Source organism: Oreochromis aureus, linkage group 1 (assembly GCF_013358895.1).
Source record: "Oreochromis aureus strain Israel breed Guangdong linkage group 1, ZZ_aureus, whole genome shotgun sequence".
Taxonomy (NCBI): Eukaryota; Metazoa; Chordata; class Actinopteri; order Cichliformes; family Cichlidae; genus Oreochromis; species Oreochromis aureus.
In genome coordinates this window covers 35,433,997-35,692,878 of record NC_052942.1, presented here as the reverse complement: position 1 = coordinate 35,692,878, position 258,882 = coordinate 35,433,997, and the positions used below count along the sequence as shown (strand labels likewise).

At 39.3% G+C, this 258,882-nt stretch overlaps 9 protein-coding genes and 1 long non-coding RNA gene across 21 annotated transcripts in view; 4 read left to right on the top strand and 6 right to left on the bottom strand.

Moving 5' to 3' along the window:
• Window positions 1-20,620: 20,620 nt before the first annotated feature.
• Window positions 20,621-26,684, bottom strand: LOC116325544 (COUP transcription factor 2). The gene is made up of 3 exons (XM_031746475.2): window positions 26,169-26,684; window positions 24,402-24,926; window positions 20,621-22,367 (listed from the first exon to the last, which is right to left on the bottom strand). The coding sequence occupies exons 1-3, from the start codon at window positions 26,665-26,667 to the stop codon at window positions 22,093-22,095; spliced, it is 1,299 nt and encodes a 432-aa protein (XP_031602335.2). The 5' UTR covers window positions 26,668-26,684; the 3' UTR covers window positions 20,621-22,092.
• A 606-nt stretch (window positions 26,685-27,290) lies between these two features.
• On the top strand, window positions 27,291-32,001 carry LOC120440543. Its single transcript, XR_005613330.1, has 3 exons — window positions 27,291-27,391; window positions 30,785-30,864; window positions 31,434-32,001. It is a non-coding gene; the product is annotated as an uncharacterized LOC120440543 (long non-coding RNA).
• A 4,321-nt stretch (window positions 32,002-36,322) lies between these two features.
• LOC116325546 (solute carrier organic anion transporter family member 3A1-like) lies at window positions 36,323-62,020 on the bottom strand. The gene is made up of 10 exons (XM_039613214.1): window positions 61,491-62,020; window positions 58,480-58,939; window positions 44,317-44,415; window positions 43,904-44,173; window positions 43,587-43,751; window positions 42,589-42,787; window positions 42,237-42,372; window positions 41,928-42,100; window positions 41,507-41,571; window positions 36,323-41,284 (listed from the first exon to the last, which is right to left on the bottom strand). Exons 1-10 carry the CDS (start codon window positions 61,647-61,649, stop codon window positions 40,908-40,910), a joined length of 2,103 nt encoding a protein of 700 aa, XP_039469148.1. The 5' UTR covers window positions 61,650-62,020; the 3' UTR covers window positions 36,323-40,907.
• Window positions 62,021-79,855: 17,835 nt separating this feature from the next.
• LOC116325547 (putative gonadotropin-releasing hormone II receptor) lies at window positions 79,856-84,951 on the bottom strand. The gene is made up of 4 exons (XM_031746477.2): window positions 84,788-84,951; window positions 83,620-84,227; window positions 81,614-81,818; window positions 79,856-80,643 (listed from the first exon to the last, which is right to left on the bottom strand). Exons 2-4 carry the CDS (start codon window positions 84,166-84,168, stop codon window positions 80,195-80,197), a joined length of 1,203 nt encoding a protein of 400 aa, XP_031602337.1. The 5' UTR covers window positions 84,169-84,227; window positions 84,788-84,951; the 3' UTR covers window positions 79,856-80,194.
• A 17,787-nt stretch (window positions 84,952-102,738) lies between these two features.
• Window positions 102,739-110,740, bottom strand: glo1 (glyoxalase 1). The gene is made up of 6 exons (XM_031746516.2): window positions 110,474-110,740; window positions 106,700-106,782; window positions 106,391-106,531; window positions 103,695-103,762; window positions 103,494-103,583; window positions 102,739-103,176 (listed from the first exon to the last, which is right to left on the bottom strand). The coding sequence occupies exons 1-6, from the start codon at window positions 110,540-110,542 to the stop codon at window positions 103,085-103,087; spliced, it is 543 nt and encodes a 180-aa protein (XP_031602376.1). The 5' UTR covers window positions 110,543-110,740; the 3' UTR covers window positions 102,739-103,084.
• A 1,049-nt stretch (window positions 110,741-111,789) lies between these two features.
• eprs1 (glutamyl-prolyl-tRNA synthetase 1) lies at window positions 111,790-132,863 on the bottom strand. 2 transcript variants are annotated; one of them, XM_031746620.2, is made up of 35 exons: window positions 132,676-132,863; window positions 130,200-130,284; window positions 129,982-130,081; window positions 129,745-129,901; window positions 129,496-129,632; window positions 129,111-129,205; window positions 128,902-129,028; window positions 128,588-128,780; window positions 128,302-128,473; window positions 126,772-127,005; window positions 126,596-126,680; window positions 126,428-126,487; window positions 122,648-122,758; window positions 122,186-122,322; window positions 121,888-122,095; window positions 121,703-121,815; window positions 121,482-121,599; window positions 120,468-120,641; window positions 120,124-120,291; window positions 119,630-119,857; window positions 118,606-118,809; window positions 118,264-118,500; window positions 117,919-118,184; window positions 115,803-115,854; window positions 115,509-115,718; window positions 115,003-115,075; window positions 114,807-114,886; window positions 114,613-114,714; window positions 114,358-114,513; window positions 114,074-114,271; window positions 113,744-113,917; window positions 113,456-113,616; window positions 113,121-113,199; window positions 112,959-113,023; window positions 111,790-112,808 (listed from the first exon to the last, which is right to left on the bottom strand). In XM_031746620.2, exons 1-35 carry the CDS (start codon window positions 132,716-132,718, stop codon window positions 112,658-112,660), a joined length of 4,953 nt encoding a protein of 1,650 aa, XP_031602480.1. In that variant the 5' UTR covers window positions 132,719-132,863; the 3' UTR covers window positions 111,790-112,657. The 2 variants fall into 2 exon arrangements, with proteins under 2 accessions (XP_031602480.1, XP_031602481.1); XM_031746621.2 differs by lacking the exon at window positions 119,630-119,857 and having other exon boundaries at window positions 112,658-112,808; window positions 132,676-132,862.
• Window positions 132,864-134,006: 1,143 nt separating this feature from the next.
• tdp1 (tyrosyl-DNA phosphodiesterase 1) lies at window positions 134,007-146,754 on the top strand. Of its 3 annotated transcripts, none has more exons than XM_039613182.1 (17): window positions 134,007-134,162; window positions 136,141-136,734; window positions 137,589-137,632; window positions 139,015-139,070; window positions 139,276-139,372; window positions 139,499-139,533; window positions 140,277-140,369; window positions 140,662-140,832; window positions 141,317-141,395; window positions 141,587-141,763; window positions 142,177-142,225; window positions 142,403-142,469; window positions 144,156-144,263; window positions 144,618-144,720; window positions 144,826-144,931; window positions 145,190-145,290; window positions 146,716-146,754. In XM_039613182.1, exons 2-16 carry the CDS (start codon window positions 136,143-136,145, stop codon window positions 145,261-145,263), a joined length of 1,851 nt encoding a protein of 616 aa, XP_039469116.1. In that variant the 5' UTR covers window positions 134,007-134,162; window positions 136,141-136,142; the 3' UTR covers window positions 145,264-145,290; window positions 146,716-146,754. The 3 variants fall into 3 exon arrangements, with proteins under 3 accessions (XP_039469116.1, XP_039469120.1, XP_031602487.1); XM_039613186.1 differs by lacking the exon at window positions 146,716-146,754 and adding an exon at window positions 145,977-146,022; XM_031746627.2 differs by lacking the exon at window positions 146,716-146,754 and having other exon boundaries at window positions 145,190-145,413.
• Window positions 146,755-147,576: 822 nt separating this feature from the next.
• On the top strand, window positions 147,577-166,649 carry LOC116325600 (homeobox-containing protein 1-like). Of its 3 annotated transcripts, none has more exons than XM_039613173.1 (10): window positions 147,577-147,824; window positions 153,408-153,899; window positions 155,604-155,689; window positions 155,792-155,902; window positions 157,662-157,818; window positions 157,905-157,987; window positions 158,431-158,526; window positions 158,974-159,062; window positions 160,016-160,099; window positions 160,200-166,649. In XM_039613173.1, exons 2-10 carry the CDS (start codon window positions 153,409-153,411, stop codon window positions 160,530-160,532), a joined length of 1,530 nt encoding a protein of 509 aa, XP_039469107.1. In that variant the 5' UTR covers window positions 147,577-147,824; window position 153,408; the 3' UTR covers window positions 160,533-166,649. The 3 variants fall into 3 exon arrangements, with proteins under 3 accessions (XP_039469107.1, XP_031602411.1, XP_039469104.1); XM_031746551.2 differs by having other exon boundaries at window positions 158,968-159,062; XM_039613170.1 differs by having other exon boundaries at window positions 147,578-147,824; window positions 158,971-159,062.
• Window positions 166,650-168,495: 1,846 nt separating this feature from the next.
• Window positions 168,496-227,746, bottom strand: kif13ba (kinesin family member 13Ba). 7 transcript variants are annotated; one of them, XM_039613154.1, is made up of 40 exons: window positions 227,158-227,746; window positions 223,389-223,471; window positions 216,329-216,684; window positions 210,378-210,471; window positions 198,838-198,850; window positions 198,330-198,390; window positions 198,110-198,202; window positions 197,393-197,573; window positions 196,031-196,118; window positions 195,165-195,299; window positions 190,330-190,442; window positions 190,000-190,111; window positions 189,682-189,894; window positions 189,488-189,598; window positions 189,167-189,301; window positions 188,454-188,584; window positions 187,151-187,237; window positions 186,799-186,989; window positions 186,436-186,715; window positions 186,152-186,314; window positions 185,903-186,058; window positions 185,634-185,783; window positions 185,012-185,137; window positions 184,718-184,891; window positions 184,417-184,574; window positions 184,205-184,337; window positions 183,917-184,072; window positions 183,703-183,802; window positions 183,429-183,555; window positions 182,966-183,021; window positions 182,752-182,876; window positions 182,396-182,671; window positions 182,159-182,311; window positions 181,870-181,947; window positions 181,711-181,761; window positions 178,131-178,284; window positions 177,187-177,317; window positions 175,966-176,028; window positions 174,568-175,147; window positions 168,496-174,483 (listed from the first exon to the last, which is right to left on the bottom strand). In XM_039613154.1, the coding sequence occupies exons 3-40, from the start codon at window positions 216,396-216,398 to the stop codon at window positions 174,278-174,280; spliced, it is 5,424 nt and encodes a 1,807-aa protein (XP_039469088.1). In that variant the 5' UTR covers window positions 216,399-216,684; window positions 223,389-223,471; window positions 227,158-227,746; the 3' UTR covers window positions 168,496-174,277. The 7 variants fall into 7 exon arrangements, with proteins under 7 accessions (XP_039469088.1, XP_039469090.1, XP_031602472.1 ...); XM_039613156.1 differs by lacking the exons at window positions 223,389-223,471; window positions 227,158-227,746 and adding an exon at window positions 217,574-217,640; XM_031746612.2 differs by lacking the exons at window positions 223,389-223,471; window positions 227,158-227,746 and adding an exon at window positions 216,913-217,030.
• Window positions 227,747-255,306: 27,560 nt separating this feature from the next.
• pnoca (prepronociceptin a) overlaps window positions 255,307-258,882 on the top strand; it is a 16,218-nt gene continuing 12,642 nt past the window's right edge. Inside the window, exon 1 of the mRNA XM_031746423.2 lies at window positions 255,307-255,434. The gene's annotated coding sequence lies outside the window, so the exon portion shown is untranslated. The remainder of the gene's footprint in view (window positions 255,435-258,882) is intronic.

The window sequence follows — 258,882 nt, the reverse complement described above, 5'->3', positions numbered from 1 at the left end:
CCTCCCCAAACAAGGACCCTATTGGTTGTTTGTGCAGCCTGTTATTAAGATCTTTAGTTATGTTTTAAAGTTGGAAAACCTCTTGCAACCATTTGAATCAGTTCATATAAAATGTTTGCTAATATTATCTTTAAAGTAGCCAAAAGGGTATATTTCAACACAACCTAAGATCTATGGCTCCCAGCAGCAAGTGACTATAAAAGTACTGTCAATGTTGCATTTGATTGTGGCTGCAGCATGGCATTTCACCTATTTAGCCATTACATTTAACAGTTTATCCATTTCAGCAATTTATCCTTTCTTTTGAGGCATTGCAATTGTTTAGAAATTACATTAAGTAAGCTATTACAACTCATTTTTTCCTTTTACAACAGTTTTGCAAAGTCTGGGAAGAGAATCAGTCTTCTTAATCAAGTCCTAATTTCTGCTCAGTCACATTAGTTTTTCTTATCCTTATTGTTGTAGAAGCCATCTAGGACACAGATATCATACAGTGAGGCAAGATTATGAGAAAGGTGGTGGATCGGCCCAAAACTACACAGGACGATCTGTCTAGTTTTATGCTGTTGGGACCACAGTCACAAAGAACACCACTTGTAACACACTGCTGTAATGAACTGAAGTCTTGCAAAACCGTGAGGTCCCCCATGCTCAAGAAGTCACATGTATAGCCCAGTCTCCAGACTATAGGAAATCCATGGAAAGAGTTGATGCTTTAAGTTGCCAAGCAGTAGCCAAGAAAGGAGTTTCTGTAAACATTTCAAATCAATTTATAACTTTTGTTTTTATTATATTCTGTCTCTTCTGTCGCCTTGAGTCGATTGATGTTGTAATTTTGTCTTGTATAAATACAGCTGAATTGAATTGTCTCTCACCATTAAAATGAAACTAGCCATAAAAATTAGAGAAAGTTCATTTCTTTGTAAGTGAGCAAACTTATAAAATCAGCAGTGGATCAAATAATTATTTCCCCCACATGCAGCATAGTTGGTGAGGTGAACAACAGCTGAGGCCACATAATTATTTAAGAAGGCCCAAAATTTAAAAGAAACAACCGAGTTTGAAAATGACCAACAAATGGGCAATTAATATCACATTACAACTTTTATGTGAAGCAGAAGTCATCAACCATCTTCCTGGAAGCTATTTTTGGCTAGTTGTATGGCCATGCTGTACCTTTTAATAACAGAAGATGTTCCCAGTGGTTAATGATAATTAAAGTACGAATTATTTCCAGATTTCCTTCAGACGTCTAAATTGTTGCTCAGTATGTCATAAATTCCCTGTAATACTAGAATAGTTATCCAGTAGTTTAAAAAAAAGTTTAACTGCAGCCTAAGTCTCTTTTAAGATTAAGGATTTTTTGCCCCTTACTGCATTAACTCACCTGTAGTTTCCTCTAAGCTCTAGGAGCTCTAGTTTCTTCCACCATAGTAATTTTGCTCGGTTTGTTCACCTGTTGTTGTGCCCTTGACCACAGCACTGGAGATTTGGTCTCCAGGTATTGCATGCTGCCTGCCCACTGCTCCTTAAGGTCAGCTGAATTTCCCGGAGGAACCCACCCGACTGCACTGGTACACTGTTCAAAGAGTTTAAACAATGAAACCCGAATTTCAAAGTAATCAGCTCTTATATGTTAAAGGTTGCGATTTAACATCAATCAATCCATTTTCTCTTGCTTGTCCAGGTTGTGGGGGGTTGTGGACTAAGCAGAGATGCCAAGATCTCCCCTATCTCTCCCCCACCAATTCTTCAAGCTTAAGAGGATGCTAAGTCATTAACAAAACCTCTCAAGAGGATACTGAGTCATTAACAAAACAGTCAAGAGATATCGTTTCTGTCCATCGATGTGTCGCAGCTTTGACCCAGGGTTTCTTTTTGGTCGGACAAGCCTGTTACATGTCTCCTTTGAGATGTCCGGGAAGCATTTCAGATGATGCACAAAACACCTCAACTTGCTCCATTAAATATGAAGGAGAAGTGGCTCTATTCTGAATATGTCCTGAATGACTGAGCTCCTCACCGCATCTAAGGATGGACGGAGGCAGCCTTGAGAGAAGGCTAATGTCTGCCTCTTGTATTCTCAGTCTTATTGTTTTGTCACCACCAGTAAATGTTGTCAGTCTCCCACTCCACCCTCACCCAACCTGTGAATAAAAACGCAAGTTACCTCCATCTCTTGGAGCAATATCTCTTCTCCAACCCCAAATTTTGAGGCTGATAATCATACCTTCCACTGCCTCAAACTGAGCTTCAAGCTAACTGAGTGTGAGCTGTAGGTCAGTGCTCACTGAAGCCAGTCTAAGGCATTTACACAATTTATTGACTATAAGAATTCTGTAATCTGTAATCATCAGATTTATCTTATAAATTTAAATCTTGTGAGATTAGAGGTTTTATTTTCATCAAAACAAAATATAAAATTGTTTTAAAGGAATTAATAAATAAAAATTGACAAAAAGATGAACCCTAAACCTAAATTACCACCTACAATATATAGGTGCTAACATTAGCATACTAACACTTGCTTATAGTTCATGTAATGGCACTTTGACCCTCAGGATGGAATAATGAGTCACTGTTATTCCTAGTCTTTGCTCAGTCTAAAATGAGAGGAGGAAAATGTGGCACTGCTAGGAGAGTGTATTTTCTTTGCTACAGTGTGATTCTGAGCTGTTGTCAGATGTGTTGAAATGACAGGCAGTCAGTTAATTAAAAAAAAATGCAACGATGGCTGAAACTCTCTATATTAAAGGGAAAGATGGCCAGGGTGTGTGTTTTAGCCAAACAATACTCTTTTGCAGAACTTACGCTTCCTGGCACACTGCTTAGATCATCACCTTCCCACAGGCCCGGGGCCATGGGCATCAGGTGTAACCAAGGACTGGAAGCCTGGTTCCCACAACAGGCAGAGATTATGCAGCTTCCAGCAGGTCATCACACAGGTAGGTTGTTGGATAATTTGTATTTGGTGATAGTAGAAAGAGACACAAGTTGTTTTGATGTCCCTCTGGCATAAATACAAAAGAAAACTAGGCAAAGAAGCAAACATAAAACTGTCTACGATCCATAGCAACTGCTGCATGCCATTACCAAACAACAGCCACATCAGAGCAGGCTATTGAAAGAAGTGTTTGGGACACAAAGTGCATTATTTTATCTAGTAAAAACATACTTGGCAGATGAATATGTTCCTTTGGCTGGTGAATCAGAAAGTTAATTATTGATAGTGCTCATGATAAGTATTGTTTGAAGCAGCTGCAAAGCATGTTGAGAATTATGATGTTAGGTCTTGGATCTGGCTGTTCTGGCCACTGGGGTCAGGCGTGGGATTGATAAAGTCCTTTTTGTACTGGAAGAATGAGGCTACTTTTCCATAATGCATGATGGAGGATTAATCGTAGGAGTGCTCAGGTTGTTATTAGCCTGTTTGAAGTTGTAGGCCATCCGTGGGTCAGTGTGCGTCCAGTTGATCCTGGCAGTAGTCAGGGTCACTCACAGTCTGCCTTTGCTGAAAGTGTTGGATGATTGCAAGTGGAACTACAGCCCTGACTGCTTTGAGAGGGAGCACCCGTCTGCCTCCCTCACTGCCCAGAGCATAAGAAACATCTGACTCTGTTCTGTTCTCAGTGCTAATACAATCGTAGTTGTTCTGACAGAGACCTAGCAAATCCAGGTTCAGCTGTGGAATGCTTTCCTGCACAGGCAGTTCTATGACCTCCAAGTCATTGCAGCTGGTCTCTTTCAAGCAGATTCTCACAGGAGCTGTTGTTGGTGTGCAGAAATGCTGCCGGTGATGCTAATGGTGTGTGGGACTCTTCTCAGCTTTCCTCCCAGGGAGGATTTGCCTATGAGAGGCCAAGTAGGAGCAGCAGACTGGCAGGGGGAGTCATCTTCTGTCTGCAGGCTAGACTGAAAATTGATGTCTGACTCAGTTCTGTCCAGAGCCTTTCTATTCACCTCTGCAGGTGTATCTACAGAGATTTGGGGTCTGGACTGCAAGGCCAAAATACCCTTCTAAAAGAATAAGCCCAAGAAAAGGCTACTTTTTAAAAGTATCTAATCCCCCAAATGTTTTCTTTTTGTTTCATGCTGTTTGAGTTTTCGCTCTTTAACTACACTAACCTCAGCCATTTCATTTTTCCTTGTTTCACAAATGGATTTTTCAGAACCGTTACCAAAAAGTATATGCTCAGATACAATACATGTGACCCAAATACTGTTTCTTCACTCTCTGATGACCTGAGTAATTGAAATCCCCTGTGCGCCTTTTATGACAAGCTGTTAAAGTTGTAGGAAAAGCTGCGTGTCCCTCTGTGAGGATGATAGACGGCTTATTGAAACTCTTGCATATGTAGAAGATGGTAATAGGTTCCTGTGGGAAATGTTGCCGTGCCCGTGCCCAAGACAGCTCTCTAGTCAAAAAATGAATACTAAATTGTATGAAACAGACCAAGTCATTGTACAAACCCTTCATTCCTGCCCCTCAAGTAACATTTATTTACTGATGCATGAATACTAATTTGTTAAGCTTTCTCACTGAGTTCACTTTCTTTTATGGTTGCATCATGGTTTAAACATTTAGGTTTTCTATTTTTTAAGTAATCCATTTTTTGTTTGAAAATGAATGTGGAATGCCAAATAAATGGATTTTGGTCCAGTTTTTTGTCCACATCTCCAGCCCTTAAGAAACTTTTTAAACATAATGAGATCTAGTGATTTATTGGTATTTAATATGTCCTCTTCTTGTCATAAAAATGTGTACCCTAATTTGTTCTATTTAATTATCGCATAAAAACCTACTATACTGCCCTTGAATCCCTGTCTCATATAAAGTGTAAAGATGAATTGTGAAAAGAATGTGTGTTTTCTCTCAAATGCTCCCCCCTCTCAATCTCATCAGCCACCGTGATTAAGGTTTGGCATTGGGGATTGTGCTGTCTTTTTGGAGAGATATTTCAGCTGCATTTCTGACACTCTGAAAGGAGAGGAAGATAAAGGAGGCGTCGGGGAAAAAACTCCTTCCCGTTGTGTGAGTCCTAGAGAGGGCCTTGAACCCTGCCATTCACGCCTTTCTCTCCATCAGCTGAGTCTAATTGCCAGAGAGGACAGGAGACCCCAGGCCTGATCGTTCCTTATCCTCTTTAGCGCTTTCAGGCGAGTGAAAGGCGAGCTTCTGCTTTTGATCTTTTCTCTGATTCGCTTTTTCTTCTCTGTCATCCCTACCATCCTCTCCTCAGGAGTGACACCAACTCCTTTCACTGCCTGCCCCCGTCTCCATCTGCCCAAAATAATGACCAAGGCCCAGGCATTATTAAACAGAGGTGGAGAAGAGAGGTCAGCACCGGGAGAGGGAGAGGGAGGTCTGGAAGGGGACTCCAAACTCCTCTAAGGAGGGGTGCCCCTATTCCAAATCTACTCCGTAGCCTCTCTGTGTTCCCCTAAATTCATCCCTTACAGTTTTCATGGCCTTAGCCTGGAGAAAGCCCATTCTTTAACAGACCACGTACGTGAAGGCTCGTCCTTTCCCAGAGGCGCTGCTACAATAAGACCCCAGGCTGCTTGAGACAATGGGGCCTGTGTGATCTCTCAGCCAGACTCAGGATGAGACGATGCCTTGCTTGCCAGTCCCATGGGAGGGTAGACCCAGTGGTCGTTGTTGACAGCTAATGGACAGCATCTTTCCACTGGCAGGCCCCTCTGCAGACTGTGTCATTTTAAGTTGCTTAATAACAACACTCAGTTTTGACCGACTGAGGAATTCTATCGAGAACTGCAGTTTGTTTGCAGATGAAAATCATTCCCCTCACAAATCTCAAAAGCTAACACTGGGGGGGTGATTGGATGAATGAAGCCAGCAAGCAAAGACGGCATTCAGTGGAGTAAATTCAATATAACTTATGAAAAGAGTACAGAATTGGAATCTCTTCATACAGCAGAACATTGAAATTACAGGCACTCCTTTTTTATCCATAGCAGAGAGATACAGACAGGTGATAATTGTGTCAGACACGCTAAGAGAGAAGATGCAGGACAATACTAGACTTCAGCCATGAAAGACTATGCATAACACCCTGTATCTACACTGATCTTGTGATGTTGTTTTTGGCATTAGTTGAATCCGTTGTAGATACGCTATAATGACTGTCCTCGCTCTGTTAGCTGATGTAGTGGCGTAATAGAGACATAAGTGCCTTTATTTCAACTAAACGTACTTGCTCTTTATACAATTCATACACTTGTCCACATTTCATATTGATTTTGTTTTACAGGCAGTAAACTTTCACAGTGGTCCTGCCTAATTCTAACAAAGGTGTGGACATAGTTGTCCTTGGTTCGATTTTCAGACTACTTATCATTAACACTCAGCGGCGGTGAGGTGAAAAGGACTTATATTAAATCTGAAGGGCAAATTTGTAGCCAAAAAACCCCCAGGCACATTCAAACTTTTCCAGTCGATGTCAGAATGTATAAGCAGAGTGCTTTACTCATTACCCTCGGTAATGTTTGTGGTTACAAGCAATGCCCAGGATATATCAGTGTTTTTATCCATGGCATTAAAAAAACAGGAACATTCTCTTTCTTTATACTGTATCTCTCCTTCATTTCTTTCACGTTTTTTTACACAGGTTATGAAAGTAGGGTATAATTTCAAGCCATAGAACTGTAGCACATCTGTAGTTCGACCTGTGCTGCATGTTGTTGGATTAATGATTCCTGTGTCAAACAAGGGGAAAATGCCTCTCTGCAGAAGTGAGAAGTAATACAATATTTTACTCCAGTAATCACAGAAGTATCACTTGGCAATCTTAAAATCTCCAAATCAGAAGCACCCAGCACATACTAATCATTAATTCTGATACATTTGTGTCATTGCATAGTTGTCAAATCAATGTAGTGGAACAAAAACTACAGCATTTCTCTGTGAATTAGAGTAAAAAGTAGAAATTCACAAAATACAGATACTACTTGAAGACAAAGCTATGTTGGGCTGATGAATTCAAACTATGATGAGCAAGAAATATTTGTTTTTGTTGCAACTGTACAAAACTTCAAAAATCAGATTTTGTAATATGAATTTCTAGTGAATTCTTCTTTTTAAAAACTGACATTCTGCTTTGCTATACAGCCGAAATAAAAAAAGAAAAAAGAAAAAAGAAAAAAGGATGGATTAGTGAGAATGAACGTATTTAATTTTAAAAATCATGGCTACACAGTAGATAATACCTTAGCCAGTCAAACCACTACCTACCTCCTGGAAATGCCTTTCAGAGATGTGATAGAGCAGTTTTATCTAAATTACTTTTAAAGGCTGGAGGAAGTAAAATGTTTATACAATGTCTGGTTTTCTGCAATATATTTTCTTTTTTAATTTTCTGTTCATTGTTCCTTTTTTTATGTTAGGCTCAAGCCGGTATGTGATGGATTCTGGAGTGCTGGAGGAGGAGGAGGAGGAGAGGGAAAAGGGCAGAGTATTAGGTCAGGTTGATAGAGATGTCAGCACTGCTTCAGTAATCTTGTGACGTGCAAGAGAGCGGCAAAAAAAAAAAAAAAAAAAAAAGCCGGGAGGGAAGGGATCGGGACAGCTGAAAGACCAGCAGCTTGGTGACAGTAGAAGCAGAGACCACCCCAACAACAGCAGCAGGGGAAGCTGGGAGGGGAGGGGAGAGGACGGCTGGGATATGGGGGAGGTGGGTGTAGTGGTGGCGGCAGTGACGGGGGGGTTGGGAGGGTGTGAGGAGTAAAGCCGGGGGGTTGGATCTTCAGTTACACATCATAGCTGATGGTTAACCCGCCTCCTCTCAGCAGTGTGTTAGAAAGAGAAAGGGTAGTGTGCCAGTTATCAGCACAGTGAAGGATTTAAGCCTTGTCTACCTCATTTAACATCTCTAACAGACTGCACTTATTTACTGTTGTGCCAAATGTAATAAAAGCAAAAGTATGCGCACTAATGGAAAGTCCTTAGGCGATCCTTAAAAATAATGAACATGGATTTCTTGTTTACAGCCTTTCTGGCATTTAATTTACTTATCTATGAATTAAATATATTCTGTAAATACATTTTACAGAGCATACTTATACGCTTAGTTATACACACACTGTTGCCCATTCAATATGCACACGAACAGTCATGTTGTTACCTATGTCATATCCACTCATAAATGTTAAATCTACTTACAATGCCATGTTGTGTATTAGGTTTAAGTGGAGCTTCTGGCGTCCAGGGTTCTGCTCAGTGGGTGACCCAGTAATGAAATGTGATTCAGGTGGTAGATGGATATCTATAGTGAAATATCTCTCCCAGCTCACTGGCTGCAGCCCAGACGTCGCCTTCTGCTCGCTCCTGCTGTAAAGTGTGATTTGTGGTGTTTGGCCTTTTGTCTAGGACAATTATGTTCACCATTAACAAGCTTTCTTCTGTTATTGTTCATATCAATTAGAGGTGGATGGTAATTTGAGCTGATGGTGGAGATGGTGCTGAGTGATTTAGTGCTGATGTTGTGGGTGTATGGGGGGCAATTAGTGCCGCAACAAAGTCCGTCTTTTGTTCAGCTAGTTTGTGGCAGCATGTGGAGCTCAGAAACATTCCTCAGTTTTTTTTCTTCCTGTCTTGGCTGTGTTTGGAGGCAGTGCACCATGTAGATAACCATAGTTATCTAAGATCCACACACTGCTTTGGCCTCTGGAATCATGCACTTAGTTCTTGCTTGGTAAATTTGTAACAAGAGAGATACTTTGTAGCATAACTGTTTTCAATAAAATTCATATTTGTGGTTTATCTAATTGGACGGTCAGCTGGGACATTATTAAAAAAAACATTCAGTTAGAAGATAATATTGTCAGATTTTTCAAAGTATTTTGGGGCCTTTTTAGCCCTTGTCATAACAGGACAGTTGAGAGTACAGGAAAGCTCAGAGAGACCAGGGGAAGACCCACAGCACACAGCACAGTCAATTTAAACCAGGACCTCTGTGGGTCATGTGCTGTGCACATCCATCCATACCAGGCTTTGTTTTCAGATTTGAATAATGCCTAATAAACAATAACTCAGTAACTTGATGAAACAAAGCTGGTCAACTGTTGGGTTTGCCTGTTGATTTATTAGGCAGGAACCTCCAGTCTCTTAGTGTGCATTTGGAATGGACCAGTAATCCCAACAGCAACTTTTCTATAGCAGATCATGTAAAGTCCATTTCATCCAGCTCAGTTAGGCACATGAGGGGCATTACCAATTAGCTAAACTCACTTAATTTTATCTCTATAAATTTATTAATGTGGCCCTCTACAACAGTCACAGTTTTTCATGTGGCCACTTGGGAAAACTAATTGCCCCATGTGGAGTAGGGTCTCTGTGAATTGCAGCAGGTCTGGAGTCATTTTGCCAGTATGTCCAATACTCGAGTTGATCAGGATAGACCAGAGCATACTTCTTTCATATTATCTTGTGTTAGTTCAGAAGGTTATTTAAAAAAATTATTACATTTTTTATTTTTTTAATGCAAATTTTATAAATTTAATATACTAATTTTAAACTAATTATTTTAGGTCCGGTTACTTCACTGCTGTTCAGGATGATTAACTAAAATCTTAACTGACGTGCATCACAATGCTTCCAGTCTTTGTGTCTTCTCTTTAGATGTGTTCAGGTCCTCCCCAGATTGCTTGTACTTTATTTTCTCCTTTTATTGAATGTGTACAGGTTCCTCTTGGATCTGGTCCAAAATTATGAAAGTCCAAAAGTGCAAATCTGCCAGTAACTTAAATTCACATGACACCTTGTATTAAAGACGCTTTAGAAAAATATACAAAAACCAGCAGACTGCATCTCATGTCCAGATATAAATTTAACATTGCATATCTACCTTGTGCCTATAGCACGCAGTCTCCACCAACAAGCTGAGAGAGCATTCATGTGCATGAGAGCTCATTTTGAAAAAGAAAGAAGCCACTTGCTGCTGCTCATAAAGGTTTATTGTCAGTAATAACCGAAAGTGACTCAGACGAGTGTGTCAACATTTTCATAAACTCAGAGCTTCTCTTGATTATAGTCGCAGTGTTTAGAGAGATCTGGCTGAGCAAACAAAACTGAAGCTTTAAAAGTGGGCAAAGGCACAAAAGTAGGCTTTTGAAAATGAGAGGGACCTGTCCCCCATCCCTGTTAGAAATTATACCTTTGTCTTGGATCATGCTTCCTCTTCAGACCAGAGCGTGCAAGAACACACCAACACATTCCATTTTTAAATGGAGTGCTAATTTTAGTCTGACAAGCTCTCTTATGGCTGCAGTGGTGTTGCTGCTTTTCTTTGGCATGAATGACTCCTCATACACGGGCAGCATTCCAGCACTCAAACCTGCTTGTGCCCTCTCCACCCTCTTTGTCGGAACTGCAGCGAGGGCTGCTGGACGCCCATCAGTGGAATGGCTTAGATAATGACTTATTGATAGGAAAGGATGCTGGGTGCCCTGTGCATATTAGCATGACGCCAGCTGGTCGCGGTGCTGCTGCTGCTGCTTTCATCACCCAGAGCATTGCTAATGTAATTACCTGTGGATGGTGTGCATACGAAGGTAGCTTTGATGTTATTATCTGTTTCTATAGAATTGTGTCATGCAGTGTTATGGTGGTATGGTTAGATCTCCCCCACCCCCCACCAAATATTTAAAATAAACATCGACTGTATATAATATAAGACAAAAGCAAAGTGTTTTATTGCATATGTCACCAAATAAATAAGTTACAAATAAAAAAAATGGTCAGTATAATGATTTAATTTACATTGCTTATCATTTTTATTCACTCAAAATCTTTAGAGGACTTAAAAGTGAAACTGATGAGTCTGCAATATCATGACATTGTATATCTGGACAGGCATTACAGATTTATTCCTCTTTGATGCTTTATGTCTCTTAATGATAACCGAGGCTCAGTAAAGCATAAACGTGGAGTGTTCCCACATGTTACGCAGCTGACATCTTTGTACTATAATCTGAGATGAAAAATGTCTCTAACTGGGCCAAAGAAATAATTCTGGCATATCAAGGGAGCTTGAGAGAGGGGAAGGAGGGGAGGTTCCCAGCATGTCCACATATGACAGGCCTTTACCCACGGCTGGCCGACGCAGCGACATTGTGCGCCTGTCATAGCTGCCCTTCAACAGCAGATGAAGCTGTCAGCAGGACGATGACTTTATTCTGACAGCCGCTCCACCCTCTCTCTTCAGAGCGTTGCAAATAAATATGTTGGGTTTCAAAGCTGCCAAGGCAGACGTTGGACAGTGGGTCAGGGGGCCAAACGCAGAGCAAAAGCATTCCCTTCCCCTCGTAACCTGTTCTCAATGAGCTTGGTCACCTCTCCAGGGCACCCATTCAGCGTGAGCCATCCAAAGGGCCCCAGGGCCCCAGATCTCACACACTGCCTACCGAGAGAGTCCTGTGAGCCTCTCTCTCTCTTTTCTCTCTCTGTGCATCACTCTGTTTGCCACAGCAGAGTGCCAAAAATATCCTCCACCGAGAGAAATCAAGAGTGTACCAAACAGTTCAAACCATTCATGGCAGAGTGTGAGTCAGTCTGATGAAGATGAAATGACTTCTCCTCAGTCAATCAGGGTGAAAAGAAATATTCAAAACGTTTCCCTTGACGATAAAGTCAAAATGTCATAATAGGGGCAACATACAGGTAAGATAGAAAATGCTGTTTTGTGTTCTGCTGTTTGAATGGAGTTGACAGACCATCTGCTGTATGGGACCTTCTGAATTTTTCGCCACTCTTCTCCTTTTTTTTTTTTTTTTTTTTGAATATAACGATCATCATCTTGTCAGCTCGCTTCATTGTGTCGAGCTGCCTTGTAAAACTGTTCACGCTTATATTTACATTTAGAAAAGCTTCATATTGTTTGTATTACATCATTAAAGTTTGCTATAGGTATGTCCAGCTCATTTTTTTATTTCTAAAATCTGAACTATAGCTTTAGGCCTTTTTAATTTGACAATTCTAACATATTTGGGGCCAGCGGCTGCTTTCGTCCAGCTCCTACAATCAACTGAATATCTCTGCTTTTTATAGACTTTTGGTTAAACAGAACAAGAACTTTCATGATGTTGCTTTTGTAATATATTCAGCAGTTTGAAAGGAATTTTTTGAGTATATGGTTTATAAAATAAGAGGAAAAATTCAGCAGGTTAATCAACAATCGTCAGTATCAAAGTTAAAAAATAAAAAATTGCCCCTTCAAATATGTTTCCATCAAATTATTGAGATCTCAAAGTAGGTTAGACTCTAGCTTATTAAGTGTCTGTAATAAATGCTTGTACATTATGATGAAGGAAAAATTTAGCACAGTTTTTTCTTAAATGTAATCATCCCAAGACTAAATTCCCCAACATTTAAGTTTGTTTTCTCTACAACACCTTCCTTCAACATGGTCACAAAGAGATGGATCAAAATCCAGTACAACCAAGCCCAGTGATTCCCACTGCATTTTTTGCTTTAGATATAAACCCCATTCCAAGCGCAAAGGTTAACGATATGTAAGTAATATTTCATGTTTTAAATATTTGAAATCTTACAGATGTTGGAAAGAACAAGAATTCTGTCAGAGGTAAAAATCAAATGCTGGAACCTTCCAATTTAAGAGTGTTACATTTCACTTTCTCTATTGTTATATAACAGATTGTAGCCCCAAACCCCATGCAAAACTGATGATAGTTTATTGATTAAGATTTAATTCATTAATTTAAATCGTGTGTGTGTTTGACATTGAGACTTTGTTGGCAATACCTAGAAAACCACTTTAAATGAAAAGTTACCTATGGGACTCTAAATGTACTTTAAACACAAACGATCAATGAAGTTTTGCAAACACAAAATAAATCTGCAGTTTTCTGACTTTTTGAACTATTTAAATTTTCACATTTTTAAACTTAAACTCTTTATGTGTCGTGTTTTAACTATAATGCATACTGTTGTTAAAGTAACCCTGACAGGACATTAAATAAGGCCTATACAAAGCTAATGTAATGTGCGTTAACTATGTAATGGAATTACATAGCTCAGCTCAGAGGACTAATGCATCAACTGGCACTGCAAAGATGCAACATGTGAGTCTTGAGCTAATCTGTCTCACTCAAGTGACCATTATCCTCTCTGGGTGCTCTTACACTGCGAGTGCATGTACAAATCTAATGTGTTTACTCATGAAACCAGCTACTTTCACATGTTTCTCAAAAAGCCATGTTTAAACAATGTTTATTCAAACCAATAATTATGTCAAGAGGCCACTTTCATGAGAAAATCGTACTGTAACATTAACATTTACAAGTTTTTTTCTCTACCCATCCCCCATGTGGACATGTCTAATACACACTATAGACACATACCCTTTGAAATAGTGGATAACTTTTTTGAGTTATATAACTATAACATAGGAAACAAATCCAGCAACAATCAGACAGTTTTGTCTTCCAAAATTGTGAATGATAAACCAGTGGTGAAACATTTTGTCTACATTTCATTGAACTGAAACTGGATAAAGACTTCATATAATCTTATAAGCAATGGATACAGAACATGGCAGGGTGCAAAAACATTTGTATTAAAACAAGCAAAATTTTAGGAATTCCAATGATTTCATAATCCGCTGTCATCCAATTTCCTAGATCAGCAGATTACAAACAAACAGCAGTCAGGAGATCAAGAGGTCAAAGGTCACAGCACACGGACAATATTCCAGTGACCCATGAATGATGATTACGAAGTGCTAAGAGAGAAATCAAAGTCCTCTTATCTTTGTTAACAGCCATAATACATACTATAGGCAGAAGGAAATGCACGGGAGGGATGTATAGTAGTATTTGACACATTATCAATGTTTAATTATGTCGCTTTATGTAGCTAGTGAGTTGCCAAGCACAGAGATAATAATATGAATTATAAAATAAAATAAATAACTGAAATAATAAGATTATTAAACTCCTCTTGGGGAAGCAAATGCGTTTAGCACAGGACAGGTGTTAAAAAACAGATAAGTTTATTATCAGGGAGCGCCTTGTCTCAAAATCTATGGACTTCTGTTTGTTGTACTTTTTTCTGAAGCTTTCAACAAACAAGCACTATATGTGAAGTACATAACATTTAAAGAATGCTGAATGGCATACAAATGTAGAACATTGAGATGACTGGAGAATGTATACTCAGGTGCCTTATTGTTGATGGTACTGTACTGTGCACAGTGTGAACAGAAGCGAGTTGTTAAACACTTTTGACTCATCAACATAGGAATGATAGAAACTTGTATGACCAGCTTGTGGATATGTCTAAAATGTGCAGTGCTGTAAAAGTGTTCTCAGCTTTGTTTTGAATTTTCACAATTTTAAAACAATAACTGCTATAGTGATAAATAGGATATTTTAGATATATCCGATTGCATTAAATGTGTGTGTTTATGGGTATGTAAACAATTTTCAATAAAACAGAAAAACAGTAGGTACCTTCTTGTTGGCGTAGGCAGCATGTAGGCATGTTATGTAATTGCTCAGATCTGTCATTCATACTATATGATATGTCTGTCCTTTTTGAGACTAAGTTTTATGATTGTTCTTGATTCTGTGATGCCATTATCACAGATAAAGATCTATATTTTACAGATTGGACTGTGCATTCAGCAGTGTGGCATGTATTTTGTTTATGCAGTTCTAGTTCAAAGAAACCAGCTTTTTTTTAAACAAAGTACATGTGAAGTGCATGTACTTTACTTGGTTATTTCTAAGGCACTGTACTCCCTCAGTGAAAACAGCTGAAAATGATGCTAAGAAAGCAATTAACCAAAATAGTGAAGTTGCAGCCCAACCAGCAAACCAATGAGCTCACTGAAGCTTTGTAAAGCTCAGAGGATCTGCTTAATGCAACTATTTTTACACTGACATACATTTTTTTACACTATTAATTAAAGCTGCTGTACCTGAATATTTCCTTCATCACTCTCGATGTAAAACAGTTCATCTTTATCTTTATTTCATCTCTTCTGCACAACCTTGCAACACTCAACTATGCAGACTGAAAAACCTTAACAAAATTGTAAATCCTCTAAGACTTTCATTTGTGTTTGGCTTCATCTTTGTGCCATAATATCTGCTTTCTTCATCCCAGTATGATTTTTTCTTTCGCCCCTGTTGCCTTTCCAGTAAGAAGAAAAAAAAAACTTTTTAAAAGGAAGATTTGCATGTTAATGGATCTTAGCAACAGCAGAGGCCCTCTCAGCACTGTGCTTTTCAGTTTCCCATGCTCTGCTGCAACAGTACATAATAAAAACAAACAAAAAAGTAGTATTTCACATGGCCCTAAAATTTCTTCTGCCCTCAGTCAGATTAAAACCCATTCCAGGAAGCTTGTTTGGATCGGGTTGTAAAAAGAGATCACTGATAGCAATGTATTAGTGGAGGATTAACATGACTTTCACCCTGGTTTCTGTGCACAATAAAGCTTTAATCTAGGCTCTGCTTGTGAGGCAGGGCCACCGGTTGGGCCAATGAGACGCTGCCATGTCTGCAGAATATCCCCGCCCATGGGTGTTTCCTGTGGTGGCGGAGGTGCTGGGGCTGGGCCTGGCAGCAGACTGCGGTGACAGACGCGCCCCTGGGATTCCACCTGTCAGCCACACAGGCACTAATCGACAGGCTTCCTATAAGCTGAACTCTCTGTCACCTCTCTGTCAAATCTTCATCTTCTCATTCGTCTGATGACTTCCCTCTGCCCACCCCCATCCTCTTCTTATCCAACGCAAACTCCGCCCATCCGCCTGCCAGCATAAAACACACCAACACCAATCCTCCATGCCTGCTGCTCCCAAACAACATTCAGTCTCACGTGGAAAAATAAAGAAAATTGGTTTGTTTTTGCTTTAAGGAATAATCCAAAATCTTCTATGCAGCTTCTTATTAAAACAAACCCCATCAACCCCGCCCCTCCCTCCACATCCCTGCCTTTCAGCTTTAATGTGACAGAGGTGGGCTTTAATGTTCGGTAGTAATTGGGTGGGAGAGGGAGAGACTGTTTGGGAGGAGGAGGAGGAGGAGGAAGGGTCATGGTCAGGTTTCTCATGGAGGTTATTCTGCATCTGTCTCTTAGCAACGACAGACCGCTCTTTGTACAGTCCTTGAGTTGATTGGTGTGTGTGTGTGTGTGTATTTTTTTTTTCCTCCTTGGTCGCTGAAATGTTTTGCGAGGGGGGCTCCTCAGCAAACAGGCTTCCTCGCATATTCAGTGCTTTTAAGATTTTGTTTCCATGAGCGTCAGATGGGCTCGCTGAGGCGTGGCGCTTGCTGTATCTTCACCTCCATGGGTTTACATTTGCATTTCTCAAGTGAGGGTGAAAAAAAATGACAGAAATTGAATTTTTTCAGTGAGCATTTGAGACCAATGCTCCTTTAACGATGATTGTGCTGTGAATTTTAATAGCCTTTGGAGACATAAGTTTTGGCAAACGGTGTTAAATGATATGGCTGCACCGCTAAAGTTTGGTGGTTTGATGTTGTCATGTCTGCCTTCTCTTTAGCTGGTATAAGGTGAAAGGGCAGACTGGGGTCAAAGGTCACTGAATGGATCCAGGGGAACCTCTTGAATCATGCCATCAGCTTCAAGGCATCTGAGCAGGGTGCTGGAGTGGCATGATGTCAGTCTGAACAGGATTAGTAGTTCAATTCGGGGACAAGGAAAGGAAATAAAGAAGGAAAGCCAGAACTTGGCCTCTTCTTCCCACAGCTTAGGTTTGCCCACAGATAAACAAATGAGTACAGTAAGCAAAGTTCACAAATGATGACAAAACTCTGCTTTAGTTTGACCTAATTTACTGACCAGAGGGAAGAAACATATCTGTATCAAGGCGTTTTTCACAGTATAACGTATTTCTGGGACTTTGTTACAAACAAAAGTAGCAGCAATTCTAAACTGCCGCTTTTGATCACTTGCAAAAGATTTAAAAATATGTTTCTTTGATCCGACGGGGCTTCCGTGTTAAATGTGTCCCAGAAACTTCGCTTTTGAACAGCTTTTCCGCGCAAAATGTGAAACTTGTTCTCAGATGTTTCAGGTCCCTTTAATGCCAGTTTCCAGACAGATGGAGCCCCATTTCGGAAACAAACGTGCTTTTAAGTCTTCCGATCACACTTAATCTCTGTACCAAGCCAATGGACTTTTTACTGACTTGTACAATCATTTATGTTCTGTTAGCCAACTGTATGGGAAGATGTTTGCATTTAGTATTAAACACCTTGCTCTCAGTAGAATATAAAAACGTCTACAGAAAAGAGGAACTGTTTACCTTCACTCTGAGTCTCTTTGGCGGTATCAAATGCAGCCACTGTATAGGATGTACGCTGAAAACAATTCTTTCCTCAACGGGACAAAGTTCAAGGCTGCAGTTCTTTACAATGCTTCACAATAAAAGCACAAAGTTACACTAGATAATAGGAAGAAAATGGATATATCTCTTACAGAAAATAAGATAAAAAGCTCAGGCGCCCATAAATTAATAAATAAATAAATAAAATGAACGACTGAACTAAATATACAGTAGGCTATCGATTAAAAGACCAAGCTTCCTTTACTCGCACATAAACCCTGCCTCACTGTAGGAGTATTTGTTTCTTTCTTTCTTTTTCTTGTTGTTTTCCTGCTCTGAAACTTCTTTTGCTCCCTTTTTCGTTTCATCTAGTATTTTGCTTTGTTGTTTACAGCAAAGGGGCGTTATCACAAATACACAATTTTTTTTATTTATTAGGATATTTTTCCAAAAGAGAATTTTAAGCAGGCACGTTCAAAAGTCTTATATTTTATTTTTACATTATTGTTAAAATAAAATTTAAGGAATGGTCAAAATTGGTTTGTTTTTATGTGGTTAAAAAAGTCGATGTGGAAGTTGATTTGAGAACTGAAGGTTTTAATGTGAAATTTTAACATAAATATGTAGAGGAACTAGAGTAACGTTATAAAGTGTGCTGTAAAACTTGTCAACACATTTACCTGTAAAATTTTTAAATGCACATAGATATCAGTTATTAACTGGGCTCTGTTTTAAGAAATATTTGAGTTATTAAAATGTTCCAATAGTTAATTTAAGTGTCGCAGTTTCTTCTTAATTTAACCGGCTCCATGACGATTTTTAGACGTTTTCCGTTCGGCGTAAGAACCCACTGGAGTCCCACAGTAAGCGGTTCAATTCAACCAAAGCAGAGAGACATAAAAGAAAAATATTAGGAATCCAACAGAAAGGCGCATTTCATAATATATTGACTGCTTTCCGTTTTTCAAAGTAAAACCACTTTAAAGGTGCATTGCCACCAAAGAAGAAGAGGGAAAAAATACGAAATTGAATATATTAATTGTTTGTTTCTGACAAGAAAACACAGGCGACAAATTTTCTTTAAAAGAAATAATATTTCAAATATTTTCTGGATTTCTATAATATTAATAATATATCGATATTATATAAAAGTTCAGAGATACGTTTAAATATTTAACTTATAAAATTCAAAACAACATGGTAGCTTTGAAAGTGAAATTTAAAATAAGAATCCCTTCGAACTCATAGCTGATTTGAAAGATAATTGATAATTAATTTAAAGTGCTTCGAGTGCTCCTTTATTTAGAAAATAAAGGCGCAACGTTCCAGCAACTCAACTGAATTTCTCAGGAGTTATGTCTTATACTTTTATTAAATCAACCGTTTTGTCCACCAGACGCTCTAAAATTAATAAAATTAAATAAAATGTGAGAGGAAAAAAAGTCAGTCTTGGTCTTTTCTTTAAATAACACAGAGCGGGTGGAAAACTTGCAACAATATCTTTTTATCTTTTATGCACATTAAGTTACCGCGTGTTTAAATGTACCATATAAGAAACAGTATGTACGTATATGTGAAATTATCGATTATTCCAACAAACGGGAAATACATGTGATGTTATGCAATTTATTTTTCTTCGCTTCTTAAATCTTATTTTTCTGGAAACTATTTGGTTAGACATGTTTTAACATTATAAACTCAGTTTCAGAACTTTCTAACAGCGCCCACATCTTGATTTTTTTTTATTTTTTTTAATCAAGCATTTCAGGAGGTTTCTATTCAAGAAGAACTGCGCAAAAGCTTCGTGAACTAGATTAATCACAGCACCGCGCAGGAACCCGGATAACAGGTAGGTCAGTGTTATTTCATTTGTTCAGTAAGCTATTTATAAGCATCTGCGCTGCATTTCTTAAAAAGGTATAAACACTCCGACAGTAATGCTTCCTGAGGGCTTGAGCATCATGGTTCACTAGTTACTTCTCACTTGACGATGGATATTAATATTTAAAAAAAAAAAAAAAAAAAAAGATCTCAAGTGATATGACTGGCTGCACGCTTTCATCCTAGAAAGCTGATTGGCTAGGTACAAACCACGCTGCGCGATAACTGATCCAGCTCCTGTGCTCACAGAAAACAGCAGAGATGTGTTTTTTCCCCCTTATTTATTACTCCGGTCAAGAAAAAAGGCAAAAACGTGGCCGCGAAGGAAAGTCCATTTGAGTAGTGTCGCGTATTGATCTCAGGCTTAACTTATTTTTCCACCACCACATAAAGCCTGCACACTCTTTTGTCATTATCATCTCTTTGGAGCTGTACGTGTGTACATTGTTGTGTACATGCTCCATTGTTTTATGTTGGCCCTTTGGCCCAGAACACCCAGGGGCCGACGGGCACCCAGCTTCGGCCTCCTCAGGGTAAACTGTAGTGACAGAGCACGCAGGGCCCCCTCATTAGCTCTGTGTCCATTAGAAGCAAAGAAGCTGATTTAATCCTCTCTGTCCTCCTCAATCTGGCACCACAGTCACGGTTTTAACTCCATTTTCATTCTCTTATGAACAGTTTAACCAGCTTTTTCTTTTTTTTTAACTAATAGAAGATTTAATAGCAAAAAGAGCTGTCAACGGGTGCTAGTGACAAGTTGGAAAAGCAGCTTTACCTTATTTGAAGACAGACTTTTATTGTAGTATTCTAAAAAGAATACTACATACATACAATTTTCTTTTTCATGTGTGGATGTGCTGATACATGCGGCCATACTACAAGCTCATACTAGGTTTTGTCTTAATAGTTAATTGAAAACTATTAAAAAGTTCTAAAAAAGCACAGCTACAGGCTACAAGCTGCAAGCTACAAGAAAAGGATGTAATGTGGCACTCTTTGTTCCCTCCTTTTAAGTGTTTTCTTCAGTTGTAAAGATGTTAAAACTGAGTGATCAAGCCCAATATAAGATAAGTGCAGGAGAAAAGTTAACTGTTTTCCTGCAGGTTGTTAAATAAGGCAAATGTAAATACAACCTGACATTCACATAAAGCTGTCACTGTCAGTGGAAGCAATTAGTTTGATTAAAACACCCAATTAGTGACAATATTATAGTAAGAAATGGGCTCCAGAACACCAGACAGACTCCACTTGGCTTACGTTTCCTTACTCCATTGCAGCACAAAAAAAGAAAAGTTAAAACGAATGCGCTCCCTTGTGTAAACACACTTGATTCCTGTTGGAAGGTGACAAACATGAACACCGTTGAGTTGAAATGACGAAATAAAGCAAATACACTTTATTTATAAATCTTGAGTTATAATTTAATACGGTACCAATATGTTAACCAATATGCTTTCACAGTACATCAGAGTGGTTGTCAAAAAGAAGTAAACACAAATACACTCACACACACACACCCACACACACACACATGCACATACACTCTAAATTCAGCAATACCCTGCAGTGGTCTGTTGTGCCATTAAGTGGCCTGGGCTCATTAATGCATGAGTTATACTGAAATAAATTTGTTTCTTGGCCTGGGAAATTAAGAGATTGTAGTTATTATAGGCCCAGTGCTCTTAAAAATCTCTGAGGAAGTCAGTGTAAAAGTCCAGGAAACATAAATTCATTAGAAGTATTTGGTAATGCATTTGTCCTTAATCTCGTAGTGTCATTCGTGTTCTTCTTACCTGTCATGGGGGAATACGATTTGAACTTTAATCCCTCTAAATATAAAAAATATTGGATTAAGCTATCCAACAGTCAGCTCACCGTCATGATTAGCCTCTCAGTTCAAATGAGAAAAAACCGAAAAGTTGAAGTGTGACAAAAATCCGGGAGAGATAAATTGCTTTGAAATAGGATTTTAAAGAGTTTAACTGGAACATTATGGCAAAAGGGAAATAATCGTATTAGCCAAGAAGTATAACGAAGAAATGACTAACGCTTGGCGCAACCGAACACTGAGCATGAGAAGTGCAGTTCTGAAATGTTTTTGCTGTTCTCATTCTTTGCATGTCAATAAGAAAACCAGAATAAGAAAACAAAGTAACTAAAACAAAGCATCAATCTCACCTTTCTGTCTCTATGCAACCGAGCAAAAAGGCTGAAGTCAGAAGAAGTCGGGTTTCAAACAATCATATTAAATCTTTCTGAAATGTTCCTTTAGTCCAAAGTGCTATGTCTGGAAGGTATGAAAACAACAACAACAACAAAAAACAGATCAACACAAGACGATCCCTGCAGTTTTCTCACTAGCTGGGGTAAAAATATGTAAAACATTAAAAAAAAGAAGAAAAAAAAAAGAAAACAAAAAGGATCCAAAACATAATTTACAAGCACGATAAATATACACACAGGTCCAATAAATATTGTTTGTTATCCCAAAAACCATAGACTGTGAGAGGTCACCACACCGCAAAAAGATGTCCATCGTAACCAGTCATTTCGTTTAATGACATTAGTTCTCTTTAAACAAGTGAAAATTTCTGCCAGTGCAGTCAGATCATTTTGTCGTTGGTAGATTTCCTGTATTTTGTGGACCCCTCTAAAAGCGCAGGGGCATAATGGAAAATAAGGCAGGTAACACCTCTGGTATGATGAAAAAAGCAAATTAAATTACATTTTTACCCTTAAGATACTTTAGAGAATTTAATTCCACTGGCAGGTTTTTCTCTTGTTTAAATCAACAGAGGTTTTACTATTTGAAATGACTTGATTTGAAAAGTGGGACCCTTCCTGACCTTAGTAGCACCACAGCAGCTTTTATTCTCTATTGAATAGGCATGTAAGGCCAGTTGAAGCTGCTACCAGAAAGCAGCATGTCCCTTATCAGAGTTTCTATGGGTGTTTTCCCCACCAGACGGACGAAGAAAAGCTGCTCTATGACAGAAGAAGAGACGCTGCGGAGGGAAGGCAAGCGAAGCAGCAGCTTCCCAAACCTGTTAGGCTGGTTGGGATACTGGCTCCTCACATACTCCTCTAAAGCACACTGCGATTTCTCCTGGAGACCCTCCACATGGGCCACATCTGATAGACCACAAGCATCTACAGAGAGAATGTAACACAGAAACAAATAGGCAGAAGAGAAGAGGTCAGGACCAGTGGTTCAACTGGGCATCTGAAAAATACTTCAGTTTCATGTTTATTCAGTGTTAATACAAAATGATCAAAACTCGCGATGGTACAGTCTGAATGTGGAGTTAGATGAAAAGTTACAGGGATCGAAAGTCAAAAAAGCACCAGAAAAAACAAAAATCTGTTAGGTATTACTCTTTACTGATATTATTTAAATCCCTGGATAAGACATTAAAGAAGAGGTCAGGGCAGCAGAATGCCAAATATTAGTGGACGGATTTAAATATTTTATTACTTTGTAAACAGATTTGTGTGAACCTCACGAAGATGGTAACAGAACCATCAACTATAAACACAGAACACCCAATAAACTAGTTAGTCAGACATGGTTGGGTAAATGTAGAGGTTTAAAAATGTAAAATTGGATACTGTAAGAGCTCAGTGGGAGGTTGAAAATAAAACATATAGGCAAATAGTTGAGGTTTGTCAATCTGATGCTATCTGGGATCAATGATGGTGCCACTGCTCCCATCCAATGAAAAAAAAAGAATACTCAGGGCCCAGAAAAAAGGAAGGAAGCACGGCAAGAGCATTGATTGCTCTGAATCATTTGCATTTCAACGCACAGCAGACTCTTCTGTCTGTACTGTAAAACTGCAGGCCGGCTGGAAACAGGGGTTAAAGCAGGACTGTCCCAGTTTAAAAGGCACGTGCTCACATGTGCTCACGGGGACTAAAATAGACCAATAGGAAACCTTCTTTTATTTATTTTTTTACTCTGCTGCTACTTGTCCTTTTGAACCCACTCACAATCCAACCACCAAGCATCACTCTGTCATCTAAAAGGCTGTTAAGAAACTGGCATACATTTTGCATTGCAAAGTCAACTAATAGTTCCCCTTGCTTTATGAACAGTGCAAAAAAAGCTTCTTTATGAAGATATTTTCAAATTTAAAGCTATAAAGAATAAAATGTATTATGCAGTTACATTTACATGCTATGATCGTTTTTAAAACAGTGGCAAGATTTAAATATAAAAAATTTATTTTTTGAATAAAAAAATCCTCTAAATTTTAAGCCTGAAAATAAGTTAATTAAATTTAAGTGGTTTCAATTTTTTCACTTGAAATAAAAAATACTCCTTTTTTTTTTTTTTTTTTTTTTTTAAATAAATCACTCTGCTGAGGCACCTTTTGTGTGAAGCAGCAGTGGAATATAGATGTTGTCAAATGTTTAACTCAAAGCTCTGTTTCCATTTGTATAACCTATTCAGGCAAAATATTTCATATTTTAAGGGCTGTAAGGATTTGATGCAGTTTTAAGACCATCAAACTCACTCACTCACTCACTCACTCTTCCTCTTCAGTATTTTTTTTTAATGCAGATAAACTGTTGCTTCAAGATCTGACAACTGTATGAGGTCATTTAAGTAAGAGGTACAGCAGCTGGTTCAGGTTTAAAGGGAGTACTTTTCTAGAGCAAATCCAACATATATGATTTGTATTCCTTTTTTTAATGACCGTTTATAACGATATCAGAGGATCATCAGACTTATGATCTCTAAAATCTGCAAAAATTTTGTTTTATATAGATTTTGCTTTTAAGGTGTTTCAGAGTTTTAATACAAATTATTGATTTTTCTTTTTAGCCCCCCCTCCCCCACCCCCCAACGCACAGTTACCGAGTGTTACGCAAACTATTATAGCACGAGCAATAAAAAAAAAATCTGTAAAATTATTTTTAGAAGATTTTCTGTCGTTTTTCTGGAAATATTTATTCCTACGTTTTTCAGACGATTTTTAAGTAACGTTCTCGTCCGCTCGCATTAATTTTGTTTTCTCTACATTTGGAAAATAATTTATTTAATTAAATTAGGATTTTAATTTTGATAGCGGTTGTTTTCTTCGTGATGGCGGTGGCACAATTCTCCTTCGTTTTTAAACTTGCGTGATTTCGCTAAAATGTCAGCCACAGCGTGTGTGGGGGTGAAAAGGTAAAGTTTACCTGTGGTGAACAGCACGATGGCCTTGATGCAGCTGTACTCCGCCGAATCCACGTGCAGCACCTTCAGCTTTTCCACCTGCTCCTGGAAGACCCGGATGTGGTCCATGAAGGCCACCACCCGGTCAGCAGACATTGGGGATGCGTGGAGACCAGCAGCGGCCAGTAGCGGGGCGGCGTGGACGGGCATGGAGCACTGGGCGGCGTTCAGGACGAATAGTTCGCTCCAGGTGAGGCGAAGAAGAGCCACCTGGTCCGGCACCTGCAGGTCCGGGAAAAAAGGGATGTTGCGGGCCCACTCCACAGCGCTGAAGAGCATCCGAGCCGCCAGCTCGCAGATGTTCTCAATGCCCAGGATGTTGTTGTTCTGCAGGCACTGAGAGCCGAACCTGGAGGTCGGGTAGGGTTCGGCCCGCAGCAGCAGAGAGATGTACCCCGACAGATAGGAGTGGCACTGCAGAGGATCCCCGTTTGTCAGAGCAAACTGGCCGTGATATGACTGGGTTGGTATTCTGCCTCTCTGGACAGCTGTAAGAAAGAGACAGCAGAAATGCCACATCAGGCTAGAAGGCGATTAAAACAACGCAGATAACATTTAAAGAACCCTACAACTAGACAGCACGCACGGGACGTCATTTACGACAGCATATGTCAATTAAAACCTCGCATGTAATGGCTAAATACACGCTTATTTTAGTCGGATTAGGCTGGGATTCCTTTCTAATGTCAGTGGTGAGCTAGCTTATGGTTGGCTGGCCCTTCAGAAGTGGACATGGATAAGTGTTGTGGACAGCTCCTGGAAAGAAATGTCACATTCAGCTCGGTGCTGGGAGATCTGGAGCACAACCTGCAGATAATGGCGTGTGAGATTTTTTTTTTTCTTTTTTCCCCTCTTTTCTTTTTCCCAGCGTGTTTCTGGGTAATTCAGTAGTGTTGTGTTTTTTTTTTTTTTTTTTTTTCAAATTTATAATTGCTCCAGTTCACAGCCCAAATTATCGGGATTCCGTTTTCAGTTAATGCTCTCTAATATCATCAAGTGAGTAGGCTTATTGTAACTTAATTATTTAATTTTTGGCTGTGAAATCTCTAATAGGCTAAACTTTAATAAACTTTCACATTTAGACAACAAAGCAGACTCTTAGTAGGCTAGTGTAGGCTGCGGTCTGGGCCTAGTGCTGTATTTGAAAAGCATGCATAATGAATAAGAGCAGACACACATGGTCCGCACGCGCACATCATTTAAAAATGTATTTTACATTTTTATGGCTACAATTTAAACGAAAAAAAGGCACTGAAACTAAAGTTAAATATATCTACTGCCGAATGTGAACACCTGACATTTAAAGCATCTGCAGACTTACACTCCCCGGGGATGATGGACATAAAGCGGAAGGGGAGCAACAATAGTGCACCTAACATGCTACAGGATGCTAGCGGGAACATCTGTAATATGTGTAATATCACACACTGAGGTCTACACAATATAAAGCTATAGTACCCGAGACAAAATAAATAATTATACACCCCGCATTTAAAAAAAAAAAAATATAGACATTATTCAATGAATAAAATATCCCTAGAGTGTCAAACCCCGGACAAAGGCTCCTGGGTCCACAAAGAAATATGTAAACACAAGCTAGGCTACACATATGTAGCATCCACACAACTAGAGTATGGGGCAGATATGCGTTCAAACATAAAAGAGTGCTGCATGTGAAAGTGTGATGGATGTGATAGTACCAGTAATAACAGTTTGATGCCAGCCCGTACCTTCTCTCCTCATGCCGACTTTGAGGCATTTCTTGAGGCGACAGTACTGGCACTGGTTGCGGTGGTGCTGGTCTATGGGACAGTTCCTGTTGGCCCTGCAGGTGTAGGTCAGGTTTCTCCTGACGCTGCGTTTAAAGAAGCTCTTACATCCCTCGCATGTGAACTGTCCGTAGTGCTTCCCGCTGGATTTATCCCCGCACACGATGCACTCGATCTGCTGGCTCTGCTGTTTGTCCATGGACAAGGAGGAGGAGGAGGAGGAAGAGGAGGTGCTGTTGTTATTGTTGGTGGTGGTCGCGACAGTGTTGCCGGACGGATTGGGCGGCGGTGCTCCCTGAGGTGCAGCTGCTGTTTGGGGTATTTCCAGAGAAGGCGCCGGGTTCATGTGTCCCGTCAGCTCTCCGGGCAGAGACAGAGGTGCAACCTGGGACACCGGGGAGGAAAGAGTCCCCTGAGAGTCCCCGACCGCCTCGGTGTTTCTCCACGCTACCATCGCCATTTCGACTTTCTCCAAAACTTTTTTGCGCCCAACTTCTTTTTTACGCGATAATTAACTCACACTAACTGTCGGCATCAATAGCTAATACACAGTCAAGGGAAACTGCGGCATTTTCTGACGAAACGAAATACAACTTCAAATAAAATAAATAAAAGAGAGCTCATAGGATAACGGCAGAAAATTAAAACGAGTTCACAAGTGAAGATTGAGCAGTCACCCAGAAGCAGCTGCGGGCGCGGACAAAATCCAAAAAGACAGCTTCATTCAAACCGTCATAGTGCGCTATAGCATCCACAGAGGGGGTAAAATAAAGACGGAGCCAACATCCACACAGGGAAGCAACGTTATCCGCCAAATATACAATCTGATCCTTTCTGTTCTGTGTGTCCAGCTTTAAACAGAATGTCGTGCGAGCAGATCCTTCATTAGGGATGGAGTCACGCGACCAGGCTTTCCAGACGCTCCCTGCTCTCCCGATCAGTCAGAAGTTACATTAAAAAGACAACAGGGAGAGAGAGAGAGAGAGAGAGAGAGGGAGGGAGAGTCAAAGAGGGGGAGTGATGGATGTTGATTTTGATGATGCTTTGCTCCGGGACGGAGGAGGAGAGTGATGCGCCCGCACGTCACCGGCTGTGAATCGGTGACGCTGGTTTGGGGCGGAGTTAACGCGTGGAGAAGCTGGTCTCGGAGCAGCAGTGCGGGGGTTCAGCTGACTTTAAAGAGGGTAAGAGTTCACATCCTCCCTGTTATGTTTTCTGTTTTTTTCCCCTCTGTCCAATTGCGCTCTCTCTCTCTCTCATGTGTGCGCACACGAAGGTTTTTTTTGTTTGTTTTATTTTGTTCTTTGCACTATGACTACTTACTCGCCGTGAATCTGTCAAACCACAGTTTGCATCATATCACCCATAATGTATATTAGGAGTACTCATGTTATACTGGTACATAAAGAGGCTGCTTCTGCCCGCGAAGACCCTGAAGGGGCCAATTCAGATCCTAAATGCAGTTATTTGATGCCACCTAGTGTCGTCAGTAAATTACGCAGAAAAATTCCCTTTTTTAGATCCACTCACAAAAAGAGATTTTATACATTTCTTTTATAAATAATACATTTAATGCACCTCTCCTCTGTCCCGTCTTAGTTGCAGTCACTTTGTGGACTTTGTAATCACTTAATCATCCACTCACACCAAATTACTAATCAGACATTTTTTTAGAAATTACTAAAACCTTTTCTTTTTTTTCTTTCTTTCTTGAGAGAGAAAGTTTACAAGTTAGTTTATGTATAGGTGAGATACATATTGGACTTTTAGCTTTCATCAGTAAACTTACTAAACATCCTGACTTCCAGTGCAGATCTAAAATCCTACTGTAAAAAGATTGTTGTGAAATGCCCAGTATAAACACACAAAAATGATTGTTTTAGCACAGGCTGTAAAATCAATTCTAAATATAAATGCAACAAACCGAATAAATAAACTGATGTTATCCCTCCTCAAATAGCAAGAATACAAAGATATATGGGAATTAAATATATTCATGAAAACCAGTGGCTACATGTCTAGCTGAAGAGATGACACCTTCGCTTGTGCCTCTACCCTTTCTGTCTCTCATGTTCATGATCTATTGAATTTCACTCAGTGCAGCTGCATTGGAGTATACGCTACTTGATATCCATAAAGCTACCGCATTTTTCAGAGTAGATTTGGTGACTTTAGTTATGGTTTTACATACAGTGTTGCTGTGTGTCTCCATACAGTTGCATTGTTTGATTTTGGTGTATTTACGTGTAGCACAACCATTCTTTTCATTTGTTGTGGATTTCTCAAATGGAATCAGTCTGATGTCTATGGATATCTTTGATGGCAAGTCAGTGCCATGTAAAAATGTCTGTATGGCCATTTCACTGTTGACTCATGCTCCATGAGTCCTGAGGCTGAGTGTGCTGTCATGTTCTTCCAGACGGCCAGAGCTGCAGTCATCCAGCGACTGCTCGCACACAAAACAAGCCTTGCCCCGCCTGCTAACAAAACACACGGCTGATGTCCAATACCAATCAGCAGTGGAAGGTCAAGGCTAAAGTGTTTACCACACTGGATGTGGATGATGCATTCCTTCACACTGTTTATTTCACTGACCTCTCCCCTCCCCCGCTCTGCCTCATGATGGGTCCGGTTAATATTAATCACAGATTTAGGAGTTTACAGATGATAAATCCCTCCTGTTTTTGGTGATCTGGTGCCCTTTAAGACTTATCACCAGTGGGGGAGCTGAAAGCGAGCTAATTGGAAACAAAATGAGGGAGAGTTTGGCCAGGAGAGACCTGCTGTGTGGGCAAAACCACCAGGATATGACTGTTTGCAGTGAAGTGGGAGGCAGCTCTGGCTTCCTGCTTAGAAATCTGCAGAATTTTTCTAATGCAAGCTTGATGTCACTTTACTGAAATTTTGCTCTTATAATTCTGAACATGACAAATATCGGTCAAGCTAAAATCTGAATAAAATATAGTTTGAAGGTGGTTGATGAGTTTATATGACGTGAGAAAACTACGTTCAGCAGTGAGTATGATGAAGCGTATTATGTCAAGGAATTACTTGACCGAGAGAGAGCTTTTAGAAAAGCACACATTATAGTCTTCTAGGAATATCAGGTAGTATTCTCGGCTTTGGCAGTGAATGGGTGTGGTGTAAAGTCATTATGGTAACGAGATTAATGGTTGTGAGCTAAAAGTGCACGGTAGCCTTTCGGATCCTGCAGCGGATGTCCTCTGTTTGTGTTTTAGCAGTGACTGTGTGTAAGTGTGCAGATTCAGAAATGTCGTGACCTGACCTGGAGGCCATGATGTAGAAACAAACCATTGGAAATCAAACTGTCCAATTTACCTGCAAAATAACAGCTCAACATCTGAACTGTACCCACAGCAAAGTGAAATGTGTAGTGTCTGGATGTGGTTGGGCGAGGTAAAATACATCAATATTTAAAAAATAATCAGAATAAAATAAAAACAAAGGGATTGTGCATGTGAGAAAAGGTAATGGTCAGTGTATAACCAATCCCAAGTTCAAAAGTAAAATATATATGAGCATCAGCATGATTTATGTAAAAGAAAGAAACATTTGCCATTTTTTGAGGGGAAAGCAAATTAATTATTGCAAGTAGTTTCAACTAGTTTCTAGTTTCTATCATTTAATTATGTGGAATAAATGTGTATCCACTTTTATTTGAAAGGGTAGTCCCAAGAATTAATTATAGTTTGTGCCTAACCAGATATTTCTGAAAAAAGAAACACAAGTTACAGAAGTATCGACCTTATATTAATCAAACTTATTAACAACCTAGAATTTTATATCTGATAATTTACTTACAATCTCACAAAATAAGCTCAATGTGCTCTTAAAAAAAAACAATTAACACCAAAAATCACAATAAGCTCCGGAGAATACAGAGAATATGATCCCTGTGACTCCTCTGACTGCAAGTGTGTGGGAAGTGTCTAAAGTGCAAACCTGTCACAATCAGTTTGCTTTAAATTTTATTTTTGAGAATACATCCAACTTTTCTGGCACTTGTAAAACACACAGAACAACTTCATCTTGAGTAAAATTTCTGGAGGTTTAACCTGAATATAGTGGGAATCAAGTTTCTGTGAATAAGCAGATGTACACTAGACATTTACTGAATTTTACATGTTAAATTAAACTATAATAAAAAGTGTCAATAACAAAGTTTTACTTATTAAAGCAAGACATTTAAAAGTTGAGCAAAAGTTGAAAGAAGTTTCTACTATAGATTGCTGAACCGGAGCAACAATTAATATTAAAATCAGTATCTTACATGATCATTTATAGCAATTGTAATTTTTACAGTAACTAGTGACTACCACCTTTTCGTGTTTATGTCTCTGGTAATGGATGCTGGACAGTAAAGAGAGCCTGTAGATTGTCACCCTGCTGCGAACCTTGGCAGCCACTGAAACAAAGCTGGGATCTCTTAGGCTCTTTAGCCGGTTCACATCCTGGTCAGAGAGCAACAATAGTTAATGAGTTAGATTAACACGCCACAGCCTTTGCTTCACCTGTGACCGCTGAACCATCTCTCACCTTTTATTAACCCCCGACAGCTGACCTCTGACTCCTTCAGGCCTGCTGCAGAATTCTTCATGAGGTGGATTTCACGCTTGAGAGACGCATTGTGCTACAGGTCAGTGTGCAGTTATAACGCACCGCTAACACTCGTCTCACTCATGAACAGATTCATCCTGGCGAAATGTTGGGATCCTCATTAGGAATTGTACAAAATCCTACTTAACCTTTGACCTCACTCAGACTAGCACTCATTATCTCGTATGAGATTAACCCACATTGCTTTGTAAATGATAGAATTACATGCAACTCAGCTTTGAACTGTAAACAGTTTTGAAACTGATCAAATAAGATAACATTTAAAACAAGACATATGCTTTAGTCAAACCTTTTAATGTGGACTGCACACATTTCTGACCTGTTTATGCATAAGAGAACTAAAAATGACTGTATTATTATTGTAACATTTTACAGTATTTTAATATTTAAGCACAAAATTTGAGGCATATTTGCTGGTAGCCTCTCAGCTGACGCTGATAGAGGTCTGTCATATATAAGGATCCCAGATTAGTTTGACAGGTTCGTTTATGCCATTACAAAATGTTTTTATTGTTCAGTCTCTAAAGTCATGGATAATGAGGGCAATAACATGATGAGTTTCTTACATCGTTGTGTTTTCTTTTTCAGGTGTTAAGGCCAAATAAATTCCCGGGGGGGCGCTGTGTACACTTTAAAGGTCCGGGTGGAGGAACTAAGTGGTTAATTAAGTGGAATGGAAGAGGATGAAGACATAATTCAAACTTTACTTTAAGATAATATACTTAAGTGTGATGTGTACTATTGTGTATTAATATTATTATTAATATTATTTGTGCATCTTAGATTTTTACTCTGTTTCTTTACCCTAATTAAGCAAATCATATCACATTCAGTTCATGGGTTAATCAGTGGCAGTCTGAAAGGGCTGCTGCTATGACCTCATGCCACTTGTGGTTAACTGTGCTTTTAGTTACCTTAGTACGTAGGATTGCTTTTGTTTGTTTATTAACAGGGTTGTTTAAAAGTTTGGGACTGATCTTGAGGAAGAATTTATCAGAGGTGAGGTTCAGCTCAACTTAGAAGTGATTCATTTCTAGAGCTCGATCCATTTCTGAGATGATTCTTTAGCAATGTGATAAAATTGCGTATTTTATGTAATTTTGTCACAAAGAGAAATACACCCCCCAAATTTTTTAAAATCATTTTTAAATGAAAACATAAGAAACTAATACAGATCTAAATATCTTTCTGATCCAGAAGATCATTTAGGCTCAATGAAGATTCAGTTAAATCTTTAATGTTGATGAATAAACACCTTGGTCTGCACTTTATGTCTCTTGTGTCTCGTACTTTAAGTCAAACTCTGCTTACCATTTTATAAATTCAAATTTATCTACTTTAAATTTTTTTACTTCTGACTTTATTTACCCCATAGTTTTATATGCACAAGTCAACGTTATATACAGTGAAAATTGTGACTGACCATAACAGTGTCGTCAGTCATCTTTTAGTCAGTTTACATCAGAAAACATCTGTGTTAATGAGTAATCACTATAGCTTTTAACTGTGATGTACAAGAAGCCGAATCACAGTAACTAACAATAAATAGCGAAGTTAAGAATAAAAATATAGAGAGAGCAATATTTATGATTAACATAACAAACAATGCAAAAAATATTACAGGTGTGATTTTATTATTATCATTATTATTATTATTATTTATCAGGAAATGAATAGTTTCAAACACACTGTCTTTTCATGACAGGCTATTTTTTTCAACATGGCATCAGAGAATTAGTTGAGTGTTTTAACAGCTGTCATGTGGCTGGCCATGTGTCATTTATGCTGGTGGTTTTTCTTGCCCTAGTTAGTGAGATGCAGTGATATTCTTAAAATGCAACTGTGAGGCAGGCTGGGAGGATTTGCTGTCTCTAGGAAGTTTCTTTGTGCTTGATCAGTTGATCTGCGGCCACTGCGGGGAGGTAATGCTGGGATGTTGTGATGTACTGGATGTTACATTAGTTCAGACGGCAGTGTGAAGGCCAGAAGGGACATGGACAGTTGGAGGCTAAGTGTGAATGAGACAGAAATTTAAAGAAACCAAAGAGTCTTTCTTGGTACTTTCCAAGGTCAGGTGGCATACATGACTATAATTCAGAGAGACTGTGCTTTTGCATCTGTCTGCATCGAAGGAAAAGTTATTGGAAGCAGGCTGAAAGTGTAGTCCTTTAGAAAAAAGGCATTATGTATGGAAAATTGGATAAAGTATAATGGTTTTTTTTTTTTTAAATGGCACTTGAATTGTGAAATGGTGAGATTTTGCAACCACTTTTTTCTGCACCACCCACTTAGCACTGACTTGCTTCTACATTTTCGCAGCTCAAACACACCAGGCACAAACCCTCCCTCTCACTTTTCTACCAGAAGACCAAATGTCATTCACAGCAAAGACATTTCTTTTGTCCTTCAAAGCACCACATTTCCTCAGACTGAGAACACTGTCCGGTATTTTGATTGATCATGTATTTGTATCTATTCATAGAGGCCAGATTCATCATTCCAATTTGTCAAGCTGCTGGTGTGCCAAGTTAATTATGTGCAGGAAAGCCAGAAAAAAGAGGACAGCCTCCTGTTTAGACTCATCTGAGGTTTCCCTACCTCACCTCGTCTCCAAACGAGCAGCCAAAGCTTCACTGGGCTGCTGGAGCTGTTTGGCACCATGGGTAATTAGTGTGATGAATGCTTTAGCGGAACAAATAGTGGCAGTCGGCTGTCTCGCTCATCGTGTGGCTGTGCTGTCATAGCTCTGGGGCTGCAAGCTCATCAGGGTAATGGATGATTCTGCAACAGAGCCATCCCTCAAACAACAGCGCCACCACTGAGCAGGAAACGGGCTTCTTTTTTTAGTCGACATAAAAAAAGTTGAGTCTTGAAGGCATCTAAGCTGACTATGGATGTCAAGTGCTTATTAAAAGGTTACCAACAACCAGTAACAGTTAAATCTGGAAAAATGAAATTGAAGTATCTCGTGAGGTATAATCGGGTGAAATGTAAAAAAAATAGCCCAGTGCATTATTCTAAATATGCATTTTTTTTTCTCTAAATAGGGCTAAATATATGGATATTCAAACATCTTACTAATCCTCTGTGGGATTCTGTCCTATGCCTGGGCTGTAGAGCTGTCGCCGTAGAAATGATGGATCACATTATTAGATTAGGGGGAAGCAAGGACGGGCTACAACTGGATTTGCAATTCAGAGTCTCTTTTGTATATGGACCTTTTCTGCATCAAAGGAATGGCCCTAATTGGGCCTCTGTCATTGAGTCAGAGATTGTTTTTTAACAATGCAGGAAACCTTGCAATAAATCAGGTCAGCTGTCTGAGCCACGTCACTGGACAAGGCATTAGTCAGATATGCAGAATGTTCTCTTTGCATACAATGTAAAAAGAATTCATCATCATTTACGAGCCCAGTTGCAAGCCCACATCTCCTAATTCTTCCAACAAACGAAGGGCATATGGTGATTTTTGTCTCTTGGATGAACCCCAGGGCAGAGGCAGCCTTGAAGGTCTGGCTCTGTGTGCTGTCATTTGAGTACCAGCTAATGGCTTGTGCTTACTCTGTGCTTTGACTTTTCAACCCACTGTGACAGAGAATAATATGATGCACATAAGGCTGAATTCTCAACCATGTCATCCATGTAGCGGAAGCTGCCGCAGACAGGTAATCCATAGCTGTATCAGGGAAAAAAAAACACAAGTTCAGTGAATTGTTTCGATGGCAGCCAGACCCAAGGCTAACAGAGCATGAGAGACAGGCGAGGTCGTGGAAAGGTTATTTTTTAGGTTCAGGAGGTGAGACTTTGGGGACGTGGACACGTCAGTCTTGCAGAGTCCGCGGGTCAATGTGAAGACAAGTGGAAGACACATTTCTCTGTCAGCACGCAGAGAGCCCGCACGGGTTCAGGCTTTTGCCGTGAAGTCCCAAGTCATTGAGTCAATAGCCAAGGAACATGACACAACCTCTCACAGTCACTCGGCATCAAGCGGAACAGGGAATGGCATGCTTTCCATTTCACTGCACCGTGGCCCTGGCGAGACCTCGTCTGCACTCGAGAAACAGGAGAGCTCTCAGCCCAGGCTCTCGCATAAAAGCAACGCAGCAACCTGGCCCCGAACACGTACCTGGCTCGCTCACAGCAGCAGTACAAGATGATTCACCGGTCAATCCATAACCCCGGCTATTATCTCCACTGGCTGCTGTAGCACGGCGGGGAGGCCTGTGGATAACCAGAGGGCTTGGATGAAAGGAAATTAGATCATGGCAAAGCACAAGCACATTTCGATTAAACTGATGTCAGGATTTATCTTCTTCTGTCACTGCGTTTAGATGGGAAAAGAAAATGTAACCTTTAACCCTGGCTGACCAAGCACTGACCGAGTGAATAGCCCTTTATCACAAGAATAGCGTTACATACAATGTAACAAACTACATCATTTTGTCTGTGTGTGAGAAGAGTGAATAAAAAAATACACATCTTGTATGCTGCATCATTATCTAGTGCTGCCTTTAGCAACATTCTATTTGTGACATTTAGAAAATACAAACTTGTTCTCTTCACAGGCTGCATGTTTATAGCATTGCTTACTTTTCATCTAATTAACAGTGCTAAAAAGCACAAGTTTTAGAAAAGCCTAAAAAATCACTTCTATGTTTTTAATCAAAATATGATAAATTAGATTTCCCAAGGGCCAGGTTGGAAACCAGCACCACAGCAATGCTCATCATAGCAATGTGGCTCTTTCTGTTTCAGTAACCATATTTAGTTTACACATGGATAAATCTACCACTGCTTTTGTTCAAAAGGAATTCCTCAACAACTTTTATCAGGCACCCCTGAACAATTATTTGTTCAAAGACCACATGACCTGAAGAATATAACAATGTTTCCATCAGCCAGTGGGAAAAATATGCCTTCAGACGTTTCTTTTCTTTTCTTTCAAATAACAAAAAAGAAAAAAAATTCCACTTATGGAATGTCTGCACAGAAGATCATTATTTGTGCTTAAAATAAAGACACCATTTCTGCAGTGTTGACATCTTAAAGAAAACCTTGAAGTCTGAAAGAGCTGCTAGCATTGCTGTAGTGAATTCTCAGTCAAGGCATCTTTTAATAAGTGCGATATCTCTGGTTGGATTAAGTGGCGGCATGCTGGTGCACCACTGTTCTCTCACACTGAATAAGAACGTTAACAGCTCATACCGTTCTGTGCCTGCCAGTGTTTTCACTTGTTTCCTCACACAGTCCAAAAACATTCATGCTAGGCAATTGTTGATTCTAAATTAGCTGTAAGTGTTATTAATTAATAATCCTTTGCTAACTCATCAGACAAGTTCGTATTACAAACAAAAATAGTATATTTAATGTATTTACAATAAACATACAATCATGTAATTTCCAAGAAATATACAGAACTAAAGCTTTTAAATATAAATTTATCATTTAAAGAAAAAAATTGAAAACAAATCCCAAGAAGCAACAGAGCATATCTAAAAAATCTTTGAAAATATAGGTGATATATTCTTATTTCATTACCCTTTTCTTTTGCAAAGGTCCCTTACAAAGAATCCTACAATTCTCATTTTGACTACCACCAACAGCATAAGCAGACATGTCATTCTAAAGCCGTCACTGTTAGCATAATGTTTCTCTCAAATCAAAGGCAACATGCTGCCTAAAGGCTCAAAACAAAGGATTTTCAATCTGTATATGAAGAGCTGTCTTCCAAAATGACAAAAAAATTGCAAAATACATATTAGCAACAAAAATTTTAAACAAATTATATCTTCTTTTTTTAAACAGGAAACCTATTTATTGTTGGCGAAATGTGTCTTTAACCACCATAGATAATAATTTTTCCTTGCAGATGTCATATTTTGGTAGTAAACTCTTCATAGGTCAATACTTCTGCCACTAAAAGTCCTTTATAAAAGTCAAACTGTTGTTACCACGCGGCAAGGCCATCAAAAGAGATGAATGAAAATAATAGGATGAAAACAGAAACATTTAAGCTTTAAAGTTATTTTCCATCACAAGGCAAAACGTCTTGAGCACATTGAGGTGCTAAAAGAAAACAGTCCTGTTGCCACAGGTCAATGCAAGGTCAAGCAAATGCTGCTGCCCTTGCACTTGTCGGACAGACCTAAAATATGTTGTTTTCTTCTTTGCAAGTGTTGAATGTTACAGTGCACAGGTTGATATGGCACAACATGAGCTCCAATCATAAAGTCTCAGAGTAGAGCTTCACATCCAGGCACAGTTGCAGGACCGCTATCAGTGAAGTTTGGCTGATCTTCTACAGTCAGCCTCATCTACTGTACAAATTCAGACTACAGCTCAACATCGGTGCCACAGTAATAAAAACAATACGTTCGAGCAAAGTATTGTTTTCAATTGTACCAAAGCAACAGTTATCAGCTTTGTCACTGATGGAAAGAGAATTCAATCTAAATTCGACAATACCTTCACTAGTAGAAAACTTCTACATATTAACAGTTATTACATCCTAAATGTTACTGTTTTCTAGACCAATGTACAATATTCTATAGGCAATATATTTTTGGGACACTTTAGGATGATGTGGTGAAAGTAAGTTGAGGGATATCACAAAAAGGCTACATACAACTGGAGGATCTGCTTTGAGCTCCAGCGTGTTCAGACAAAGTTCTCTGCAGGACGTCACAGAACACTTCTATGGTGTCACTTCGGCACTTTTATGGCACTATTATGTACAGAGGAGTCAACACGAGACACACTGGGGTGCTATAAATATCAAAGACAGCGCCACCTGTTTGGGATTGCTGAAGAGGAGATGGTGGCCAGAAGGTGCCCCACCCTGTTTCTTTTGAATTATTTGTACAGCTCAGCATTATCCCAAATATCCCGCTCGGAGCCAATATTTCCATCGTCGTTAGCTTTTGAGCTTGAAAACAGGCTTCGACTAATCAGTGCCGAAAAGTTCTCTCACTATAAAAAAAATATCTCAACTTGTTTATATTCTATTCTAAGAAAATCCACAAAGACAATAATGTGATGTGGTTTAGCGTGTCTCTGTGGTCAACGTAGGTCCATAAAGCACTGATCTGTTGTTTTATTTTCCCACTGTGTTTTTATGATTTTTGAAGCTACAGCAGCATCAATGTAGAGTTTAAATCTTATTCTTCTGGTTAATTGTTTATGAAACTCAATATATTGTAGACCTACAAGTAATGTGCATCCAAAATAAATGTATTTATTAGTGTAGAGTTTAAATCTTGTTCTTTTGGTTCATTGCATATGAAACTTAATATGCTGTAGACCTACAAGTAATGTGCATGTATTTACTCTTAATAAATGACTCTTGAGACACTGGTGGTGGCAAAAAGAATTTGTGAACCTTTTCAAAGGAGCTAGCTTAAAGGAACAGTTTGAAATTTTGGGAAACAAGCTAAACATACAGATTTTCTTATGTGAATCTATAACCAGTAGTTAGCTTAATTTAGCACAAACAGGTAAAGCAGAGCAGCTAACCGGGCTATGATGACATAATCTACTGACCAGCACCTTTAAAGATAACCTATTAACATTTTTGTTTCATATATGCAACAACTAAGGCATAAAACTAACAACTTCTAATTTCATGGGCATTTATTGGCAGGCTGCACTGATTTCCAGGCCCAAACCTGAGAAAATAAACCCCAATTTTTACATTTCAGTTTTTGTATACAAAGTGTACAAAGATAATGTAGATCTAACATGTTACTATAATAACATGACTTGAATAAACTGATTGTTTCGATGTTTGGACTGAGCCTGGTATTCAGTTCTGGTACTTTCAGTCTGTATACAAAGCCAAGCTAACTGACAGCTAGCTCTACCTTTGTACTTACTGTACAAAGGTAGAGCTAGCTTACTGTACTGGCCATAGTATTATCAACCCTGTCTTTCTAACTCTGGCGAGGAAAAGAATTTCCCAAAAGCGTATTTCCCAAAGCCTCAAAGGGTATATGCATTTTAAAAATGAAACGTATTGTGATGATTGCTGTCTGGATTTTTGATGCAAAACATATTAAATACTTACAGAGTAAGCCAGAAGAAAAACACTATATATAAAGTGGATATGTCAAAAATCAGAATCCAATTGAATTCTTTAACAAAAAGCTGTATTGTATCTGCATGTAGACAATCACTTCAGTGTGAGTGATTGTGACAGCTGAGGTTTGATTTAAAAGAAGAAAATAAAGTCATCATCACAATGCAGTATGCATTATAAAGCTGTTCCATGGTCAAAAATAGAATTTGGAGGCCATTCAAGTTAAATGTATATTTAACCATTACAATGGCCAACAAACCACAGAGTCTGTGCAATATAGTGACATCATTCTGAACATATTTTATTTTTATGTGCATGCATTACCAGCATGCTTTTTAATGAACTAATTCTGGCTGGACACTGTGCGTCATGCTATGCTGTGTCTGTTGACAGCTAGCCACTACAATCAACAGTCTCAATACAATGACTTGGTATTCCACATAAAGGCCTTCACACTCTCACTCTCACTCAGTGTGAGCTCACTAGTCATACTGGTGCTCTTGGTAAAAGCTTCCTTCCCCACAGCTGCCACCTGCTTTGGCCCTCCTAAATAATGTACCTGGAGTGTCTTATTTGCAGTGTCTCCTGCTTGTTATATTTGTTGCTTTGTATTCCATGCATCAATGCTGCAAAGGATGTCCCCAAGAGTGAAATTACATTACAAACTCTTATTCTGCATCTGTTTGCAGTTGGCATGAGCGTTGTTGGATCAGTGGTTTAGGAAAGGTTACAGGTTCATTTACTGAATCTGATCATGTGCATCTCATCTAAACATTAATGAAAAAGCCATCTTATTCTGTTCCTTTCAGTCAAGCTATTATTTAAACTTTAACAGTTAAGCTTTTATTCTGAGTACCTCTCAGAAGCTGCATCTAATTCTCATAAATGTCAAGTAAAAAAAACAAAAAGCTGAAACATTTTGTGGCTCCGAAACTAAAATATAATCTCAGACTTTAGTCTAGCATCAGTGCCAAAACTTCTCATATTTCCAACAACTTTCTCAACGACTAAAGTAAACACTGAAAGCTATGATGAAAGAATTTGTTTCTTATTTCTCTGAAAAATGTTAGAAACCTCTTTCACATTTTAACCATTTCAAAGTGGGATAATCCATGTTTTGTGGAAAATGTGACCTGCAATAATTGGTGGCAGGAGCTAAATAAATAAATCAGTTTTCTATATTGCTGTAAACTTCTGCACCTTTTGAACCATTTGATTTCTTTTTCATTGCTTGTTGTATGTCTGTTTGAGTCACTGCTGGGGTTAAGGTTGAAGAAACGTACAGTAATTGTATACTTCCTTAGAAACGGGCCCTTTTCATAGCAGCCACACTGACATGTTATTGCAGGGTAAACACGGATGTGATTAATCACAACAATAGTGGCTCTGTTCCATACGTATACATGGACAGAGGCTCTGGTATTGTGCATGCTCAATATCAAAATGACTGCAGTGAAAAGGGCTTGTTAACTGGTTTTGGAGTCGAAACCTAATAAAGGGTTTACAACAAATGTGTTAAAAAGTCTCCTGTAGGGATCCCTAGGTGCACTGCAGATGGACTGAAAATTGATTTCTGTCACCCTTTTTGCATTTTCTGATATACCATACCTGAGAAATACTAAAGGAAAATAAACCATTTCATAAACTCTGGTATAGTAAATCCAAAACTTTGAACTAAACTTTAGTCAGCAGTAATCTATTGCATGTGATTTTCCCCATCTTTCCTCTTCACTTTCTATTCCAACTTTGCAAAAAAATAAGTAAAAGCAATTTTCTTAAAGCCAGCTTAATTTCAGCTGACAAAAGTGTGGGTGTGGCAAATTTGGGGAATCTTCTCTTTTTTCAATATGTGTCATGTTTTGGATGATAAGAAGACTGGAACTTTACTGAGGACATTTCTCTGAACTGATACAACACCACAGAAACATCACGCTTCAGGTCTGTTGCACATTAACGGCTCCGGTCTGCAGCCCCAGTGCAGATCAGCACTATAAAACAGACTCCATGTTGTCACACGTCTCACGGTCCTCCAGGTTGTATATGAATTTTGTCCTGTTGGTTGGGTTCTGCGTGATATCTTTTCCCAAATTGTCCAGAGTCACGTTGGAGGCGAAGAGTTCGGTGGGCGTGAGGTACCCCTCGTTGTTTTTGATGTATTTCCTGTAGTTCTTTCTCAGACACTGCCATGTGGTGGCGTACAGGAGGAAAGCTGATGACTTGAGAACGATGGCGATGCTGACATACAAATGCCTGTAGGCCACATTGTCGTACAGCATGCAGGCTCCCTTCTCGCCGCAGACAGAGCTCCAGAACAGACAGGTGGAGTCGATGCCCATGCCGAAGATCAGAGGGGGAGGGATGAAGCCTGGAGCAGGTGGGGATTGCAGAGAGACAGCAGGTCACAAGGTCAAGAAGAACACCAGTTTGAGTTCATGTTCCTAATGTATCCAGGCAGACAGACTGATGAAGTTCATTTCAAGCAAGGTGAAAAATTGCCCTGACGTTTAAGTCACAGAGTAAAACTACAGACCAACAGCTGTTGCACAAACACAATACAGAGTGCCAATAGTAGTGAAGTGTTTCTTACCTATTAGTCTTAGAAGCAGGAACAGAACACCAAGGGCGTAGGATTTAAGCTCTGGACTGACAGTTCTGAAAATTAAGAGATTACTTTAACCCTTTGTGTACTGTGGTGGAAAACTGTTCTTAATTGGTAGACCTATTGAGTTCTAAATTACATTATTTTGTACTTATCTCTCTATCTTACCTATCTAGATTACAAGCATTGTATATATATATATATATATACAATGTGCATATAATGCCCTTATTGTTATTTTTCATTATATATGAGTTAATATACACTTGCGTGTGTCTGTATTTGTCCGTATCACTGTCAGCTTGATAAATCAATCCTTCCCACTGAAGAACCACCGGTATTTTGAAATGTCGCCAGCTCCCTCTTGTGAGCAGTTGATGAATAGCAAGCGGGGGGGACATGCTCATACCTGATAAGGATGATGACAGAGGGTGTCTGGGCCATAGCGCCAATCATGCTGCACACACATATAACACACAGGAAGGTGAGGAAGGCTTGCTGACAGCCTGGGCTGGGACACTTTCCTGGTAAAGCCACTGCTTCTTCGCTGTTGCTGGATATACACGCACAGTTGGTCAGGTTCTGACAAAAAAAAGAAATGAGGTGATAATGTAATAATGATATATCAAGATCGAAATTAATCTGCAGTATTTATATTTATTATGAGCCCTTCAGGCACTGGGTAGCAATGATAATCAGCATTAATGTCCCAACTCACTGGTTTGGTACAGCCAGCGAAGCAGGCTGAGAGGTAGGTGACTCCATTGGAGCCACAGACAGGGCTCACCGATGCAGTGTAACAGTTACAGTTACTAATGCATGCTGACTCAGGCTGCTGCCAAGACTGCAACGTCCTATGGAGGAAGTCAAAGGTCAGGTTAGGGATAATGCTGCATATGTACAATTTGAAAATCTAATGCAATTTTTCTGAAGGATTTTTTTTATTCTGGGATTTGTTTAATTTTTTGTTTGCATGGACCTACAGTATATCCCTGTGGGGAAAAGTACTATACAGAACTAAAAGTTCCTGGAAAGACTCTTCATTCACATCAGTAAGTCATCACTCTTACTCATTGCCATAGGCCACTGTGACCCCAGCGACAGGTCCAGTGTCACAGCCCAGGAAGAGAAAAGAGACATAGCAGGCAGTGGACACCAGGTTGACCAGCATGGCCATGCGGACGGCACCCAGAGCTGACAGGTTCAATTTCTTAACCAGGAGCCCCCCGAGGAAGATTCCCAGACAGGCACAGGGGATGGCTGTCATACCTGGAGAGGGAAAAACAAGTAAATTCTAACTAAATAGCAACATTCCTCATGATTTGATGGTTAAAAAAAAAAAAAAAAAAAAAAAAAAAAAAAAAACCTAAATAATTTCCTTTTATTGAGATAAGAGTGGGACCCATCTAGGAGAGAAAGGAAGCTGAGAACCTGCCTCACCATGGTAACCATCCATCAAAAGTCTTTTGCTAGAGTACTGTTAATCTTACAGAGCCCAATACCATTGAGATGAGAAAATGTAAATGAATATATTCATTTAAGTACTTTATTTCAATACAGTTTTAATGTACTTAAGTGTTATTGTCTTATGCTACTTTCTACTTTTACTTCACTTATTTTAACACTTTAGTTATCTATTGTTTTCCAGTTTTCAAAGCATAAATCTACCATATTATTATCTTTAGGTACGACACATTTTTACTTTTGGTTATGTTACTACTCGCAAGTTTAGTCCTGAATTTCGTTTAAAGAGATATTAAAAAGTTATTTAAAATTCTCAGTTTTACCCTGTTCATCAATCCTGGCAAGGTTTTCTGACATCAGCCTATTGCAAAACAATAAAGTCAAACTCTCGGCAGCAGAGCTTTACAAGCCTTTTTCCTCTGCTTTACAATGTGTTCCCACTCAGTGATAATTATGTAGCTGTGTTGATGCTTAAAACCTCTTGGGCGTACTCTTTCTCCCACACAAGAAATTGCGATGGAATCAAAGAATGTGAGCTGTAAGCAGAACTGATAATGGCCCTGGTATCAATAAATTCTTATCAATATCCATCCCTACTGCCTACCTAGCAGCTGATTAGCTGAGGATGTTGTAAGGTTGAATTGCTGCTCTAAGTATTTGCCCAGAAAGGCAGCAAAGCCAGCAACCACAGCGATCTCCATGCAGGCTGCCAGCGTGATGCAGCTGAACACTGGATTGGAGAGAAGGTGCCTGGTAACCCGGGGGATCACTGGGTCAAAGGAGAAGAAAATTAAGCAAAAAGTAGAAAGGATGAAGAAGGATTGAGAGAAAAGAGCAGAAGCATGCGTATGAATTTAAATATTCCATTAAACAATCTTGTCACTTATTAAACCCCCTCCACTCTTCTCTTGACCTCCTCACCTCTCAGATGCTGACAGACTGAGAGTCCGCTGTTTATATCAAAGCCATGAATGGCTCCATTGGGTTTAGAGCCCTGGAACTCCAGGCTCAGGGAAGAAGGCAGCATGGCCTGCTCACTCTCAGCTCCACTGTCCATGTCCTGCTCATCCAGCGCCTGGGGGAAACCGAACATGAAGAGGGCGGACAGGAAGAGTAAGGCACCACACAGGAGGAAGCCGCCCCACCACGCCCCGATCCAGCGAGGGTCATCTGGGGTGATGTCCAGCTTACCTTGGTTGGAGAGTAAGAAAATTCACAGCAGTCATAGAGGGAAGGACGAGTATTGGTGTACTAGTAGAGGTCACAATAAAGTTATCTTTGTTTCAGTGTGGTATAATTTTGCAATATTTTTAACCATTTATTTCCCAACTTACTGGTATCAATGAAAACAGCATCAACATAAACTTTGGTACAGACAGATCCTAAGATGAAGCCACAAGCTGGGCCAAACACTAATGTTGAAAATAGGATACCTGCAAGACAAAACAAAGGGACAGAAGAACAACAAGTCTGTCAGAAAATGACAGTATGCAGCAAAAACCCAAAGAACGAAAAACACCAGCAACATTTCAGTGTTTGCACCATAAAACGACCCAAGCCAAGAGGACAAATGCATTTCACTTCATTGTTCAGCAGAGGGCAGCCTTGTATCAAGCTGTTTATTACCAGCATCTTCTATTCTATTAGATATGATGTATATCTAATACAAGTATACTTGTTAATTGCACTTTGTGATTAGGAATCAAAAGGTATGTTGTTTAAAGATTAAAGATTAAGTATGAAATCCATGCCAAGAGATTTTATAACGTCATCAGAAGTCTTCCAGCGACAGATTTATTCACCATCACTGTAATATGCAGCCCATAGGTTGCACAGTGTAATTGATCCAAGGCTAGATTATCCAGCAGCATCATAAATAATCAAGCAGGAAATGGGCTCTTACTGTAAGAGCAGTGGGGAGTGACTGATGCACTTTCTGATTGACATTCCCCTGAATGTAAAAAGCTGCCCGCTTTTGGCACAGAGGCTGAGAGCTCTCTATACAGCATCACACTGTGCTGGACTGTTTCTGTGTGTCTGTGTGTTTGTGTGTGTGGGACTTAATCTGTTATCCATGCTGGTGTTAAGTGGAATAATAGGAGTGAGTTCCAGTAGCCTGACTGGAAGCGCTGCTCACTCCTGACAGGATGGGAGGGCCAGTCAATTTCTCTGTAGGCGATTTAATGATTGCTCCTCTGGACATCACCAGTTATTGTTTGTGAGAACAGAGCAGCATTATAGGCTCATATTTAGAGGTATAAGTGCAAATAATAAAAAATATAGATCAATCACAAGAAAATAAGAAAGCATTTATTACGGTTTCAAGTCTATAAGATTGGGATCAGAGGTTCCAGATCAAACTAGGGTCTGGTATTTCCTTTGCTTATGAAGTGCATAATGTTATCGTCATGCTAAGATGTAAATTATTCATTCAGGCCTTCAGAGTAAAGGTTGTGGATGCTTATTAGTCTGGCAAGATACTACATCAAACTTTCCTCACAGGACCTGCAAAAAAGTCTTGCAACTGTTGGTATTAAAGTGCATGCACCTGCAATCAGAAATACCACAAATTTAACCCACGTAGCAGGCATACTAAAGAAAGTCTGTTCTGTCCACAGTTTGGAAACTAGTGTGCTAGTGGACATCAAGGTAAGGACTGGGCTCTCTGGAATTATGTGCTCTGGACAGACCAATCAAATGCAGAGTTAAATGGCTACAACAGCAGTATGCTTGTTGTAGAACAAAGACAGCTTCACCTATGAAGCATGGTGATTAAATGCAATCACTGATTAGTCTGAATTCTGGAGATTTCTTAACGGTGAGGCCATCAGTCTGATCTAGTCTGAACCAGGCCGAGCCAGGATAATGATACCAAGTGCCGTAATAAATCTACCAAAACATGGTTAAAAAAAGGCCCAAATCTGAATCTCATAAAAAAATTGAATTTGTAACAGAGAGAACACCCTTGAAAAACTACAAACATCATGTAGTGAATGAATTTCATTATAAATAAAGCGCCTTCAGGTTACTGTTGCTGTGATTTGGCACAATATAAATAATTGAACTGAATTTTATAAGAAATGAGAGTTCACAAAGCCGATTTCAGAGAATTGTGCAAAGGTATGCAAACACAGCTTCAGTTTTAGGTGCAATACTAGGATCTGAGTCCTTCTTTTAACTCAATTTACTTTTTCTGCGACACTTTTACACACGATAATTTCACATTTTTTCCTTGTGGTGTTGTTCAGCTCCATTTATAAAACGGTTTAATCATTCTTGAAAGTTTTGGCAGTGTTTCAAAGAAAATCAAATATCTCCCTGCCCACTTATGTCAAAAAGACAATTTCAAATATAAATTTTGTTTTTATCTTTGCATACTTCTTTATGAAGAGAGAGACAGGCTATCTTGTGCTTACTGATTCTGGCCAGTAGTCAGCCTTGCCAGCTCTAACTTTCCCTGCGTGCTATTTTTATTTAACCAGAGCCATTGATACCACCGGTATTAAGTCAGGTAATAGAGGAGGTCAGGGGTTAGAGCAGGGCCAGCTCAACAAGCAGCCAAATAATGACCTCCGATATCCTATTGTGCCTTCCTCTGGGTTCCAATCACAGACACACAAAGGGCAATTAATCTATAATGTATGTGATGTAGTGAGGCTGGCAAACACACACAAACATGGCAGTGAACCAGCAGAAAATATTGGGCCCCTGCCAATCTGATCTACAGTACACCAACGCTCAATACTTCGAAAACTAGTGTGGGTACAACAACCCGCCTCAGTGTTTCCAGTTACATGAGACAAAGAGCCAGAGAGTGGCCGTCAAAGTGAAAGTGCTGATGACAATAGCAGCAATAAGCATGAAGACAGAGATGTGTGACATAGGTTTGTTATGTTGTGAGAAAAGAAGGAAAGCTCATAAACCTAAACATTCAGGACAGATGCCAGTCTGCTGTCTGAACTCAACAGTTGGCACTTCCGAGACCATATCCATGGAGACATGACTGAAAACCCAGTGAAAGAATGTGGAGTGGTACTGAGGCCATCATAAACATTGCAGCCTTTACCTTACAGTAAATCATTCACTACCGTTTAGTCATCTGCTCTATTCACATGTTATTTATTTGACTCACATCCAATAGCAAGTGGAGTCTGTGTGCCTTCCTACTGCAGAAAGACTAAATGATGTTTATGTGGAATTATTTGTGGGATTTTATATTTATATAAGAAATATATGCATAGATATATATATATATTGCAATTTATTTTTGTACTTTAAGACTAGAAGAGCAGCATTGCACAATTCATGTTTCAAACCCAAACTTAAACCAGCTGATCCAACATGCTTTTTTCCCCTTGTAATTTACACTGAGTTGCTGCAATGCAATATGTGAACTACTGGAAAAATCAGCAGTTGCCAGACTTATGTTCCTCTGCAGATATTGATGATGTGCACACTTTTAACTACGCTCTTAAAAATAATTATTCTTCTGACATACAGTAGATTAACTTTCACAGGATTGGTATAACTTCTGATTGCTCATTATAGATGGAATGTAAATCTTTCATGACTTATTGACTTTGCAGTAATTGTAGAGGGATGGAGGATGCTCTTAGTATCTGCAGTGTACCTGCAAGCATCAAAGCACTGATAGCGTTGAAACACGAGAGCAAAGTGAGGTACAGGAAGAATGTCGCCGCTATAAAGTGGGGCTCTTTGAGAGCAATCATACTAATATATGTATATATATTATAGTGTTTCCATACACTTAAAATAGAATGTTAGTTAGGGATTGCTTGTTTTTCAAATATAGCCCACACAAATAATGAATATAACCTTAAACTAAAATGTCTCAGTCCCATCTAATTTACATTGGCTACAGTGTCCTTTGGTGATAACCTTACTTTATTTTTATTGTTTTGACGTAAAGCTGTTGTTCCCTCCTTCTGAACACCACCTGCTGAGATGAGCTAGAAGTGAAGCTAAAGGTAATACAAACCTGATGGCCAACACTAACAGAATGCCAATTTATTATCTACAGTACGCTTATTTATTTTGCATAGAGCTGTAACTTTGTGTCAGATAAATGAAGATGACCATCCTGGCAGGTAGAGGCACTCCACTTAAGTCAAGCTTTTGCAGAACAACAACCTCCTTACTGTAGACCATGAATACTCAGCAAGAGGTACCATTTTCATTTATCACAAGTCTGCAATATGGCACCACTGAACACAGGTTTGTGCTTAAAATATTGAAATAAATATTAGAATTAATAGTCAATCATTCAATTAGTATAACTATATTGTATACATATACCAAATTATGCAAGTTTTTCTTTCAGTTGTTCTTTAAAAACAACCACATGTACTGTTAACTATGGGACCTTAAACGGACAACTGTGTGCCTTTCCAAAACATATCAATCAACTATATTTACCACAGATGGACTCTAGAGGGTTTTTTTTAAGAAATTTGCAAGAATTTTAAGCAAACTCTATTTACATTGTCATTATGGGGTATTGTGTGTAGAATTTTGATGTTTAAAATGAATTGAATCCCTTACACACAGATATAATAGCCTTAAGCGGACTATAACAGCCTTAAAAGCATCACAATTCTTAAACAGAGCAGGTTTCATATTTGCCCCAGTTTAGGTTTTCATCAGACACTCAAGTCCAGATCTCCATATTGTGTTTGACACACGGCATATCAGTCCTTTTTATTTTTCACATTTTGTTATTTGTGTAATTTAGTCAGTGATCAGTTACATTAAAAAACTGCAATCTACTGGGGTGAGATTGATCAGTAAGCATGTAACCATGGATATGACAACATATGGCATAAGTAGCTGATAAATTTAAAATCATGCATGTAGATGGAGGCAGCAGTAAAAGCAGTACTAAACTGACTTAAATATAGATATGTAGCTTTTTTCTTGGGACAGTAATGTAAGTAAATATAGATTATAGTTCTTTTTTAATCCTGTAACCTTTGTGCAAAAAACAAAGAAAAAAATTAGAAACTGAGAAGTGATAAAAATCATAGTCAACCTCATGGTAGGTCCAGCCCTATATTGTGCCTTTTGTGCCTAGCAGTAATGAATGCAGCAGATGCAAGGTCATACTGTGTTAGACAAGGCTCTTCTACCTGGTCACACTGCCAGCGCATGAATAATTTCACACTCAGGCTCACATTATGGCACAGTTCAATCGCTGGCACTTTGTATCTTGGCCAAGGTGCTCTTAAAAGGTGCTCATATAAAACAACCTGTGCCGATCTGAGCGGACAGTGTGTGCTGAGTCAGCGCCCATTCCCTTCCTCTGCTGTCCTACAGTGGAGGAGTAATAACTCCAGTGGAATAAAAACATTTTTGCTGCAGTGGACTCTAAACTTGCAGCCTCACACTGCTTCATTACACACATTAAAGCGATGAATAGAGGCTAAGATAAGAGAAGCTGACCCTGCAGCTATTGAGGAGGATTCCATGCTCCTCCTAGGCTGCTCTTTTACTGTACTTTCATTTATTGTTGTGTACGGTGCTTTAAAGCAACGTGCTGTAATTTGTTGTATTTTTGTCACCAATACAACCAATGCAGTTCTCTGCTGCACGCTTGTAATATTCCTGTAGTCCAGCCTACTCTGAGTTGCTTGTACATTCACTTGATAATCAGAAAGTGTAATCAAGATTGTTGGTTTGTCTGAATATTTGCAATCTTCTCTTGACCTGATGTTAAGAAATTCATGATGATCATCATGGATCAAGTGGGCTGAGGGCTTACAATCAACAGCCAAGTATTTGATCTTAAATGGTTAGTTCACAAAATAGTAGTATCAAGGTCACTATGACCATCTTTTATATACAGTCCTGTTATGTGGATAATACTAGTTCAGTTGTACTAACCTACAGCTGAGACTGATGATAATGTAGTGGGTTGTAGAACAATTGAGTCATAAACCACAATGCTGCACAAAGTAACATTTTGACCTAAATGTGCTGGCTAAAGTAAGGGATTATCACAATTTATCCTGAGGTCCAGATGAATAAATGCTCCAAATCCGAATTTTGCTCAGACATTTTATTAAAACTCACAAATGGCATGAGTCAAAAAGTCAGAGGATCACCAAAATCAGTAGAATATTTTTTCTCTGGGAGCGTTTGTACAAAACGTCATAGTAAGTCTTCAAAGACACAGTATTTCAGTGTGGATCTAAAGTGGTAAGCTAACTCCATCCTTCTACTTTGGCCTAAAATGAGTAATAATGGTCATAGCATTGAATTTTAACTTGAAAAATAAAATGTGAATGCATAGAAACTAAATAAAGCAGGAGTGTCTTTGGTTAGCTTTGTAACTTACAGTGTTGTTTTTTTTTAAAGATTTCATTGTGGACGCAGAAACATTTACTGTATTGTGTTAAGATGTAGTGCAGAAGCGATTTGATGCTACATACTTGTTAAAAAATGCACACAGCATGAAGGCTTCTAACTGAATAGCTGCTTTACTCTAAGACCCCCTGTGGTGGATACAATTGATAGGAGGGTTAGCTGCCTTCACATGGGGTATCTGTCAAGCAGCTGACAGCAATCAATTATACAATTACAGTCTGGCTTGGACGTACAGCCAACAGAGCTGGGAAGCAGGCTGGTCTCTCTGAAGGAAGCCATTTTCTCCTTTTTTGAGGAATCTTTCACAGCTGCCCACTTAAGCTACACATCCAGACTTTAAATAATAGTTTGACATTGAAGGGAATATGTGCTTTATCACATTTATTCTCTTACTAAGGCGGATAACCATTTTAAACATGGTCAAAGTTTCAATTAAAAAGGCCCATGTATCACTGTGAGTCAAAAACTCTTCAGACTGCTTCAGATTCCTTGTGGCTCTGCTCTCTTTCTACTCTTGGCTCAGTGTGATGTCACTGGTAAGGGTTATACTTAATAAGACAATCGGACACGCACAGTTCTGTCCAACTTTTCAGAATTTTAGCTTTTCAAATCTTATGATCAGAAGAAAGTTGGCTCATAGGAAGAAGGAAGGGAGCAAAAATGCTGCACCACCAGGCCCTCTGATCACCGCCAGTAGGCAACGGGTGAAGTGTCTTGCCCAAGGACACAACGACCAAGACTGTCCAAGCCGGGGCTTGAACCGGCAACCTTCCGATTACAAGGCGAACTCCCAACTCTTGAGCCACGATCACCCCATATACAACAGCTTCAGTGAGTTGTAAGCTCACCAATACGTCTGTATGATAATTAATGGCTAAACTGCCATGAAGTGTTACCAGCGATGGTGGTGCACTGAGAGCGGCGCCAGCAGAAAAGAGCAAATTTTTACAGCCAAATCAATTTTAACAACTGCTGGACGGATACAGATATTCATGGGTACCACAGGATGAATCCTAATCTCTTTTATAATAAAGCACTGCCATGTGATTGGCATTTCATTTGCCTCACTGTTAGTCAAAGTTTCCCATCAGCCATATCTGTTCTTTTTTCCTTTAGTACTATGAGCTATGATGGCGACAACTCCAAACATTATATATTGTGCTAATGTTGGCACGCAGGCTTTGGCACTTAGTTCAAAGCATTGCTGGTGCCAGAGTGCTGCCGCACAGAAACACTTTTCATCACACAGATCTCACTCTACTACTGCAGGTCATCATGGCTGCATTGCTGCCATTTCTTTTTTTCCCCCTATAAACTGCCAGAAAGCACAATGATCTGGTCTGATGGGCAACTAACTGAACAGTTAGCAACAGTCTCTGTTTCTTTTTAGTTGCTTGCTGCCTGAACTGTTGCTCACAATGATTAGGACAGACATATGCATAGAGGAAAACAAACAGAGTGAAGTACAAGACACACACACACAAGAGAAAGGCCACATAACATTTGAGAAAGACCAGGCGGGCACATGGAGACAGAGCAGATATATCCTATGACAAGTGTTTAATGTTTCCTGCATTACTCTTGAGTATTCTTTCGTGCCCTTCTCTTTCAGGCAGTATTGATCTGTGTGGGGTGAAGATGTGGCCACAAAAGAGCAGGCTCTCCTTCAATCCTCTGCTTTGTTAGCAAGCCTGTGGAGAGCTGCCGCTTTAATATTTAATCATTTGGTTGGATGTTTGCTAAACTACACCTAACCGCTTCTCTGTCACACTGCATTATTCAGGAGGTTTTCTTACAGTCTAAATGTGCCTTCACACGTCAGGCTTGTCAAACAACACCACCGCCCTGAGACTAGAAAAAGGAAATACAAAGGAGCACAGAACACATACGTACTGTGTAAATACCAACAACACAACAGCAGTCACATTGTAGGAGGTAACCATGGCAATCAACATGCCTGGATTGTCAAAAAATGGAGAACAGAGACAGAACAGAGAGGGGGTGGTTGAGAAAAAAGACTAATATAAGAGTACTATCTGTAAGTGTCAAAGGAAGAAGCTTGGGGGATGTTATGAAAGAGAAAAGGCTGCAGCGGATTTGGCCGGGACACATAAAAGTAGACTTCATACCAAATCAGGCTCAATTTTAGTCTGCAGTGCAATATATTAGAGCTAAAACATTCAGGAGAAATCTAAGCTTAAACCACTGCTATGCCAAGTGATGTCCAAATTGGCAGTAATTCAAATGCTTTCTGTAAGCAATCCATAAAATAAATAATAATAATAACGCATTAGTCATTATATCTCGGGACTTTAATTAATTTTTCTTCCAAAAATGATGTTTAGCCATAGCTCTCATCTAACTACCAGAGATATTTCTAAAGAGGGGGACCGTTGCTGGCATCCAAATTCAATGGTGTATTTCTGGTAGAATTTTCTGATGTCACTTTTAAAAAATGCAGACTTAAAACATACAGTCAAGCTTAAAGATGGCCAAAAAATCGGGTGCCTTTAGTTTATTGTCTAAACCTATTTTTGGCTGCTCCTTCAGTTAGAAGGGGTCGCCACAGCAGGTACCTCCACATACTTCATTTGGCAGATTTTTAGACTAGATGCCCTTCCTGATGCCCAAGGGATTTTTATCTCCTCCTGGAATCAAACCAGGAAGCTCTCACTTGTTTTGCAAAAGTGTAAACTATTACAATGTGAAGTCACTTATCCAGTTTATTGTCTTTCAAAATTTGTGAAGATGACAGTGAAAAAGTCAAGCCATAGATTTCACAAATAACCGAGTTTGGCGTGACGTCCAAAATCTGGGCTAGCAAATTGGGCCAGCTATGTGACATTTTTGAGCTAACTGAGCGCTAAAAGAACATCAGATACAGTTAGCTATGGGCTTTGTTTCTGTCATAACGCTTTTCCACATTTTAACAGTTTAATTTGTTGACAGTTTTGGCACTTAGTCACGACTGGATTGATTACAAGAAATGGTTATAATAAAAACGATGATTATGAATGGCTTTAGTAACCTCTTGACATTTTCTCTAGCAACACTCTGAGGCAGACATTTGTGGTTTTAACTGAATGTGTCAACAATTTCTTTCACCCTGAACTCTGCCATCAACAGATGAAATACTTTGGATCATCGCCAGCCGTTGCTGTCCTTTGTGTTTAATGCTAATTAGTAAATGTTAGCCATACAGGGAGTGCAGAATTATTAGGCAAGTTGTATTTTTGAGGAATAATTTTATTATTGAACAACAACCATGTTCTCAATGAACCCAAAAAACTCATTAATATCAAAGCTGAATGTCTTTGGAAGTAGTTTTTAGTTTGTTTTAGTTTTAGCTATTTTAGGGGATATCTGTGTGTGCAGGTGACTATTACTGTGCATAATTATTAGGCAACTTAACAAAAACAAAAATATACCCATTTCAATTATTTATTTTTACCAGTGAAACCAATATAACATCTCCACATTCACAAATATACATTTCTGACATTCAAAAACAAAACAAAAACAAATCAGCGACCAATATAGCCACCTTTCTTTGCAAGGACACTCAAAAGCCTGCCATCCATGGATTCTGTCAGTGTTTTGATCTGTTCACCATCAACATTGCGTGCAGCAGCAACCACAGCCTCCCAGACACTGTTCAGAGAGGTGTACTGTTTTCCCTCCTTGTAAATCTCACATTTGATGATGGACCACAGGTTCTCAATGGGGTTCAGATCAGGTGAACAAGGAGGCCATGTCATTGGTTTTTCTTCTTTTATACCCTTTCTTGCCAGCCACGCTGTGGAGTACTTGTGATGCGTGTGATGGAGCATTGTCCTGCATGAAAATCATGTTTTTCTTGAAGGATGCAGACTTCTTCCTGTACCACTGCTTGAAGAAGGTGTCTTCCAGAAACTGGCAGTAGGACTGGGAGTTGAGCTTGACTCCATCCTCAACCCGAAAAGGCCCCACAAGCTCATCTTTGATGATACCAGTCCAAACCAGTACTCCACCTCCACCTTGCTGGCGTCTGAGTCGGACTGGAGCTCTCTCCCCTTTACCAATCCAGCCACGGGCCCATCCATCTGGCCCATCAAGACTCACTCTTATTTCATCAGTCCATAAAACCTTAGAAAAATCAGTCTTGAGATATTTCTTGTCCCAGTCTTGACGTTTCAGCTTGTGTGTCTTGTTCAGTGGTGGTCGTCTTTCAGCCTTTCTTACCTTGGCCATGTCTCTGAGTATTGCACACCTTGTGCTTTTGGGCACTCCAGTGATGTTGCAGCTCTGAAATATGACCAAACTGGTGGCATGTGGTATCTTGGCAGCTGCACGCTTGACTTTTCTCAGTTCATGGGCAGTTATTTTGCGCCTTGGTTTTTCCACACGCTTCTTGCGACCCTGTTGACTATTTTGAATGAAACGCTTGATTGTTCGATGATCACGCTTCAGAAGCTTTGCAATTTTAAGACTGCTGCATCCCTCTGCAAGATATCTCACTATTTTTGACTTTTCTGAGCCTGTCAAGTCCTTCTTTTGACCCATTTTGCCAAAGGAAAGGAAGTTGCCTAATAATTATGCATACCTGATATAGGGTGTTGATGTCATTAGACCACACCCCTTCTCATTACAGAGATGCACATCACCTAATATGCTTAATTGGTAGTAGGCTTTCGAGCCTATACAGCTTGGAGTAAGACAACATGCATGAAGAGGATGATGTGGACAAAATACTCATTTGCCTAATAATTCTGCACTCCCTGTATAACATGATAAACTAAGGTGGCGTTTATTATCTATATCAGCCCTGTTAAACATCAAAATGTTATTATGTTGGCATTAGTATTGGGCTAACAGCATTTTTGTTCGTCTTTAATATGAGATCAATTTTATAGACAAAACAGAATATGTGCAAATGCATCATTTTGTCAAATTAAAAGAAATTTAAATAAACAAGGATAGTAACCATGAAGCATTGTGAGACAATACTGATTTGTGCTGCCCAATTAATGCATATAATGTATCTAAAATGTTTGACAATTGCTATAGTTTCTTTACAGGTGGTATTACAATATTTGACAGATGTTAAATATGATTGTGATTGTTCACATGGATCATGTGTTCATAGTGGGATATCATCTGGCTAGTAAATTATATTTACACTGAAAAACATCAGGTATTTGGTATGAATAGGCCTTTGACCAAGCAGGAGGGTAACTCAAGGGTGGATTGCTTGATGCTGTGCTCTCTTTTCCTTTCCTCCACCCTCTGTCCATCCTTACCTCCCTCCCCTACACCGAGGTCTGCTGGCAGAGACTGTGCAGATCAAAGCAGGCACAGAACAATCCGCAGGCCTACTCACCCTGCAAAGAGGTCTGTGCTGAGATGTAAGCAGAAAAAAAAAATGCAACAAACCAAGGAGCTTGTGAGGAGGAGCAACTACTGTAGCTACAGGGAAATGAAAACCGAACAGCATATGCTTATTTCTCAGTACCTTTGTTTCCATTAAAGCAGCAAACCCATATGCCGGCGGCTTTGCCTTATTGAATCATAAAGCTTTAATGTGTTGGTGATGCCTGCATCAGACTCAACACCACATCTAGCTGAAAAATGTTGCAATTTTTCAATACTTCTTGATACAGTAATGCCAAATATCAAATGATAACAGCTTATATTAACTGATATCAACTGATAATAACTTGTATTGCTAAATACTAGCTATTACATTTTCCTACTGTTGTTACAAGTTCCTGGAATGAAGTGTGGTTAACCTACCAGAGCTCTAATTTATACATGAGGAAAGTGATTACAATCAATTTAAGAAAATCATTTAAATGCCTGGATAGCCCCCACGTATGATGGCTATATACACTACATTTGCAGCTTTGCCCACCCACCTGTTTAAGCAGAGTAAAGCCTGAATATTACAAAGGGGGAATTTTGCTTGCAGACACCAGGTATATTACACGCATTTAACGAAAATGCATGCAATATGTGCATACATTAATGTACAGGTTACTTTATACTCTGACATGATTATAAGGGCCTCTGTTACCCACAAGAGTTGTCACTCTGACCAGCTTGAAGGTGTCTGTGGCATGGGTTTGACTGTAGATTATGAAAAGACATAGCTTTCAAAAAAAAAGTTGTATTAAACTTGACTGTTGGCTCTAAACAGAGGAAAAAAGTGGGGGAAAAAACACCAAAATTGCCCTTTACATATATATTTCTAGATTTTGTAGCAAGTGATATGTATGTTTCTTAAGTTCTCTTTCTCCCCATCTGCCCAGATAGAGCTCTGCTGCTAGCAGGTCACACGGATGGCACATAGCTTCAGTCACTGCCTTTGAACTGTTGCCTTGGCAACTTTGGCACACAGGGTTATTTCGACCTCTTGGTTGCTGCTGTAACTAAAACCACAGCCTTTTGCTGCTGACCTTCAAATGCTTACTAAAGTTGGGAAAGCATGCTTTGCCAAAGAATCCCTGCAGATATGAAAGAGGGCAACATCAGACCCACAATTTCAATCTAAAAAAAAAATCAATATTCCTCATCTATTTTTGCAAAATGCCCAATTCACACTTAGCAACAGTGCAATGTACCACTACTGAGCATTTAATAAATAAAATTTACTAAACACTCAAAGCATTCTCATCTCAGATAATCAAATCATGCCAGTGTCACAGAACCGCGTACAAGGTCTCCTTTGGCATTGTTATTTGGAGCCATAGCAATTTTGGATGCTGTGAGATAAATGCCTTGTTGTAAAGTGCTACAAAGTCCACATTACATGACTCAAGGGAAAACAGCAGATTAAGACCAAGCAAAAACCCTCAGGGCAAAAGAAATTAAGTCTGCGTGTAAAGTGCCAAAATCTGCAGTGCTTCTTATGGCCACTTGAATCAGTCCCCATAGACTCCCATTTTAATAGCATTACAAATATGTTTACAGACTGGTAGAAGGAAATGGTACTCAGGGCATGAATTTTTGTTGTTCCTCATTCATTAGGATACTGGAGTTAGGGGTGTGTCTGTTTTGACTGACAGCTGTCCTGACACAGGCAGCTGAATCTTGTCTGCCAGCCCTCTCCTCTGCAAAGTTGAGTCACTGAACTAGATCTCTCCACTGTGTTTGTACTATTGGCATTTTTAATGAAACTATATTATATATCTTACTGTGTGGAACAGCCCATCCAAGTTTGTCCATCTATTCTGGTGAGTGAAATTCTCGTATTTTCTTTGTACACTGTAACGATACTGCTTGCCAAACAATGTTGTTATTGTTAATTTTATAAGTCAGCATTTCATCCAACTACACTGATTAAATTCTGGCTTAAAAATAAAACAGCATGGTAGAAGCCAAAACACTAACACTGATGCATGAAAATGCAGAGTCTAAAACCTGTGGGAGACTTTACGCTGGCTGCATCCATTTTTTATCCCATCCACCATGAAGCTGCAAGTTTGTCATTGAAGAGGAGGTTCGTGTCCTCTTTCAAACCTCGTGGGTGGCCTTATTTTCCTTCCCTCACTATTTAGGTTTAGGCACAAATACGACTTGGTTAGGTTGAGGAAAAGAATGTGGTTTGGGTTAAAACAGTTCAACAAAAATTTGGAGTGACAGCCCCGTCTTACTATTGCATAACTCAGATGCTTCGTGCCAAGGTGCCAAAGGACACCATGTATATCTGTGAGATGCCACTGACACTGATAAAATGTCAGTATTTTACACCCTTGGAATGCAAATGAGCTTGTACACATTTTTTTTATGCAACTATGCAATGAGTCTGTCATGTGAAAGTTTTGCATGTACAGCAGATACTGGTTGGGAGCATGTTCACATGAAGCATCAGAAACATAGTATGAAAAGCAAAACAAAAAACAACAACAAGCGAGATGCATGAAAACATCTTGAGAGGTCTGAGGACAATGAGCAGACTGCTTGGGTCTGAGAGGCGGTGTTTGTGATCAAAGCACCAGTGAAAAGAGCTCTTCATCTAGCACTAATTTGCCTGAGAATCCACAGTTAAATTGTTCATGTACTGAATAAAAATTATAGCTATAAAAAATAACACACTTGATAGTCATGTTCTCTGTTTTACCTCTACATTGACTCACCTATATACAGTGAGGAGTCTTTTCTGTGGACATGGTCATCAATGTAGGACACTCCTAGGGGCTGAACAGGTGTTGCCCCAATGCCCAGCAGGACCTGGGCTCCGATGAGCAGAAGGTACATCATGTTGGTGTTGGCTCGATTACCGCATTTAAACCCAGAGTCTCTGTTCTCTGACCTGGAGATGTTGGAGCAGATATCCCTGCCATCCTCGGCATGCCACGAGTCACCGGCCTCGTACTCATACTGATGAGTCAGGAACTCTGGCAGGGCTGACAGCAAGGCCCCCAACGCCATGACAATCCCACCGCAGCCAATCAGCCGGGGCCGGTGAGCCTTGGCGCCAAAGTAGCTGACAAAGAGGATGAGGGCCAGGTTGCCGATTTCAAAGCTGCTGGCAATGACACCCACATCTGCACTCTGGAGGTTGAAGCGTCTCTCCAGAGTGGTCAGAACACTTACCTGGCAGAGAAAGAGAGAAAAGGGAGAGAAATGAAGGACAAGTGCTACAACTAGCAGCCAATGATATCACAGCAACTCGTTTAAGGTGAGTTTATATATTGAGTTTAGTTTCTGTGCTATAAATTGCTGCAATTAAAGTTATTGGAGTATATAGTTTATATATTTTCCATTTTAAATCTGTTTACAACAATACGAGTATTTAGCTTCAGGTGCTAGCAGCCATCTGTCACTACCTTAGAGCTCATATCAACCTGTTGATAACACACAAAAGCTGCAAATGTGCAGAGTGGGCAGGTCCTATCCCCATCCTCCTGCCATATAGCCGCCAAGAAAGTCCCCAAGGCTTAACCTGATACAAATCTGGGAAAAGGGAATATGTGCATATGTGTGGCTTTAGGCAAGAAATTTCATGTAGCTGTTCTAATTAAATGGATACAAACATGTGCCAGCTGTGTTCAAGGTGCCTAAGTGTTAAAGTGGCTCCTTGCATCACATGTATTGGATCATCTACAAGACTGAAGGTAAACAGCTAGCTAGAAGTTATTTTAGTAATCCTTCATCCACAGCAAAACTAAAGAATAAGCCCAGAGCAGTTCCGAATAAAAAAAGCGAATGAATCATGTTCATTCCCACAACAGAAGTGAGCTCAGGTGAATTATGCATAACAGCTTTTCATCCTGTGCTGTATCGTTTATCCTGTCACACCGAGCTCCACTGCAGAGTCAGACAATTTGTTGACTTGTTTATTGCTAAAAAGCACTGCAACTAATGATCATTTTTATGACTGATCAACTGTCACAAAATGCCTGTCACATTTTGCTAAAAATCAAGATGGGAAATACTGCAAAAGATCACAAAATAAGTCATCTTACAAATGACTAGCAAATGAAATGATTATCTAAATAGCCGACAACTAATAGTTTCAGAAGAAAACTACGGCTATTTATGAGTTAATGTTACTTAAACTAAGCTTCCAAGGGATTTCTAACAGTAAAAACTCAATCATATATCTGCTGATGGATCCATGTACCAAGACCTCAGCCTAGTGATGCCGTACTGGTGATGTCCTTGGATAAAGCTAGAAAACAGTCACCCTTCCAAAAACAGTGTACAGCCTCTGTCTGACTACTAAAATGAAAAGATTTGTGTCAAACACTGATATATTTCAACTGTGGCAAACTAAGTAACAACATCTGCTACCATATACATCTGATTATTATTCAGATTTGTCTAAATTCACCACATGCTCAACTTATTAAACAATTCCATTCAATAACATTACAAGATTTGGATGACAAGATTGAGACAAGTCTGTTGTAGTACATTTACCAGCCCACTGTGAATCAATAAAACAGTAATAAATAGTGATAGCAAGCTATTTCACAGGACAGGAGAGATGTTGGTTCTGTGATGCTTTTATTTGCAGATATTTGCTAAAGGTGCATCTTTGGTTTGGGATGTTTAAAAGAGGAAGCTCCACAACAGGCTTCAAGGACAAAAGCTAAACCAAAAAGTTGGATCTAATGAAACGTTTGAACTCACCATTTTCAAATTAACCTTGCTGTTTTGACTAATATCAAAGAAGTGCTTCTAATTGTCTGCACCTTTCAGAGTGTGTTTATCAGATAGGTAAAAAGATCCTGTCTTCCTAAGCTCATTAAAAATAACTTCCATTCCCTTCCTGTTACAAAGTTATTTATGGTATCAAGACTGTGCTGACATTTATCAAGGAATTGGCTTTCATTTAAAAAAAAAAAATGCTGATTACAATAGCGTATTTTTTCAAAAAAACAAAACAAAAAAAACAAACTGATTTCCAGTAAGTGGCTGAGCCAGAATCAGTGCTGACAGTTATTTTAAATGCAGAGTTCAAGGCTTTGTCATTCATTTCACTCCTGCATTAGCGATGGCTGATGAAATCTTTATTTATTGAGTCATAAACACATTTTTCTCCTGTGCTCGTGCAACATAAAGTTGATCTCTTATGTTGACATACATCTAATCATAACAGTGCAGTAACAGCTTATAACTCTGATCAAGCTGTCACAGGAAATGCAGTCTGGTTAATGAGGGGGAGAAAAAAAGCTGCTGTCTCCCGTGTTGTGGAGATCACGTCATCTCCTAGGCCTATATCCTCCGGTGTCAAAGGCCTCCTGCATTATTGAGACATATGGGTGCAGAGCGTGTAGCAGTATGGACCTCCTGACCAGTGTTTCGTAAGCTGCTCTCTAACAGACCATCCATATGAGCAAGTAAAATTTTCCATATATCGTAGAGTCTACTGCCGCTGTGACGCGCTTTGTGACATGCAGATGGCGCATAGGCCTGATGGATAATACGCAGCAAGTCATCAGTCAGTGGCTCCTGGAGGACGTAATTTTAGTAATGGGATCAAAATAATATGGCTATTAAACGCAGCAGCTGAGCAGCCGAAGCAGCGCACCGTTTTTTCACTGTCTGCCCGCGCCGGTCTGAAGGGCGCTGCGTTAACCCCATGTTACCTGAGAAACATGACGTTCCTTCAGACCAACACTGTGTCCCCCAAACTCACCAGATAGGCGCCCACGGTGCCCTGTGCCAACATGAGAGCACATTCCGACACCAGGAATATCTTAATGTTGGAAAAACACGAGGTCTTCTTCTGATTGTCATCTTGCTCCGGGTCGTCGTTGCTGCTCCGCTCTGTGCAGATCTGGTTTTTAACCTGCATCCTTCGGCTCAGGCTCCGGTCAGGTTGGACGGCATGAAACTGAACGGGTCCGGTCCGGCGGAGGGCATCTGGTTATGATGGTGATGACGAGCTGCACTGCAGAAGAAGTGCGAACCTGCTGTCAGGAGCCCGTCCAAGCTTAAATATACAGCGAGAAACCCTGCTGTCCACTCAGCAGTGCGCACAGTCCGTCAGCGACCTCTCTTCACCGCCTGTCCAGTCAGTGCCTATCGGCTACATCACATTTAAATACGTAACTTACGCTAGTGTTATATATGACGGCTTAAGCGTAGAACTACAGTACGCTCTGCTTCCCCACATCCGGGTTTTGTTTTTTGTTTTTTTTACTCAAAATTTCCCCAAGCCGACTGGTTTTGGTTTCTCAGTCCGGTTCCGAGACGCAGCTCTGCGTCCCGTAAGCGATGTTATGATGCTCCTCCCATCCATGGACCACAGCGCTCTTACCTCACTGCCAACCCCACCTCTTCCCCCAGTTCCTCCCCTCCTTTTTCGATATACGCATCATCCATTACAGATTTAATCATTTCCACACAACACTGCATCAGTAAGCTTCGATAAAGCATTCCCGTAACTTCACCATGGCGTTTTCTCTGCACTTCGCTGGTAATTTTCATCCTTGCGTTGCAGATTAATTCAACAATTCGCATTATATCCCATTCTGTGAAGATCTCTGACTCCTCAACAACTTCTGGTGAGTCGCTGTACAGAGTAGCTGATATTTAGATGTGTCAAGTTAGAATTTAGGTCCTAAGCTGCGTAACTGTGACAAACTATGGGTGATAACAAATAAAAAAAAACGGTGGATGAATAGGACAGTGTTATAATGATGCACTCTTCAAAAAAGACAGATCCTGGCAGCAAGAAAGTTTATTGTGGGAATATATACACTATACACATATAACCTCACAGGACACTTAATACACCTATACACACCTGTTGCTGATTAGTAATTACAAATATCTAATCAGCCAATCACATGTCTAGAGGCATGAAGACATGGTCAAGATGACTGCCGGAAATTCAAACCAAGCTTCATAACAGAGAAAAAAAAATTGATTTACGTGACTTTAACCATAGCATGATTGTTAGTGTCAAATGGGCCAGTCTGAATGTTTCAGAAAAAATAGGATTTTCCTGCACAAACCTCTCTACGGTTTACAGATTTGGGCCTGAAAAAGAGAAAACATAAAGTTAACAGCAGTTCTCTAGGGAAAAATGCCTTTTTGATGCAAGATGTCAGAGGACAATGCCCAGAATGCAACACATCGGACCTTGAAGCAGGTGGCTACAGAGGCAGAATCACACTGGGTGCTCAGGTTCTAGCTTACAAGCTTGTAAGTTTGTTGGCTTACAAGCTAATAGCAGGAGCCTGAGCATGCGGTTTTAATCAGAATTGGTCAGGGAATTGGAAAAATTATGTTTGGTTCTGGTTCTAATCTATGACATTTGCATAGTAGAGTCACAGATTTTGAGTAAACAACATGAAAGCATGGATCCATCCTCCCTTGTATCAGCTTTAAAGGCAGTGGTGGTATAATGGCATGGGGGATATATTTTTGGCAGACTTTGAGCCCCTTAGTGCCAGCTGAGCTTTTTTAAACACCACAGCCTATCTGAGTATTGTTGTTGACCATGTTCATGGCTTTCTAACCATCTTCTGATGGCTGCTTCCACCCAGATAAGGAACCATGTCACAAAGTGCAAATTGTCTCAATCTGGGTTCTTGAACAATGAGGTCACTGTGCTCAAATGATACCAACCAAGCCAATAGAGTGCCTTTGGGATGTGGTGGAACAAAAGATTCACATCACAGATGTGCAGCTAACAACTATGCAGCAACTGTGTGATGCTATCATGTCAGTGTGGACAGAAATGTCTCAGGAATGTTTCCAGCACCTTGTTGAATCTATGCCGTGAAGAATTCAAACAATTCTTAAGACAAAAGCAGTAGAAGCAAGGTGTGCCTATCTAAGAGGCTAATGAGTGTACACCATGATTGTTTTATGATTTAAGCTTTTTTAGCTTTATTTGACTTTGTTTTATTCACTTTAAGCTTTTTAAGATTGAGAAGGTGGACAGTGTCTTCTCTTTTGTTTTTTCAAATTTTCATATCCTGAAGGACGGGACCATCCCAGACTTTTGTGTCACAATCAGTGCCATCGTTGTCAGGGTTCACAATAGGAACAAAAAAAAATCTACACAGCAGCATATGCCTGTATAATTGTTCTTGTGGGCTCCTGTTCAAAGCTGAAATGATTACAATTAAATAATTTGTGTCGGCATTGCTTAGATTTTGAATAATTTGTGAACCAGCTGTCCATACTAAAAGAATTTCTCCTATTCAAATAGCACAGAAGAAATCTTTACATTACCAAAAAATTATATTATCTGTACCAGAACTGAAACCAAGTACAGACACTATCTGAAGCATTAAAGTTTATTTTGTGAATTTTCATTTGTGTGGGGTAATAGTTTAGTTAATCTTCATCTGCACTGTATAGTGTGTGTTTTCTTCTATATTTGCATAGTATTATTGTTAGGTATGCTGCATCTATTTATTCCTGCCCTGTCATGTGAATTTCCCATCGCTGGCACTAATAAAGGCTATCTTATCATATCCTGTCTTATAACTTTGTACCTCACACAATCAGAAGAGTAGTTTAAATCCCTGGGTATAGCTTCTTATTGATTTTTTGTGAGAGGTACAGTCACATCTTTCTCCCTTAGTGCTTTTAGGTACAAGATATACTTCTTACATCCAAAAGTTGGGAAAGCCCTGTGTTGTAGGAGCCAAAATATTATAATCAATTTAGAACAAAAAATAGCTTAAATAATGTAGAATAGCTCAAAATAAAACACAGCAAAGCAAGATTGCACCGTAAGGTAAAAAGAAAAAGTGGAATAACACAGAATGCAAAAACCTGATTATAGTCCATCCATAAATTTTCTTAAATGCTGATGTTCAGGATGAAGCCCATCCAGGTGTATATACACTGGCTATACCCTGGACAGCTCACCAGCTGTTCGGCTGTTCTCCTCGCAAAGAGTTATATTATCTACAACCACTGTTTGAATAGACCAAAATATATCTGGTGGTCACAAAAATGTATTATATTGCCATCCGTATCGTACCTAGCTCAGACCCAGTGTATCATGTTCAATCATGTCCACTGAGAACTGAAGCCAGCTACTTTTTTCTTTTCCTTAAATGAAAAACCAAACATCATAAAGCATGTTTTACTCTAAATCAAATCTGTGTCTGGCTGCAGGGATTTGACTGATGACTTATTCATTCTGACATTTGTAATGCAGAAGAAATGAAAAGAGACTGGCAGGACACAGCACCACAGAGACAACTCTAAAAGGGTCTTCTATTATAACTCTAAAATAAAAAAGGAGTGAGTGCCAAGGTCACTTACCACGCTCCCCTCAGCTTTTGGCTCGCAATATTCCTCGGACAGTTCGGATGCTCTATCAGGACCAATTCAATAGCATCTGAAGGAGCGCAATCCATCAGGCGAATTGTGGACTCAGCAGGGAGAACATCCATTTCTCATGGAGTCACCCTGAGCACCCGGGGTGATTTAAGATCAACCACAGTGCCTGCTGATGCGGTGCATGACCACTCAAGGCATTATTTCAGGACGCATCTTAATCACAAGGTCCGCTGGAAGAATGATTTTATGCATTTATCCAGTGGCAAACAAACACGTCACCTGAACAGAGATGTGTTCTCTTGATGCCCTTTGAAGAATCTGGCTTCACTCAGATATTTTATTTTGGCATTATATCTGTGACATATTTGCCCTTGCTGTTGTTTGAATTCTCAGCGAATATTGAATATTTTTGTAGAGTGGCTCTAAAGAAACATCTACTTGTGTTTCAAGAGACTAAGAGAAAAAAAATCATATTGAAGTGATGAAAAAAATCTGCACTTGTGTATTTTACTTGCTTTTTAAAGCTAAGAACATACCAAAATTAAAAATAAATAAATAAAATATCACATTGGTGTTGAGCTAAAGCAGTATGAAAGCAATGACACATTATGACTGTCCTTTATAATAAAGGAGCATATATGAACCTTACATCAAGTTATCACATGTGACTATACCGTGGTGGGCAACTCCAGACCTCGAGGGCTGGTGTCCTGCAGATTTTAGATCTCACCCTGGGCCAACACACCTGATTTAAATGATTAGTTCATTACCAGGCCTCTGGAGAACTTCAAGACATGTTGAGGAGGTCATTTAGCCATTCAAATCAGCTGTGTTGGATCAAGGACACATCTAAAACCTGCAGGACACCGGCCCTCGAGGCCTGGAGTTGCCCACCCCTGGACTATACAATGCAGAAAGATTTTTAAATAGCATCATAAATGTGATATAGTGACTCATAAATATCCTTACAATGCATTATAGAAATGACCTCAGTGACAATGAAGTACCCTGACCTTTTCATTTCCGCAGTGTGTTTGAATACCAGTTACCTTAGTGATCCACTGACTTTGTTTAATTCTTTGGTTTCTGACCAAGTGGCTGCCGAAATTTTTTGTTTATAACTAACGTTTGCATGGCAATACTCTGGAGAGATGACTGCTCCATCGCACACTATGGAAGAGTAACGTTCTCCATCACTACAAATAGGACTCATCACCCTACATCCTGAACCTCTGTGTCCAGTTCAGCCAGAGGCAGGAAGTGTAAATTGATCTAAAACTTTTTCCCACAGTCTATAATGATTGAAGAGCTAAAATAACTAGTGGATTTCCTCATAGAGTTTCATTTCATCAGTACTTTTATGTCCACTCAAAAATGAAGTACCACTACACATCTAGACCTCACTACACATGAGAAAAGAGTATTAAAATATTTTTATCATACAGTACAGAAAAATTATGATAATTCCAATTAACTAAGGTATAAATGCAAAAGCAGATGAATTAGATTTGAAGCCTAATTTTAAAAAAATGTGTCTGTAGATGTGACAAAGTACAGAATAATAAAAGAACTAGAGGTGAACAGTGACATATACTCTAAGCTGTCTTTATTATTCATGTGCTGCTGATGGATAATTTACATTTGAGATGATAGACAAGAGAATACAAATCAAAGAATAAATGAAACACTGAGTTTGGAAACTTTGTAATTTTTTTTAAATGTCAAATTACTGAGCGTATTGTCACTTTTACCCGTTTTCGTACACGCTTGTAAAAAACCACACATTCACACACATTAGCAAATCCAAGAAGTTTGTCACAAGAAAGCAAAACTGGCTCCTGTCACCGTGTCTCTTGGTGGAAGTGGCTGCAAAGAGGAACACACGTCTCTCAGCGCGACATCTGAATAACCAGCCCTCATTTAGCTCCACAATGAAACAGGTGTTCAGATCCTATAGCCCAGTAGGGGTGTGATGTGAGTGGGTGGGAGAAAGTGGGGGGGCTTCATCTGCTGTTTGAAAATATGGGACAGTAAATGTCAGCTGTATAGATAATGGATACAAACTGTTATTGCTATTCTCTTAATAATAATGGGAGTATTATTGACCATTATAGTTTTTCTTTGTTTTAAGGATCATGGATGAGCTTTGCTGTTGTAACACTTTTTTTTGGCCCTTTTCCACAGTGAGAGGAACCTTTTGCATATTCGTCCCATCTGTTTTCGTCTTCCTGTGGTATCTCTCATCTCGGCTGCCTGCCTGCCAACCATTTCTGCCATGAAGTGGGGATGTTTCCTACAGGCTTTGCAATGCATATGGAGAGCCCTCTTCTAACACACAATATATAAGCCAAAAGCTGCCTCTAGCTCTGCTGAACAGCAATATAATGCTCTTTACAAAAATTATCTGTAAAACAACAGCTTTGTGCCATTACAGATATAGGTCAAAATAAAATGTCAAGCACAAGAGCTTTGTTTTTATTCTTAACACCATGCACTTTGTGGGATTACTCAGTGTTTGATGGCAAAATAGGCGGGTTAAATTGGATTTACTGCATTATTTACTTTTTTCTACTCCCTGATGTACTGAAATACCCAAAATGAAGCAGACATTCTCTGTTATTAATTATTACAAAAATTATATCAAATATCGAATTGCACGGTCTATCATTGCCGTCATATTTTAGTCTGTTGAGAAGTGTGTTCAAGTCAGCGAGTTCAGATTTTATAGCGTTCTGTAGTGCCATCTAGAGGCCATTGCATTTAATGTCAGTGGAAATTTGATCCAATTCTCTGACGTGATCAGTGCATGAAACCATGTCTTGTATGAGTATGCTATTGGACTAGAGTACTATAAGTTCTCAACACCACAGGATGACAGCATAGATCCTACCATTAGGAATGTAACTTTCAATCAAGGACTAGGATTTCTATGTTATGATACTTTCTGCTTCTACTCCACAATATTTTTTATGCTAATATTGTAATTAGTGCTTCATTCTATGAGTATATTTACTTTAGGTACTTTGATTTTATAATTTGTACATGCACTATATTAAACTATAATATATACAGATTTTTACATAAGTAAAAAGTTTAAACAGTTTTTCCCCCCACTTTCCAAAATGACAACACATCATGTTTAAAGTCCTGTGCAGCACCAGTTTTAACATAAATTGGTAATAGGACAAGTTGAAATGCCCCTGTCTGCAGGCCAACTCAGGTTTGCGTCAAATGAATAAAAGGGCTTCATCAAATGTTTGTGGAGTCCAGGTCACATGATGGAGAACTTCATCACTTGTCTTAATGATCCAGTACAATTACAGTAGCAACAATGAATAAGAGGCTCTCTTTATTTTAAACCATTAATCTGGGCTCTCATCTGAGGTGCCATCCATCAGCTGGTTAATCTAATGAACTACTTTCTCAGTAAATAGTAATAGTAAATAGAAATCCTGTAGGAAATATACATTCCTGCCCAGGAAAGCCTTCATACTAGGGTTTAAATTTAAAAAAAAAAATTGTTTTAATTTTGTTTGTTGTTCTTGTTCGTCTTTTGCTACTGTGCTTGAAGAAACCTTTAAAGTTCTAAAAAGTTTTCACTCTGACTAATCCTCAAGTTAAACTGACAGTTTCATCTCCTTAAGAAAAAAAACAAGTAGAAATGGCTGAGGTGTGCCAAATTACACAAGAACAGCACTGAAAATGGAAACAGGACTCATTTGAAAATGTTCAGATTTTCTTTAAATTCACAGTGGGTAGCTGTGCCTATTTAATTTCACAGACTTTTATACTAGACACAACCCTTCAGGGATTTGTGCCTCCCCGTAGGATTAACGCAGGTCTTTTGTCTTTGTAAACCACTACACTATTTATTATAGAAAATAATCAATGTAAATAAAAACCCTTAAATAAATACGTATGTCCAGATTTCTGATTATTCCTGAAAATGCCAGAAATTTACTCCAAACATGGTGCACCAGTAAACCATCAAATGTAACCAAACTATGGTGCAAACGGCAAATTAAAGGTTGTAGTTAAAAAAAATATTGATTGCTGCTTTGCTCAGGTCCTCAGTACTGTGGATGCTTTTATACTGTCACTGCATGTAGAGAGAATAGAGCCATCAGTAATGCAAATACTAACACTAGTCCTTGTTTTGCTCCATGTGTATGTGTTTGTGGACCTAATGCCACTAGATGGCAGCAGGTCCTAACAAGCTGTCCATCAAAGCCCTGCTGAACCTGCCTTCAGCTGCTGTTTGTTGCCATTTATATGCACTCCATACATTTTTTCTCTCCTGTCTGTTGTTATCTGTCTCTGTAATGGCACGATGCCCCCACCGAGATCATTAAACTTTCATTTCGTTTTGTCATATCCTGGTCTAGAGATCACAGGAGGCCATAGCTTCTAAGGTAGATTTAGGACTGGGGGGGAGGAAATTATAAAATCATCCCTTTCATCCTTTAGCATATATTTTACTGGATTATATTGCAATACTATGTTATATAGACATACTGTTTAGAATATCGCCACAGGCAAGTTTACATCATTATTATAATGTGGCATCACTTAAGGGAGTCATATTCAAAACATCCCTGGATTGCCCTGCGGCTCTATCCTAAGAGCAACTGTACATTGCACTATTATGTATCTACTGCCTCGTCTATCAAAGGAGATACTGAAATCATATTATTTTATTTTTTTCTTTTAACAAAGTACCAAATATAACTAACAACTTTAAATATTAAGAGACATCAAAATACAAAATTGCAGAAAAGTGGACATTTCTAAACATTAAAGACAAAGCAATAAAGAACCAGAAAAAATTAAAGACATAAAATATGAAGGAATTCAAAACCCCTGGAATACTAATCAAAATTATAGATCATAAAATAAACAAAGGCAGAAGCAAAAGAATAAGAAAAAATAGCAAATATTTTTCCTATAGTTCCTATCCTAAATGACTAAACTTAATAATAATTAGTATTTAAAAAGATGCTTAATAATCCAATAATAATCCAAAACACAAAACTGAGACTCCAGTCTGTCCTGAATAGCTCACCTGTGTCAGGCGACTGATTAAATTGCTGTGGTGTAATTGGCAGCAGCTTTCCTCTCCTTAGTGATGGCAGGTTTTACCAAACAAAATTGCATCATGGCTCTTATAAAACATATTTAGCAATCTTTTGAGGTGTCAGTAGGAGTTATGTTATCTTGTTTCCAGCATTTTTCCTAAAACTTTGCTGTTGTGTCAATAAATGAAAGTGGCTTTCTTTCTTCCCAGCCTTCCAAAAGAAGGAGATCAGGGATATTTCCCAAAATTCCAAATAAGTGCTTGAAGTTGTCTTAACTAAACGGAAACATTAAAGATTCTTTCTCTTAAAGACAAAATCATGTCAAACAGATCATTAGGTAATGTTCATTTTCACGAAGCTCAGTACACATTGTGTAAAAGCCTCCTTGTTTCTTTTTTTTGTTTGCTCACTTGAGCTAAAAGCAAAACCCCAATCTCAAATATTATGTGTGGATTTATCATATTTAAAAGAAGAAAACATTTTTTACTTTCTGAAATACTACATTCATTTTGTTGTTGTCATGCAGCAAAGTACTCCACGTGAGTAATTGATCCGAATGTTTACATCAGGCGTTTGAGCAGACAAACACAATCCTCCTGGGAAATTGACCATGAGTGAAGCACTGAAGTCATACTGTGTCCCTTTTTTGTCTGGATTCATGTGCTAAGACAGGATCTGGATAAACAAAAAAATCAATCTGGTGCTAAGGAGAGACTTATATCATGTTTATTGTTATTGGTTAATTAGACCTGACAAACAATAACACGAAAACCCTTACTGGAAATAAATCGATTTTCCCTTTTATTCTGCTTCAGGTCACCTCACATCTGGTGATCCACATTACCTTTATTGATAATATCAATAACATTGCCACTAAAGCTAAAAAATAAACGTGCCTCTCTTAACCCGAGTTATTTTTAGTGTACTTACTGCTTATATTCAGTATAACAGTTTCACTGGTTTGAACATGAAAAGTCCAAAATGAAGCCACTGAACAACATTATCAGATAATATGGAAATGATTTCTTTATATGCACCAGCATGATCTCCAAATTGAAGTTGTTTTTTTTCTGAAGTACTAAGATTTCTGCAAGTATGCAAAAAACACACTGATTCAGCTAAGCTGCACTAAAGAATATTATATGTATATCCCTTCCTACACTTCTGTGATGCATCAGCATCTAAAGCACACTACCAGCCTTTGAATTTCTTTGTTGCATTCACATTTACTTGTGAATGCAACAAAGAAAAACTCACTAAAACTGCTCAGTGATTTCAGCCAACATTTTTAGTGGCTCCCAGGATACAGACTGGTCATGAGTTAAGGAAGGTTGTTATATTTCCTGTTATTTTACAGGTGGGTTTTGTACAAAGGTTTAGATTCTAGAAAAATGTGTCAACTGGGATGCTTTTTCTAATCTGTTTAAATGTGTTAACCCCTTTTTATCCTTTAATACCTACAGTGTTTTTATTATCTTATCCAAGGCTTCCTTTGCACTCATTTTTAAATAGACCCACCAGAGAGCACATGATCAACACTGTTTGGAGTGTATATTGTAACCAAATGGGTGAAAATATTTATTATTAAAATCTCTTGCACTCCCTGAAGAACATCATAATGAGTATGTCTAGCTTTTATACACAGTCTTTTAACCAGGATCATGCAATTTGGCATTAATGGCTATTGTCATGTTTCTTATGTTATCTGTAGACAGAAGACCTATGGAAAACATTTGTGTTGTTTAACACAGTCGGCTACAATATGTGATTTGGAAAATTCACAAAGTATAAACAACCGTTGGGATGTATGTGTTTAGTGAGTTAACATCATTCATCTGGACCTCTGGTGGCTAAGGGGAAGTGCTGGAAGGTTACCTCAGAAAGGACCTCACAGGAGGTTATCAGCAGGATGATTTAAGTGTCGACTGCTTCCAGAGTAGGTTAAGACAAACCTCGGAAAGGCTTGAGTTACTAAACAAGCCACTATTCCTGATGTGCTGAGCAATGTAAAGAAACAAGTCAGATTAAAAGAGAAAAACAACACTTTATCTGGTCCTTGTGTTGAGAGGATGATGAGGTCCAGACAAGTTGTGGCCTTTCTGAGGTAAAATGAGCAGAAACATCAAAGGATTAAAGACACTTCAAGGAAATTTAAATTCTCAAATCACAAAATAAAGCTGAAGAAGAGCTGAAATAAAGTCATATCCTGCTAAAATATTCATGGTTAGTTTAATTATTTATATTTACTTTAAAGAGAAAAAATACGCAAATGCGATAAAATGCTGAATCGATGTTAATTATGGGGGATCTGAGTGTTTCCAGGTTTAATTTGCTGCAGCTTTCAAAGTACAGTCAAGTTCCTGACAGCGTCAGCATATTTGAAAAGATCACTAATGTGTTTAGCACCTTGAAATGACAAAACCATTTACCAATGATCGCAGCTCCCTGAATCTGGAAAATGAGGGCTGAGTGTCTAGTTTGCTCTTAATGACGCTCAGCTGTCTCTGACACAGAAATTGCATTAGGCTGTATGACAAAGTGGTTGAACACCAGCTAGAATGCAGAGTCTTTAATGCATCAAATCTGCAATTAAATGAAACTGACCTTTAAAAAGGAATGAGACTTGACTCCAAAAAGTCATCTTCCCTTTTTGGATAAAAGCACAGTACATTTGCTGACATATCAAATGAGATTTTGCAGACTGTGATTTCAGAGTGGCTAAAAGATAACTGAGGGTCATGTTTCTTTTCAGAGAGATTTCTGAGGGTCCATCTATTAAAGACTGAAAGTATTAAAGGGTCAGGCTCCGTGACGTGGAATGTGGTTACCTTTATAGTTTGTTTTGGACAAAAATGCATGAGACTGAAGAAAATTTCAAACACCAACTCATTGACATTTGTTCACATAAATTAAAACTGAAGCAAAAATAGAATTCCAACACCAGATATTTACATATTGTAACTGTTCTTTTTTTTTGTATATTTGTCACACATGTTTCAGTTCAAATAATTTTTAATATCTAATATAATCTAGGTAAATAGAAAATGCAGGTTTTAAATGATGATTTCATTTATTAAGGGAAAAACCTATCCAAACCTGCCTCTATTAGTCTGGAAAGTGTTATAAAGCCATTTCTAAGACTTCTGGACTCCAACAGGTAATAGTGAGAAGTATTATACACAAATGAGATCATTTGTAACAAAGGTGTACCTTGTTAGGACTGGCAGAAATAACAAAATTACCCCAAGATTGTACTGACAACTCATCCACAAGGAGAAAAGAACCCAGGACAACAGCTAAAGAGCTCACTTAAGATCAGCAATCATGATTAAACAAAGGGAAAGAGACTGGGCAAAAATGGCATCCATGCAGGAGTTCCAAGTAGAAACTGACTGCTGACCAAAAAGAAAGGAAAGGCTCATCTCAATTCAATTCAATTCAATTCAATTCAATTTTATTTATATAGCGCCAAATCACAACAAAAGTCGCCTCAAGGCGCTTTATATTGTACAGTAGATAGCACAATAATAAATACAGAGAAAAACCCAACAATCATATGACCCCCTATCTCACATATGTGCTGGTGGTAGTGTGATGATCTGGGGTTGCTATGCTGTGAACAAGTAAGTTTTCTTTTCCATTCAGGTTGTATGCCCAGTCTGGTTTGTCTGTGGAGCCCTCAAGTTGTCTCAAGAACCTGGCTGATTGTTGTGTCATATGGGAGCTGATATAATCTCAATGCAGCCTTCTGTGAAGGAAAATCTTCATAATAGGATGATCTCTCATCAAGTACTTCCATAGTAAATATATCCTTACTTTATATTTATACATTAGTTTTAACTCCTGAAGGATTATTTCTGCGTGAGGAAAACTAACATCTGTCTTCATTTTTTGTTTTGTAAAGAATGGCAACTTAAGACATCAAGTGAAACTTCCACCGGCTCTTGGATCTTTTCTTAAGATATTTAAATCTTCGGGGGGGTTGTTGGCAGGAGAAGCACAAAGAGCTTTTCTTAAGTCAAAATATGGGCAAGCCTTTTCATTTTTTCATGTTCTGCAAATGCAGCGAGTTGGCTGAGCAAAACAGTATGATATCCAACAACTTCTGAGAATATATGCTGTTTTAAAAGGGGCATGGTCAGCAACCTCATGTCCTCCTTCTGTGTTATACTGATAATTGCAACAAAAAAACAGATCTTTGGGGCAGAAGAATAAACCCCATAAATAAATAATCACAATATGCCTCCCTACATATATTGCAAGATTTGCAAATACTGCTTCTGCCTGACGATCTCATTGATCATGATTCTGTGTTTGGTAAGCAAAGGCAAAGGCCTAACACTAGCTGTCAGATTCTTCATTACAGAGATAACAAATGTGAATAAATCAGCAGTTTTAACAGAACTTCAACTGATGTAAAGACAATAAAGTCATATTTTTGTGCTAGATTACATAAAATGATATTCAAACAATGCATCCAGCGGTGTTGTTATATCAGTGAGTCCTCTTTTGAACAGGATTCTTGCTAATGTAAAATGTAAATATGTAATTGATTTAAGCTCATGCAATCTTGTGAAAATATAGTGAATACAAAACACATGATAATTAAATTTTGATGATTAATTTTAAGCTTTAAGCCATGTGTTATTGAAAGTAAACAGAAGGTCTCTCCATGGACAATCTTCACCTTATCTTTTCAACCTTCTTTGATGCCCACAGGATTCAGAATCAAACTTTCATGAACCTGGCAGCATTTCTCCTCCCTCATTCCTTGTATTCCTCCCCCTACCTTGTGCTTGTGTGTATGTATGAGTGTGCTTGCACATGTGTGTCAAGGCCAGGTGCTCTGTTCTCACTCCCAGTGCCAATCAACCTGTCACCTGATGTCCATTCACTCTTCAAACCTAGCTGGATATCTTCCCTGGCTTCTCCACTCCTCATCGGTTGCCTCTGATCTCCTTCATGTCTTTTACAACTAAGCTCAGGGAGCATCCCTCAGCCCCGATTGGCACCAGCCTGCCCTGCTCTTTAATACTGTGTAGCCATTCCCACCAAACTAGCCAGACAGTCGTGCTCCCTAGGTCCTTTAATTCAGGCAAGAATCCTGAATGTACTCATTTGTCCCTGTCTTATTCAGTATTACCTGAATTTATGTGTTGCTGTGACAACCGGGTAAGCAGATTTATATGAAGGTAAATCTTTTTTAAAGCTAGACCCCCTAAGGGTCGCCATGGCAGAGCATCGTCCTCCATCTCATTTGTCTTTCATTTCTCTTTTTCAGAGCATACATCCACCTCTCCAGGCTCTCTTCCACCTGCTCACTACTCTCAGTGCAGATCACAATGTCATCTGCTAACATTATAGTCCACGGAGAGTCCAGACCTCATCTGTCAACCTGTCCATCACCACTGAGAACAAGGAGGGGCTCAGATCTAATTCTTGGTGTAATGTCACCCCCACCTTGAACCCTTCTGTCAATCCTTCGACACATTGACCCACTATCTGACTATCCTCATATGTGTTCTGCATCATGTTCAACCTGTGTGTGTGTGTGTGTGTGTGTGTGTGTGTGTGTGTGTGTGTGTGTGTGTGTGTGTGTGTGTGTGTGTGTGTGTGTGTGTGTGTGTGTGTGTGTGTGCGTGTGTGTTGCGAAATATGAGAACTTGAAAAATATGTGTGTAAGAAAAGAATAATTTGAATTTTGAAATTTTCACTTGTGTTCTACACACTTCTGCTTTTTAAATTTACAGTTATACAAAAAATATTCACAAATATGTAGAAGGATATCAACACAAATATAATATTTTAAACTTTTAATTCAACATTTGAAAAGTCAGTGAAAATTGCTCTCTACCTGTTGTCCACTGTCTGCCATGCTGGATTAACAACCACCAGGCACACCAAGCCATGTAAGTATCTTTGTTTAAAAAAATAAACTCTTCAACTAGCCATAAATTTAGCTTGGACGGCAGCTAAATTTAGCTACTGTCCACAAACACCATTGAGGCTTACAGCTGCTACAGTAAGCCAGAGAATGTATTCAGGCTGATGTTTCTATCTTACCCAGCTGCCATAATGTGAGGAAGGTCATTGAACTGTAAGTTCACAGGAAAAATGAGATGAGCAGAGCAGCTGGCTGACTTACTGCTTTGAATAACATAATTTTACATTAAATCTATATGTGACATGACAACATAAACAAAGGCAGATCTCGGTAGATTTTGGAACAAACACCACTTTGAATTGGTCATTTCAAATGTGTAAATATAAAATATTCAAGGACTCCAGCAGCTGTTATACTACAGGTATGTGCATCTGTTTTCTGAGTGGCACAATGGAGCCTATGTACTGATGTGTTCAGCACATGATGTGCCCCTCTCCCACTAGATGAAATCTAATAGAGGTGGACAGGCCTGGGAAAGATCAGTGAGCAATGAATGAGTTGGCACTCTCCAGCCTGCAAGATATGAGAGAATAACCTGGTCCAAGTCCAAAACGATGTACTAACTGGTTCTGCCACAACAAGAAAGAGTCCTCAAACACACAGTATCTGTCAGTCATTGCAACATGGTAGAAGACTAACCAGATTAAAATATCAGCACACATATGGGTCACTAGAGCTGTGTGTGCTGCTTTTTCCCCTTTTCATTAAGCCAGTGGCAGCAGTCATTTAGTTTGTCCTTGACCAGATTTGCTGACTTGCATGGAAGTAAGGACATGGCTTTATGGTATCCAGAGGCTTTAGTGAGACTGGTTGGAAAATTACTACATCACTGACAGAGACTTTGGATAATTTCTTGTTGTTCAACACAGCAGACAATGGAGACAAATTCTACCCAGTGAAGCCACTAAAAGCAAAGTAGGAAAAAGAGTGTTAGATCCAAAAAAAAGAGAAAGAAATCAAAACACATAATATGCATCACAAATAGAGGTTCGGACATATTTGTATTGTAATGTACTACCAGAAGCAGGAAGCAGGTTAAAGGAATAGTTTGACCTTTTTAAGAATACGAATATTTCAGATGTAATAATGGATTGTTTAAAACATGGACATACTTGGTTGGAAATATGAAGCCAGTGTGGAATGTCTAACAATTTACATTCTATCCTGCCAAGTTTATGGGCTCAGTTATTTGTTTTGGGTCCTAATATATAAAATTAAGGTTCTTTTGTATAATTTGGTCACATCATATTTCAAAACTGGAGGCTAATTAGTCAATCACAAGTCTTTAGCTAATAAGTGTGCAGACCTCCTCATCACATATAGTTTTTGCAACCAAGATGGTGACAGATGATGCACTTATCTTGAGATTTCAAAAAGGGACTTCAGAAACCTGTGAGAGGTGTCAGTAGCTCTGTCCACCTTTTAAATTATCTATTATATGGATAATATCTATTTATCCATTCAATAACAAGACATTGTATTTAGGCATATGATCAGAATGACCTGCTGAGGTTTCAAACTGAGCATCAGAATGGAGAAAAAAAGTTATTTAAGTGACTCTCAATGTGGCAAAGCTGTTTGTGTAAAAAGAGCTAGTCAGAATATTTCAGAAACTACTGATCTTACTGGTATTTTCCCACATAGGCAACTCTAGGGTTGGTTTTTCTAGGCCTTTTCTGACAAAGTGAATATAAATTTCACATAATGTAGTTACATACACTTACATTGTATCTATTCATCATGCTTTGCATATTCTAAACTCTCCCTTGCCAGCTGGAGCGGCAGTCTTTGACATGTCTACTTAGATTACCTTCACTGGTAGCTTCTGTTCTGCCCACAGGAAGGTATCCAGGTGGTCTCCTTCATCTGCACCAGGACCAATAGACATTTGCTTTTTTTATTTTTTAATTAACAAGCTTCCCAGTAATCTCCTGTGACACATCATTTTGACTGTCTGAATACACCATCTCATGTTTTTATTCACTATCCCATACTCATGGCTACAGGCTACAGGAAAGGGTGGGGGTTGGGGTAAAGATTGTCCAGTGAAATCTCTTGTGACTCAGTTGTTTTTCTACTTATATGGTACAGAATAATGTGCACATGACTATGGCTCAGGCAAAGTACACTGATACTTTAAATGCTTTAAATAATGTAAGGTTTGAGAGTAATGATATATCAAATTGATATATAATCAAGACACAACCTAATATTAATTAATTGTTGTTGTAGTCTAAATTGTGTTCTTTTTTCATCACTATCAGTATCAAGTTATAAAAACCTGCTGGAAAGGAATGATTTCATTAAGGTTTGGTCAGCTCACACTCCTTGCTGCTGATGTTCTCAGAGGCCAGTGAGTCCCAGAAGTTAGGCAAAATACTAACGCTTCTATGGTCACCACTGTGTTCCCTGCGATCATAAAGACATAAAAAGGAGAAGCAATGAATGGGTGAAAAAACCACTGCCCTTTCTGAAGTGTAACTCAGAAGATTTACTAGGTGCCTAGCTCAGATTTATTGTCTTGCTTTAATGTAATTGTTAGCCAGTCTTACAGTATCACATTTTGTGTGAAGGTTGTGTCATATTCAATTTTTTGAGACACTCATTCTGTTGTGCAGGGAGAAAATAACATGCTGTAATTTGTGGCCCTGTCTATTGCATGGTCAAAATGCTTTGTCTCTACTGTCTTTGGTATTCAGGGCTCATTTAACAGAATATTATGAGACAGGGTTTGAGCTGTTGAAGCCACCTGATGAAAATAATTTTAGTGATTACTATAACAAATTTTAACATTATTTTTTACACAACATAGAATAATTTGAATAACTTTATTAATTAGATAATTAGTAGAAAAAACAGTCTGTATTACATTGTAATTATTGCCTTCATGAAATAGAGGCTTGTTAGGAAAGTCAATTAAATATGTTTTGGTCTAATGAAACAAAATGCTAATGTTCAGTAAACATTTTCAGTGACAGATTTCTTTATAGGCTGATTTTTTTCTGTTTGTTTTTTTTTAATATCTTGACATATTTCATAAGCAGTCATTTAAAAACATTTCTTGGACCCACAGACAAACAAAAGATTTTTTTTCCTGCTAATTTTTGACAAATTTAAGTTGAAACAGTCCAGCCAATTGAGCCAACTCATTCATGCAAAGGAACCTAACAATCTTCATTAAAAATGCATGCAATAGTCCTGCATAGAAAACTAGTTTGAGCTGCTCCCTTATTCACAATGGGTCATTGCAGTGAGTAGCTCCACATGTTTGATTTGCCTGAGTTTTACACTGGATCCCCTTTCTGATGCAACCCAGAATCAAACTGAATATTTTGCTCATTAGGCAAATGTGCAACCCACTACACAACAAAGCCATTATACACGATGTCCTAAATGTATAATGTTAAAAATAATTCTAGCAGAAAAAGAAAGGGACAAAACCTAATTGTTTTTAAAGTTGTTCTATAATAGCACTGTATAAGTTTCTGGTAAGTTTCAGGCATCTGACGTTAAAAGTCTTTCATAGCTGTCACGCGTGTTACTTTCTTATAACGACAAGCGAAAATGTCATGTGACATACATAATGAAATCATCGTATTTCAGACCACGACTGACATCTGGCCTGCGTCTGTAGCTCTTTCTTTAGTTGTATCTGCACATGAAGGACTCTGACGATTAGTTTTAAGCTCCGACAAACCATTTACACCAGAAGTGAGGAAGCACTCTTCCTTAACCAATCACCAACTTCTATCATTTATTCAATGTTGTAACCTTTTCCACTTCTTGGTGAATGTACAGCTCACATAGCAGACTCAAAACCAGTTAAACATATCATGTAGCGGTAAATGTGTTTTGCTGGGTAATGGGTTATGTAACCTTAAGTTAATATGGACAACCTCAAGCATCACACAGGCTACACAGATACATGGACATAATTTGTCTAAAAGGGATAGATAGATGTGTCTTTAGACTTATTCTTCACATGCATGTTGTAATTGTAAAACCAATAAGTTCAGTAAATAAACAGCGAAATGCCAATGTTGCCCCTCTCCCTGCGACTAAACATAGTCAGACGGTGTTGTCAGTGGATTTTGCCTCAGCCTGTTCAGAGCTGATGTCCTTTTCACCACTGGTCATGCCTCTTTTAGAGGGTAAGACAGATCCAGTACATTTCAAGGACTCCATTATCACTGCATTAGTCTCCAAGCTGGACATTACTGCGGCTTTGTGATAGCAGTTTCTCAGCCCCTTCTGGAAGCGTATGGTGAACAGGCCATATATGATGGGGTCCAGGCAGGCATTAAACAGACCAAAGATGAATAGGATGTGGGTCAGAGAGTGAGAGACCTTTCCTTCCAGGTCATCTGGGAAGAACCAGTACCATAGACCCAACAGGTAGTACGGAGTCCAGCACACAATGAAGCAGATCACAATAACAATGCTCATTTTCAGAGTTCTCATTCTTGCTTTTGGGATGTTGTTCTTTGAGCAGCGGAGATGTGGCTCATTGGAGGGCACTATAGGAGAGAAAGTAACACATCTGGCATTTTTTTGTGAATAAATACATCAAGTATTTCTTTGAAGAAGTAAATTTGGAACACACTTTTCATCAATTCATTTATACTTTTCTGCTGTGAATCATGTTCTTTCTTTAACTGCAACAGTTTATACATCAGTCTATGATTCAGACTCATAGCATTCCCTATACAAACCCTTTTTATACACAGCTATGTGTATAAAAAGTACTAAGTGCTTAGCACTTTTTAATTTTTATTTAAGTGTTTGTCTTATCGAGTGTCTCGCACAAAGTACCACAGCAATTTCCTAATGTTATAAATCTGCTCAACACTTGGCAATAAAACCCTTTCTGATTCTGATTCTGTGGTTTGCATCTTTAAAGGCATTGCTGTCATCCAGTAAGTCTTCTGCCCACCCACATAGTTTAAAAAATGCTTTTTTTTCTTGCTTAAGTTAATGTACACTCCAGGAAAGAGGTACAGGGTTCTACTTTGTTGGGTTGTATACTACTGGATCAATCATTAGCCTATTCCAGTGCTGTCAGTAGCATTGGAATAGCTGAACTAGTTAGCTGATAGTTAGCTGAACTATCCAGCACAACTAACATCACACAGACTTTGTACTAGGGAGACCAGTATATGTCTGTTCCATTTGCTTTCTCACATGCACATTTGTCAAAGTTTCAGTGTTTTTTCACATTTACTCTGGTAGTAGAAAGATAATCTTTGCTGGTGGCGGAAATGTTAAGGTGACTGCATGGCAAGTAGAAATGGTCAAGTGAGAAAAGGTAGGAGAGAGTGCTGATGGGGCAAAATGACAAGAATACGATGAAGCAAGAAAAACACAACCTGAACAGAAGTTGGTGATACTGAAGTTAAATGTTGCGAGCACCTTTTAACTTGAACATACTTTGTAGTCCTTGTAGTTTTGCCTATGTTTGGATCAAATACCGTTTATTTGGACACTTACTGTTCTTTTTTGTCATCTGTTTGGAGATCTGAATAAAGATCCTGGTGTAGCAAATAATCATAATAACCAGCGGCAGCAGGAAGAGACAACAGAAGGTAAACATGTTGTAAGCGGTTTCTTGCCAGTGAGTAACGAAGCTTCCCCTGGTGGTGCACTGAGTGAAGTTTGCTGGATAGGTAATGGTCACATTATGGAAAATGAACATCTGTTGGATTAAAGGTTAAAAACAAAATTAGAATTTTGCAGGCAGTAACTTTCATCCAACATGTTTTTTTATTTGACCGTTGGCTTGAAGATTAAAATATTATCCAAATGATTAGACCAAATGGACCAGTATGCCTCAGTCAGTAAGCGTGAAATGACAATTAGTAATGTACCAGAGATATTTAGGTTGGGGGAGGATTGAAATGTGAATCAGTTTAAAAGTTCAGAAAACCCAAGCAGTGCTTATTATTACTTTAATATTTAAAAATACTGCACAGGGTTAAAGTACCCAGTACCCACTTAACACCCAGTGTTAAGTACTTTAACCCTGTGTAGAAGCTAAACAACAATTCACTTTAAAGACATTACAAGAATGTAAGATTTACCACACAGTCCTCATCCTAAAAGCAGTTTCTCTTATATCATTCAAAGCAAAAAGCTATTCTGAAAATATGGGAAACAGTGCGTAAATTCAACCTACACATCTCTATAAAAACTAGGTATTTTTATTTCAAAGTATTTTATAGCTGCACATTGATCATTAGCTAGTACTTCTCTGTCTAAAACACAGATGCCTGATACACTTTTATAGCATTATATGAGTCATCAAGAGCACATTTAAGTGCCTATGCAGAGATGTTTTAAAATGGGTCAGCTTGGAGCGTAAAGTCAGCAACATGTTATTTTATCCACCAGCTTGTAAAGTCTGATAGCAGCAGTTTTCATATCTGGTGGCAAAATAAACAGTTGCTTGCTATAAATGGGAAGCCTGCTTTTGTCTACCTCTCTTTGTCACTGCTTCAAAAATTACTTGAGACTTTTAATTAATTTACATTAAGAATACCTAAATGATAATTATTGCCCCTTTGAAGTTGAAGTCTACAGATAATTAGTCATTTCATTTTTGAAAATTACTCATTTTTGTCCCAATGCTATCAGTTAAAAATGTGAAATATCCAACTTGATCCTTCCAGACAACACAATACAATATTTTCATAGCTTACTTTAAGCCCCCAAACCAAAAGATATTACACTCATATTCATATATGAGAAAGAAAAGCTGTCCATGTTTAAGAACATGTGAGCAGTAAATGTTTGGGAAAATAAGTAATCAATAAAGCAAGTAATCTTTTCTTCTCTACAATTAATTATTATTTATGATCAGCACATTTAGGAAATTTTGCACATTTCAAAATGTTTGCAATCCTGTGCAGAATCATCTAGCATGCTTGAAGAGAAGATGGGCTATATTTGTGTTTATCATTACACCACGATAAAAAAGTGTTACAGGCTGCATTCACCGCCACGCTGTTTACAGGGAAAAATCCATACAGCCAGGATTACAGGTCCTGATCTTTTAGAAATCTGAATGATAGAGCTATTAATCCCCAAGGTTTATGCCCCCCTAAAGCCCAGAGCAGAAGTTCATGCATCAGTGTCAAGAAAATGCCACATCTGATGTAAATACACCCTGGTACACAGAATGATTAATCATGTATTAATAATGTAAAAACACAATCTCATGTTCTCTTAAATTTGTTTGCCCACAGTTTTATAATTTTATAAGACTGAGCTACAATATTCATCTTCATCTAAAGCCAGTTATAAAGCTGATCTATAGCCAGCCCACTGCGATAGTTTATGGATCACTCAAGGAAGGTTGCACTTGCACAGGAAGTGCATGAGGAATCTGCAGAAGAAAAGGTCAGCACTAAAGTAACTACTATGACTCAGACCTTCTCTAAATTACTTAAAAAATGGTCTGTCAAACTATAATCATGTGTCTTGGCTTCTGGTCTCACCTGTGGGATTGAGAGCAAGGCGCTCATGATCCAAGCCACCATTAGCATGACCCTGTTCCTTTTCCGGACCATAGCGATGCCCAGAGGGTTGAGGATAGCTGACTGTCTGTCCAGACTAATCACCACCGTGACAAAGGCACAGGAGTACATGGCCTGTAGCTTGAGGAACATGAGGAATCTGCAGGCCAGGTCGCCAGCCAGCCATTGAACTGTGATGTTCCACACGGCATCTACAGGCATCACGATGAACGTAACTAAGAGATCAGCTGCAGTCAAGTTGATTATCAGAACTCGAACATGGGACTTACGCTTGTGCCCATTGGCAGCCCAAAGCACAGCCAAATTACAAAAAGTGGATATGCCACATAGGATGAAGGTAACGATCACTCTGATCTTGGCTGCAGTGGAAAAAGTAGGCAGCTGCAGAGCACCGTCCACTGATGTCCAGTTACAGTGAGGATCTGGCCATTCACAGCTGGCGTTGAGGTCAAATCCTGATCTCTGCTGGTACATGACAGCTGCAGGATCACAGCAGGAGGAGCCGTTCATTTTCTGACCCTCACCAAGAACCCAGCATTTTGCTCAGCTACATGTGGAGGCTGCAGTTGCTAAAGTGAGATAAAGCATAAATATAATATACATGAGATTTATGCATAAAGTTGGTGCACAAGATTTATCTGCATTGATTTGCATAATAGGACAAAATATTAGTTCTGTGATTAATACAGTCGGTGACAGAGAGAGAGCAGTCTGCTGCGTAGAGCACATCTCTCGGATGTGCTCACTGAGGTGGAAAGACGCTGACTGCTTCTAACAACCCATCTTCTCTGAATAGAAGCAGCACCAACAACAACCAATCAAGATAATTACACCCCAATGACATCAATTTTATGAGTCAAAAATACTTTTAATAAATCCGTTTTCTACAGGGAATCTAAGTTTAATATGTTTATCAGACAAAGTTAAGAGTTTAGCATCTGTCACTTGTAAAAAAAAAAAAATGCAACTTAGCTGTGGCTTTCTAATAATATGTGTGTCATTTAAAATGTAAATCAACAATTAGAAGTCGTAGTCAGCGTCAAAAACAGCACTGTGCGTGAAAACAAAAACAATTAAAAATACATTTATAAGTATTAAAGTACAATAAAATAAAAAATAAAAACCTCACATTTTGGTGTTGCAGATCACTGTATTTCCCAGACGGTGACCAAATCGAAGCCAACTCGTTTTATGGAAGTCCGAGATTCCGGTTCGGCTCCATCTCCCTGCAGCAGGCACAGTGCAGTGCTGAGCTTCTGAATAATAACTGAAGAATCTCAAATGTTCCCTCACTGTTTTATCTCCGTACCCCTTCTGAGGAGCTCATCTCGGTTTTTATTAATCCCTCCGGTGAGCGCGTCAGCCGTTCTGTGGGCGCGGCTACACCAGGGTCCCCGCATCCGATCCAGGAGCGTCAGGTTCAATGAAGCCCGAGCTCCGGCAAAGTTTCTAATTTTATCTCTGACTGAATTAATTCAATGAGGCACTACAGCCCCTATTAGCATCGCTGTTATCCACAGCATCCCAAACCAGCTCTTGTTAAAGACGTGAGGTTGTTAATATAATAAGCGTGATGGTTTTCTTCTTGAGCTGGTGAAGCTTTAGTGTTTCATCCCCCTAAAGTTTAATGTTCACTGATCAACTTTCATAGACCAGTTGTCTCTTTTGATGGCATACACAGGTTTATTTGTTGTTGTTTCTTTTTGTTTTCTTTTTGTTTGTTGGGGTTTTTTATGTTCCCTGTCAGGTAAGAAGCTCACAAATCTATTCTAGTATTACGCAATTAGTCGATTAACAAAGTTCAAACTGGAAAATACTAAAAGATAAAACTTGACTTCAGTGTTGAGCTGGAGGCACACACCGTACTCATGAGGTTGTTTTCAGCATCTTGCTCCTGGATACAGCAGGCCTACTGTAGCACAATTTAGACTGTTAAAATACACATAAATTAGCTTTGTGTTAGCGTTTTCATCAAAGCATTCCTGATCTTATGTAAAGCAGGAAAAGGTAGCACAAAACACCCACTCAGCAATTTTTGTAGCTAAAAAGTTGCTTTAACTTATGTACTAATCAAAGCACTGAAAGGGTATTTCTCACCCAAATGACTCAAGAGTTAAATTTAAAAAAAAAAAAAAAAAAACCTTAAATAATTTATTATGTGGCTTAATCTAGTTCCACAAGAAAAGCTAACTCATAACTGGGTTTCATTTTCCTAAATTCCATAATCTACACATGATCAGTCATTATAAGAAATGTCCAAGCTTTTGTAGACTTTTGTTGGTCAGCTAGACTTTAGACAGCTGAGTATAAATTTTTGTAGTTTGAGTCATTTTGAATAAGGCACAAAATAATGGTTGAAGAAAACCTGCCAGCAAACACTGGAAATGAGTTTCCCTCAATTTAGGCCTCAGTGCACTTACATATAAATAAATCCACAGACTTCTACACTGCAAGATGCATGTTGTATGCTGTTTGACCAAAGAGCTAAAGCTAAAGCTAAAGCTAAACGGAGACTAAAAGAAAACTGAAGATGAGATGTGAATTCATCAGGGGCCCAATAACAAGATTCCACATGAATGTTACTAATGCACAATGCCTCCTGTTTGTAAATAACATTTAAATTTATGATAATGGATTACATGGCAGTGGGGAATAAATTTCACTACAGTAGATGTCTTTCTGAAAGTGCTGCAATTAGAGTTAATTTATCTGAATTTCAGGAGCAGGACCACACCTCTATACATACATGCCCAAGTTGGTCCCAGCTAGTTAACTAAGCTACACTAAAAGTGTAAATCTTCCGCTGTTATTTTTTCAGTGGCATGTGGCAACACTGTGCAGAGCAGTTACCTAAACTCTGCTCCAACAGAGGTTGAATATCTTGTTAATAGTGTGACATCCTCACTGTGTACGACCCTGGATACTTTGGCTCTTCTAAAAAAAAGAAGGAAACAAATCAGAAATTCCTGAAAAGCCTTCAGACCACATTTCTCTCATATTGACTTCTATTCTTTGGCTCTCTATTAAATCGAGAAGGAAATTTAAAATCGTTTTCCTCACTTTCAAGGTCTTGAATAATCAGGCACAATCTTATCTTCAAAACTGCATATTACCATTAAGCATATAGTTCAGATCAGGTGACCCTGAACCCTTTCTTGGTAACACTGCAATAGGTTTAGGTTGCTCGGGGCTTCCCATGATGCCCTAAATGTTTCTTAGTCACTCATCTCTTTTCGCTCTCTATGTGTGAATACACCATTTTGCATTTAATCAATGTTATCATTAAACTCTGCTCTCTCCATTAGTGTGTCTTTTGTCTTGTCTCGGTCCTTTCATCGCCAAAAGGTCATAGCAGATGGCTCCCCGTCCTTGAGGCTGGATTTTCTGGACGTTTCTTCCTGTTAAAAGGGAGATTTTCCTTCACACTGTCAGCAAATGCTTGCTCACAGTAACTAACAAGCTTCATTTAGTTTCTTTAACCTGCGAAGGGGTAAACTGACAAATTTAGAGTGCAAAAGGTGTTGTGACTATTTCTAGATTGAGAGCAGTAACTGCCTTTAGCCCTGTCATTAGCATTAGAAAGCTCCTTCATTTTTACCAAAAAGTTGAGTAAAGTTTTCCTCAGTATCAGCAAAACAGCAATACACATATTTCCCAAAATGCCGATCCATTTCTTTAATAGAAATGTTAGCCTGTAAGTGTGGTGTTTCCACACTTGTCAGTGCTGAGAAGGTTTTGCACACATTGACTATGATGTCTCCAACCTGACCACAATTTTCATGATCTTGAAACCAAATCAATGCCTGTAAACTACCTGTAACAATGACACAAATACTATATACTATACATATATTACATATACCCTCTAGCTAGAAGTCTATTTTGCCTCACACATGGCTGGCTTCTTCCTCGCACGACAGTTTCTCAGCACATTAATGTGAGAACAAACACATCCCGCAGGCTCGCAAAATGTATATGTCTTTTCTTTTTTTCTTCATTTTAAGTATAGCTACTATGAAAAAGGCCTTAATTTGTGCTCTTTTTACAAAGTAATAAAAGCACTCAAGAATGCATTCAGTGCCAAATCTTGGGGGGAAGTGCCTTCTTTTTGATACTGCTCAAAGATTTAGCAGCAGAATGGCTTTGCAAAATTGAAAATCTGCAATTTAACCAAAAGCGTTGCATGTAAAAAATATCTGACTCCTTTGCATTGAGCAAAAAGTGATGGAAATGTTGATGAGACCGAATGAAATTGTGGGAAAGCTGTTAAGCCTTTGTTCCGTTTTTTTTCCATTTCATAACAATTGTTTTAACAATACGATAAGGCATCTGGTTTTAACAGCGGAGAGAAAAGCATCTATTTATCCCCTTACCACCACTGGAAGTTGCACCTGAGCAGAAAATGTGAGCTATAATAAGATGCACTTCAGTTGTAAAGACCTGTAGAAGCAGATGTTAATTCATATATGAAGACATGAACTCTGAATTATTTGCTGCAGCTTTACTAAGCGCCAGAAAGGAAAATAATTTTCCTATAGAAAACTTTTATGAAAATACCAGCTGTTCTGTCTTCTACCAGAGAGAAAGATAAATGAAAGATTCAATTAGAAGCATGTCTGTTCATGCAGGGGAAATCAAATATTTCATATAATTACTGAAAGGCTGGATGATACATTTTAATTATTGGTGCTGTTTTCAACAAAAAGGCACAGAAAAAGAAGAATTAAATGTCATTATATCCCTGACTTTCTAATAATTTGCGGTGGAGGATTATCCATTGTTCAAAGCAACGGAGAAGCTGATTGGTGCTGACTGTTGGCTTATGTTGACACACTCTGGGCTACTGTCCAAACAGGCCACAACCTTTTCAGCTCCACAGACATTAAACTCATTTTCACTTTAATCCACAGTAACTTTTGTGCTTGTACTGAACTCAAGTATTATCACAAGTTACGTTAAGTCCTTTCTGGAAAGAGGTCATTGAAATCTTGGCTGGTAAAAACAGTTTTGCTTGGCAAAACTTTACTGTATCTCCATGACTGTCTGCTGTGACATAGATAGGTGTTATCATAAGAAATATATAGAGAAAACGGAGCTCTTACAATGATAAGCTTCAAAATCGTGGTCAGAATGAAAGTTTGTCAATGGAAGAGTCTGATTCAGCCAGAATATAATGAACGGGATGAAAGGATGACAGGTGAATCCGGGGCATTTTCAAAAAGAGAATTTATTGCTTCATTATGAATCCCTCCACTTCAGCAATCCACAATATATAATTGCACCTGCTGCTTTCACAACCCTGAGACAACTCTCCTTAAACAGGTGTGCATACTCAAAAACTTCACTACTTGAAAAATCAAACTTTCTGCTAAATAAACTTTCAAGCACCATTGTTTATACCAAGTATCTGGAAAAATAGTGTGTATCTAGGAAAGCTGAAGTTTCCCAGTTCGCAGTTTGTTGGAATGCCAAGGCTTGCATTTGCTTTAAACAGTTCATATTTGATACAGTCCTCTCAGATTCTGCTCTGGGTTGGGCAGAACTGCATCAAACAGTTTCTGCAGATTTGTCATCTGGACATTTATGCTGTCAATCTCCAATTATCCCACATCCCAAAGGTATTTTATTGGATTCCGATCTCTCAACTGGGGAGGTCACTGAAACCCACTGAACTCATTTTCATGTTTATGAAACTAGGTTGAGAAGAGTTTTGGTTTGATGTGGTTCATTTTCATGGTAAGTAGCCACTAGAGGATGCTGAAAACTGTGGCCATAAGGGGACGCACATGCAAGAACAATTCTCAAGGAGGATTTGGCTTTAGAATCTTTATTAAATGGCATTTAGGCACCCAAAGTGAAAAGAAAACATTCTCCACAGAATTACATCACAGTTGGCAACCTGGACATAACATAAGACAGGCTGGCTTCATGCATTAAAGCTGTTCACACCAAATATTCACACCAAAATGTGCAGCCTCAGATTTCTGTTCTGAGCTGACAGGAGTGCAATGCGACATCGTTTTCTGCTGTTGTTGCCCATCCCCCCTCAAGGTCAGACGTGTTGTGTTTTCTGATACACTGGGACTTTGTTTTCCTACTTTTCACAGCTGTGAAGACCAGTTACCTGACTTATCATAGCTTCTCTGTCAGTGCAAACAGGGCCAGCTGTAGTCTTTTGACCTTTCTCATCAGCAATTTAATTTTTTCTACCTACAGAATTGCCAAAAATAGGATTTTTTCTAGTAATCTACTGCTGCTATAAAATAAGATACTAAAATGATACAAAAAAATAAACATTGGCACATGAGCATCTTTTCTTCAGTACCATAATTTTCTTTACCTGAAGGTCACCTAAATCAAACTGTTTTATTGAGTGATGTAGTTAACTTGAAGAATAGGCATGAGCCTTGATTAAACGCTGAGTTGGCAGCATACACCAAGTAAAAAGATTTTCTTCAGACTGCAGTGTAATCACATTGAAGATAAGGCTTGCCAGGAGAAGACAGCCAACTAAGTGAAACTGCAGCTTCACAGCCCATCGTAATGTACACTGATTAGAGACGGTCTTTAGTTCATAGCTCAACTGACATTTTACTACTATGTGTTATGAAGCCAGTGATTTACAGTAACTGTAGATTATTCTTGTATTCTGACAGGGGATTACTTTAGATCACCCTGCCGTTTCTCAACTGAGACATCTGAGTTAGAAAACACAAACACTGCACGACGCACGACCTGCACCCCACGACTGTCTGCGTCCTTTATTTATACAAGATCTTTTCTGTGTGTGTGTGTGTGTGTGTGTGTGTGTGTGTGTGTGTGTGTGTGTGTGTGTGTGTGTGTGTGTGTGTACAAAGGTAACAACATCACTCAGAGCAGCGGGTTTTTCCCTTTACATCTAAATGTTCTCTGAAAACAGGAAGCAGTCAGTAGCTGCACACAAGTTACTAGGTGAAAAGTCAGGTAGACATGTGCTTAATGATAAATGAAGGAATACATTTCATGGAGCTGATCACATATATACAATTTTCCTTTGACATTCCCTCCTGTTGATCAGAAAATGAAATGTACAATTCATCAGTGAGTAACTACTTGTCTTTCACATTTTCAGTTACTACATCATTAGTTGCACTTCATCTTCATGAAACAAATAGGAAAAGAAGTCTTCATGATCTTCATCGGTTTTGGTACATCTGCATATGCTGTGAGTGACAAACTTATCATCTGTGAGATTACAGCTTTTAAACAAGGAATAACTCAAATAAAGAAAACAAAATAAAATCAGGAAAAGTCCAACGACGATCAACAGTCTCTTTAAAACCTGTTAAAGTTGAGCGCTTCTTCCTGGAGGAGGATGTTGATGTCATTGTGCACTTTACAAAGTCATTCTGAAGATGTGGTCGGAGATCAGAATTAGTGCACTTGTTCCAGGGTGTTTCCCATATATGGCTGGGTGTGTTAATATGCTCGACATGTGCGAGCAGACATAACAGTCTTTCTCTGTGGTCCTGTAAGGGTGAGCTTTGTAGTCAAGGTAACCAGGAGGGTTCCCCTTCCCATGGTTGCACATAGGTCCATCACACCTACACCTGGCTGCCCTAAAGTTGATCGGATGGAGATTATTAAACATTAAACTCATTTTCACTTTAATCCACAGTAACTTTTGTGCTTGTACTGAACTCAAGTATTATTACAATTATCCACCTCACATCATAACTGACTGAGGTGCCTCTTCTTATTAATAGTATGTCATTATTAATGTTATTATTGTTTTGTTTTTCCTTTTTTATAACAGCAATAGTATATTACAATATACTACTATATTACTAATATACAATAGTTTATTAATTTATATTTTATTATGTATCCATCAAGGGCTGGGGGTGATCTGCAGTTTCACCCCTTCCCAAGCTGGAGACATTTACCTTTTCACACACTTTCCTTGGCTGAACAATGACACAGCCTTAATATACCTTATGCATCTCTCTATTTTATTTAATATGTTTTCGTGTGAATTATCTGCTTTCATTCATTCTATTCATTCTGGGCATGGTTGTCTACCCAATTTTGTTTCATTGTTAATACCAATTTACAGGTTGCTATCCTTCCTATTATTAGTTTAAATATAGTAGAGATAAGCTCACATATATACAATTTTCCTTTGACATATTCATAATATAATGATGGGGGGGAAAGTGTTGCAGTGTTACCTCTGAGACTTCAAGATAATCCACATATTATCCATAAGACAAAATGGATAATCAAATTATCTAACAAATGGCAGGAAATAGCAGAGAAATGTTCTAACAATGCCAGTACAATAATCAGATATAAACTATATCAAATAACAAAAACTTAATCTGATTATGTTTAAGGTGGTATTAGCTGAGGAGTAATCGGAGTCAGATGAATGAAAGAAATAGACGGGAAAAATGTTATTTATAATCAATGTTTAAGTTCAGAAGTATGATACTAGTACAAGCCAGTGCAAGCCAATAGGATGACACTCTTGGGTTTCTAAGATGTGAGGTCCCTTTTTTAAGGTTCTCAAGAGAATAATGCATCATTTCCATTTCTCCCACAAAAGTATAAAAGAAAGCTGTGCTTGAGCCCCAGAGACCAGGGTCTACAGGGTCTAGGGAAGTAACTTTCAAGTTAATGGTCTCTCAAGACAAGTGGAAGCATGAAAAGACTTAATCAGTGCAAGGTGTGTTTACCATGAAGGTCTTTAAACTGTGGTGGAAACAAACAACCAATGGGCTAAAAGAACCTTAACAAAATTCCTGAAAGTAAAAGTTACAGATACTGAAAATGTAAAAATGTGGCTTTGTTGTTTGTGATGCAGGATCTTTGATCTTTGAAGTGATGGTACTAAAACCAAACCAGTTAACATTTAATCAATAAATTAACAAAATACAGTAGTACCTACAGAATGGCTTCTTTGAACTGAACTTAACAAAACAATCAACACACTAATATTTGATTTCATATGCTAGCTAAATGTAAAGGATGGTGGGTATAGTATTCTTAATCCTAAATGTAAAGGTGGGTGGGTAGGCTATAGCAGCAGAAGAGGAGCCAAGGGCCGAACACTACAAACTACATACTGATTATCCTTTTGTTCACCCAACACAACCATTTGTAAAGTCCAATACAAAGCTAACAACATTCTCATTTAAACTGGAGTTGCACCAATTCATTTCTTTAACCACTTAACCAAGTTAAAAGCACAAGGTGGAGCCTATCCTTCATCCTCCAGTGTACTTAATGCTCTCAACCTGGCCAGCTCTAAAAAATTGTCTTGGTCTGTCACTGCACACTGAGTAAACTCTCCTTTTATAGTCCTGCTCTTCAATTTTATTATACAAGTATTGTAATGCTTTGGTAATATAGATTTAAGAAGCTGTCATGCTAACTAATCACTCTTGAATTCAAAATTTACCAACAGAAAGAAAAATTCCAGATTAAAAAAAATGAATAAAATATATAAGACTTTGTACGGTTATCTACTTTTGCCCTCTAAAATATCAGACCATTCCTGCAGGGCTGTTTTACCAAACCCCAGGATATCTCCTGCAGGACATGTATGTTTCAGTAAGAAGTCTTAAGCAGAACAGAATAATAACCTGAGTGGCTTTCAGACATGTTGTCCTGCATTACAACATAACCCAGATGCAATGTAAATTTGCATCTATTTTATGCTTCCTCACTCCGTGACCCTATTTAAATATCCTCCTTATCTTTATTCAGTTATTTTATTTCAGCCGTGTTTCTGATTATTTAACAAACTGCAGTTTAAGCTGTCCTATTTAACCTAATTTAAATGACATGCTTCAACTAGCCCGCCTTCATAGCTCACATATGCTGTCCATATCATATTATCTCCAAGCCAGGGAGAAAGCTTTATGCCGTCCATTCCAATTACCACTCAGATGTACAATGACAGCAAAATAATTAACATGTCCATTTCAACATAAGATGTGGTCTACAGACCTCCATGGACATTATGTAAAAAATACTCAGGAATATGGAATATTTTCTGTAGTGTGGCTTTTTTCTGCAGGCAGCAGCAGGTCCAGAAAGTTGTGCATCAATCAAGCTGAGCAAGAATCACGTGAGGCTGGCAAAGTCAAAATTAATCTACGAAGATGATGGCAAGAAGTGCACTCTGCTGCCACATCTGAGGGGGGGTAGAGTGAGGAAAAATGAGCATGAACATCACAGTGTTTGCAATCTGCACATTTGTAACACCTAAAGGAAAGAGGGGAAACATAAATACCACTATCTGCTGGTTCATCTCGTCTGAACAATCATTCATGTGATCTTCTTTTAAACCTGGCAGGTGTATTGCTGCGACCTGAGTGAGTGCAGTGAATGAGGAGTGGTTCCATTTTCTCCCCACTGTTGCTAGGCAATCAGTGGCAGAGCCAGTCACATGTGTGATGTCATGTGGTGCTGTCACAGACCTGGTTTTATTTTATTAAGTTGGCATTACCCTGTTGTTTTTTTTGTTTTTTTGTTTTTTGATTGTTGTAGAAAATAATCTCTAAATGCTTAAAATAAGCTTAAATATTTATGTTACTTGCATATTTAGTTCAGCAAGATATTGTTGCTAAAAGTAAATTGTTAACTTCAGGCTATAAATAAACAACACCACAGTAGTAGGAGTTTGATAGGCTCCTTTCTGAGGTGTAATGATGCTTAATATCTCATTTAACTACTTGTTAATAAATTACTATAATCTCTGGTTCACTTAAAAGCATTCAGGAGTGGGCTATTCAATAATAAGAGATATTTTATCCCATATTATATACTTCTACCCCTCCGCCACATTAATATACTATCCCATGATAGATACAGGCTGTGTAGCCGTCCTCTTCCTTCTGAAGTTGATCACCTGTAACAGGGCAGCATTTAGCAGCTGTCAGTTGAGTTTTCCAAATTCTAACTTCCCACCAACATTTTACCATTTTCATATGATTAAATATTTTATATTTTACACTTACAGCTCAACAATCATAAAAATGCCCCAAACCCCAAGCACAACAATTCCCCAAACTCCCTTAACCCATGGCCTCTCCTGGAACTTTTAAATGGTGTCTGGACCCCTGTGAAGTAGTCAGATTCAAACGTCAAGGAAGGTGGTAGGGAAGCACACACAGACATTTTGGGTTTTCAAAGGTGAGCAATTTACTTACAGTGGAACTTAACAAAACTTCCCCCCCAAAGTTACTTAATTAACAAAACTCAAAAGTACATGGCTTTAGTAACACAGCTCGCCTCGCTCATCTGAGTCTTCTTCTTCTTCTTCTTAAATGTTATTGGCGGTTGGCAAACAACTGATTGGTGCATTACCGCCACCACTAGTATGTATGGTGGACTGGACTGAATGAGCCCCCAAACAAACAAACAAACAAAACAAAGACAACCTCAAAGCCTTTCAAACACTCCTCATCTGAGTCTAGCAGAGACTGACTATACATAGGGCCATCAATCTCCTTTCAATTAGTCCGGCCAGTACCACTCACTTGAGCTAAGTGATGTCAAACTCACATAGTTGACTAAAAATGACAAAAACCTCCTCACACTTCTAATTAGCACATTTACACAACTAAATGGCTGTATTAACAACAACAACAAAAAAGATTCAATGAATCCCTTCAGACCTGGAAACAAACAAAAGGAAGCATTTCTATGGTAAAAGAAACCATCAATCTGCTGATGTCATGTGTGACATCATTAGCACTTTAAAATGAGGAAATGCTAGGCGGGCCTTTCCCCACACCTGACCTACATGTAGACTGAAAAGAAAGAACGAGGTATGAACAAATCACTTAATCTGTAACGTAATAAAATATATAGAAACATGTAACTAAGCATTTGCCTTAATTTGCAGAATGTTTGGTTTGCCAGCAACAGAATGCTTAGATTAAAAAAAACACAAAACGGGATAGTTAGTGCAGCAATGTTACTTTGACAAATAGAAAATCATAGCAAATAAATACAGAGACAGAATAATGTGCATAATGTGCAAAAAAAAAAAAAAGGTCAACACATCTGGGACAAATGGAGAGCATTACAACTGCTCATCCACTTTGTCACAACAACCCTGGGAAACATTTCCCCATAAACCCTGGAGAGAACACTGAAAAAACAGGTGAGTTATCACATCTTAACAACAACTTCTTTGTTCCACCTTTACCTCTAGACTTTGCACAATTATTTGCCCAAGTTTAAAGTAGACCTTATTTCCTTCTCACAGGAAAGCCCCCCCACCATACTTCTTGATGAGGAGCAGCTGTGCAGGACCTGGAACAAAAGGCTACCTGCTAATTATTAAAATACTCAATAAATATTCAATAAATAATTAAAACTCTTGTGTGCAAACGTTATTGTTTTGCAAATCTGCGATAAAGTGCAAGGGTGCTCCTAAAGTGCTGTACAAGTTAGAATACAAATAATACTAGTAAGGGATTCCTCGTCCTTACGTCACCACTTCTCTGTTGACATGATTTCTGCCAGACCACTATAGCACAAATTCACCCACTCAGGCCCATTTTTCAAGTTGGATAAGTGGTTAAGAAAAGAGACAAATGCAAAGACTGCGTCTCTTAATTATAGAGTTACAGATTTTGTATTATTTTTTTATTTTGTCTTTACTCAGGTGAAATCGCTTTGATAGGCTACAGTATTTTTTTTTCAAAGCTGTCAGAGACATTTTTGTTACTTTGCTACTGCTAACTGCACAGCTGACTGAGGAACAAGGCTCTCTCACTGTTCTCTCATACTCTGCTCTTTTGTCATATTTCTGACATTTTTTTCACTCTTGAAGATGCTGAACTGTCAAAAGTCATCCTTATCGATACTCACCCAGTGTCAGCCTAAATGGCATCAGTATCTACCCATGTTACAGTTTAACTGACTTTCCTTATACCATGTAAATCTGAGAATGTATGGCAGTGTGATAGTGTTTTTTTTTCTTCCATTGGGTCAATGTAAACACATTAAATTGTTTTCTTAAATGAATGCTAAGGATCCCAAGCATCTAAATCTCTTGATACCAAATTTTCCAGTGAGCTAAAATGTAATTTTAATGATAACCTTTGTTGGTTTTAAAACACTCCTGTTTTTACTCTATTAGAGGAGCATTTATTTACTTACATATACAGGCTGGCTGAAATGGATTAAATTGGTGAAGGACATTGAAATGACTAATTACAGCATCAATTGTAGCTTTTGATTAAAGAGGCCACAGGAGAGAAATTGCAGCAACTTAAATTGCGAAACACAAAATGCAAGTACATGTTGCAACCTCATCCACCAAAACACTGGAAGAAATAAAACTTTAAACAAGATGCTGTGATTCATTAATTAAAATGTGGGCAAACACTCAGAGGCCTGGAAAGAGGAGAAACAGTATATGCATTTCTATGTATAGAATACATGGATGTACAAATCCAAAGGCCATGTTAAAATAATGGTAAAACTACAACAGAAAGACTGAGTATAACTAAAATTGTGGATGTTCTCACAAAAAATAAATAAATATAAGATATAGTGCCAAATTCACACAAGAAGCAAAAAAATGTTTATTACTGTTATGTTTACATTTATTTATTTACTGTGAAATCGGGTACATTTTGTGGGCAAAACATGTCAGAAAATGTACTCCACATTTCCAGTTCTCATCTGATGGAATAGGTAGCGAGTGGTAAAGGCTTCTAAATTTAAAACGACCTTTTAAAAATATTTTTAGTCTCACTTTCACCAGAGAGCCAAAGCTTGTTCGCTGCTGTCCTTCCTCTGTGGAATCATGAAGTGATAACTCAAACTGAGCAGGTCATCTCAGGTTCAGAGGGACAACACAGAAATAGCTGAGCTGGATGTTTCACGTGTTGAGCTGAGTCACAGGGTTTGGTGCACTGACTCACTTCGTCATCAAGTTGTTTGGTCATAAAACGCACAAGAAGTTCAAGTCAACTTTGATATGACACAGGGATGTTCTAGGTTCAGTCAAGAGAGCAGAGGAGAGTAAAAAAAACTGTGGTGCAACATATAATGTTTGTTGTCAGTTACGCTTGGCTAGAATTGTTTTCATTAATATTTTTATATTAATGAAAATTAATTATCATTAATTATTTTTTAAACCATAAAAATATCCCATAGCAAGAAAAGAAGCAAGTTAATAAAATGTTACCTTCTCTTATCAGAAAATCTCGATTTTTAAAAAATTCCTTTTATATTTCAGTTTTACGTTTAATTTCACTCTTCAGTTAAAGTCCACGAAGACCTGTTCAATCAGCTTTGCTTATTCTACCTTTTGCCACACCCTTTAAAAAAATCCTGAAAATGCCTCTGGCTAATGTATCTAGCAGGTTCTCTAATCTTTGCTGAGTGCTTTGTAAGTTGCTTCAGAACTGAGTCACTGTTTTTTTGCTCTACCCAACTTCCTCAACCAAGGTTATTTTTGTCTGGCTGCTCAGTTTAGACTTTAGAGAGACAGCCAGCTCTCAGAAGAGAACAATCTTTGCTTCCTACTCCCCAGATTTGGACTCTCCACCTTATTAACTCTTCAATTAAAGTTTTCTCTGCTGTATTTGTAGCTTGCTCTTGAATCTCTCACTCTGAGCGTTCCCAGGAGCACAACAGCCTCAGATGGCAAAGTAGCTGCTAGGAAGGACAGCACTGGAGGATGTACTGTGTGTGGAGCGAGGGATCGGCACAGCACAGTGAGGTTGTTTGGGCATTGTTAACAAACAGCCATGAAACTGAGCAGAGAGAAAGCAAATTGGTGATGAAATTAAAGGAAGATAACAATGGAAAACATTAAAAGCTAAATTACTAGGAGAAAAAAAAGTTTGTTAGTCTAGCAAACAACAATCTACCACAGAACAGTCGAGGAGCAGAAGTACATGCACTGCATAGCGATGAGCTGAGAGGCAGGTGAGCAGGATGAGGAGATAATGAGCTAACTGCAAGCAACTGTGCAGGATGAGTGGAGCCGAGAGCCAGAATAACAGAGACCCACACATATCACTGCACAAATGCATAAACACAAACAGGTGGGTACTGAAAAAGCAGGGAAACAACATGGAGGTCTTCTTGTGGTTAAAAATCTTCTCTAAAGCCTTGAAACAAAGCTTTAGAGGTGATTTTTTTTTTTTAACTTATGTTTGATCAGTGTCTTACTGCATTATTACTACTGGGGGCTTCCGAGACCACCTTCAATTTTACGGCTTGGTTTTTATCCTGACATGCAGTTAGGAAATTTTAGCACCTTTACATCTGCATTCTAATGTGAGTCAGTCTCTGGTTAAGATGGTTCCTATAATGCAATATTAATTTCAGAATAAGAACAAAATTGCTTTGAATTAGTTTTTGTCGAAGTTCTGAAATTATACAACTTCAGCAGAAAGTTGATTTATATAAATGCAATAAAGAAAGATGGACCACTTGTGGCTTTCAACCAACCCCTTAGTTTCAGGCTTAGAGCATTCTGCTGGGTAACCACAACACTGTGCAGAGGATGTGAGATGTTGTCCATTATGGAGAATTTTTTTTTTTTTTTGACATCTTCATTGACTCTATAGACTGGAGGGGAGTCATACAAATTTAAAACTGTCATTCTTACTGTGGCACAAGGAGTGTTGATAGCCCATAACGTTGCATGGGTGATAGTCACAAGCATCACAAGAGTTAAGGTGCAAATGAGTAAAATTCACTTGGGAGGGATTGTCTGGACAAGCAGCTGGTTATTCATGGCTGTCAGAGGAGATGATTCGTTGAGTTGAAGATGTACTGTAATGTAAACAGTGTTGTCCTTTTAACTGCCATTTTTAAAAACATTCTAAATGTTTTTATGCTTACAAGCACAGTGTAAATTCTGATCATTTTCAATAACAAATCCTTCATATAATCTTAAAAATACAAAAAGGAGATGTGCAGAGGAAGCTCCGAGGTTCTGACTCTTGAAGAATGCAGCTATTCACTGTAATGTGACTGAAATTAAACTGACAAAAAAGTCTAGTTTTGCATATTTAAGCAAACCAGGGAGGCACATTTATGTAAATGAAGATCTTAGAATTATATGTAAAAATTAGGATATATTCAAGAGTATTTGATGTCTCTAAGGCACAGTGGTTGAATGTCCAATTAATTTAGTACTAGAACACCCTCTAGTGGCACACAAGCTCAAACAGGGCCTTCCTTTAACCTAAAGCACACCTACAGTATACATGTAAATGGCTAGTCTTGACTCCCCCTACTGATGGATTCCAAATTCCACAGTATGAAAGTCAAGAAGGAAAATAAGACTTTAGAAAAGAAAAAGTGCGTAGACAGATTAGGATAGGTAGGATCCAAATTTTCCTTCTCCACAGCTTTTCCCCACTTTGTTGGGAAAAGCAATTTACAAAAAACATTTACTTCAATAGTTTGCAACAAAACCTTTTTCTTACTCTTCATGTTCTTGTTGGTCCCTTTATATCATAGCAAATCATCACCTTCCATCTCAACATCAAGTTTTAGGACATACTCACCTTAGTTCACATACATGTGATTTAAGGGTAAATAATGAAGAAACCCAGAAACCATACAACAACAAAAAAATAATCTTTTTCTCTTGATAGTCACTTTTTACGAGATAAATCTTAGAGTCTGGTATTGATTGGAAAAATTTCACGGAGGTTCATGGAGTTTTCAAATAAGTAAAGGAGGCCATATTCAAAGAAATAATGAAAGGTTCATTTTGTGTCTTATCTATAAGCCCTCACTTTTAGGATAACACTGCCTTTTCCCAAGAAAAACTCCAAAGCGGGAAAAAGTTGTTTGTAGCTGATGCTCTCCAGATTATCACTTCCTCCGGCTCTCTTTCAACTGGTTAAATAAAAGAAAGAAAATATGGGTGTCCCAAAGTGTCACAGGAGGAATCTAACCCATCATAGATTCAACAGCCGTGGATATCTGACAAATTGTGAAGAATACAATCTAATGAAATCATCTGGTTAAAAAAATAACAAATAAAAACAGAAAATAAAAAAATATGGCTGGACAACAGAGGATGCAAGAGGCCCACCATCCCTCAACCACACTACAGCATTAATAATAGTAATATAAATTAAAAACAAAATGACAAAAAATGCATCCTCCAAAATTGTGATTTTGTTGCCCCCAATAAAGCAAAGACAGGTCACCACAACACTCACATGACATTTGAGAGCAGTTTAGTAGACAAACTCAGAAATTCTGAAAATTGCATTAAAATAGTGTTGAAAGCCTTAAACAACATTTTATATTGATTCACTTTCTGCATTAATAAAACTGAACAAAAAAAATCTCCCCTTAGTGAGGATACTTTATAGCATCTTACAATTTCTTGTCATAGTACAAACAGAAATGGAACAGTGGAGGGCTGCAGAAATAAACACTCACTATAGTAATAGTTTTTCTGGTGTCTATTAAAGCAAATATTCAGTAGATGTGCATGTCCAAAGATCCGAAAGATTACACACTATATCTAACAGATCGTTACCAACAAAACAAAATTTCTATTCACATATTTAAAACTTTATAACTGAGTTTTCGTGTACACACAGCAACAGAGCTCAGATCCAGTGATTGGCCCTGTCAGGCTGTCCGCACTCTGATCCCCGTGTGGGGGCAAAGGGGGGGAATCGTATTGCCACTCTTCTGGACCGGTCCCTGGGTTTTCTGACAGTTCAAACAGGCCAAGTTCGACCAGCTTATCACAGAGCCATTTGTGTAGCTGTAAAGTTATCTTGTTTTCTTGTTTTGCCTGTAATGTCAGGCTGCAGACCCTGTAGGCTAAATGAATTCACACTGCTGGAAAGCAGAGATAACAATACATCTGGGTCTGAAGCTGATAGATTGCATGGACAAAACACACAGCCTATGAGCGTTATAAAATACTGTCAAATTGATCCTGTGTGGGTCTGAACCGCAAACTTATGACGAGCAAATGTGCCAAACAGATTTTTCTGTCATTGTTCAACTAGGCAATTAAGATGAAGCCTAACTGGCCCAATATGCAGGAGACCCTTTATATGTCACACCACTCCAATGCAGTAATGAGTACAGGTGCAGTAGTACAGAATTTGCATTGCAATTCTTTGACCACATAGTTTTGAAATTGTGATGATAGTTTGTGGATGCGAAACAGTCCCTTAATAGATGTCCCAAATTAATCCATAAGTTTGGTCACATCAACATAAGCGCTTAGTTCAGTTGCTTTGGACCTTTTTAGTTATGAATGTCATAATGCTTGTATATTAATTATATGTACAAAGAGCAGTCGTGATGTGCATGTTTTTATGCCAACAGACTGAGTGTAGACAAAGATGTTATACAGGCGTTATGCTGCAAAGCAAGGGAAAAAAAAGTAATGGGAAAAAGATAGTCGACTTAAAAAATGTAAGTCCTGAAGAAATTTCACGGCAGGAATGAATCAAAGAGAAAATGTGCAGACGCCTTTAATTTAATGCACGTTTCCAAAAGTTGCAAAAATATAACTGAAGTGAACTTATTAGTTTCTCTTTTTTTGCCTAAATTACTGTTAGCAAATCAAAACCAAATTACTTCACTTATGAAATATCACATTCTTATTTCAGCAAAAATACAGACGCACAGATTTTATTTGGAATTATTTGGTGCAAAATGCATCCAAATTGTTCAAAGTAATACTAAATAAGATAATTTTAGGAAACATTTTCAAAATCTGAGCTCACATATAACAGCCTCAGTTAAGTCATTACTGCCTAATTTTGAACTGACTTAGTGTAAATTACAGAAAATCTCTCAAACCATCACAAATGTTTCCACCAATCATTATTTAGTAAAAGCAGCCTTAGTCACCTTAAGACCTCATTTTAATTTTCTCAAGAAAACAACTAATTCCTACATTAAAAAACATCCATTTTCAACTTTGATAAGTATGGATAAAATTCCCAGATTATCTTGTTGTTCCTTGGTGAAATTGTGATTGTGACTGACTTAAATGTAAGTTGGTTATGAAAAATTACCCACTGCTTCACCTTTAGAAAGAAAAATAATCAGAAATCTGTATCAACTGTGACTTTCATGTTTATTGCAAAGTAATACCGTTTTTCTGTCACATCACTTTTTGAAAACATAGAACATGATGATGACTGACAAAGTCAGGAAAATAGTCACTGGAGTAACAAAGGTAACCAAAACGCTGATCAACTGTGTGAGAACAGTCCATCCTGTGCTTGGACACACTGATTGCCATTGTGCAAGTAATCCCACTCTGTATGCTCTCAGCTCTCCAGCAGGTGTTAATGTTAAATTCTTTATGCCCCCCCTCCCGAATCTTATCTTCTCCCACTGAAACCCTGAGCCCACAGCAAGCCTGAGCTTCCACACTGAAGAAGGTCGCATAGGTTCATTTTTAGGAGGTGATGGGCACCATATTGTTGGGACTTAGGATCTCAATCCAATAACCATCAGGGTCCTGAATGAAGGCCAAGCCTTTCATTTTACCTGCAGGGGGAATAAAAAATATAACAGAGAGGAGGGTGGGAAACAAACTGTAAGTACTGACTGGAGAAAAGCACTAAACATGTGCAACAAAGACAGGCTGAATACAAGATAATTAAATTTCATATTAGTACAAATATTAAATATTAGCTATTAAAGGTTTACAGAAACCTGCTATCAACATGTCATTAAATTAAAAGTAACCCCGTGCAGAAGATGTAGCTACTTTAGGAATTATTATGTGGAAAAAAATATTGATTTACTACATAATTAACTATGATTAAAGAATCATAACCCTGAACAAATATGTCACATCTTACCATCATCGGGCTTTTTAACAAACGTGACTCCTTGCTCCTCAAACAATTTGCAGGCTGCATAGACATCAGGAACTGCAATTCCGATGTGTCCTGTGAAGTGTAAAAGAGACTGCTCAGACAGACACGCAAGTATCCGCAAAAAGCAGCAGACACAACACAAACATACATTATCAACTCAACACAACAAGAAAGCAGGCTTACCAAAGCCACGTGGATCCGAGTTTCCATTGTGATAAGGCTGACTGTCATCGGATTCAGAACCCCAGTTACTGGAAGAACAGATTCAAATAAATATTCCAATTTGAGCTTTGCTTGCTTTTTGATTGCTTACAACACTAACTTTAGGTTTGTGACTACATTTTAACAACCGAGGATCATTTTCACTGGATGAAGGAGATAACAGTTGAAGAAGATGCACAGAACAGTTGAAGATGCACACAATGCAATAAAGTGAATTTGTTCCTGGTAGTGCTTCTGTGCAAATCACAGTTTGGCCATAACGAACACCTTGTTCAAACATAAGAGTGTCCATAAGTGCACGTGGCACCAGGATGCTCTAGGCCGCAGGTCGATGATCGATTTTTTGTAATCGTATCACCAGACCTGCGACCATATGTTCTGGACACTGGGTAAAGAGAGGGCTGAGCTGTCAACTGATCACCACCTGGTGGTGAGTTGGATCAGGTGGCGGGGAGGGGAGCTGGACAGACCCGGTGCACCTAAACGCGTAGTGAGGGTGTGCTGGGAACGTCTAGCAGAGGCCCCAGTCCGCGAGATCTTCAACGCACACCTCCGGCAGAGCTTCAACAACATTCCGAGGGAGACTGGGGACATTGAGTCCGAATGGACCATGTTCAGCATCTCCATTGCCGAAGCTGCTGCATTGAGCTGCGGCCGCAAGGTGGTTGGTGCCTGCCGTGGTGGTAATCCCGAACCAAATGGTGGACACCAGAGGTGAAGGGAGCCACCAGGCTGAAGAAGGAGTCCTATCGGGCTTGGTTAGCCTGTGGGACTCAGAGGCAGCTGACAGGTATCGACAGGCCAAGCGGAATGCGGCTCAGGCAGTGGCTGAAGCAAAAACTCGGGTGTGGGAGGAGTTCGGAGAGGCCATGGAAAAAGACTTTCGGACTGCCTCGAAGAGATTCTGGCAAACCGTCAGGCGTCTCAGGAGGGGAAAGCGGTGCTCTACCTGCACTGTGTATAGTGCTGGCGGTGCGCTGCTGACGCCGACTGAGAAAATTGTCAGGCGGTGGAAGGAATACTGAGGACCTCCTTAATCCCACTGACACGTCTTCCGAGGAGGAAGCAGAGTCTGGGGATGAGGGAATGACCCGCCAATTTCTGGGGTCGAGGTCACTGAGGCAGTTAAACAACTCCTCGGTGGCAGAGCCCTGGTGTTGATGAGGTCCGCCCGAGTTCCTGAAGGCTCTGGACGTTGTAGGGCTGTCCTGGTTGACACGCCTCTACAATGTTGCGTGGAGATCAGGGGCAGTACCCTGGACTGGCAGACCGGGTGGTGGTCCCCATCTTTAAGAAGGGAGACCGGAGGGTGTGTTCCAACTATAGGGGATCACACTCCTCAGCCTCCCTGGGAAAGTCTATGCCAGGGTGCTGGAAAGGAGAGTTCGTCCGTTAGTCGAACCTCGGATACAGGAGGAACAATGCGGTTTTCGCCCTGGTCGCGAACACTGGACCAGCTCTTTATCCTCTCGAGGATACTTGAGGGTGCATGGGAGTTTGCCCAACCAGTCTACATGTGTTTTGTGGACTTGGAGAAGGCATTCGACCGTGTCCCTCGGGTGTCCTGTGGGAGGTGTTGCGGGAGTATGGGGTGTCTGGCCCACTGTTACGGGCCATTCGATCCCTATACAACCGTTGCAAGAGTTTGGTTCGCATTGCCGGCAATAAGTCGGACTTGTTTCCGGTGGGTGATGGGCTCCGCCAGGGCTGCCCTTTGTCACCGATTCTGTTCATAATTTTTATGGACAGGATTTCTAAGCGCAGCCAAGTGGCGGAGGGCTTTCACTTGGTGGCCTCAGAATCTCATCTCTGCTTTTTATGGATGATGTGGTTCTGATGGCTTCATCGGTGGGGGCCTCCAGCTCGCACTGGAACGGTTCGCAGCCGAGTGTGAAGCAGCGGGAATGAGGATCAGCACCTCCAAATCTGAGGCCATGGTTCTCAGCCGAAAAGGGTGGAGTGCCCACTCCGGGTCGGGGATGAGTTCCTGCCCCAAGTGGAGGAGTTCAAGTATCTCGGGGTCTTGTTCGCGAGTGATGGGAGAAGGGAGCCGGAGATCGACAGACGGATTGGTGCTGCGGCTGCAGTGATGCGGACGCTGCACCGGTCCGTCGTGGTGAAGAGGGAGCTGAGTGTAAAAGCGAAGCTCTCAATTTACCGGTCGATCTCGTCCCGACCCTCACCTATGGCCACGAGCTGTGGGTAGTGACCGAAAGAACGAGATCGCGGGTACAAGCGGCAGAAATGAGCTTCCTCCGAAGGGTGGCTGGCCTCTCCCTTAGAGATAGGGTGAGAAGTTCGGCCATCCGGGAGGGGCTCAGAGTAGAGCCGCTGCTCCTCCACATCGAAAGGAGCCAGTTGAGGTGGTTCGGGCATCTGACAAGGATGCCCCTGGGCGCCTCCTGGGTGAGGTGTTCGGGCATGTCCCACCGGGAGGAGGCCCCGGGCAGACCCAGGACGCTGGAGAGATTATATCTCTCGGCTGGCCTGGGAACGCCTTGGTGTTCCCCCGGATGAGCTGGAGGAGGTGGCTGGGGAGAGGGAGGTCTGGGCTTCTCTGCTTAGGCTGCTGCCCCCGCGACCCGACTTCGGATAAAGCGGATGAGGATGGATGGATGGATGGATGGTTCCTGGTAGTATCTAATATCCACACTTACTGTGTCAGCTCGAGGGTGGCTCTTCTTGAGAAGGTCCAGGCCGTTTTTTCCTTCACATCTGCAGGGATCTCCTTTTTGTCCTCATAGCCCAAGAAGAAGAGAGAGAAACGCATCGAGGGAAAGTCAAACTTTTGCAGGAGCCTGCAAGATATCACACATTGGAGAGAAAACAGTTTACAAACGTCCACACAAATTTTGAAAACACATTTAACGATTTTATGTCTTTCTTTGGAGTGACGAATAAAAAGATTTAAACAAATTCAACTCAGTTCAAGAGCTGAGTAAACCGAAGCCTGCACAGATACTCACGTCATTCCAAGGATTCTGGTGTAGAAATCTAAGGATTTATTCGGATCTTTAACCCTCAGCATCGTCTGCTGCATCATGAAATCCTAACACATAAACACAATAATAGATTAGGGACAACTCTTCAAGGTAAGTAACAGTATCAATTAATGACAAATATGACAGGACTGAAAATTACTGTTTCTTTAAACTGCAGAGGAATTCAGATTCATTCAACAAAAAGCAAACTCAGATTGTCACGTTACATTTAGTTCCTCAAATGTACGAGTGAGACCAAACAGCAAGCAGAGTACAAGACAATCATTTTATATTTCTTTATGATGTTAAGCACTGTACATTTCATTCTTGTGTGAGACAGCCATCCTCATCTCTGGCTCCGTTTAGAGAAAAATTTGTATCCTGGCACTCAGCAGCGTGTGTAACCTCTGTGTTACCAAGCGCACAAACACACGCGGTCAGCATCATAGGGCTGAACTTGTCAAATTTGACTATGTTCAGTTAGATTTACTTCCTTATTTTCAATTCAAAACCTGTTTACAGCTTAAATGCTGAGGACTGACGATGACCCATGTTTTTACTAGAATGTGGTCCGGTCCGCATTACTAAACTGTTGCACCATCACTGTGAAAACACTTAAGTCATTGCAAGAGAATGCCTGAAACACAAAGAATGAGAAACTGGAAAACGCCAACTGTGAATTTTTGGGCCTGACGTAACAGTTTGATTGCTAACAGATATTTGTTTGCTTGTTTGTATTTATTTTGTTGTACTTTTTTTCAATTTCAGTTCAAATTAGATTTTAAAGTCTTATAAAAACAGTACTGACATGTCACCATGGACTTCTGTCTGTTCAAAAACAAACTTCTCTCTTCCACACAGTGTGTCAGATTGTGTTAGACTGCTGTGTTTTTGTTTTTCTGCGTACGAGAGAAATTAGGGTTTTTTTCTTTTTAAACGACAGCATTCAGTCACAGCATGAAGTAAACTGAATCTTTACTCAGTGCTTGGGGTCAATCTGATTGTGAGCTCTTTGATTAATTGAATTATTTTTGTTGTAAGTCATACAAGCCGTACTGGTGGACAAACTGACACTATTTGTTACACATTTTCAGTTTCAAATGGGACACCAGGCTGCAGGTGTTTAACATATGGATATGCAGTGGTTCAAACAATCTTGTGTCACCTGATTAGTGAAATTATCAGAGTTAATATAAGAAAATGTTGTAAATGTGGTAAAGTGGGCGTCTGGTCTTTATGCTGAATATTTCTGTGTTTGACGTGTATGACAACCAAACTTCTGCTCTTTGACTGCATTTCACAGTTAAGTCCTATCTCTGTGTGTTGTCCTTCCTGTGCCCTTCCTCCTTCTGTGTTAAGGTTTCATATCTATAGAAACTCTACAAACACCCCAGCTGCAATATATTTCCCCAGATAGCATCACAGCAGCATTCATATTTCCAGCTACATTCAGTACTAGTAGTTCATCATTCATACAGCACACATTAAACCAACAAAGCAAAAGTGGAAAGCCCCTGAAAAAGAAAGTGCCTTTTATTTCTCAGGTCAAACCTCACATTTTACACGTGGGGGCAAACCCTAAACTTCAATTTCAAAGCATGTGAGTGCCAGCCAGAGCAAAAAGTCAGAAACAGCTAAAGAAAAATAGAGGGAACCGCTTAGTTCCGCTACACAGTTAGGTTTGTTTCTGTTCATATGTGTATTTACTGTCACTTGAAGCCATACAGACAGGAAGGTAAGAGGGCTGCTGCACGTTACCGTAGTGACTTCAAAAACAGACTGAGTGGAGGGAACAGCATCTATCCAGTGAATAACATGAACGGTAAGTTACTAAGATCTCAATAAATGAAATGCATTGCTACTGCTGAAAGGCACAAGCATCTTAAAGAATAAACATATGAATGATGACCCTTACAAAGGTCTGGCAATGAAACCTGTGAAGGACGAATAAGCTTTGTTCAATTGAATGCATGTTTTCCAACTTCTTATACGCATAGATTCAACATAAAGCTCATTTTACAGCCTTTGGACTCAATCAAGACTATTGTCATTATGCAAGCACAACAAATTATACAAAATTATATAGTTATACTCACTTACATGGTGCACAAAATTTAAATAGAACATAAATATATTTGAAGAAGTGTATATATAAGTCTTGATGCATTCTCAATCATCCAGGAAAGTAAATCTCCAAAAGTTGATTCTGTTCATCTGGACGTAGCGTTTTGTGGGAGAAACGTTTCGTCACTCATCCAAGTGACTTTTTCAGTCTCAGCTGACTGCAGGTTTCCCAAAATCTTATAAACAGTACATTTGCATAATGACTGAAACCAGCCCACTGAAGGAGCAATGGGCTGTGAGGTCAGTTCCTTAATCATAATTATGCAAATTACCATGACCATTGATCAACAATCACTGATCAAAATATATATATATGTAAGTATTCTTAACTATTAAGGGCTTATTATTAACTATTATATTACTTCATGTGCTGTTGTTCTGTTTGTCAAACATCTTTGGGCTTCTCTAAGGAGGAATCCACAGATGAACAGAAGTGTTTTTTGTGCCCAAAACACACCGAACGGCAGGACAAAACATCAAGACTAAAACACACACACACACATAAAGCCTGGTTATGATTCTGGAATATTGTCAGTTCTTCAGATTGTGCTGCCAGAGGATGATAGAGTTGAGCAATAAGATGAGGAGGCAAACAGCCTTTTGAAGTGCCTAACTTTTCTCTGGTTTCCAGGTGCTGATTAAACTTGCCTGGCATCATGCTGGCATTATTTCACTCTTGCCAACCAAAGATGCACTGCGGCTGAAGGCTGCTGAAATCCCTAGCCTGGCTGAAACCTTAATACAGGTAATTTAGTTTGCAGTTTCTCCTAGCAAGTTTTCTTTAAGTGGTTTTCTCTTCACGAGAAAGAGAAAACTCACTACAAATCAGAGCCTTTTACGTGTACTTATATTGTAAACTTCATTCACTGCTTTTTGTACAGCTATAGTAATAATATGTGGTTGACATAAAACCCCAAGCCACACCTCAAACCACTCCTCAATTCCACCTCACACCTACTCCTTATAAATGCACACCGTTTGGGAACCACAGGCTCAACAGTAGAGCTCTTTTTAAGGTTTCTTATGAGACTCAAATGTGTGTCATTTCTGTGATTTACAACCAAAATCAAAACGTGGAACTACGAAACATGAGCGGGACGCCTGGTGAGCCTACTTGTTGGACAGTTTCCAAAGCTTGCGACACAAGCTGACCACATTAGCTATTCCCATTCCTGCCAACTTTTCGCAACAGGATGCGGAGTATATTCTGGTTTCACCGCACCTAAATGGCAGCTTTTCTAAAAAGTACAGGCGGCTCTTCCATTACGCACAGACTTGTTTTACGCACGCCTTGGATGACGAGTTTTATCTTCATTACGACAGCAGCCACTGGAAGGTTCACCTAGAAAGGTTAACTCACATCCGCCTGTCATGAAACCACATGGCGTTTTGGTTTCTTTTTTTCTTTTTCTTTTTTAGGTACATCATAAACTAAAGCACCTTAAACTGTGTCGAAGAGAAACGAATCGCCCCTAAACGAGAGCAAAACCGCGAATTTTGTGGAGGAATGTGTCCGATATTGGACGTAGCATTAAAAGCGGGTTAACCTGTTTGGGAGCTGCTAACCTGTTGCGTTTGAATTATTGTCAATATGTAAATTTAGATCACCTCCATGAGGGGCTACAGTGGTCTTACCTTAGTGATCGGGTCTCCATCTTTACACACTGCTGCCACAGCCTCGTCTGACAAACCTTTATCGCTCATTTTTGCTACAAGAAGCTGGAGTGCAGTTCGGCAGAGACTGACTGAGAGGGAAAGGGACTAAGTAGAGGGAGTTCCAGGAAAATAGACTTCCGCCACAAGATTTCAACATAAAAGGCACAGTAACCAAGATGAAAATGCAGAGGACCGCTCGTTTCCTGCTCCACAGTCTTCCTCTTAAAGCTTTGCAGGATTCACAGCTCAAAATAAACTTTACTCATCTTTAACTGGGACTCGGTGCTTCTTGGTGGTTCTTCCGACTGGCTTCCACTGACAAAAAGATGATGCGAATAGAAAGTGGGTTGGACCAGAAGTGTGTTTCTAAGATGGCCATATTAAAGATCTTTATAGATATTTGACTGACTCGCTGAAACCCAGCACCAGGAGTGCTTCCAGGAATTTTTAAATGTGGTCCCGATGAAAAACAGAATATTTACCCAAATCATACCTAAAACCGTGAGTGGGATTTTCAAGCTGGTGTTTTTGTTCATAAAGTTGTTTTTATGATTTTAAACTTCAGAGACATTTCACATCATCATCCACCACTTTAATGATGCTAGAAACTAAGGAAAAGCCAAGTAATTTCTGCCAAAATTACACAAAGAGAAGAGTGTCAACCATTTTCCCTTTTGCTTTGCTTCAGTGATTTATTCTCTATCTGCTTTTTTGCAGGAAAAATATCTTTGCAAACTCAAAGGACAGCCACCAAAAGTCTCTTACATATAATCTTTTAATTATTAAATAACACAGAATGTGCGAGAAAAGCAAGCTCACAGTGTGAAGTATAATTTCTCGAATAACTGTAAGTGAACATAACACTTTTATTCTGAAAACAGACAATTAGTGTAATCTTTTAATCTTGACTGAAGTTCCTCGTTATGTAACAGATAAGGTTTATCATGTGAATATTGTAATTACCTTACATACTTCCTTATGCTCAGTAAACAGCTTACGCACGATAATTTAAAACCCACTGTAAATATTATACAAGCTTACTCAGTTCTGTTTGATTGTAGTTTATTGATAGCATGTTTGTTGAAGCACTTCTCCAGCACATTTAGATTGCAAACCTTGATATGCATAAAACTGGCACCGATGTAATGTATCTGTTTTTTTAGTTACTATTATTTTCCCATGCAGCTTCCCAAAAATAGAAAAAGATCATCTTGGACTTGATTATCTCCCCCTATTTTACCCAGGCTTAAAAAAACAAAAACAAAAACAAAACAAAACCACACACGTACACTGGATAGTTTGCCCTGAAAATTACTTTATTTTAGACAGGCGGCAGAGATCTTTCATGTGAGAGAAGAGACAGGAGGTGTTATTGACCACACACATGGTTCATCACAGCTGCACCATTTGGCTCTGGTGGATAAGACATTTTTTAAGCCGTTAAATATAAAGCCACATACTGTCAGCGGGGCTGACAAAACTGGTAGAATAGGTTGAGACTGCAAGCAAGAGTGCTTGGAGAGTTCCTGAGATAGTCTGGCTGTGGGGGAGATGGGGCTGTTGCCAGGCAAAGAGACGTTTTCCCACAGATTGTTGCAGATTGTAATTCTCACGATTTCCCCTCCCCATCAGTAACATTCTCCTTTGAGAGTTTTACAAAAAGGCCAAACCTCGTTAATTCATCAATTTTCAAGTACAGAAAATCTTGCATTTTAGGTATGGAGTTTGAAAAATATTCAATAAAGTGGTTTTAAAGTCCAGATAAAGTACAAATGCTGCTTTCACTCATCAGATTTTTGATGCTGATACACCTGCCTAACTCCTGGCCATTTCCATTCTTGTGCCCCACCTCTGGACAGCGAGTCTCTTTCTGACAGGGCCTTTAGCGGATAATCAACAATTTAGATATTAATGGCTATAAGAGTAAACAACATCTCTTGTCTCCGCTCCATTTCCAAAGTGTTGTAACAATGATGACATGTTTTTTTGTTGTTTTTTTTAAAAACCCAAAACAAAAACAAAGAGAGCACGTTCCCTTCTAGAATCCCACAGTTTAGTCACCTCACTTAAGGTAAACACCAAGAAGGAAAAACAGTTACAGAGAAGGTGGGAAAGCCCTTTTCTACTAAGATGCTTATTCTCTTGCCCCAGAAGAGCAGGTGCTCAGTAACTACGTCCAAACAGAGTGTAGTACTGGGCCGGCTCCTTGCCGCTGACACACTTCTGTCCAGGTTGGAGGGTCTTCAGAGGAGTGAATGGGATACAGAGACTCTTGGCTCCCATGGACGGAGCACCAGGCTCCAGGTCCTGGTCCCTAAAAAACAAAGTACCAAATAGTCCTTCAGTGGTTGAAATTAAGCACTCTGAGCACAACAAGCAAACTGTGGGGGAATCATGGGAAACATTATGTGCTGAAGTGATAACATAATGTCTCTGACTGTCACTTCAAATATGTCAGACTTACTTAGCAGTGGTTTTCTTGATCCAGTCCTCACATTCAATTCCTCCACAGAATGGGATCTGGACAATCTATCAAGCAAAGGAAAATATATGAGATCAACTATTTACTTTGATGAGGCAAGACGGTGAGATGTACGAGCTGTTGTGGGTTGTTTGTGTTACTCACCTTGCCCTGGTCCAAGTCTTTCTGGAACTGCTCCATTGTGTCTGCAGCCACCATGTGACTCTTCAGATCATCTGAAGCTCTGACAAGTAGACATTAAGCAAGTGTTTATAGACACCATGTAATCTCTCTTTTTGTTGGAAGAACTCAAACGGTCTGTGCCAGAATCTGTGTACACTTATTTTAATGTAACATTGTCCCCAGTTGGTTGGTGTGTATTAACTTTGACACTTATATCAATTATTAACTCCTCTAACAAAAAGTCCTGTGGTGGTACTGTCCTCGACTGGGCATATGTCCATTTGTAACAAAACCTCAGTGTAGTAAGTATTACATACTTTTTGAACAGGCTGTTCTGGATGTCCTCCAGCATGTTGAGCAGATTCTTCTCCACTTCAGCCTCTGGTATTGTCACCTTTGCTCCCGAGTCTCTCCTCACTGCGACACACTGCTTCTGCTGCATGTCTTTAGGACCCACTTCCAGTCGGATAGGAACTCCCTGGATGAGAGACCCCAGCATACAGAACAAGGAGTCAGAAACCAAGCTGACATCTCTTTTTTTCCAAATAATATTCTCTGCATCACGTTAAAACTATAATAAGAATTATGATCATGTTGTTAATGACCTTGAGTTCCCAGTGGTTGAACTTCCACCCAGGTGAGTAATTATCTCGCGGGTCAGACTTCACCCTGATACCAGCCTCCTGCAGCCTTTTCAGGTATTTGGTGCACTGAGCCAACAGTGCCTCCTTCTCCTGCTCTGGCAAGGTTGCGGTGATCCCACAAGGAATGATGACAACCTGGGAAAGGTAAGAGAAATCTTAGGCTGGCTGTTGCAGCATCGTTTACATCAATATAATAGAAGAAAAAAGGACATCTTCATCTGTTACAAAAATAAAAATCCACCAGAAACTATTTGTACTGTATCCCAGGTGTTCATGTGACTAAGTGTTCACCTGGAGGCAAGCCACTCTGGGTGGCAGCACGAGTCCCATGTTGTCTCCGTGGACCATGGTGAGAACACCGATGGTCCTGGTTGTGATTCCCCATGAGTTCTGGAAAGCCAGCTGCTTCTCGCCCGGCCTCTTGGGGTCCTCAAACACAATCTCAAACATCTTGGAGAAGTTCTGGCCCAGATGGTGGGACGTAGCACCCTGAGGAAAAGGGGACTCTTGCTTCAATGCAATGTTTACTCGCTTACTTGAGTAAGAGGACTGAGAGAATAAAGCCAGTGTATTACCTGAATGGCCCGGCCGCTGGCAGAGATGAATGCCTCCACGGTTGTTGTGTAATCTCCTCCTGCAAATTTCTCCTTCTCAGTCTTCCTCCCCTTTACCACAGGGATGGCCATTAGCTCCTCATACACCCTGGCATATAGATCCAGGATTTGCAGAACCTGCATACAGATGACGCATAAACAGCCTTCCAGAAACACTGTACTCTAATATCATGTCTGCCTCCGTACGACTGTTTTACATTCTGTCATGTATACTACCTCCTCAGCTGCCTCCTCCTTTGTGGCAAATGCTGTGTGTCCCTCTTGCCACAGGAACTCTCTTGTCCTCAGGAAAGGCTGGGGATGTTTGAACTCCCATCTCTATACAATGGAGAAGAGATGCACACTAAACTGGGTGCTGTTTCATGAGCAATCTTGCAGCCATTAACTAAAGAAAAGAAGGGAACACTGACCACAACGTTACACCACTGGTTGAGTTTGATTGGCAGGTCTCTGTGAGACTGGACCCACTTCGCATAGGCTGGATACATCACTGAGGTGAATAAAGAGAGATAAAGGGGGTTAAGAACAATGTTAAATGTTTTAAACGTTATATGCTGAATGTGAGTCTGCATAACTTTATGTTAACCAAAGAGCTGTGGTTCAGACCTGTTTCACTGGTGGGTCTGACAGCGATGGGCTCTGCAAGCTCAGTCTTTCCAGACCGAGTTACCCAAGCAACCTTAAAAAACGGGAAACCAAAACTGTAATAACAGAAAATTGCACATTTACGGTTCTATATTTTTACTACTAGTTTTATCTTTGTATGATTATCTCATACATGCTCATTCTGTAAAGAGCACTCGTCTGTTTGGCCAGCTATGACAGACTGTTTTGACCTGCTGAGAGAATTTTTACTACAGCCACCTTAAATGTTAGGACTTGAACCTTTCAATTAACTTACTTCTGACATCACTGGGATGCTAGGATATAAATGATGGAAGACCATAAAAATAACGACAGAGTCCCATTTATGGATCAAGACTGTGCTTGATCCATAAATGCATGCGCGAGCATATCATTATGATTTTTTGTAGTTGCCTATTTGTTTAATTTATGTTACCCCGTTTGCTTTTTGTAAACATAAGAAGATGTCTGTACAAAGTCTCATTTACCTCTGGAGCAAAGTCTGCAATGTGGGACTTCTCCTTCTCCAAGGCTGCCTGAGAGACAAACATGGGGAAGTAGCAGTTCTCCACACCCAGTTTCTTAATTTCCTTGTCAAAGAAGTCTTTAATAGACTCCCAGATTGAGAAAGCCCAGGGTCGCAGCACATAGCAGCCGCTGACATCATAGTACTCAATCATCTCAGCTTTAGTGATGACCTGAGGAGGACAAGAGAAGAATATTAACAGACGATTTTGACTGACATAGCAAATTGCGCTGTTGGAGTAAAGGGTGATACTCACCTGAGAGTACCAGTCAGCCAGGTTCTCCTCTTTTTTGGCTTCCAAACCCAACCTGACAGGAGATATACAAATGAGTAAGGGTTATAGAAACATTTCATAGGTTATTTAAGCACAATTTATTGTTAATCACGTGTTTCTTCAAAAGGATATTTCATTTATGTTCTTCACAAATTTGAGAAAGCAGTGATGAAGCACTGACAGAGAAACACAACAATCAGGTAATTGGTGGTTAGTGATCACTGCTCCTGAGTGCACAAACACAAGAGTAATGACTGCAATTTCAAGTCAAGTCCATCATGCTGCTTAAAGCAAACTGTATTTCTAAAGCTAACTGACAAAACAGAGCTGGAGCATGAGGGCAAAATGATAATCCTTTTTTTTTTGGCACAATGACACTTTTACTTGTCTGAGGAACAAAATCTACTTTCTATATATCCATATAGACATATAGAAACCCTTTTCTCTCTCAGCAGGTCTCCAATTGACAGACAACTGAAAGACTACGAGTCTAAAACCATGTTAGTATCAAGGTTTTGTACTCACAGTCTAGAACTTTAGCTTTAACATGCCAACATGGTAAGCATTAATTCAGTGGGTTAGCATTTAGTAATCCTAAACACAAAACACTGCTCAGGCCGAGGGGAGTGTTAGAGCGAGCGTCAGGAAACAATTGCTAGAAAATTCAACTTCTTTAAAAATGCAGCTTTTATTGCACTGTATGGCAATTTTTTAAAAAAGGAGATAATCTTTTACATATATGAGACATATTTTAAACATTTTTATTTGTATCATATTTGCCATGTATTACTAAAAAAAGATTTTCTTTTTGGGGGCACAATAATGATGTAGAAGTCTCAAAATCTCATGTATCAAAAATTATGCACCAGGCGTTAAGAGGCCCCTTATTTACCACTCCCTATATTTAGACATGTACTATTTGTTTTATTGGATAACTTTTAGTGTTGAATGTAGTGTACTATACCATAAATGTAGTGTATTATACAGTAAACAAGGGGCAAATTCAGACAGAACCTATAATTATTATATTATTACAACAAATTCCATCACTATCCATCCAGTAGTTGCCAAGATGATTCACTAAAAGCCAAAAATATCAACCTCTTAATGCTGTGGTGATCATAGAAAACAGATATTTCAATCTGGATCAACCGTGGCAACAGTGCCCTCTCTTGACAAATGGCTAAAACATGAATATTAAAAAATTAGTAATGTAGCAAAAATCTTACAGCCAGTGATTTTAAGACCGACAGCATACAAACAGGCACTGAATATGCAGGAAAAAGCAACCATGTCAGACTCACCGAATCTGATTTCAAAAACCCTCCTCAGTCGGTAAGAAACAGCAGCATAGGCTTGTGCTTCAACCATCTTCGGTTTCCAAATCAACACACCCAAATACCTGTGTGTGTGTGTGTGTGTGTGTGTGTGTGTGTGTGTGTGTGTGTGTGTGTGTGTGTGTGTATTGTTCTAAGGCAAGACACCTGACAGGAAGCTGGTGGTGTTCATACCAACAACAGTCCTGCTTAAAATGTGCTACTCATAAGAGTACAACCTCCATCACCTGCCGGGGGCTTCATGTCAACCATTCAAATATATGTTTACCAAACAGTGCATCTTCTAATGAGCTCAAATCAGATGTCTGAGAATGTAAGGAGGTGTAAATGCTTTAGTTTAACTCTCCATTTATTGTCAATTTTTAGCAAATTCAAGGACAACCAACTGCAAACGGCTGTGCTATTTCTTTTACAAAAATCTGCTTTCTTCACCAATAAATGTTTCCCCCACTCATCACAGTCAGATGTACCAAAAGAAGAAATTTTGATGTGTTAAAAACCCAAAGACAAACGATAACTTGTATGCAATGCAAACAGTAACATACTACAATGTTCCTCCACATTCAATGTTCATGGTATTGCATGTAATAAGGATTATCATTTTACCTGAAATCATATCAGAGTTGTTGATATGGAGACCCATTTTAAACCAAAAACTGTGTTAGCTGGAAATTGAAATCTAAATTTAAGCCCGAGCTAGTTCATCTGCATTTGGAAATATGTGAAGAGAGATGGGTGAAGGAGTACTTCCAGTCTCTCACCGTGTCTGTTTCTTGGGTCCTTGACCCTCTCCTGCGCCTCCTGCTCCTCCGGAGGATTCCTTGCTCTGGCTTCCTTTGTCTCCTTTACCCTTCTTCCCTCCTCCTCCTCCACCCTGTTTCTCAGACTTGTTCTCCTTCTCCTTGCGGTTTTTGTCCTCTCCTCCTGTACCTCCAGCAGCAGCCACCGGTTTGTAGTCTTGTCCAGTGAGAGTCTTGTACTTGCTCTTCAGGTCCAGTAGAGTCTTCACAGCTTCATCCACCTGGTCCTAAAAAAGAGATGTGATTGTTTATGTTATTTCTCTGTGCAAATTTAGTTGTATTTAATACCACTCTTTAAGTTCTTACCTTCGGGGCCTTCTCAGACTTTAGCTTCCTCACCAGGTCTCCCTGCTGGGACACCTGTGAGAACAGCTCCTGGGCCTGTGGAGAGGAGTTAGACTGAGTGGAGGCAGAGTTGGTCTGGGATTGGGTCTGGGCTGGGCTAGCTGGGGCTTGTAATCCTGGTTTGTAATCTTTTCCAGTATTCTGTTTATACTCTGCCTTCAGAGCCAACAACTGCTTCACTGCAGCATCTACTTGATCCTGAAAAAGAACCAATGCAAGGAGACACATCAAGTCAAAGTGAACACCTCAGGATTACTGAAAGCTACAGAGCCTCTAAAATTTAGGTAAATGGTAAAATCTGACCTTAGGAGCTTTTTCAGCCTTCAGTTTTCTGACCAGTTCTCCCTGTTCAGCAACCTTCTCATAGAGGTCATTGGTGGAGCCATTCTGAACTGGAGCGGGTGCTTTCTGAGGTGGGGCCACTCCAGGCTTGTACTCCTGGCCTGTGATACGTTTGTACTCTTCCTTCAAAGCAAGCAGCTGTTTCACTGCTGCATCAACCTGGTCCTGAAGAAGATGGAACAAGAAAACTGTAACCCAATTTATTACGATGTTATTACTTTTGTGGGTAAAAATATTCCCATTCCAGTGCATGGTGAATTTGTTTTCCCACAATTTACATGCTGACGACGGCAATCAGTTTTCTTATCAGGTGTCAGATCATTAGATTACCTAAGATTGGTCACTCATTATTGATGTTAATTCAGACATTTAGCAGTTTTTGCCTAAATGTCTTAGTTAGAGGAAATAAGTAATTTGGTATTTAAGTAAAATGTGGAAATGAAACTAAGAAATCAAACCTAATGCTAATATACACAATTTTTAATATAAGCACTGTTATAATTATGTGAAACAAGTATGTTAAGCACATGCCAATACGGAACATTTACTGCAAAATTAATGTAAAAACCTAAAACAAAGTTAAAGTAGTGCAGAAAATGTGTGCAAATAAAGACAAAGCACTGTCAGTTAAGGTGTTTGTAAGAAGAGTTAGAGAAGTATTTTTTTTTATTTCTTCCTTTTTTAAGTGGTGACACATAATTCATCCCAAAATAAGAAATAATCAGATGTACAATTATCTGTACCAGCCCTGTTACCAGGACCCACGCAGTGTTTCCAAGAATAAATCTATCTGGTTCTGCACTGAAGCCATGATTGGACGGATTGTTTATTTTAACACTGTGTGTCTCTGAGTAACATTAATAAGTATTGATGGTTTCAGACTAACTCCAAATTTCTGACATCCGATTTCCGAGGTAACTGGAATGTGGCATATGAATAAGGCAAGAATTTGTCTACTGTCTATATTCATCATGCATCTGAATACCTTGGGGGCTTTTTCCGACTTCAGTTTCCTCACTACCTCTCCTTGCTGTGCAACACGCTCATACAGGCCCAAAGAAGAAGGAGGTGGCAAGGAAGAAGAGGTGGCAGTCACGGGAGATGAAGCAGAGGGGGCGAGTGTGACCATCCCTGGTTTATAATCCTGACCGGTCAGCTTTTTAAACTCTGCCTTGAGAGCGAGGAGCTGCTTCACTGCAGCGTCAATCTGGTCCTGGTACCATTAAAAGTGATCTTATAGTAATGGGTATTTCAGAATAAGCTCGACTGTCATGCAAATGGAAACGAGGAGATGGAATGGTCACTGGACAAATGATGTGGGACATCACGAGGGAAGGACCAGACAAGTGATTTTTGATGCAAGAATTCAGCGGATAATGAAAGGGGACACAAAAACGAGCGGACAAACAACGTGGGGCGTAAAACGATGATCTGACAAACAGATGAGGATGTGATCATGGATTGGAAAATGCCCTTTACCTTTGGTGCTTGCTCTGCTTTCAGTTTCCTGACCAGCTCGCCCTGCTGGGCAACACGAGTGTATGGGCAGGAGGTGGAGTCTGAGGAAGAGGTAGGTGGGGCTGGCGTTGAGGCAGGAGGAGCCATGCCTGGCTTGTATTCCACACCAGTTTGCTGCTTAAACTGCTCCTGCAGATAAAGAACAGATGAGACTGTGAGTATTTTTTTTCAAGCCAAGTCCTTTTTGCACATCAACTCCTGACAATTTCAGGAGAATCTGGATTTAGTATTTGCCAGAAGGATCGGAAGTATCACTTCACCGCATGTCTTTATCTTTATAATACTTTTATTTAAAGCCAGCATACCTTTAGAGAAAGCAGCTGCTTAACAGCTTTGTCCACTTCATCCTTGGGAGCTTTGGCAGCTTTGAGCTGGCGGACAGCTTCACCCTGTGCTACAATGCTTGAGAACAGGTCAGCTGCTGGGGCTGAGGCTGGGGCTGGCACAGAGGTTGTAGGAGCTTTGGCAGGGCTGGCAGGCTTATACAACAGAGATGAAGATGAAGAAACTGTCAGTTACCAGTTTATCCAAGATGTCTCAGGTTTTTATCCCATTTTTATTCCAAGCTTGCATGCCTTTTGTGGCTAAGCTGAAGGCCCTATATGCCAGGGAATTTTATTTATTTACTTTTATTTTTAGAAGGAGGCTACAAACATAAATATTGTTAGCCTACTGTTGCTAACAATAAAAAAAGAACACTTGATAAAACTCTGAAGAAGTAAAGTACCAGGCAAGTGTTATGACTTAATAGTTTTAGCTGATAACCATCCATTTATCTTTATCCATAATAATTAAGACAGGTATAGGCAGGTTTGATTTTCCTTTAGTGTATATACACACTAGGACATAAACACGCACACTCACAATAAATTCTCTTCAAAAGTAGGGATGAATAAAATCCACATAAAATCCCCAGAAAAAAAATCCTTCGCATCCTGTGTGACCAACAAGCATAAGAGAAGGTGGCTATCTTTTCACTAATATTCAACTTTTCAGCTAGAAGCCATCAGTTTTCAGGCAATAACAAATACTAATATAAAAGGCTGACTGGTAGCTTTCAAACTGGGCCTGAACCTTGTTTAGTTTTCAACTATTATTAGTCCAGCCTTTGCTTTACTGGTTAAACCAGTTAGTATTCAGAGTGTAGGTTCCTGCTACTGCCACTAATTGTACTGTGCTTTTTGTTTCTGTCTTAGTACACCCAATACAAATATCAGAGCACACTAATTCTGATGACTTTATGGTTAGAGTTGAACAGCAAATGTCTTTCATACAGGAACAGTTGGTGTATAATTGCAAACCCCTTACTGAACACTCACTGTGTTGTCGGAAGCCTGAGTCTTGCTCTTTTCCTTGGATCCGGCTGTTGGCATCTCCTTAGTGTGGCCATCAGGAATGTAGATGAGCACACAAGGACTCTCCTTACAGCTGTTGGGACTGCAGACACAACCCCAGTTAATAAAACAGTGAGACAAAAAAATTGGATACACGCCCAAAAGGTGTTTTGGTACTGAGCAGATTCAGGTTTTCACTTCTTTACCTGACTGGCTCATAAGGCTGGTCACAGATGTAGAAGCCCCGCCTCTGGAGCTGGATGATGTCACCTTTCTTCAGGTTCTTCAAACAGGGGTCACCAAGCATCTTCTCTTCCAACTGAGATCAAAGACAGATTATAAAATAACCACATCCACGCAGTTTAATGCACACACAGAGCAAATAACTGACCTTGCTGTGTTTATTAATGTAATCCTTGAAGTTGTCGTCTTTGGTGATGACAGCTTTGGAGATGAGTGGTTGATAGTTGACGCAGATGGCTGGTACCAGGGGGGAATTGTTTGTTTCAGCCAGCCACGTGATCTTTGTTGTCTTCTTGTAGTCTTTGTTGTCCAGATTCAAGCGTGCCTCCATGGACACAACCTTTCCATCAGCCCCTCTAAATGATGAGAAAGGGGGACAGCATGAACAGATGAGAGGGAATTCTGATTCTTAAAAGAAATACAGATCATCTAAACGATGGTCATACTTGTTGATCTTGGTGATGATGAGGTTGCCCCAGTTGATAAAAGTAACCGTCTCTCCCTCTGTGAAAGTCTCAGCATCGGCTCCTTCAATCAGAACTCTAGGACTATACCAAACCTCCTTCATCCCAACCTCGGCATTCTAGATAAGCACAAAAATGGCATCAGCTCAGTAACGCTGCAGCAAAGCAACGTTGGTAAGTATGCATCAGTGAACTGATTCATGCTATAGTCAAGTGACATAAACTGCAGTTCCTGGAGTGGCTGGTTTTCAAGTAAGGGAGAGTCAGTCCTCATAGCAAAAGATGCTGAATGCTATTAACTGAGATGTTTCAGCTAAAAACCAAGGTGCTTTTCCCAAAAGAGAGTAACACAAGGCATGAAAAGCATTTAAGAGAATGAATAAGTAAGTATTCAAAACTGGCGGCAAGCTGTTTAAAAAAAACAAAAAACAAAAACCCTCAAACCTTGGGATGTTTGGCAATTTCCTTCATCTCCTCTGTAGCCTCTGGGACAGACACTGGAACCACATAGGAGCTGGATAGCGCTGTGTACCTGGGAGCTACCGGGTCTATAACCTAAAACACCAACACAGAGAGAGACACATACACATGCACAGAGATCAGTAAAAGAAAAATCAGCACTTTACATACAAAAAGCTGAGTAATGCAAGAAAAAAGCAAAATATGATGCAACTTTGAAGACTTCTTCAAAAATAAACAAAAATCTGGACAGAGACGCTTCAGCTCAGTAAGCGATAAATAAAACTAAGCCAGAGGAGGAGAAAAAAAAAAGAGATGATTTCAAGAGTGAATCATGACTGTGTGCAAGTCAGGAAACAAGCTTTTATTCAGCTGCTTACTCAGTCGCTATCCACCTCCACTATTTTACCAGCCAGCCTGATGCAAATGACAACTGAAGGATTTGAAAAAAAGTGTTCATAGCAGATTATAAAGTATCGCACACACACCTGATTTTTTATGTTGTTCCACAAAGTTATTTATTGACGATCTAGTCATAAAAGTCACCATTTCTGACGGATACTACTGCTAAAAAGTTTGGGGTCATTTCGTCTATTTAAAAAAAATGTTTTTTATTATTTAATATAACAAAAATATACAGGAAAGTTGCAACCATCACTGATGTGCTTCAGTGGCACACTGGTTTCTCTGATGCAAGTTTATTATGTTAAAGATCAGTAAAGATCAATAACTTTGGTTGATTAGAAAATCAGCCCTGGTGGGCTTGAATGTAATCTTAAAATGGGGAGGAGAAAAGCAAAAAAAAAACAAAACCCAAAAAACATGGTTTTGAAAGTTGTCAGGGTAACACATCACATATTATTTTCATAAAAAAAATCAAGATTTCGTACACATTGTGTATGAAGCCCTTTACAAATTGTCTTACCAATATGAACCATTTCAATAATCTGCCACTGGAAGACCTGTGACCTGTTCCCAAATTAAAGACTCGGGTGTTCTCACTCAGTAATGCATGATTAACTATATCAAAGGGCAACTTCTTCATCACAAAAAGTACATAAATAAAACTGAAGTGGCGTAAAGGATGAAAAAGAGACAACAGATCCATAGGAAGATAAAGACAAACTGCCTTTTTGGTTATAAACATGCTGTTCAGGACAGTTAATATAGAATATATTGAAGCATTTCCTGTATCTTCAGTGAATATGCTTCAGATTTGACATTTGTTCAATCTGTGTAAACATGTATAGAATAAAAACAACCATATTTACTTTACTCAGAATGTTTGGGAAGCGAAGCCAACAGTCATGTGACCCTAAATAACCACTATTTTAAAAACCTTTTTTTGTATTGACTTAAAATTGGCTGTTGCATTGTGCCAACCTATTCTTTGGAATCCTATTGTTCGGGCTGGTAAAATAGCGCAAGCCATTGGCGGACTTTCAGATTAACCAGCACATGATGGAAGCAGGGAGAGTGACAATGAGGAAGAGCAGGAGGAGCAGGAGGTGGAGGAGTACCTTCAGACAGCTAACGGGCAGCTTGGAAACAGAAGAGTGAGATGCTGTTTAATGTCAGATACGACAGAGGAAGAGAGAGGAAGAGACAGACACATTTACACAGAATGATCCATTCACAGAACTTATCCTTGCTGCTTTGTTACACCCTCCCGATTTGGTTTGTGTCTTATGTCAACGTCCAACGTCCTGACCACAAATGTATGTATGAATAAAATAGTGAATTATTATTTTCAAATGGACGACAGGGAAATCAAAACAGGGAAAGCAGAAGAGAAAGTGAAAGCTGAGTGATGAGAGTAATAAGCAACTGAAGAATAAACTGTGGCTAATATGGATCCTACTTTATTTCACTAAGCTTGGTGTAATTATCCATTACATTCATTTAAAGGGGACTTATTCTGCTTTCCCTTGTTTCATCTACCAGTGGTGCATGCTCTTATTAAACATGACCATTAAACATATATCTCTATGATGTCAGTAATTGTGGATATCTCTAACATGGTCATCAGTTTGCTGCCACATGCTGTTAAACTCTGGCTGCCCCTTATTAACAGAAATCAGAATAAAGCTTATTTAAAGGAGGGTCAAGGGCGACCGTGGGTGTAAAGCCACTGCAGTACTGTCCAAAGATAAAATACACACCTAGAAATCAGCTTTAAAGTCATGTTTTGCTTTTACACAATGTGGAAAAATGGCTACCATTCAAAAACGTCTAAAAATGGCAGGTATATTACTTATATATTGTAGCCTTGTCAAACAGTCCACACAGTGTAGTGAACTAACCTGTCCTGGCCCATAAGACTAAAGCACACCGTGGAATCACATTCACTGAGATTCATGTGGTCCAAAACAAAAATGAAAGTGATCATTAACAAATATGTAACAGGTAACAATTATTATTATTACTATTATCATTATCATTACAACTCATCACCAGAGACAGAAAATATGAGATTTATTGTGTTGGCCATTAATGCCCTATTTCTAACTTGATTCTGGTTGAGCTTAAAACATAAGTAAATAAGTAAAGCTCAATCAAATGCTTTTAAACCCAAATGTCTGCAAAGACACTAAGGTGAAATGGTAAGAACAGTATGAGGCACTGGTGAGTAAACTGTCTGTTAAAAAGCTCCATATTTGAAGATTTGTATAATAAAAGGAAAATAAAAGGTGAATTAAAAGCAGACAGCTGCTCACAGTTAGAAAGTCTTGATTAGCGTAAGATGACGAAACTCATCTCTATTAAATACCTGTAAAAAAAAAAAAAACCCAGCCACCTTAAACATCCCCTTGCTAGCATGAAGAAAGTTTAGGAGAATAATGTAACTATCTGACGACTGCGAGGAGCAACTGGTTAGTTGAACATGCACATGAGACCTTTGCAAAAACAGACACAGGTGTCTTTAAATCAACCTCACTGCGACATGATCACTGCCAATTGGTAGCTGTTGAATTTAACCACCCTTGGATATAAATTCTTGTATCGGTCATTAGTTTTAAACTGACTTTGGTTTTTTTTGTTTGTTTGTTTTTTTTAAGAGAAAGAAAAACTGCTTTCACTTTCTTTACATTCAAACTGATGGTTCACACCTTCTTCCTGACTCTGGGATGAAGCAGCAAGTGCCAGCAAGGAAGACCACACAGAGGAAGCAACACTGACGTCCAGACAGTTGAAAATGAAGACATCAAATCATGAATACCAACATATGTGGGACATGAAATGAAGCACCTGGTTTGGTTTTTCAGGTTTTCGGTGTTATTGGGGTTAATAAGCAGGCTGAGATTGAGGTAATGAGGCAGGAGAGGAGGTGGCAAATGAAAGCATTTAAGAGAATGAAAAGAGCGAAGCCATGCCAGCAGTGAATTTGCAGAGCCTGTTTTTACTACACATCCATTCATTACATATACTTGTATGCTGGTAGATTTACACTTGTTGTTGTTTGTATGTTTGTATTCATTCATACCTCTATGCTCACACGTGAAATCTCTAACATATAAGTCAGGTTTTGACTGAAGAAAAATCCAAAACTAATTCACAAAGCAGGAAATTTTGTGTGCAATTAACATATCAAACTTATGTTCACTGTGCTCATAAAAGCCCAATAAATACATTCATTTTTGCTGCTGCAGCAAAGCTAAACAGGCTTTAACAACAACTGATTAAAATTCATGATCAGAAACATTTTAAATGCTCTACTGACAAAGATTTAGAGACAGGTGAAATATAACAAAATTTTAAATTTACCTTCTTATTGAAGGCCCAGATCTTGTCCCACTCCATGTTAACCACAGACCTTGATCCACCCTAGGAAAATAAAAAAAAGAGGGATTAATAAATAGAAAAAAAATATATTTTTGTTTTAGAATGTACTGATTTGCATTGACAGATTATTGCATCTTCTATAAAATGCACCTGGGCTGCTATGAACTGTTTCAGACCCTCCACAGTCATTCCTCTTCTCAGCACTCCTCTGACAGTGGGGAAGCGAGGATCATCCCTGAAGGACAAGACCAAAAACAAAAAGTCAAAAGAGCACTTAAAGGGAAAGAGAGATAAAAGCAAAAAAAAAAAAACTAAGCCAAACTCACCATCCATCAACATATCCCTGGTCAACAAACCAGGTGAGCTTCCTCTTGGAGAGCACCGTGTTGTTAAGGTTGAGTCTGGCATACTCCCAGACGTGGGGCTTCCTAAGGCCCAGAGCATTGATTATCCAGTAGAACTGCTCGTCACGATCATGATACTCAGTGGTCCTAAGAGCATGGGTAACACCCTCTAAGCTATCCACAATGGGGCAGGCAAAGTCATATGTTGGGTAGATTCTGAAAGCAAAGAAGATGAGATGTATTTTCAAACTTAATTATCTGAATGTGCTCAATTTTTACCACACACACAGCGATTTGTGCAAAGCTACACCAAAACACAGCAAATTCAGAGTGACTTCTGTTATGCTCAACAATAAGGCCTTCACTGACCGACTGCTGCTGTAATGACCAACCCGTTAACTCAACTTGAGTGGTCCAGTCAACTTTAGAAAAGATTTTAACCCTTTCACGCATAGTGGTCACTACAGTGGACAGCTATTCAAAGGCTGTTTTCTTGTATTTATGTCAGTGTTTGATTTGATATTTGATATACCTTTATTAGTCCCACAAGGGGAAATTTCATAAGGCTGCCGACCTATTGCACGCAATGGCGGCGCCATCATTGATGGTATACTTGCCAATAAACCACTGCATTGGACACTGATGTGTCACTCCATACACATCAGTTGTCCACCTACGTGGTTGTCCACCTAAGTGGACATGTAAAACACTCTTTGAAAGTACATGTTTAAAAAAAGATGAAGTTCAAAAATCTTTTTTTCATGTCTAAAGATGAATAAAAATACTTAAGAAAAAAATCCTGATTGAGGTTGTCAGAATTCATGCATGAAAGGGTTAAACCCCTTCATGGATTACGCTTATCAAGTTCTATATGATGGCTTGTTTTTGTCAGTGTGCATTGCTGGTTACTTTAGCATGCATCTAAAAAAACAACAACAACAACAAAAAAAAACGTGTGTCTCCATTTTTACCAGGTGGACAGTTAACATCTAGACAGATCTAGAGATAAGTGATAAATGCGAAGAAGAGCCACTACAAAGGCTGTGAATAAAGCTCAGAAATTTCCACCAATTTAAATAAAAAAAAAAGAAAACAAACAACAACAACAAAAAACAACCTTGGTTTTGTGTTGTTCTCTTTTGTTAACGCAAAATGAAAAAAAAAAATTAGAAAACAAAAATGCTAAATTTGACCAACAAATAAACCTACAACACAATGTGCAAAATCAAAGGACAACAAGTATGCGACACACGTTTTCTTTAATACAAAATGTAAAAGTGCACATTATAGTCAAAATTTTGGATGCCACAGAAACTAGAGATTAATTCCTCATCAATTTTAGGATTTTGATTACTGGAATAAATAAAAATTGTTATTAATACCAGAGCAGTTTTTGAATAATAGGACTTCCTCTGTTCGTGTTAATGCTAATTTCTGCTCTCTATGCTTTTCTTTTTATTTTGTGTATATAAATGCCACAATTCAGACTAATAATAGAATAAAGCCACATACCTGTAGGTGTTTCCTGTGCGAGGGTGGGCTGCGTTCTTGCAGCGGTAGAGGGTGGGGTCTCTCATGCAGCCATTGTTGGAGTTCATGTCAATCTTTGCCCTCATGCAGCAGGTCTGACCGTACTCTGTTCCCGCTTTCATCTCCGACCACATCTTCATGTTCTGCTCCACGGCTGCAAGAGAGAGAGGGACAGAGAGGAGTTGTATAGAAAAATCACATGTTGTTAGGCTTCAGCATTCACTGACAGGTCATCATCAAATGTCCCCTGTCCTGTCCTAAGCCGTACAATTGTTTCTGCAGCTGGACTCAACACGCTGCTCCCTCTCCTGCTTCATCTGCTCAGGAGGGGTGTTGTCGATGTAAGCTTTGCCCTCAGCAAGCAGCTTCTCTGCAAACTTCATTATGGTGGGAAAGTGGTCACTGGTGTAAGTGAACTGATCTGGATGGATCTGGAGCATGGCAACATCTTCCAGGATGACCTAAAGCGCAGCACAGCAAAGATGCAGAAATGTGAACACAAAACTTACACTTCATGTTTTTTTTGTTATTATATTCATTTATCCGAATAACAGCAAAATAAATAAATAAACAATATCTTACCCTCTCAAAGTCCTCCTTCTCCTTCTCAGGGTTGGTGTCATCGAAGCGCATGATGAGCTTGCCTTTAAATGTGACCTGGTAGTGCTGGTTGAGCAGGGCAGCCTTGGCATGTCCGATGTGCAGGTATCTGTCCAAGGGAGGCAGAGAAAAAGTTAGGGAAGCTAGTAAATTAACAAACTTTTCTTCTAAACTCCAGATTCAAGTCGTACCCGCTGGCCTCAGGAGGGAATCGAACCACCACCTTGCCCATCTCAGCTCCTGGCAATTCCACAAACTTCCCGACATCCGCCTTTTTCCCTTCCACCTGTGAAAATGACACAATCAGTCAAGAATGGAATTAAAAGGTGCATTTATATCTTAATCCTAATCTAGACATGGGTCACAAACATAATAATCAAGCATTAAACATTATCGAATATCAAAGTTTAATGTACCAGTTTAGTTTAAAGAGACAAAAACAACATGTTTGGTGGCTTTATAAACATTAACATCTATTCTTTTTTCTTTGCATCTTCAGGTTAAGGCTTCGGGCCATGCTCACCCAGTTTTACAATCATAGTTTGCCACAATCAACACTGACAAAATAACACTTACTTTGCTTTTGTTCATTGAAGCCTTCTTACTGGCGTACTTGTTGCCCACAGCAGTGAAAGGAACTTGTGAGCTCAGGAAGAAGAACCAGCGGCTGACATGGGAAAAGGATTTGCCCTGCTTTGGCCATTCCCCATGATCTGTGGATAAAGAGTCACAATCTGTAGTGCTGATTTTAAAATGTTTAGTTACATATACTTCACACTAAATTCAGACAGAGAAAAAAGCTGTTAAATCCTGGATGTTGCTGACCTTTGAGAGCAGCCCAGACAGACAGGTCAGCCAGGGTGAGGGCATGCCCAACCAGGAAGGTCCGCAGGGAGAGAGCCTTGTCCAGTTCAGCCAGTGCCACAGTCAAATCTGGCTGATTACACAGATGGCGAGCACTAAACTCCAGCCAGTGGTCAACCTGAAGACATCATGAAGAAAAAATTAAATGAGCATTCAGAACAATTGCAAAACATCACAGATATGCACAAACATACATACCTCAGTCTGCTCCATCATGTTGGATCCATACAGGCCAAGAGCAGGAGCAACCCGAGCCAAGTAGCGACAGATAGAGTTGTCATCGCTGAACTGGACTGAACTGAGAGAAGGAAAATGAGAAGAGACAGTTGAGATAAAAGAATGTAAACTCCACATCTTGTATTTTGTACAGCATGTAAATTAAACTCGACCTGCAGCTCGAAAATTGTGGAACCTACTCTGAGATGTGAAGCCGCGTGTCTTTGCCTTCCTCCACTGATACCTGCACACTGCTCTTCACATGCTCAGCTGTCAGAAGTGCCCCTGCAAGACAGACAAGACAACACAGTGTTTTTTTAGTGTTTTTACTCTCACACTCCCCAAAAAACACTCAAACAGATATGAACTCTGACAACCAGCTGAACTGGTCCAGTGACACGAAGCACGCAAACTGCTTGCGCACATAAATCTTTCCCGTAACTCTGCACAACACCTACCTGAAGTTCAGTCTGTTTCAAAGGCTTTTTGTACTGAATCCATATTCAACTCCAGACCTTTTATCTGCTTATTTCTGTTCATTTGTTTTCAAACAAAACAAATAGAACAATGGCAGAACCTCACATACAGACAAAATTACATTATTGGTTGTGTTAAAGGTCTTACAATGTCACAGTAATATTGTAACAATATGCCACTGTTAATCTAGAAGGCCAATAAAAACTCATTTTTATTTCTGAGCTCATAACAAGCCTTGGTAAAGAACTCAAATAGATAACCCCCAAAATTCTGTAATCTGCTACACTGAACAAGCCCATGAGACAGAGCTGCTGAACATTTCATACACAGAAGTGACGTTCCTTCGAATAACTGATGTAATCTTTTGATGAGCATGCCAAACATTCACAGAGCTACCGTGAATACTTTCTAAGGATTTTTACCACACTTCACTAGTGACCACAACATTTAATTCCTATTGCCAGTTTGACCGGAGTGATTCAGAAGATGGACCCTTGCCATTTCGTAGAATATTGTAAAGTCATGGTTCCCTTGGAAAATGGCTTAATATTCATAGAAAATCTGTGTGGTGGGTGTCTGCTCATACTGTGGAACACGAGTCCTTAAAATGATGTAAGTTGTAAAGACCAAAAAAAGAGTAAGGTTTAGAGCTTAAATGTCTGCTGTAGTTGCTGTAAAATATAAACACATAAATATAATACATCTAAATAATATAAATATAAATGACTTCCAAACAAATAGTACCCCCTTTCCTCCAGATTTTAGATAAGACAACAGAGCCCAACTTCTTGAATTACAAATAAGTGATACTTGCTGTGTGCTTATCTTTGTCATAGAATAATGAAAGAGCAGACCTCACCTGGCCATGAAAAGTGCTTGCCTGTCCAACTAATTTTGAGCATCTGAAATGGAGGACTATGTATAAAAACGGCAATAAACCCAAACCAGTACTTTTGTTAAACCTCCTGAACTAAAGCTGAAAGTCTGAACTTCAATCACCATCTTGATTTTTTTGATGTACAGAGGCAAAGCTGTAAAGAAAGTATCTAAATACCTACAAATTCTATTGTAAGGTTTATATAGTTATATATTGGCCTGTCTACAGCTGGTGTATACATGCTCGTTATAAATATGCATGTATGTACAGCTGTAACTGTATGTTTACAGGTGCAGTCTAGCATATATTTTATAATGTATAATTATAGTGTACTTCCATATCACCATTATAAATGAAAGCTTCTCTCTGAATTTGTTGTGCCCTCGCATACATTCCAAGCACCTGCATTTCTAAGAAACTGAAAGAACACAGTGCAGGAGTAATCATCCCCATCCAGTTCTACTACGTTTCAGGATGCTTGCATCAGCCTGCTGTGCTCAGTAAAAAATAGCTACACAGGGGCGCTGTTCAGCAATTATAAACGCTATTCATTTCATTAGCTGGCTTTTGGAAATAACTTCACCAAAATAATCCCTACAAATTATTTTTCACACTTGATTAAACGTGTCAGAGTGGACTGACACAATGCATTCAGCTTCAGCAGTTTATAAAAACCGAAAGCTGCCCAGCTGAGCTAACCGGCCGGTCTTTAGCTAATGTCAACGTGTCAACCAACGTGTTTCATTTCCAAGTTCAAAAATACTTTTTTGTGTAATGTACTCATGATATGTAGATGTTATAGTGGAAGCAGCTGGATTAGGCGTAGGAGCTGCTGTTTTGAACAAAAAGAACATTTCGTGAACTGTTCACGTGTTGTGGTTTTGGTTTCAGAAGTGCCTAGTGGCTAGCTAGCCTTAGCTAGTATTGGTGTGCATCCACAGCCCACCAATCTCCATTGATTTATGGATGAAGTCACACACTTAACTTCATATTTTATTTGAAACAAGAGCTACTACTCATTTCACGATATTTTAACACTTTACATTATCTGCTATTAAATTCGGTTGGTGTACGATGATCAAATATAAGTCGTTTTAATTACAAAATAAAACTTCCACTGATTTTTTTCACATCTTCATGTCTGTCTTAACAACATTCATCACAAGAGCTGATTTTTGATATTTTGATATTATAATTATATATTTTCCAGTTTAGTAAGACACACAGATGTAAGAAAGCTGATGTCACTCGCAACCTTGCATGCACACACACGGCTAATTGCAGAAAGTCACGTTATTTTGGGATCTCAGGCTGTAACTCACCGAGAGGAGGATTGCTTGTATTGATGGTGAGATTTAACGCCATACTGCAAAATCCGGCTTCCACACAGGTGGTTACGAGACCCAGCTGAAGTTAACTGGCATGTACAAGAGCTCCACAGCACAGCAAACACTACTCCAGACACAGGAGAGAGAACGATCCGAGTCGTTCTTCTTCTTCTTCGCCTTCCTTTGCGATTTACGGCAGCTAACATCCCTTTGAGTTACACTACTGCCCTCTTCTGGTTGTAATGGTCAATCGTCTGTTAGATGATCTACGCAGTTGTTCAAATCAAATTATTTCACATAATTCCATTTTTACCATAACTTAGATTAGTTAAGATTTATGGGACCGGTTTTCAATGTTTAGCAAAAGAAAAATCACGTGACTCATTATTTCAACCTAAGTTTCTGTGTCTTTTCTTCATTTTCCATGAAGAACCCATCAAACATCACAGTTTGGGGTGGTTCAGGAGATAGAATGAGTTGTCTACTACTTGGATGATTAATTTAATTCCTTTAAAATTTATTAATCTGATTCCTATCTATATGTCTGTTATATTGGAGGCCCTGTCATGATGATTTAATTAAATTAGTTGTTTGAGTTGTAAAACTTTAAAAGACTATGAAGATCTACCAAGAGCCAAAAGTCGCACCTTTACAGTTTGTATCTTATCAACCCTTTTGCGATTCTCTTGACTTTCATTAATAACTATAAGGTCAAGAAGATGAAGTAAATTGGTATTTTTGCAGGAAATATGACCCATAAAATTATTTTTAATGTTATATTGATGCTAATATGTATAATAGAGTTTCTGTTCAATACAATTTTTCATGTTTTTCTTTTTCATCTTTACATACCGGTATTTCAGCTCTAGGCCTGTGCAGGGTCTGTCTTTTCTAACATGCCGACTAACGATGTTGTCAAAGAATAATTACAATACTTAAACAGTGCTTCAGGTTTGCATTAACTGGCTAATCCTTGATTATTTAGCTTTAACTTTATATCTCACTGAAATATTAGTGTATTTCTGTTATGTTTTATCTGCACTTCATTTTTTTTGTATGGAAAGTCTTTAAACCAATCCACACTTGACAAATAAATAGGCATGAGTGACTTTTGCATTTCTGGATTGCAGTAACAGTAATTTTGCCACCTCAAACAAAACAGAACCATCTATACACAGTCACGGGTGAAAGGCGTATTCAGACAGGTTTTTATCGTTAACTAAGAAAAATTAATGAACCTCAAACAATCTTTGGTACCTACAACATGCATTACCTGTAACGCTTTTGCAGCTGAATTCGGTCTTTATGGCGGAACTAAAAGACAGAGCGCAAGTTTCCACACGGACTCGCACTGCTTGTGATTCTCCTGCACCGTGGTTTCTCTTTATGGATGTTTTCTGTAAAGTTTGTTAGCGGTGGATTGATAAGAGTCTGTTCTTCCAGCAGAAACAACCCGCGTCACTGCGCATTGATCTGATCCGGTAAAGCAAAGAGTGCATTCGTTCAGCACAGCAGTGCCGCTTTCAGCCACAGTCTGCACACCTCTGCACTGTTGATTCATAAATGCTGTCTTGCTTTCTCTGCTGTGTGAATTTATGCACTTATTCATTCTTATGCCAGCCAAATATTAAGTCTGGTCGTGGTGTTTTGCACGACTGCATGAGCCCTGCTTTTACCTGTGTTCAATACAACAGTGTGATCACAGGAAATGCACTCTCTGTACTGTTATTTATTTATGTTTTCTTTTTTTAATTTGTCTCTATTTACAGTACTGTATATCAATTTTGGACCCACCCCTCGTTTTTTTTAATCTTCATTATTATTAGTATTATTTATATTTTGCTAGTGAGATGGGAAATAGGTAGAGCGATTAACTGAAACACGTGGAAGCATACATGTAAATGCAGCGTATAAGGCAGCAGCGGAGTTTGTAAAATCTAATGAGCGTGAAGGTTTTTTATTCTTCTATCTTAATTCTTCAGCACACCCTGAACTCTTTCAGCAAGCGTTCTTGTCTTTTCTTTAAGCAGTCTTCAGGAACAAACACTCAAAGCTCTTCTTTTGATGTTGGCTGCATTTTGTTCTATTTTCTCTCAATTTGATCCCACACTGCTTCAATAATGTTGAGGTCCAGGCTCTAGGAAGGGTAATTCAGGTCCTTTATTGTGTGTTTTCATATCCAGGTATACTTTTACTGTAGTGTACTGACAGTGTGTTTAGGATCATTGTCATGCTGAACAAAAAGAAGCTGATGTGGATTGAAATCTGATGGTATTTTTCTCTGCTCATAATTCCATCCACGTTGACAAGATACCCGACACTACTGGAATGCTGCTGGAATGCTGCCTCAAACCACTACTGAGCCTCCACTGTGTTTTACAGATGGCTGTAGATACTCACTGACTTCTTCTCTACACAGACCTGCTGCCACTGATTTTCAGTACAGTTCCTGTGTAATTTTTTTTTTTCTTCCCATTTCCCTTCCCTGGCTTCGTGACAGCCACCCTTCGACTGAGACCATTTATGATCAGGCTGAAGTGAACACAGTGAATACTAGATGGTTCATCCAAGGGTCCAGATACATTTCTCGGTGCCTGTGTCTGGCCTTTTTCTGTTTTTCCTGTTTTTTTTAAGGGATTTATTTTTAGATACTGTTCATCTACTGCAAATAGAATTATAGACCTGCTACTTCTTCTTTTATCCTCCCCTTGTCCAGTTTCCTCATTTTTCTTTAAGAACACTCTGCACACTATGCTGAGATTTCCCAGGTTTTTGGGTAATAGTTCTTTGGAATAGTTCTTGTTCATGAAATAATACTATTTCATGCCTGTCAAGCTGCTATCTTTGGCATTTTTTTTTATAGATTAAACTAAAGAAATGGGAGTAAATTCTGTGTTTTTGTGAATAGGTGGCAGTAACAAAGTGCTGAAAGATACTGTTTAATATTTGTTCTATTGCTAAGTTGTTTGTGATGTGTAGATACAGCATTCGCTCATTCCTTAAATTATGTGCTCTTATGTGATTAAGTGACTCATGGGTCAGTGGCTTAACCATTCCTCTAAACATGGTCAGGTACAAAGACTGGATGAAGAAGGGTGAAAAAGAAAAACTTTAAAACACCTTTAGAGAGTCTGGAGAAGTATTGCTCAATTTGTAAAAAATTAAAAGGGAGTTTGGCTCCATTGGAAGCAAAATATAAAGAAATGAGGGATGGCTCAAGAATTTTGCCCAGTAGTGTAGATAAGGCAAATTAAAGACTCTTGCTCAGTTGCAAACCATTGTCATTGTCAGTAATGATTCCCACTAGATTTCTAAAATTCTTTAAGCTTCACTTGAAATCGTATAATTACTGCCAATTTCATAGATTATATGTTTATAAAGGAAGATCAAAGGGGATGTTTCAGCTATTTGTGTCTCTGTGTGTGACATAGACTTGACTTCTCTGTTTTTATGATTCAGGCATGTCTCAGGACAGTCAGCACGGCAAGTGGACCATCTCCAGCAGTGATGATGATAACGATGAGGCTCTTCCTCCTTCAGGGACTGCAACATCTGGTTCCCGTCAACCCACTGAGTCCAGTCACAGTTCCTACCGATCTGCTACTCCATCACCACCCGTGGAGGTGAAGCCAGAGCCGGCCAAACCACCAGTGTCCTCTCTCGCTGTTGGCTCAGAAGCCAGGCAGTCAGCCGCTAAGAACCAGTTAAACCCAGTGAAGTATGAAACCAGTCCTTCACTGGCTGGAAAACGCAAGAAAGTGGCGTCAGATAGCACGGGCTGGGCTCTCTCTGATAGTGATGAAGATGATGGAGAGGTGAAGGGGAAGAGTCTGAGTGACTTGCCAAAGAAGGTGCCTCCAAACCCCAAAACAAAGAAGCCAAAGGTGGAGAGCGAGCGTCCTCCAAGTCCTCACGGCCGACTTTACTACATCGATGAGCCCGATGACTTCTTTGAGTCCTGTCTTCCTCCACTAAATGACACCTACAGGTTTTACCTCAACAAAGTCACAGGACTGGAAAAGAAGTACAACAGTGGCGCTCTGCATATCCGGGGTGAGTTTAGAAAGAACAAAGCTTCAGACACTGGTGAAGAGACAGGGTACCGGTTAGAGCTTTAAACCAGCACGGAAAGTCTTTTTTTATTTCATTTTAAGCTCTTCACCTAAGAGCTTATGTGATTGGTTTGTTTTTCCTCTCTGTTCCTTAGCAGGTTTACTCAGACAGTTATGGATTGATTTGAAAAAGTTTAGGAGAGGATGCAATAATTTTTGAACCTTTCTTTACCATGGTATTTTTTTTCATATACATATCAAATGGAAATAGGAAAAATTAAAAACCATTGTCTCGATATTTTCAATGACATAATCACAAACTAATCCACAACCACATACTTCTGGACCCAAGGACTTAGTTCTTGCATTCTGTGGTGAGAATTTCATGGCTGCGTGGCAGTATGTAGACTCAAACTGCTCTTGTTTGTGTGTCAGTACCAATTCACAAAAATGACCATCTCAAAGCACTTTATCCTTTGTGTTGAAGGCCTTAGAGTAATGTAGCGAGAAGTCCAGTTATCCCATTTCAGCAGTCATTTGCAAACATCAGGGAGATAAAACATCTTCCCTTTTTAAAAGGAAGCAACATCTGGCAGACCCAAGAGAGCAGCCATCTGCTAAATGACAAATTCTTTGTCAAAGACACAACAAACAATGCTTCGAGCAAAGAAAAACAACAAAAAAGGGAAACTGGCAGTTATATTTGCCATTTGCGGCTCAACTCGTGAAACAAAGGTTTTAGTTTCAGTTCCCCTGGTTTTGTGATTTCCCCTTGGAAATGTCTCTGCTGCAACCTCCTCACGCTTAATGCTTTAGTTTTAACTTATAATCCCAACTTTCTTTTCTTTTATTTAGACATTCTTTCCCCATTATTTGGCACCTTGAAAGAATCGGTTCAAGTGAGTAAAACTAAATATTTCCTTCTTTTTTTTCCACAGATGTTTTTATTTTAAACAACAGTGATAAAACAAACAAACAAAAAGCAACAACGATCTATCCCTGATGGCTCACACATGGCAATCCACTTTCTCAAAGGAAAAAGTCCACTCAGAAAAAAGGGCAACAAACGAAAAAAATGCATGTCTGCTTGACTTCCTGTTAAATTCAAATCTCCTACAAAACTCCAAAAAAGCCCCAAAAACATTTTTTAAAAATTGTTTACCTTTCTGTACATATGTTATTCTTTCTAGTGAAAGGTTGGAAATCATTTCTCTCATCCACTATGCTCAGACTGAGATTACTGGGCTTCAGAACAATTTTACCCCTGTGTATTTTCCAAATCACTTTTCCTTGACCTCAGTGGAAAATGAAGTCCAGGGAAGATGTGTGGAGGAGAATTCATAAGGAGTTGGGGGAAAAAACAACTGTGGTGGTCAGAGAATCCAACTGCGCTTAAAAAAGGCTGCTTAATAATATGACAGTAGATATTGTGGGAGAAATAGGCTATAAAGTGAAATGAAATGTTTGCCACGTTGAGATTATTTGCTCATCCTGTCCACTCATGTTTTCACATCCCAGTGGGATGGTTCCGGTGTAACTCCTGTTTTTATTAAAGCTTCCTGTGACTGAAGTCTGAAGTCAAAATACTGCACTGCATTAGCTGAGGGCAGAACTAATGCATTTTAAATATAATAGAAAATATATCTTATTATTATATACAAAAATCTACGCTCTTGACGCAAGATCACAACTTGTTGAGAAGCAGATTTTATTACAGCAGCTTAATGTTCACCTGTGGGTTTAACAGGTTTAACAGGATTAAAACGTATCAGCAGTTTATGAACGAAACTGAAAACACACTATTAATTTCCATCTAGGTCACCAACATAACTTATCAGTCATGCTGGTGACTGATGGTAAATTGTGAAATGACGTTATCCTCTATCCTTTCATAAGCGATGGTCCAGTGTGTTCTTTGCCTAAGGAGCTGATAAAGGAGGCGTTGATGCACATTTCTTAAGCTCTTAGAAAATGCAACTGGCTCTTAATGCCTTCAGATGTATGCCTCATGTAACTCAGTTAGGATCCTTCCTAAACAAACCCAATTAGCCAACCACAGCCCAGGTCTCCAGACTGTGTATGCAGTAATTCATCATGGAGATGAAATATGTGGTAAACAGCAGCTGTTGGATGGGTTACAATGAAACATGCGACAGATCCCTAAGGATGAATTTGATGACTTTACTTTTCATGTGTCAGGTGAATAACTTGGGTCATTGCAAAGAAGTAAAAGTACGGCTATAAACTCCCATTAATACGGGTCCACTCTCTTTCTTTATAGTTTAACTATTGCTTTGATATTGCCTGGATGGTGAAGCAGTACCCATCAGAGTTTAGGTAAGATCTGCTTCTTCTTTCCTGTCACTGTACTATAGCTCCCAGATCTCAGGTCTGATGATGTCCATATTAAAAAAAATGTTATTAAATTAAAAATCACAGTAAAATGAGAGAAATGAGTCAGAACATTGAGCAGTGAAAAGTACACTGGGGTGGAGGAAGGTCATGGTGCAGGGAAAGCTAAACTCTGTGTTTATGTTTTCAGGGATCGCCCAGTTCTGATCGTACATGGTGATAAGAGGGAGGCCAAAGCTCGACTCATCCAGCAGGCTCAGCCCTTTCCACATGTGCGCTTCTGCCAGGTACAGGCTGGCCCACACAGGAAACAGCTGTTTATCAAAGGGAAATGGTTGATATTATGTCCACTTTGGATTGCCGTTTAGGTTGAGCTAATGTTTTTATTTGTAATCATTTTTTAATTTTTGCAGGCCAAGCTGGACATTGCTTTTGGAACTCACCATACGTAAGCATTGTTGATGTCTAAAAGGTGTGCTGAGAGCAAGCTAAAGCCTTAGGCTTTGGTTCACACATCTACACTCCATTTCAAACTTTTTTTTCCAACTCTTGGCTTTGTATAATGTCATAGACAGAGGATATAGAAGCTATCTTGGCCACACAGATCTGGTTGTAAGCACAGAAGCCCCACACACCTGCTGTGCTTTTGTTTGTGAGGAAAAATCAATACGAAGAAAGTTGTTTTAAAGAGGAAAGAGCTAAAACTGTTTGTTTCATACACAAAATGAATGTGACTCATGCAAAGCTACCTTGGTCATGCAAAGCTACCCTAGAAGAATAAAATGAAAATGTAAGTATAAAAATACAGATGGAAATGAGCAAAAAAGTCTATTTAAATTTATTGACTACAAACTAGCATGTCTGTTATGTAACCATATCAGGCTTTGCATCATTCTTGTCAAAAATGGTATTAAATTCTATTCTATGTGGTATTAAAAGCTCTTTGATAAACACTGTAGTAAAGATGGTGTGAGATATGATGCTGTGAAGGACTGATAAAGTCATACAGAAAAAAAAAACTAAGCCATTGCTGGTGAAAGTGGTTTTACAAGCTACTTAATCAGGGCGTGACTTTTCACAAGACTGTATACAGTCCATTGAAACTATGTTTACGTTTGTATGATCCACATTGCAGATATTACAGGCCTTTTAGCTTGCTCTTTGTTGTATTGTATTGCTGTGTGTCATCAGGAAAATGATGTTGCTGTGGTATGAGGAAGGCTTCAGAGTCATCATTTTGACCTCTAATCTCATCAGAGCTGACTGGTACCAGAAAACACAAGGGTACGTCTATTCTTTATTTATTGTTGTCGTCGTGGTTTGTTTGTCTGTTATCAAGGACATGGGAAGACTACCAAGCCAGATTTGATGCAGCTTGGTAGCAATGTGGTTTATCACCAGAAATAAAAAGAGCCTTTCTAGTTCAAGAAGGGTTTGGAGTCTGCAAGTTAGACTACTAGCCCTACTTCTTATGAGCCACTTTAAAAGTATAGAGACTCATAAATAATAATTATATTGTGATTAAATGTTTCGCTTGGTTTCGAAAATGTCCTTAAATCAGTTTTTTCCAACCTAGGATGTGGATGAGCCCTCTGTACCCTCGGTTACCAAAGGAAAGCAGTGCAAGCGCTGGTGAGTCGCCCACCTTCTTTAAGAGGGACCTGCTGGAGTATCTGGCATCGTACCGCGCTCCAGAACTTGAAGAGTGGATCCAGAGAATCAAAGAGCATGACCTGTCAGAGACTAGGTATACACAAGATGCTGTTCTGCATTTCATGGTAGTAACAAGTGGCTGTTGGAGTTACTGATGCCTTTTTACCAACTCAAAGCAGCCTGGGGTCTTTCTGCTCTGACCTCTAGCACCAACAAGGCTTTTTTTTTTTTCTTTTTTTTTTTTTTGAATAAAACTGCCAGTCACTAGATATTTTTTTTTTCATTTTAGGATCATTCTATATAAAGCTGAAAGAGGTTGCTATGTGGGAAAATCCTAGTAGAGTAGCAGTTTGTGAAATAAATGAAATGAAGTGGCTGGGGAGTATAAGTCTAACTTTTATTATAGGTGGTTTAAGTTTTGGTTTCTGTAACAAAGAAGCTTCCTAGCTCTGACAATGTATCTGATCTCATCTTATCTCATCTTATCTTATTTTTCAAGATGCAAAGAGACAGGACAATATAATCAGTGCAATAACGCCCGGATTACAGCTTGTTCTACCTTTGTTTTCTGTTGTCAGAGTATATTTAGTTGGCTCGACCCCAGGAAGATATGTAGGTTCAGATATGGAGCGCTGGGGCCACCTGAGGCTGAGGAAGGTAAAGATTTCCCTTCAACTTTACTGTGTGACTATATCACCACTGAGGTGTTGCTTTTAAAAAGGTGTTTTATAATATATATAATATAGATAATTTACTGCAAAATGCAAGTGATTAGAAGGAAAATGGCTAAAATATGCAAAACATATGACTGGATTTTCCCTTCTTCTGTTTGTTTGTTTGTTTTTAAGCTGTTGTACGAGCACACAAATCCCATTCCTGGCGAGGAAAGGTGGCCAGTGATTGGCCAGTTTTCCAGCATCGGCTCTATGGGATTGGATAAATCTAAGTGGTTGGCGGGGGAATTTCAGCGCACCCTGACCACACTAGGAAAATCCTCTCTTCGCCCAGACCCTCCTATGCACTTGGTCTGTCCAACTACAACAAAGATAATGCTGTTTGCTGCATGATCAGATTTAAAAGAACTGTCTGCTGGTGTAGTCACTGAGTTTATTAAGACGGGAAACTTTTTCACTCAGGTTTTCAGACTTTTTCTTCTTATACATTTGAAAACTTTAGCACTAAGTAATCAATCAAGCAGCTGCCCACTTTGTATATATTCAGGGTTTTGTTGTTTCACTCTTACTTCCTTGTATTAGAAAACTTTCAGAAGATATTTCTTCAGCTTGCATTATTGAGCCACCTAGCTCATTTTATGACTCTTGTGTTCTTTAGCATTAATAATTACTAGGCAATTGCTATGTTTGACCACAGTTTATTAAAAGTTACAAAGCTCTATATTTCTAAAGAAAAATGTTTTTAATATGACCTTCTTTTGCAGCTTTATCCATCAGTAGAAGATGTGAGGATGAGTTTAGAGGGATATCCAGGTAAATATTCTTTTTACTCACATTTGAAATTGTATTAAATCTGTATAAATCATTTAAATAACAAAACGTTTTCAGAATTCGTTTAATTTTGGTACTTTCAATTTGTTTTTGTGTTTCTAATAATTCTGTTTTTGTTATTGTGAATTTACTTGTAATATAAACATTTTTGTCCTCCAGCTGGAGGCTCTCTTCCCTACAGTATCCAGACAGCTCAGAAACAACTTTGGCTCCATTCTTACTTTCAGTAAGTTCTACCAAAGCAAAATTCAGTCCTGCTGTTATGGCACGGCAGTAATCAGTCACTTCCAGTGTGCAAGTATGATTGCCACATCTGTTTTTAACACAGAATCTTTCAGGTTGATCACAAATCAGAACAAATCAGTAAATAAAAGCAAAAAAACAAACACTGCTCAGAAGAATCAGAGAAGTTCAGGAGCACCAGAAGGAAAGCAAATAGTGCAGCTGATTCCAAATAACACACTGCACATACCAGTTTAAATAAACAGTTGGCTTGGACTAATGAATTATCTAAGATTATCAGCTTGTATCTAATTTCAGTGTGCATATGGGACCACAATTTATTACTGTAGCACAAACACAACAGATGGCAACTAAAGTGTTGAAGAACATCGGGGAGAAATTAAAACAGATGAACTGACTGAGGTGCTTAAAATAAGTTTTAATAATTCAACATTACTAAACCCTTTAAACAAATGAGAAACATTTAAACCCAATATTTGATCTAAAGAGGTGCTCAGTACTGCACACAAATCATAATCTTGAAGTTGGGGTTAGTCTGACATTTGGTAGTGGAAAAGTTTTTTTTAGTTGAGATTTTAATGAGGTGGAAAGCCTGAAGTCTAGAAGTTTCAGAGCTGCTGCTGAGCAGCTGTACTTTAAGAGCAGTGATCAGCTAACACAGCTAAATGACCAGAGTTATAGTGTTTTTTTTTTAGGTCTAGCAGAAATGCTGGGATTTACCTATTAAGCCAATTATTGAGATGTGAGAAAATGTATTTAGATTAGTCAAAGGAGTTTGCAAAGAAAAGCGTCTGGACTTCTTTGAGTTGCTTGAAGACGTTTCACCTCTCATCCGAGCTTCTTCAGTTCTAGGTCAAATGGCCGAGTCCCAGATTTAAACCCAGTGGGAGTATCCCCAAAGAGGGACAAAGGACCCCCTGGTGATCCTCTAATCACATGCGCCAAGGTGTGAAAGCGGGTGTGGTACCTAATCAGCCAGGGTTTCGGGTGAGCTCATTGTGAAATGAGCTCCTTTGTCCCTCTTTGGGGGGATACTCCCACTGGGTTTAAATCTGGGACTCTCGGCCATTTGACCTTAGAACTGAAGAAGCTTCTCGGATGAGAGGTGAAACATCTTCAAGCAACTCAAAGAAGTCCAGACGCTTTTCTTTGCAAACTCCTTTGACTACTATGACCTGGATGACTGAGAACCTTCACAGATGTATTTAGATTACCTGACCCAGAACAAGTAGCCATAACGTAACATTCCCAAAACAGGGAAAACATTGAAGTGATGGCCACATATGGCTTGCTCTGTTATCTCCTGGGTTATATTTGACATCCAGGAGTCCGTGTTATTCCGTGCATGAGGTGGGCTGTAACTAGGCCTTGGCTTTTGCTTCTAGGCATTCTCTGTATGTTTTAGAGCAGTGGTCCCTACAGTCTTTTGGACCACGGACCGGTTTATGTCCAACAGTATTTTCATGGACCGGCCTTTAAGGTGTCGCGGATAAATACAACAAAATAAAACCTGTTCCAGTACCAAAAAAAAGAAGATTTATTCGTAACACATGGGAAAAGACCCAGGAAAACCAAGTTAACGATAAAAACGGTTTAAAAACATAACGCTAAAAACTAATAAAAGTGGATTTTAAGTGATCCGTGGATTCTTGTGTGTGGTTGTTTTTAGCCGCTGGAAGGCAGAAGCAACAGGGAGGAGTCACGCCATGCCACATATCAAGACATACATGAGGGCATCTCCAGATTTCTCTCAGCTTGCCTGGTTCCTTGTCACAAGGTTTGTGTTTGTGTGTGTCTTTGCATCTGTTCTTTTATTTCTCACATAGCATTTACTGCTAAAACAGGCAGAATTACATTTTCATGCAAGACTAGAAATACGCTTCTCTTGTGGGTTGTGGAATTAAGAGGTGTATGTTTTTATAGTTATCTTTTCCTGTGTTTATATAATTAGCAATACAACTTTGTGGTTGATAAAATTAGTTGTTCTATGTTTTCTGTAATCAGTGATAGCATATTCTTGTGTAATGGTTGCATCTTGTGTTGTATCATTGTGTTTGCCATTAGTCTGATCATTTCCTGGTCGCCTGAGCTGTAATAAAAAGATTCACTTTGTGTCTTTGGTGGGTTTCAGTGCTAATCTCTCCAAGGCAGCATGGGGTGCGCTGGAGAAGAACAACACTCAGATGATGGTGCGTTCGTACGAGCTGGGAGTCCTCTATCTGCCATCCGCCTTTGTAAGAGCAACATACTGTTTAATTGTGAAGAAAAAATTTTCTATTGCCTTTATCATTATTATAAAAGACCTGATGTGTACTAATATGATGGATGTCTCCCTACAGGGCATGAAGACATTCTCTGTTGACAAAAATCCATTTCCGGTCTCTGCGTCCTTCTCGGGTTTCCCTGTGCCGTTCGATCTCCCCCCTACATCCTACACTACTAAAGGTACAGGGTGTTTGCTGGCTTTGGAACCAGACTCCAGGAACTGTAGTTTTCAATACTTCAACGTTGACTTATTTTTTTTAAGTCCTAGAGGTTTTCGTGTGTTTTCATCCACATTAATAGTTTCTGAAAACGCTATCAGTGTGGATCTAGCACCCACCAGTCCTGGCTCTATGTCCAGCATAATGTTCCTTTTTATCTGGTAAATCAAAGTATCAACACTTTGAATTTTACTTTACTCTTTTCTTTCTTTGCTCTTAGATCAGCCTTGGATCTGGAACATTCCTTACAGCCAGGCTCCCGACACACATGGCAACATCTGGGTTCCCTCCTGATCACACGCACACACGTCTCGTTTGAAGGTCTGCTGTCTGTACCTGTTAGTTACTGTGTTTAGTTGTTAGTGGTCATTAACATTTTTCTAAATATTTTTATACTGTACCATATACTCTTCTACCAGTAAATAAAATATTGTTAGATTTGTGTATTTGCAATGTCAGTTGTTGTTTTTTCAGCGTTAGAATAAAATTTAAACATAAAAGGTTGCACCCAAATAGCTTGAGTTATAAATCTTCATATGTAATTCCAATCTAGAATCCCAGGAGAGGTCTGATGTGATCTTATTTTGGCATAATGGTGGACGGTTCTGTGTAAATTTACTTGATTTAAAGTGACAGCTCTGTATGAAACACCCCTTTTAAGTGAAACCTGCTGCACAGATTCATAAATGTTCAAGACATAAGTTTGTTTGCTTCTTAATATCATAAAGGATACAGCTTGTATAGGATTTGGGGAGAACATTAATGGCTAACCACAGATCTGCACGCATTCCTATTCTTGGTGGTCGGGATTTACAGAACTTTGTGTGTTTTTTGCTATCAGGTTAATGATTATATCCATATATGTACCCCTTGGGGTAAATTAATTACTGATTAAGCAGACTGAAAGAGCCACAACCATTTTTTCCCTCTTTAACTTGGGTAAATTAATCTCAGCAAGATGCAACTATTCATTGCTGTCTGAATACCCTTTTTTTTTCTTAACCTAGCTTCAACAGCTCTTTCCAACATCTTCTCATCATCTTCATCCCGCCATAAATACTACAGCTCTGCACATCATCCTTGTTCTTAAAAATCAGTACCAGTACACTTCTTCTCCATTCCTGGGGAAGAAGTGTCTTGGGGAGTGAGGCATCTTCTCACTCTCCAAGATTGTGTTAAGTGATCTGGTCAAAGATGTCTGCTCTCTCTTCAAGACATCTCAATACCTCCACAGGTATGTCACCTGGACCAAGTGCCTTTCTACTCTTCATATCTGCCCTTCTTACTAATTCTCTATAATTCCCGATCCTTTGTCCAGGCTTCTCTCTCTCTTTCTCTCTCGATTTCTTCATTCATAAGCTCCTCAGAGTACTCCTTCCATCTTCTCAAGACACTCTCTTCATTTGTTAGTACATTTCCATCTCTATTAGGCTGTACATCCTTTCCAGTTCAATCTTTCTGCTTAGTCTGTAGATCCATGTTCTTTATATTTGTAATAAGTTTCCTAAATAAGTTAATGCATACACTACACCTGTAAATTCACACAATGAGCATCTGGTATGAATTAGGAGTTAAATTAGGAGTCAGTGTATAAAAAGTTATTTTACAGTTTAGAAATAATTGCAGTTGGGAATGTAAACATTGGGATGTACTCTCTAGTATGTAAACAGAACAAGAAGCAAGATTATACTTTCAGCTTCTATTGGGTTTCAAATTTCATCTACATTTTTTGTCTGCTTCCTTTAGGGGTCGCCACAGTGGATCAGCTATTTCCACCCTATCCCTAGCGTTCTCCTCTGTCACATCAGACTACATCCTTCACTACATCCATGAACCTGCCCTGTAGTCATCCTCTTCTTTCTCCTGCTGCCTGGCAGCTCCACCTTCAGCATCTCTTTTATCCAGTTTATTCATTCTTCCTGCTCTGCACATGTTCAAGGCATCTCAGCCTTGCCTCTTTAACTTTGTCTCCAAGCAGCTCAACCTGTCAGTCTGACATACTCATTTCTAATTTTGTCCCTCCCAATCACTCCAAGGGAAAACCTTAGCATCTATAACTCCTCCCACCTGACTTTTTGTTAGTGGTACTGTCTCCAAACCATACATCATAGCAGCTCTCATTACCATCTTGTAAACCTTCCCTTTCACTCTTGCTGCTATTCTTCTGTCTACACCCACTCCACCCTGCCTGCACTCTATTCTTCACCTATCTTGTGGACTGTCTGTTGCTTGGTTTTATGTTTACAGAGATTAATAAAGTTACTGGTTAAACTACATAACAAAGGGGGAAAAATAGCATAACTTCTAACCCAAGTGAAGGTGCACGAGAGTAAATCTAAGTGCAGTTCTTAAATAAGTGTGACATGTACTGCAATGAAGGATGTAAAACAAAGAAAAGGGGAATCTAAAACTACACAAACAACAATGAAAAGTAATAAATTTAGTGAGTGTAAAAAAAGTAGAACAAATGGGTAAACTGGCTCTGAAACTGTTTAGAACAATATCCAAAAATATATGTCAGACCAAATTATTAGAAACATCCCACAGCACTGCTTCCAAGCAACAGCTCGCTGCCACTGGATCATATCTGCAGCCTGGTGTCTCTAATAAACTGGCAACTCTATTTACTGTACGCTCAGTAAACTGCGACTCCCGTCGTTCTTTGCGTCGGTGTGTCAACATGGCGCCTGTCTGCCGGACAAAAGGCGAATCTGTCTGACGGCGGATTGAAGCCCAATTAGAAGCAGAGGAGACATTTTGGGAAAACTGTCAGTGTCTGTGTGTCCCTGCGCCCCGAGGCGTTAGATATATGGTAAAACAAACATCCGCGGAGGCTCTTGGACTGGAATAATAAGGTAAGTTAAGTCCTCCAGCTCCAACTACTGCTGTCTTCAAACGGTCCTGCCAGGAGCCCGATGCATTTCCTTTTTTCTGTCTGATAACTGCAAACTCCTTAAAAAATCCCCAGTGCCACCGCGGCGGTGTTTTCCCGCGGCGGTTAAGTTTCACACTATCAAAACTGATATTAACGGTTTTGTCTGAAAAATAACGACTCGGGGTCTCATTCGGCGGGTATGTAGTTCTCCAAGAGTCACTTAATAAAAAATAATGTCAACTTTTCCAGTTGCTGTACAATGCTCGCTAATGCGGTGCACAGTGTATTCCAGCAGAGCGTCGTAATTAAGCAGAATAATGAAAGTCATAATAATTGCCTTATTATACTGTGTTTACTAGGAATTAGTTTATAAGATGTATGCCGAATTCATGTATTGTTATCCATTATATGTAAAACGTATTAGGACATCTTCTATCGAGAAGTCAGTGTTTTCCTCGAATCAGGGAAAAAATAAAATCCAGTTTTCTTTAACGCGATTCGGCGTTGAAGTTGACGACCTAAAGACGGACCTCTGCATCGGATTTACCTTAAGACGGGGCTGTTACAGTATAACCTCTGGCAACAACAGTCGACTAGTTGTTTTGTTTGTGTTGCGTTTCAGGTTAAGAATCCAGTTAAAAAGTTTCCTACTGTAATTTAAGGACTTTGTGCATGTGCACAGCTGGCACGCGTCTGCTACCAGTTCATGCCACGTCTGGATAGGACTTTAAGTAGGTCACTGGGTTCAGGAATGGTAATAGTTTTGTCCTAATGTCTTTGACTTTATTTGCTCTACTTGAAGAAAGAAAAGTCATAGTCCACATTTGCGGAGTGTGAAGTTTTGTTTTTTTCAGGGAGATAGTTGGATTTATTTATTTTTTGACTGATTATTATTTAAAAAGATCTGTAGAGTAAAACTTTAATGCCCCAAAGATCCAGGTATCCTACAGTTTTAAGAGGGAATGGTTCAAAATTTGTTTAAGAAATAGCAGATGGAATAAGTAAGAATATGAATTTATTCTCTGAAGCTAAGTTTGGAGAGAGGGCAAACCTTCACCTTGGAGGTAGCATTTGCAACTCAAAGGATGCTAAGGGTTCAAAATGGTCCATGACATTTGTTCCAGATGCTGAAGGTCGCTAAGGGTGACACCAGCAATCTTCGAGCACACCTTGACAGATTTGCCCAGCTTGCTTCTGTTTTTAACACAACGAGAGTGGCAAATCATAGATAATGAAAACAAGGAACTTCCTTAAAAAGAGCAACCGTTGATTTGCTTTTTTTTTTTTTTTTACATGAATCAATCATATTAGGCACTGTTCTTGTCTGCACCTCAAAAAGGAAGTGTGTGCATATGTGTGTTTTCATGTACTCCATACAGTGTTTAGCAGGCATGACACATTGCCAAATACTATTCAATTATCGGTAAATCTGTCTGTACTTGCACACACATCCTGTTATTTATCTGCTGGTTTTGTGACAAAGACTAGCAAAGCTGCACACATCCATTTAAAAACTAAACAGAGTGATATTATTTTATTGGCATTGTGGCGTCTTATGAAGGGCGGATATGATTTTGTTTAAATGCATTGCACAAAAAAAGAACAAGGCAGGAGGGGCCCACAGGAAATCAGAATATCTGATAAAAGGTAAATACAGTGGGTGTTGTATTGAACCGACCCTTTATTAAGTAGGGTTATGAGTTTAATTTAAGTAACACAGAGGTATTAAAGGTTTACCATCAAAATACCTGCAGAATCGTGGACATTATATTATCACATTACAATTATTGATTCTTTGATGTGTATATCATTTTAATGCTTTAACTGGAGATGCTTTTAAATACTTCACATGCCACTGAGTAGCTTTATTGATAATAATACAGCATAATATCACGTAATTTATATTTTTAAAAGCTTCAGAATAATAAGTAATGCAGCTTTAAAATAAATTGTATGGAGTACAAAATGTGGCAAAGAGCAGCATATTGAGTAGAAGCACAGAAAAATACTTAAAGTACAAGTACATTAAAATCCACTTCAGTAAAGTGCTAGAGTACATTTACTGGATACATCTGCTATTTCCTTGTTTTAACAATGATTACAACTGTTGAAGATTAAATTTGGACTGCTTTAACAAGGTACCTTGTCTGTGCTTTACCAGTGTTATCCTTTTACCAAAGTTAGTGTGGTTGCCAGACGGTGTTAACATTTTAATGGCAAACCTCAGCAGGCTGGATGAAAACCCGATATGGAAGCTACAGTTTCAAATACAGCGAATAAATGTTGGTTTCCTGCCTTAATATGGTTTACTGTTAGTGTTCTCTGCTGAAAGGAAAGGTGGATTTTTGGTGGCATTCACTCATGTCTGCTAGGCATTGTTAATTGACCTCTATCTGATTACTTTCTCATTTGCCTCCTCATCACATGTTGTCATTGTCTATTTAAAATTCTGTCTGTCTGTTCCTGACTTTGCAGAGAAGTAGTTCTGTTGCTGATGCCTAATACAAGTAAAAAAAAAAAATCTGTGTTAGCTAAAACTGTTTTTGTGATGTTCTTTTTTTTCTTTCTTTCTTTCTTTCTTTTTTTAAACCTCTTAAAGACCCGCTGGCGACCAGTGATCAGGTCAGGGTTAGATTCAGAGCTGCTCTTTGCATTTTGTAACTTTAATTAGATAAGAAAAGCTATAGTCAATGCAAGAGTCTTCTAGTCTTTCTGAAATCACACTTCTTTGTTACGTAACTAAAATGCAATGCCAACCCTGGTGCTACACCTGAGCAGTTCACTGTTGACCCACTGGATGTTAAGAGAGGTTCAGTTTGAGACTTTAAAGCCAGACTTTTATGAGTTCTGCTAGTTTGCACTTACAGTACATGAAATCTTTGAAAATGCCTTGACTAGATCTTTTTTTTGTTTAAAACTGGAATAAATATAAAAGTCTAAAGTCAGTACTTGGCTTCATGTTTTTTGGTAATCTTCCACTGTTTATGTTAATCTTAGGTTACAAACTGGGGTTGAATCTAGAGAATATGAAGGTTCAGATGTATTTAGTTAGAAGCTTTTTCAACCTTTTTCTTTTAAAGCTATTTTAGTGAGCATGTCTTCCTCGGTTGGACCCCATGTCTCATCCAGTTTTATGTGGATTAGTGAAATTACACCTAAAAATTTTTCACTCTTAAACGCTGAACTTTATCTATCCTTAATTGTCCTTTCTCACATGGGGCACAAGGCACTATATAGTTGCTCCAGAAGCGTTGTCACTACTGGCAGTCCTGGTTCAGGTGAGGGTGATGCCTGGGTGGAGCGTGTAGGAGGGCGTCCACTCGCTCTCTCCGAATTCTCCGGACGATTACTCTTTTTAATTTCTCATACGGGCGCAATGGGACATCGCAAGGACTTTGTACTAGGGAGCTGGCAAGTTAAAGAGCTTTTAATGCTCAATTTGATTGAGTCGGACATTTACGTTCTCACTTACAGCTGCAGTGAATGTGTGAAAGACAGTTCCCCTCAAAATAAACATCTATTTTTAGTATGCACAAAGATCAACTGATTTACCAGTGGTACTTGGTTTCAAGACACATTGTGAAGAATACAAATGTTTCCTTATTTGTTGAATTTGTGTTAAAAGTAAAAAAACACCAAGTATAGCGAACAGACTGTGGATAAAACTTCAGAAATGCTATGCTGAAACAACTGAAAATATGTTTGATTTTTGAATACGCATAATAAAGTGTTGCACAGATCACGATCAGTGATTATCAAATTAAATGAAGTATATAAATAGTTTAGATAATCGTTTTTGTGGTAACGTTTTCTTTATTGATCTTGTGTATCAGTCTAACTTCAGTATGAGTCATCCTCTGCAGCAGGGAGGGAAAGTATGAAGCTTTGCTGCCTGAAATGTAAATTTTTCTTGGCATTCTTCCCAAGATGCACACACACACACATACAAACACACACTCACCCGCAACCTCCCTCTCTTATATCTGTATGTGTTGATATGCCTGCTGACTTTGATTTTCTGCTGTGGCCTGTTTTTCTTCTCTGCGCCAGAAAGAAAAGCACTGAGACAGATGTTTTATCTCTTATTTCTCTGTTTATCTTCCTCTCTTGCTCTCCCGCTTTCCCCCCTCGGTTCAGCCTTGTGACTGTTATGACAGTTTTTTTTCAGAAATGACAAATTCACTGTGCGGTTATAGATAAGAATTAAAATTTAATGCGCCAGGGCTGCATTGAGGGGGGAATGCATCTGATTTAAAAATCATACAATAGCACACAGTGAATTGGGTGAATAACATATTTGTGTAACTTTAAATGATTAGAGGAACCAAAAGCTCATCAGCTGTAATAAAATGCTTATTAAATGTGTAGGAATGCACTTCATATCTGGACAGCAGCTGCTGAGTGGTGACGTCTTACTGTGTGTGTGTGTGTGTGTGTGTGTGTGTGTGTGTGTGTGTGTGTGTGTGTGTGTGTGTGTGTGTGTTGTAAATCTGCAGGCAGGAAGTTACCAGATGTGACTTTACTGGCATTTTTACTGTGATTCTTTCAGAGATGTGAAGCTCATTGTGCAGAAAAAAAGTCTGTAATGAGCTAAAAACTAGCGATTTTCATTTTGTTTTATAAAACTGGCACTATTTATGGAAAGCATTTATTTTTCTGAATAGTCATTTCAAGTTATGCATCCTTTAAACACCTCTAAAGTGTTTAGTACTGTTGTCAGTACATAGAAGCACTACGCATGCCTGCATTGCAAACACTTCACAGCAGTCATGAGGATAGTGTTACTGTGCAGTGGGCACTGATTACTGTCAGCTAGAGGTGGGCGATATAGCCTCAAAATTATATCACAATATTTCATGAAAATGTGCAATAATGATATTTTTCATCATTATTGCACATTTGGACAGTGTTTTATTGATGCTTGTAGCTTGCTGGCAGCAGCATTTATAAGTGTACGCAAATAAAGGGCGTTTTCCATCTCTCTTTTCCAGTGAGCTGCTATCACTGATGACACACTACCTAATCCAAAGTGTGAATCTATTGAAGCAATCTACCAGCAGCAGCAGGGCATTATAGTGCAAGAGTAATGACACAGCATTATATGCAGTGACACGGCATAAGTAAAATGTAAGCCAGTGTTTCTTCTTTTCTTTTTCTTTAAAAAAAAAAAGCTTAACACTTTAGTTTAACCAGAACTGCATCAGTAATTTCCATCTGCCATTTGCTCTTCCCGTCATATGGAGTTCAACTGGCAATGCTCGGTTGAATCATTTGTTTACATTTGGGTTGGACATCACGGGCTACCCGCATATCCTCCTTCCTAGACTGGTTGTTTGTTTGTTGTTTTCACCTTCAGCTGAAACAGTTTTCTTGCTTTTGTTGGAGGTTGTTGAAATAAGGGACTGTAAATGCATGGTGTTGCTATAGCAAAGATATCGTGATATGACACTTTTATTTAATGTTAAAATTTATACCAGTGTTAGCTCAGACAACTCTACTAAACAATGTGATAAAATCATAGTGGTTTGTGAAATTGTAACAGTTTTAAAATAATCTCCTACAGGATGTTCCAGCAGTGTGAGGAGCCTCGCTTCACCATCGAGCAAATTGACCTCCTCCAGAGGCTACGGAGGACGGGCATCACCCAGGCAGAGGTTCTCCATGCGCTGGACACCCTGGATCACCTGGATCGGCAGCATGGGCACAAGTTGACCCATAAACCTTCCTATGTACCACCCTCGTCTTCCAGCACTGTCGCCGCCTCTTCTTCCATGACTTCTACCGCCACTCAGACAAGTTTTCCCAACAACCGCCTCTCATTGTCCCCTAATAACAACTTTGACACCACCTCCCCACCTCTGCCTGTTCCAGTAGCCTCACCTAATACCATAACAGCAGTAGTGCCAAACGGTTTGGTTGCTGTTACCAATGGGAAGCTTTCACCACCCCGGTTTCCTCTTGGTGTGGTTAGCGCTACTGTAACCACACCAGGGTATGCGTTTGAAGCCAGTGAAGAGGACATAGATGTTGATGAAAAGGTGGAGGACTTGATGAGGTAAGAACAGCCCTTATAATGGCAGGTAAAACCAGGGCACACCAGCTAAGAGCAGATTAGGTGTTCTAGAAAGTTATTTTGGAGGTTGTTTTTCAGGGTGTGTATTCAGACAACAGGATTAGGAAACAGCTTTTTTTATTGTTTTATTTTGTATTAAATGTTAACTACAAGAGACAGCAATGATTGTATTTCCCTTTCAAAGACTCACAAAGGTGATATTTCTGGCTTATTGAAAGGGTTAGTTTAAATGAAAGACTTCAAGACTGAGGAGTAACTGGCTGGTTTGCCAGATCTACATCTAGCAAACTTAGGTAATAAAGCACAGCAGACAAGTGCTTTGTTAAGTGTTTTTGTCTGGTACTCCATGTTGTAAATGCCAGTAGACCAGCTTTCCCTTGATTCAATAAAATAACACCTAGAAATGTGTTTTTTATAAAATTGTTTTACCGGTACTTTTGAAATGCATGCATGTAATACTTGCATGTACACTGAATTGGCCTGAAGTAAAAAGTAAAATCATCAGAGCAAGAAGATAATTTTAGCCAATTGTTATCTTAAACAATATAACATCAGACACTAGATAAACTTTGAAAAAATTAAATTAACCTTTAGGTTAGCCTTAAGAAGAAAGACAGTGTAGGTTTCCGAGGGGTTTGTAGTTATAATGTATGTACAACGTAGATTTAACACAGAAGTATAAATCCGATGTGAAAAACCCGTATAGAGCCTGATGTCTGTATCTGAGGTGCTTAGATTCAAAAGTTTAAGGCGTGTCCTCATTTTTGTTTAGGACAATACAGATGGTGTTGCAATAATCTGTGACACTGTCTATATTCAGGCTTTGTTTATCCCTGATCACAGAAATGCGTCTATATACAGCCGTGGGTATATTTGCTTTTTCTTATGTCATCGTGGATTTGATGCTCCACTTAAACACCGCCAGTTAACTATTGTCATACTTCAACTGTTGCCCTGCAAAGACGTTGATGTATTTGTTGTGGTCCAGTATCTTCTGTTATCGTGTAAAGTATAGGGTTTTGTATATGTTTGTAATGTGTCACCTGTAAATAAACTGGAAAAGTCAGCAAAGGAGGAACCTGTATGTATGATATTTAGATAGTCGGCCCTGGTAATGAGGGACAGAAAAGTGACTCTTGCCAACCAACTGCATTTAGTGCTACAAAGATTATAACACTATTTTCTTTAGTTTACTGCAAAAACAATAATAATTTGGAATTCAGATAGGTGCATGTTGCTTTTAAAGACACATGTACAGTAATTTGTAGCAGCAGAGGGTATGTGTTAATACAGAGGGTCCTGATTCCTGACAAGGCTGCTTGTAGCTCACTCTGAATATGAATATGATGTGATGATTGCTGCCAAACAAACACTCACACATACAAAATGAACACGAGTACACACATCCAGTCTAGTGCCTCTCATCTGCAGTCTGCAGCCAGACGGCAGCAATCAGCAGTATTGATTTGAAGATGTGTGAAAATGAAATCAAAGGAGAAGGAGAGCAAGAAATATTACAGCAGCACACATTCAGGTACAACAGCCTGTAATGTATATCTGAACTGCAGACAGTTACATCTGGTATAAGTATAGTGATTGTTGTGTTGCCTTGTGTTAATTAATACCAGGCTTGTAATGCTGAAGATTTAAATATGTGTTGTACTTTTTTCGTCTCCCTTCTTGTAGGAGGGACAGTGCTGTGATCAAGGAAGAGATTAAATCCTTCCTGGCGAATCGACGTATATCCCAAGCTGTGGTTGCTCAGGTAACAGGTGAGTATAAATTTAATCTGTCTGCTAAAACACAAGCAGAAATGTTGGTGTGTGAACAAGCACCAGACCCCCACAAGTGTGACTCTGGTCCCGTTCCTCCAGGGATCAGTCAGAGCCGGATCTCCCACTGGCTCCTACAGCAGGGATCAGACCTCAGCGAGCAGAAGAAGCGAGCTTTCTTCCGCTGGTACCAGCTGGAGAAGACCAATCCTGGTAACAACTCATTTCTCCAACAGCTCCACATTTCTCATAAAACTTTTCTCTAACTTTTCCACCTGTGGAAAAAATACTGTAAAATAAAACAGTAGGAGGGAGTTTATTAATAACTAGTGTGCTGCTTTGAGTGTGTGACTCACTGTGCTTGAGCATGAGCGGAAAGATTTTTTTTTTTTTTAGGCTTAATCAGAATCAGAGATCTTTAGACTCGAGTCAAAACACTAATATTGAATATTTAAAATTACAAAAGAAGCTTACAACCAGTAATAGATCAATAATAAATAATCACACTTTGGATTAAAAGGTTCACAGTAAAACAAAACAACAGACGAGTACAATTAATTGAGAGACAAAACTGGTAAAGCAGAAGACGACAAATTTAAATTGAACAATTACTAAAGCATTCACTCTAAAGGGAGCATTGTAATGAATTCCAGGTGGTCTAAGCATAGAAGAGTTCTGCCAAGCTCAGACGACTTGAGGGACTTGCAGTGATAGATAGTATCAGTGTAAATTCTTTTGTAAGAAAAGAAAACTTGTTTTTTTGGGTTTTTTTTTTTTACATTTTAGGAATCTTGAGAAGGCTACAGTTATGGAAATAAAGTGTGGAATAAACAATGGCTACATTGTGTTAAACATGAGATCAGCATATTGGAATGTACAGAATGAAAAACAGTGCAGTCTACTTCTAGTTAGCATGTGACCTCCCTATAGGGAAAACAAACTATCGTGGTGCTTCTTCCAGATATTATGACTCTTATCTGCGTTATTGGCTTGTTACTGTAAAGTACTGATTCCCAGTTGGTCTGAAAAAAAAAATACAACTTAAGAATTAAGAATGTAGTTGACCTGTCCCTGAAAGCAGGCTCAACAAGCTCTGTCTAACCATCAACTCAGAGTTTCCCATTCCAAAAAGGCTGATCACAGTAAGTTCAAACAACTTAACAACTAAATAAAGCATGTTCACCCTCAGTTAAGCGTGTGCGTGAGAAGAGACAGTTAGCCATCATCAATGTGCCGATACCAGGATTCACCATGGCAACGCGTAAATACGTAGTGGAGCCTCCATTTTAATCCGGTGGAGCAATATGATTATGTTTCAGTGTTACAACCATATCAGAGATCTTTGTAAGGAGTTACAATTACTAAGTGTTAAGTGATAGTAGCTGTTTCAAGTTATAACATATGTTAACATTAATGTAAGCATATTAAAAGAAATGTGTAAGCTTTTATAGCGCTATCTACATGCTAATCAGCTAGATTTGAGATATTTCAGTGTTATCTGGGAAGGATGAGCAATATCAAATAATAAATACAGATTGTGCTGGGCCAACAAAAGTCCAAAACAGATGCAGATCGGATGAGCTGGATCTGGATACAGAGCCTGGACTGGCTTGAATCCATGATCCTCTCTGCAGCTGCATATTGAAAAATAAATGCTTTAAAATACATTTAGTTCAGAATGTTAAAGTCCTTTCAGCCTCATCTGAAAGTTAGAAGTTAGTTATTCACATCATCACCAGCTCTGACAGACATTTTTCTATCAACGTGACCAACTATGACAAATAGTTAGTGATCATTGATCAGTGTATTATGTGTCTAAAGATTTATTCAGAGACAAAAGTTTGATTTAGACAGTGATTTCTATGGTAATGTACAGTAAATGCTTCCAGTGGCACGAAACTGACTTCCAGAACCTACTGACTTACAGAACCTAGTAAATCTCACTGATCTTGTGTCATGTTTGATGCTCCAGGTGCTACTCTGGCAATGCGAGCCACCCCCTTAGCACTGGAGGAGGTGATGGACTGGAATCAAGCTCCTCCTACATTTGGTTCGGCCCCCGGTGGCTTCCGTCTGCGACGAGGGAGCAGATTTACCTGGAGGAAGGAGTGTCTGGCTGTCATGGAGGGGTGAGGATGAGTAGGGGTACTGATGTAGAATTGTAGAACTGATGTAAGAAGAAGTGATAGTAACAAAGTGCAATGTGTATCTGCAGCTATTTCAATGATAACCAGTATCCTGATGAAGCCAAGAGAGAGGAGATTGCCACTGCCTGCAATGCTGTCATACAGAAACCAGGTACAGTCTTACTGGTGAAAGGTTGTGAATTGCATCCCAAATTAAGTGTTAGTGATTGGGGAAACCAATTATTAGATTTGCTATTTAGTATAAATATGTTAACTACTTCTTTGGCTTAATATGTATTTATAAATTAGAAGAATTACAGGATCCCAAACTTAACTTGCTTTACGATGCAGTTAGAAAAATTATGTGCTAGACTGATTCTGTCTTTCTGTTCAAAGTTAAAAGTTCTCACTGTCATCATTGGAATTCCATACAATTTTAAAAACACTTGAGATTCAGATGGCTGTTGTCCATAAATAAAACTGACTTTTCATTGTTTTAAGATATATGGAGGGCTTGAATGCACTTTAATAAACAAACGCAGTTACAGACTGAATGAATCTGGTGTGTGTGTGTGTGTGTGTGTGTGTGTGTGCGCGCGCGTTTGTGTGTTACAGGAAAGAAGCTGTCTGATTTGGAGAGGGTAACATCCCTGAAGGTCTACAACTGGTTTGCTAACCGCCGCAAAGACATCAAGAGGCGTGCTAATATTGGTAATATCTACGTGTGTGTGTGTGTGTGTGTGTGTGTGTGTGTGTGTGTGTGTGAGTGAAAGAGAGATAAACGTTAGATGTTTTACCTTACATTATGGTTTCGTGTAAATAAATAAAGAACCAACAGGAAATCACTTGTACTGTATCTATGTGCTTAAGAGAATTATGTGCAAGTAGCTCACACAAGAGCTTGTGTTTCACTTTAACAGAAATCCTAATTGTGTGAGGTTCTTTTTCTGTGTCACCCAGTTCACACTAGTCATGCTGGTCATCACAATAGACAGTGTTAAATTTCTCGCACACCTGAAGAGGAAACAGGATGTTGTTTTCTTTCCGAGAAGAGCAGCTTCTGAATAGTTGAATCACTGTTGTTCTTATTTTGAGTGTGTTGCTGTTTTGTTGCTGAGTCGATATGCTATGATGACGTTTGTGTTTTTGAAGAAGCAGCCATCTTGGAGAGTCATGGCATCGAGGTTCAGAGTCCAGGAGGTCAGTCAAACAGCGACGACGTGGATGGCAACGACTTCCCTGACCAGGTACGCAAATTCCTACATCTTAATGTCTGAACACAGAAACACAAACCCCCTTAAAAGAACAAAGCAGGAATTCTGTATTTTTAAAGTTAATTGCCTCTCTGATTTTCCCCATGAGAACTGTCCTGGTCTCCATAATTTTTTTTCAAGGGGCTCTGCATAACCTCAATAAGCCATTGTTATTAATGACACCCACAGCTGTTGCAGTTGTGATTATGTTGCTCACTTGTGCACAGTTTGTGTTTATGCTAGAGTTTTGCTTCTCAACACTTGTGTTGGACTGTCGTATGTACCGTATATCTTGTGCCTTCAACAACTCTGTATAACTACAATGACAACTGCCACAATGTTGACTAATTATGTAGAAAGCATGTAGCAGTTCTGCGTCTTTGCTCTGTAAATCTGTGGATGACTAGTTTATAACGTTAGCAAATTACTTGATAAGCCCAAGGCCTATGGATGAAATGGCCTACCTAATCCTTTCAAGACCGTGTTCTCCCACATGAAACGGCTTGCTTGTAATCCGTGTTACAGGGACACTACATTTAGCAAGTATTTGCTAAAGAAAGAAAGCTCAGGGTCAGATTTGGTGCTGAAAACTGAAACGTTTGTCACAGTCCTTCACACAGAAATCACTCTACAGATTGTTAGAGGCAACAGAGTGTTGGCGATCTTCTTTATTTACAGTCGGTCCATACTAAGGCAATAAAAAGTGTTTGACACATGAAAAAATAGCAAAACACAAATTTAACTCGCTCGTATTGCTCCAATATGAGGAGGTCTCAAGGAATCCCTCTGATAAGGTGACTTAGCGTGGGAATTTGTTCATAGTGCTTGTATGTTTAATAAAAATTAATGTTTGGCCCCAGTGTGTGAATGATTAAAATCACAGGAATATATGGTGACACTGATAACTTGCCTCTCCCCTGTATAACTTGTTTGCTGGTTTCTCACAGGGCTGTGAGGTGTCCTTATTTGATAAGAGAGCTTCAGCAAGGCAGTTCAGTTTCAGTCGAGCTGACCTGTCCTCTCCAACCCAGGTACAGCTGGAGCACATCTACACCCGCCTTACATTTATCAGCGATTCCACACGGAGCTACAGATCCACTCAACCTTCTTTTTTCTTATCCCCTCACTCAGGTTCCCACACTGCTTCCCAGCTGGTTTTCTGCCCTGGGTAGAGGGGGCGTGTCTGGACAGAGGGCCACATCTCTGATTGGTCGCTCCCTAATATCAGGCGCGGTTCCTCAGATGGAAGGTTCCAGACTAACAGGTGTTTCCTGGTCCCCTCCTTCCCCCTCTCTCCAGGACGAGCCCACAGTTCACAGTGCCCTGTCCGAGCCCCAGGATCCAGTCAGTTTGGAGAAGGCGGCGGCGGTGAGTGACAGCAGCCCGGCGGTAACCAATCAGGGGGATGGCGCAGGGTGCAGCATGGGGAATGACATCAAGACGGAGACTCTGGAGGACGACTGAAAGGAGGGGCAGATATCAGAGCTGTCGGAGCGATAAACAGGTGTCATTATATGCAAGCAGATTTTATAGGAATGTAATAATAAGTGGAAAAAAATGACCAAAAGTCGTGTAAAGTCCAACCCTGAGATACCTCCCAACCCTACCTCCAACCACCAACCTGCTCTGCTACGCTCGTATAGGCATTATTAGTGTATTATAATTATAATATTAACAATAAGCTTTTATTTGTTAGTGTTCCCCAGCAACCTGTGGAAAATTTAAAGTGTACCTAAAAACAAATCCAGCAAAGAAAGTGAAATAGGACGCACCTATAAGGGAACACATGCTGTAGCAGTCCGTTTTCTTTGTTGACTTGTTTATGTTGAGGCATTTTAAATCTTCCATAGAAGGCTGATAAACAGGACTTTCATGCATTGTGCAGATTTTCTTGGAAAACTGCTTTTTTCACAGCAGGACAACACTGTATTTGACATGGAATTCCAAACGTTTCAGGGTCTTGCACTGTGATCACAACACAACTGAACAGCCTCAAAAGATAAATGCGTTCATTTTAGTTTATATTACTGATAGTTATAAAGTGTTGCAGCACATTTCATCACAGTTCTTTATATTTTAAATTTTATATTTAATCTTAGGGTCACAGCATATAAGTAATCTCTCTCTGGGCCCAAAATGACTGAAAAATGTTTAAGAAAAAAAGAGAGAAAAACAGTATGAGCTTCCCCTGCCTGATAAGATAAACTCAATGTGTAGAAGCAGCGAAAGGCCATAATGATTGAAAACCCGATAATGCAATTTTTGTCATTACTAAATCTTTCAGAATTTATTGTTTTTACAGATTTTACTTGTATTTGTGTGGTTAATTATATGCAGTAAGTTTATATTGAAAATTCAGCCGCCTGAGGTTTTCAGGCACTAATTTGGACTTAAATGTGATTTATTTCTATTTACAATAGTGAAATTACCCTTTATAAATATTTAAATACTGTGAATTTAGTAGCATTTAAAGTAATTAGGGCCTCAGTTTCCAGTGAGAATTTAAATCCTGTGTGGCTTTACTTTGCTTCCAAATCGATAACAAGTTTTTTTTTTATTTAGTTTTTTTGTTTTGTTTTTTGAGAGAGTTGTATAAAAACTAGAAACCTGGGCGTCCTTGTGACCGGGTGATGTTTATTCATTCGTACCCAGTTACCTGCTGGATTATATAATTAATAATCAACACATATCATTCAGCTGAGAGGAAGTCAGTAGTGTCATAAAGCTGTTTAAATACTAAAGATTAAAATGTAAAGTGAATAAATACAGATGGGTGATAAATTAAAGGAAACTGAACCAGTGACCCCTACAGTGTTAGGATCCAGTTTGGGCCTATTTGTCCCTGTAGCGGGAAAGGTCACAATAACTCTACTTTCCTAATAAGGGTGTTCTCTTCCAGGCTGGCAGTGCATTGTATCTTTAGGCATGCACTGTGCATATAGCTTTCAGACGTGCTTTAAGTTTTTCTAAACATGATCTTAAAATACGGTTTAGATGAAGCAGATTCTATCTTTTTATTTTTATTTTTTTTTTAAATGGTTATTTTTTGAGGTGCAAACGCAAGTATGTTTGGTGTTAATGTCACTGGCTGGAGGCCATTGAGTGGTAAACATTTGGTGCTTGGAAAGCAGCTGTGGCTGAGAGAGCCAGTCATTTACCGATTGGAAGATAAGTGGTTCAGTTTGCATGTTCAGTTGTCCTTGGGCAAGATGCTGAACCCCTTATTAACAGATTTGAGATGTTCAATACGGGTGCTGATATGATATTTAGTAATGCAAAAAACCTGATATTCCGACTATATTGGCCCATATGTTTTTTCTTTCTCTAACATTTGTTGTGTAGCTATTTATTTATGCTCTGCACTTCTCAGCTCGGATCAGCTGGTTTTTGTGTTTGCGGTGTTCCAAACATACGTATTTGAAACGTATTTGCTGTTGTAAGTCCTGATGCGATAGATCGGTAAGTGGCTAATATCATTGCCCCCGATGTATCTATCAGAGTGCGAGTGTTTGCACCATATTCTTAAAGGCCTAGAGTGTGGAAGCACTATATGAATACAGGTCTATTTAACGTTCACCAGTTTGGCAGTGTTGGGTTGTGCTTATTTTGTGTTAGCCGATGAACAGAAAAAAAAATGAGCCAAGAAAACAACTTTTCCTTTTTTAGGCTTTTGAAAACAGAAAGCAGACTCTTGTAAGCTGTGAAGTCATCAGACTGTCACCAGAATTACCCTCATTTAGCACCTATGGGAGATTGTGGGCTAGTTAGAGAGCGCTCTGAAAACACCAAATGAGAGAATATGTTTTGGAGGAATGCTGTTTATCCCTCTAGTAGAGTTTTAGAAATTTGGAGAATCACTGAATTTCCAGCACATGAAGGGTCAACACCTTGACATGACATTGGGTTTTTCCTTTAATTTGTTACCCATCTTTCTATGTGTGTGTGCGTAGACACACAGACTATACTTATATATAGTATATGTACCCAAATCCATTTCTTTATACACTATATAGACATATTAGCTTCAAATGAGAGAAACTATCAGTATGAGTCTTATCATGTTGGTGAAAGGCGAGTGAAACATTAGCCAAAGTATTAAGTTTTAAAATTTTGTGTATTTTCTGAGTCTATGATAATCATGGATGAAACTGTGTGTTTGAGATATGCTAATCAAAGACACATCAGATGTGTCAAAAACTATTTCAAGCAAAATGCATCGTTTTTATATTCTTTTTCAGGTATATCTGTGTTTGTGCTCGATATGCCATGTGTTCAAAACACACACTGTCACTTTTAAGATGTATTTTCATTTTGAATGACACTTAATTTGTTTATGGTGCTTTGAGTCCTTGTTGAAATATTTCACTAGTCACTAAGACTGACTGACAGGCCAGAGGAGGTTAATTCTTTTGAAATGACCATAAGAAGAAATCTCCTTTAATAATAATTTAAAAAAAAACAACTAAATATTTGATTGAGGTAAAATTGAGGATATTTAAGGTTAGTACAGCCATTGTAGAAGTCTAAGAGATTTTTAACTGTTTAACATTTTCAACATGAAATTTACTAAACCTTTCAATTTTAAATGTATTTTTAAAAACTGAAGGCATGGAAGCGTCTAATCTGCCATAATTTAACTGTCTAAGTCAGATACACTCCTCGGTCTTCACATCTGGGTTCAAAACACCCAAGACAATAATGGCGAAGAAGTCCAAATGTGGGTGACGTCACAGCGATGCCGTCCGTCTTTACTAAACTGCTCGTGGTTTATATTGTCAAAGCTCCAGAACCCCAAAATAATTTCCAGATCAGTTCTGTAGTGAATACAAAATCATCCACTGGTCAAAAGTGAGTAAGGGCTCTGGGGCTTTTGGTTTAAACGCCAGCCTAGTCATGCACTCCCAAAATGATCTGCACACTAAGCACCGTGCTCGGAGCGTTTCAACCACACTAACTGAAATGTCATAGTGATCCAAGCTTTGTACGTACATCCTGTTCCACCAGAGTCGAGGAGGAGATATGGCTGCTTAATGTTCCGCTGAGGAACATTAAGATAATTGAAAGATATACGGTCACAAGTATGTCTGCCTTTTAGTGTCGGGGTGGAAGGATCCAGGATTTTAACTGAAGATTTTGACAAAATTTTGGCCGAAAATAAGCCCAAGTTTGTGGGCGAGAAAAGCAAAACAACGAGTTAAAATACGCTAAAAAAAGGATGACTGCAGTCTCCAGTATGAGCAACACACACATAGACAGACACTTACCCACCTTTAAAACAAAATAAAAAAAGTGAGTGCAGCTCAGTAGGGGATCACTGCTGACACTATCATTCAACACTATCAGTCCAGCTCTTACGTTTGCTTACCTTTTACAGCTGACACTAAAACCTTCTCAAAGGCTAAAACATTAATAATACTACAGTGCAGTGTAACACTTGATAGAAACCTAAATGCTTATGAAGGTGCAGCACACCTCAGCTTCATGTTGAAGTGCCTCATTTTTCTCAGCGCATTAACAGAGGATCAGTGCACGAAGACGACTTCTACAATGGCTGTACATTTTTAACCGTACTACAGCTAATGCAGGCGAGCTAATAACATGATGTTCTGTTACACTAAAGCGGCTTCATTAAACCGGTTCATCGTCACCAGGTGCTTTACAGGCTAAGCTACTAGTTCAGAGTTTAAAAACTCAACATATATACCTCGCTCCCTCCCATTCAGCTATAAGCTACTCCCCGCAGGTTTGTCCACAGCTGCTTCAATGTGAATCAAAGCTTCAAACTAACTGTCGAGCTGATTTGTGTCAGTCCCGTCTGGATCAAACTGTGACAAGGCCGTAAAGATGATTCACGCTGGCTGACAACAGAAGTGTCAGCGGCTTTTCAAAAGGGAAATTTCTCCTCAAACTAGAGCCAGTAAATATCGCATTTAAAGGGAATTTACTCATTTATGAGCTCCAACGTCCACCAGGGTCCATAAAATACGAAATAGTCTCTTTGTCATTCTGGTGGATTTCAGTGTTTCGGGCTAAATGTCTGAGAAACTTTGTGGCGTGGTGGAGGATTTCTTTAATTGTGCGGCAGCAGAGCTGTCCTGGGTGTCTTTGCTTTAAGCATTTGAGACATTATTAGTCAGTTATGTAGCTTTCTGTCATTTAATGATTTACACCAAAATTTACAAACCCATCAAAGGGTTACAGATCGTTTATTTCGTTTTTTTCTTTTTAATCTGCTAAGCAGAAGCCTTTCTGAAATGAATCTATGGATTCATTTAGGCCATTGTGCTATTTTGAGATTATTCTTTTTTGCCTTCATGGTCTTCTCATGACATTGCATTTTGGAGGTCTGAAGCAGCGAGTTAGTGTGAGTTTGTGTCATTTTAGCTATTTTGTACATAAAAAAAAAAGGGAAAAAAACTGCAAATGAAAAATAAAGGCAAGGCCACCATCCTAGTTTGATTAGCCATCGCGGTTTAATAAAACGATTGGATAGATAAATCTGAGGTGCATCTAACAGTGTCAATAATTTGTTAAGCACCACCAGGAGACCTTACAAAATTGAGAGTAAACACTGATTTAAACATTAAGAAATAAGCTAAACTTCCTTACATAAAGAACCCATATTTGCTTCTAATAACAAAAACCTCACAGTCTTTTCTGGTGTTTGCCGTGCTTTTGTTTGTGTCTGTTTTGATTTAAATGAACTCTCTTTGTGCCAGAAACTGCCTAATACACCTAAAGTTCTCATGAAATAAAAAACAGTAGGACAGAAACAGAAAAGCCTTGGCTCGTGCTGCTCTGTCAGGCCATTCATGCTGCGTCTTTCCATCTGCCTTCAGTCCTCTGTTGCCTTGTTGAACTGTTTTTGTTTGTTTGTTTTTTGGAACATCTACCTGTGCATATGTTTGGCACTGACTACACCGTGACTCGTTTTTACCTGTGCCATATCCCACCGTCACTTTGGCCGGTGGTCCACACAGTACAACAAATACTTTCAACAGGAAAGTTTGGATGTGAGATTCTTCCTTTAATAAAATCAGGGTGCACGTTAAGGTTGTGAGTTGATTTGAGACTGATGCCTCTCATGTGAGGTGCTTTCATTCCTCCTTCATTGCTCAGTGTTGTGATATGCAGTTTCACGTTTAAAGAGTTAAAAAAAAAAAAAAGCTGTTTTTTTTTATTAAGGTTAAAAACACATCTATCATTTATGTGGTCGACGTGAAATGGAGACGCTCCAGTGTTGATGTTCTCATGTAATCAGCCAGGAGGAAAACAAGCAGTGGTTGCCATTTCACTGTGGCAATAAGCTCTTCAATAAATCTCTGTAAAATGAAAAATATCAAACCTCAGCAGGATCTTTGTTGTATCAGTTTAAATTGATTTTTCTTTGTTTATTTGCTTCTTTTCTATTTCAGGATTTAGTGCCTTTTTTGGACAGTAGACTGTTCTGTAATCGCTATGTGGAAACTCTACATAGGCCTTTTGTTACTTTTTCATCTGTTGGATAAACCTTATGTTATATTTAAGGTGTGTTTTTATTGATATTCTATTTACAAGGGAATAAAAACTGATCAGACTCCATCAGTGTGCTGCTGTGCTTTCTTTACCTTCTCATCTCACTACAGTATATTTAAGGCATATATCGGTGTCATTTGAGACTTTGGATGAAATCTTCTGTAACTAGTGAGCAAACTATTAAGATATAAATGGGTTCAAGTCATCAGGTTTGACCTGAGTGTCTGCTCTTGTCACTATACAGTCTGAAGCAACACTTTAAGTTACATTTTGAAAAACAAAACCAGCACATGTAAAAGAATTTGACATCCAAATAAGGTCATCTGCTTCCTGAGGGCCAAGAGGTTGTGTTTAGATTGCTGCCACATTTCCCAAGTAGTCATTTGTGATACTGAAACTGGAAAAAATAACCCCACTGATCTAAAAGATGTGTAAAACTGCTTTGTGTAATTGCATTATGAGTACAGTGTGATCTGTGCCTGCGACCACGGGAGAAAACTAATGAGTATGTGCAGTGGGCCGGACAACAAAGGAAACCAGAAAATAGGAAAACTTACCTTGTTTGTCCATAAGTTTTGTTTTTCCTTTTCCCAGTTCAATGAAACTAGCGTGAAACACTCATACCATTATGATTTAAGCATTTTGCTCTTGAAGTGCTGCAAATATGCGTTTTCCCACTTGAGCCCTGCCCAATGACACGAAATAGGCAAAATGCTCAGTTCTGCAGTCTTACGGCTTTAATAATAAATAAATAATTAGCAGTTCAGTCAGACCAGCCCATATGAGCAAGAGCTTAGGGGACAGTGGGAAAGACAAACACTCCTTTAACAGGAAGAAGCCTCCAGGCTCAGGATGGAGCAGCCATCTGCCCCTACTGGTTGGATTGATGAAGGAGACGAGACAAAAGCCATGAAGAGGAATAGAGCCAGAGATTAAATGCAGAGACGTGTATTAACATGTGGTGGGTCAAAGGAATATATGTTCCACAGAATTAACAAAATAATTCCAGTTTAAGCTTCTGTATTTCCTGTTAATGTTGCTCAGAGTTACCAATTTGGAAAAAGCAGGAGCTCTGTGAAGTCTTAAGAATATAAATATTTTCTACATGAAGAAATAAATCGGTTTTAAACTTGACTCATTTGTAGTTGAAGCAGTTTGAGCCACATCAATGAATACACCAGGTTGAAGGTTGAGGTATCCTTTAAATGAGTTTTGTAAGGAATGTGACTGGAATTAAAGTGACTTTAAAGTACCTAATAACTTTTCTCTTGGCCTTGAGTGGTATAAACAATCGCGCCTTAACTTGTATATTTGAGTTTTCAGCTGTGACATTTTTAAATCAGAGTGTTTGTCGGAGGACGCACGATTAATTCTGTCTGCTATAATCTGAGCAAATTACACAGTCTAATGAAAACTTGGCAGCAAGACTGACTCACTTTAGTTCATTTGGCCTCATTTGATCTTAAATGGGCTGACCAGTAAAACAACTCCATAATAAACCCCCCCCAAAAAAAAAAAAAAAAATGTTGTGGCGTCTTCTAGTATTAAGAATTTATGTATACTCTGAAATAATTTACATATAATGAAAAGTCTGAGATGAAGGAAAAATAAGTGCTGTTTCAACATTACACCCGTTTCTCCACATGAAAGATACACAACAGGATATCTGTAAAATTACAGGAAAAGCTCCAGTTACAGAAAAGAAAATGGAAAAAAGTTCCAGTGGTGCCAGCTGTGTTTTGAGATAAGAAATGAAATAAACAAAATGCAGTTATTTCTAAAAACTTCAATTAATCAAATCTTCTCGGCACAAACAAATAAATACTCTGTTAATATTTTTCTTTTTTTCCCTTTTAATTTATTCCTATCAGATTACCCTTCAGATAATTTTAAAAAAAGAAAAAGAAAAAACTTATTATAATACATGTTTATTCTTTGGATTGCAGCATAGAATTACATAAAACAATTAAATTAATCAAAACCCAAACTTGTGCTCAGATTTTTTTCTTTTATAATTCTTAATATGAGCATATATATACACACACATACATACATCGAACAAGCACTTGGATGGTGCACTCACACATACAAATGACACATCAGGACAAACCCGCCCCAAAGGATCAATAGTAGCAGTGACTGATTAATGATTAGTTAAGATGATAGATGGCCTTTATTAATACTGCTGACCAGGCTGAAGCCCAATAAACAAACACTTGAATATTTAAATATTTTCAGCTGAATGGGTTAAAACATACACGACTGAAAAGAATTTTTTTGTTGTTGTTTTTTGCAGGAGTAACAAGAGGAGTAAACTCTCTGACTCGGCAAGCACCAATCGCTCAGCTCGGTAAAAATATGGCAGCTGGTACCTCAGAGGAATATTGATAACAGCCTTTAAAATACACCAGCAGAAGTTGCATCTTAAATGATGCACATGCATCAAGGCGGCAATGCATCGCCCGATGCCCTCATATTGCTCATTTGTGCCGTTTATGCTAGCACAGAAAAGAGGAACTTGCTGCCAGCAGTGAAAGGCTGTAAAAAAACAACAACAACAACAACAACAAAAAAACTATAAAAGGGCCTCGGAGCAGGAGGTGGCATAAGCAAGGCCAGAGGTAGTTTCAAGGTGAAAACTAACTACCCAGGCAGGAAAATATGCTTCTGTCCAACACAAGTCCAAGAAAATACAATTTCGAAGATGCGATTTGATCCCAAGTAGCTGTTAGGTTGCTGCTGCAGGGCAGTGGTGGGTTAAATTTCACTGTCTAGCTAAATAGAAAATTCCCTGTGAGGAAGTCAGGCATGGTACCCACTAGGAGGCGACACATTAGCCTTCCTTTAACTGGAAGAGAGTAATAAACCTGACAGCTCCTGCAGACCAAGCCATTAAAAATTAAACCAGACTGTCTTTCTGTGGTTTTGGAATGACCCTTTTGAATACTGCTGAGTTTAGTACAGAGCAGAGCAGAGATTGTTGCTGCTGAAACTAGTCTGGCTCCAGGTTGAAGGCCACATTAAGGCAGGCGGGGTGTTGCTCCAAACCATCCTATACTCGGCATGCAGCTGCAGGCAGTACGACAGACGATGCAAAGACATGGGACTGAAAGTGAGCAAAATAAAAGCAAAAAAAAAAAAAAAACCTTAAAAAAAAAAGAAACTGTGAGCACAGACGGCTATGCTTGGATTCATATCACATGATAGAATTAAATGTGGTCCTGATGGTAGTGTCATGGAAACAATCTCTACCTCTAATCTCTATAACGCTACTGCAGCAGAGATGGAGCCCATTGAATTGAAGCTAGAATATTAAACTCATCCAAACAGCAATTACTAACACTAGACTTCCTTTTGTTCAGTTCTTCTTTAAAAAATTAAAAAAAAAGACTCTTGTTAACGTGTGGATCTTGAGCATCCTGCAGTCTACAGAGCTGTATTCTTATCTGCTTTATGCTCTCATCACACTTGATCCGCTGCTATGAGGAGTTAAACAGGAAATCGTGCTGGAAGAGAAGTCCATTTGAGCTTAGCTCTGCTTAGCACTACATTTTACATTTTCACTTCTGGGAGGAAAGCAGTGAGTAATCTTAAATAATCATAATAGGAGAAGGAGAAGAAAAACAGGTAATCTGAAACAAAAAACCCCACTTCATCTTTAAAAAAAACCAACCAAACAAAACAGTTTGTATTCTTCTTCTTACATGTACAATAATTCCAGAAATTAAGTCTTCAATTCCCTCTGGAGGTGTTTGTGCAAATGAATTGAAGCGTTGATATGAAAACAGTGTGTGGAAGATACATGGTCACATGGATTCTGAGGCACAACAACATAAAAGAACATCCAGAAGCCTGAAGTGATCTCAAACCCACAAAGCAGAGCAGAGACCAGGACGGGAAAGTCTGCCGGCCGCAGAGACGGGAATTAGTATTTTTGCATTTTTGCCAGTAGAGCAGCGAGGGCGAAGGCTTGCCGCTCTATGCTGAAATCCCAGGAAATGTACGTGAAATGGCCGCTGACGGTTGTTTTCCCATCTTGGCAACGACTCAAAGACACAACTGAATCAGAGACAGGTGCACTCAACACTCACCCACACACACAAACGCACACAGGAACACTTCCTTTATTACCACCGAACTGTTACAGACCACATTATTAAAAACTAACCTACAGAGCACTTCACAACCTGCTAACTAATGACACACCAGGCAGAAACCAACCAATCAGAGGACTCCAGAGGTCTGGACTTTATGGCCAGACAATAAATACACAGACAATAAAACAGACTGTGGAGCCTCATCTTATATTTCAATTAGAGTTTCCTATACAGAAGTGATTCTTCAACCAGAAAATATCCTGCCCATCTCTTCTTCAAGGCTCATACGACAAAGTGCCTCATTTGTAGGAATTTTACTAAGTCACAAAAATATATTGGCCACTGAACCAGGAGCACGGACTTTAGTTTTGTTTGTTAATCCGGGAATTAAACACTACTACTGAGATCCAATCTATCATACAGTAAGAGACACGAGTAATCAACTGATCCATTTACAGGTAAATTTACAACGCTAATAGCAGCGATTTTAATTAAATCATTTGTGCAACATTTATTTATTCAAATAAAAAGGCTTTACCAGCTTGTGTGAGATCACTGCGTGCACACAAGCATTTAAACATAAATAGTAACTTCACCGATGGACCCATAAAGACAATAGTGTTCAGACATAGTGTGTTTACAGTATAAGCACACAGTAATCCAGATAACCGTTCCATCATCAACATCAGGAACCTGAAAACCATTACAGACACCAAAAACCTGCCTCAGCCTTCAATAAAACATATTCAGGTTCATTATCGTGATCATCGGGAGGCTCTTTTAAAGGAGCCATAGAGCTAAAATATCCCAAGAACGTTCAAAATCAATTATTTTCCACCTTCAAAACCATCTGGTCGTGCTTCATCCTCCCTCTCTGAGACAAACTGAACACTTCCTCACCTCAGTCTCGACATTACTCCAGAGATTTAGTGTAGCCTAACCGGCTAAATTAAAAAAGCAAAAGCCAACAAAACTCCAGAATCCTCCAAAAAACATCTCCCATAATGCAACTCAGTAGCAGCTTTTATTAGAGCCTCACCACGACATTAATGCCTTTGTGGCTTCACGGTATAAATTTATAGAAAAGTGTCATTTGCTCAGGTGTATGAAGCTCCGCCTCAGAGCTACAGGACATTTTCACAGGTAGTAAAACTTTTCAATGTGAACTGAACTGGCCCTTTAAAGGAGACCTATTATGCTCCTTTTCAGGATTTTTATTCTTTCTTTGTATCACTTATCATGTTGGAATACCATCCTTTTGTCAGGCTTCTTGTGAAAGCTGCATAAACTCGGGGGAGAGTCACAATTAAAAAGAAAGGCCGACACTTTAACTCTTTAAACAGATTTAACATGTTTCAAATTTTTGCTTTTCTCCTTGGACTTCCTCATGTAACAGATTAAATTACAACTTAATCAAAATAACCCATATTTATATTATAGTCTGCCTCGGTGCAGCCCCTCAACTCATCGAGTGAAATAAGCTGTTTTAGCACCGTTCCCCTCCTCTTTAGAACACCTTTCCTGATTGGCTCCTGAGATTAACCTGAGATGATGAGGGATTATCCACTTTCAATGACATCATATAGAGCCAAGAATATAAAAACTGTCTGAAACAAAGCATTTTGAGAAGTTTAAAGCCTTAGATTTTGGCTTATAGGGATTACTTGTGCAAACATTTATGTTAGATATGATCATTCACCACTGTAAAAGTATATACATTACAAGAAATGAGTAAAAGCATAATAGGTGTCCTTTAACTTGGAAAAGCACTGCAAACACATATACCATCTTCATTCCTAATAGTGCTTTGGTGCACTGAAAAGCATTTAAATCACATTAAATCAAAAGAATAAAATTCAGTGTAAAAATGTCATCATCCCTCTGGAATGTTTCATAAAACCTAATTAAAAAAGTAATAATCCACATGTCTACCATATCATTTTTAAATGTTCTTCCACAGATCAGTCAGGACTGCCTCTGGGTTTAACACTTTCCCAAAATGTACTCATAGCTTGTTCTCCCATTTGTGTCAGTATAAAGAAACAAGGACTAAAAACTTATTTTTAAAAAGATCAAATGCATAAAAGCAAATTCACCCTTCTCTCAAGCTTAAGTCACTTTCTTTTCCTCAGCACATACTCTGCCCATTTCCACCTCCACAGCACTAAGGCGCTGCCCAAACAGTGCCTCCTGGTGTCCGGATATCATCAGTCACTTACAGGGACATGGATAACCCAAACAAACAAAAGGAAGAAACAAAGAAACAAACAAAACAAAAATTACACCAAAGAAAGCCAACCTGTTCTCGTTACCTTATCTGGTCGCTGCATCTTAACTACAGACACGTTCTGTTCACGTACAGAAGCTTCTTATCCAACGTCTCCAGTGCAAAAATCAACTTTTAAAGCCTCCCAGTTTCATAGTGGCTTTGTCACGACTATTCCTGCTGTACGCAGCTAATCTTTAACACCATCACGACTACAACATTAACATACACACAGGGCAACACTGTACAACATTTACACACACATGCACGCACACGCACACGCACACACACACTGTGCTTTCCCCTCTGCAGTCCCTGAGATCACCTCACACTTAGCACAAGGCATTCTCTTCAATACAAACACGGCTACAAGGAGTTAAATATACAGACAAATGCAAACCAAGCCATGGTGAAGGCACATTCTGGGAGGATCAATCTTCAAAAGAAAATGGGGAAAAAAAGGAGTCCAAGAGGGAGAGTCAAAGAGTCAGTCTGCAAATTGGACCTGGAGAGTTCAGGAAGGTGGCAACCGTAGCGTTAAATTCTGGGCTACCAAGTAGAGGCATCATATGCAGGGATACAAACATGTCAAGTGTGAAAACGCAGCAAATATCTACTGCCACAATATGATTTGAGGTTTGTGGTACTCAGGAACTGAGATAAATAAATAAAATGTCAAAGAAAAGTGACGCCAATCTTTACTGCCTAATAGTCAGCTTTATAAAACCTTTATGGTCAAATAAGATCCTTTGACTTCTTTTAACAACTATTATGGGCTGACAATTAATCGTGAAAGATGAACGACAACAAAAAAAATAATAATAAGATGGGGCCAATAAATCCATTAGCCTTGTCCTTTGAAAGTCTTCCATCCCACTGTAAAAATACCTTGCTCCCAACCAAATTACCCCAGTGTGACCACAAAAAAGCCACATGTTTGCATCCCTGTATATCAGCTAAGAAAGCATCATCCAGCCTGCAGGGTTCAGTCCTCAGTCCTGGTCCAAATAGTTCTGCTTTTCATTCAGTCTCAGCAGTCTTCCCACTGACTGCTATTTAAGTAGCATCATCTTCTCGCATGATAACTAGTCCTTCCATGTAATTCCAAATATCCTGCATAGTCTTTCATTATCGTACTTGCATTGTTCTTGAAAGTTCTCTTTACCGTGTTTATTCTATATCCATCCATACTCTATGAATGGATGCAGTGAGTGTAGATTCTAACTGTAGGAGGTTAGGCAGTAGGTCAGTTGTAGAGTATGAGCCTGTTGCATAGCTGAGAAAAGAAGAGAGGAGGACGACGATGATTGGGGGCTCCTAGTTTTCATGTCTCAGCTGCTCCAGGATTTGCGATTCTCCCCTCGGCGTGCAACAATGGCTTCTCCTCGCAGGATGGGGACATGGGCAGAAGGGGTAAACTCCCCTGTCTGCCGATTGGTCCGCTCGCGGGAGGACAGCCGGTTTGGGCGGACCAGCACCCCGTAACCCGGCTTACAGTGGAAATACCGCTGACCTCCAACGGAGCCGTCGTTCTTACCTGCAAAAATAAGGTCATCTCCATCAATCAACAGACATTTAGGACTATGGTGGACTGCACTGATCCTTTTAACTGGATACATACCTATAGGAGTGTCCAGCTCCACCCCCACCCAAACTCCTTCAGCAAACTGTGTCACCCCAATGTAGCGCACCGTCCCCGCCTTATTGTTCCCTACTGTAACATATGCTCCTTCTATCAGCCAATCAGGCAGCACGTCTTCACGACCTCGCTCATCATCATCCACAAAGATCTCTAGTCTCTCAAAGCCTTCACCTCCTCCCGCGTTTATCAGCTTCTGTTCAGAGGAGACGTCGGATGTGATGCTATTGTGATTGGCTGAGTTGTGGGAAGCAGGCGAAGCGACGACTGACACCTTGGCACCAAACTGAGAAGGAGAGGTCACAATATCGTTCCTGTCAGCGCCCTGCTGCTGGGGGTTTGTGGATAACGTGGTCTCAGCAGCCAGGAGGGAGGAGGATGAGGAGGAGGGTTGGAGAACGTCACACAGGGTAGCTGTAGAAACACTAGCGGAGAAGTAGCCGCTTGACGACTGGCTGAGGGGGCTGAGAGGGGTGGTGTCATGCGGATCATGCACAGGAAGAGGAGAGACTTCTGGGAGCTCTGCCCGTCTGTCTTTGGCTGGGAGCCGTAGAATAGCAGTCTACAGGAAACCGGGGGGACAGATAAGAGCATGCAGACAAGGCAAAACAAAAGAGTAATCAACAACAGTAATCAACCTTCAAAATAAAACTTGACAGGAAGAAGTCTAGGGTCTGCTAATCTGATCTTTTGACTGCGTTGACTCCCTATAGAGCCCCAAGGTGCACATCAGGCTAAAGCATACGTTACTGTGTACAGGATGAGCTACGCCACAGATTTAGTGCAGTTCTATAAATCAAGCACAATGCAATTACGCTAATGAGTGAATAGCTGAAAAGGTCTTAAACTGCACATAAAGAGCAATTCATTAAAACCTACAATGGGACCACATTAAGAACCGATGTGAAATTGGAATCTAGTAAGGATGCATCTTACAGAGAAAGAAGAGAATAAACAGAACTACAGAACTGCATTATGGGTGTGCGTGATTTGGGTACTAGATCTTCAGTTGCTTTTAGTATCCCTGAATTTATAAAAGTGCATTATCAGACTGCTGCAATGACCCTTCAAAGGGGGGCGTTAGTTGATAGATTGGACAGCAGGGATTAATTGAGGCAATGTTGTTTTCTGCAATACACTTGGGGAAAAAAAAGTGAAACCATGCTCTAATGCTGCAAACTGAAAACAAACAGACACTGCGGTTACCTAATGCAGTTTTTCCTCAAAGAACCAAGTGGATTAAACTACAAATAAAAATTACTACTCAAAGGTATACATGTTATTTTGATCTCAAACAAAATCATAAAAAACCTGATTAAAATTACGTTACTGATAAACCGAACAGCATGTAAGGGACAAGAAGACGAGATTTAATCTCACCGTCTCGGTCTTGCCTTTGTTGTCGTCCCCTCCTGATGAGGTCACTATACGAGGCACGTGCTGCTGAGTGACAAGGAGACAGAGAAAAAAGAAATGCAAATAAACAGGCTGTGCTATGTATTTAACATCATGTCATGCTGCATACGCAACATTATGTTTATCAGGATCGTTTACTACAGTCATGGCCAAAAGTTTTCAGACTACTAAAATTTGTATTTCATACACTTTGTTCCTTCACTTCCCCGCCCCGGAAGTGTGCCAGAGGGCGAGCACCTGGTGGCCTGGCCTTAGTCCATGGGCCCACCCTTTCGTAAGTCCACCACCCACAGGAAGTGCTGTAGGGGCTGGGTGCAGTGTGTGCTGGGCCAATTCCTGGCTACCAAGGCTAGCAGTGGGGAAGGAGCCTGAGCTAGTGTCAAGGCAAAAGTGATACCCAAGTGGCGTCAAATTAACATTTGGACTTTATGGCCAGGGAAACTCCACAATTCTTAATCCAAATGAGAATCTACTGTCCATTTCTCAAAAGTGGGGGGTAAGTAGAAACCCTCAAGCTGATCAGCTAGGACCACTGATAAGGCAGGAATGGATCACCAGTAGTCTAAATTTGGCCAATAAGTCGATGGCCAGCATGCCACACAGAACTACATAGTGCACACTTTCTTTTACAGCTACACAAGTCATTAATTTGCTAAGTCTTTGAAACTTATGAAATGTTTACAACGCGTCGTCAATATTTCACTGAAATCATGGAACCCCTAAGAAAGTATATTAAAAAAGTAAAAACAAACTTGTGCCTTCCAAACCTTCTGGTCATGACTGCAGCTACAGCATTACAGCTTATTAACGCATGCTGAAATGTCCTAGGCAGGATGTTGAACCCCAAATTACTCCTGATGCACCGATTGCAGCACGAGTATGTGGAAAGTAGGTAAAAACTGCTTAGTGGTGTAGCCATGAGTCTGTATGATTATGTGTGAACGCATAACATGGAGTGAAAAAATGTCACCTGCAATCAATGAACTGTTTCAATGGGCAGAAAGAGTAGAAAAAATGTGCATTATCACTTTTTTTCTACTATTGTAAGTTAAGGACCCTAGCATAATAGTTCAAACATTTAAAAAAAAAATTGTGAAAAACAAAAACCTGATATTATATCGATTGTAGATATGTAATAAACTTAATACAAGGCTTCAAGATAATTGAACTGGACCATCTGCTGACCTGCTGGTTGTGCGGCGAAGGTCTCAGCTCCTTCTTCTCATCTCGTACTGGAAACAGAGACTTGAGCAGTTTGGGCATCTGGGGAACCAGCGCCTTAACTGAAAGATAAGAGGCAGCAAGTCCTGAACGACCTGGAGGGGGGCGGGGGGGGAGAGAAGGCGAGAAGGAGGAAGACGAGGCGAGAAGGGAGGAGGCAGAAGAGAGGGAAGGAAGCAAGGAAACAAGAGGAGGTCCGGGAGGTAGAGGAGGCATGAAAGATTAAGATTGGAAGTTGAAAGTGAGTCCAGAAAATGGTAAAAACCCCAATACAGGGATAGACTAACAGAGGAAGCTGGCAAAAAAAAAAAACTAAACAAAAAACAAACTAACACAAAGATGATTTTAGCCATTAGGATATGATTTCATAAACACTCTAAATTACTGGACTGTGAAAGAGAAATTATTTAAACATCATTAATTCTGTTTATTTTCAAAACAGAATTAAGCTGAAGGATGTCACAGTGACAATGATTCAAACTGACATTAACATGAAATCACTATGAATCAGCTAATTGACAGACAATATTCAGATTAATCACAGCAGACATAAAAAAACTGTTCAAGGAGATGAGGAGAGAATGGAGACTTTTACACTAGAAATGAATACAAAGAGAGCAGGTAGATAGCGTGATAACACACTGGACATGGAGGACCCAGCATTTAATAATGTGAACAATGAAACATCAGATGGTGTGGTTAAATATCTTTGGAACATCAGACAAAAGAGGAGAAAGTGGAAGAGAAGGTAAGGTGAAATCTGTGAGCAGCTCTATTGGATGAATCCAGGCAGAAAAAAAGGTGACAGGAGAAAAGATTGGCTGGAGGAGTAAGATGGAGTAATGAGCAGAGCCCAAAGTGTTTTATGGAAGAGAGAAGGGAGATGGGAAAAGAAGGAGGAGGTTTACCTTGCTCTGGTTCCTGGTTCTGTGGAGGAGTGCCGAAGGGAGTAGGTGATGAAGAGGGGGAGGTGGAGTAAGTGGAAGGGGAGGAGGCTGGGCGGGGCAGGGTGCGAGGAAACTGAGAGGGCATGAAGATATCCTGCTGACTCTCCCATCGACCCTGAGGGAGCAGACAGAGATAATTTGGGATTTAAAAGAATCCACACATAAAAGCACACACGTTACTGCTCCAACCACAAAGTATAATTTATCTATAGCTGTTCTTGTCAACTAAAAGTTTAGCTGGTTAGTTTCTACTTTCAATGTACTACCTGCGCTGATGCACAGGTATTTTTTAAAATTATAAATAAATATATTACTTAAAAAAAACAAACCCAACAGCAATAAGAAAATGCCCCTCTTTTAGATATACATGGTAACCCATATGTTTACAAATCATTAATTTTTTACGGAAATACAGGGTAAAAGCAAACAGGTCCTTTTGTTGATTTAAAACAGAAAAAGTTCGAACAGGGTTCCTAAACCTTTCGAAATATTGTTTTTTGGTTTTTCAACATGGTTTGTGTTCCAGCGTGCTAATGCACTTTACGATATGATATTAAAGTTGGGCCTTTTGAGGTCAGTGTTGGGAAGGTTACTTTTAAAATGTATTCCATTACAGAATACTGAATACATGCCCCAAAATGTATTCTGTAACGTATTCCGTTACGTTACTCAATGAGAGTAACGTATTCTGAATACTTTGGATTACTTAATATATTATCGTGCTGTTTACAACTATGTGAATGTACTATTGCTGTGATTTATTACTGTTACTGAAGGTCCGCGGCTCCGAACCGTAGTAAAGGGACCTCGGGCTAATACAGTGGGTTCCGTGTCGGGCTGGTAGCCGAAAAATAGCTTTACTTTGTTGTCTGGGTCAACTTTGCTTGCGGGAGACAGAGAGAGGCGTTGAAAGGCTGCTCCAACGGAACTTATTTTTTCCGGAGGAAAACACGAACACAGTGTACAGTTGCGTCTTAATAGCTTACTTACAAATGGGCTCGTCAGGCACTCTTCTTGGCTGCAGTGGTTATTATTATATTTACATACTTCCAGCTCCCGTTTTTGCTCCGTGACAGCTCGGACTTTTCCTTTCTCTCCCTCCCTCGCTCACAGACACATAACGTGTATGGCAGTCCATTCTCGCTGCATGCTACATTCTTTAGGGCCATGCCTGTAGCATTCTGCCTTTTAGCTTAGCACAACAACAACAACAACAAAAAAGCGCTCTCTCACCCAGGAAACACGCAGAGAGAGAGCGCGTCACCCTGTAACCATGGCAACCGTAACGCTGCCGCCTGGAACAACATTACGTAGCTGTCAAACAAACCCAAACAGTCCTGACCGACAATATGAAACAGGGAAGTACCGCCGTGTAATCCATTTATTTCAACAAAGTAACTGTATTCTGAATACCACCTTTTTAAACGGTAACTGTAACGGAATACAGTTACTCATATTTTGTATTCTGAATACGTAACGGCGGTACATGTATTCCGTTACTCCCCAACACTGTTTGAGGTTATGTTGGCTGAAGCATAAAATGTAAACAAAGTTAGACAAGTAGACTAAGAAAAAAAATTTGTGTCACTTTTTCAAAACTCACTGTCAATAAATTATAAACTTTAAATGATTAAGTTGGTTACTTTGGTTCAGTACTGAACTCTATAGTGTTTGGTGCTGAGATTAATCTGACCAGTATTAAGTAGATAAATTTAACTAGAAAAAGTTCTTCTTTTTTAAATTAAACGAAGTAAATTAAATGATCACATATAATTATCGGGTCTATATACAGGGAGTGCAGAATTATTAGGCAAGTTGTATTTTTGAGGAATAATTTTATTATTGAACAACAACCATGTTCTCAATGAACCCAAAAAACTCATTAATATCAAAGCTGAATGTTTTTGGAAGTAGTTTTTAGTTTGTTTTAGTTTTAGCTATTTTAGGGGATATCTGTGTGTGCAGGTGACTATTACTGTGCATAATTATTAGGCAACTTAACAAAAACAAATATATACCCATTTCAATTATTTATTTCTACCAGTGAAACCAATATAACATCTCCACATTCACAAATATACATTTCTGACATTCAAAAACAAAACAAAAACAAATCAGCGACCAGTATAGCCACCTTTCTTTGCAAGGGCACTCAAAAGCCTGCCATCCATGGATTCTGTCAGTGTTTTGATCTGTTCACCATCAACATTGCGTGCAGCAGCAACCACAGCCTCCCAGACACTGTTCAGAGAGGTGTACTGTTTTCCCTCCTTGTAAATCTCACATTTGATGATGGACCACAGGTTCTCAATGGGGTTCAGATCAGGTGAACAAGGAGGCCATGTCATTAGTTTTTCTTCTTTTATACCCTTTCTTGCCAGCCACGCTGTGGAGTACTTGGACGCGTGTGATGGAGCATTGTCCTGCATGAAAATCATGTTTTTCTTGAAGGATGCAGACTTCTTCCTGTACCACTGCTTGAAGAAGGTGCCTTCCAGAAACTGGCAGTAGGACTGGGAGTTGAGCTTGACTCCATCCTCAACCCGAAAAGGCCCCACAAGCTCATCTTTGATGATACCAGCCCAAACCAGTACTCCACCTCCACCTTGCTGGCGTCTGAGTCAGACTGGAGCTCTCTGCCCTTTACCAATCCAGCCACGGGCCCATCCATCTGGCCCATCAAGACTCACTCTCATTTCAACAGTCCATAAAACCTTAGAAAAATCAGTCTTGAGATATTTCTTGGCCCAGTCTTGACGTTTCAGCTTGTGTGTCTTGTTCAGTGGTGGTCGTCTTTTCAGCCTTTCTTACCTTGGCCATGTCTCTGAGTATTGCACACCTTGTGCTTTTGGGCACTCCAGTGATGTTGCAGCTCTGAAATATGGCCAAACTGGTGGCAAGTGGCATCTTGGCAGCTGCACGCTTGACTTTTCTCAGTTCATGGGCAGTTATTTTGCGCCTTGGTTTTTCCACACGCTTCTTGCGACCCTGTTGACTATTTTGAATGAAACGCTTGATTGTTCGATGATCACGCTTCAGAAGCTTTGCAATTTTAAGACTGCTGCGTCCCTCTGCAAGATATCTCACTATTTTTGACTTTTCTGAGCCTGTCAAGTCCTTCTTTTGACCCATTTTGCCAAAGGAAAGGAAGTTGCCTAATAATTATGCACACCTGATATATAGGGTGTTGATGTCATTAGACCACACCCCTCTCATTACAGAGATGCACATCACCTAATATGCTTAATTGGTAGTAGGCTTTCGAGCCTATACAGCTTGGAGTAAGACAACATGCATGAAGAGGATGATGTGGACAAAATACTCATTTGCCTAATAATTCTGCACTCCCTGTAATAACTGTATGCAGTGGTAAATACAATGAGATAAAGATTTTGATTTCATGCTATAACAACACAGCTCTCTTATCTCAGTTTACGCACGCTAATGAAGAGAACTTCCAACATTGCACAGACAACACTCCAGCAGTTACACACAGAGTAGAGACACTCATGATTTTATGCTGTTGAACAGTGTGTATTACCTTATCATCCAGCAGGCAGGTTGTGGACAGGTCTTGTCTACTTCCAGACAGCTGACAGAAGGAACAGACAAGAGTATGTTGAGAAAAATCACATCTTATTGTAATATAATGTAATGCCATCTGTGCTATGATGGTCTGCCACTATAGTTCATGCTTTACCCTGTTAACAGAAGGAGAGCTTATGCTCCGTCTGTTACTCTTCCCTCTGCTAGTCAACTGCTCCTTCACAGCCACTTCCTAAAACACAGAGAGTATTTTGATGTACATATTAGAAGATCATAAATCACAGCAAAGATTTCTGGCACAACTTCACCTATTTCCAAGGTGAAGGTGCATATTAGAAGATCAGCAATAAAAAAATAAATAAATGTGTGACTGGATGCATGCCTGCCTATTCATAATGTGGATTTAAATTCAATCTACAGCTCTATTATTTATCTCCACCTACCTGTCTGAGTCTATCCAGTGTCAGAATGTTCTCCAGACTCAGGACACTGCGGAGGTATTTCTCAATGGCAGCCTCGTCATCGCCTGACTGGCTGTTGTGTGCGCTTGCAGCGAGTCGAGCCAGCATCTCCCTGTCCTCTGAACCAGGAGCATCCTAAGGAGACAAAGCATCATAAAGATTAACAACGTGTTTAATAATATGCTTAAAAAAAACAATGCTTCTTCCCGTTGGCATTACCCCAGGGATGTTGGAGACCACTTCAAAGGTGACCCCACAGCCAGGTACGGTGCTGCGGGTTGACATCCTTCTGAGAAAGTTGTGGGCAAATCCCTGGCGGCCCGGGCTAACATTGACGCAGATCCTTTTTCTCAGCACCAGCTGCATGTCAGCAGGGTGACTGAGCTGGACCACCACCCGTACGGTCAGATAGACACGCTGCTCAGGCCACGATCCCCCTCGACTGAGCTGAGGACACTCATGGACAGTGGAGTCCCATGATGCCTCCGCTTTAACCTGTGGAATGAACAGCTCAGTTACTAACAGGCTCTTTAATGAAAAGGCCTCCTTTATGAGAATCACGGGTTTATCCTCACCTCTCCATCGTAGTGTCTGACGATCTGTAGGTCAAAAAAGTCATCCTCATCCTCTCCATTCAAGATAGCATCCCAACCTCCAGCCTCTGGAACTTCAAACTGGTCTTGAGAGCTGAGGTCATCAGCTGGGGAATCAAAGATATTTTAAATTAACTTATATAAAAGGATAAACACTTAGTGAGATTCTGCACAATTCTGCAAATGACTGACTTACGTTTGAGATTCAGGAAGAGGACAGGGATGTGAGTCTCCATGCCAGGCAGAGGAACCCTGGAGGCAAACTCCTTGTTATCAAAGTATCTGTTGTTTAAACCACTGTGTCTTAAACTGTTATAATGAATGCTAATTTCCAGCTCAATATTTTTATGCTTAGACAATAATCCTTTGCAATTGGCCTACATGCACCTCCTCAGTTCAAACAAGCTGCTTTATCTCCCTTTAAGTCAAGTTATCACAAACTGCAAACAGAAGGTTGGATAGGACTTCTGTGTTTAAACCAGAGTGTGTGCTTGAGATGACCATATTAGGGATATCTGCACTCACTGACATCACAAAGAGCAGTTTAAAATTTAAAAAAGCGGTTTGATACAGAGCGTTTAAAGCAGTCTGAAGCTGCAGCTTTAGGCTCACAGGGGCTTCAGCTGTTTTCAATAAGAACATCATTTAATGTGCTGTACCATTCAGCAGGTGCTCCAGGAATGCCGCTGCCAGCAGAGGGCACCATTACAGCATTTCTCTCCTCAGTTAGAGTCAAACGCCATTCAAGCAGCTGCGCCTCCCTCTCCATGTCATCTTCTGTTTTTTCTGTACACAACATGCATGCATTAAACATTTCATTCACCTTATTCCACTTGCAAAGTGTAAATTGCTGTAATTGTGAATTAGGATCAGAAACAGTTGTTAAATACCTGTGCATATAAATATTTTGCATACTAATCTATGTATTTTTACCTGCTTTGCTAACCAGGCTCTGTAGGTGCTGATCAAGGTATTCCTGTCTCTTGGTGAGAGCAGCTAACCACTGCCCCCGTAACCGTTCCAGGTCTCTTTCCTGTCCACCAAACAACTCAGTTAATCACTCCATCTTCTGCCTCAAGTCAGCTACTTCAAAGGTAATTTATGACTCAATGAAAGAGTAAATCAGACTGTAGACAGAGTGGTCTACCTGATAACTATCCATCTCATCTGCTTCCTGGTTTGCTGTGGTGTTTCTGATCTCCACACAGCCCACTGATACAGCGAGCACAATCTCTGCGATCAGGGGCATAGTGCCAGAATCCTGAACTGAGCGCACATCCACCTGGATTCTTCTCGACTGACCCTAAAGGAGTATGAGGAGAAGGTTGAAGAGGATTAGGAAGACAAGGCACTAGTTAGAATATTTAGAAGCCCGCTCTTCCAGTTTTCTGATTCAAACAGGTTGACTGTTTTTGTTGTGACGTGTCATCCTCACCTGCCGAAGCTGGAAGATTCCTCCGGTCTGCACATCTCTGGCAGGTACCACTTCCACTGGAACAAAGTCTCCGTTCTCGTTTATCTCCAGGATTTGAATCCACAGCTCGAGCTTACGTGTTACCTCACTCCATCTACAAAATCAGATACTGTTTGCACACCTGTGCTCTTTGCAGAACAAGAGTCTATATGTACTCTTTCTGTTATATCTACCTATCTCGTAATGTGCGTGTCTTAGCTTGGATAATGCTGAGGTCCCACAGTGCGGGGTTTCTTCCAGCATCAGCCTGTCTGTGTCCGTACACCTCAATGGCGACTGCCCCTTCTGTAAGGTGCTCGATAAATTCCTCAGTTACGGACACAGCCAGCTCCTACATAACCCCCAAAAACAAGTGCCATTCAGACCAATCCCCAACACATTTTCACACAACTAGAAATCAAAATAGACACAGCTCAGGAAAGCTTCTTGATTTGTTGTAAGACTTGAAATTCTTGTCTTCCCTCCCATGTTTACCTTGCAGCTGTCAAACACCACCATGCAGTGTGGGTCCTTGTTGCTGGGTGATGAGGATGACGTGTCAACTTCGGGAGCCACGATGATAGGCTCGGGCTGGTCCCAGAAAGAATACTGACAAAAGACGAAGTTGGACAGGTACTGAGGAAGACCAGTAGCCTGCAGGATTTTAATCTGTGGATGACAAGCAGGAAAAATGAGATGCAAACTAAACACACCTAATAGTCCTGGAAGTATTGGGAAGATTCAGATGGTCTGAATGCACTAAGTTTTCTGATGAGCTATGAGTCTTACCATGCAGACCAGTTTGCGATCCTGAACTTCAGTGTCTTGGTTGTTGTCAGGCTCATCTCCTCCAGCCATGTTATCCTCTAAGCCCCCTCCAACTCTTACCACCTCCACATGCAGGCGACCTGTAACCTAAACACAGCAAGAAAACAGAGAAAACAGCCTTTAGCCTTTAGTATAAGAAAATATTTTTTTGAACGGGGAAAGATGCAAAGCTGTTTTAATAGACTTCATGAATAAAAGTATGGACTTGAAAATGAGAACAGCATGTAAATTTTTCCCAGAATTTGTTCCTTGTCCCCTAAGACTGCCTGTATCTCTGGCTGTTTTATTCTATAGCTGCTCATTCACCAATCAGATTTCAAATGCAATCATCAAAATCAGCTGAAAGTTTACATCAGCTTCCTGGAGTCAATTTTTGCTATCATTCTTCTAACACTTTACCAACACAATTCCCTGAATATCATGCAAACCTTTACTTTTAAATTCTGATCTCACTGAAACTCTTCCTGAGTCACAGTGAAAAATGTAACAACATACCAAGTCTAGAGGCTGTTTCTGTAAGTCAGGGCTACTTTTCCTATAAGAAGAAATTTAGGAATTAAACTGGTGACAAATTGTGTTCTACCTCTCCTTTCTGGTTGATGATGGGAACAGCGTACTGCAGCTTGACGTCATAGAAAAGACAGGAAAGGAAGACGTTGGCGACGCCGATCAGGCTGTGGTTTTCTTGCTCGTCAAAAAACGGGTCCGCTCGGCGGAAATATGAACACATTACCTGGACAAGGAAAATTTTAATAGACAGATGTTAGAAATGTGCTTTGTATGTTTGACTTCATAAGATTCCCAATAAGTTTACAATAAAGCTATCATGGTGTCATATGGCTGTTAACTCACCTGGTCGTCTGGATGATTTAAGTGGTAGTCCTGCCATTCCTGGTACAGCTCTCTCATGTCAACCAGACGGTTCTCCATCTTCTCCAAACTCCAGATCTGTTTGCCCCGACCCCGTCTTCGAACCTGAATCGCTGGTTCACTGAGCACTGCATCCCTCTACACACAGACACACAGACATACTTATAAGCTTTTGGGAACACCAGAGGACAGGTCACCCACATGTAAGGTCTTCATGTTTGTGTTTACGACCTTGCGGTTTGCATTGAGGTTGTCTGATGGGATCTGCAGAGTGACTCGGTACTCGGTGTGCCGTTCCAGCTCATCTGCAATGAAACAGGCTTCTTGTACCAGGAGGTTCGCCCTGACTATCTGCTCCCTCAACCTCCGAAGACTCCTCACCAACACAGCCTCCCTGCAGAAGGACAACAGGTGGCAAACAACATGAGGGGAGAGAGGAGAACGGATGGATTAGAAAAACCAAGCTGGTATTAATCAACACATTATGCATGTTCCTAAAATTCAAAGACACTCACCTGTCCTCACTCCACTGCCTCAGTCTGCTCTGAGCACTGCTTGAATGGCTCATCCCTCCTATACTGAGCCTCTCCATGCTGCGATAGTGAGATTGCTGTCCTGGACCTTGCTGCCCAATTGTTGGCCCTCCAGACTGACCTGTGGACAGGCGTTCTGGGTTGAGCTTCTTACGCAACTGCTGGAGCTCCTGCTCGTACATCTGCCTCTGTCGCTCCAAAGCAGAACGCTTCTCCTCTTCGTGCTGCCTCTCCAGAGATTGGAGGACTACCTGCATGGGGTCTGAATGGACAGAACATTGAGAAGTCAGACAGGAAGTGAAAAAGACATGCTGTTTTCCATAATAGTGTCCTAAGACATCTTACCATTGCTGCCCAGGGCTTTCATCATGACCTCTGTCTGGGCAAACTCATACGAGAAGCTGACTTCACTGGACACTTCACTGGCTGTATCACCATCTGCATCCAGCTGCTCACTGCTACCACTGTTCTTCATCATGCCACCTTCACCCTCTTCATCATCAGCAGCCCGAGAGCGCCGCTTAGGCAGGTTGATCCTGAAAGTGAGTTAAATGCATTCATCAGTGATTTTTTTATGTAACTTTAACAAATAGTCCAAACCGATTGACACAACATGGAAACAACTGGAACTGATGGGAGTTACACAAAAAAAAAAAAAAAGACAAAAAATAAATTAAATAGAAAGAACAGCAGTTACCTAAAGAAGTGGTTGTTTCCCCAGAGGATTCGGTCCCCATGGTGGAGTTGCAGAGCACTGGTTACTGGAGAGCCATTAACACACGTCCTGTTTACAAAAAAAGATGGTGACATTAGTTGGGAGTTGCATTTATATTTTTAAAGAACCTCAAACAGAAGCTGAAGTAACCGACTGAAGAAAACAACATCTGTTTTGGTAAGAGGACTTTAACCCTGGTGGGGTTAACTACACTATGTTTAGCCTCATCAACATAGGGCCTGTATAATGCAGCAAGTTCCAAATAACCTTTTCCTTACCTGGCTTTACATTGTAATCTTACATCTTGGACATGTATTTGTATTTTATAGCTTGTTTAACACTAATGTATCAGCCAGGGACTGCACATACAATTAGGTAGTAGCTAAATGTATCACAAGGGATTGTTTCTCTCATGAGAATGTTTTTGTGAACGGTCTCTGACAAATACAGAATAAAACTAAACTTAACTACTCTAACATAAGCAACACTCACACAAAGGCGTTTATTAACTAAATAAGTCAACCCAATGTTTCCCAGTGTAGTTATAAGTGTGTTCACATAAACTAGGCATTTTTGCACACAGGTGACAAATTGTATATTTTACAAAAGACAGCTATAACTTTAGTAAAATAAAAAGAGGCCAAATGCATATTACAAGCAGTTCAGCAATGTATTTGCTGCAGTCTTACTAGATATAAAGCGGTCAGTGTGAGACAGAAGTGCTATGGTATTAAAAAAAAAAAAGTACGTATATGGGTTTGTGTAGCATAAAGATATCCTTATGCAATTTAGAACACTTTTAGGACCTTTTCCCAACTGATGGTGCCGAACTATTTGAGAGCAACGGGTAAGTAGGCTGACCTGTAAATTCCACATAAAGGTCAACTAGAAAAAGGACTATGTTTTCCTGTAGCCAGCAGGAAGGGGAAAAAAAGAATCAGGATATAAATTTCATTCCACTGATCACAAGTTAATAAGGGAAAAAACACAAGGTTTAGAATGATTGCTGAAAACTACTGACTCTCTCTCTGTGCACTGAGGCTGGAGGGAGAATCCAGCTGGTCAGTGGGCAGTGGTTTTGTATGTGCTGATCTCTTATCTTGAATATAACCTACTCTGGAGGACATTAGGTGTGCGGCATTAACTTACTACGGTGATAAAGTCCCAGTGAGAAATAAACCACCTTTAGAACTTTAAAAACCCTGGTTTTAATCCAAAGTTACCCAATTAAAACCTTGCAGTGTAATTCTCCTAACTTTGCTTGTGTTACATTTGCGTTCCTTACCTAGCGTTGCGGTGGGGGGCGAGAATCACAGCTGCCTCTGCTGTGATGTCAATGACACAGTGCTCTGCCTGGATACCCATCCCGCACAGCTGAATGTCCTGGGAGTCTGCTGAGCCCACTTTTGTGTGTTCCTGAGATGTTCAACATGTTACAATCAGCTGACTCAAACAAAAGGGGAATAAAGAGCCTGTCTAGAGGAACACATCACAAATCTATGGGATGTTCCAGTTATAATTACAATCACAACTGATCTAAATTTTACTCCTTAAATTTTATCTATTCTAATCAAACCCATCAAACAGCAACATTATTATGTTCCATTACAGCTGGTTGCCTTTCACGTTTCCTATAAATGAATTAAATTTCCTCTTAAGCGTTTTCAAGAACCCAGTGCAAGTCACATGACAACTGATTTTTCTTCAGCTTGCTATTAAGGAAAATGAAACTTCAGTTTCTATGATTCAAACTGTGTAAAAAAATAAAATAAAAAATCTCTGACACATCTGATCAAATTTAGTGTTTAGAGGACAAAGACTGATCGCTCATTAAATTGCAGTTACACAACTCTGTTTTTTTTTGTTTTTTTAAATAGTCAGGCATAATACTTTAGAAGGCATTAGGTAAAGCATGATGGCGTCTGTGTGTGTGTGTGTGTGTGTGTGTGTGTGTGTGTGTGTGTGTGTGTGTGTGTGTGTGTGTGTGTTCATGCAAACCTTCAGGTAGTACACAAGTAGTTCATTGAGTGCAGGATCAGCATTAAGGTTGACAAGAAAACTCTTATCGTCTCCAACTTTAATCCCTGAAGACTGAAGAGAAATACCCAGACTCTCCAACTGCTTCTGACGCTCCTGCACACACACACACACACACACACACACACACACACACACAAAACAAAAAACATCACACTTTCAGCTTTTAAAGTATCTAAATGACACAGTTTGAGAAAATAAAGACACTGTGCACTGTAATTCTTGCACTGAATAAAAAAAAAAAAAAAATCAATTACATTTGATGTTTCTTGTGCGTCTCACCTGTGCAATCTCCTCAGTTTTGCGAAGCTTCTCCTCCCATGTGACCGTCATCTCTTGAATCAACTTTTCGGACTCCTCCAGACGGTCTTTCAGCTCTGGAGCTTTCAAAGACTGGCGATAAAAAAAAGCACACGAGAAGCAGGTGAGGCAAATACTTCAACACAGTGATTGGTTAGATTGTGAAGATCTCTCACCTCTGCCTGTGTCAGTTGTACTCGTAGTTTTTCTACTTCCTCTCGGAGCTCCCTGATGATGCGAGCGTTGGGATCTTCATTAACAACAGCATGGTTAACTATGTTCTTCGCTCGGTCGGCATACCGTAGTGTCGACAGCGTCTCCTCGTAGTTGTCTGCCGCTGGACTCACAGTAGCAACCATTGCTGTCCGACTGTTACCTCCCAGGCAGTCCTGGAGACAAACAGAAAAAAAAAAGAAAAAAAAAAAAGAGTAAAATATAGGGAAAAAATGCTATAAAATGTGTTTTGCTCAGGTGGTCGTTTATGTTTATCATACCTTCAGTAACCATGTCAAAACAGAGTCTCTGTAAGGAACAAACTTGGTCTTGTTCTTGGCGGTTCCTTGTTCAGCCAGAGCTGAGATCACTAGACCCAGAGTTGTGAGGGACCTTGCAAACACAAAGAGAAACAGACATTTTATTTTCTTTAATTTACCAGCTGATGGACTGATAGCAATCATGTAGCTCTGTCTGCTTGTGGATGTTGAGATACTTTAAGGTCAAGCTTGAATGACCTTGGAAAGAATGTTTAACCTTTATTGGGAAAACATTTAAAAAACTGTTTATGTAGTGTTTCTCTGTATCCATGTTTTAATTGCTTTCATTACTTGTTGATGTTGCTTCCTTCCTTCAGGCGCTCTCCTGCTGCTCCAGTCTTTGCTGCTCGCTCACTTCCAGCCAAGTCTACTAGGCTCAGCCGACTCACCTTTTCCCCACTCGTCTACAGAAATACGGAAAGAGCAAAAAGAAAAAGAAAGTCTGATTAGTGTCCCATTTGTTGCTGCATTCATGGTGCCTGATGCACTAGAGATGCTCTAGCAGGGTCCTGCAACCCGCGTTGGTGTTTCAGTCCACTGTAAAATGTATTCAGCTTTTTTTTTTTTTCCTTCCTTCTTCTGACTTTCCACTGATGTTTTTTTTTTCCCGGTGTAACAAGCAATGGAACAAAAAGCCATGGTGTTCCCAGGCTGCTTTACAACATATCCAGGGGTTGCAGTAAAGATGATTAGGCACATCTGAACTAACTTCACTTACTTCAGAGAAGCAGTAACACTGACCCACATGGGGTCTGACAAATCTCTAATAACCCTTAATTTACTAAAGAGGCTGATTTTTAAGCAGCTTTTACCTGAGCAACTTTTTTGTATGCTTTTAAGTGTAACTGAGCAATATCATTTCTTGTCTTCTAACCTTCTGATTCTTGTAATTCTACCAACCAGAGCACACCGTTATCTTTCAGTGTCTTGATGACAGTTTCCCTCTGTGTCTTCCCAAGGGCTGTTGAAGAGGTGGATATCACATCTATCTGTATGCCACATCCACTCCTGATTGTGACAGGTCAGCAGCTGACAAGGCTGAATCTAACACCTGATCAACACCTGCTGACAAGCCAAAGCAGCCCAACAGCTAAATATCAGCAGATGCAGTCCTCTGTGTGTGTCAACTGTGCACTTGTCAAGCCACCTTGCTTTTCTGCACACATCAATGTTCTAACAAAGTCACATACAATGTCATGCAATTACTGATCAGCTAAGTGGCTGATGATCTCTGGTGTGACATGTTTGGACTCTACCAGGTGTTCTTATGTCAAGCCTCCAAAACGTTTTGGCTGAATGTGCACACAGATACAATGATAATGGTGTTCTTGTAAAAGAACTAGTTCACTCCCACTCCCACATAACTCCATAAATCTCTATCAAGTCCACACTGCTCCACTTCAGTTGCAGCCTTGCAGACTCAACAAGCCAACTTCACAAGATGAGACTACCTGCTGCCTTACCAGAAGAGTAACCCCAGTGCACAAAACACCAAATTCATTACATGATTCACACTGTGCTAACGGTATAGCTGAAAATACTTAAACCTTCTACTGCTTTAGTTTCAGTGTTGTGACCTTTGGGTTCTTCTGGACTGCAAAGCAAAATTTCAGCTAACACCGTCCTAACTATTCTTTGACATCACTGGTTTTGATTAAAACAAAAACAAGCTCTCTCTTTTTAGTGTATATTCATCATTTTTTCTGATTCTAAACTTTCATCAAAATCTTTACAAGTTGTTCAACATTTCAACAAGCTTGACTATTGAGACTTAAAGCTGACCTATTATGAGCATTTTTAGCTTTTATTCTTGGGAGATTTTTTTTAATCTGGTTCGCCTACTGTCTGAAACACGCGACTTTATCATCCTTTAAGCCAGCGGTCCCCAACCTTTTTTGCACCAAGGACCGGTTTATATCCGACAATATTTTCACGGATAGGCCTTTAAGGTGTCGCGGATAAATACAACAAAATAAAACCAGTACCCCTGCCAAAAAAAGAAGATTTATTTATAACATACGGGAAAAGTCCCAGGGAAACAGAGTTAATGATAAAAAAAGATTAAAAAAATAATGCTAAAAAAACCAGTAACAACCTTGAAAACCATAAATTTCACACCCGAGCCTCAATCTTGCGGCCCGGTACCAAATGACTCACGGACCAGTACCGGTCCGTGGCCCAGGGGTTGGGGATCACTGCTTTAAGCCATTGGTTTTCAAATTTTTCATTATTTCACCTTAGAAGCTGAAAAACAAAAAACTGATGCTCTATATATCTGACAATATTTACCAATATTGTTATTTGTGTTTCTTGCATTTTTTCTGAATGGCTGACCCTCAAAGAAAAAAAAAGAAAAAAAAAAAAGTCTGAACAACAGGGTGTAGAGCAGGGGTAGGCAACTCCAGGCCTCAAGGGCCGGTGTCCTGCAGGTTTTAGATCTCACCCTGGGTCAACACACCTGAATCAAATGATTAGTTCATTACCGGGCCGCTGAAGAACTTCGAGCCATTTAAATCAGCTGTGTTGGATCAAGGACATCTAAAACCTGCAGGACACCGGCCCTTGAGGCCTGGAGTTGCCCACCCCTGCCGTAGGGGCTGCTATGCTCACTGTCCGAGCTGCACCTGAGCAGGAAAAAACCCTCTGAAACAGAGTTTAGGGCAATCTGAAATCTGAGCTGTCGGCTAAGAAGGATTTCAAGCACATAAGGTGATGTCATGGTTAGAAATACAACCATGACTAATATGAGAATATATTACCTATTTTATCAGGATGTATAAATGAAAGAAAATAAGGAAAATCATAATAAGCTAACTTTAGCCATGTGTTCTGTTACATATGTTCTTTTATTACATACAGAAAAGCTTTTGTACAATTTTTCTACACTACATTTTGCAGCAGTTTGTTTGTAATTGTGAGAATGTATATGTGTTACTATAAAATAAACATTGGTTAAAGGGGTTTTCATTGTGCTTGGAAAGCAAAGCAACCTTATCTTGAGAAGCGGATAAGTTCAATCTTAAATCTTAAACAGCTGCATTGCATTGTCACCTTGAAATCTCAGGTAAAGTAAACTCAAACTTGAATTCTGAAAAGACTCACTTATGAGATAAAGCTCACCCTCAGGGACAAGTGATAGAGATCAGCCTCACACCAGCACAAGTGTAGATCCCCCAGGACTGAGCAAATTGTTAAACAAACAAGAGATGTTTATCCGGAACAGAAAACTAGACCTTTTTTTAAATAATGCCCTGAACTGAGAAGTCATGTTAGACAGCTACAGAGAGCGGGGAGGCAAAGCTGATGACTGAACAGCACTACCACATGAGAAGCCACAACCTTTTGTAATTTAGTAATTTTAGCTCCTTACTGCATCATCAATGATAGGATCTGTAGCCTGGAAATATAAGACTTGGGGATAAACACCATTCTTTATCAAAAGTCTACAGTATCCTGACACTTTCGTCTTGTTCGAGTCTTAACATCTAACTAGCTACTAGAATAGTAAAAAGAGGGAAATACTTTATTATTAAAGCAGGGGAGTTGATAGTCGAGTCAGTAACAAATGTAATGCTGTAATGTATCTATGTATCTGCTTATAAAACAAGTGTCGGGGCATCAACACACAGATACACATGTTAAGAAATAGGGTCAACTCCGCAGTGCAAAAAACAACTGCTAGAATACATTTTAAAAACTCTGCATTATAGTATACAGCCTGCAAAGTATTTTATGACACAGAGAAACATCAGGAAACCATCGAGATATAGACAGGCACATATGACCAAAGCGCAACCAAATTTGACCTTTGAGTTGAAAGCGTGGCTGAAAAGTCCAAACAGGACAGGATACTGAAAGGAAAACCAGTGACAAGGTTCTGAGTGTCAGAATGACTCATCCAGCAACAGGTGATTCTGCTACTTGTCAAAGGTTGCCTCTTATTAACCTCCCCCCAACACAGGCTATGTCATTAGAGGGCAGAGATGAGCTCCAATTCAAAGATCAGCGGTCGCTATTTCTTTAAAACTGGGGACAGATTATATATTTAGGTTGAAGAAACTTGGATGCTTAAAACGTGTTGAATATTGAAGTTGACTACCTTAAATGGTGTTCTCAGGGTCACAGAAATACTGCTTACCACTGCCTAACAGGGTTTCAGTGCCATGAAACGAATCCAACATCCCTAATGACTAATACTCTGCTAGTCAGAGGATCACAAAGCAACAAGACGGGAACATAAAAACCAGCATAAATATTGCAGTCAGCACTGCAAAAACAGAAACAAAATTACTCAAATTGCACTGAATGGGCAAAGTTGTGTTCTTTGGAATAACACAAACCAGTAGAGATTTTTAATCGTATGTTCACTTATGACGGGACAATAAAATATAGTGTTAAAAGTAGCAGAAGGATGTGTCAGCTAAGTGATTCACTCACTGACTACACAGTTTATGTGTTTGCTGTCTGTTAGACTTTGTTCAGTTTGATGAACCTACCGGCGAACTGTCTGGCCAATTCAGTGACTGACTCTGGGCGTGACTTGAAAGGAGAGTAGGCTGTATCAACTGACAAACTCACAGTCATGTCTGTGAATTATTAACAGGACTTGCTGGTAGCAACTCTGGCTGGAAATAAGAGCAAGGATCAGGAGAGACTAAGTGGGTCAGTCAGGACGGAGAATTAGTCATTTAAGTCTTTTCTTAGAGTGGCTGGTCACATGGCGAGGCTGACATCATCCCTTTTGGTAGCTTTCTTTTTTCTTGTGGTTTAGATATTATTAAAAATAGCAGAAACATTATCGCAACCCCAAAAAGTTCAGCAATCATAACGATTAAAAAGTAAAGTCTTAATCATTTCTAAAGCTTTAGATTTCTCGTGCCCGGCAAATCCTTGCAGGCCTTTTGAAGAAAATCTATGTGTGATTGATGTGGCTAGACAGTGTAGTGCATATTTGAGAGCTTAGAAGTGGGTGGATGATGCAGCAACTTGATGGTGCAGGGATGAAATTATGGCATGGGGACTGAGGGAACATGGTTTGAAGTTGGAACAGATGTTAACTAGTCATCTTTATAAATAACAGATCAGTTCTGTGTGAGCATGTGTGTGTTTGTGTTGTTATATCTTACCCCAGACTTTAAATCTTTGAGTGTGTGTGTGAGAATAATGTTGAAGACTGCATGCGATCGACTGCTCTCCTCATTCATGTTGGTAGCAGCGACAGTGCGTGACTTATTGCCCTCTGACATTAGAGACTCAATGTCCTGACGGAAGAAGAGACAATAAACAAACAATCATTTTCATATTTTCCCATTTTGCTTTAATTTCAAAAACAGATTACATGACAGTATTTTACTAAAAAAGAAAATGCTAAAATATTTTGCCATGCCTTCATTAAAATCACTATTTTGTCACATAAAAGAGAAAATGTGACAAGCATCACTACAATGCTCAAATTCCAACCTTTAATACTTATGCAGTGACAAGTTCATGAGTGAGGATGGATGGATGAAGAGCTACAGATACTGTAACCATGACATTTAGCTGTAAATGATAAAACTGTTTGTTTCACTTTTATTTGAACGTGCTTTACCTCGCTCCAAAGAATAGTTGTCAATATGGCCATAAATTGAGCCTTTAATCCTTAAAGATGATTACACGGCACATTCTTCACCAATTTCTATATTTTATGATGGTTATAATTTATAACTAGTGCTGTTGAATCGCCTGAAAAGCACAATATAAAACAACAAAATGTTATCACCATTTTTGATTTGGTTGGTGAGACTACTAACATTTGGTACTTCAGGTGATATAAACCCTCAAAGAGGACAGTGAGAGGAAATGGCAGTAAGAAACTCTGTTCAAGTGTCACAGAATATCTGAAGAACTGATCTGACAGGATGTGTGGTGCAGTGCTGCACGCTGGATGTTCAGGGTAGTAGTTGTGACATAAATGCATGAAAGGTTTTTTTGTTCAGTGAATTGTTTTTACCTTGTAGCTGGCCACCGCTAGTCGAGACAGGCCATCAACGTATGGACCCAAAACTTTATGTTCTCTCACCCGCAGTGTTTGCCTACCCCTGGGCATAAAAGAAAATGAGGTTTAAAACAAAGACACGCAACATGGTCACTCATGACCAATTGCATCCAATGCTTGAACAATGATGTCCAAGCAGGTCAGGCAGTAGAGGCTAGGCTTGCTCTGGTAACCAACAGAAGTCCACAGTGCACAGTTCACACTTGGCTCTCTGACCCCGATTCTAACTTGCCGCAGACCTAAGAACTTCATCATTATCTGACCCACAGCAGAGCGCATATGGCAGTCAGATGGTCTGCTAGTCTTTGGTCCGTTTTATTGAGGTTAAAGGTCATGCAGTGAGTGAAGGTCAAAGGTTATAGTGTCTGGGACAGCAGGCACAGGCCTGGGGTCCTGATTTACAGCTGACCTGCTGGACACAAACTGGACAAAAACAGTGACTGCAGGGCAGAATGCTAATCTTTTTATGCACTGACCACAGCAGCTGGTGGATCCAGAACAAATGACAGACTTTCACTGATTTATCAGCTAATCTGAGTTTATGTTAGAGCAGAGCTGCAAGCTGGTCATTTACCAGAAAAGTAGACTTACAGCAGATGTATTTTAGTTTATTGGTACTGTCATTATCATTATTAATGTGCATTTATTTTTCAAATTATTTGGAAATAAAACGTTTAGCGTATAAAATATTAGAAATATAAAACATTTTCTATCAAAGTTTCTCCAAGAACAGTTTTAGTGGTTGTGCCTGACATGCAGGTCAAACTCTACAGATATTAAATATACAATAATGTCAAATAAAGAATATCTTCAATCTTTTTTGCTTGAAGAATGCCTTGCACAATTCTAGACTTTCAAAACAGTTTCACATATATTTTATAAAATTAAATTTAATACATTAAAATGTGTTTTAATGCTTCAGTGCCTGTGGTTACAGTCTTTTAAATATGTATTTGTATTTGCATTTGAAAATACATCTAAGACTGATGTAATTCTACACCTGCTGGTGCTGTTACAACCTTTGTGGGTTTTACAGTGAGTCAGCTCTAAGGTGCTGAATCTAGTTTAACAGGATACTAATATTAGAAAGGCAGAATCTGCATTAAAAGGATATGAGACGAAAGAAGGATATAAGAAGAAAGAAAAACGTTCTGTAAATCTGATACTCCATTGATTTAAATTTGGCTCGTGGAAGGGAACTTAACCAAAGGCAACTACTGAATTGTTTAGGATTTATCAGAGCTGCCACACCTTTCAAATGAAAAACGAAACCACCCACACGTTTGTAAAAGGGCTGATTGAGGAATGAAATCATACCCTTTGGGATCGAGCAGATCTCGGACCTTCTCATTGTAGATCTCCATGTAAGAGACCTCAACAGTGAAGCTCTCCTCCTCCCGCTGTTCCTTCTGTGTCCGTTCAAACAAAGCACTGCACAGTCGAGGTATCAGCCCTGGCTGATCCACTGAGCCCATCATAGTGTACGACTTTCCCGAGCCTGCAAACACGGAAACAAGTACTCCAATTTAAGGAGACTGACTGCAGCAGGTATAGTTAAATGTAAAATAATCTCCTGTCTTTGTGGCAGCTGATATAAAACACTGCCACTAAGACACAAAGTAATGATGGTACGATTGTGAAATTATTAAAGAATGATTTCACCTGACAAACAAGTAAAGGATTCGACTCATTATGACTCATGTGTAGACAGTGGATCAATTTATGAGCTCCAACTTGCTGTTGCAGGGTCAAGATTATATGTAAAGTAAGAGTAAGATAAGTGCTCTACACGTTATGGGACATGAGATATCTGAAACATGTGCATGTATTTTAACTTCTGTGTCTTATTTGTACAGAAGAAACGCAAGTCGGTACAAGTGGTTGTCCACAAAGACACTCCTAAAAAAGCTTTAAGGCAATAAAAGATAGATAGAAATCTGCCACATACTGTAACCAACCCCTGTTGTTAAGTTAGACGCTCTGTCATAAAATAGGATTCACCATAAATATGTGAGTTGTCTAAGTGTAAATTACCAGTTTGTCCATAGGCAAATATACAGGCATTGTAGCCCTGGAAGGCATTGTGGAGAAGACTTTCCCCAAGGCACTGGAACACCACCTCCTGACCTGTAGTTAAGTGGCACAAACATACATAGTCAGTCGGTATAACTGAAGTATATATTTAGTTAACAGATCTGGTAGTGATATTTTAATGCAATTTCTCTTTGAATGATTAAAATAAAAATTTACATACCTGCAAATTTTTCCTTATCTGTCTCATCCATGGACCAGAAACAATAATCGTAGGCAAAAACCTGTAAACACACAGACAAAACAGCACCAATGAAAGATGTTATACTGGAATATGTAGTTGCACAAGCCACCACAGTAAAAAGGTGCATATTATGCTTTTAAATGATCAAATGCTCAAATTGTGTAATCACAGCGACCATCAAGTCTCAAACGACGATGGAAAATGATCACATACAGCAAAGAGAACCAGTGGGAAAAAACATTCAGTTCCTAGGGAACAAGTATTGCCTCAGGATTAAAATAAAGGTTCATAAATTAAACAAACTATTTTGGCAATAATGGTTTTACAAATCATTACTTTGTATCGCTGCCTGTATGGTTGCACACAGCTCAGAAACTGAGCTGAAGAAGTACAGCGGTGCCTTTGTTTAAAACAGATGATTCACAACCATGGAATTAGCTCAGTGTTGAAAATGTCTGTGTGTGTGTGTGTATTTGTGTGCCGTTACCTTGGACTGACTCCTGATGATGTTGGGAGGATCGAGGTCAACAGGAACATGTGGAAAGACAGAAAGACGGCATTTAGTGCAAATTAAAAGGATGCAGTAGGATGGGCTTTCAAAGCTAATTTTGACCCTAATGTGTAGTATGCAGAGATAAAAAGAGAAAGAAATTTATATGTGGGTGGACAGACAGGCAAACTGGATTAGAGTCATTTGCTTTAGGCTTTCCTTGTTTTAACATTTACTTTAAAACATAGCCATTGTTGTAGTTGTTTACAGCTTCTGTGTCACATGTCAAAAACAGCCTCTCGGGGGATTTGGGTGTGTCCCTGGGTGTTATGGTGGGCGCTGTATCCATCTCTGAAGGCGTAGTAAATCGTTTCAGGAATGTGTGTGTGAGAATAGCACTGGATGTGTGAGATAAAGGGGTACTGAAGCTGGCAGAGTGTTGACATCGTCTATTGCATTCAGATGATTGTGTGGAACAGTTACTGGGCTGAGGTCATAAGCAGATATTAAAGGTGGCACGTGGGAAAAATAATGAAAAAACGGTAACCTCTAAAAAGAGGTGGAACAGCTCTGTATATCTGTGCAAGCTTTTACAGAAAAACTAAGGAAATATACACACAAGCAGCCTCAGTCATACACAAGACGGACATCATGAGCTTTTAGCCAACAGCCATGTCCTTTAAAATGGTTTCCTCCAGTAAACAGACGGGAACTCCATCTGGTTTTCTCTGCATATGAGGAAATGTCAGTACAGGCTAACCTAATTTTAAATAGTATGTGCTGACAATGAATTATAAGCTTTTAAGCTGGCAAATCAATAACTCTAAGTTACAGGAGCATAAACATTTGACATCAACCTGCTCCACAGATTATAAGAAATACATATATCAGAGCATGGTTTTACATTATTGTTTGCATATGTTTAAATCTATGCATGAAGTAAATGAGTATGTGTTGAGTATGTGCATATGATTACAGTTTCCACATCTTGGAGTAAAAGTGGACTGTTCAATCAATTCACTCATTTTTACTTCCCACAAAAAAACACAACAAAATGTGAGAATCTGAGTGTGCAGAGAAAACCAACCATTTTAGAATTGTCATTACAATATGAAGTATGTCTGAATACTGGTAAATCAAGCCTGGTGTAAGGTTACTAGCTGCCAGCTTAACTGTCAAATCTCTTAAGGTACTTAAGCACAATAATTATACAAGTTCACTTCAGGCCACATTTTACAAGATGGATCATTTAAACTTAGGCAAGCGATCGCATTTGACGCATTTGCTGAAGTGGTGCCAAGACGCCGTTATTACTTAGTGAGAAAGAAAAAGAGCTGGAGGCCATACACAAAACATTCTACTCTGGAGGAATCGCAATCATTTTGTTTTATATGGTTTACTCGCACCCAATCTCTTTTGATCAGCATTGCACTTCACGCTGCATTCCTATTGGTTTGTTAGTAGACACGGGTCAAACCAGGGCTCACAGCATGAGACAGTCATCCTAAATTTGACACTGTCTGAATTTTGTCCCAGGATTTATCTATTAAAATGTCCTACCCTGAACCTCTCACAGTGCTACACAGGACTACCAATCTGTGGTTAGGGTCAGGCCGAACTCTCAAAGCATACTAGTGTGACCCAGACCTGCAGATTTCTGCCATTTTCAAGACCCTGTTCAGTGTGAAGACACAAGCACTGATTAGATTGGTGTTCCCTGAGGGAGGGAGTCTCTGGCATTGCTTGTGACTCATTCTACCATAGTTCATATTCACTTCAAATACAATAAGGTTTTGTCTGTTGTCCTTTATTCTATTTATCCTAACTCTCCTCTCCTGTCACCTTCTTCCTCCATTAGTGCAGTGGTGGTGCTGCCCAAAGGGTGAGGGCAGCTGTCAGCCAAAGAGCTGCATCAAGTCAGATCATCATCTGACTTGATGGCCTGAGGAAAGAGATTTCTAGTGGTTTAAAAACCCACACTCAGAAATACTTCTGCCACCAAGGCCTACAACCTTTCACCGGCTTCATTCTAAAACACATTACTGTACAGCTTAACATTCGGCAATGAAAGCCTTACTTAACCGAACTGTTCCCATTAGCATTAATCCTTTGTCTAAATATCTGAAACACATTTAGGCCCTCATAAAGATGGCATCACGAGAAAACACACTTGCACAAAGACATCCTCACACCTGTTTCCTTTTACCCATGCACATTCTTTATAAACCACTATAGCTGCAGTTCTTGCACAAACCAGCCAGCAATCTGTAACACTTCATATTTCACAGACGTTCCACTCTGATGTGTTGCATTCAGAGAGCAGATGCACACAGACCGATTCCTATCTGCTGTGTAATTGATACCAGTGGTTATTCTTCAATAAGTATCCAATCAGGACTTCCTACAAATGTTTTAGAGGGTATTGTTAACACTAAAAAGTTACGTTTGTTTAAGTTGCCAAGTTTAAATTCATTAATAAATTTTACTCTCTTAAAGCACAAAAAAGGGATGAGGTAGGAGTAATTTTATACATATAGTTTGTCATCCACACCCTTATTTTCAGATCTTTTTTTTTTCCAAATCCTATTCTTAGGGGCTTTTAAAAGTCTCCCTGCAGATGCATCTCCAATTCAAGGATGAAGCTATCGTGGCAGGTTTTGACGTACACAGTGATGACAGCTGTCACAATTGCTTCAAAGGCTGCAGGCAAGAAGGGTCACCCATGTTTTGCGTGTTATGAAGCTAGGGACCCCCCCTACCAATGAGCGAGGAGAATGAGGCGGTCAGGAGAGTTGTGAACCCGCCTCGTGCACTTCTATTAGTCCCTCCCTGCTTCGGCCTACTCCTCTGCTCTGATCACCGTCATTTAAAAAATAACTTAATGCATGGCTGCCTTTCCCCCCTCCTTTCTCTCCCTCTCTCTTCTGTTCTTGCATTCCTTCTCTCTCTCTCTCGGACTGTACCATCCATGGCGATGTAGGGAGGAACAGGACTGGATGATGGAAAGAAGGCTGAAGGTAGCCAAGGGGTTTAAGGAGGAAAGAGCCTGAGTCTGAGACTGGAATGTTAAGCTGAAGCACAAAGAGCATAAGAGCAACACGGCACATACTGATGGCACATGACAACAGTTTTAGTACAGTTTACACAGGTTTGTATGTTATAGAACAATTGGCCCTCACATGGTGTGTAAATGATTAAATGACCTGAATTTATCCTCCTATATTAACAAACTGTACTTTCCAGACAGCATACAATGTTTTATACATAGCACATTTTAAACCTCTGTACATTCACTGTATATGTGCAACAGCAACCTGGTATTCTTCCGATGAGCAAAAGTCAAATAATATAGAGAGTCTGCTGTTTCTGTCCTAGTTCTTACTGCTCGGTGTTCTTTATGAGTAATTAATTAACCAGTTATATGTATCAAGTCCCCCCCCCCCAAAAAAAATAAAGCCAGAAAAAAATCCTTCTGAAAATGTATACATTCAAGACTCACTGTAGTTTAAGTGTGTCTGCAGTGATCATATAAGTACAGCTGACATTAAGCCCCAAAACCAAATTGAAGCCCAAGTAAATCTAGTTCAGTTTCTCAATCCCTGTGATGCACTTTTAGCGGAGTTCTGGAAGGTTACTTTCCCTGCCTGCATTCAACCCTTTGCAGCAATATGACAGAAAACTTGACCTACAAAATATAAATAGATTGCATCATTTGTATTATCAGGCAACTGATCAGTGGAGCAATTTGTACACAAATAAGACAGACCAAGCTGTTTATGCGGCTTGGCTTTGATATGAACACTGAAATTAAGGCTGCAGATTTTTTGATGTTTAGGACAGGAATAATAACTAAGTTCCACCATCTCATACACTCAGGGTTAGTTTACTACTACTAAAATCCACAGCTGGGAGAGGATATAGTAAAGGTGGCAGTGACTATCGCAGCCTATTTATATATTTGTGAGATCAGACAGTGCTCTCCTGCTTCCCTCTGGTGCTAAGCAGGTAAAGTATGCTCAATTTATTGATGTGCTTACATTTAAGCTCTCTTCTTATCGCTGCACTACAGGCCAAACAAAGTCCATTTATCTCCCAGATGTTCATGGAAAAGTCAAATATTCAATTGATTGCTCACAGTACACCAAAACAATTCAATTTCTCACACATTTTATTTTTTATGACTGTCACTTTCAGACAACAAAACTTACGGATTAAAGATTGCTGTGGACCTAACTTTGTATTTTCAAATATTAAAGCTAAAAGCAAATGAACATGTTAGCTTGGACTTCGCTGTTATGGGTTAAATCCTATCCGAAATTCAGATAAAAGATCAGCTCGACCCCAATTCAAAAGTAGCCTGATGGAATACTAGTCACAATGTACTTATTTTTGCGCTGATCTATTCTGTTTTTATATTACATGTCACAGCAGGAGCTAGCAGGAGAGCTAATGTAGGAAGCTAACAGTGAAGCAGAAACCGTTTGGAGGTATTTAACACCACCTTTACCAATACCTTTGGTTTGTGTGTTTGGTAAAGGTTTTCACTTAACTGCAAAAGATGACTAAAATGATCTGATAGGAATGTAAATCTCCAATGAGATGAAGCTTTGACCTCATAATTTTTTTAAGTCCCTTAATGGTCTTGCCCCTTGTTATTTCTCTGAGTTGCTTCACCCTTGCACACTATCCCATGCTCTTAGTTCAGCTAACTAGATGCTTTTGACTGTCCCAAAGATATTTTATACATCCAGAGGAGACCGTCTTTGCAGTTTTGGCTCCTAAAATGTAGAATGAGCTGCCATTGAAGGTCAGATAGCTTCCATCTCTTGCTGCTTTTAAAACTTATTGAAAAACACACCTTTTCTCCTTGGCTTTCAACCGAGAGTAAGTTGTTATCTGTCTTAAATTTTTACCCTTTGTATGTACCGTTACCATTTCAAATGTTCCCCATCTTCTATGAATTAAGTTATAGCGGATTAATTGTTACATTGACACTTTGGTAAGTTGTTATGTTGTGTTTAAAGTGCTTTGGAAATAAAGTGATGATGATGAACATTTCTACATTTTCTCTTGTTACATCCACAAACAGATGTATTTTATGTAAAAGGCACAAAGTAGCCCATAACTGTGAAGCGGAAAGAAAATTAAATTTTGGTATTTAGCCCTCCTGAGTCAATTCTTTTTTAAACCTTTAATTTTTGGCATTTACAAGTCTTTTGGGGGTAGTTCTCAACTGCTAAGTATCTACTTTTAAGATTTCAGCAGTGACATTTACAACAATGTTTATTAATGTACATTGTCCCTCCTATAAAAACAAAAAAAACAAAACAAAACAACAACGACAACACAAGCTCCACCCCAAATTCTCCTTTTAAAAATAGCTCTAGTGCAGTCAGATTGGAGGGACAGCGTCTGTGAAAAGCCATTTTCAAGTCTTGCCACAGATTCTCAATAGGATTTATTGGACTTTGGGCCATTCTAACACAAATATGCTTGTAATATGCAACATTGTAGTTCTGACTGTAGGTTTGGTGTGGTTGTCTTACTGGAAATTCTACTTTGTGCTCCTTACCTGGACTGTCAGGTTAAGTGGATGACCATATCTTGGTAGGTTTGCTTTAATGGATTGCACAATTCTCTGCGAGATTGTCAAAGCTTGGAATACATTTTTAAAACCTCCACAACTTCATCCCTGAACTGTCTGGTGTGTTACTTGGTCTTCATGATGCCATTTGCTATTAATCATTAGTTATTATTAATCTTTTGTTTTTTTTCCCCCCACAGCATGCCTTTTGTCCAGCCTTCCACCCATCACCCCCATCCAGTTGCAGCAGATGGCTGCCCCTTCTTGAGTCCGGTTCTGTCAGAGGCTTCCTTCTGTTAAAAGGGAGTTTTTCCTTCCCACTGTTGCCAAGTGCTCACTCATAGGGGATCATCAGATTGTTGGCTTTTGTTTGTGTTATTGAAGGGTCTTTATATTACAAAATAAAGAGCCTTGAGGCAACTGTTGTTCTGATTTGGTGCTATATAAATGAAAAATTGAATCAATTCTGAATCCTCAAACAAACCTCTGAGGCTGTCACAGAACAGCTGTATTTATACTGAGATTCAAGTATGACAGGTGGACTATTTAGTAAACAGGTGACTTCTGAAGGCAACTGGTTGCACTGGATTTTATTTAGGGTTGTCAGAGTAAAGGGGGTTGAATACACCACACTTTTTAGATTGTTATTTGGAAAAAAAAATGAACACTACATAACATTTTCCTTCCAATTCACAAAGCCAATGCATCAGTATCACCTCTACTTGCAAGAGCAGGAATAATGTGGAGTCATAAGCCAGAGTGTCAGTCTTTTCCATCTTGATTGTAATGCAGACATTTTATTAGTGGACCCCCAACACATGGTTGGTTCACACTGAACAAGTGAAGCCCCCCCCTTACTTTACATTCAAGTGCCATCTTTTCTACATTAACACAAACACTGTAGAGCATTCACTCCCAACACAAATCTTAGTGAGCACAATAAAACCACTCTTACAAGCACAATGTATACTGCCCTCAGACATATGGTGTTACACACACCTCATCCAGCATCAATTCAAGATAAGGGGCCACATAGCCACTTTTTTGTATCGCCTTGGAAACCAAGCCGCCTGTATTTGCCTCGCTGACATCTGATGGGAGACAGATCTTTGTCAGAGTGTGTCAACATTTAGCTTCACAAGTCCAATGCAAACAGCCTCAGGTCATCATGCAAACCGCAGTGACTGATGACATGTCTGTAGGGCAGTTAGCTGTCTGCTTATCAGACACACAAATGCAAAGTACCCTGGCAAAACAATGGAGATCCTGGAGGTAAGGACATCTCTGGTGAGAAAGGACACATGGAAAAACACTAAGGATGCTAAGTTTAATGAGAGAATTAATGTAAGACGAAAAAAGACCAAAAAAATCCCCCACAAAAAACTCATTAACCTTGGTTGACAGAGTGAATAGGGAGGTAGATAATCACATCATTAATGTATCTTTGATGGTCAAGAAATTTCCGACTTCAATCAAAAATGTATCACCATTGTAGTGAGTCACAGAGTGGTCCCCTGAACAACTACAGTGTGGTCTGCCCAGGAAAAACTGAATCAGACCCACACACAGGGCACACAACTGACAAGGGAAAAAAATAAGGAAATGCCTGCTGAGTCCTTTCAAATACTTGTAGTTGGTATCCGCACTACAAAGTTGTTTTTTGGTTATTTTTGATAGTTATTTTTGTTGCCTCCCTCAAAGGTTTTACGCAGGGGAGACAGAAAATCACCAGTAGTGTAATAAACATTTTTTAACTTAAAATATAATTACAATAATAATACAATACAGAGTCATTAACAGGCAAGTGAACACCCTGTAAATGAACCGTCTTAGTGATGAGGTGCGTCATTTTAGTCCAATGTTGAAAAACGGCTTGCAGAGAAAACTTGTGCTTTATTAATTTGTTATTTAATAATTTTATTGCAGTACAGGCTGTCGTAAAGAGGCTGCAAGTAAGCCTAAATAGAAAGGACAAGCTCTGTTGTGTTAATTTTGTTTAAGGTTTAGCCTTTACCCATCCTGTACACAACCTCGTCTGCTGGCTGCCTTTCTTTCCTTCCACATTAAACAAGACAGTCAGGTATGAGAACATAAGTTACATTTGGAAAAGTCCTAATCCTTATATTTCTATATGCTGATGTCTGTATCGGTTTACACAATAAGCTACAAGTCTTCAAAAAGTAATAATCATTTAGCCTTGAAAGAAAAAAAAAAAAAAAAAAAGTGTCCTCTGCTTTGACCCACATTAAACTGGAGGTATATGTCTAAACTGAAACAACCGACAGGTGCTTGTGCATCAACTGTAAGGCATTCAGCACCAAGTCCATCTGGATGCACGCATTTACTAATCAGGAGTAAGCTTGAGAGCAGATACCTTTTAAATGGAAGTTGTGCTCCCAAGCTACCATTAGATATCAGATCAAGTAATCAGATCAGTGGCCATGACTTTCCCCCGTCTGCCTGGTTAGAAACACAGTTCCTGACAACGTAAGAGAAGAAAATCCTTCATTTGTATTTAAACAGAACTAATCCTGAGTTTCGGCAACAACCCCCAACAAAAACATTACTGGAGACGTTTCTGAAAACTGTCTCACTGCAGAGATTAGGGGTCTACTACATTAGAAGGTAACCATTTCCACAGGTGAAGTTTTCAGCTTCTTTTTTAATTAATAACAAGGCAGTGTGTTTTCGTGCACAGCTAACGGTATGTCAGAAAGCAGCCTTAGGTTAAGGAAACGGAGAATAAATCTTTAAATGAGAATATATACCAGCCTTCATCCTTCAGCCCACCATCACTATGCTGATAATATATTGTACTAGTGGGCTGTATATACATATTGAGCTACCCTAAAGTTAAAAAAACCTGTCACTGCTCTGTAGATGCCCAGCAAAATGATCCCAATCCTTTTGTTAAGGCCACATGTCACATGACCTCTGACTTAAAACTTCCTTCCTTGAGCTCATTTGTATAGCAAATGTCCTGTCCAATTTTCAAGCTGCCTATTGTTCCACACTAAGTGCTTTTACACAGTCTAAGCCACAGTTCTGACAGTCTGTAGTGGTTTGTTTACAATTTTTATTATTGTTTGAATTATATTAACAAGTGCAGTAATAAGACTCTACTTAATGCCAATTAAAGTAAATAAATTTAAATGAGAGTCTAATAATAATAATAATAATAATAATAATAATAATAATAATAATAATGATGAAGCTAGTTTGTGCAGATAAAGCTATCAGTAAAGATGACGTTATCTTCTGCCCAGCTTTAAACAGAGGACCTTTATAACTCATTAACTTAAACAAATAGTGTGCACCTGCAACACCCTAACCTTAATTGCACCCACTCCAGTCTTTCGAAACCTTAACAACCAGCAAAACTGGTGAGTAAAAGATAATCCTCAAATGTAAACACCATGTCAATGAAACCTGGACCCAAGCAAACAAAATAAAAACAGCATCTGCAAACAACACAGTCAGCCCATCCTTCTGTCACTTCCTTAGTCCTTTGTCACTGAGAGACAGTGGGAGAAGCGGCAGCGCTGCTCTTGTTCAGGCCACCATAAAAGTCACCTCTAGGAAGTTTATGGGCGACAGATGCTTGTGTAAATGAGGCTTTCCCCCTCGTCTCCTCACTCAAGGAAGGGGCTTCACGGTCACTGGCAGTGACCCAGAGTTAACCTCCTCGTGCGTTGCTAAGGAAACAGAAGACTTGAGAAAAAGGGAGGAAGCCCAGGCACAAGGAGTTGAGCAGGAGTCAAGTCTGTCTTTTTTTTTTTTTTTTTTTTTTTTTTTTAATATATATATATATATATATATATATATATATATATATATATATATATATATATATATATATATATATATATATATAACTCTGTCTGCGTGCATCTCGATGGTGCAGTCTTTCTAGGCATCTCTCTCTCTCTCACACACTCTCTCTCTCTCTCTCACACACAGTGTGTGAGAGAGAGAGTGTGAGAGAGAGAGTGTGTGAGAGAGAGAGTGTGTGAGAGAGAGAGTGTGACACACACACACACACACACACACACACAGCTGTCTGCTCATGAACGTCAGCCTGAAGCCATTATTCACCGCGTCTGATCTGGCAGTCTGCAGTCGGCTTCAGCAGTCACAAGGAGGTCTTTCTTCTGACACAGCTGGCTTCCACCAATATGGTCAGTAGTCAGAATCCATAGTCAAGAATGATTAATAGATGATCTCAAACCATTAGACTAGACGAAAAAAGGTTAATTAAAATTGCTTACTTCCCATCAATTTGAGACGCAGTTTGAGCGATCTCACCATTAATTCACAGCACACACACAATCCTGTTCTGTGTTTTGCAACCAAATCTAACACATCTTAATTCCTTCAGTACAGGAACTCAGACACCACGAGCACAGTTATGCTATTACCACCAACAGCAGCTGGTTAACAAGATGAGGTAGAGGGAAAGCCAAGAGTGGAAAACAAGTGACAAGTGGTGTGAGTTAAAATCCACCTGCCTTGAGGAGGCCCAACAGGTGGCTGGTCTGCTTCCTGCCAAAAACTACATCATGAGGACATTCCAGACAAATCTGAGACAAGACCTCTTGAGAAACAGCAATTAGAGGGAGGATATAAGAAAATTCCCAAAGCACTGCAAGCCTCTCAGAAGACAAAAGGTAAAGGGCAAAAAAAGAATAAGAAAAAAACCCAACTATAAATCTGTATGAGGGCAATAGAAGGGGGCTACTGGCAGCACATGAGACATGTGTGACTATTAAGGCCGTTAAAAGTAAGACACTGAAAGCACATCAGTATTATTTTATCCTTTATTTGCTTACAATTTGGCAAAGCTTAACCATTAAAAGTATGTCTATTCAGCCCGTATCAGCATGGTGGCTCAGTAGTTATCAATGCTGCCTCATAGCTAAAGGTTTAAATACAGGCAGGACCCTTCTGTGTAGAGTTAACTCACTTATAAAGAAGAGAGAAAATAAATATCACAAAACAACAATCTGTTCAAGTGAATAAACACAAAATTACAGTTATTCATTACAGTTCGCGCAACTTTGTAACGGAGGTATTTAAATTTCATGCCCGCAACATGTATTTTGTTTAGAATAGACAAAGTGTGCACATGTAGCTGTTGGGGTCAAGGCAGCAGAGCTTGAAACCTTCTTCTAAAATGACAAATAAAGTGTATGACTTGAACTTGGGTCTCTGGTGTGAGTGCTGAAACCTATACACTAAACACCAATAGTTTTTAAGTGTTAATGATTTAAACTTTTCGAGATTTAAACATATTTAGTAAGGCTGACATCACTACAAAAAGCATGACACTGCACTTTATCAGATGAATTTACAGTAGGAAATGACTAGGTCACATGTGTGACACCACTGGAGTGGAGTTTACATTATGCCTGTATGAGATTTCTTTGGGAGTTCCACTCTCTGCCACAATACCAGGAAAAAAAAAAACAACAAACAAACAAAAAAAAAAAAAAACCCACACACACGCTGCCTATTTTGGCCTAGGACACTCAAAAAAGTTTCACTTCCTGGTAAAAATCCAGGCTAAAACTTGCTCCTTTTTCTTAAATACCCCTGGATAGTTTTGGCAGAATAAAAGTCAAATAGGGGTATTCCCAGGCAGGTTCTAGAGTTGTAAGAGCCATCTTTTTTCCACTGATTACTAAAATCATTTATGGATGTACATCTGTATTGGTCATAGTAAGTAATGTCCTCAGAAAATTTTCTGAGAATTTCTCAAGTATGTTCCACCCACATCCTCTTGAATTGTGTCAAAGAACAACAATGTGAAATGACTGTTTTCATTCACTGCTGCACAAGACATGCATTGCAGCCCTCATTGAGAAAGAAAAAAGGGGGAAAAAGGGAAGGAAATAAGTGCCAGTGAAGAAAATATATCAGCTGTTGACATGAGTCACACTCTAAACAGACTTACCTAGAGTCTCCTTTTCCAAGGTTACCTCCCGCAGGATGGAGGATCGTCTGGTTTTTCACCATTTCCACAACACATTTAGTGTTTAATTCCTTTTCTGTGGATCAGAAAACACAAAGTGTTATTACTACACGACTGAAGCTCAAAAACTCACACATCCCAGTCAATGCAACCATTCACAAGCAAACATAATATTTGGACCCAAAATCCTTAGTGTTATATACATGGCTGACACCAAGTAACTTTTACTAACACTGCTCTGATGGCCACGTCCTCCCTGCATAACAAGCAAGAGTTAAACTGCATTAGATATTAGCCGTAATTTCCTGTGGAACAAACGTTATGTTTAAACAATTGTGTGTGGAGAAAAGCAATCACAGACTCAGAAAAAATGACCTTTTACCTTAGAGTAAGCATTTGGCTAATCAATACCTTGGTTATTTTGGGCACACAAACACATACAGAACTAAGGACATTCCATTCTGACCGTGGCCTGTTCGTGCAGTGACGTAACACTTGGCCTTCAGACCACCCACTGCCCACTTCTAACTCAGCATGTCTGTCGGGAGACAGACACTCTCTCTATTTTTAAGATTAGGCTTAAAATGTTTGATAAAGGCTATACTTAAATCTAGATCAGATGACCCACAATAGTTAGGGTGGCTCGATTTTTGGCGTTTGATTGTCTCGCTATTATTGTAAGATCCATAACTTTATAATATAAAGCAACTTGAGGGGACTTGTTATGATTTGACACTATATAGATTAAATCAAATTAAAATCATGCATAAGGAGTGGTCTTGATGCCTTTTTCATATTTAAAAAAAAAAAAAAAGCTAGCCGTAAAAGTAAACACACTGGAAAATAACAAATACAATGAGACTGGTATGTCTCTCCATTCATCTCCTTCCTTAGGAGACCTAATAATAGTTGTCTGCATACTCGCATAGTAGGTGCTGCCAGCATATCCTGGGCATCCAACATCTGACAGAACTGCTTGTTTATTTTAATTAAAAAAACATTTACCCATAGGAGAATATAAAGGTTTCATTAGAGTCACTGGAACTTAAAAAAAAAAAATTACCACTGTGTACAATTACACATTATTACTATAGTTAAAACTGTGGTTAAATGCCACAAAATACTGAATAAACATAATTAGTCAGTTTGTTATAAATTAATGTTTAATCATAATAATAACACAGCTACATACCACATCAGTAGGATGTCTTTCTGTGTCAGCAGGAAGCATGTTTGTTAAGACCATAAATATATGGCTGGGAATTGTGTTCTCCCTGGTAAGGATATCCTCTTTAAAGTATCAATAAAATTACCCTGTGATCAGAGGTCACAACGGGGCTCCTTAAAATGCAAATCAGTATTTGCTCAAGGTCATTTTTATTGATAATAAATGCCATCCTTCCACCACCACCATATGACCTTGTTCAGGCCATGTGTACATATGGATGATAGAGTAGCAGTTTTATTACAGAGTTGCTGTGCAAATTACCACCATATTCAGTAAATACTTTAACCAAATCTTTAGATATGGGCTGTTAGACTTTTTATTAAACAAACATTATATGAAATAGATGACTGTCAATAACCTCTCAACTGTGCAGTAGGCTTGCAAGAACATGTAGGGATGTTTTGATCATCAGCAAATGTGTTAGGACAGGAAAAACAGTTTGTGGTTTCAATTCCTTTCTGCAACAAGAACTGTCTAAAGCAGCGTTACAGAAGTGCTGTTCCTTCAGTCGTTTCTTTTTTTCTGTAACCAAGACATGACTGCTGGTATAATCAACAAGTCAGGGTGACGCATACGCTCGCTCACCATGTGCCAAATCATAGCTTCACAACCAACAATTCAATATCAGTATGAGGAGTGCAAGAATATCTCCCAAATCCCAAAGAATGATTTTTGAACCACAGTTGCAATTAATTAATCCACTTGACTGGATCACGAAGCAATAAACTTGCTTATTCTAATCCATTTCTAGGCAAATTGGTACCTGAATGACCTTTAAACATTAATTAATTTCACAGGATTAAAAGCTGGGAATGTAAACTGAGGTCATGATTTTGGTCTCAGTTTCAGAATATTTATAACCCTAGTGGACAGAAGACAGTAGTAGCCTTTCTCATTGTTAAATAAAGCAATAAAACATGCTTTAGCAAAGGGCATTTCCAATTGCTGTGTAGCTGGTGAATAGGTTGTATGTGGTTTTACATGCTGAATTATTAGCATAGCTGCCTTTGCCTAACAAACAAGATGCAAATAGTCACTTTATCTAGCTGGTACAATTTTTTACATATGATACAAATGGGAATCCCAATATGTGTAGTTGTACATCTTCTGGCTTTTCTGGCTTAAAGTGGACAGAGTTATGCACGCGAGCATGATTGGACCACATATAGTTGGCACAAGAAGGCTGTATTGCTCGACTTAAAAGAAGTCGGTGCATTTTACAGAAATTTTTGTTAATTTGACAAATAACATAGACTGATTTTGCTCAAGCATAAAGTACAACTTACAAAGATGTTCAAAATCAAATGCCTTGTGATTGTGATTTTCCATGGGTGGAAGGGCAAAACTTGTCTGGTCGGCACCAAAATTCATTGTATGCTGGAAAAACTGACGTCCGATGGGGAGGCCAAGTGTGGTCATTCAAATTAGAAATATTATGTATTTTAAGCTGAACTGTCTGCTTTGTGGAGCTTGCACTACTGTTTCAGGCATGAGGGTAGAGCCATGGAAACTTAATGTCAAAGGTCAGAGAACCTGAATCACGCTCCAATTCTTCTGCTGTCAAGGGCAGTACAAAGCAAAAAAAAGAAGGAAAGCAAGAAAAAAAAAGCAGGTTGATTCAACAGAGAGCCCATAACAGACAGAAAGAGCAAAAGTTAAACAAGGGGGCTGACACAGACATACAGCTTTTAGTATGCAAACTTTCTGTTCTATTTTTTCCGTCTGTTGCTGCAGCCTACATTACCCATGTGCCCCATGTGCAGCAGCTGTACTTTCTGCTCAGCAGAGAGGAAAGTGTGATGTAGCATGGTTGAGAGGATAAATGTACCCATTGTTATCTGCCTCTCGTTGCTCCATAACCAGCTCCCACTTTCCACTGGCCTTCCCTGGGCTACCGGTGCTGAGGTTTGGCACCACAGCACTGACATCAGCCAGGAAGCTGATTGGCCGCGGTGTTGCCGTTGCTACGCCTGAGGTTGCTCTGTTCTTCGAAGTCCACAGCCATGGGAACATGGAGGATTATGCAACGTTAGCAAATACTCATTCAGACTCACTCCCTTCCTGCCTTTGTCCAGCTAGGCAGCTACACCACCTCTCCTCCTCAACCTGGGATACATGGGGACAGCAGCCTCGGGTTAAAGTGGCCTGCTTATTATTTCAGACTCTGAATCTCCACACCAGCTAGGGAAATCTGAGAGGAAAGTGCTCTCCCTTAACTACCATGACTGTTTCCTGAAACAGCTGTGTGATGGTGGAGAACAGAGTAAGAGCTGTGGCTGAACAGATCAAAGGTGCGAATGTGTGAACTGGAAAACCACACAGAGCAATTTTTCTGAGATCCAAGTGGATTTATGAGTGCACTCCTCCTGGAGTGACTCTTGCCCACTGCTTTTTATGAAATCAAAAAAATACTATTTGAACGCTGGTAGATGTGGACAGAAACTCCATTCAGACAGAGAAACCATCAAAAAGGCCATTATGGAAACGTGGCACTGCCAGTTCCAAACCTATTCCCACTGCTTTTAGCAAACTTTCAATTTTCCTGCTTGTTCCTTTTTTTTGCCAAAATAGTAATTGGTTCAACTTGCTGAAAGATAGAGGACGCATACAGGAACTGGTTTATGTACAACATTAACTAACTACGAGACCTGGATGCTGGCTATGATCTAGCTTTAAATCTGCTTCTGAAAGTTGCTTTTAGTGGTTTGAAAAGCACACATAAGCCCATTTGAGTATAGTGAACGCATTGTTATGCTCAAGAAACTAATTTGAGATCATTTAAGCTTTATGACCTGGCACATTACATTATCCAGCTGGAAGCAGCCACAACCAACAGTCTGAACCATTAACATGACTCGGGATGGAGCCATGCTTCCATGATCATGTTGTGTATGCCAAATTATGAGCCTACCATGCAAATGTCACCACAGACACCAAGTCTCATCAGACCGGGTAATCTTCTTCCAATCTGCTGTCTTGGCTGGCTGATTAGTTATTTATGTTAACCAACAACTGAACAGGTGTATCTAAACAAGTGGCTGATGAGCATGTTGTTAAAGTTCAAGGAAATCCACAGAATTCAAATTCACTTTTTTAAGTGTAACAAAACGACTAGTGTACAAGCAATCATGTAAAAGTAACTGTGACTTTGGAAACTATGCCGCCCCCCCCCCACACACACACACACCCCCCCCACCCACCTGACTCGCATGCAAGCCTTCTTGCATTCTCAGCAAAATACTGCACAAGCCTTTATTATTTATGGAATCAATAATAAGAGCATTAAAGTACCAATAAAATCTGCTCCTAGATATCAGCTGTACCCGTTAGGTCAGATATCACACTGAAAAGGGATAACTGAATGAGGACAAACAGAAGAAATCTAACACAAAACAGGACAAATGTGCTTGAAGTAAATTCCCATCACTCCCTGTCAACTACGTTACAGCTGTTGGTGAAAAAATTGACTTTTTAAAGTGGAAAACTTACTTCTAATTTTACAGAGAGCCATCACTGAAAAAAAAAAAAATCTTCCTCCTTGCAGAGTTTACTCTACATCAGAGTTCACAGTGAGAACAGTGTGGTGATCCACTGCCTTGATCTTGTGACCGACATCTCCAGTTCAAAGGGGGGGAGGACACACGTGATTCATTTTGCCGGTTGTTGGTCAACCACTCTGCCTCAGCAGCTCTACTCTTTCTCCCCCTTTTACAGGACACATGGTATCCCACGGCACAAACACAACTTGGAAATTGACCAGGAAATGTCATCTGTGCCTTCCTTCCTGCAGTGCAGGAAAAAAAAAATCTGGAATGCAATCAACCAGCGCATTTAAGCGTGCACAAAGATTTGTGCAATACTATGCTTTAGTCATCCAGGCTTTTCTAAAATTAGAGCATGAAGATGTAACAACGTGTAGATGTTAGCAGCCCAGGAGAGACTGCGGGAGATGCAAAGACAAAAGCCTCAATTGATCCTCCAACATCATTAGGTCAGACTTCTTGGGTTTCTTTACATTAAATGAAGCAAAAACATGCCTCCTCAGCGAGTGACAGTTGAAGCCAAAAAAGCTACGGACATCTGTATCAGCCAGTAAAGGAGACAAAGGGTCTAGACTTCCAAACAGTAGATCTTCACACAGCAGCTCAGCTTTAAATCTGGCTGGATGGCAGGCAGCCATCAGGGAAGCCCTATGGCAGCACTGTACAAACATGTGCCATCCAGCTCATTTCACTAATGGGTGCTAATCTCTGACTGCCATTCTATTCCTAAGAAATTTTAAAAAAGGGAGCAGTTAAGTCAGCCCAGGCTCCTGTGAATAATCCATACACCATAAAAGTATGAGACTGCCAACATGACATTACAACATGACAGTGTTAGTGTTTTAATTTCTCTGCAGAAGAAATGGTGCTGTATGTGTACAGATGATGTCAAAAGCCCTCCTTTTAGAGAACATGTGTTGCAGCTGACAAAGACTCAGGTGGCACACAGAGATGCATTCAGGATTCTGATCAAGCCTCAAACACACAAGTGCACACCAAATGTTTGAAATTGATGTGTCAGCCAACTGATTCTACCCACTCTTTATGGAAACACTGGAACAACTTATTATATCTCTGGGATGGACAACAATATGAGAAATTAAATAAAAGTTTTCTGTATGGATATCAACCCCAGTCATAGCAGACTGAAGCCACCCTCTCACCTCTCCTGTTCATGGGCCGTACACGAACAGCCACCTTGACATTGGAGTCGTCCAGGCTCGGCTCCCCCATGCTGTCTCTTTACCCGGGGAGGGAAAGCAGCGCTTGTCCAAAATAAATCCGCCTTTCAGCTGAACAATCATCCAAAACTCAGGAATGCTCCGCTAGCCGGACTCTGGGCCGGCTAGCCTCTCTCAGCTTTGCTCCACAGACCAGGCATGTCCATGGGAAAAAAACAAAAAGCCTGGGTGAAATCCTGCAGGAAGACAGCCACCTCCACCACCACCACCGCCGCTGCTGCTTATTTTCTTCTTCTGTTCATATCCCAGGCTAATTTAGATCCGCCGGGGCGTGGAGGCTGGAAGAGGAAGGAGAAATGTAAATCAAGCAAGATATTACAGTAGCTGGGGTTTGTGACTGAGCAAACATATGCTATCTCCAAAGCCAGAAAAAAAGGGGGGCTAACCAGCTAATTTGCCAGGCAAACTGAAGGGGAGCAGCGGCAGGAAAAGAGCAAGTTTTGAATCTTTCCTACCATTTCACTCCATAACATGCCAAAACAACACCCAGTCTACGAGCTACACACCTAATTGAATTCATCCCAGATGTGACACCGTTAACCTGTCAGTAAAAGCGAAATGATCCGATGAGAACTGCCTGCCGATGATATGCAGCTTCCCAACGGAATCTGCTGTCCTCCCTTTGCGTCGAGCTGCAAACACCGAGCAGCATCCGCCCTTCCGCTTAATTATTTTCCCTTCATAATAAAACACATAATAAAAGTGTAGTTCTATTCCGCCGCTATCAAACATCGACTAAGTACACTGAATTACCTTAAAATAACGAACTGACAGTAAAGGTCAATAAAGGAAAAATACCAAACACATTGTTTACAGACAACTAACTAAATATTCAGCGGCTTCACTTTACGCCTGCTTTCATGATTTTATACCAATTACCTTTACGCATAAACTTTAGAAACTCATTTTAGTTGCGCCGGATTTTAACAAATTCATCAGTGGGCTTCAATTTAATTTTATTCATCATTTAAAGTTCATTCCTCGCTCAGCCATCAGTACGTCATCAATACGCCCAGCCGGGTCCGTTAACAGCACGCTAGCCACAGAACAAGCTCCCCTCTTAAGATACTAACTTATAACTTTAAATTATAACCAGCATGAATACAGTAGATATCAGCAAATGCCACAATCTTTTGGATAAAGTGTAGACAAAAAAGTACTTTTTACCAAAACTGTTCAATACTCCGGCCACTCAGACAGTCACGCGACACTTCCGGTGATCACCGTCAAGTTAAACGCAGCATACGTAATACTTCCGATATTTTTTCCCCAAAATAAAACAAGACAACTCCTTTTGACTCGCATTAATAGCCATCCAAAAGACACTCATTGCAATTTCGGGTAATGTTCCTAAGTCACATCATAACATAACGTTACAAAATCTAATTCTAAATTCAGGCGCAACAAATAAACAAAGCAAAATCAATAAATACAGTTAACATTTAAGAGCTAACACAGAAAGCAATATGTCTTCAAATATTAGCTATGCAGTACAGTTAATAATTTTACAGTTGTACCCAAATATCAGTGTAGCGATCAGCTTTTCTGTAAGAACCTGCTCAATAGATGGCCTGTCCAAACACTGAGCAAACAGCACTTCATAATTAATAGCCTTAATGAGAAATAATTCGACGGTAATTATCTGAGTATGTCCGTGGAAAATACTGAACAGGCAGAACCAGTAACAAGTAACAAATTTAATCAGCGTGAATAGTTTATATTAGATATACAGAAAGGCCTATGCATATTATTAGTGTTTAATGCCTCAAGAAAAAAATCTGCAAAAAAAAAACGCGGTTGATTGACTATTAATTTTAAAAACTTGTAACGGAAGTCAGTTCACATCCTTAAACGAAACAAAGGACTGTCAGTTTTGATTTTGAACGTGCTGGAAGATTTCTGACACCTAGTGGCCACAGGTGGAGCTGCAAGCAAAAAAAGACGCCTGAACTGTTGGTAATAATAATTTGTGTGTGGAGCACGATAAAGTTAAAAATATATTAACAACAGCTATTTGTTTATTCATGACACTATGGTTTCATTACTGTACAATGATATGAATAATATGACACTATTACATCATCCTGTAAGTGAATAATTTCATTTTTACATTGGGTCTGTGAAACTGAAAGGATAACGTTGAAACCTTTGATCCAGAGACATTATAAGGCGCTTAAATTAATACTGAATCTGAGGGAGAAATGTGGAACAGCAAAGATAGTGGTAGAAATATAACTTAGAGTGGGGGTGATTGTGTGTCCCCATTCTGTTTGGGATCACACTATTACAGAATGGTCGTTTGAACATGGCTGCCAAAGGGTGAGATGTGTTTATAAAAAGGACTTTGGTTGATCTGCTTCCACTGTGGCTGCTAGGAAGTTTCTGGAGTTGAAGCTAGGTGGAGCTAAAGTTTGCAAAATGAGATAAAGGACATCGGCTAGGACTGTAAAAGGCCTTTAAATACAATTCTGGATTTGAGCCTTCCTAAGAACAATCATTTTTCTTTTTGGAAAGAAAGCTGTAACTTCAAATGTTCTTGCTCCAACTAAATTTCTCACAATTTGTCTGCCTTATTATATATTTAAAAAGTAGCTTAAGATGGCTCAGTCTTCATGCCTTTTAATGACAAAAACAAACAAACAACAACAACAACAACAAAAACTGCAGTCTGGGGTTTCATTTCTTGTTCATGGTCGTTCAACATAAATCAGTGGTGTATGGTTCAGACCACTAGAGGATGCCCTGCCTCAAGATGTGGCAGCACTAAAGGTGAGGCACTGGAGAACAGAGAAGACCTTGCTGAGCTGATTTTATGGTTTCTTTTGTCTTTACTAACTCTAACTTTGTATGAGAAAATTTTCAAATTATATGACCTTCACAATCAGAATAAACTAACAAGATCTGTCGGTCTGCAGCTATCAGAAGGTCAGAGTAAACGCAAAATTGTCAGTAGCAATACTGACAATATTTACTAGGACAACTATAATCTGTTGTTGTTACTAGCATCTCAAAGACTTTTCTTTTTTCCATGTTGTTAATGCCTCATAGAATACATGTATCATGGTGCTGAAGGAAACACACACCTAAAGCATTGCTAAAAAAAATGAGATTTAGAAATGAAATGAGTGAAAAGGATGCTGTGCTAAATGGAGATCATTTAACTCCAATGCTGAGTTCTCAAAGATTGTGAATTACCAGGTGACTCTTTCAGGCAACCACCTGTCAAATGTAAGTAAGTGCATGGAAGTGACAGGACCTCCAACTTGTCTTATGCTCTGATGAAGGCCATGAGGCTGAAATGTTATATTGATTGACAACCACAATGATCATTTTGACACTTGTAACACTTTAATCATAATGAAATAAATCAGATGTACAGGAAACATTTTTATTACACCAACTGTTTTACCATAAAACTCGGCAAAGCCAAAGTTGTGTGATCAGACTGGTAAAATGGGAAAGCTGCTGAAGGCCATATATATGATCTTCTGATGATGATCTCCTTTCTCCCCTCTTTCTCATTAGCTGCCTGAGGTTTCATTATGTTTTATAAATCATATGAATGCTAACACAACAATGTTCACAAATTGATACAAAAAGGTTGGGTTTTTTTTGGTATTTTAAGTTTTTTTAATCCTCTTTTTTGTCTGTTATTTTTGTATGTCTTTGGTATTTTTGTTTCTCTTCTCTGTTTTTCTCTAGTCATATTTTGTCTGCATAACCATCTTAATTTGTAGTTGTTTGATTATTCGGCTTTATTTGTTGTGTTTTTATCACTGTGGTAATTTTGTATTTCTTTTTAATTGTTTTTTTATTGTCTTTGGCAATTTTGTGTTTCTTTTTTCCTTTTCTTGTGTCTCATCATTGTCTAATCTTTTGTAGTTGTTTTGCACTTCTTTGTAATTGTTAATGTTATGGTGGTCTCTTTATGTCCATTTGTAATTGTTTTGCTTCACTGTCTCATCATTTTGCATCTCTCTGCAGTTTTTCTGAATCCCTCTGTCATCGTTTAATTGACTCTCCAATAACATGCTAGCCCAGGAAGTATGCGTTACACAGAATTCATTGTGACCTTTTATAATTGTGATGTATAATAGGAAATCAATTGATAAATAAGTATAAGAAAACACAGGACTTATTGTTTATTATTCTCAGTTAAAAGGTGTGCGTATGTTTCATTTTTAGTACTCTGCTCCACAATTCCGTCCCATCACTTTGCCACTCATATGACGTATGTGTCTACGTAAATGCTAAGCAGGAGTGACTGAGTAGATGTCAAATGATTACCGAAACAAACCCCTCCTCTTATACGTAGGAGAACTGGAAATAGCAGACTGGAACAGAAGAGGTGGGAGTCAGAGGAGAAGAGGAGACAAGGATGTTACAGCTGTCACAAGAGACACAAGACACAAACCAAAAAACCACCCTACTTAATGTCCTACCCGTCTGTTTACTTATTTACTTACTTATTTTTACAGAAAGAAACCAGGAGGGCCAAGAATGATTAAGCCCACCAAGCGGTTTTCCTAGGCAAAGGGCAGGAGTTTTAAAGAATATTAAAACAGTCCTGCTGTCTACATTTTTCAGTTCAAATCAACACCTTCCATTTAGGGCAATGAGGAATGAAAGGTCAGAGGTCAGCTGACTTCCTGCCAGCCAGGAAGAGAACACAGAAAACAATAATTCACATTTTATAACTGAGTTTTCAGAGGTTTGTTTGGTTATTTCTTAAACAGTTGTTTATTATTACTATGCATGGTCACTTGATTTTTATTCCCTTTAACTCTGAATGAATACACCTGAAAAATTTTGAAATAAACAAAAACTGGCTTCATGCCCTATGCTTGATTCTGGTCAGGCTCCTTCATTGTATGTTGCACCCCTCTACTGCTGGTTCTTCAACAAAGAAAAGGCTCTTAAGGCAAGCTGGTTAAAGTTCACAGTGGAAATTATGGCTGCATACTGTATGTAGTTTTTGAGCTTTCCTGTCTCCCTTGAAATTTACTTATAAGCTTCCTTTGTGTTTTGTGTTGTCTCACTTCTTTTAGCATTTACTATAGTTATAACATTTTTTCTGTAAACCAGGTACAAAGTGACAGAGTTATTAAGGGCAAAATGTTAACTATAACATCCAAGATGTCATGTTATCAACTCTGAAACTGTAGGCTACACAGTCACACTCCTGTTTTAACCTAAACACAAGCTTTTTCACAGTAATCGTGTTTCTCTTATTGCTGAGAATGATATGAATGTCTCAGCTGTCACACCAGTCTGTCATACATCACCAAAACAAATGCTACAGAAGAAGTCAGTCACCTATCATCAGCAGGAAGTACAGTATCATCTTGGGACTACAAATATTAGATTGATACATTTGTGTCCTGCATTAATTCACTGTGTGAGGTAAATTTTGTCAAACTGTTTTACTGTTTCTTCTCCCAGCTTTAGGTGAAATCACTTGAAATGTCCAAACCTACCTGAAAAGGATGATGGACATCTGTAGGAAATGATGCTTTCACCAGTGTTTCTTTGGCTTTGTGTGTGTGTGTGCGTGCCTGGGTAAACATGAGTGTGGTGATTTGAGTGATAAGAGAGGAGGGTGGAGGGGGAAGGACTGACTCCTTATCTGTTCCTTTGTTAAGATGACACGATTACAGTAATTGTTCCGGCCACTAATCAGGCCAGTGCAGGAGATGGTTTGTGTGCGTTTGTTTGTATGTTCCTGCTTTGTGTGTGTTTTCATTGTGTGTGATGATTAGTTGAGAGATGGGTGTTGGAGATTCTCACAAGTATACCTGTTGTGTTTTGGCGTACACAATAGGTATTCGAGGAACCTGATTGGGTCATGATTTCCAATTGTACAATAATAATAAATAAAGTAGTTTTTGTACTTTTAAGGGTACACCAGTATTAGGTATTCTTAGGCTTTGTACCTTATTGGGAGTAGCACTGAATTGTGGTGAACACTATTCTTTTATTTGTGTTTTTAAAAAGCTCCTTTTTTTGTTTTTTAACATTAAAATGTTTTAAATGGTTCATGAATTAGTCCAAGTGTGCTTGGCCTACACTCAAAAAAATGGGTGGTTGTTACATTTACAAGACTCTAACTAGTAATTTGAACAAAATAATTTCATGTTTCTGTGGTGAACCTAATTAAATCATGTAGGATCTGCATGAAATTAAACAACTTATCTTTATTTATTCTTGTTGAGATTACATGATACAATGTAGCAAGAGTGGTTAGAGTGGTTGCCTGGACTCGTGAGTCCAAGATCACGTGAGATTTCAAACCACAGCAGAATCACTTGGGATATAAAAGGCAGAAAAGAATACACACGTGTATACTATTGCTATTTATTGTGGTTTAACCTGCCAAAGATGAGGTTAAACCACAAACAACCTTGATAAAGATAAGAGGATGATTGGAGTTACAACTATGTGAAAGTTGTTATAAATCTATTAAAGTTTTTTGTTAACCAGACTTTATTGAAAACTCCAAAAAAGAACTCTTTAAATGAACGTAAAATAATAATGGAAAGGATTTCCACATTAATAAATGGCTTTCTATTAGCATTAAGTATTTTTATTGGACTAATGTAATTTGCATGGGTTGGATCAGCTCCAACTCAAGTACATTAAGTTGAAATAACAGAGCTGCATAATGCTAAAATAAAGCAATTTAATTGTATGGAAATCCGTTCCATGATTTTTTTTAATGTTCATTCAAAAGTTATTATTTGAGTGTAGTGTTCTGATATAGCACCTCAGAATCAAGAAGAAACATTTCACCTGATGTGCCTGTTACTGCTTGGCAACATACGGTTACCAGCCACTTTGTAAGGTACACCTGTTCTGTTGTTTGTTAACACAAATATTTAAGCAGCCAATCACATGTCAGGAACCCAGTGCATTTACGGAGATATTTTCTTGGCACACACTGGGCTTCTTAGTACCAACTGATCATTTAAATACCACAGCCTACCTGAGTAGCCCAAGTATCGTTGGTGATCAAGTCCATCCTCTGACGACCTCAGTGCACCCATCTTCTGATGGCTGCAGGATAACCTGCCATGTCAAAAAGTACAAATCATCTCAAACTTGTTTGTTAAACATGACAGTGAATCCAGTGTCCTCAAATGGCCTCCACAGTCACAAATTCTCAGTATGATAGAGGAACTTTGGGATGAGGTGGAACGGGAGATTTGCATTATAAATGTGGAGTCAACAAGTCAGCAGCAATCATGTTAACATGGATCAAAATATCTGAGGAATGTTTCAAGCATCTTATTGAATCTATGCCACAAAGAAATAAGGCAGTTCTGAAAGCAAATGAGGGTTCAACCCTGCACATTGGTGTATTTATGTACCTTTTTGGTTATAAGGATTGTACCTAATATAACACTGGTGGGGCTGTTAGATGCACTGCTCTGGCCTACAGCGCCTATAGAGAGACACCCTGTTTTAAATGTTTTTAGATTTTAGTCGGTTGCTTAGGTTGCTCATGGGCATGGTGATAGTTGTTACTGAAAATCAGGAGGACATTACACATTCTTTCTCCCTGTGCAGGGTGTGATAATGTGATGTATTAAATGGTTCACGTACTCTGGACATTAACCAGCTTTTCTTGTTTCCTGGGCTGTCGCAGCAGACATCTAGCACTCGCAGCAGGTTACAGGAGCCAGCTGGTGATTGGAGTGCTGCTGGGTTGAATTCCCAAAAGAGTCCGGGAAGTCCAGGCGGGATAGAGACATCATTGAGTGGTGCTACCCTCCAGCAGTGAACCACACACACGAGCACGCACTCTTTTCAGAGCTTTTTTTAAATGATGTTTCACATTGAAAACTGTTTGTACTTTTTAGCCCTGAGGCGATTTCTAGACTCACTCAATTAAGGCCAAAATAAAGGCTGCGTGAGACTCTTGCTGCGTCAAAAACCACTCCCTCGTTAAAGTGCACTGCGTTTATCGATTTTATTTCAGTGTCTGGATCATTTATGTGTCAGTCATCCGCTATATAATGCCTTAAAAATTAAACTATTAAAAATCAAGTCATGTCCTACTTTCTGTGAATGCTATACAGTCCTCAAAAATGACAGCACCAATTTTCAGTGATAATGAATGATAAATTTGCTAGCAGACTGTTTAGTGTTGTTATAAAGAAAGTAAGAATAGATGAAAAGGAATGATTTTGGATATAGCCATGTATACTATGCTGTCAGTGTTGTTGATAAATGTCTGAATCATCTGACATTTTGGTTAACTCCATTCAGTGAGAGTGAATTATATAGAGAATATAGCATATAGAGAGTGAACAAGTGGATGGTCTCAGACATCCTTATATAAAGGGCTTTAAGTCCACATTATTCTGACACAAACCAGTTTTGGCTGTCACTCCCAAGCTCAGGAAGCTCAGGAAGAGCATTCAATGACGTTTAACATCCGGACACGACCTGACCTGGAATATGTCCATCTGCAGACAGTCACGACCTGAGAGATGTGATGTCAGTTACACGTGGCAGTGCATCAGAGCCTCCCACACTTCGCAAACCCAAACCAAGAGACTCTAGCCAACCAAAACTTAATAGGATCTCAAATGGTCGCTTAATATAATTGTCTTTATTGCCTCTGTGGAGGCCACGGTGGATGGTAGGGATGCAGTTATTGCTGGATGTGACCTAATGGGTGGGGTGGGTAGAGGTATGAAGCTAAAAGCCGAGTTCTGGCAGGAGACATCAGAGATTGCACTTTATGGCCTTGGTGGCGGGGATCCATGGCAGAAGATGGCCGTCCATTACAGTGAGCTCTATTAGGTTAATGACTTTAGCGGTTTTATGGGCATGAGCTCATTACTTAGACAGGCCAATCTAATCATCAGCCGCACCAATGACCATGGACATAGCAAACTGGTTTGTGGGTAAAAATGGACCCGAGGGTGTTCCCTGTACAGCCTGGGAGATATTGTGGTTTCTGTGTTGTAGCTCTAGCCATAATTAAGTTGATTCACCTCTACATACATACATACATCCTGTACTGCATTGTACTTGTATAAGAGGCTTTATAATATCTTTGATACCTGCCTTCTAATTTTGATCAACTCAGAACCAGATTAAGCTACCCAATAGATTTATTCCAATACACTGAGGTCAGTAGGTATTTGGAGAATAAAACCATTTTTCCTTTGTTCGCCATTACAGCAGATGTGATGGGAGATGTTGGGATTTAGAGATTCTTTTATTGCTGCCATATACTCTGCCTTATGATAAATGCATTAATAACATGTTCTACAGTATTATTTTATTAGTAATATTGTTTACAGGGTTCATATTGCATTGAATATGTTTGTCATCACATTCATTCTATTCACAGGTTGAGTTCATTCACAGGTTGAGTTCATTCTATACACAATGCATAACTGTGCTTGTTTAGAGTTGATGTTCTATCCAAGAGGGTTTTAAGCTTCACTGGTGAGAGTGTCTAGGTGATACATGTTGAGGGAAGATGAGAACATAGCAGGTTAATTGCATGCATGCTTACAATACACATAAATCTAGTAGCAGGCCTGAGCGAAGGCCCAAGTGTCTTCTGCTTCTTATTTGAGACCTGCGCCAATTCAGTCTACTTAGTGATTGAGGACGAGGGTCCATTATTAGCCCTTAGAGGCCCTGAAGCTTGAAGTTATTACCTTAAAAGGAAGGTGTTATCAAAAAGAGAAGTTATATGTCTGTTTATAGTTATTAAGATGTACAAGATGTACCCTTGTCTGTAAACAATGACTGGACATAATGTATTTTTGACCTGTATTGACGTGTATGTGGGGGTGTGATCCTCTATGCTATAAAACCAGAACTCAGTGTATTTTTGTCAGAGCAAATAAGCCATATGCTGATGGTTGTTCTCCGTTGTCAATAAACTCATCGTTTGATTGCACTTTTCTGGGCCTCCGTCGTTTGTTGTCTGGTCTACAGTTGATCGATCTCGCTTCATTTGGTGGAGGATGCAGGGCAACTAAAGATCAGCAGTAAGAGGTACAGGTGTTTGTTGTCGGCGGAGGTCGAGGCCAGATCAGGTGATCGAACGGCAGACGTCACGGTGATCGCTTGACTATTGGGCCCACAAAAAGGTAAGGCACAAACCTCTTAAACTGAAATTGTGCTGTAGTGGATTATAATTCTAGAATATGTAGTCAAGTGGTCATCCGTTGATCTCTGTTTTGAGTTTTGTTTGAAACGAAAACCTTTGTTGCAACGAAAGTGAAACTTAAGAGTAGTATTGTGTTCACGGTCGCTCGGAAAAAGCAGTACTGAGCTAAAAGTAATTTGTGTCGTGTTCATGGTCGCTTGGAAAAAGCAGTACTGAGCTAAAAGTAACTAGAGACGTTGTTTTTAAGGAAATAAGAGAGATTAAAAGAGATTAAAAGTGTCTAAAGTCAAGGAGTTGGAGAACTCCTCCTGGGAAAGACGTTTCCTAGGATTATACTAGGGGAGGGCCCCGCTGAGAGTTGTGGCCTCAGATATAGCCCTGGTGATCGCAGAGGATCATTGTTAGGGAGACACTTAAATAAGAGAAAAGGATAAATACCGGACACGAAGGTCCGAGGAGTTGATATATGAGCTAAGAGAAACTCAGGCCAGCCGTAAGCTTGAGGTTTTGCAGTAAAGCCAGCCGAGCAGTAAAGTGAAACTAAGGTCTGTTGTGTTGAAGTAACTCTGAGAATAAATACTGTGAGCTATGAGAGACGATTAAAAAGTATTACCTATGCATTTGTGGACCCGCCGTGGTCAGCGAAGATTTGTGGACCCGCTGTGGTCAGTGAAAAATTTGTGGACCCGCCGTGGGCCAAGAAAAGCTGTGTTTTTGTTGATATTCCTGGAGAATTTGCAGACCTGTTGACGTCTCTTAAAGACGAGCAGCGGTGTGTATAGGGACCCACTCATACAGCTGGAAACCGTGACGTAAGAAACTGTCTGAAATGATTTAAGTGCCAGCCGGCTGCAGGCTGTGTGTGAGAGAGAGGCTGTAAAAGTCTCTTTTTCCGTTCTTTTTTGCTGGGGAAAAGTGCGCAGTTAAAATTTGGGTGACTTCCCCTTTTAATTTTAACAAAGAATAGATACATTGATTAAATGAGGGGTAGATAAAGGGCATGCTCATTGTGCCGTTGTTTCATTATAGGTGCTTGGAAATAGACAGTGAGAGGCCCACGGGGATCCCATTAAGGCTGCTGAAGCATTTTCCTGTTTTGTGAGCGTGCCTTTGGTGATTTTGAAATACTGTATCACTGGACAGGGTGATTCTAATATAAGAGTTATTTTAATCCAACCAGAAACAGAGTAATAAATAAAGCTGTGAGCCTCCTCCTGAGTGGAGAGAATTTGCAGAATTTTTGAGTATCTCTTGTTAAAGAAAAGGGAAAAGAGATTCTGTGTATGGCAGACCGTGAAGTTTCTAGATTAAATCAGAGAGAACTAATGTGGCCGAAGGTTGGATCTGATATGAGGCGAACAGAGGACCGGTCTAAAAAGATTAAAAGGTACGCACAAACCTGTTCAATAAGCAAATTTGTGCAAATTGACTGAATTCTAAATTATCTGTTCGCTGAGTAGATGATCTTAACTACTAAATTGGCGCAGTAGGGGTAAAACTGAATTCTCGAGAATAAAGTAAAACGTTGAAGTAATGAATGAGTAACTTGGAAGTAATGAGAAGCTTTGAAGCAAGGATAATGAAACTTTGAGAAACAGACAGTACTGAGTTAAAAGGTTATATGGTATTTCATGGTAAAAAAAAAAGAAAAAGAGACCAATGCATGTTTAAGAATAGAGAAGAATATAAGAGTTATTGGTCAGCTTATGGTTTAATAAGTGTCAAACTCACGGGATTGGAGAATCCTGTACTTCTTTGAGACTTCAAAGAGGAGCTCCGGCGTGGGCATACGTCAGGTGGTGTTGCCGAGAGTTGTGGGCTCGGTGAATAGCTAATGATCAAGAGGATCATTTTGGGAGACGCTTATTTGTAAGTAAAAGGATTAAGTTCGGACGAGGAAGTCCGACAGAAACACCTGGTGCTGTCAGGATGTTTAAGTGACACAGAAGTTCAGAAAATCGAGTCAGAAATGGTTTTGTGGCTCTTGGTAAACTGATTTTGAAGGAAAATCAGTGTTTATTGTGCTGAAGTAACAGATCCGGCGTGGTCTGAGGAAAAGAAATAAATCGGTTAATGGCTGATATATTTATATGAATTTTGGTGGATCTGCTGAGGTCCAGAAAATAATCAAGGCGGACTGTGTTTGTTCGAACGTTAATAAATGATCCAGGAAGAATTGCCCTGGGTCTGTGTGTGTGTGTGTGTGTTCAGTGACAACATGCCCAGTTTAAAATTGGGCCCTGTTCCTTCCTCTTTTAGTTTCAAAACACAAAGGCTGTTGGATGAAGAATTACTGTGTGAAGGAACGGCTTCACTTTTGATTAGGGAAATAATATGCTTACTTTTGGGTTTATGAAGATCTCGTAACAATCTGGGGGAGATGCCGGGGTAAAAAGAGTGAGCTCGGACGAAGGGGTCCGAGAAAAGAACACCGTGAAGTTGAGCAAGGTGTTTTAACTGACTCAGGATTTCAGAGAATCGAGTCAGCTGTGATCTCGAGTTTTAATGGTAAGTTGATTTTAAAGGAAAATCAATGTTTACCATGTTGAAGTAATTCTGATGATATTACTAGATGTGTTGTGATACAAGTAAAGAATAAGTTGTGTAAATGTGGACACACGATTGTGTTGAGATGTATGGATCGGCTGCGGTCCACCTGATAAGTGAATACTGGGTAAACTGAGACAATAAACTGTTTTTAAATCTTCACTGGCTGCAGTGAGATACATGTGCTGAAGATTACTGGACTCGGCGAGGTCCATATGATGAAGTTCTTGGGGAGATAAATGACAGAAACAGTTTCTGAATTTTGAGGAGAATTCTGAAGCACTGAGGTTGAATTTTCTCTGTGCTTGAGTGCGCTGTGTGGACTTATATCAGAGTTATAAGTCCAAAGGTTATGACCTGGAGGTCATTCATGGTGTTTAAAGAAGAACAGGAATTAGAAAAGGATATTTCATGTCATATTTTGTGTAAATTGAGGAAAACTCACCACATGTGTTCACCTTTTTCATTTAAAGGGACACAGACATTAACACACACACACACACAGTACTTGGGTGTGAGTTACTTCCTCTCTTAATTTTAAACTGTAACACGTGTTCATTGAACTAGAATTTCAGCAGTGGATGAGACAGGATTTAGGTTAGGGCTAGTTAAAGATAAAGATGACCTTTATTAGTCCCACAGCTGGGAAATTTGTTTTGTTAAAGCAAAAGTGCAAAGTTATGCAGCAGAAATTAGAAAACACTGGAATGCAATAAAATAAAGTAGAATAGAATAAAATAGAATACCAATACTATATACAGCTGAGTAAGAAAATACAAAATACAACTTTGTCAAAGAAAGAAGTGCACATATAGCTGTCTTATTGGACGTATGAGGGTTCTGGTAAAGTACTAGTTCTGGTAAAAGTAAAAGATTATGCTCAAAGTTTTATGCCCTGGAGGCCAAGAGTCGTGTGTAGAGAAGAACATGACTTAGAAACGGACATTAAGGTCACATTTTGTCCAAGATGGGGAGAATTGTCCCATATGTGTTTATTTCTCTTCTTTTTAAGAGGACAGACGCACTGAGTGTTGTCTACTTGCTCTTTCTGATTCTAAGCAAGCATGTTTGATAAAATACTCTTAGGAAAGCGTATTTTGAGTGCTTCTAAGTGTGTGAATGTTGTGAGTACTTGATTTGAATGATTCTGTGTGATTTGTACAAAATAATAAATAAGTAATAATAACTCATAGGGGAGTGCGTGAATAGAGGAGGCCTGAGAGAGTGTGTGTGCGTCAAACAGGAAGTCTGATTATAGCTGGGGAGAGACGTTGCAGCATGAAAACAGAGCAATTAGAGACTGAATGTCTTAAGAAAAAGTAATAAAATATATTAATTACATGTTTTAGAAAAGAAAAACTGAGAAAATAAATACATGAACTAACATTTACATTAATGAATTGAAAACACATGTACACAAATTGTTACAGGTGAAATGTTGGGAATAATCAGAAGTGTGATAGCTCAATATACTGATGAAATGAAGAAAGCAGCTTACACTCCTTTGATTTCCAGAGTCAGTGTGTCTCCTCCCCTCATAGAACCCGTGCCCACTTGGCCCCCATATCAGGCGAAGCATGGAAGGCTGGACAGCCCATGACGGGTAAGATCCCACCTCGAAACCCTGGGACAACCTAAGGCAAGGCGCAGTCACGATTGTTGAACCTAGGTCCCTAAGTGAGCTGGACTCACTGGAGGAGACGGACTACAAGGGTAAAGCCGCTGGGGCAGAGGGGGAAACGTCATTAACAATGACGGTGATGAGCCAAGAGGGAGACACTCACTGTCTTTCAGGGTGAATTGTTCCCTGAACCTGAAAATCAAGCTCTAACTTCTGGCTGAGGACAAGGAATGTTGTTATTTAAGGAGGAGATCAAATTTGCGAAAGAGAAAATTGACTGTTTAAGTGGAACCTTGTGAGGAGTCTGAAAAACCACGAAAAGAAACATATACATAATCACACACACAAATAGAAAATGCGTTAACCTTAGAATACAAAAGAGCTCATGAACATCAGATAGCAGGTTTAGCATAGGAGTCTGTTTATCATGTTGTCCAACTCGCTTAGTGTGTAGTAAGTTTTCAGAAGAAAAATTTAGAATTTAGTGATGATGGTGTGCAAGTTGTGTGGTGTTTAACGAGATTTTCTGTGTTTTGAGCAGGTGAGGTGATGTTAGTTGACCTGAGAGAGTCAGGACCTTGAAGAACTTGTGGCAAAATGTTCTGTGTTTAAGATTGTTGAGGTTGTTGTTGTAGTGATGGGTTACTTCTATCGGTTAGATTGGTGTCATTTTCTTATTTTAATAGAGGGAGTTTTATCAAACATGCACATGTCTAAGGGGTCCATCATTTTGTAACAGTGCACTTAGAAAAACCTGTCAGGTGATTTTGTTTTGTGTTTTGATGAGCTAATAATCAGCTCTCTTTTTCTCATTTTTGTTCTAAGCAGGCCTGCAAAAGAGTGGATAACAGCGCTGAAAATTCTCGGTGACCTTTTCCAGATTACAATAGGCAGAGGAGAAGGCTAAGTCTCTGTCTAAAAGGATTGCCATGAGCCAATCCAGTCTAAAAGCAGAAAGAACTATTTTCCTAAAAACAAAGTAAAACAAATAAATGAGTTGATGTTGCTGAGAGTGAAGACTGAATATTTGCGAGATAGTCTCCACTGTCAGCAAGACCTGATGTTAATGTATGTGAGTGAATGTGTGTAAATGGATGGTGACTGGACGGACGAGGCAGACCATAGGTTGGACCGACTGGACACTGAGATAAAGACTGGACTAAGGTTAGACACATGACTGATAACTTTTCTGTTTTAAGTTTTCTTTCTTATAACACAGATTGGATCATAAGTGGGGAAAAACTGAGTATGAAATGTGAAGTTCTGGTTAACATACAGGTTTTTGTTTCTAGGAAGTTCCAAGGATGCAGGCTGGGGATGGAGCCAAGAAAAGATTTGACATAATGATTAATTTGATTTCATTCCTTAAACACAGGTTTGAAGGGCCGGAGCATGAATATCTAATATGATATGACTAACCTTTTCTTTTAATCTCCTAAGCTCGAGTGAAGGATTTTGAGTTTGTAACACATAAGATGTGTCACAAAAGGGGAGTTACAGGATTTAAGGTTTAATTTGAAATGGGTTTTAGGATCGTTTTATGACGTTTGGGGTTTTGATAATTTAGATATAGAAATTGTTTTGTGGTTCTTTTGATCTGTTTCTATGCTTAGATGGTGATGGTTTATATCTTACCCTGGGTGTGTTTAATAAAACTAAAAGTGTTGCTCACACACATGAAGGGCATGGAGATTAAGTAAAGTTAATATAGAGGACAGAGCCCCGAACATGATATGGTGAAACAACTTTGAATGATTAAAGGAACCTTAGATGAACACAGTAGATTAGTGAGGTGTAGCAGAGAGAGGCTTTTGTTTTCTATCCTTTACAGGAGAAGATTTCAGGACCACAGCAACCACAGGGGTGGCAAGAATCCTGGAAGCCTGAGATCGAACGGAACCAACCAGAGAAAGGAGAAAAACAGAGCACAAATACACCTAGTTGTTTATATTACAAAGAAGATCAAAAGCTTGTTAGACATAGGTTATAATGGAAGCATAAAAGGGATGAGAGGAACTTTACATAACATAGAAATCCTGCAACAATTCGTAAATTGCCCAAACACAGTGTTCAGACTGGATATGCGCTACCCGTTAAAGGGGGCGAAGAAATCAGGCCTAAGTTTGAAAAATGAAATGGGTTAACTCGATAGAGGATGTTTCCAAAGGTCGAGAAAATAATGTAGGACCTTTTACCAGGAGAAAGCTAATTGTATCTTTTACACTTTACAGTGTGCACTGAGGGAAGTCAGGAATAGTTTAAATTAGGATTGAAAAAATTAAACTAGGTGAAAAGGGGTGTAGCAAGTAGATTTAGGGCAGCTCACAGCCTGGCGTAAACGCAAGGTGCCGTCACACAGCTTAAGTTATTTGTTTGATTTATTTTAAACATTGAAAACATACAACCCGTTGAGGAGACAGACAGGGTTGGGGAATTGAAAGGTTTTGTTTGTTTAGCATAATTTCTTTTGTTATATTTTAGCTTTAACAGGAACATGCCTCTCTGGAGCTTCTCTCCTGATGCTACCCTGCCAAAGACCCTTATCCATAGAGACTATGTCAGCTCCCAAACAGACAGCAACAAACCAAATCTAGCAATAAAACAACTTAAACATCAATAGTAACAAAGCAAGAACAATACAGAATCCACATTTAACCGAAGAATAAAACAGTGAAATGTGGATTATTAAATATTAGGTCTCTCTCTTCAAAGCCTCTGTTGGCTCACGCCGAGCGGTCGCAGCAGATGGTTGCCCGTACCTGAGCGTGGTTCTGTCGGAGGTTTCTTCCTGTTAAAAGGGAGTTTTTCCTTCCCACTGTTGCCAAAGTGCTTGCTCAATAGGGGGTCACAAGATTGTTGGGTTTTTCTCTGTATCTATGAAGCACCTTGAGGCAACTTTTGTTGTGATTTGGCGCTATATAAATAAAATTCAATTGAATTGTATTGAAGTAAACTTAATGTGATAAATTAGGAATTAGTTCATTTCTCAAGTGAGAAATGAAAAAGGGGGACTGGTGTTAGGAATAAAAGAAATATTTTTAATGTGTACTCTAATAATGAAGGCTTGTAGAGCAAGGCTACCTTTGACTTACAAACAAGAGCTCAGCCAGACTGAAAAACAGGAAGTTTTAGTGCACAAGGCATATTAATAGATATAGACACAAAAAAGAGGAACTCCCCATACAAACAATGTTCAAGACTGTGTGACGTGTAAAGTACCGAAATAATACCATATAGGTCACAGCTGATGATTCTAATGTTAGAGAGCTCTTGCAACTGGCGTCTGAGCTGTGCAGAGGTCTCTCACCCCGGAAGATGATTGAATAAAGAAAGACAGGTACTTATGTATGTCAGCATAAGGTGGAGTCCAACAGAAGCAAGGCACCCTACATGCGCACAGCATGCAGCAGGGGTTGCCAAAACAATATAGAAAACAGCACATGTAGTGAGAGAACACCCACCAAAAGTTCTGACTACACATAGTGTGGTGGCATAGGTGAACTCGCAGGCGTTCACTATGACATCATTAGCACAACAGAGACTGAGTAAAGTTTTAGATGCTCCAAATCTGACATTTACACATGAAGGAATCAATCAGGAGAACCTCATGATTGTACTAAGAAAGCAGAAGTTGAAGGAAAGTTAGGGAAGATTTACAAGCAGAACCTATCCCTGGAGCTGAGGATTGGTTCATAGATGGCTGCTGTCATCGTGATGAAGAAGGATCGAAAGCAGGCTATGCTATAGTCTGCAAGCAAGGAACTGAATTTGAGCCACGAGGAACTCCAGCAGTGAAAGGAGCCACGCTGGAGGGTCCTTACGAGGTCGTTGCCAGAACAACTATAGCAGGTCAACTAAAAGGGAAAGGCGATACCTGGTATCATTGGTCGCAGTGTGCGCCAGCACATGAGAGCTTGCCAGAGGAAAACTCGTCTTTAACTAACACAGGTGGTAACGAGCAGAGGCAAAATAAATCCTCTCACCTGTGCAACGGGCCAACCAGTAGTCTACCTGGGAGGCCAAGAGAGAAGAGGAGCAGCGCAGAAGGTCGCCACGCTAGCAGAAAGGAGCGGTGACAAGTTGAGGACTCCACAAAAGCAGGGAGTTTCATTCCAGGATATAAAGTTTATATAACATGATGCAAACACACGAATCAGAGACACATAATGAGAAAACTGATTAGAATGTTCCTTACAACTACATGTTTATTGTATGCAATGATATTAACTATGGCTGTGTTGTTTATTGTCTATATTTTGCAGGGCACTCTGGACCACTTGTCTGAACACGGAGGCCAGTCCAGCCCAGCACTTCCTGAGACTGTAGTTGCTAAAACAGGATCGGTAAAAGACAAAAGCGCGAGGTGTCAGGTAAAGGTGATGAGTGTCTCAGCATGAATAATGGCATAGAGTTGAATTATGGTAAAGGGTCTACCCGCTCATTCACATTTGATTTGTGTGACGTTATTAAGTGTACAGGAGCTAGTAGTAGCTGGAGAGCGTATGATGTATGGGTCTGCAATCACCCCATGATATGCTTAGGGCAAATTTAGTTGATGCAAAGTCTAAGCCGCTGCAGAAAGCTTAATCACCATTCTGACTGATCAGATGGTAACTTCGGGAACAGTAGCTCAAAAGGAACAGGAACCAAAAGGGAGAGTACTTCTGACAACAGATTACTTTAGACTGAAGCTTAAGGATTTGATAAAGCGTGCCACCGGTTTCAAGGACAGTAACCTCTGGCTTGATTGGGTGGCTCAAAATGCTTATTGGGAACCAGGTAAAGGCTATTCCACAACACAACACACGTACCTTAGCCGCCAGAGGTAAGAGACATATTTTGGCCAAAAGAGGGACCCAGGATACACATGCATATGACCCTAGGTTAAACTCTCCGACCTGGATAGACTCTATTGGAGTGCCCAGGGGAGTTCCAGATGAGTACAAGCTGGTAAATCTGATAGTGGTAGAATTTGAAAGTAACTATGTTCATTGGAATCTGCTGAGACTCTCTAACCTAACCAGGGATGCCATGATGGGGTTCGCAGAACAATTGGGTCCGAGTTTGCTGATGGGAAATCGAATGGCCTTTAACATGAGAAGGGAGGCGTGTGCGCCATATTCGGAGACATGTGCTGCACTTTTATCCCTAATAATACTGCCCCAGATGGCTCAGTAACCCGAGCTCTGGAGGGTTTGAAAACTTTGTCTAAAACCATGCATGAGCACTCAGGTATCGAAAATCTGCTGGCGTCCTGGATGACATCTGTGTTTGGACAATGGAAAGGTGTGGCTATGTCAGTGATGTTTTCTTTGACTGTACTTTTGGGAATACTGGTCATCGCTAGTTGTTGTATCATTCCTTGTGTCAGAGGATTGTTGGTAAAAGTAATGGCGAGGGTTCCTAACCCTGGCTGGGTTGAGGTCATCTACCAGATGAACTTAGAACCCCTAGAGTGGGGCAGGGAGTGATACAACATGAGGTATGGTGACATTCCTTGATGGAATGTCAAAAGAGGGAATGTTGGGATTTAGAGATTCTTTTATTGCTGCCATATACTCTGCCTTATGATAAATGCATTAATAACATGTTCTACAGTATTATTTTATTAGTAATATTGTTTACAGGGTTCATATTGCATTGAATATGTTTGTCATCACATTCATTCTATTCACAGGTTGAGTTCATTCACAGGTTGAGTTCATTCTATACACAATGCATAACTGTGCTTGTTTAGAGTTGATGTTCTATCCAAGAGGGTTTTAAGCTTCACTGGTGAGAGTGTCTAGGTGATACATGTTGAGGGAAGATGAGAACATAGCAGGTTAATTGCATGCATGCTTACAATACACATAAATCTAGTAGCAGGCCTGAGCGAAGGCCCAAGTGTCTTCTGCTTCTTATTTGAGACCTGCGCCAATTCAGTCTACTTAGTGATTGAGGACGAGGGTCCATTATTAGCCCTTAGAGGCCCTGAAGCTTGAAGTTATTACCTTAAAAGGAAGGTGTTATCAAAAGAGAAGTTATATGTCTGTTTATAGTTATTAAGATGTACAAGATGTACCCTTGTCTGTAAACAATGACTGGACATAATGTATTTTTGACCTGTATTGACGTGTATGTGGGGGTGTGATCCTCTATGCTATAAAACCAGAACTCAGTGTATTTTTGTCAGAGCAAATAAGCCATATGCTGATGGTTGTTCTCCGTTGTCAATAAACTCATCGTTTGATTGCACTTTTCTGGGCCTCCGTCGTTTGTTGTCTGGTCTACAGTTGATCGATCTCGCTTCAGAGACCAGAATATAGATTAAATTAAAGGGATTTAATAAATGTATTGCATTAACTGTTTGGGGACATTGTTTAGGACATTTTCTGAGGCTCAAAAGTTATTAGATATGCAGTTTCATGTTCAGGGGAGGGCTGTTTGCTCATTATTCCACCACAAATTAAGCAGATAAAAGATCTCCAATTGATTTCAAGCGTTGAATTTGTGTTTTGTTGTTGTTCGCTGGGAATCTTAAAGTTCCAAGGGGATGTCAATGCAAGTGAAGGAGGCCATCATTTGGCTGGAAAACATAAATAAATGAATAAATAAATATGAGAAATAGCAAATCCTCTAGGAGTGCCCAAATCAGCAGTCTGGTACCGCCTTAAAACGAATGAATGTACTGGCCAGCTCAGCAACACAGAAAGACCTGAAAGGAATTTCTTTCTTTGGTTCATCTTGCCAAATGAAGAAAGCTGTCAATGAGATAAGCATTTTGACATTGCCAAAGTCTACAATCAAGGCAAAGAAATAGGATGTTGGTCAACAGCCAAGTCATTAACCTGATCTCTAACCAAAATATGCTTATCATTTACTGAAGACAAACTGAAGACCCACAAAGAAGCAGCAACTGAAGGTGGCCACAGTAAAAAGCATCAGTACAGCATTCGGTGGTGTTGCTGAGCCCAGGGCTTCAGGCAGCCTTTAACTGTAAATGATTTTTATCCAAGTATTAAAAAAAATCTTTATATTTTATAATTATTTCAGTTAAGAGTGTCTCTGGAGTACCCCTCTAAATATAAATTTGATTCAATTTGCATTTTAGACAAATCAATAACATAATGAAAAAAACACCTCTTGGTTTATATGCATTGGCTTTGTGGGCCTTTTGGATGTATACATGTCTATAATTGTGAGTGGATGTGTTTTGCGTAGATGCCCATGAACAGGCAGGCAGACAGTGATGAAAAACAGCAGCAGTGTCATGATCAGCTCTTCCTGCATTGACTCATCAGGCCGATGCTTCCTGGGTCTGCAGTGTTCAATAGGGAGCTGCAGGAGTTTGTTTGGTTCATCTCACACATCAACCACTGACAGGGTTATTTTAAACCCACGGTTTGATGGTACACAGTGGTCTAGAAGTTACGGAACAGGCATGTGGTGGTCAGGGTAAGAGTAGAGCGTCACAGGAACTGATTTAATCTAGAACCACATAAAGTGGGCCATTTAGCGTTTTGGCACCTTGCGTTAAAAAGTAATTAATAAATGTAATTGGCAGAACGTTCTGTTGTTTCTTATGCTGCAGCCTGTTGTTCTGTCCAGCTGATGCCATACAAATACAAAGTGGCGGCTTGACAAATGATGCTAATGCATCAGTATCAAAAACTGCAGTTCATTGAATGGTGACTAGAGGCTAGTTCAGGAAGTGAGTCCATCACCATTTCCATGTTAAAATGATTAACTTTAAAGCCAAAAAACAAGCAAGAAAACAAACAAAACCTTTTTGCAACCATATACAAAAAAATGCTCAATAAGGCTGACGTTTGTTTTTTTAGTCAGTTACCTTCTTTCAGGGCTTAAAGTTATAAATCATTAGGGGGATGTCAGCGGTGAATGATGGCAAAATCATGACCAAGCCGGACCTCTCACTTGTGTTTGTTGTGTTTATAGCTTTTACCTGGAGTTATGTGACAAACTATTAGGACTGCTGTGAGGTTAATTTCACTAGCAGTCCACCCAAAAAGTCTGCTTTATATAGTTCAGGGTCATAGGGAGCTAAAACCCATACCAGTGGTCATAGGTCAGGAGGTAGGGTACACCATCGGCAGGTCACCAGTATAAAGCTTCGATCCTACTCTGTTGTGGACATGGACACAAACAGCGAGACGTGGAGATTAAGTAGTCTTTCCTCCTATACTTATTTGAAGTTTCTTTTAAGCTCATTGCCTAGATGATCTGTCTGTATCTTCACAAAAACAGCCAGGAATGCAAACATCTGCACAGATATTTGCACTCATGTAATGATGAAATTTATGCCACTCACATCCAAGAGGAATCACAAATGACAATAAAAGATTAACATACAAAAAGAAAGACACAGTCACATTTAGACATTGGTTTAATTTGTAGTTAAAAAACCCCACATGTCTTTGGACTGTAGAAGTAAACCAAACATGCACGGAACAAAGCCCCCAGCTGGCCAATGAATTTGAATCAATGACCTTTAAGCTGTGAGTGAAAAGTGCTAACCTCTACATCACTCTGCATCCTATTTCTAGCATTTACAGTTTCACTTTTTTTGCATGCTACTTTCCACAAATTTTGTGCCTGTGCATGCAGCCCATGGATTCTACTTTGCAATTCAAATAGGGTCACTTTTGACAGAAAAAAAATGAACATGCTGATGGCTAAAAAGCTAACACTGAGGCTTTAAAACGAGTCCATGAACCAGTGGGTGACACCATGTTGTCTACATTGATCTTTCATATACTTGGCTTGCTGTCACATGTAAATTTATGAATTTTTTTGCAATAACTTCATATTGTGGAATATATGTGCAATATTTGAAGGCTGTGTGAGTTCGAACAGCATAAGGCAAAGTCGTTTACAGTACTGTTGTAAAGTTTATAGTAATTTGACTGATTTGTCTCTGTTAGATTAAGGGCAGTAGTCATTAATATGAATTTGTCATAATGTCGTCTTCATGTATTACTTGCTAAATTTCACTTTTATACTCTAGTGAGAAGTTGGAAAGCCATGACATCTCATACAACATTTTCTATAATGAGGCAATTACAGCTGGCTAAAAACACAAATAGATTTTTTTGTCAGTTTTCTTGATCGTGTATCCAACTTTGGGTTGCGGAGGATGGCGCCTTGATGAGCTGTCACAGGGAAAGAGAATGGGCACACCTTGGAAATAGACACAGAGACACAGATGGACTAGCTATATCCTCAGTCATCCACACCTACCACCAATTTAAAAACCACCAGTTATCCCAACATGAAAGTTTTTGCAGGTTTGTTTTGGTACAAAACTGGAGTAAACCCACATAAGCACCAATGTAACATGCAAAGGAAAAGGTTCTAACCATTGCACTATTGTCCAAATTAATGATTTTTACTACAATTACTTGAAGACATTGTTTGAGCTTTAAAATCCAAGTCAGTTTTTCATTTTAGACAGTTTTCATGCTTTAAAGAGGCTTTAACTGTAGATTAGGTGCTCAGTGCCGCTTACCAAACTCAGGCTGCTGCCGCTATGTGTGCGTGCATGTGGGAGTGTGCGTACTTGAATCTGTGCATGATTGCAAGTCAGTGAGTGTTTTGCGTGCGTGCGTGTGTGTGTTAGACAGCAGAGACATGACAGAAGTGAAGCTTCCAGGGAACACTGGTAGATAACAGAGTGTTTCTGTTCTCCGCTCTACTGAATACCAATCACTTTCTCTTTCAGATAAAACCCAGAGGAATGAAAACAGACTAGAGAATGTGTGAATGTGTGTGTGTGCTTTTAACTCCATGAAGGGATGTGTGACAAAGAAGCATTTACTATTTTAAAAGTATTAAATATTTCTAAAGTATTGCTGAACCAGCTGTCCTTAAGTCACTTTTCTCATTTTGATTTGGACTGACCCTCAGGTAGAAGTAAAACCCTGCAAACCACTAGGTTGTGTATCTCTAAGTCCCTGATGCTTTGGCCTTCTGTCCACATCCAGATTTCTTAGCTAATGGTTATGACCTCTATTAGTGCCCCTTTTGCTCACAGACTCACGTCTTCCATCCTTCTTCACGTTTCGCTCTCCTCCCGTTCTGTTCCCGGCTTTTCCTGCTTCTTGAACGAACACTTTCTTTTCAGCTATCTGCTCCTCCTTCAAGTGCATGAAGGATAACACTGAACCTGATTTTGCCAACATCAACACAGCATCGAGAGCTTATGACACACCAGTGAGGTGACAAATGGCACATAAGATTTTGTAGACATAACTTAAAAAAATTGCAGCATATCATGATGTTGTTACAAGAAATATGCTTTTACTTTCTTTAGCTGTATCTGTAAAGCTGTAAAGTCCATAAGATGTCATGTAGTAGGAAAAATAATTTACAATACTTATATAATATTATGATAATGGCTGGGAATAATGGAAAAAATAATGTGTAAGACTCTAGAATTGTTCCTCCTGGCAAATAATTCATGTAAGAGTATGTTTTTAACAAAACACAGAAGTCAATTAGAAGCCTTACTGTTATGATTAAAATTGATTTGATTAATTTACTGAACCCAAATCTCCCCCAGTTCTATCAGTTAACATATCTACATTTGAAAGAGTAGCCCTCTCATTATACTGTTTGGTGTGAAAGAGAAAAAGAAAACTAGAAGAGAGGAAAAAGTAATTCGTAGATATGGTCAAGGAAATGACCACAAGATCACTCTGAAACAGCCTCAAGTCCCTATTGCCAATTCTACAGGGTTCATGGTACCCTTTCTTTGTGTATGGCCAAAAGCCAGAAACTGATCCAAAGTGGCAAAAATTGAGGAATAACAGTGGATCATGGTAGGATTTTTGCTTTCTAAACAAAATTGGGCACTGTGGAGAAACTGGACTCCAGAAGACCCCATATTTGAGAGACACACATGACAAAGCCTGACTGGAGTTTGCTGAAATGCATCTTGACAAGTCGCAATGCTTCTGGGAGACAGCTTTCAAAGAAAGGAACATTGCCCTCAACATGAAATACTATGGAGGCAGCTCAAAAGACTGTTTTGAATGTGTGAAGGGCTCAGTGAAATCAGACCAGAGAGAGAGAAACATGCTCCCCAAAGCTCTGACCCAATCAACGACTGTGGGAACATGAACCGAAACATAAGTGTGAAAGGATCCAAGAACTGATGGGTAAATCGCCTCAGTAAATGACTTGCTATACATCCTGATCTGAAAATGCATAAAATGAAAAGATCAAACCTGAGAATTTGTGTAGTTCATTGAAAAACAACTACTGCTTCTGTCAATGGATACTTCATTTCACTTTTTGTATCATATATTAAGAATGCAAAGTGCTGTACTGTAACTTTTCCCATTAAAAAAAAAATCCACATTTAAAAAAAATAATAAATCATTTTCAGTTGTTTAAGAGGACATATTATTTAGTTATTTCCTAACTCTCTTGCTTAGACTTGCCTCCTGGGTTGAGAACTGCTGCTGGTCAGCACGCCACCTCAAACTTCCACCTCAGCCTATTAATAGAGACCTTCAGCTCTATCACTGATCTGTCTCCATCCAGATAAGGAGCTCTATGGCCGGGGAGGGAGCAAATCAAACCATTTGACGTAAATTTCCCGGTTGGGTCCCTCAAGCCAATTTATCTTGGAACTGAGGTGTGTGTTAAATTCCTTCTCTTTCTCTGACTAAGCTTCCTCCTTTTATTCATCTCATTTTCTGCATTACTCCTTAAATGAACAACCTCTGGCTAGATTATTGACACTCTGACCATTGACCAGCAGATGACTTTTTGCAATGAATTATGGGTCTTGCATTTTGTTTACAGCACTATCACAGCTCTCAGTCATCTTTAATTTCTTAGATGCAATGGGCCATCACAAGACAATGATGGAGAAATATATTTATTCAACCATCTGCTCGTGAGTTCAACCCGATGTGGCCATTACGGTGTGGCTTTTAAAGGCTGATAAATCAGCCATTGCAGAGAAGTGAAATTGAACTCTAATTGGCCCCAGCCCTAATATCTTCTGCTAAATAAAAGCCAGTCACCAAAGCTATAGGTGGAGTTTTCATTATCATTTGTCCGCTTGTCTGTTTGTTTGTTTGTCTGTCTGTCAGCCAAAACTATCACGACACGGTTGGTGAAAGTTAGTAGAGAGGCGGAGCTCACTAGCAGAGGCATTGTCAGAGCACCCTTTTAGTTCAGAATTACTCAAAGATTTGCAAACTTTCACTGAAAGCAGCAGAAATAAGTCTAGATGCCACAATTTGGCTATGTGGCAGGTTAGGCAGAACTCACAGAAAACACACCACCACACAGCGTGAGTGGACGACGAGACAAGGAGCAGAGGGAGACTGACGACATAAATACACAGAGGATATGAGGGAACAGACCACAGGTGGAAACACAGCTGAAACTAATCTGACTGATGAGAAAACTGAACACAACGCGCACAGGACGAGAGACTATGAAAGTAAGACAGGGCGTGACAAACACTGAGACCCAGACTAGGACACTGGGACCAGGGATATATTCAATTCAATTCAATTTTATTTATATAGCGCCAAATCACAACAAAAGTCGCCTCAAGGCGCTTTATATTGTACAGTATATACAGTAATATACAGACATGGACACATGTCTGTATATTATATAAAAAATAACATTCAGACATGATCATCTCCTCCTTCCAAAAAAATACAAATCCAGACAAACACGATCATGACACTGGAATTATTTTAGCTAAGCAATGGTTGTTTTCTACTAAGAGTTATTTCATAAATTATGTACACCAGAGGTTTTTGCAATGAACAAACACTTGATCAGCTGTAACGCTGGTAGTGGCGAGAGGACCATTAGGCCTAATAGAAAGTGTCTAAATTAGACATGAAAGAATAGCTGTGGTCTGCAGTGGACAGGAAAGGGGCAGTCTCGGTAACCTTTCTGACACATTGGAGGGTAGGAAAATGACATGGTCTGACGTTTTGCAGAATGAATCACCTCTGTGACATTTGGTCCACAGAGAGGTTTTTACATGTGCTGGCTAGAAACGCCCCCGGAGCGGCAACCAAACAAAATCATGGCTCGGAAAAGAAAAGAAGAAAAAGTTTATGATTGTTTTTAACCTCCTAAAACACAACAGCTGCATATTTTACTGTTTGCTACTTTACCTAGTTTGGGAGCATAAAATCCATGTGCAGCGTGGTATTATGAAGTGGTATACAAGTAGCTACTTAGCTACTGTCTTAGCTAAGCATTTTACTATTGATGAACAACATGCTAACCAATTCCCTAGTGCAGCACAAACTGAAACTGAGCTGAGTTGCCAGGAAAAAACAGTAAAGTGTCATTTTATGGCTAATATGTGAGGCCTAAAAGAACATGCGCACACATGTTGTTTTCATTTGGCTGGTTTTAATCTCTTTTAAATAGATTTAAAACTTTGCTCATTCTAAACGCTGATGCCCTGTTCACCCTTCACCTAATCGATGCATTGTTCCTTCAAGACACAAATTTTTAACAAAAGAATGTCTCCTCTCCCTCATGAACCTATTTCCCACTGAGGCTTTTTGCGTAAAAGTCGATGAATTGTTTTAACCAGGTCTCGATTGGATCGGGTCTCTGAGCGTCTGGCGGGGAGAAGATAAGACCTGTTATCTCTTTCTGCAACCTCTCTCTGTCCTCCCCATGAGTGGACAGGTAGATGGGGAAAAAAGTGAATAAAAGAGACGGAAGACAAAATCAACAGAGATGTAGTTAATAATGGTCTTAATACTAAAAAGCTCCCGGTCTTATGAGTGCTCCACTGGCTGAAGTTAAGATTGTGCTTTTTAGTGGCCTACTCAGTATAAGTGAACGAGAATGCAGACAACGTTGTTACCAAGACTTCCTGTTGCCACTTCCTGCAAGAGGTCAAAACGTTCATCCCAAAAATGGAGATTTAATAATTTATCCCAAGCATTGTTCTCTGTCACACTCGTCTGCAGATTCTCCTTGATGTGTCAATGCCATTATTCTTTGCTGATGATGTAACCAGCCTTGCAATGCATTCTGGTACTGTTGCATTTTAATTTGAGTAACTGGATAGTCTAGTTGCCTACTTAAGTGGTTTGCTTGCATAAAGTGGAGTTTTAGGCAAATCAGAGTTATCAGGTGTGACTTGAAGCCTATGAAAACTGCCCAAAAACTGTTGTTGATCTAAAATGGAAACAGATTTAGCAGTTGCACAGTTCACCTAACCTCGCCTTTTGTTTTCAGAAGTAGGTTGGAGGTTGAATAGCAGGACTTAAATAAAGAGAAAGTTTAGAAAGAAGCTTCTCTCTCGGAGTTGATCTGAAATCCAGGAGCAGACAGCCTATGAGAGGCATTTGTCCAAGTGCAACAATGCGACAGAGAAGCTGTCTGTCAATCACCTATCATAAGCCTCTCTAGTGGCTTGCCTCCATAGGATGGTTGATCCAATGGAGGGAAGCAGTACAATCCATAGAGTGAAAAACACACCTGTGGACATGTATCATTACTTACATGGCAGAAAACATCACATGCATTGATTTCCTTTGGAAGGGTGATGGTGGGGGAAGCAATTGGTCTATTATCTAACATAGAAGTAATAAAAAGATAAAATACCAAAGCTTGATCCTACTAACACACTGTATTGATCTAGATTTAAATCTGTTTATTTGCAGCATTAAAGTAAAAAATCACTATCTCCATAAAATCCTATAACATAGACAGGTCAGGTACACAAGGTTTTTTTAAACAAGTAATTATGTGTTACTGCGGGCATGCTTACAGGTGATTAGCCTATTAGGTATGCTCTATATGACCTCACACGTACTGTCGAAGAAATGCAAGTGAGCTTAGCACAGGAACTGGTCAATAAATAATCATTTCATTTCAGTCACAGCAAGACATGCTAATGTAAGTGACTGTTGTACTTTAAATGATTCCTTCTCTCTTGTCTCTTGTTGTTTTGTAGCAGGCTAAAATAAGCATCTGTTGTGGTTCTGTCTAATTTACTGTTTAGCTATCAGCCATTTCCCTCAGGAAAAGTCTTAATGAGTATTTAATTAATGACATTGATTCATTTGGTGGAGGAAAATGTGCTTCATGGATCGGACACTGAGATCAGACACAATAGTAACTTTAATTGTTTCTCAGTCGTTGTCTTCATTTGCCACCTTGTGTTTGACAATACTCTACCTTTCTTTAAATCTCTCAGATTTCTTCCGCACAGACTCATTTGTTACCTTTCATCCTGTTTGGTTTAATTAGCGGTCAACTAGAAGCACTTGGCTCTGCAAACCAATCCAATTGCTCATTTAGCGTTTTGTGTCTCCTTTCAGATTGTCAGAATACCAGAGTGTGTAATCAAGGGTGGGCAAATAAGTCGACAATGTAGACCATCACTGTGTCGCAGAGGTTTATTTCCTCCATTTAGGTTAGACGAAGATGGAGAAGAGTGTGACTTTGAAGTGAAGGAGATATGTATCTGTTGACTCTGTCTGCTCTCATTATTACATACTCTCTGCCCTCTGTTAATGTGATTTGTGTGTGAGCTGATTCAGTATTGATTTGATTTGAGCTAAGCTTGGCCGAGTTGAATCAAGTGAAATTATGTCATTCTTTCTGGCATTTTTCTGACAACTTAGCTAGCACCGCAGCCTGCGTCAGCACTAATTACCACTCTGTCAGTTTTTTAAGACCATCTGGGGAAAATTTCATTCCCTTCTCTGTGATTACTTCAAAAAGTAATTATGCAGGTAATGACAAGCCATTAAAAAGTGCAGTATTTTGCAGTGAAGTCATGTCACTAATCTACAGTGAACTTTAGATGATCACGATTTATATGAATGACAGAAGAAAAATAATATTACAGAAATAAAATTGGTTATTTGACACTTTGAAGTGTGTCATGATACAGTGCAGTACAGTGGATGGAAACATTAGGGGAGTTGGCACTGTAATTTGTGTTTTGATAATAGAAAAGTCTTTGACCAAGCTGCTCTCTCTCCTCTGATGGCTATCTACTAATGAACCTCTGAGTAGAAGAGACAAACACAATAATGGCCTATTGACCTCCAGAAGACTGCATTTACTCCCGCAGCAACCTCTGTCTGTCTGTTGGTTTGTTGGTACTCAGAGTTTTGACTTCATGCCACAGAGCTGGGATTCTTGCATCAGTATAGCAGGAGCGAAACAGCGTCATTCCCAAGTGGTCCCACTGTCAAATGAATTAAGGCGGCCTTTTAAAATGCGGGGTTAATGTCGGCATTTCAGCCCAAATTACAATCCTTTCCTAGCCACAACCAGCTCCTTGAAGGAACACAATGAAGCAGTGCGTGAAAGTTAAAGTGATCCCTGAGTGAAAACAAAATGCAAAATAGAAGCCTCCTAAACTTGTGATTCACCCTTTACGCGTACTTTGTAGCTGCTGTTGCTGTCCAACATTGTGTCAGCTGGTGCATCAGTGCATGTCTGCGTGACGCCTGTAGCTTCTGATGAAATGTCACAATTGGGGATGAAAACTAGTTAATTAGAGACGGAAGCTGGAGCCAAGACTCAGTTATCTCTCTGGCAACTTTGACCAATAAATTAGGCCACATCTGCTTAATCCCTATAAACCTTTTTTTCACCTCAGACTGTTTCTTTTTAAGCCTCCAGAAAATCTGCATTTTATGGTATAATACCTTGCCATTCATATTAATAAATAAATTAGATGCTATAACATGTTAATTGTTGAGTTTTAGATGTACTTCTAAGACTTTTTTGCATTTGGGCAGATTTGGCTTGGCTGTTCCATCAATCTTTATGCTATGAATGAAATGAAGTGTATTTTCTGCCTTTTTAAGCTGTCCCTTTAATAACAAACAGAAATGTCTATCCATCAGAAAAGCGGGGTTTGTGTGCTGCAACGTCTGGATGCATACAAGGATTGACGAAACACACCCTGCTGCAGCTTTTAGATTTCATCTCACAGGGCATTTGTTGACTCAAGGAAACCAAACGCGATGGACCCGAGGCAGGAAACGTTCCAGAAACAGTAAACCAACCCACTAGGTTGACATGGATCCTCATAAGAAATGATCACTTGACAAAACCTATTTAAGCTGCTTCATTTTCACCCAAATTGACCTGAGCTCCTATTCAGTCCCGTGATTGACCCCAGCTTTTGTTCAGTGTTAGATGGAGTACACTGTATCCTTTCATGACCCCTTAAAAGGACTGGTAGGCATATGCTTTATGGTACTTGAAAGTACACATATTGTTGAAACTCATGTTTTTGTTATTAGTTTTTTTTTTTTAATTTGAAGTTCATGCATTGACTGCAATGTTGAATTTACAAATTGCACTTCTAATATAATGAGGTGAATGAATGTGTAAGTAATTCTTCTGAGCCAAAAACTGAGATTTCAGGCTGCTCTAAATACTCACATTCAGTTTATATTTCTATGTGATGTCACTGAGATCAGACATCTCTTATATTGTCATCTTAGGTAGCTCTGGCTGTTTGAACAGCAGAAGCCTCATACATCTTCTGTTTGAGAGAGACGTCCAATCCGACCAAAGTTTGCTTAAAATAAGTGTGTGGGAGCTAAAGATGAGTAAGGATTATTAGAAATCAAGCAAAGCTATTTTAGTAGACTCAAAGAATAAAGGTTTGGTGGTGAAAAGGACCTTAATAGTCTACTCTTTAAGCTTTTGTGGCAACTTGCGGTAGAAAAATACCTTATTTGAAATCCTTATTTTTTATTAATAACAATAATAGTGAGCATTGCTCAGCACTGAGTTAAAAGTAGTATTGTTAATAAAAAAAGTCAAACAGAAAAGTGCTACAAAAGGGATTAAAAACTGCTCTATAATCCTGTCTTTAAAAAGACAGGATTATAGGGCAGTTTTTTTCTGTTAAGGAGTCCAGTGTGTGAATGAGACTGTCAATACATCACAGAAGTAGGTCCTAACACTCATAGCTCTGAGGCTGCCACTAGTTCTATTGATACAGACTGCAGGGAGCAGGAGGGAAGGTAAGCCTGGAGGAGGTCAGGGAGATATGTAGGACAAAGACTACGAAGAGCCTTAAATGTTAATGATAATTTAAAGTTAATTTGTTGCAGTTCAGAGAGCCAGTGTAATTGAATCAGCAGGGGTGTGATATCAGTTCTGTTCTGTTCTTCCTGTAATCACGCTGATCATAAAGTGTGTATTTTTGATGGCTGCTGTCTGCTTTTTGTTGGTTTCTGGTAAATTGCGTATTTTTTAAACTCGAAATATTTGAAGCATACAGCTTTTCTGTTTCACGATGCTGGTTTTGCACTTGTAATTGTCATCCAGTGGAAGCAGTTATACTGTATTTTATGTTTGGCATATTTATTATTATTGTTTGATTTTAGTTTAAATATTTTATATTTTGCATGATATTAATGAATGTATTTTATGCATTCTTTTATTGTACAAATTTCTTGTTTTGATATTGCTTTACTTCCTACTCGTTACACTTTACATCTGCTTGGTCCAGTCCCACAACAGAATGTGATTTGCAGCCAATCAAGGAAAGCTTCCCTTAGGCTTGGACCATTAGCATAGAAGACATTTACCTGTCCAAATTTATTAGATTGCCTGTTATAAAAACAAGAAAAACACAAATATTTTGGAATCTATCAAAATCTTGTTTATAATTTAAAATATATAAAAACATTATAATAAAAAATTTAAATTTTTATACCCAAATTTAAGCCAGCACACTGGACTTGAAATGTAAAAAATAATTCAAACACATCATTCAAAAAACTTTTTTTTTGAAACAAGAATGCAAATAAATTATGGTAATCTTAATCAAAAAATACAAATGTGCTTCACTATTATTTCTGATTTTATTTTATTCAAAATTCATGAATAACAACAATAATTTTATTTTAGCATTAAAAATATCATTTTGAGTAAAGAGCATGTTCATGCTGGTGGAGCAACCATTACAGAAACATGAAAAATGAGTTTGTAAACTACCTAGATGCAACACTGGCATACACATTATATTTGGTGGTAGACTAATATGTTTGTTTAAGCACAGGTGAAAAGAGATTGTGAAAAGCAAATATAGTTTTGAGGACAATAAAAGAGGGTGAACCAGAAGAAATGTCTTGGAAGCCACATAGATGTTTTTCCAAGCATCTGGCAGAATTAAGTGTGCCGTGGAAGCATATCCAGCGTGGAATCCATGAAAATCTACAATGTACCATGGCAATGAAAGCCACAGCACTACATGTTCTTGATAGCCTACATTTTAAGAAAGGCCATTTTTATTTATCCAAAAGTTCTATTATATTTTACTATTGGGACTCTGTAAGATTTTGGGCAGTTTTAATTGGTTTTATCTCCTGTATTGTTGTAGGCTTTAAGGATGTGTTTGTCTATTAAAATGATTTCTGTACCTGAGGTTTCCAGCAGAACATTGCTGACTAAGTAGCACTGTGATACAGGGAAACCAGGCATCAGAGGAAGTGAAAGAAGTAAAAGTTTTATTGTAAGTAAGGAGATGCTTTCTCAGCATCAAATATTGGCTAGATTGAAGGTTTCCTACAGGGCAGCGCATGGCACACTAAAATGCTTTGCAGAAACTGGATCAGTTGCATCCAAAGCACGATCAGGCAGTGCAAAAGTAACACACTACTGGAAGATCAATACGTCAAGCTTTGTTCTCTCAGAGATAGAAAAGCAGCTTCATCACAGGTACAGAATTTGATAAATTAAGAACACAAGACTTCGAGCAGCAAAAGTACTGAGAAAAGAAGAGGCTGTGTAGTAGTGTCTCAGAAGAAATGGCCCCTGAACCACCTCACATTAGAGGAAACACTAGGGCTGCGTTAAGGTATATCAGTATTTCACAGGCTTTTGGTTCACACACAACCACAATCTTACCTTTAGGAAAATCCCTATCAGGGCGAAGAAATTCAAACAAATGTCCACAGTATATTTGTGTGTGTCTAAAGTTCTTCAAGGAATGACTGCCTCATGCAGTTATTCATTACAAGTTATTACAAGAGAAACAAGGAACAAAACTTCTATACAAATCAAAATACAAATCAAAATCAAGTAGGAATCATGAACCCATAAAAACCCAAAGTCCTGGGTACAAAACCCGGGGATGATGACAGAGATAGACACATTTTAATTTCTACACTTAATGTAGATAGTACAGTCCATTCTGATAAAACTACTTAAAAAGATTGCTTTTCCCTGAAAAATATGGTTGAAAAAGTTTTTCACCTGTAAAGTTATACTTGATGATCAACATGTCCAGGCCCTGGGCTTGGCCCAGCAGTACACTGGACAATGCTAATTCACTTTACAGCTGTAAGTACAATTACCTACATCTTTACTAAAATGATGTTGAAAATAATCATGAACCTCTACCGCACAACACACAACAGGTTTTTCACAAATTAGCTGCTGCTGGTCTCTTTGAGGGGCGAGACACAATACCCTCAGTGGGTTAGTATTCAGGATTCTTAGAGTGCTAACTCGCTAAAATGTTTGGGACAACCCGTGCTGTAGCAGCCTCTCAGTCACAAGATAGGGCCAGCCTAAAGTAAAATGTGCTTTGGTAATTAGATCTGAACTTATACAGAAATGTTCTCAAAGTGCTTTTTACTACATTTTGTTTAGGTCTTAAATTGACATTTCTAATTTCGTCATTTTTTGGCTTCCTGTGTTAATGTACATCCTCAATCCCTGTGCTAATGTTATATTTTGATTTCATATTAGCGTAAAGGTAAAGCACAGCTTCTGTACCGCAACCTGCCTCTTTCTGTGTTCTGCATTTGATTGGTCCTTTCAGAACAGTAACCCTAACAGTATCTTGTTTCCTCACTTGTTTATTTCTTTATTGCGATATTGTGTTTCATTGTGTTCCATCCTCCATCGACAGGCGAACGCATGGCCAAAGCAGAGCAGCCCTAATCAGAGAGAAACAGGACACATCCTCCCCATAATGAAGGCCGGACAGACACATACAGGGAGTGCAGAATTATTAGGCAAATGAGTATTTTGTCCACATCATCCTCTTCATGCATGTTGTCTTACTCCAAGCTGTATAGGCTCGAAAGCCTACTACCAATTAAGCATATTAGGTGATGTGCATCTCTGTAATGAGAAGGGGTGTGGTCTAATGACATCAACACCCTATATCAGGTGTGCATAATTATTAGGCAACTTCCTTTCCTTTGGCAAAATGGGTCAAAAGAAGGACTTGACAGGCTCAGAAAAGTCAAAAATAGTGAGATATCTTGCAGAGGGATGCAGCAGTCTTAAAATTGCAAAGCTTCTGAAGCGTGATCATCGAACAATCAAGCATTTCATTCAAAATAGTCAACAGGGTCGCAAGAAGCGTGTGGAAAAACCAAGGCGCAAAATAACTGCCCATGAACTGAGAAAAGTCAAGCGTGCAGCTGCCAAGATGCCACTTGCCACCAGTTTGGCCATATTTCAGAGCTGCAACATCACTGGAGTGCCCAAAAGCACAAGGTGTGCAATACTCAGAGACATGGCCAAGGTAAGAAAGGCTGAAAGACGACCACCACTGAACAAGACACACAAGCTGAAACGTCAAGACTGGGCCAAGAAATATCTCAAGACTGATTTTTCTAAGGTTTTATGGACTGTTGAAATGAGAGTGAGTCTTGATGGGCCAGATGGATGGGCCCGTGGCTGGATTGGTAAAGGGCAGAGAGCTCCAGTCCGACTCAGACACCAGCAAGGTGGAGGTGGAGTACTGGTTTGGGCTGGTATCATCAAAGATGAGCTTGTGGGGCCTTTTTCGGGTTGAGGATGGAGTCAAGCTCAACTCCCAGTCCTACTGCCAGTTTCTGGAAGACACCTTCTTCAAGCAGTGGTACAGGAAGAAGTCTGCATCCTTCAAGAAAAACATGATTTTCATGCAGGACAATGCTCCATCACACGCGTCCAAGTACTCCACAGCGTGGCTGGCAAGAAAGGGTATAAAAGAAGAAAAACTAATGACATGGCCTCCTTGTTCACCTGATCTGAACCCCATTGAGAACCTGTGGTCCATCATCAAATGTGAGATTTACAAGGAGGAAAACAGTACACCTCTCTGAACAGTGTCTGGGAGGCTGTGGTTGCTGCTGCACGCAATGTTGATGGTGAACAGATCAAAACACTGACAGAATCCATGGATGGCAGGCTTTTGAGTGTCCTTGCAAAGAAAGGTGGCTATATTGGTCGCTGATTTGTTTTTGTTTTTGAATGTCAGAAATGTATATTTGTGAATGTGGAGATGTTATATTGGTTTCACTGGTAAAAATAAATAATTGAAATGGGTATATATTTGTTTTTGTTAAGTTGCCTAATAATTATGCACAGTAATAGTCACCTGCACACACAGATATCCCCTAAAATAGCTAAAACTAAAACAAACTAAAACTACTTCCAAAAACATTCAGCTTTGATATTAATGAGTTTTTGGGTTCATTGAGAACATGGTTGTTGTTCAATAATAAAATTATTCCTCAAAAATACAACTTGCCTAATAATTCTGCACTCCCTGTAATAAGTAACTCTCAAATACACGCTTGTCGTGATTCTTTTGTTTTCAGCCCAGAATTTTTTTTCTTTTTTGAGCAGAGTGACAGTAATGCAGTCCTGCCACTCCCTGAAGAGAGGTTGGAGGACATCTGACTGTCACTCCCACAACATAGTGGAGGAGTGACAGTCACATGTCCTCCAACCTCTCCTCAAAGCAACTCTGCACATTAAATATGACATTTTTTCTGTTTTTATAAGAAAGTAAGAGTACTTAGGTGGTGTATGAGTGCATTCATATAATGATAATTGACAAACAGCTCAAATGAAATATTAAGCAAAACTGTTTGGATCACTATTTCCCTGTGAATTACTTTCTTTGTATTTTCACTTGTGATTTCAGATTACTGTTATAGAAATAGTAAGTATGTTACAGATTTTTGCCTTTGGCTTAAATATTATATTTATATTTAATATTTAATAATTATATTTAGTAATTATAGTGCTATATATTTTTTACCATATATTAAAATAAAGACCAGGAATATTGTGGGCTATGGACAGAGGTTAAGATGGATCTGGAAGAGAACAGTGATGCACTATCCTGGACTGTGGTGTTCACTTTAGGTTACATGAACTGTAGCAAACATCAATATAAAATCAAGGTGATGACGCTGATTAGACTCATTCATTCGTCTGTCAAGCAGTGCGTTCGGAAGCTACTGTGATCTTTGCAGCATTGAAGTGAGATAGCTTGTTAGTCAGAAAATGAGACCTCTGATCCCTGCAGCTGTTGTAGCTGGGTTAAAATAGATCCAATATGCTCTTGACTAGCTTTGTATTTTTTTACTATTGCACCCTACTAGAGACGCTTTGCATTATTCATACTTCCTTATTAACCCAATATTGGCCTTCAGTGCTGCCCCTCACTTCATGCTTTGTCTGAAACAAGCATTTCTGCTCCAGTCCTTTTAAGGCTTTTCCTTTAAGTCAGCTTTCTTTTGACCGGCTGCTCCCTGCAAACCAAAGATTTGAAAAGCAAGTGGGTGGGGCTTCTGTTCTCATAGCCACCACTGTATGCCTGAGATAATTGGTTAATTAATATCACACAGATCCAAGTCTATGGAGAAAAACAGAGTGTTTAAAGCAGCCTGAGCTGTTGGTTCACAGAGATTACTTTTACACTTGAGACTGTGTCTGTGTTTAATACGAAAATCAGTTAATAGTAACAACTATATTGGAGGATGAAGTGCAACCTGTTGCACAGTGTGATCAGCATCAGTGCCCTAAAAGAAACACCAAATGACTAAAAAACTGAAAAAATCTGAACCTGCTGAATATGTATGTGCGAAGACATCAAAATAAGACACTTGGGGGCTGTGTCCACATTATTTCATTTGTTTAAGAGTTAAATATACATAGAGTATGTAAAAAAGATTTTTATTTGAAGTCACATTTATGGAATTCATCTTGCAGAAGTGTGATGCAGGCATGGGAAGGATCACGTTCACATATACCAAGGATGAATCTTCTGTCACGCAAGATGCCTGAGGCATCCAACAAGTAAACTTTTGAAATTAACTTTTTATTTTATTTTTTTTTAATAAAGTAGTAGTAGTTGTAATTATAGTATCAATTAACTGTAGAATACCTTTTGAAAGAAGAATATTATATCTTTTTAATCTTTGAGTTAAATTTATTAGTATTTTCTGTTTTATTAATATTAAATGTATTGACGTCAGTTTTCTAAAAATGACAACACAGCAGACATATGTCTTCCGTCCTTCCTCTTAACGTCTTTCTCCCTTCTTCTCAGCTTTGTTTGCCTCTCCATCTTCCTACACACGTTGTCCATTTGTTTTTTTTTATCTACCATCTCTCATCTATCTTCCTCTTCTCCTTGCAGCCCTGCTTCTACCTCCTGACTCCTCCTTGCTCCCCCATCTTCTGCCTCCTCCTCCCTTGTCCATCCCTCTCTCCCTCTAAGTAATGAAAGAGGGATTTTTGAAAGAAAGAGAGTGAGAGAGAAAGAGAGACAAGCAGAAGGAGGAGGTTGAAGTGGAGGGGTGGGTCCCTATAAGAGCAGCTGCCTCCAGCCTCCACGTAGCCAGAAACACCACACTGAGACAGAAGAAAGGAATCATACGCTGACAAACTGCATTCACCCAAGGGACCTCCTATTGGCAGCCCCAGAACAGGTAAGGAATCCTTGGCGAGCAGGAGGGAGTAGTACAGGAGGAAAAGAAACTGCTTGACCTCTGACCTTTATATAAAGAATTTCTTCCTTTGTATTTTTCTCAGTATTGTTGTGCACTAACCGTTTGTTGTGTGTATTGTTGAAAAAACCCATAGAAACTATACATTTACATTCATTTGCCTCGTCTAAGTTCCTTTAAGGGTGAGTGATGTTGCATTGCAAGCCCTGTTCAGACAGCCCAAAAGATAATAATGAAATCTATATTTAGCAGAAAATACAAGATAAACAGCAGGAAGAAGAAACCAGACTCATATTTTCTTTTGTGAGTCCTTTTTAACAGTAAAGCTTTATTACCCAGTCAGTACGTGCCTTCATTGCTACTCTGTCACCCACACCTGCTGGAGTCTGCCAGGATAATTACTTTAATAATTACTGAGTAATAATTACTTCTGTGTTGTTACCTTCTGACATTTGAGCTTAATCTCACTGAAAAAAAATATATTAAAAAATATCTCAAACTGTACTTGACAGTGTGAGTTAACACAGTACCTCAGGTTAAACACTTTGTGTTCAATAGAGTCAATGCATCTGCTCTAAAAGAGCAGCTACAGACCTCAATGTTCCATAATATGTATGATTAAGAAGTTAGTTAATAGTGTTGATTAAAAAGCAGAAAGTTATGTACAGAACACAGAGCATGACGTGAAGAGACTGCATCTGAGGAGTACACATGCATTTTAATTTGTAAGCACATTGGCAGGTAGCAGAGAGAAAGGTCATAAATTGCTGGTCATGATTTGTCATTAATCATCAAGCTCTGATTCACAGCTAATAGGATCCAGGAATGAAAGGGGAATCTTGCAGGAATATGTTGTTTGGGTTCATCTGAAGTAATGAAAGGTAATTTGGATGAGCGCATGTTGCCTAATGAGGGTAAGATTTTGCAGAACTCCCTTCATCAGAGGAATATTTTTAGATTTTTTTTGACGCAGTTGCCTGAAGGTTATGTTGTTTTTAATGACAGCTTCTGCCACGTTCTTCATTAAAGTAAAAATACTTTGGGTTAATTATGACCAAAACAATTACATGAACATTAACCAGTATGAGCTCTCATGCAGTAGATACTTATAGACTGCTCTCAGCTTATTTTGAGTCACTGGTGTAATTTGGAGTGAACATTGCTACTTTAAAAGGTAACGGCTCAGAAATCAAGGGTTTTACTGACAACAACTGTGAATAAGTCTCAAGCTTGTTTTGTTGTTGTCATTCTGAACCAGCTGTTCAGCTCCCTTTATAAAATATAGAGACATAAAAGGTTAAATGGAGTCATATAAATAGATTTTATTGACATGTAAGGCACCTGGACACATCTGGCCCATCATTTTGCTCCAGACCTCAATGCTCTTTATAACCCCGTTCAAGAGCTGGAATAATGAATCAAGCTAAATAGGATTAATTAAAATGGTCGGATCTTTTATCAAATTTATCAAATGACAATTTGATGACACAGACATCATCCATTATAGTTTTTAATGTTTTTTTAATTAATGAATCATGTTGTCTAAATAACAAATGTAATAATTAATTTACAATTGATCATTATAACTAAGTAATTAATCAATCAATCAATTTTAAACGTGAGTCTTATTTTTCTGTCATTTATTTGCATTAGTAGTACTAATACCTGTAGAAGTAGAAATAGCAGCAGCCTACATAGTCCATTAATATTATTCTTCCTGTGCCTTTAGGCATTTATTAAACTCATTACTAAGCATTTATTTATTCAATCTCTTAAAAAAAACCTTTATAAAGTCAATAACAAACTTGAATATATCTTTTTTCATATTAATAATTAGCCTAAGGTTATATTTAGCCTGGGGCACACTTTTCCTTTGACCTTCAAAGAAATTCTTTAAACAAAGGCAACACTTATGATGAAATTTGCTGTAGTAAACTTTTGTTTAAAGGCCTTTTTAACAACTGTTAATCCCTGGTCTTGCAAGTGCTTATTTCAGTTTATATTCATCTCCAGGAATATGTCTGCAGACAGTGCTTTTAAAAAGAATAAAAATAATAATTAAGAAGCGTCTGCTTTCTTACACTACACAGCAAAATTTCCTGTGGGTACAACAGATCAGGGTACAAGATGTTCCTATAGCTGTCTCGTTGCAGGAGTTTTGCATTGACTGAATAAAACCAGATAAGTAATATCTTTGGTGAGGCTGCATGAACACTAAATGACACTATGAAAGTTTAATGCTTAAATTTGGAGGAATACTTTGAAAAGAAGTTGAGGATTTGGTGTGGGTGGTTTTAGGTAAACACGCTTTTGTATTCAGAGATACTGATGTATGCAAAATGAGGTTTATATTGTAGCTCAGTTGTACCATTGTGAAACACATAATCTTGCAGTGACAAACATCCTTTCATTTTGTGGGTGATTTCATTGTGTACCTGCAGACAACCTGACAAACACTGCCAAAGTGACAATGAGAGATAGTGAGAGATGGGATTTCAAAACAAACTGTAATTGCAAACAAAATGTTTGAAATGTCTAAGACAGCTATCTTAAACATTGCAGAATCAGTCCACAGGGACAAAAGAAGGATCACTCACGAAGCTCTGAGTTTTTTTTGTTCATGGCATAGGTTGTCTTGCAAGTTTAATTTCTCAGGGTTTTTTTCAGACATGAAAATTTCTTAAATTTCTTATCTCTATTGGAACAGTTTTCAACTCACGCCTTCAGCCAACTGCATCAACTATAATGTTTCTCCTGGCTTGTAAATCCCTTCTAATCCACAGTTCCCTTCTATGCTATCGCTAAATACATTCCACAATATCATTATTTTTTATAGTGAAATATATATATTTTATTCCAGCACAGTTTGTGTGAATAACCTACAATTTCGTTGTACATGTTCTTTTCTAATTCTATTCTATTCTATTCTATTCTATTCTATTCTATTCTATTCTATTATGTGGATAAACCTCGTTAACACTCACAAAACATTCTCATTTAGGGTAGAAGGGGAAAACGGAATAAGGAAATGATTGCTGGTCACAGGCATAGGCACAGGTCACACGGCATAGTGCCGGTGTACACCTCTCTGACAGCAGCATTGAACTGCCTGTGAACGTGTGGACTTAATCCAAAGATACAATGTTCCTAACACAGCAGGGTCTCCAGCCATCCTTTTATGCTTATCTATCCTTTCACAGACCCCTCTCCTTATCGTCTTGCTGTGTTCCACTTTTCCCCTCTGTTTCAACACCAAAGAGAAATGATTCATGTCAGATACAGTCTGTTGAGCAAGAAAACCCTACTTAAGGTTACTTAATTTCTCAATATCTACTCGAGAAAAACCTAGAAGTCATGATTATTGCTGTCGAGATACAGTCTCCATACTTTCTCTCTGTCTTAACATGAGGATATATTAAAAGACCTGGAT

Excerpts from the sequence above, each read along its gene's own strand:
- LOC116325544 (XM_031746475.2), bottom strand. The coding sequence starts at position 26,667 with ATGGCGATGGTAGCGTGGAGAAACACCGAGGCGGTCGGGGACTCTCAG. Across the intron at positions 24,927-26,168 it reads AGTCGGCATGAGGAGAGAAG|CTGTCCAGAGAGGCAGAATA; the intron begins GTACGGGCTGGC and ends TCTTTCTTACAG. Across the intron at positions 22,368-24,401 it reads CATCGTGCTGTTCACCACAG|ATGCTTGTGGTCTATCAGAT; the intron begins GTAAACTTTACC and ends TTCTCTCTGTAG.
- LOC116325546 (XM_039613214.1), bottom strand. The coding sequence starts at position 61,649 with ATGCAGGTTAAAAACCAGATCTGCACAGAGCGGAGCAGCAACGACGAC. Across the intron at positions 43,752-43,903 it reads AGTCTGTCAGCATCTGAGAG|TGATCCCCCGGGTTACCAGG; the intron begins GTGAGGAGGTCA and ends CCTTTGACCCAG. Across the intron at positions 42,373-42,588 it reads ACAGTGGCCTATGGCAATGA|GACGTTGCAGTCTTGGCAGC; the intron begins GTAAGAGTGATG and ends CTTCCTCCATAG.
- LOC116325547 (XM_031746477.2), bottom strand. The coding sequence starts at position 84,168 with ATGAACGGCTCCTCCTGCTGTGATCCTGCAGCTGTCATGTACCAGCAG. Across the intron at positions 81,819-83,619 it reads CCTTGCTCTCAATCCCACAG|ATGTTCATTTTCCATAATGT; the intron begins GTGAGACCAGAA and ends TTAATCCAACAG. Across the intron at positions 80,644-81,613 it reads ACAGATGACAAAAAAGAACA|TGCCCTCCAATGAGCCACAT; the intron begins GTAAGTGTCCAA and ends TCTCTCCTATAG.
- glo1 (XM_031746516.2), bottom strand. The coding sequence starts at position 110,542 with ATGAGCGATAAAGGTTTGTCAGACGAGGCTGTGGCAGCAGTGTGTAAA. Across the intron at positions 106,783-110,473 it reads ATGGAGACCCGATCACTAAG|GATTTCATGATGCAGCAGAC; the intron begins GTAAGACCACTG and ends TTTATGTGTTAG. Across the intron at positions 106,532-106,699 it reads ACCAGAATCCTTGGAATGAC|GCTCCTGCAAAAGTTTGACT; the intron begins GTGAGTATCTGT and ends GATATCTTGCAG.
- eprs1 (XM_031746620.2), bottom strand. The coding sequence starts at position 132,718 with ATGGCGTTAAATCTCACCATCAATACAAGCAATCCTCCTCTCG. Across the intron at positions 126,681-126,771 it reads CAGGGATATGTTGATGGATG|GGATGATCCTCGCTTCCCCA; the intron begins GTGAGTTTGGCT and ends CTTGTCCTTCAG. Across the intron at positions 126,488-126,595 it reads AACAGTTCATAGCAGCCCAG|GGTGGATCAAGGTCTGTGGT; the intron begins GTGCATTTTATA and ends TTATTTTCCTAG.
- tdp1 (XM_039613182.1), top strand. The coding sequence starts at position 136,143 with ATGTCTCAGGACAGTCAGCACGGCAAGTGGACCATCTCCAGCAGTGAT. Across the intron at positions 139,071-139,275 it reads CAGTACCCATCAGAGTTTAG|GGATCGCCCAGTTCTGATCG; the intron begins GTAAGATCTGCT and ends TTATGTTTTCAG. Across the intron at positions 144,721-144,825 it reads TCTATCTGCCATCCGCCTTT|GGCATGAAGACATTCTCTGT; the intron begins GTAAGAGCAACA and ends GTCTCCCTACAG.
- LOC116325600 (XM_031746551.2), top strand. The coding sequence starts at position 153,409 with ATGTTCCAGCAGTGTGAGGAGCCTCGCTTCACCATCGAGCAAATTGAC. Across the intron at positions 155,690-155,791 it reads TGTGGTTGCTCAGGTAACAG|GGATCAGTCAGAGCCGGATC; the intron begins GTGAGTATAAAT and ends CCGTTCCTCCAG. Across the intron at positions 155,903-157,661 it reads GCTGGAGAAGACCAATCCTG|GTGCTACTCTGGCAATGCGA; the intron begins GTAACAACTCAT and ends TTGATGCTCCAG.
- kif13ba (XM_039613154.1), bottom strand. The coding sequence starts at position 216,398 with ATGGGGGAGCCGAGCCTGGACGACTCCAATGTCAAGGTGGCTGTTCGT. Across the intron at positions 184,575-184,717 it reads TGGTGTTTGACAGCTGCAAG|GAGCTGGCTGTGTCCGTAAC; the intron begins GTAAACATGGGA and ends GGGGTTATGTAG. Across the intron at positions 177,318-178,130 it reads GAACCAGGAACCAGAGCAAG|GTCGTTCAGGACTTGCTGCC; the intron begins GTAAACCTCCTC and ends GCCCCCCTCCAG.